We start from the raw sequence: 253,227 nt of genomic DNA, 5'->3' as shown, positions 1-253,227 counted from the left end.
GCGACATCCGCCCAATGCAGCTCCTACCTTGCACGGTGCCACTTTCCTAGATGTTCTGGTCTCCGCGACGGCAACCCCCCGACGGGTTTCATAGCGCCATGTTGGCAGGCCGCAAACCCAAATACACCGGGTACCCCAATGCTTACCCAAGGACGTCCAGTCCCAGGGCCACAACAGCAGTTGCGTCCTAGCCTTTCACAACCCAGGCGTAGTCACCAGTCACTCACTCCCACAGTGACGACGTCTCCCCCTATGCACTTCAGAATTCTGCAGTTAAACTGTAATGGATTAACTGGGAAGATCACGGAGATAGTCGATTTCATGAAGCGGCACAACATCCGCATTGCTGCAATTCAAGAGACTAAACTCACAGCAAGATCTGCTCTGCAGACTTGTTCTGGGTATAATGTCCACAGAAAAGATCACGAGCGCGGAAATGGAGGCGGCCTCGCGTTTATCATACACCACTCTGTGCAATATCATATATTTGATCCCGACATCGGCCGCAGGGACAGTGTCTTAGAACGTCAAGGCTTATCCGTCCTTGATACACAATCCTTGCCGGGTAGGAGTTCGAGGTAAACACACACGTCTGGTCTGCGGGCTGGATGCTTCACTTGCTTCACGTGTTTCCGTACGGTGTCATCTACGTAGGATAGGGTGGCGCCGGTGTCCACTAGTGCGCGCACGCTCATGCCTTCAATGACCACTGGTATGTAGAATCGGCCATCTACTTGTGTTTTTGCGGTTGTTTTGCCGGCGGGTGGTTCCCTCGGCTTCTCTGGTCGGACGTACGGTGCTTGGCGGCTTCCTTTAATATCTTTGGGCGGCGTCCGGGATGCGTTCTCGGTAATTGGGCTAGTCGGAGGGCATGGGTAGTCCCTGGAGAGGATGTTGTCTTGGCCACACCGGGAGCAGAACTTTCTCCAGGGGCCCTTACATTGGAAGCGGTGGTGTCCGCGTTCCTTGCAGCGCCAACAGCACACCTTGCTGTCGTATTCCATGGGTAGGTGGTATAGGCTGTGGACCACCATTTTTCCCTGTTTTGCTTCCTCGCCTCTTAACAGCTCATACTCTTCTGTTAGCTCCAGGAGCTCCTCGATCGTCCTGAACTCGCTGCGCTTGACGAAAAGGCGGTATTCCACGCGTAGACCATCGTAGATCCGTTCGAGGTGATTCTCTTCGCACATCGTCGGGTGTTGCGAGGATGTAGTCCTTGGCCTTCTCACGGCCTTGCTGTTTGCGTTGTCGGATGGCCTCTTCCAAATGTCGTATGTGTCGCTTAGGTGAAAAAAAATGTTGCACCTCCCTCCGCAGATCGCTCCAGCGGTGTATGTGTTGCTTACGGACGCAGTACCATTGCAGTGCTTTCCCGCGTAGAAGCTCCGGCAGCGTTGGGAGGAGCCGGTCGACGGGGATGTGGTAGCATTCGGCGAGCTCCTCTATCCTCTCAAGAAATTCGTGCAGTGACTCCTCTCACGAAAAGTGCAAATCCCAGCGGCGAACGGTATTCATAATTTCACCGTCGCTCATTTCGTCTCGTTTCGGTGATGCGTTCCCTCTCTTTCCTCCGTGCTCCGGACTGTGGATCTGGATTGAAGGGATCGGCTTTGTTGTTGGCTGAGATAGCATAGCGGACTTCCCCTCTTACTCGTTCCAGCTCTTGCAGCAGGTCTTCCCTGGATTTTCTGGCGCATTTCGCTCGCACGTAAGTACTCAGTGCGCGACGCAGCTCGGCTACGGTTTGGCCTTCCACGTCGATTCGGTGTTCCTTACACTCCTCGATCAGCCTCTCCCTCCTCAGTAGGTAGATCCAATTGAGCGAGTCGGTGTTCAGCAGCGTGCCTTCCGGAACCGGTGTGTGTGTTGTTTCTAGCAGTGTGTTCGTTGAACCCGCCCCGGCAGTGTTGGTGGTGGTTGTAGTTGTTTTTCCACGGTCATCTGCGGAGGAGGGTCCCTGCTCGGGCGCCATTTATTAGGTGGGTTTTTTCTAAGACCCCAGCCCGCTCAGTCAATCCAGAGTCGAGTAAAGGTCCCACAAACCCCTACTGAATAAGTACACAATATGTATGTCTTACGAACACACGCACACACAGCTGGAGGTATTAGGCGGGCAGCAGCTTCCCGTCGCAAGATGGCGAAGGGGCGGAGCGGCGGCTAACGGTCGTTGGAGTAGGGGAGGTTCGGTAGGGCGGTCGAACGGTCGGGTAACGGGCGAACTCGTACGGCGGTACGGAAGCAGCGGCTTAACGGCGGTAGGATGGCAAGCGGCCAGTGGCTAGCGTAGCAGCGGCCAGACGGATGCCTCGGCTTAACGGCGGTATGATGGCAGACGGCCAACGGTCGTCGTAGAAGCGGCGTGACGGATGCAGGGGCTTAACGGCGGTAGGAGGGCGAACGGCCAACGGTCGTCGGAGCAGCGGCGTGACGGATGCAGCGGCTTAACGGCGGTAGGATGGCGAACGGCCAACAGTCGTCGTAGCAGCGGCGTGACGGATGCAGCGGCTTAACGGCGGTAGGGTGGCAGACGGTCGTCGTAGCAGCGGCGTGACGGATGCAGTGGCTTAACGGCGGTAGGATGGCGAACGGCCAATGGTTAGTGTGGCAGCGGCGGCACCAGCAAGGCGGGATGGGCACGGCGGTAGTATGGCGGACGGCCAAAGGTCGGCGTAGCACCGGCGGGATGGAAGCAGGGGCGGCACCAGAGGGGCGACGATGCGACGGCAGCGGCGGTGGGCTACGGAGCGCGTACCAGGGCCGGGTGAGAGGGCAAATAGGCTGGCGACGGAGTTTAGCTGGGCAGCGGCTGCGTGTTCCGGGCGGGGTAGGATGGGCGTACCAACGGGCTGGTATTGGTCGGTCGGATTCAACAGGATCGGGCTAATCGCTCTTCTTCGGCAGCCTTGGTAGTCGGCGTGGTCAGTCACCTGCGGGAGAAACTGCGAGGACTGGTTAGTGCTGGTTTCACCGCTGGACACCCCCGCCTCCCTAGTTGCAAGCTAATAGAAGGTGCGTAAGAGGGGCGGGGCTGTACCAGCCGATACACCGTGGGTCGATCCGTGCGCGGAGGGGAATTGCACCCTAACGGCACAGCGGTAGCCCCTTATGCGCACGCATCGACTCACGGCCGAAACCAGAGTTGAGGGGGAGGTGGGTATAGTCATTAACGCGTCGGGCCGCTCAACACCCAGGGGGGCGACGGGTGGCAATAGCACAAGGCATCCGCCCCGCCCGTCCTTACCTGGGTGAAGGGTGAACCGTGCCATGACGGCGCCCCTTCCACTCAACTAGCCGAGGCCAGAGCTGAGGGGAGGGGGTTATATAGTCATTAAGGTGTCGGGCCGCTCAACACCCAGGGGGGCGACGGGTGGCAAGAGCACAAAGGCATCCGGCCCGCTCGTCCTTACCTGGGTGAAGGGTGACCCGCGCCATGACAGCGCCCCTTCCACTCAGCTGGCCGAAGCCGGAGCTGAGGGGGAGAGGCGACAGAGTCATCAAGGCGTCGGGCCGCTCAACCCCCAGGGGGCGACGGGTGGCAATAGCAAAAAGGCATCCGCCCCGCTCATCATTACCTGGGTGAAGGGTGACCCGCGCCATGACAGCGCCCCTCCACTCAGCTGGCTAGCCGGAGTGTCAATTTTGTCTTTAAAAAGACAACCACTCCCGCTAGCTCACCTGCGAGGACTGAATTGCAAAAATGCAAATTCGCTGTTTATATGGGTGGTGCCGCAAACTGGTTGAGAAATCAACACACCATTATTGTGATTTTCACTGGTTTGCTATCGGTGGTTGTTGAGTATGCTATAGAAGAATAAGTACAAGTGGTTGTTGACTATGCTATAAGTACAGGGAGGTTCAGGTGGCTATGCTATAGAAAAATAAGTACAGGGAGGTTCAGGTTTAAGTGAATAAGGAAATACAGGGGGGGGGGGGTTGCATTATTGTAAGGCTACGTTACAAATCAAAACCCCTACCATTGAACAGTACTCGTTGCGCTAGACCTATCAAAAGCTTTTGATACGGTCAACCATGGCACGTTACTGCAAGACCTGGAAGGGTCTACCCTTCCCCCATGTCTTAAAAGGTGGACCGCTAATTATCTGGGTGGTCGGCAGGCATCGGTGCAATTTAGAAATAAAATATCAAAACCAAGAAGAATTAAACAAGGGGTGCCACAGGGCGGTGTCCTATCCCCACTTTTGTTTAATTTCTACATATCTAAGCTACCTTCGCCACCAGAAGGAGTTACTATCGTTTCCTACGCCGATGACTGCACAATAATGGCCACAGGCCCAGGCCCACAGATCGATGAGCTTTGCAACAGAATAAAGGGCTACCTCCCTGATCTCTCCAGTTTTTTCGTCTCGCCAAACCCGGCATTATCACCAACTAAATCCTCCGCGACCTTATTTACGACATGCACGTCCCAAATGTCGACCATTTTGAACATCCACGTCGATGGCACTACGCTACCGACTGTCCTACACCCCAAAATCTTGGGTGTGACATTTGATCAGGATCTACATTTTGGTGAGCATGCAGCCGCAATTGTACCGAAAATCCAGAGCCATAATAAAATCCTCAAATCCCTTGCTGGCAGTACTTGGGGAAAAGACAAAGAAACGCTCATTACCACATACAAAGCAATTGGCCAGCCGATTGCATGCTACGCTTCCCCTATATGGTCGCCAAGCCTAAAAACTACCCACTGGAAGAAGCTACAGGCCTGCCAAAACACTACTCTCAGAACCGCCACGGGCTGTCTTCTTATGTCCCCAGAACACCATCTACATAATGAGGCGAGAATACTCCCCATCAGGGAGAGAAATGAGATGCTAACCAAACAGTTCCTGTTGAATACCCAGAAACCTGGGCATCCCAACAGACATCTGATTGATGAGCCAACACCGCCTAGGGGCTTAAGGAGTCATCTACGTAAGAATTTTGAGGAAATACGGCACCTGAGAACTCAGCCGTATGAAGAAAAAAAACACAAGCAGACCCTTGGTGAACTCCACAAACAGGCGTCGGACCTTTATGCCGGGAATTTCCCGGTGAATTCAGTACTCAAAGAATAGTACCCAAAACTTGCGGAAGAGGAACGCATACTCCCCAGGGAAACGCGAGTCACTCTAGTTCAACTTCGTTCTGGATACTGTAACAGGTTAAACTCTTACCTATCCAGAATCAACCCCGACATACAAAATGTATGCCCCGGTTGCAATGTGTCCCCACATGACACCAACCATCTCTTTAATTGTAATGTGGAACCAACGCCTCTAACACCCCTTTCATTATGGTCCACCCCTGTTGAAACAGCAAGTTTCCTTGGACTCCCGTTAGAGGATATTGATGACAATTTGTGATCGGTCGCAGCTATTAGGTGGGGCGAAGCACTGCTACAACAACAACAACAACAACAACTACAACATCAGGACCTACATTTTAGTCAGCATGCAACCGCAACTGTATCCAGAGCCATTATAAAATCCTCAAATCTCTTACCGGCAGCCATGGCGGACCTATACAAGGTGGCATCACGATGAGAGCTGATTTGTACTTTTTTAATATGATTTTTTTAACATCCGGCTTAGTGCGATTTTGACATTACTGCATAATATAAAAGATATATAAATATACAACTCAAAAGATAAAATTTAAGATATATCGAGCTTTCAACAATGTTATATTACAAACAAAGAAATATTAATGAACATTACTATTTAATTTCAGAATATAATAATAATAAGAAATATGAGCAGAAATAAGATCTTATGCCGAAATCTTATACTGGCGGAATGCATCAGATTCAGCATGATTTCGGAATGCAGCGGATTCCAATCTCCCTGTTGGAATGCAACAAGATTCCAATCAGCATGTTATGGGAATCCGGCAGTGCTAAGAGTAGTGTAATGAGGATACGCCATCACAAGGCATAAGAAAGTAACATGACCTGTGTTGTTGGAATGCACCGGATTCCAATCAGCTCGATGCCTGACCCATAAGATTATACTGCCGGAATGCATACGATTCCGGTCAGTGACTCATGAAAAAGCATGTTTTTTACGTTGTTGGAATGCACCAGATTCCAATCAACACAGTACTGTCTTGTTCCTTCTTAATGATACATGTTGATAAATGTTCCTCCATCCTTAAGCGAGATAGTTCCTGTTTTTTATCGAAGGAATAAAATGCCGGCAAATTAAATTAGCTTGTATCTCTTAAATTAGATAGGCAAGTATTGCATTACGTATAGTGGCAAAAGTACATTCAAGACTGATGCAGCTATACAAGTCATTGTAGTGCGCGCACCAGATAAGAAGAGGATTATTTTTAACAAAGTTTCGTCGACAAAGGGGTAAATAGAAAGGAACGTAGTGTCTGGATACTCTAGGGGGAACCGCAAAAAACAAGCGGCTGAGGAGGTCCGCGGAATCAATTTCTCCAATAATGAGCTTATGGATGAACAATACCCCCAGTAATATTCTCCGATTTTCCAGAGTGGGTAAGTTAATAAGAAGAAGTCTACTTCTGTATGGAGGAAGGTGGAGACTTGAGTCCCAATTAAGGCCGCGCAATGCAAATATATATTTATAGGCCCATTGCGAAACCACACGAATTTGTTCCTTCTCTCCTAATCAAACCACTTCGTTGAGCTTGTGAAGCTAACTAAGCGTCGTGTATTGACCTCAGCTATATCAGTCAGATGTACAAGAAACATCTTGCCCATGAAACGTTGCCTTTTTCTACCGAGCGCTGGACATTCGCAAAGTAGATACCTAACAGGCTCTCAGGCTCTTCTTCGTTGCCGCAGCTTCTACAATAATCATTAAATGGAGCGCCAATCCTTCCCGCATGCGATCCAATACAGACGTGACCAGTGAGAAAACCCACAACTAAGACAAAAACCTCTCTTACAGAGAGTGAGAAGCTCACGCGATCTCTTCTCATTCCATTCCGACCATGTGAGTTTTGCCGTGTGGCATCCATCATGATGCTTCCACCTAGCTCCCGCTTCCATCAGTAGAGCCTCCTTTATCTTAAGCTTGCAGATGGAGAGCGGCATGCACGACCTCTTCCAGGATGGCGAAAGTGGAAGGAAGGTACCCTTTCTTGCAAGCTCATCCGCCATCTCATTACCTGGTACGCTGTTAGTAAATAATCACAACGCAAAAACATTCATCATTTACACACATGCATGGAAGGTGACGAGAAGTGCATGCACAAACATAGTACGCATATAACTAAACTACCAAGCAGGAGATACAACAATATGAGGTATAATTGTGAAGTATAATAGACCATTTTGCAATACAGAATATTGGTGTTATTTATTCGACAGTTCAGCGATTGGAACGGTAGCAGAAGGTTTCAAATAAGCGGAATTTCCCAAAATTCGTTACAATATCTAAACAATAATTATAATAAGTTTTAAAATTTTCACGGGTGGGACAAAATATTATAAAAACTTTGCTAATATATGGAAGTAGCTTGTTTTGTTTCAGTGAACATTTGGGAAATCAAATACCGTATAAATAATTAATTTTTCTTAAATGATTATGTTGCTTTAAACTAAAATATGAGTGTAACGGGTGGGACATCTTCGAATTAAAAGCATGTAATGAACTTGTTCATGGTAAATAAAGTATTTCAACTGATCAAAATATGGTTCACATGATAGAATTTGAGTAACGGAGTATTTAAGAATTTTCATTCTCTAAGGCGTTGACTCAGATTCAAGGGCCAGGAAAAAACCTATTTCATAGATGTCGTATTTTGAATACAATTTCTACTGGACCTAGTTGGTTGATACCTCTATGAGGACAATATGACGTTATTAGAGCTGGATTTCGATTCGATTCTTAATCGATTTAGTCGATCTTTTTATAAGAAATGTAGAATCGATTTTTATTAAAAAATCATTCGATTCTTTAGGCATCGAAGTTTTCATCACTATCTACTTTACGGATGTTTAAGGAAATACATATTCTGTAATTTTTTTTTTTATAAATTTATCTTTATTGTGTTGGTGGCTTCGAGAGAAAGAAGAAAGATGAAGAAGTTTCTTCGCACTTCTGGTAGGCAATATATTGAACATGTGTTTATCTATTTTGTGGCATGATACGAAATTAGTACCATAGTTTTAGATTCTAGTAAGCCAATTGGAAGTGACTGAAGGGGAGTTCAATTTTATAAGCAATCCAAATATTCGCAGATCTGTTGTATGGAAGTATTTTAGTCAAGTGCAGGGCGATTCTGCGAAATACAAATCGTACGGAAAAAAATGCAAAGCAGGTGGAAATACAACCAATTTGTTGAATCACTTGAAGCGGTCACATCCAACGTTGATGGAAATGTCTTCATCAACAGCTCTTATATAATCCTTTTTTGAACCTAATAACAACAACTAAGGAAGTCGCAGTCTGTAGATGAGCGAAAAAAAGAACTGGATTGTACTTTGATTAGAATGATTGCCACAGATATGCAACCCTTTAGGATTGTCGAAGATAACAGACTCAGATCTTTTACACAATGCTTGGATCCTCGGTACGTTTTGCCTTAACGAGTATCATAAGAAACACACTTTTAACACATATATAAAATCAATACTTTTTATGACATAGACAGCAAACGCGAAAACAGAAGTGGCAATTTTTATGAAATTTCGTCAATTAAATTCCTTATTCCTTTTTATTTTCAATAAGGTAAGAAAATACTTCCATAAAGTTTTTAACTGAAACTACGCAAACCATGACATAAATTGCCGTATGTTGTCAATTAAAAGTTCCGTATACCTCATTGATTAAAAAGCTGCAAACGATACTGAGAACATGTTACCTTACGTATGTAATAAATCCTTCCTTTTTATATGACGCTGAACATAGATCTATTCTAATGCCGTAAACGAAGCGAGACTATTATAAATATTGTAATGATAAGTATTAAAGAAGAAAGTGTATTGGTTAATGTTCCCAAGGTTGGTTTCCCCACATTTGGAAATAAAAGATTCAAAGAAGACCAAAAAGTATGACATTTCGGTAAAGACTATACTAATTATCTAACTCCGATGAAAGGATCAAGTGAAGACCCATGTGGCATTCCTTGACGCTTCCAATTTTGTCGGCAGGCAACGAAACGAGAGAGAAACTGTTCAGCTTTGTTTGTCTAGAAAAATCGTGTAAATAGTTAAGTACGTAAGCAAGTGCACTGTTACAAAGAATAAGCAAAATTTAAATAATCTTTGTTTGGTTCGATTTAATCGATTTAAAATAAAAAAATGTAAGGTGCGATAACCTCCGAAGAGATCTAAGGCCGAGCTTCTCTTCCAATTTGCGTTGTGCTCCTCTTGATTTTCCCCACTAATTGGCCGGACGGGACCTACATGTTTTATGCCGACTCCGAGCGGCATCTGCAAGGTAGATAAGTTTTCACTGAGAGCTTTTCATGGCAGAAATACACCCGGAGCGCTTGCCAAAAACTGCCGAGGGGCGAATTAATCGATTTTTTTCTAGAATCGAATCGAAAAAATCGAATCGAATCCAGCTCTAGACGTTATAACAATGCCTACTTATTCCCAACAACTGTTTCAGCGTACTTGTTACGAGTGGGACATATTTCTTTGTTGAATAATTCCTCAACAACTTCAAAGAAGTCAAAGTTGAAGTAGATTATAACATTGTATAACAAACATGAAATAAAACAACGATTGTAAAATTTAGAATAACAACTTTCGACTTTTTTGTCACGGGTGGGACAAAGCTAATACTGCTCGATACATAAGCATAAAAGGCTTATATAAATTGATATTTTAATCAGCTTCATTAAATAAAGATGAGTTAAGGTGGGTTTTTTTCTTTTTGATCACTCGAGTGGTAAATCACAAATTGTTTGACAGCTTTTTCAAAACAATTGAAATTATTATATCATCACTTTACTATAAGAGAAAAAACGTATTGAAAATTTTTTTATATATTGAATTTAACATTTTTAGGATGAGTTAAGGTTTTTACAATATTTGTATCCACAATGTCTCCAGTTTTATGAGAAAAATTATTTCCACACTAAGGTTCACTTTCTCATGGAGGTTCTATATAATAACCCATAAAGTCGCTAAATATCATTGTTCGCCCAAGACTTCACATAGAATGCTCCGATTTTTAAACGGTTTTTTGCATTTTAAAGCTTAGCTACGTGAGATGAACATTTTGAAGGTTTATGTTACAGGGGCATGGCAAATTGCTAAGATGTAATAAAAAATCATAAAATATTTTTCCGTGGAGGGGGCCAGTAGTACTACATCCTCCAAATTAATAAGGAATCGGAGCATCTGTTGCACTGACAGCTTGGGAAAATGTCCTGGGGCGCAGGTAGTACATTTATGCGCCTTAAAAAGAGGAGTCCTCAGGACAATAACCCCAATACGCTAAAAGCAGAGGAGGTGGAAAAGAACCTCGAGAACCTGACAGTAGTGGCAAATGACGGGGGCAAAGGCGCAGTGGAAGAGTTGCACGAGCAAATCAATGGTGCTGCGAACCTTAAGAAAAACCAAAACATGCTAAAAGCAGGAGAGGTGGAAAGGATCACGAGGGCAAAAACGCTTCGAACAGGGGAGGGAGAAACGGACCGCCAGAATCGGAAAACAGCGGAAAAAATCTATTGTGTGATTGCAGTGGTGGATAATTTGGAGGGAGATAAACAGCTCAATGGCGCAGCGAGTCTTACAGATAAACTTCCAACACAGTAAAGTGGCATCGAGCGAGCTCCTCCTGACTCTTGAGGAGCGTTCGTTTGATGTGGCGCTGATACAGGAGTCTTGGCTCTCCAATGGAGGAAAGGATTCTGGACTCAGCGCTCGGTGATTCAGCATTTATTACGCAAAGACGGAGAGCAGAGTTAGAGCTGCAGTCATGGTAAGGAAGCACTATACTCGTTCATGCTATCTTACTTCAGCACCGAAACCTAGCGGCGGTCGCAATAGAGGGGTAGTAGGAACCGTCCTTATCCACACCAGAGGAGTTCAAAAGGGTGGTGGATCAAGAAGCGTGTAGAGGACGGCTTGTCATAGGCGCGGATGCGAATGCGCATCAAAATTGAGTCCCTTTTTGTGCTATATACTACAGAGTAGTCTACAGGTGGCCAACAGGGGTAGCGTGCCTGTATCATGAGTTCCATCAGCTCCAGAATCCCCTTAAAGAGGACAGAGAAGGGGAAACCCTAGGGCAACGAACTGGTACAAATTTCAGAAATGTGTATCAGGAAGTCTGGGGAAGCCTAAATGAACGAGGAATTATTCTATTCAGCACGAGGAATTATTCTTACACCAAAAGCAAGTCAGTCGATACTGCATTTCATGGGTAGTTATGAATGTAGATAAGACCCTGGAACGCCAGGAATATGCCCTAAGTGTTTTTCTGGACATTGCCGGAGCTTTCAACAATGTCTCGAAAAGAGCAATCATGGACAGTCTCAATTCGATTGAAGTTCATCCAGCTTTAGCAAATTTGATCGGCTCCATGTTAAGCTGCAGAATGATCACATCGCAATGGGGTCTGTGCGAGGCAACGAAAGCTGTAAACAGAGGAACGCCGCAGGGTGGGGTTTTATCACCAATACTGTGGACGCTGGTTAAAAACCAATTGCTTAGGCGGTTCGGCGGAAGATGTACATGCCTGGGCATCTTTAGTCGGGTTAACCACCAACGTGATAAAACCCGATCTGGTATTATTTACTAGGAAGTATAAGATCCGTAATTGGACTAAGCCTAAGCTTGGAGTGGTAACCCTTCAAGAAAAATATAGCACAAAGTATCTAGGAGTTATACCAGATAGTAAGTGGTCGCGGAAACTCAATGTGGAGAGAGAGCGAAGAAAGCCTCTGCGGCACTCTATACATGCAAGAGGATGCTAGGATGCACGTGGGGCCTATCACCAAAACTCTCTCATTAGGTATTTACGGCAATTGTCAAACCCATACCTCACGATGGGGTTCTTGTTTGTTGGACGGCCTCACATAAAAGTACGTATACCAAAAAACTTGAGAGGGTATGCAGAGTATAAATGATTAGCTTATCGGGATGGGGTTCTTGTTTGGTGGACGGCCTCACATAAAAGTACGTATACCAAAAAACTTGAGAAGGTATGCAGAGTATCAATGATTAGCTTATCGCGAGCCTTAAAAATTACCATGACAGCAGCATTGCATGCCATTCTAGACATCCCGCCTGCAGACCTAACGGCCGAAAACATCGTGTTAGCAACTGCAACAAGGCTTAAGGCTTCGGGGCAGCTTGAGTGCAGGCCTTATGTCCACAGCAGTATAGTGCCATCTAATATCGGGCAAACGGAATATATGGTCCCGTGTCTGAGCTTCGTAAGAGATATTGGGTTCACAATTAAGCCGGAGGGTTGGCGCCGGGGTGCAGAAATGGCAGAACATACTATAGACGGTTCCAAATTAATGGAAGGGGTTGGGTCTGCTGTTTACTGTGTCGACCGAGAAATAAGCAGATCCTACAGGCTGCCAGATTACTGCAGAGTTTTTCAGGTGGAAGTTATAGCAGTGAAGAAAGCAGCAGAAATTCTGGAGGAAACGCGCTTAAGCTGCAGTCGCGTCAATATATATGTTGATATATTGATCACACAGTACTTCATTAAGAAGTGTTCTGGAATGCAAAGAAGCATAGGCCGGAGCATACATCCTTACTGGGTTCCCGGTCATAAAGGGATAGAAGGTAACGAAAAGGCCGATGAGTTGGCAAAGAACGGTGCTGAATCGACGATAGACGTCCCAATCCGTTTGGGAGAAATCGAAAGGAGACAGGAGTTGCATATGATCTATCAAGCAGAAAAGGTGTGGACAAAAGTGCGGGGCTGCAAAATTTCTAAAATCATGTGCAAAGCCTACGATATTAGACTCACAAAGTGGCACATATCTCTGAAGAGAGAAGGCATACTGACTGGACACTGCCTTCTGGCCTCACATGCTTATAAGTTAGGCCTCGTCAGTAACGGCAAGTGTAGGAAGGGAGTTGCAGGAAGAAACGGTTGAGAACGTTCTGTCTTCATGTCCTGCGCTCCCCAGGTCAAGGCTCCAGCTATTAGGGGCGGCAGAGTTGCCACATCTCGTGGCTGGGCCCAAAAAACTGCTACACCTTTTGCAGTTTAAGCTCAGAAAATTACAATTCAAGTTCAGAATTTCCAATTTAAATTCAGAAATGTACAATTCAAGTTCAGAAATTTACAATTCAAGTTCAGAGTTTCCAATTCAAGTTCAGAAATTTATTCAGAAATTTAAATTCAGAAATTTATAATTCAAATTCAGAAAATTACAGTTCAAGTTCAGAAAGTTTGTCAGGAATTTTTTCTTTCATGCAGTGGAAACAAAAGTATATAAGATGGCAAATGTGAAGGTCTACATTGTAGGATCGGCATTGAGTATGACAGTAGTGATCACGAAATCAACGGAGCGTCCACAATCCCGCAAGTAACGTATAAGTACTGTGTGCACAGATCAAGTTTTCCTCCACCTGCCTCTCGCAACTCTGTGGAGGTCTTCCCCTTCCACTGCTTCCAAAACTGCGGTGTCGACTGAAGTACTTTTATGGCAGAGCGTCCGTATGCAGTTGTTGCAAAGAGTTATTCTCCGCTTGATTTCTTAGCTCGGGTTGTACACGCTTTGGAGAAAACTTGGGGTACAGTATATCCAAGCCACCATTGTCAACGAAGCATCAAAACTTCCGCAAATAACATATAAGTATTACATTACGTTGTATGAATTGGAATAACTTTTGGAAAACAACCCTACAACCCTGCTTATAATTTTCTGAACCTGAATTGTAATTTTCTGAACTTGAGTTGTAAATTTCTGAACTTAAACTGCAAAAGGTGTGGTAATTCTATAACATATGTCCTGGGACCTGATTGGGGTTGTTGTTGTTTTATTAACGATAAAAACGGGGAGCAAAGGCTTTTATCGATGTTGATGGTCCTTTGCCGGATATAGATCCGGTACGTTCAGGTAAAAAAGCACTATTAAGGGACTAGCCCGACCATCTCGGGAACGATTTATATGGCCACATTAAACATTCAAGGCCATCACTCCCTCTCCACCCCTAGTTCCATGAGGAACTTGGGCTCGCCAGAGCCTCGTCTGTTAATGAAACAGGATTCGCCGCGGGTAGGTGAGGTTGACAATTGGGTTGGAGAAGCTATATATTGCGCTGGCAACCCCTTGAGAGGGTTGCGCTACACCACGCTTTGAATCCCCCTGATTGGGGTTCTTCCGCTTGATCGTCAAACAAAATCCGCTTGATCGTCCATAGTGTTACCAGAATTCGCTTGATCGTCATAGAAATTCTGGTAACACTATGGACACATTCAGTCTATGTGAGGTCTTTATTGGCCAGCCAGTTCAACCTAACCCAAATGCCCGGGACTTGAACCCAGGACCTTCGGTGTGGTAGGTGGAACACGCTTCCACCAAATCACGGCGTCAAGATTTATGCCAACAATTTTATGTTGAAGATCGCTTAATTTTTTTTTTTGCCTTATGCCAATTTCACACAGAGGCTTAATGAAATAATTACTCAAGTTTTCTACATTAAAGCCTTAGTCGAACTCAATCTTCCATATAAAACAGAGCCGGCCACACAAATACTAAAACAATTGCATAAGTGTGTGTAAAAACTGAGTGACAACTCCCCACAGTGTGCTAAAAGAAAATGTGGACTGTGAAGTTTGAAATTAAAAAGGACTTTGGTTATTTGATTTCAAGCTAATCCTTACTATATTTACTTATATTCGTATAACTAAGAACGCGGAGGTCGAGCTAGTCAGATAAAACTTTTTTTAAAAGAAGGTATGGTGTTTATTCAATGCAAAATTTACTTTAAAAAATTCACTTTTTCATTAAGAAAAAACTATAAAAGAAAGTAAATGTAAAGATAGAAATATATATTTTCAAAACATAAAGTTATTCAATAAAAAGAAATTTATGAAAATTAATAAAACTAAGTAGAACGTATAAAAATATATTTATATTAAATTGTCAATATTTATTAATAATTAATTATTTATTTTTATTATTAATAAATAATATTTAAATTGTCAATATTAATATGTATGTTCAAGAGAACTTAATAATACTAACTAAAACGTATTAAAAGTCACTTTAACATTGCAGCATATTGTTTTTATTATGTGTCGAAAAAGTAGCATGGACTTTTCCTCTTGCATTCACTGTTGATTTTAGTGAGTGACAAGCGAAAGCAAACGATCGTGATCACACATCGTTAGTGTCGCTGTGAAAATACGAACTCAAATTTCACAATGTGCAACTTTTGGCCGGCTTTGTTCTAGACATCAAATTTCTATTGAAGTCATACATACATATGACAATAATGCCAGCGTTAAAACGTAGCTCCGATCAAGGTAGAAGTGACAACTGAAATATTTTTTATTTTTGTAGTTCTTACTTAAAAAAAAAAAATTGTAAACAAGTGCATTAACCCTTTGTGAACTAAGCATATTTTTGGGATATTTTTGGGTACTATACATATATATAATTCAAAAGCGAGATTACGTATGCTAAATCCTCCAAAAGGGATTGAAATAGATTATTTTGACTACAGCAGTTTCTGAACCTGGCCCTCGGCTAACAATTTCCCCACCGATGTCCTCCAAGAGTTCGCGTCTACTAGCTGCGTGTAAAGATATGCAAGTCTCGTTTCCGTGATTTTAATCTCTCCGAAAGGAATTATATTTCAACAAAATCTTTTGAACTTAAATGTTTTTCGCATTTATGCGATGAGTTGCTTAACGTCCCCACAGCTCTTTTTCTACCGGCGTGCCTTAAAGCACCGAATGACTCTCCAAGCAACACAACACGTCAATGTTAATGACTTTTTTAACGAATACGTTTTTTTTAACACAAGTACTAATTGTATGCACAAAGGACCGTTACACCCGAATATATACATATGTACATATATAGAGCAAGAGCCCGTGACTGACAGACCTGTCATTTTTAAAAGCTGAAATTTCGTCAGCACATACTTCTAACTGAAGTAGGAAATTTGTTTCAGCCATAGTGGATTTAGCAGATATCGTGCAAAAAATGTGCGAAAAAATAGACCTCACTTTCGTCTTTTTATAAAGGCTGATTTTCATATATTGTCTTTGTAACTTATTCGAAGCCACTAGTCTCATTGCCAGACACTTTCCATTCTAAACGTGAAAAAAACATTGAAGCAATTTTATTAAGAAATTGGAATACAAAATCTTCAAAAAAACAATTCGAAATTTTGTTTGCCGTAAAAATGTTAGGTTTTATATTATGAAGAAGTACAGTTTTGCGTTTTCAAAGGCGTCTGGCTGGCAAAGCCACTATGGAAAGTGTCCGGCAATGAAGCTAGTGGCTTCTAATAACGTTAAGGAGACAATATATGAAAATCAGCCCTTATAAAATTACGAAAGTAAGGTCTATTTTATGCACGATATCTGCTAATAATACACCAAGTAAAGTTTGATAACTTCTGCATAGACCAAAGGGGATAAATATAATAAAAGATGTTAGTCTACTACTCGTGGCCATTTGCTCGATGTTTTCTATGAGTTAGTGGCTGTTTTTTTGGACGAGATGTGCATAAAATGTCTTCTAGACGTCATATTTCTATTGATAGTCATAAGTAAGACCATCTGAACCTTAACCAGGTAAAGCTACGCCTCACATGTTTAGAAATTTCACGCGCCCAACGCCTTTATTCAATTGTCTGATCAACGCCCTAGATTGATGAGGAGTGTGAGGACTAGTACCTAGGACCAGGACCTAATTATTTTCTAGCTTTTAGTATTCTTATTATTTAATGTAAGTATTGTTTTCAATAAAACAGCTTAACTTAAAATTTTTGTTTAATTATTATTTTTTTTTCAAGTTTTTAGTCTTTATTTAATTGCCTATTATTTCTCATTCTAGTTAGTTCATTTAGTGACTCATTATTACAAGGACTCTTTCCTGACAATTTGTTACAATCTAAGTCCTCAACACATAATCCTTCCAAAATCTTTACTCGACTCGGCGCCACGTATGCTTGTCCCTCCTCGAACTCCAAAGTATTTTGATGTCACTTCTACCGGAATGTATGTAATATTTGTTCCAAATATGAGCCAAATCGGACCACAAATACGATTTTTTTTTTAATATCTCGGTCCTTGCCGCACATAGCGGAATTTTTTTATAGGTCGCTTTTTATTCATGTATGTATTATGTGTTCCAAATATGAGCCAAATCGGAGCACAAAAACGATTTTTGAAATATGTCGATCCATGCGCCACCTATTGGAGTTTTTTTCTTATTATTGCATTATCAACGGGTTTTGAACTATATTCCAAGTTTAAAGGTGGTAGCTTATCGGAAAGTTACTTAAATTTTAATTACAAAATGCGTTCACAACGGCCGGGCGGCCTGTCAAGTCAAACGAAATAAAACCGTTTAAAAAGGGGCCAGCGGATCAAATGACAGCCCTGGTCGTCGCTGAACAAGCAGAGTAGCAACATCGGATGAGGCTATTGTTTATTTGCGCATTTCCGAAAAGATATTTTGCAAACAAACGCTCATGCGCAGAATGTTTTCATGGTTTAATGTTAACAATTTACTTTATTTAAATTTTTCGTAAGACTCAAGCAATAAAGTAGTATTTGTATGGCATATTTAAGAACTTTTTTTTTTTTTGTGTATTAACAGAGGTGCGAACATTCTTCCTACCTCATTGCTTTTTTATCAACACCCAAACCACTACAACTACGATGATTTCAGTCTTACTAACACAGCTATAGTTTCTGTTTTGGATTAAAACAAATTGTGGCGAATATTGGCATTTCGTTATTTCACTATGCTGCCAGTAAATAACCCTACGAAAAATCATGCGAAATCCTAAAGAGAGTGATCTGCGACTGATCTCTTTTGTCTTTATTGTGGTAAATTGATTCCCTCTAGTCCCTTTTGGGCATAGTCGGGATAAGTCAGTTTGAAACTTATGTATCAAATTTTAAGAAACAATAAAAAAAACGAAACGAAATGAGCAAAATAAAAAAAATTAAATGGATATGAAACGAATTATTTCATAAATATCCGGAGCAACATACCGAGCCTAATATATCAGTATCCTAGGTTTCATTAACGCAGGATTTGTTTTTGTTATATGTTTCTACAATACTAATACGAAAAAGAATATAAAACAAATAATGTATTATAGTTAAAAAAGATAGTTTGTTAATGGATATGAAACGAATTATTTCATAAATATCCGGAGCAACATACCGAGCCTAATATATCAGTATCCCAGGTTTCATTAACGCAGGATTTGTTTTTGTTATATGTTTCTACAATACTAATACGAAAAAGAATATAAAACAAATAATGTATTATAGTTAAAAAAGATAGTTTGTTTAATGGTGTGTTCAATTTATACTTATTATTAAAGAATTCATGAGCTTAACACCGGCTTATAATAATTGGATATTCAATTATTATGCTTTTCTAAGAGAAACTGAAAAAAAAGAAAGAAACATTTACTGGCATATTGCGATGGTACCATTTCGAAAACCGTCACGTAATTATCATCAGGCAATTTCGTAATGTTATCAAAGGTTTCACCGAGATTCGAACCGCGAATCACACGGTGAAACTGCAGTTGCCTTGACCACTAGGCTATCCTGCTTGTATTTGTTTCCTTGCTTAATTCAGTTTATATCATTTCTACATTCTGTCTCTATATTAATTTGTGTTATGTAGATTTGTTTTTGTAAGAAGTTTTTTTTTTCGTTGCGAATGAGAAGCTTTGTAAACTCGGGCTCAGTTTTACATATTTATGTTTGTTTGCTTAATTGTGTGTTCATTGGTGTTCCTGTGTGGTTAGAAAGAGGACTTATCCGACAGAGCTCGTAGGCAAAGAAAGAGTATCTGTCCGATAGCACCCGTAGAGGTACGAAGAGGATCTGCCCGACAGTGATGAAACAGGTACAGAGAGGACCTGTCCGACATCACCCGTTCTTCGGACCTTCGAACAGTACCCCTTAAGGGTATAAATCAGAGTAGAAAAAGGATCTGTCCCGCCAGTAACCGTAGGTGAACAAAGAGGCCCTGACCGACGCTACTCATAGGGTTACAGAGGCCCTGTTAGACAGTGCGCGCAAAAAGAAATCCTCATTATCAACTTTTATAGTTTTACTAGCAGACCAGGCAGACGTTGTTCTGCCCTAAATTTGGTCTATCTGCATACATCTTAATAAGCTCTTTCCGTCTAACTCTGCCTCCCCCCTCTTATATTTTTCTTAATCTTTTATTCACTCCTCCCTCCGTCTTTTTCGATTCATCTATCTCTATTTCTTCTCACTCTCCTTCTCCTACCCTCTTTTCTCTTCTCTCAAGTTCTTCTCATTCTACTTCATCTCTTATTGCCAGTCCCAGAGGGTGGTTCTAATCCCAGTCCCAGTCCGTCTCTGGTCTAGTTCCCGGAAAAAAGGATCGTAAATACTAATACAGGCAAATTAATACACCAAATTTCAGGCAAATCGAATAGGACGTACATAGGTACATATATAGGTATGTGGGTATTATTAATTCGTGTCTTTATTTCGGCTTCGCATGCTTATTTATCAGTTTTGCCAGGTTGATGCTACTAAATCGAATATTACAATGGAAATTGCTTTAAAGCTCTCAGCAATAGCTTTCATTTGATATCCATAATACACACACATTGTACAGGTATCCGGGTCGACGTTTTGGCCTATATATCAAGACCCTTGTCACTCAGCGATATAAAAATTACTCTGTACTAAAGCACACATCAACAGCTTTCATTTGCTATACATATTACACACACCTTGTAGGGGTATCCGGGTCCAGGCCTATATCTCGAGACTCTAGTCACACAGCGATATAAAAATTACTCTGCATTAAAGCACACATCAACAGCTTCAATTTGATACCCATAATGTAAAAACACATCCTAGTATTACCCTGATCCACATTTTGGCCTTTATCTCGAGACCCTAGTCACCAATAGGTATGAAAACTATTTTGGCAGCAATATCTGCTCAAACATCGACAGTGTCATCTCAACTGGCAGAACAGAAGACATATATGGCATCTCAAATGGAATCACAAGAAACGCGTATTTCAGAAATGTCGTCGCAAATGTCATCTCAACTGGAAGAACAGAAGACATATATGGCATCGCAACTGGAAGAACAGAAGACATATATGATATCTCAGTTGGCTCAGCAGTTGAAAGCGCAAGAGGATCGCATATCATCGCAGTTGGAGGGTTTTAGTGAACGACAAGATAAAATGGAGGCTGAGATAGATGCTTTGAAAGATCGGATTCAGGAGTTACAATTGAACCGTCCAATCACTTCAGCGTCTACTCTGAAGGTAAAATCACCAACGTTTGATGGTTCTGTTACTTTCCAGGTATTTAAGCTTCAATTTGAGAAGACGTCAGCAGCGAACAACTGGAATGCCGAAGATAAAGTTGCAGCATTGTTCGTGGCTTTAAAAGGACCAGCTGCTGAGATCCTACAGACCATCCCAGAGTGCGAACGTAACAGTTACGAAGCATTGATGGCTGCTGTAGAACGAAGATACGGAAGCGAACACAGGAAACAGATCTACCAAATAGAATTGCAAAACCGCTACCAAAAAGCTAACGAGACTTTGCAGGAGTTTGCTTCGGACATTGAAAGGTTGGCTCATCTTGCAAATGCGGATGCACCTGTGGAATACACGGAAAGAGTGAAGATTCAGAGCTTTATAAATGGCATACGGGACGTCGAAACGAATCGAGCCACATACGCGAACCCAAAGCAAACATTTTCTGAAACGGTATCCCATGCATTGACTCAGGAAACGGCGTTACTATTGAGTAAACCAGCATACAAAGCTCATCGTGTGGAAGTAGAAAGGCCAGAGTGGGTAGACGCAATATTGGAGGCGCTGAAAGGATCGCAAAAGCGGAGTGAAAAAGTTATCAAATGCTTCAAATACGGGAAGTCCGGGCACATTGCACGTCATTGCGATCTTGGTCCTAATAGTTCCAACAATGTGGGTGGCCGTAAACGCAAAGCTGGAGGAGATGAGCAAGAGCGAGTAAGAGGTAGAGATCGAGAGCTAGATCCAGCTATTGAATGCCCTGTGATACCTGTGTTGCAAATTGGTAGAAAATCGAGCAGTCTTACCGTCAGAGGGAATGTGGATGGTAAAGAACGTGTACTGACTGTAGATACGGGCGCATCTCATTCCTTGATCCGATCTGACTTGGTCAACAGGAGAATAAAACCGTTACCTGGAGCAAAGTTGCGTACGGTCACTGGCGAGTATAACCAAGTTCAGGGAGAAGTGATATGTGAAGTTTTGATTGGAAAGGTCACGGTTCTACACAAATTCGTTGTGGCGAAGATCGTTGAAGAAGTCATATTGGGAGTTGACTTCTTGGTTGACCATGACATCAAGATCGATATGCAGAGAACGGTGATGCGTTATGAGAACCAGGATATACCACTTAACTTCAAGTTGGAGAAAGGGTTCAGTAGTAATCGAGTACTGGTGGAGAAGACTCGATAAAGGCCACGAAAGTCAAAAGAAAAGGTTGATGGATGGATGGGCCAAATAAAGCGAAATTAAAAGTACCTGCGAGAAGAAGACCGGTATCGACAAACCCTAGTGGACGCACTAAAATGACTGAGAGAATTTTTCAGAAAGAATGCAAGGATGGTTTCAAGCCAGCGCGCACTACTTTTGTGAAACGTCCAGACGATAATGATGATGCAAAGTCCGTCAAGTGCAAGCTCTGCGAAAAAGTCATTGGCCAAACAACAGAGTGCGAGGGAACGATCAAGAATAATGAGTAGTAAGATGAAACGCAGGTACAATGAGAACAAAAATTCGGAAGGTTTCTTGGAGAGAGATTTGGTACTGTTACACAACCCTCACCGGTGGAAAGGTGTTTCAGCCAAATTTCGGTGCAGTTGGGAAGGCCCGTACAAGGTTGTGAAGAATATCAGTGATACCATCTACCGCATACAAAGCATTGAGAAACCACGGAGTAGAAGAGTGGTACATTTGGCGATGCTAGCAGCGTTTAGATCGAGAGATTTGTCTGATCGGGACGATCAGACTTAGGTGGAGGGCAGTGTTACGAATATTTGCAAAACTAAGGGGTGCTGCTATCTCTAAGCCGATGCTAAGCAGTGACGCGAATTCAATCAATAATTCAATCATTATGTATCTACATAAACGAACAATAATTGCGTCTACACATATGTACCATGTACATACACGCAGCGGGGAAATACACATAAACACATTAGTCGTCGTTTACCCACATGCATACAAGGCAGCGAAGAGATAACTGACACACAGATGTACATAGTTAGTCAAAAGTCAAAGTATTACTCACATATATACACGCATATGCCTATTTGTGAGTCTATAAACTACAAACAGGTATACATATCAATTACTAGGGTAAACAAGTAGAACATTCTACAAGGAGAAACATCTGGAATATCCCAACGATACAGAAAAGAGTATAAAAGCGGAGTAGTCTGACTTGAGTTTGATTTAAACACGATAACAGTTGTGAAGTATAAGTGTTATTCAAAGTAGTCTAATAAAGACCGTTTTGCATTATTGAATATTTGATTTATTTATTCGACAATTTAGCGATACGAACGTAAGAAGCAAGTTGAAAATAAGCGGAGTTACAGTAAATTCGTTACAATATAAACACATTCTAGGGGTGCCCGGGTCCACGTTTTGGCCTTATATCTCGATACCTTAGTCACCAATAGGTATGAAAACTACCCTGTACTAAAGCACTCAGCAACAGCTTTCATTTGATATCCATATTGTATGAACACATTCTAGGGTGCCCGGGTCCACGTTTTGGCCTATATCTCGAGACCCGAGTCACCCAGGGGTACGAAAAATACTCAGCATCAAAGTACTCATAAACAGATTCCATTTGATACCCATATTGTACAAACACATCCCAGGATTACCTAGGTCCACGTTTTGATCTCAAGACCTTAGCCAGAACGGGATAAAAAGTATCGTATGTCCGTTCCCTGGTTATAAGCTACCTCTCCACCAATTTTCAGCCAAATTGGTTCATCCGTTCTTGAGTTATGCGTAGTATAACTAACACTACTTTCTTTTATATAGTATTTTTCTAAAAAAAAATCATAACTCAAGAATGGCTAAACCGATTTGGGATTTCAAAATCAACTAACCATCATCTCTCCTTCCTGTATCTTTCCTAAAAATTTCATTGCAATCTTTCTATCCGTTCTCGAGTTATGGAGCAAAAATAAAAAAAGTACACTTCTTTTTATATATATAGATAATGTTCTTTCACTATCTCTGCTGCATTAACATTTCTTATTTAATTAAAAATTCTTAATTTGGAGATGTTATCATTTTAAAATTAACATAACCATTAGTGATACATTCACTCATCTTCTGATTGGATCGGGCAAAATATTATATCACTGTACCAGGTAAAATTTTTATTTTCTGTCTTCGGATTATTGTTGTCGAGGTCAATACGCGTCTTTTGACACAAGAAAGCGTCCACTATCATTAGAGTGTCATTCTACTACCATTGGGGTTAAAAATGCGACTGGTCCCTTTTTAAGTCCTTATTGATACGAAAAGGGAATAGTCTTCATAAGTTCCCATATGGGTACAAGGGGAACTGGTCCTATCGATCCATTTTGGGTATAAATGGGTACAATTAAGTCTCTTCATAGGACATACTCAAACAAAAGTTCCGAAATGATGTATCGGATTAATGAAATATGTGAACTAGGGACAGCGCGTACTCACTAGATCCATAAAATATTATTATTTTTTTAAATAGTTGGATAGGCTAATTTTTATCGCTTGAGTGAATATAGCTTTCGATCCGTGATCGTATGTTACGATTCCATAGCAGACGTCAGCGAATTGAAAATGCAGCTGTGTTAGTGCGATAGTAATGGTCGCGCAAATCCATTAATGCATCGTTTTGTGTTGTTCGCTCGCTTATTAGCAAACAACAATCGAAGATCGTTTGTGATCAATGGTCTGCATTCGTCAACATTGCGAGCGACGCACACAATTCATGCTGCTGCGCCAAATGTTCCGAGAGAATAAAATGCGACTAATGCCAGTTTTGATCTCATTGTATGCGTTGAACTGTTCCCTTTTGTTTGAGCATGTCCCATAAAGAGACATGTGTATCCATTTACATATACCCGAACAGGGACGATAGGGCCAATACCCTTTGTACCCATATGGGAACGAATCTGTTTTTTCATCAAAAAGTGTTTTCGTATGGTACGCGGGGTTGTACGTTTTAAACGCAATATTAAAACTTGTAAAAAATTGTTAGATACATCTATGTAAAAAAATTATTAAGTCGCCAACTCATTCCAAGAGATACTGGTCGACGATAATGGAACATATGGTCCAAGTCATTTAGGTTCGGTATAGGGCTCCGCATTTTTCTTAAATAATTCGAACCAAACACCTATAATCATTTTTGTTTAACTCACTTCGTTGCCGTTTTTTTATGTTTCTTAAAATGGGCTACATAGATGACTAATCCCCACTGTACCAAAAGATACTAGAGGGGATCAATTATGCCCCAATGTAGACAAAAGAAATCAATCGGTGACCGCTAGAGATGGATTCGACTCGATTTTTTTAAGAATCGATTTTTTCGATTCGATACTAGAAACAAATCGATTTAATCGATTAAATCGAAACAAACAAAGTTTATTTAAATTTTGCTTATTCTTTGTAACAATGTACTTACTTACGTACTTAACCATTTATTCGATTTTTCCCGACAAATAAAGCAGGCAGGGCTGTACCGAGACTGGTGCAAGTGGTGCGGTGCACCAGGGCACCCAATCCCAAGAGTCGCAAAAGTTTTACCGAAAAATGTATACACTAAATTATGGGAAAATTTTTATTTTTTATTTATTTTATTATTATTAAACGTCGATTTAGACCATCCACTAAAAATTCTCGGCTTTGCCTTGGATTTTGAACTGTGGATGAGCGAAAATCGATGTTTCGAATGAGCCGATTGAGCTACTATTAGTGTCTGAAAATTACCTAATTATGGAAAGATTTTAAGCGATTTGATATATAGTCGTGTAAATGGACACAATGAAATTCCACTTATATACGAACAACTCGAGACTCGAGAACCGTGCGCGCAGATTAAATTAAAACCTAGTAGGAAGAAGAGGGACCCACAACTCGTAGCACGCGTTGAAGTTATAATGTTTCTGAGATTTTACATTGAGTATTAGTCATTAATTTACTAGTCAAATGTAGTGATATAAGAATATTTATTTTTTGTAACGCTGATCACTTGTGATTAGCGACGCAAGTAGTACGACAATTTGGCTGTAAAAAGGTATGTAAAGAAACTATTGTGACGAATATTAGTAACACTAAGTGATACTCACATCTCTAAGCCGATACTAAGCAGTGACTTGTATGCACATCAACAAATCAATCATTATGTCTACCCATATGTCCATACAAGCAGCTGAGAGCAACGCACAAACACATGCATATATCTGAGATACTCCCAAAAGTAGGCAATAATTTGTATAAGTATCACTCACATATACACGCGCATATGAGAGGCTATAGGCGTGCATCTGTAGTTATAGCTGATAAGTTTATAGCTGATAAATAAGTAGTAGATTCTAGAAATAGAAACGCCTAGAAGTATGCAAGCGACACAGCACAGAGTATAAGAGCGCCAGCTGAGCAACCAGTAATGAGTTTGATTTAAGCACGCTATCTGTCGAGAAGTAGTAGTGTTATTGTGAAGACTTGTATAAAGGCCATTTTGCATTATTGAATAGTGGAGTTATTTATTGAACAGTTTAGTGATACGAACGTTAGTAGAAGGTTGCAAATAAGAGGAATTGCAGTAAATTCGTTACAATTGGTGTCAGAAGAGGAATTGTTGAATAAATTCCAGAGGACAACAAGGACATGGCAAAGTTAAGTGAATTGAAGTTCCAGCAACTGACGAAGGAGTTGGAGAGCCGTGGATTGAATAAAACCGGCATTAAACTCGAACTTCAGGCACGACTACGAGAGGCAATGGAAGCAGAAGGAATTAACGTGGAAGAGTATGTATTTCATCTTGATGTCGACGAGACAAAAACAAAAATTGAAGAGAAAAATTAAACATCGCAGACAGTTACGAGCACATACTTGAACACGATTTTGGCTGCAATATCTGCACAAACATCGACAGTAACATCTAAGATGGAAGTACAGGGGCCCTATTCAGTAACTGTGAGTTTTAAAATGTACACTTTTTCTTCATATAATTTGTATGAAAGAAAAATGTACATTTCAAAACTCATAGTTACTGAATAGGGCCACAGGAGGCACGCATTTCAGAAATGTTGTCACAAATGGCAAGAGGCACGCATAACATTACAACTCGAAGCACAGGAAGAGCGTATCTCAACGAAGCTGGAGGCACAGGAAACAAAAGTCTCATCGCAGCTGAACGACAAGATAAAATAGAGGCCGAGATGGATGCTTTGAAACATCGTATACAGGAGTTGCAACTAAATCGCCCAGCAGTTTCAGCGAGCAATTCGAAGGTAAAAACTCCATCTTTTCACGGCTCTGTTCCTTTCTAGGTGTTTAAGATTCAGTTTGAGAAGACCGCAGCAGTGAACAACTGGAGTACTGAAGATAAAGTTGCTGCACTGTTCATGGCATTGAAAGGGCCTGCAGCTGAGATTTTACAAACCATTCCAGAGGGCGAACGGAACTGTTATGAAGCATTGATGGGCGCTCTAGAGACGATACGGAAATGAGCATAGGAGACAGATATACCAAATGGAGTTACTGAACCGCTTCCAGAGGCCTGGTGAAACATTGCAAGAGTTTGCGTCGGATGTTGAAAGGCTGGCACATTTAGCAAATGCGGACGCACCCGTGGAATACACCGAAAGGGTAAAAATCCAGAGCTTTATAAATGGCATACGGGACGTAGAAACAAAGCGAGCGACATACGCAAACCCAAAACCTACATTCACAGAAACGGTATCACATGCGCTGATTCAGGAAACAGCTTCGCTTCTGAGTAAGCCAGTTTTCAAAGCACGCCGTTTGGAAGTAGACAGGCCAGAGTGGGTAGACGCAATATTGGAGGCGCTGAAAGGATCGCAAAAGCGGAGTGAAAGAGTTATCAAATGCGGGAAGCCCAGTCACATTACACGTCATTGCGATCTCGGTCCTGGTAGTTCTAACTTGGCGGGTCGTAAACGTAAAGCTGGAGGAGATAAGCAAGAGCGCGTCAGATGTAAAGAACGAAAACTTGCTATTGAATGTCCTGTGATATCTATCTCGCAAATTGGAAGAAACTCGAGCAGTCCTACAGTCAAAAGAAATGTGGATGGCAAGGAGCGTGTACTGACTGTAGATAGGGGCGCATCTCATTCCTTAATCCGATCTGATTTGGCCAACAGGAGAGTAAATCCACTACCTGGAACAAGGTTGCGTACGGTTACTGGCGAGTATAACCAAGTCCAGGGAGAAGTGGTATGTGAAGTCTTAATTGGGGAGGTCATGGTTCTACACAAATTCGTTGTGGCAGAGATCGTTGATGAAGTCATATTGGGAGTGGACTTCTTAGTTGACCATGACATCAGGATCGATATGCGGAGAAAGATTATTCGCTATAAGAACAAGGATGTGCCACTTAACTTTAGTTTGGAGAAAGGGTTCAGCAGTAAGCGAGTGCTGGTGGAGGCGATTGGACAAAGACCACGAAAGTTAAAAGTAAAGGTTGATGGAACGAATGGGCCAAACAAAGCAAAATCAAAGATACCTGCGAGAGAAACACTGTCATTGACAACCCCAAACGGACGCACTAAAACGATGGAAAGAATTTCGCAGAAAGAATGCAATGGTGGGTTCAAGCCAGGGCACACTACTGTTGTGAAGCGTTGGAACGATACTGATTATGCAAAGCCAATCCGTTAAGCGCAAGCTCTACGAAGTAGTTCATTGGCCAAACAACAGAGTAAGAGGGAACGAACCTAAGTAATGAGTAGTACGATGAAACACAGGTACGACGAGAACAAAAATTCGGAAGGTTCCTTGGAGCGAGATTTGGTACTGTTATACAACCCTCACCGGCGGAAAGGTGTTCTATCCAAATTTCGGTGCAGTTGGGAAGGCCCGTACAAAGTTGTGAAGAAGATCAGTGATACCATCTGCCGTATACAAACCATTGGGAAACCACGAAATAGAAGGGTGGTTCATTTGGAGATGCTGGCAGCGGTTAGATCGAGAGATTTGTCTGATCGGGGCGATCAGACTTTGGTGGAGGGCAGTGTGACGAATATTAGTAACACTAAGTGATACTCACATCTCTAAGCCGATACTAAGCAGTAACTTGTATGCACATCAACAAATCAATCATTATGTCTACCCATATGTCCATACAAGCAGCTGAGAGCAACGCACCAACACATGCATATATCTGAGATACTCCCAAAAGTAGGCAATAATTTGTGCAAGTATCACTCACATATACACGCGCATATGAGAGGCTATAGGCGTGCATCTGTAGTTATAGCTGATAAGTTTATAGTTGATAAATAATTAGTAGATTCTAAGAAACACCTGGAAGTATGCGAGCGACACAGCACAGAGTATAAAAGAGCGCCAGCTGAGCAACCAGTAATGAGTTTGATTTAAGAACGCTATCTGTCGAGAAGTAGTAGTGTTATTGTGAAGACTTGAATAAAGGCCATTTTGCATTATTGAATAGTGGAGTTATTTATTCAACAGTTTAGTGATTCGAACGTTAGTAGAAGCAAAACCTTTTGTGTCGTATAACCTTTTTTTTAGAAAAAGGGCCTCCTGTGAATTTTGCACAAGGGCCCTCAAAATTAGAATTTTGCACAACGGCCCTCACGACCTCCGGTACGGCGCTTCCCAAGGCAGTCGGTTCTATGTACCGGAGCGACTCGGGATTTTTCCCGACCAAGGACTGTCATTTCAGTGTAACCCCATTTAATTTGTTGCGTCCCTCCCACAAATTTTCATCCTCCCAGCAGCTCCTTTCAGCGGGATTGCTCCATATTCTCTTGCTACGAGAAGGTATCGAATCCAATCCGCGTCCGTCTCCTAACCCCGGTCCTGAGAAATGGTTTTGCTGCATCTGCCGGAAAAGAATCTTGTTAGGACAGTCATACTCTGTTCAGTGTGTCTCGTGTAAGGGATGGTTGCATCGGACAGGTTGTTCTGGGCTTGACCCAAAACCCAACGTCCACGTAACTTTTATAAATCTTTTGTGGCTCCTCGCTGTTCACGCCCAAGGGCGTCCCGTAGTCTACGTCTAAGCGCCTATCGCGCCATGTTGCCAGGTCGCAAACCCAAATCATCCGGCTACCCCAATGCTTGCCCAAGGACGTCCAGTCCCAGGGCCACAACAGCAGTTGCGTCCTAGCCTTTCACAACCCAGGCGTAGTCACCAGTCACTCACTCCCACAGTGACGACGTCTCCCCCTATGCACTTCAGAATTCTGCAGTTAAACTGTAATGGATTAACTGGGAAGATCACGGAGATAGTCGATTTCATGAAGCGGCACAACATCCGCATTGCTGCGATTCAAGAGACTAAACTCACAGCAAGATCTGCATTGCAGACCTGCTCTGGGTATAATGTCCATAGAAAAGATCGCGAGAGCGGAAATGGAGGCGGCCTCGCGTTTATCATACACCACTCTGTGCAATATTATATATTTGATCCTGGCATAGACCGCAGGGACAATATCTTAGAACGTCAAGGCCTATCTGTCCGGTCAGGCGATGCAAACCTAGAAATCATCAACATCTACATCCCTCCTGCCACCTGTTGCCCCAGTGGATACGACCCAAATATCAGCGCCTTACTCACTGGCAACAATCGCATTATCTTAGGCAATTTCAATGCCCATCGCGATCTATGGCATTCAAATTTGCGGGCGGACAGTAGGGGTGAGATGTTGGCGGATCAAATAGAAGAAACGACGTTCAGCACAATAAACGGAGACGCCCCCACACGTATGGTAGGAAGCTGTCACAGTTCGCCAGATATCTCAATCGTGAGCGCAGAACTCGTAAACTGCGTCAACTGCCAGCCGATGGTAACATTGGCATCCGAACACCTGCCTATACTTATTTCGCTCGAGCGTACCACCGACTTCATCGTCACAGAAAAACGCATTTTCATAAACTTCAAGAAAGGAAAGTGGGACGAATATAAATCTTTTACAGACAACCTCTTTGCTGCCCTCCCTATCCCGACTGATGCCCGCCAAGGGGAGCGTGCCTTCCGCAAGGTCATTGAATCCGCCTCGGCACGTTTCATTCCCGCCGGGAGAATTCCCGAAATTCGGCCCCACTTCCCGGCGGAGGCCGCAAACTTAGCGAGAGAACGTGACCTTATAAGACAGCTTGATCCAGGCGATCCCCAAATAAGGGATATAAACCAACGCATCAGATTGCTTGTGGATGAACACAAGCGGACGAAGTGGGAGGAGCACCTAAGAGGTTGTAACTTCTCTACCGGTGTAGGTAAACTTTAGTCCACCGTAAAGTCCCTATCGAATCCGTCTAAGCACAAAGACAAAGTTTCCATCGCCTTAGCCGATAAAGTGCTGTCGGATTCGAAAAGATGCGCGAGCGCTTTCTGCCGACAAAATATAATGCATTCTACGGTCGACAAAGATAGACGGAGGGCCAACAGACACGCACATAAACACAAATTCAGCGCCACCACCATCACCGATAAGAGGTTGAGGACGCCATTGGTCACGCTAAACCATCCAAAGCAGTGGGCCCAGACGGCATAGCCATGCCGATGCTTAAAAGCCTAGGGAAAGAGGGTTTCAAATATTTAGCGCATGTCTTCAACCTGTGTCTTTCCACCTTTGTCATACCCGAAAAATGGAAAATGGCTAAGGTGGTCCCGCTACTAAAGCTTGGGAAACCAGCTAACATAGGAGAGTCGTATCGTCCGATATCTCTCCTATCGCCAGTAGCAAAGACGCTTGAAGCCATTTTGCTCCCCTATTTCCAAGCAAATTTGCAGCTAGCCTGTCATCAGCATGGCTTCATAAAACTCTATAGCACTACCACCGCGCTAAATGCCATTAGCACCCAGATAAATTGCGGTTTAAATCAAAACCGCCACCATAAAACAGTACTCGTAGCGCTAGACCTATCAAAAGCTTTTGATACGGTCAACCATGGCTCGTAACTGCAAGACCTGGAAGGGTCTACCCTTCCCCCATGTCTTAAAAGGTGGACCGCAAATTATCTGGGTGGTCGGCAGACATCGGTGCAATTTAGAAACGAAACATCAAAACCAAGAATAATTAAACAAGGGGTGCCACAGGGTGGTGTCCTGTCCCCACTTTTGTTTAATTTCTACATATCTAGGCTACCTTCACCACCGGAAGGAGTCACAATCGTTTCCTACGCCGATGACTGCACAATAATGGCCACAGGCCCAGGCCTACAGATCGATGAGCTATGTAATGGAATAAACGGCTACCTCCCTGATCTCTCCAGTTTTTTCGCCTCGCGAAACCTGGCATTATCACCGACTAAATCTTCCGCGACCTTATTTACAACACGGACGTCCCAAGTGTCGACCATCTTGAACATTCACGTCGATGGCACTACGCTACCGACTGTCCTACACCCCAAAATCTTGGGTGTGACGTTTGATCAGGATCTAAATTTTGGTGAGCACGCAGCCGCAATTGTTCCGAGAATTCAGAGCAGTAACAAACTCCTCAAATCCCTCGCTGGCAGTACTTGGGGAAAAGATGAAGAAACACTCATGACTACATACAAAGCAATTAGCCAGCCGATTACGTGCTACGCGTCACCCATATGGTCGCCAAGCCTAAAAATTACCCACTGGAAGAAGCTACAGGCCTGCCAAAATACTGCTCTCAGAATCGCCACGGGCTGCCTTCTTATTTCCCCAGAACACCATCTGCATAATGAGGCGAGAATACTCCCCATCTGGGAAAGAAATGAGATGCTGACCAAACAGTTCCTGTTGAATACCCAGAAACCTGAGCATCCCAACAGACATCTGATTGAGTCATCTCCGTAAGCGTTTTGAGGAAATACGGCACCTGACAACCCAGCCGTATGAAGCGAAAAAACACAAGCAGGTCCTTGGTGAACTCCACAAACAGGCGTCGGACCTTTATGCCGGGAATTGCCCGGTGAATCCAGTAATCAAAGAAAAGTATCCAAAACTCGCGGAAGAGGAACGCATACTCCCCAGGGAAACGCGTGCCACTCTTGCTCAACTTCGTTCGGGATACTGTAACAGGTTAAACTCTTACCTATCCAGAATCATCCCCGACATACAAAATGTATGCCCCGCTTGCAATGTGTCCCCACATGACACCAACCATCTCTTTAATTGTAATGTGGAACCAACGCCTCTAACACCCCTTTCCTGATGGTCCACCCCTGTTGAAACGGCAAGTTTCCTTGGACTCCCGTTAGAGGATATTGATGACAATTTGTGATCGGTCGCGGCTGTTAGGTGGGGCGAAGCACTGCTACAACAACAACAACCTCCGGTACGACCCTGAAAGCAGGACAGTTTCTCTCTCGTTTCGTTGACTGCCGACAAAATTGGAAGCATCAAGGAATACCACATGGGTCTTCACTTGATCCTTTCATGGCAGTGAGATAATTAGTATAGTATATATATAGTATATATATAGTATATACCGAAATGCACTGTATTTTGTATTGACTGTAATGAAATGTATAATACTAATCTACATAGTAGTTTCTTATCACAAAACGGATTTTTACTAATTTTTAATTTTACTATTTATTTGTCAAACTATTTCTAACGGTTCTGATATGGACTCTTTTGCCGAATGTTGCGCAGACAATAATTTATTTTAAATTCAAACAAATGCTGTGTTGTGTCTTGTTCCATAAAGCAACTGCCACATACTTTATCTACAAACTAAATGCTAAATCTATTAATCGTTGTCAAAAGAGTAAATACTTGGGTGTAATTTTTGACTCCAAACTCTCTTTTTCTAGTCACATTGACTTCATTGTTTCAAAATTTGTTGCAATGGTTGGGTTTAATAGACGTAACACCAGTGACTTTAAGGACCCTATGACGTTGAAGGCACTTTATATATCCTTGGCCAGAAGTGTACTTGAATATTGCTCAATAATATTGAATCCTTTCTATGAATCTAACTCCTACAAAATTGAGAAAGTTCAAAATTTTTTTTACAAAAATTGCTTTACGTATGCTCACTGGCAAGACGGCCTCCCATCATATACCGCAGGCACAAATTGCTTGGTCTTCAGGCTTTGCATAACAGAAGAGCTTTTATCTCACTCATGCTTGCCCATAATGTAATAACTTTAGCACGAATTGCTCTGATTTATCCAATTTGTTCATTCCATATATTCCACTGCATGATCTTCGGCATAATAGATTATTTATCGAAGTAACTCATAAAACGAATTATGATATGAATGAACCTATATAACTAGGACTATACATCTACAAATCGATCCAGTAGTGTTATTAATTTTAATAACAGCTTATATCAGTTTAAGCTTGAATTGTTTTCTATTTTTAACTAGTCTGTAAGAAAGCATGTAGTTATCGAGATGTAAGAATTGAAGTAGATTATGGTCAGCGCAAAGCATTTATGAAACACCAAAGGCATATCTCAATTGGGTGAATCCAATTTCAAGGGATTGTGTTCGCAACCCTCTGAAGGGGTTGCCAGCGCAATATATAGCTTCTCCAACCCCACCTAAATGTGGCGAATCCTGTTTCATTGACAGCCAAGGCTCTGAGCCAGTTAAGCAGACATTTAAAAATAAGTTAAGAATGCAATGTACCACTCGTCAACAAAAATTTTTGAAAAACAGTATTGAGCAAATGATTTAAGTGATCGAACAGCGATTTAACAAGTGATCCAGGCCGTTTACTATTGTGAGCTTTTTCTTCAAACATTCGCCACTTGTATGAATTCACAACGGCACTGAGCAAGCAATTTTAGATGCACTGTATTATGACGGCCAAAACACCAAAACGCAAACAAATGAATATGAAAAACAAAAAATTTAAAAAATAAATATTGAAAAACGTTTTTAAAAAAATCATTTTGCATTTTTGTCGCTTTTTAATTTACCACGTCGCCCTTTTCGTTCTGACAGAAATTTCACCGGGGCTCGAAACCTTCCGTCTTTCGCCGAATTTTTGGTAACATTTTACATTTTTCCTATACTCTGGCCGTATTTTTCGATCCAGTGGCAGCCATGTGGTTTTATGGATCTTTTAATGTTTAACTTTGAGCTGGATATGAAAACATGTCGGGAAACAGCGAAGTCGATCGTGCTGACTCCATTAATTAATATCTGAAATTGTTGTGTAATGTATTTTTATGAACAATATATGTATGTATGTATGTAAATTTTTTCATCGCCAAATACATGAGAAAAAGCGGTAGATGCTGCATCTTTATAAATGATATTTTCATGTATGCATAAGTACGATCAACTGAACCTTAATTAGGTTATGCTACGCCTCACGTTTTCAGAAATTTCACGCGCCTAACGCTTTTATTTATTTTTCTGATCAACGCCCTAGATTGATGAGGAGTGTGATGACTAGTACCTAGGACCTTCCTAATTATTTTCTAGCTTTTAGTATATTACTATTCATGTATGTATTATGTGTTTCAAATATGACCCAAATCGGACCACAAATACGATTTTATATATACACTACCTATACCCGGTGTACGTTGTAACGCCCGATATCGAATGAATGTTGCGTTATTTTTTCTGTTTTGTTTGTTGATAATCTAGTTTATTGTTCTGTCAATTGAATTGAATTTTGTAGGCATATTTGGTGAAATTTTCGTTTAAAATATTTTATTATTGTATCCTATTGTAATGCATGTGGGTACACGATATTTTTGGTTTTTTCGTTCGCTGCAAAGATAAACAAATTTTTTGGCGTTCCAACTCTAGAGCAAGCAACATATAGCTGGCCATGGGAAAAGCACGGACTCTATAAACTGTAGGAATCATTGGGATCAGTGGAATGAGCACATCTTCACCTTCGCTTTTACCGGCATTAATTTCTTAACGCAAAGTCTGGTTCCAATGCACAATTTTGGTAGGTTTAAATTCCGAAGAAGCATGACTGGTGAGCCAATTTTCAAAGTTAATATATGCGCAGGCATTCCAGGTGGTTCTAAAGAGTTTAGAAATTCAATTGGATAATTCACAATTTGATCTTCATCTGTAACTGTGTCGATCGATTTATATTTCGCCACTTCACCAAGAATTCGGTTTTGAATGCGATCATTGAGGTGTTAGGACTTAACGTCATATAGCTCCTTACCAATTTTCATTATCCTACCATTACTACATCCAGAGATATGCAGTATGATATATTCTATTTGTTTGGCGGTGCCACGCCCCCTTTTTCCCAATTCCACATTTTCTTGGTGGTGTTACGGATTGACCTCATATAACTCCTTACTGAATTTCATTGTTATGGCATGTATACCCTCAGAGTTAGGCAGTACCAAAGATTCCATTTGTATGGGTGGTGCCACGCCCCTTTTATATATCAAAATTATTTTTAGCCTAAAACCTTCGTATTGATCGAAGGAACCTATAGCCACAATTTGGTGATGATTGAAGTGTGGGAAATACGTTTCCATAGGTAACACACAGACACAGAATTTGATTTATATACATACTAGAAGACCCGCCAGACGTTGTCCTGCCCTAAATTTGGCCTATCTGCATACATTTTAATAAGCTTTTTCCGTCTGACTCTGCCCTCTCCCCCTCTTCACTTTTTCCTAATCCTTTTATTCACTCCTCCCGCCGTCTTTTTCGCTTCATCTATCTCCATCTTTGTCTCATTATATCTCTTTCTCAATCTCCTTCTCTTTCTCAATCTCCTTTTCCTTCTCTCTTTTCTCTTCTCTCAATTCCTTCTCATTCTTCTGCATCCCTTATTGCCTGTCCCAGAGGGTGGTATGTATTTTATTCCAGTCCCAGTCCCACTCCGAGTCTCAGTCCCAGTCCTAGTCCTAATCCCAGTCCCAGTCCGTCTCTGGATAATATATTACTTTGTACTAAAGCACTCATCAACAGCTTTCATTTGATATCTATATTGTATAAACACTGTCTAGGCATGCACTGGCCCACGTTTTGGCCTATCTCTCGAGACCCTAGTCACCCAGGTGTATGAAAATTACCCTCTACTAAAGCACTCATCAACCGCTTTCATTTGTTATCCATATTCTATAAACACATTCTAGGGGTACTCGGGTCCACGCTTCGGCCTATATCTCGATACGCTGTACGTCGATCGCAACCAAACCTATGAAGTAACCACCGCGTGAGGTTTACGCAACTTGTGTGAAAGTTTGAACAAAATCGACGAACGCATCTCTTCAAACACCGGCGACCAACTAACACACATTTTAGACTTTCTTTTATATATATGTATAGATTTTTATTTTTCACACCACTATAATATTAAAATGAAATGCAGATTTTCGTTGCTTTTGAAATTCGGCTTAAAAATAGCACATGGAACAACTAAAGACTCTCCTGAATTAAAAAAAATGTCATAGTACCTCTAAATCGCCGGCACCCTCAGAACCCCCCACCCTCTCGGCGGGCCTGGTGATGTGCTATACTTGATATCATTCGCTATAATATTTTTTATTGATAAGCGCGTTGTTTAATTAAACACCAACCAATTACACGGAAGTATATCCGCACCACCTGAAAATATGAGTGCCGCTGCGTATACGTAACATTTTATTATTATATTATTACATATAAACATTTAAAAAAAATTGCAATTAAATAATATTGCGACTATAAACTGAGATATAACCTATCCTATATTTAAAGTTAGATCAAACTACTCACGGGGTGCAAAACAAATTCAAAATCGGTTCAGTAGTTTAGGAGTCCACTGCGGCCAAAGATTGTGATACGTGATTTTTATATATTAAGATAGAAGATAGATATACATATGTAGGGTTAAATACCCTACTACATGGTTTGGGCGTTTCGTATGGCAACGCTGCGCAAGAAGTTTCTAGAAACATAAAATACAACTCTGTTGAGTACTCGCTTGAAATCAGAACGCATTATTATTTTTATTCATTTAATGTACAAACATTGGCATTGTAAATTTAGTTATATTTTAATAAACTTTTGAGGAATCAATAAAGATTCCTAAAGTGGTGACCCCGCCGATTAACATGCCAAACGAAACGGAAGAAAGATTTGTTGATGCGGAGAGTATGCTTCATTTGGGGCGGCTCGCAGTGAAGCCACCACCATTTTGGAAGCCCGATCCGAGGTTTTGGTTCGCCCAAGTGGAAGCGCAATTCGTGCGCGCGAGTATCACGACCGATGACACTAAATATTATACCATCGTGGCTGAAATTGATTCAGCAATATTAATGCATGCCAGCGACATTATTACATCGCCTCCTGCCACCGGCAAGTATGAAGCGTTAAAGAATAGGTTGTTAGCGGAGTTTGGGGAGTCAGCGGAAAAAAAATTAAAACGTCTTTTTGATTCGTGCGAGCTGAACGACAAGAAACCATCAACGTTGTTGCGAGAGATGAAGGATTTAGCACACAATCGGTTAGACAACGATATTTTAAAAACAATTTGGTCGCGACGCTTGCCGAGGCAGGTCCAGCAAATTTTAACGACATTAGATGAGGACGTCGAAGAATTGGCTAAAAAAGCTGACAAAATTTTGGAAGTAACGACGGGGGGTGAAGTCAACGCTATGGGAACGACTACTAACGACACAGAGACGGCAATTGCCGAACTTGTATGTCGTATGGACAAATTCGAACAAGAAAATCGTAATAAATTCCAGCGCACGGAGCAAGCAGAGCGAACTAGGGTTCCAAAGGCAACAGCAACTACGGTACCGCGAAACGGCGCTGTACGAGTACCAAATAGCGACATTTGTTGGTATCATCGCACCTTTGGGAACCAGGCCACAAAATGTCGACCACCTTGCAGTTATACGTCAGCACGCACGGAAAACTAGTCAGTCCTCCGTTCAAAGCGGCTACCACGGAGGCTAGCCAACACACGAGCCGTCTCCATATACTGGACAAAATTTCATCTTTAAAATTTTTAATCGATACTGGGGCCGAAATTTCAGTGGTACCCAGATGTAATAACGACCCGGCGCTACTTTCTCCGATGAAGTTAGTGGCCGCGAACAACACCCAGATCAACACGTATGGTAGGAAGAAGTTGACACTCGATCTGGGATTCAAGCGAACCTTTACTTGGCTATTCATCATAGCTGACGTATCCTACCCGATAATAGGCGCGGATTTTTTACAAAAGTTCGAGATCTTAGTAGACATGAAGAACAAAAGGATTATCGACCAGAGGACTAAAACTCAGATTGGATGTCTCGTAGTAAACCCTCCTCAAGGTATTATCACGCTCAGATGCTCGAACATATTTCATGAAGTATTAACGCGGTATGTGGATCTCACAGAGGATAAGACATCAAATGTAAAGGGTAATGTCTATCATTTCATCGAGACGAGAGGAGCGCCGACAGTGCAGAAGGTACGGCGACTATCACCGGAAACGTTAAGCTTCGCAAAGCAGGAGTTTCAGTACCTATTAGATAAAGGTATTTGCCAACGCTCGAAAAGTCAGTGGGCCAGCCCGTTGCACATGGTACAGAAGGCCAAAGGATCGTGGCGCCCATGTGGAGATTATCGGAAACTGAATGCGAAAACTGTTCCAGATAAGTACCCTATACGTCACATACATGATTTTTTGGGGATTTACACGGTAAAACAAATTTTTCAGTAATCGACTGTAAGAAAGCGTATCATCAAATCCCGGTGCACCCGGCAGACATACCGAAGACGGCAATTCTAACACCTTTTGGACTTTTCGAATTCAAGTACATGACATTTGGACTTAGAAATGCGGCCCAGACCTTTCAAAGGATCATGGATGACACAGTGGCTGGCTTAGAGTTTGCTTTTCCATATCTCAATGACGTGCTAGTAGCCTCGAGTTCGGCTGCAGAACACGTCAAACATTTGCAACAGTTGTTCGACCGCTATCGCGATAGAGGTCTGGTCGTAAATATGGAGAAATGTCAGGTGGGTTTGCCGGAGGTAGAGTTCCTTGGCCACTTGGTTTCGAAAATGGGCATTTCCCCCTTACCTCGTAAAGTGCAGGGAATCCTGGAGTTAAAAAAACCAACGGAGGTTCATGAATTGAGGAGGTTTCTGGGCGCGGTAAATTTTTACCGTCGATTCCTTCCGCACGCAGCAGCCACAGAAACACCACTGCAGGAGATGATGGGTCCGTGTAAAAAACATGATAGGACCAAGTTAAAATGGATGGCGACTTCCGAGAGGGCGTTTAAAGAACTCAAGGCACAGCTGGCGAAAGAGGCACTAATCGTATTCCCAGAGAGGGGAGCTACCATAGCACTAACAACGGATGCGTCTGACACCGCAATGGGAGCGGCATTACAACAGTTAACATTGGGCAAGTGGCGACCGCTAGGATTTTTCTCACAGAAGTTCACTAAGACAGAGGCAAGGTACAGTACGTATGACCGGGAGCTGCTGGCTATACACAGAGCAATTCGACACTTCAGATATTTTTTGGAGGGAATGCAATTTATTATTTTTACAGATCACAAACCTTTGGTCCAAGCATTCGAGCAAAGTTGGGAAAAGTTATCTCCACGACAGACACGACAATTAAATTTCATTAGTCAGTTTTCTACTGATATACGTAACATTAGCGGAGCTCAAAATATCGTAGCCGACATGCTGTCGAGGATTGCGACATTCACGGCTCCTTCGCCATTAGATACGAAGCTGCTACACGACGAACAGCAAGGGTGCGAGGAGTTAAAAGAGTTACTAGATGATGGTAACACGGCGTTACACTTAATAAAATATAAACATTCGACTGGGAGGATAAGGCCATACGTTCCAAAGTCCCTGCGGCAAGTGGTTTTCGATGCCACTCACGGCCTCGAACACCCGGGAGCGAGAGCAACGGTCAAATTGATAGCGAATAGTTTCGTATGGAAAGGAATGAGCAAGGATATAAGAGCACGGGTCCGGTGTTGTTCCGCTTGCCAAAGATGCAAGGTCGCGCGGCATACTAAGAGTGCATTGGAGAATTTTGCCGTTCCCAGTAAACGCTTCGAACATCTTAATGTGGACATCGTCGGGCCGTTTCCCATGTCACGCGGTTACACTTATTGCCTAACATGCGTCGACAGATTTTCGAGGTAATTTGGCGCGATAAGGGTAAGGCCGAACTTTGTGTCCAACTTGTGGTGTGCTACTTTTTCAACCAACCGCTTTTATGCATCTTCCAAGGCAGATAAACATTTTTTCCTTAGAAGTGAGTCGGGGATCCTCGGTTATTAGGGCCAAAACACACTCTACACTATCGCAGCCGTCATTTATATCGTCAAAAAATCAAATTTAACCAAAAAATAAAAGTGTCTTATATTCATTGTAATTAAATTAAAAAAAAAAAAATCATCTTTAAAAATCAGTTTTTAGTTTTAAATGCATATAAACACGCCTGTTGTCGCTTATTATATACTTGAAATAAATGTGAAAATCCGTAACATTTTTCATTGTTTCTTAGATGCTTCGGCAGCAAGTATAAAATGTCCTCGACTTTGACATTGCTTTATGACAAACTCGTAATTTCGATTCTCACAGAGCTTCTTATCATTTCCAACGAGTATGAGCAATGCTTTAGCACGCGAAAGTACCACATTTAAACGCTGTGAAGAAAAATAAAATACTGAGAAGTTAGCTATGTATATAAACAGTGGTTATCATTTTATGCACCTCACCTTAACGTTACTTAGGAAACCCAAACCTTTAGATTTGGATCGCACAAACGATGCGATTATTATTGCTTTCTCTTTGCCTCTATACGTTTCTACAGAACCCGCTTCGATTTGAAATAATCTTGCTGCATTTAATTCTTCCTGAATAGCCATATATTGACTACGATATGGTGTAATTATACCAATATCAGTTTCCTCCAACTTGCGTCCATCTCCTAAGCCTTTTTCCAATAAATTGTTCACATAGTCAAACACCACTTTAATTTCGGGCCAATTAGAAATGCTTGAAAATGGGAAATATTTATATACAATAGCTCAAAAAAGTATTTTGCATGATATCATGTGTGGACGAATTTCGAATATCTAACGAACTATGTAGACATATCTCATTATTATACATATATATATATAATTACACATTTACTAAACAGTCTGTGCCAATGTTATTCTGTTATGTTACAACAACAAAAAAAGAAAAAAAAACAGGGGATAAGATTCCTTTCTCATAAAAGTATTTTGCCTATTGCTTTGAAAATCGGTCGATGCTGCAATTTTTTTGTTTTTCTGTTTTTTTATACTACAAACCAAGCGGATATTTTTCAGTTGCTAAAACGGATTAAAGTAAATAATCACCCTTATCGCGAAGTTCACGCGGAAGTGTTCGCCTTCACTTCTTTTGTTCGGGTGAACTTTTTCCGCCTATCGGCGAACAAAAGTTCACTTCGAAACAGCTGATGCTCTATTGTGAATTGGCAGTGAACAAATAATTTACTTACAATTGTGTAAATTTTGTTAACAAGCATATATTTCCTTAAAATACAACAAAAATAGAAATAAAAAATTTATAAAATAATGTTTAGTTTTGAAATTAGGTTGGTATTGATTGAGCGCGGGGAGAATATAAATGTGAAAGCGATTCGGAGGCAATTAAGGGACAGTTCTAACCCTTTGGAGCTGAATGATTCACTGTAAGCTAAGAATTACTATTGTCAGCACTTTTGAATAACAAGTTATTTTTTTTTCAATTAGCTTTCGCCAATATTACAGGCTAAACAAGCCGGCATTCTAATATTTGCTAGATATTCTTACCAACTCCTTGCCACCATTGAAGAAAAAATTTGGAGTTCCACCAATTGTAAAGTTGAGTACATGTCGCCGTTTTTTCGCATAGGGAAAAGGCGTTGGAAAGGACCATGAAGTGGGTCTTAGCCAATCTTGTTTCAGTGAGGTGCTCAACATTTTGGAACGTTGCTTTGTCTACTATGGATAACTTGGCCGACTAATACGTTGTCATAAAAAATAGAATTTACATACTTAGCAATACAGGAATTTCACTTTTTTCCACTCAGCTTCCGATTGTGCATTAGTTATTGATTTATTTCTAATAATAAAAGTACATATAATTATAAGAGTATCAAATTTCAAACCAAAAAATTATTTACATTATGTTTACCTCTCGTTCGCCTGTAAAATATAAGTGAACAAATTTGGGTTTCCCCGCTGTTCATTTCGCCCGAACAAAGAGTTGCCGATAAGGTGAAATCTTTTTCGAACAAGAAAAATTGTTTCGCCACCCTCTGCGATAGGGTGAACGAAAACTGTGAATATTTTCGGGTGAAAATAAAACTCGCGATAAGGGTGAATATTTTCATCCTGCAGACGGCAGTAATGCGTATTTTTGCTAAGAAAACTTTTTTTTTTTTTTAATTTTTAATATCATTACGAAGTTAGTATTCGAACCCGGAAGCACATTTTCAGCTTTCTTTAGTGCTTAGTAGCTCAATGTGCACTTTACCTTCATATAATTTATATGAAAGGGGGAAAAACCTTTGTTTTGTTTGATCAGCCTTTAAAGAATACAAAAAAAAAAAAAAAAAGAAAAGTGTTTTAAGAAACACACGTACTGAATCAAGCCTTAATTTGTTTCGATAAGAACATAGCCTTGATAAATTAAATCATTATCTGAATCAAGCCTTAGTTTGTTCCGATAAAGAACATAGCCTTGATAAATTAATTCATTATATGAATCAAGCCTTAAGTTGTTTCGATAAGAACATAGCCTTGATAAATTAATTCATTATCTGAATCAAGCCTTAATTTGTTTCAATAAAGAACATAGCCTTGATAAATTAATTCATTATCTTTAAACCAAATTTTTGCTTTTTGTATAGAAGCTTGAAAGTCGCTTCGTGTGTAGATCTTGATGCATAGACGACATATATTGTGCGCGTCTATGACGCTATGCATTTTATTTCACCTACAAAGCTTTTTCAAGAATAAAATAATTATTTCCATATATTAATAATATTATAAAAATATATAATATTATATATTTCAAATTTTATTTTTAAATATTCAAAAAGCTCAAAAGTTTTAATATATCGATTCCTCAAAACATTTCGTAAATCGCTATATCACCACGATACTTAAGACCAATTAAACTTACATCATTTATCAAAGTCGAACACAACAACTTCGCTCAGCACCATGAATTATTACCGGAGTTTCAGCCTTTTTTGATTACTTTTGATTTACACACTTGTGCCAGCGCTTCTTCCAATCCTCGAAACACTTCTCAAACGGGATTCGCCGCTCGAAGGTGAGGTCGACAATTGGGTTGGAGAAGCTATCTATTGCGCTACACAGCCCCTTGAACCCTGCGCTACACAACCCCTTGCTGTTAAACGATATATAAGCGTTTTCAATATTAAATATATTTTAATGTTTTTCAGAAAACATTTTGTAAGCGTTGAGGGTAAATGTTTATAAATATTTTAACTGTGAAAGTGTATTGTAAATGTTTACAAAAAAACACGAAACATTTATTTGTCAACTTTTTTCAACTTGGAAATTTTTAAATGATTTTCATAAACGTTTGTATACGAAAGAGAATGGCTGGATTTAAGCCGCTTCTTGAATTCTCCAAGAATTCGCAGCTAGACTTGATTTAATGAATGTATGAAATTATATATGCGTGCACATGTATTATACGTATAAATTATTGAAATAAAAACTATCTTTACAAAAAAGCATTAGAAAAATATTTATAAAAAGCTTTATTTTAGCAATTTTTTATATGTTTACATTTATAAGCTTAAAAGCAAGGAGCCGTTTCGATTACTTGACGCTTATTTCTAAAAGATTTATAAACAAAAAATCAACGTTTTGTAAGTCACGGTGGGTTTTAAAAAAATTTAATTTTTCTGCCGACCACCCGGGAAATTTTTCTGTGGGTTTATTCTAGGAGGTGCCTAGTGTCAAAAAAAGCCATCCGCGAAATCGCATATTCGGCGCTTTTTTAGAGTCATTTGAACTTTTTAATTTTTGCAATTAAAGCTTTCATACGCGTTAATGATAGGGAAATATATTTAACGCAATAATAATCATATTTCTTTGCAAAAAATAATGTAATCTATTTTACGTTACGTACAATGCAAACAGTTACTTTAAACAAAATTTACAAAATAATGCATATTTTTGTTTGAAACCACAAAAGTTCGTTAATCAGTTTCTCCAATTTATTTGAATTACAAATGGCAACTATTGTATTTGCAAACTGCTCTCAATAAACGACTAGAGTATTCTGGATGAGATATTTTAACACTGTACTTAACCCACGTCTTTTTAAAATCTGCATGCACAGATTCAAAAGCTTGCTCGCTCCAAAAAGCGAGTCCTTTTCCATGTTTTGAACAAAAGTAAGGCTCGTGTTCAATTACAGCATGAACTTTAGGTGTAATACTAGTTTCCAAGTCCTCACAACTTGTTTTAAATTTATTAATATGCACTTCGAATTGCGGGTCTAGATTATGCGAAAAGCAAGAGTTAACTACTAGACCAAAATCTTGAAAACACTGAACATATTTTATACATTTACAGCCATGTTTTTCTGAAATTCTTCTCAAAATATCTAAATTTTTAAGCAATTTTTTGCAGGAATTGCCGTTAAATGAAGACTGTCCGAAGTAAACTTCACGATCTACATGGCATTCTTTAACCCATTCATTGCTTTCTATTTCAAATTCTTTCAACATGGTTTCATAAAGTTTATTTATAACGCCAAGTAAGAGATGAAGTTCCGGAGGTGGAATCAACTCTATTATTTCAATGTGTCTTCATCAAAATCAAAGATTGGTTTGTTTACACAATTTTTAAAAAACTGAGCGTGTTCTCTTTTACCTCCGTTTTCTTCCCAAGCTCTAACATTTTTTAAGCAATCGCCAAGTGTTCTAAGCGTACCGCACGTATTTAAATCGTCACTAGATACTGTACACCAAGTGCAAGGATATTTACTGGCATGACTCATAATGCCTATTAAAATATTCGCTAATTTCAAGTCTGTTGCGATTTTACACTTAAATTTATGAAGCTTTAATACCGTCCATAATAGTGAAACATTTTCATAATTTTCTTGAGTTGATTCAACTATTCCAATGATAAATAGTTTTTTGACACTAGAACTTAAAAAATGCACATCTACGCCATTTCGATAAGACTGTCGGGATCTTTTTTTTCACTTGCCTCGTCGAACTCCTTATCGTCGATCAAAGAAATGCGTATTTTTAAAAAATTTCCACCACCGTCAATGCCTACTTTGTTATACGTATTAGCAACATATCTCTTTTTTCTACAAATTGGCATAATTAATTAATTGGGTTAAGTACATTAAAATATCTCATCCAGAATACTCAAGCCATTTATTGAGAGCAGTTTGCGAATACAATAGTTGCCATCGACTAATAACATTGTCTGAAAATTGTTTACGTCGTTTATTTGGTGATTTTTGTTTTCTATATTTTCCGTTTTATTATACATTGTTCATTATTGTTGAATGCGTTGTTGATTTGTTGGTTGTTTTTTCCACTGAGGTTTTACCGTTAGGAATATTGCATTGTTGGAGTGGTTCTGTATATTGTTGTGAAATGTTAAGAGAGGTATTCGAGATAGTTTCAATGTTAGACGATTGTGAAGCTGGGTTGAAGTTGTTGTTAAGCTGTTGAATGTTAGAGATATTTCTAGTTATATCAGAAAGAGAAAGATTAGGAGTGGTAAGGGGAGCGGGAGTTTGCATTTTGTATGTTTTTATTGCTTCTCGCATGGAGCATAGTTTGTCGGTTTATATCTTGATAATTTCTTTCATTTGGGAGAACTTAGGGCATGATTTATCAGAAGCGGAGTGGGGACCGGTGCAGTTAATGGGTGTGTTATGGATGAGGTGGAAGGGTGCATATATCACATGAAGGCAGCTTTGAACAACGCTTAGCTGTATGACCAAGGTCTTGGCAATACTTACATCTCATCGGGTTTGGGTAGTATGACCAAAGATGATAAATTTAATAATGCCACCAGTCTGCTACGAGTGGCGAGAAACTAGCTGGAAATTAAAAAAATTGATGCCTAATGTTTTCTAAGAGGGACATTTTTAATTGTCTCGCATTTATCCATGCCGTGTAGGCACCTTGCGCAACTGTGATTTTTGGAAAGAGAATGAATGAAATAATTAAATACAGTGAAAAAATAAACACAAATACCCCACGAAAATGTATAGAACATGGACATTTTATGTACATCTCGCCCAAAAAAAAAAACCAGCGACTACCTCGAAGAAAACATTAAGCAAACGGCTACAAGTAACGAGTGACGTCTCTTATTATATTTATCCTCTTTGGTATGGCCTAACTTTAGTAGTATACCACGAGATATCAATTTTTCAGGTAGCTGATACATGTCAAAGGTCAGCAACACAACTCCGCTAGGGACCGGTTTACCATCAATATTTTTTTTTTTTTAATTTATATAGCACAACAACACCTTGGTCTTTAGGTTTTCAATTATTTCCTCATCTGGAATGTCGTTTAGGCACGGGGCATAAATTGTACATTTTGTACAATTAAGATTTGTGTGAGCTCTATTTTAACATTGCACACTCCGATGAGGTTTGTTGTAGATATAAACTTCTTTGCTATTTCGTTGTTTTTCACAAACAATAACAAATTGCCGTATATGAGCTCCGACATGCTAATAATTTCATTACTAATGTTTTTTAATGCTTTGTCCACTGCAAAGCATGAATATTTGTTAAGCGGTTTATTAGAATTAATAGCACTTGCGACAAGATATTTAGGGTTATCTTTTTTTATGGGTTTAAGAGGTGGGAATGTGGAGGCACGGTCCACTAGTTTAGAGTCTTTTTCCGCTTATTTTTTGGGCTTGAGGATAACAGTGAAAACCTGATATCCCCAAGAGGGGGACCTCAATGGGGTCATGTTATTCACACACTTAGTTTTATCAGCAGGGAGAACTGGATTTCCGAAGAGATAAAGAAAAGTATTTATGCGCCAAATAGGAGAATAAAGAAAGAAGAATATTACTAAAAATCACTCACTGTACGCACAACCTTACGCGACGAATATCAGTCGATGACTGAAGTAATCATTAAAAATTGAAGATAATGGCAAGTAATCAGTAAATGGGTTTTAAAGAGAATAATCAATTAAACGGGTAATCATTACCATTAATAATCATTATTTAACAGGTCTGATTGAAAGGGAGATTTGTCTGCATTTTTAAGTAATTTTTTAATTTGTAAAATTAGAGGTAACGCACAAAATAGTAAATTCTTTCTTTTACAAAAAAAACTTGTTTGTACAAATTTGAATGCATTCATATTCTACCACAATACTCTTTATTTTAAGTCGAAGAGTATATAACTAAGCCACGGAAGAGCTCTTTGTAAATTTGATGCAGCTATCCAGTCGAAGAGTATATAACTAAGCCACGGAAGAGCTCTTAGTAAATTTGATGCAGCTATCCAGAAATTGCGCAAGGTTTTTAAATGGGTTTAAAGAGATTTGGCGTATCACGAAAGAGCAGTTGAACTCAGAAAATGTGGGACCAATTCATTACTCATTTCGTCCAACACCATATGAAATGCAATACTGTGCATTGTTTTCATTTTATTCTCAATTTTAAACAAATTCGCAACACTAATGAAACTTTTTGGTTTCTTAAACCAAAATAAAAATGCACAACAAAATGCCATTTGGCAAAACAGATGGCTTCGAAAATTCGAGATTCCTTTTTCCGCGGGATAAAACAATCCGCAAGAGCAAAATTCCGAGGGAATTAGAATTGGGCTAAATAATTCCTTATGTAAGTTTAAGATCTAAAACGTATAAACGTAAATAAAGTATTTAAAAACATTTTAAATTTACCGCGGAGGACATCAAGTGAGCTGTTATATTGTAATAGGCTAGATTATCGCAAATATTGCATCTCTCAGACGCTAATAGCGTTCTACAAAATAAAAAATAATTTATATCAAACCACGTCTTTTTCGAACAGAAAGATGTGCAAAATCAATAAAACACTATGATGTAAAATTATTTAACTTTCAGATGAAGTTAAAAATGCAAGAAATCTGCAAAGCTTTAAAACTGAAGTCAAATGCCTACTTCTTGCAAAATATAATTTTAATATTCAGCTGTAAGATGTAATTGTTACTTTTTCTTTTACTTTTACTGATATAGGGAAATGGGACTCAAAACATGCATTACTTATAATACGTTATTTCACAGCTAAATAATTTCTTTTCTTTTTAATTTATTTTTCTTACTAAATAAATAAATTATGTATCCTCATAAATATTGATGGCAAATAGTTTTACATAAGAGATAAGCTATCTTCTCGCGCAAAAACATTGTTTATTTATTATTTTTTTTTTTGAGAAAATTGTTGTAAATCAAATAAAATTTTATTGTCAATAAAGAAAAAAAAACTATACCTATAATGCTAACAAAATATGGTTTGAGTTACCTGCCGCTTTCAGGATCAACTTCTTCTTTTCCATGAACTGCATGAAATATAATGGGAAATTTGGGATCCTGCAAAAATTGCCACTTAGCTGCCCAGTTCGTCTCTTCTGAAAATTTATTAAATAATTCATTATCAAGGATCAATTTACGATAAAAGTACGTATAACTTTACCGGCGTCTGCCATCGGCTGCAGTTTATTTTCGTAGTACAAACTACTGAACAGATTAACAATCGCTGGATGCGATCGAAAATTACGGCATAAGCGTATTTGTATGCGTTGATCATAACTGCCATTTACCTCTGCTATGTTGTAACATTTGCGATCCAAAAGCCTTTGCATTAACGAAGTACCCAAACCTAATTCTTCGGCACGTTTTGAGTTCAATATCGCACCCAACTGCATATGATCGCCAGCTATAACTAGTTTTGATTTTTCATTTAACACGCCCATCAAACCAACTAGAGCTTCAGACATTGAACAGGCCGCTGCTTCATCGAGAAAAACATGAGAAAACTGTTGAAGACTTCCGGTAGTTAGCTTGCCGACAGCACCTAATGTACAAACCACCACACGATATTTTTTCAATAATTCAACATCCGGAAAGAAATGCCAATCATACATATTCGAATATTCAAGTAACAGTTTGTTAATATTTTCGCGTCGTCGTTCTTGTGACCAACAATATACACGGGCCAATATTTCTTTGCGTGGTTGTTTGCCCAATGCGAGTGTAGTACAAATACGGAGAGCAATTTCGTCGCAAGCACAATTCGGACCAGCAGTAACAAGCACTTTGGCATCAGGTATTTGCAATAGTACTTGCAGTATGGATTCCACAATTATTGAAGTTTTGCCTGTACCAGGTGGGCCGAATATAATGAAAGGCGCTGGTATATGACCGACCTTGCTGCTTGATACGATGTTTTGGACAGCTTGCTTTTGTTCTGGATTGGCAGCTATTTGCTTATTGTAGAATGCCAACCTCAGGTGAGAACATCGTAAAATTACAAATAAATATTCAAAAACAAAAATCACCGTATGAAACCCTTCACTTACCTAACATCGGGAGTCGCTGGTGTGTTCATTGGATCAGGAAATAGAAAACGTTTCATCATTGGCATATTATTTTGAAGCATTTCAAGAGCGTTATATTGGTAGCGTAAAGTGAGACGTGCTGGGTAAAATATGATGAGGTAGGGTGTATTTGCAACTTGTGGCAACTCGGCTTCAGTAACAAAGGTCACAGTGCCATTATAAATGTTTTCAATGCGTCCAGAAAATGTTGGCCCATGTGTTTTACCTGGAACTTTTAGCTCCCTATTACCACTAATTAAAAATTCCAGAAGGAATGATTTACTTAGTGATTTTATCACTGGACATTCGGCTACAATTAAAACCACATTGTATGGACTGAGTAATGCTTCGTTCGAGCAACCGATTTTGCGTGACTTTCGTGTGACCTGCGAGAGGAAAAGATAAAATATAAATATACCACCTAACAGAGTTGTTAAGGAATGCAGTCCAGAGACATCCACAAAAAGGCGTCGGACTATGCCAGGCATCGCCTGGAGAACCCCACTCTTGAAGCCAATTACCCAGAATCGAGGAAAGCAACCTCCCCAAGGAGACGCGCGTCACTCTAGCTGAACTTCGATCTAGATAGTGTAATAGGTTAAACTCCTACTTATCCAGAAGCAACCCCGACACATGACGCCAACTATCTTTTCAATTGCGATGAAGAACCAACGCCTCTAACATCAACTCTGTCGAAACAGCAAGTTTCCTCAGACTCTCGTTAGATAATATTGATGACAATTTGTGTCCGGTCGCACCTATTGGATGGGACGAAGCACTGCTACAACAACAGCAACAACAATGCACCCCACTTGGAATAATTATTCCTTTAATTGCAGCCCCACCGGAGCATATTACTTTTTCGATATTCCGGATTACTCGAAATTCCACATACTCGAAATGGATTTTCTATAACTCAGATGCTGCTTTGTGTAGAAAAATATTTATCCTGAATATGTGTTATTCTATGAATGGGAAAGCATGGACCGTATTCCAAGTTGATTGAATTCCTTACAATCTCTGCCACCTAGTAATACTAAACTTTATTTTGAGTTTTTCAACTCCCATGGCTGCATATGAGGAAAAAGATGCCAGTTATCATGCCGAATGGAATAAGTAAGTACATAAAGTTAACATAGAGGCAGCGTTCCTATAGAAATGTGTACAAGCAATACTTGAATAACTCAAAGAGGTTACGACCGTAGAGGAGCTGGAGAAATCCTATAAACTTTTATCAAATGCGATGGGAGCTGCATATAAAAAAGCTTAACCTCTAAAAATATTCAAGGGAAAAGCTAAAACACCATGGTGGATCTGGGATTTCTCAGAGGGCAGGTAAGGATAATCTTTAGCTGGTAAAAGTTGCGACAAGCGACGCATGTTAGAATTCAAGGGGTTGTTAAGCGCAATATAAAGCTTTATTGCTTCACAGGTTGCCCAACCCAATACACGAGGTGGATGCTATTACAAATATGAATGTTTCATAAACATATTGTCACGGATATTAGCATCACTAAGCTATACCATCACTAAGGCGATGCTAAGGCAGTATTTACGTCAATAATCAAATCATGTATACACATATATAAGGCAGCCGAAAGAGATGTCACACACAGATGCATTTACTTATACGCCTATGTGTGTGCGAGAGACTGTAAACTACAAACTCACATACATCTGAGAGACGCTGGAAAGTAGAAAATTGTAAACAAGTAGAAACTATATGAGAACTATAAACACTCGAAATAGTTGGTAAATTCTGGAAATAGAAGAGCCTAGATGTATGCAGCGTAAACTATAAAAGCGGCACAAGCAAGTAAAAAGTAATTCAGTTTGAGTTGAGCTATCAATCAGTTTGCTTAAGCACGCGATCTGGCGGCCAATAGTAGAGTTTCATTTGAGTTATTAATCAGTTTGGTTATTAAGCCAGCGAGTAGCAAAGTATAAGTGTTATTGTGAAGTACTTTAATAAAAGCCATTTTTCCATCATTCAATATTGGAGTTATTTAATCAACAGTTTAGTGATTCGAACTTAGCAGAGGATTGCAAATAAGAGGATTTGCATGTGAATTCGTTACAATTGGTGTCAGAAGAGGAATTGTTGAATAAATTCCAGAGGACAACAAGGACATGGCAAAGTTAAGTGAATTGAAGATCCCGCAACTGAAGAAGGAGTTGGAGAGCCGTGGATTGAATACAAGCGGCGTTAAACTCGAACTTCAGGCACGGCTACGAGAGGCAATGGAAGCCGAAGGAATTGATGTGGAAGAGTATGTCTTTCATCTTGATGGCGAGGAGACAACAAAAATTGAAGAGAAAAACGAAACATCGCAGACGGTTACCAGTACAGACTTGAACATGATTTTAGCTGCAATATCTGCTCAAACATCGACAGTGTCATCTCAGCTGGCAGAGCAGAAGACATATATGGCATCACAACTAGAATCGCAGGAGAACCGTATAACAGCGAAGATTGAATCACAGGAGACACGTATTTCGGAAATGTCAGCACAAATTTCAGCACAGATATCATCTTAGATCTCCACACAACTAGAAGAGCAGGAAGCCCGTATATCATCTAAACTGGAAGCGCATATGGAAGAAAAACTAACCCAGTTTCATGAAGGCTTCAGTGGTCGACAGGATAAAATCGAGGCCGAGGTGGATGCTTTGAGAGGACGTATCGAGCAGTTACAACTAAATCGTCCAGCAGTTTCAGCGAGTAATCCAAAGGTAAAAACACCATCCTTTGACGGTTCTGTTCCTTTCCAGGTCTTTAAGCTACAGTTTGAGAAGACCGCAGCAGTGAACAACTGGAATGTGGAAGATAAAGTTGCCGCATTATTCATGGCGTTGAAAGGGCCTGCAGCTGAGATTTTACAAACCATTCCAGAGGGCGAACGGAACTGTTATGAAGCATTGATGGGCGCTCTATAGAGACGATACGGAACTGAGCATAGGAGACAGATATACCAAATGGAGTTGCTGAACCGCTTCCAGAGGCCTGGTGAAACATTGCAAGAGTTTGCGTCGGATATTGAAAGGCTAGCACATTTAGCGAATGCGGACGCACCCGTGGAATACACTGAAAGGGTAAAAATTCAGAGCTTTATAAATGGCATACGGGACGCTGAAACAAAGCAATCTACATACGCAAACCCAAAGCCAACATTCGCAGAAACGGTGTCACAAGCTCTGATTCAGGAAACAGCGTCGCTTCTGTGTAAGCCAGTTTTCAAAGCACGCCGTGTGGAAGTAGAAAGGCCAGAGTGGGTAGACACAATTTTGGAAGCACTGAAGGGATCTCAACAGAAGAATGCCGGAGTTATTATATGTTTCAAGTGCGGCAACCCAGGTCACATTGCACGTCATTGCGATCTTGGTGCTAATAGTTCCAACAATGTGGGTGGCCGTAAACGCAAAGCTGGCGGAAATGAGCAAGAGTGTGTCGAATGTAAAGAACGAAAACTTGCCCCGGCTATTGAATGTCCTGTGATATCTGTGTCGCAAATTGGAAGGAAATCAAGCAGTCTTACCGTCAGAGGGAATGTGGATGGTAAAGAGCGTGTACTGACTGTAGATACGGGGGCATCTCATTCCTTGATTCGATCTGATTTGGTCTACAGGAGAGTAAAGTCATTACCTGGAGGAAGGTTGCATACGGTCACAGGCGAATATAATCTAGTCCAAGGCGAAGTGGTATGTGAGGTATTAATTGGGAAAGTCATGGTTCTACACAAATTCGTTGTGGCGGAGTTCGTTGATGAAGTAATATTGGGAGTGGAGGTTGACCATGACGTCAGGATCGATATGCGGAGAAAAATTATGCGCTATAAGAACCAGGACATACCACTTAACTTTAGTTTGGAAAAAGGGTTCAGCAGTAATCGGGTACTGGTGGAAAAGACTCGACAAAGACCACGAAAGTCAAAGGCAAAAGTTGATAGATCGAATGGGCCAAATAAATCAAAATCAAAAGTACCTGTGAGAGAAACACTGGCATTGACAAAACCTAAAAGACGCAGGAAAACGAAGCAACGAATTTCCGAGAAAGAATGCGAGGGTAGTTTCAAGCCGGAGCGCACTACTGTTGTAAAATGTGGGAACGATACCGATTATGCAAAGAAAATTCGTCCAGCGCAAGCTCTACGAAGTGGTTCATTGACCAAAAAACAGAGTGTGAAGGAACGGCCCAGGGTAATGAGTAGTAAGATGAAACACTGGCATGACAAGAACTTTAATTCGGAAGGTTTCTTGGCGGGAGATTTGGTACTGTTAAACAACCCTCACCGGCGGAAAGGTGTTCCAGCTAAATTTCTGTGCAGTTGGGAAGGCCCGTACAAAGTTGTGAAGATCAGTGATACCATCTACCGCATACAAACCACTGGGAAACCACGGGTTAGAAGAGTGGTACATTTGGAGATGCTAGCGGCAGTTAGATCGGGAGATTTGTCTGATCGGGACGATCAGACTTAGGTGGAGGGCAGTGCCACGGATATTAGCATCACTAAGATATACCATCACTAAGGCGATGCTAAGGCCATGCCAACCAGTATTTACGTCAATAATCAAATCATATATACACATATATAAGGCAGCCGAAAGAGATGTCACACACAGATTCATTTACTTATACGCCTATGTGTGTGCGAGAGACTGTAAACTACAAACTCACATACATCTGAGAGACGCTGGAAAGTAGAAAATTGTAAACAAGTAGAAACTATATGAGAACTATAAACACTCGAAATAGTTGGTAAGTTCTGGAAATAGAAGAGCCTAGATGTATGCAGCGTAAACTATAAAAGCGGCACAAGCAAGTAAAAAGTAATTCAGTTTGAGTTGAGCTATCAATCAGTTTGCTTATGCACGCGATCTGGCGGCCAATAGCAGAGTTTCATTTGAGTTATTAATCAGTTTGGTTATTAAGCCAGCGAGTAGCAAAGTATAAGTGTTATTGTGAAGTACTTTAATAAAAGCCATTTTTCCATCATTCAATATTGGAATTATTTATTCAACAGTTTAGTGATTCGAACTTAGCAGAGGATTGCAAATAAGAGGATTTGCAAGTGAATTCGTTACAATTGGTGTCAGAAGAGGAATTGTTGAATAAATTCCAGAGGACAACAAGGACATGGCAAAGTTAAGTGAATTGAAGATCCCGCAACTGAAGAAGGAGTTGGAGAGCCGTGGATTGAATACAAGCGGCGTTAAACTCGAACTTCAGGCACGGCTACGAGAGGCAATGAAAGCAGAAGGAATTGATGTGGAAGAGTATGTCTTTCATCTTGATGGCGAGGAGACAACAAAAATTGAAGAGAAAAACGAAACATCGCAGACGGTTACCAGTACAGACTTGAACATGATTTTAGCTGCAATATCTGCTCAAACATCGACAGTGTCATCTCAACTGGCAGAGCAGAAGACATATATGGCATCACAACTAGAATCGCAGGAGAACCGTATAACAGCGAAGATTGAATCACAGGAGACACGTATTTCGGAAACGTCAGCACAGATATCATCTCAGATCTCCACACAACTAGAAGAGGAGGAAGCCCGTATATCATCTAAACTGGAAGGCATATGGAAGAAAAACTAACCCAGTTTCATGAAGGCTTCAGTGGTCGACAGGATAAAATCGAGGCCGAGGTGGATGCTTTGAGAGGACGTATCGAGCAGTTACAACTAAATCGTCCAGCAGTTTCAGCGAGTAATCCAAAGGTAAAAACACCGTCCTTTGACTGTTCTGTTCCTTTCCAGGTCTTTAAGCTACAGTTTGAGAAGACCGCAGCAGTGAACAACTGGAATGTGGAAGATAAAGTTGCCGCATTATTCATGGCGTTGACAGGGCCTGCATCTGAGATTTTACAAACCATTCCAGAGGGCGAACGGAACTGTTATGAAGCATTGATGGGCGCTCTATAGACGATACGGAACTGAGCATAGGAGACAGATATACCAAATGGAGTTGCTGAACCGCTTCCAGAGGCCTGGTGAAACATTGCAAGAGTTTGCGTCGGATATTGAAAGGCTAGCACATTTAGCGAATGCGGACGCACCCGTGGAATACACTGAAAGGGTAAAAATTCAGAGCTTTATAAATGGCATACGGGACGCCGAAACAAAGCGATCTACATACGCAAACCCAAAGCCAACATTCGCAGAAACGGTGTCACAAGCTCTGATTCAGGAAACAGCGTCGCTTCTGTGTAAGCCAGTTTTCAAAGCACGCCGTGTGGAAGTAGAAAGGCCAGAGTGGGTAGACACAATTTTGGAAGCACTGAAGGGATCTCAACAGAAGAATGCCGGAGTTATTATATGTTTCAAGTGCGGCAACCCAGGTCACATTGCACGTCATTGCGATCTTGGTGCTAATAGTTCCAACAATGTGGGTGGCCGTAAACGCAAAGCTGGCGGAAATGAGCAAGAGCGTGTCGAATGTAAAGAACGAAAACTTGCCCCGGCTATTGAATGTCCTGTGATATCTGTGTCGCAAATTGGAAGGAAATCAAGCAGTCTTACCGTCAGAGGGAATGTGGATGGTAAAGAGCGTGTACTGACTGTAGATACGGGGGTATCTCATTCCTCGATTCGATCTGATTTGGTCTACAGGAGAGTAAAGTCATTACCTGGAGGAAGGTTGCGTACGGTCACAGGCGAATATAATCTAGTCCAAGGCGAAGTGGTATGTGAGGTATTAATTGGGAAAGTCATGGTTCTACACAAATTCGTTGTGGCGGAGTTCGTTGATGAAGTAATATTGGGAGTGGAGGTTGACCATGACGTCAGGATCGATATGCGGAGAAAAATTATGCGCTATAAGAACCAGGACATACCACTTAACTTTAGTTTGGAAAAAGGGTTCAGCAGTAATCGGGTACTGGTGGAAAAGACTCGACAAAGACCACGAAAGTCAAAGGCAAAAGTTGATAGATCGAATGGGCCAAATAAATCAAAATCAAAAGTACCTGCGAGAGAAACACTGGCATTGACAAAACCTAAAAGACGCAGGAAAACGAAGCAACGAATTTCCGAGAAAGAATGCGAGGGTAGTTTCAAGCCGGAGCGCACTACTGTTGTAAAATGTGGGAACGATACCGATTATGCAAAGAAAATTCGTCCAGCGCAAGCTCTACGAAGTGGTTCATTGACCAAACAACAGAGTGTGAAGGAACGGCCCAGGGTAATGAGTAGTAAGATGAAACACTGGCATGACAAGAACTTTAATTGGGAAGGTTTCTTGGCGGGAGATTTGGTACTGTTAAACAACCCTCACCGGCGGAAAGGTGTTACAGCTAAATTTCTGTGCAGTTGGGAAGGCCCGTACAAAGTTGTGAAGAAGATCAGTGATACCATCTACCGCATACAAACCACTGGGAAACCACGGGTTAGAAGAGTGGTATATTTGGAGATGCTAGCGGCAGTTAGATTAGGAGATTTGTCTGATCGGGACGATCAGACTTAGGTGGAGGGCAGTGTCACGGATATTAGCATCACTAAGCTATACCATCACTAAGGCGATGCTAAGGCCATGCCAAGCAGTATTTACGTCAATAATCAAATCATGTATACACATATATAAGGCAGCCGAAAGAGATGTCACACACAGATGCATTTACTTATACGCCTATGTGTGTGTGCGAGAGACTGTAAACTACAAACTCACATACATCTGAGAGACGCTGGAAAGTAGAAAATTGTAAACAAGTAGAAACTATATGAGAACTATAAACACTCGAAATAGTTGGTAAGTTCTGGAAATAGAAGAGCCTAGATGTATGCAGCGTAAACTATAAAAGCGGCACAAGCAAGTAAAAAGTAATTCAGTTTGAGTTGAGCTATCAATCAGTTTGCTTAAGCACGCGATCTGGCGGCCAATAGTAGAGTTTCATTTGAGTTATTAATCAGTTTGGTTATTAAGCCAGCGAGTAGCAAAGTATAAGTGTTATTGTGAAGTACTTTAATAAAAGCCATTTTTCCATCATTCAATATTGGAGTTATTTGTTCAACAGTTTAGTGATTCGAACTTAGCAGAGGATTGCAAATAAGAGGATTTGCAAGTGAATTCGTTACAATATTTAGTAGGGGAGGCGAAACAAAAACAAACACTCCGAGTGCGTTTTTGCCATAAATACTGCTCAGTGAAAATACATCTGCCTTGCAGGCGCCGCACAGTGTATTATTTTCATGTTCTAGAAAATATTAATTAAAAAAAGTATATTATTGAATTTCAAAAATTATTTTGAAATTCTATTTAGAAATGCATAATTAAGCGAAAAAATAGGCAATTTTAACTAAGTTGAATCGACTAACGGAGCTTTATTTGGAAGCATATCAATTGAGAAAAAGTTTTAACTCGAATTTTTGCCATTGAATGTGAAAGTTTAAATTGCTGGCCTGCTGTGAGTTATACTTCAATAGCTAAAATATTATATTGTTTTTATTTTTTGAGGTATGTTAATTTTCGTAAATATACATTTTTGTGATTTTAATTGAACCGGAATTAGTTTTTCATGTTATAGTGGGATAATGTTAAATTAAATAAAAAATTTTAAATGTTTTGAATTCATAAGACCAGCAATCTTGTTATCCGCGTTTATACGCTTCAATCTAAACTTGTTTCCTACTATTCGTATAAAAATGCAGACGCAACTAAAGTATAACACGCCCTTACTCGTCCAGCCTCAGTGATAGTTAAATATACTCCAGAAGAGGCAGTAGCTCTACACATAAATCGAAAGTTTACAGTCAAAACGTATGTATTTAAAAATACGATCTGGGGCTAAATAAAGTTATACTGATATTTACCCAGCATATGAATTCCTTAGAAAAGAAAAAATTGCATGATATCCTCCAAAAGAATCAATTCTTATTACTGATGTGTCGGCAGAAGTCCACCTGCAAGTGAACAAAACTCTTGAAGGAACCGAAAAAAAGATTGTTGAAGAGAGAAAAAAAGATTTAAAAAAGACATGGGGTTATTAGTAAATCTTCCAAAACAAGGCTTAGGGACGACCAACGATGGCAACACAGCCAGTCGTTTTTCCAATGCCCTTCAAATGCTGCGGAAATAACGGGAGTTGACGAAAATCTAATTTTAAGCGTGTAGGTTTCGTATTATTTTTATTTAACTTTGTATTTAAGTTACTTTGAACTTTGTAATTTTAAAAATGCTTTATCAGTATTTTAATTTTCAATATTGATTTTTCAATTTTCAAAAATTTTCATGATGGTGAAAAATTTAGAAAGAATCTGACGCATACATTTAGGCGTATTCTTTATTGAATAAAGGTTTCTTTATATATAAAACTAAAAAGTGGTTTCAATCTCCACATTGGCGATCTCTGCCTATTTTAAAAAATTGTGTGGTGTGCATTTTTTTTTTTTAACAACGTGAAAGGCGAAAGAAAAAGCAAGCCAGCTAACTTTGGAGAAAGGAGCAGAGCAGCGTGGACATAAAAAGAAATAGTATTGAAAAAGAATTTTCTAACACATACCGACACAACGGCAATAATCAAATAAAATCAGCGGAAACGCTCTCGTGAGTTGAATTACTGAAGACAAAACGGCATTCACATTTGATCGTAACTGCTCGCCGAACAAAATATATTAAAAAAAAAAGTTAAAAAAACTAACGGGAGAGCAACTTGTTTTTGTATTATTGCAAATTCTCTTCGCCAGAAGTGAAAGAAAAATACCAAAAATATAAACTTTAAAAACATCAACAACAGTTCGATCAGCGATCCAATCATTAACATATACCTACATACATAGAACGCGTATTTAATTGAATTCGGAGCAGTGGCAACAACAACTAAAACTAGAAAATACCAATAACAGTGACAACTGAGTGTAGTTTTGTATGAATTTAATGGAGTACCAATGACCAAACAATGTATAATGAAAATTGGAAAATTTCAATAAAGGGAGAAATACTACTGCACAACTAAACTTTTTGAAAGCAGCGGAGTGCATTTTCAAAAACTACTATCATACTTGAAATCCTTTGCCATTGCACAATATATTTTCATCAATCAATTTTAAAGCCATTGCACAATACATTGTCCAATTTCGTCAATCAATTTTAAAGCCATTGCACAATATTAAAACCATCGTCAAATTTCATCAATCAATTTTAAAGCAATTACACAATTTAAAAGGGAACAAAATTTGGAACAAAAAAATAACAAAAATTTTGGAAGAATAATTTTGAGATTGGTTTGTTCTAAGTTAAATATATATATATATATATATTGTTTATTTAAACAGTTTATATAAAATATAAATATTTTTAATATTGATATTTAATATTTCACTAAATTTGTAAACTCCTTCTTCAATTTAGTTAAAATGTTTCATTCTCCACGACACAATACACACACTTCTAAACAAAATTTAAGTGATTCGCTTATTGATTTACAGAATAATTCTTCTCAAGAAGAATTAATAAATCCATATGCAAATCAAAATAATTCTGAAATTTGTGCTATATCAGTCAAACTTCCACAATTTTGGACTAATTGTCCGTAAGCATGGTTTATTCATGCCGAAACACAATTCAGTACTAAAAACATTACACAAGAAAACACTAAATATGAACACATCATTACAGCACTTCCGCAGGAAGTTATAATAACTATTTTAGATTTTATCCAAAATCCCCCCCTTAATAACAAATTTACTGAACTTAAAAAAGTGTTGATAGAAAGACACTCACTTAGCGAAAATTCGAAACTTGATAAAATTTTAAACGATTCTGAGATGGGTGATCGAAAGCCCTCTGAGTTTTATCGGTCATTAATTTTATTAGCCGGTTCGAATTTTAGTGAAAATATTTTAAAGAGAATTTGGTTGAGAAAACTTCCCAAAAATTTAAATGCCATTTTGACTAGCTCAAGTTGTGACAATATTAATGAGTTAACAAAATTAGCAGATAACATTTTTGAAGTAAACACAAATTCAGATACAAAAGTTCAAAATTTGGTTGTTGAACAATTTAGTTAAAACCACTTCTTTAATGTGTGAAAGTTTTCAGAAACTTTCTTTGGAGTTAGCAGAAATTAAAACAGAAGTGTATCGGAATAAATCTAGGGCGCGTTCTAATTCTAGGAATAATTTTAGAAATTCTTTTAGGCATCGTTCTAACTCGCGTAATAATCCAAATTGGTTGTGTAGATTTCACTACAAATTTGGAAATAATGCTAGAAGTTGTGAACAACCTTGTTCTTATAACAAAAACAAAGATTCAACAAACTAAATTCTTCCGTTGTTGCAGCGACGAACAACGGAAATTTAGAATTTTCGACGCGTCGCTTATTTATTTTTGATAGAGAAAACAGACAAATTTTTTTAATTGATAGTGGAGGAGAAATTTCGGTATTAACCGCGTCGCTTATTTATTTTTGATAGACAAAACATACGAAATTTTTTAATTGATAGTGGAGGAGAAATTTCGGTATTACCCGCGTCTAAATTTCCTCAAAACCTTCAGACATAATTCTCACTGCACTAATGGCTCAACAATTGCCACTTACGGAAAAAGGCTTTTAAATGTAAATGTAGGTTTAAGACGTAAATTTCCTTTTACATCTTTGATTGTGGATATAGTCAAGCCAATAATTGGCGCGGATTTTCTTTGTAAATATGGTCTTCTTATTGACATTAAACATAAACGTTTAGTAGATCCATTAACCAATCTCTCAGTTAATACAGTATCCTACTTTTGTGATATTCCATTACCTAAATTATTTGTGGTTGACAATAAATTTACAAAATTGATAAAAGAGTTTCCGTCACTTATTTCAGAACCAGATTATACTAAACCTGTTAAACATACAACAGTACATCGACTTGTAACAGAAGGTAGTCTTCCATTTTCTAAGCCCAGGCGCTTAGATCCGGTAAAATACAAAAACGGAGTTTGATTTCTTAGTTAAAACAGGCCTTTGCGGCCTTCAAATTCTAGCAACACCACTTCACCTTGTACCTAAAAAAGAGTTGAATGATTGGCGTCCATGTGGTGATTTTAGAAGATTGAATATTGTAGCTGTTCCCGATCGTTATCCCTTACCTCACATTCAAGATTTTAATATGAACCTTCGTAATAAAAATATATTTTCAAAATTAGATTTAGTTAGGGCATATCACCAAATTCCTATGGCTGAAGAAGATATTTATAAAACTGCTATTAAAACTCCTTTCGGTATGTTTGAATTCATGAGAATGCCTTTCGGACTTAGAAATTCTGCACAAACCTTTCAAAGATTCATAAATGAGGTAGTAGGTGACTTAGATTTTGTATATGCTTACATCGACGACTTACTTATTGCAAGTAAAGACGAAGAACAACATTTAAAAGATTTACGTATCCTTTTTCAACGCCTTACAGAGTACGGTTTAAACATTAAACCAATTAAATGTACTTTTGGTGTAACAAATATAGATTTTTTAGGACATAACATTTCTGGAACAGGTATTCCACCTTCCGATGAAAAGGTATCAGCTACTCGCAATTTGGAACGTCCAAAATCAGTTAAGCAGGCACAGAAATTTATTGGTATGGTAACTTATTATCATAGATACATTCCAAAACTAGCAGAATTTACAAACAAAATTTATGATCTAATTAACAAAGTAAATAGAAACGTGACAAAACTTTGGTATGGGACGAGAATTCGAATGAAGCTTTTGAATGCATTAAAGATAAATTTGCATCTACGATATTCTTAAATCATTTTAACAAAATGCTAAATTATCTTTAACAGTAGATGCATCTAACACAGCGATTGGGGGCGTTATACAACAAAATTACAATAATAAAATTGAGCCCATTGTATTCTTTTCTAAAAAACTTTCTCCAACTGAAATTAAGTATAGTGCTTTTGATAGGGAATTATTGGCGATTTATTTAAATATAAAACATTTTAGATATCTTTTAGAAGGACGAAAATTTACAGTTTATAACCATAAACCTTTGACTACTGCTCTAAATTCAAAAACACAACGAAGTCCTAGACAAACGGACACTTGGAATTTATAGCACAATTTACTGATGACATACAATACATTAAAGGCGAATCCAATGTTATAGCAGATACGCTATCTAGCCCTTTTGAGGTTAATGCAATATGTAATACAGAACTGAATTTTAAAATTTTACAAACTGAACAACAAAAAGATGATGACTCAAATCAACTTGTATCTGATTCTCAGTATCTAAATTTAAAGTTAATTAATATTCCCATTTTAAATTTTAATATTTGGTGTGAAATTTCAGGAGAAACTCCTAGGCCATTTGTACCGAGTAATTTGCGAAAGACAGTATTTGATATTTTACATGGAATAGCACATCCGGGTACAAGAGCTACACGACGGCTCATAGTTAAAAAATATTATTGGCCTAATATGAATAAGGATATTAATGTTTGCTCAAAAGAGTGTCTTAATTGTCAGAAGTCTAAAATTTATCGTCATACAAAATCCCCTGTTGTCAAAATTCAAATCCCCAAAAATAGATTTGAGCACATCCATTTAGATATAGTTGGACCATTACCTATTTCGAAAGGACATCGCTATATTTTACCGATTATTGAAAGATTTACCCGTTGGCCTGAGGCATATGCATTAAAAGATATTTCAGCATCTACAACTGCAAATAAGTTTTTTATAGAATATAGTTCTCGGGTTGGAGTTGCGTTAAAGATAACAACTGATCAAGGTAGCCAATTTACATCGAAATTGTTTTCAGAGTTAACTAAATTACTTGGTAGTCACCAAATTACAACATCCGCATATCACCCTCAATGAAATGGTATGGTTGAAAGGTTTCATAGACAATTAAAGACTACTATAATAGCTAGAGAGGACACAAAGGTTGAATATTGTAGCTGTTCCTCATCGTTATCCCTTACCTCACATTCAAGATTTTAATATCAACCTTCGTAATAAAAATATATTTTCAAAATTAGATTGATTTAGTTAGGGCATATCACCAAATTCCTATGGCTGAAGAAGATATTGTTACGAATATTAGCAAAACTAAGGGGTGCTGCTATCTCTAAGCCGATGCTAAGCAGTGACGTGAATTCACATCAATAATTCAATCATTATGTATCTACATAAACGAAACAATAATTGCGTCTACACATATGCACCATGTACGTATACGAGCAGTGGAGAGTCAATGCACAAAGACATGCATATATCTAAGATACTCCTGAAAGTATGCAATGAGAGAAGCTATAAATCTTGCAATTGTAGTTACAGCTGAGAAGTTTGAGAGCTGATGGCAACTAGTAGATTCTGGAAGCGCCTAGAAGATGCGAACGTTGAAATCAAAGAGTATAAAAGGCAGCAAATGTAGAGGCGCTGGAATTCAGTTTGATTTGAGCTATCAAGCAGTTTCGATTAAGACGCTATCTAGCGAGCAAGAGCAGTATTATTTTGAAAGTCAGTTTCATTTAAGATCTCAGTTTGGTTATTAAGCCAGCTAGTTGCAAAGTATAAGTGTTATTGTGAAGCACTTTAATAAATGCAATTTTTCCATTATTCAATATTGGAGTTATTTATTAAACAGTTTAGTGATACGAACTTAGCAAAAGGGCAAATAAGAGGATTTGCAGCAAATTCGTTACAATATTTATAAAACTGCTATTACAACTCCTTTCGGTATGTTTGAATTCATGAGAATGCCTTTCGGACTTAGAAATTCTGCACAAACCTTTCAAAGATTCATAAATGAGGTAGTAGGTGACTAAGATTTTGTATATGCTTACATCGACGACTTACTTATTGCAAGTAAACATTTAAAAGATTTACATATCATTTTTCAACGCCTTACAGAGTACGGTTTAAGCATTAAACCAAGTAAATGTACTTTTGGTGTAACAAATATAGGTTTTTTAGGACATAACATTTCTGGAACAGTCATTCGACCTTCTGATGAAAAGGTATCAGCTATTCGCAATTTCGAACGTCCAAAATCAGTTAAGCAGGCACAGAAATTTATTGGTATGGTAAATTATTATCATAGATACATTCCAAAACAAGCAGAATTTACAAACAAAATTTATGATCTAATTAACAAAGTAAATAAGAAACGTGACAAAACTTTGGTATGGGACGAGAATTCGAATGAAGCTTTTGAATGCATTAAGGATAAATTTGCATCTACGATATTCTTAAATCATTTTAACAAAGATGCTAAATTATCTTAAACAGTAGATGCATCTAACACAGCGATTGGGGGCGTTATACAACAAAATTACAATAATAAAATTGAGCCCATTGCATTCTTTTCTAAAAAACTTTCTCCAACTGAAACTAAGTATAGTGCTTTTGATAGGGAATTATTGGCGATTTATTTAAATATAAAACATTTTAGATATCTTTTAGAAGGACGACAATTTACAGTTTATACGGACCATAAACCTTTGACTACTGCTTTAAATTCAAAAACAGAACGAAGTCCTAGACAAACGAGACATTTGGAATTTATAGCACAATTTATTGATGACATACAATACATTAAAGGAGAATCCAATGTTATAGCAGATACGCTATCTAGAGCTTTTGATGTTAATACAATATGTAATACAGAACTAAATTTTAAAATTTTACAAACTGAACAACAAAAATATGATGACTTAAATCAACTTGTATCTGATTCTCAGTATCTAAATTTAAAGTTAATTAATATTCCCATTTTAAATTTTAATATTTGGTGTGAAATTTCAGGAGAAACTCCTAGACCATTTGTACCGAGTAATTTGCGAAAGCCAATATTGGATATTTTACATGGAAAGCACATCCGGGTACAAGAGCTACACGACGGCTCATAGTTAAAAAATATTATTGGCCTAATATGAATAAGGATATTAATGTTTGGTCAAAAGAGTGTCTTAATTGTCAGAAGTCTAAAATTTATCGTCATACAAAATCCCCTGTTGTGAAAATTCAAATTCCCAAAAATAGATTTGAGCACATCCGTTCAGATATAGTTGGACCATTACCTATTTCGAATGGGCATCGCTATATTTTAACGATTATTGAAAGATTTACCCGTTGGCCTGAGGCATATGCATTAAAAGATATTTCAGCATCTACAACTGCAAATAAGTTTTTTATAGAATATAGTTCTCGGGTTGGAGTTGCGTTAAAGATAACAACTGATCAAGGTAGCCAATTTACATAGAAATTGTTTTCAGAGTTAACTAAATTACTTGGTAGTCACCAAATTACAACATCCGCATATCACCCTCAAGGAAATGGTATGGTTGAAAGGTTTCATAGACAATTAAAGACTACTATAATAGCTAGAGAGGACACAAATAATTGTTATGACGAGTTACCTGTCATATTACTTGGTTTGCGATCTATTTACAAAGAAGATATTTCGGCTACACCAGCGGAAATGGTTTTCGGTCAGAATTTACGTTTGCCAGGGGAAGTTGTTGTGCCATCAGCTAAAAATTTCTCATCAACTGAAATTTTAAGTAATTTACGTGAACATTTTCGAAATGTTAGATCAAATTTAAGTCATCATAAAGATTCTGATACTGGAATTTACGTTCCAAAAGATCTTCAAAATTGTAAATTTGCATTTGTTAGAGTCATTAATAAACATTCATTACAACAACCATATGAAGGACCTTACAAAATTGTGGAAAAAGACCAAAAATGTTTTAAACTTGAAATTGTGACGGACTTATTTCTGCTGAGGTATGCCCAGTCCGTCCAGGGTTCCTATGTTTGGTGGGAGAACCTATTCCGCTTGAAATAAATAAGCAAAGGAGTTTCGAAACGTTATAAGATTTATTCAAAAAAATCGATGTCCTCAATGGCTACTCCTACTCTCTGTCCCTGTCTAGATAAGAGTAGCTGAGGTAGAACCCCTCTGCTAAGCTCTCCGTCAGTTGGAGTAGAAACCTCCTACTGAATATAAAATTAATCACGAAATGAAGTAGAGACCTTCAGGTCGTGCTGATCAGTGGTAAAAGCCCACTGACTCGTATGCCTATCGCCTAGCTTCTGATCTTACAAGCTAATTTGCCGCTCTTATATACGATTTCGTACGCCGGTGGACGGTTATTTCCTAAAAACAATTCATCTGCAATAATTCCTCCTTTATAAAATTATGTAGGACTGCGCGCAGGCAGTCAGTAATTTTACAATAACAATTATAAAATGTAGAAATTCAAAACCGAATACTAGTCTAACGCTACTTTCGCTGGATTCTATTAGTTTAAACATACGCTTATACGCCGACATACGCTTTCCCTTCTTCCATTATCATGCATATGACTTGTACATCTGTATATATATATATATATATATATATATATATGCATACTTTCGATCATGTATGATAATCCGCTATCCCGGCATTTCGTATCCCAATTTTCGGGAGCCCTAATATACATAGCGAACAATGTACCTAATCTCGTACATACATTTGTTGTATGCCTGTCGTGTTTTCCAATCTTCGCTTTACCTATTGAATTCAATCATTTGTGTTTATGCGTATGTTCGCTGTCACTTGGTTTTGATGGTGCGTTGGCCTCGTTTGATGCTTTCGGCTTCTGCTTATGGCGTGCGTTGGTGTGTCGTATACTTGTACGTAAGTATGTAAAGAAAAGTTCCAATTAGTAGCGGCGCTTAGTTTGGCGACTTTTGCTGCTGATCTTCGTTTATCCAATCTATTATGTATGTTGTATTTGTAGCTAAGTGAATTGGATGCGCAGAGGGTTGGTTGACCGGCGCAATTTTATGTTTTGTGCGTTTCCATTTTCCTTCCAAATGTTTTAGTGTATGTTAGGGTGACCTATATTTGAAACTTATGTGGGCGAAAAATGTAAATATTGTGCTTGCGTGCAAAAGTGCGCAAGTCTGGTTTGTCCTTCAATTTAGTAAATGATAATTCAATATGCGACCGCATGTATTTGTTTTGACGTGTAATTCATAAAGGTATAATTCATGTCATAAAAATGTATAAATGTTAAATTCAGAGTTAAATTCAATTCTTGTATGACATGTATGTAAGAAAATGGAAAAAATAGGTATATGTTGTGAGGGTACAAAACCCTCGGTTTTGGGGTCCTCACACTCCCCCCTCACCTACCGCAGCGAAGCTTACGGTCACCATGCCGGTGCGTGTGATCCGTACTCGGAAGTAGTGTTCGCCCACACTGCCTTCGTCGTCGCTGTCGTCATGGTTGTCGTTGCTGCTGTTGCCGCTACCACTGGCCTCGCTGGCCATCAGGCTCAATATGTCGCTGTTGTTGTCGCTGACCTCACTGAACATACGGTTTACTATTTCACTGTCGTCGTTGTGTTCGTTACTGGCATTTCGCTGCCCTTCCCGTCGGTGGTGTGTGCGATGCCAGTCTATACTGTAAATGAAAAACTGGTGGATTTTCCTTAGGGTGCTCTCACCGTACGTGGTGGATTTAAAAAAATGTGGTATATCATGAGCCTAGTTACAGAGTATATTTATGTGATTATGTAATTGTGATTAGAGTTTACCGGGCTTCAGGGGTTGATCCGAAGTTCGGATACTTCTTAAAATGAAATTTCTTCGTGTATGATTTGATACTGTTGCGGTTGGGCGTGTACGTTACTACCGATTTGATTCGAGTTGCAGCAGAATCTCACGTAATAGTACGTTATTCCGGAGTTGTCTCGGGGTGTGTGTTCGTTTAGGGCTGACATAGCAAACTGCCTTCCTAGGTGTAATCTTGTTCCAATTATCGGTTCTCTGGCGCTCTGTACCTGGGTTCCTCGAGCGACCCGTACCTGATTCTCTGGGAATGTTCGTACCTGATTCTCCGTATTGTTTTGCACTTGAGCGTCTCTGTATGCTATCAGTTGTTGGTTTGTACTTTGGTTCTCTCCTTGTTGTCTCTCGGTCTCTTCGCTGACTCGTGTGAGCGTACCACAGATGGCTACCTCGCTATTTTCTCTCTGTTGTTGTACCTCGGAAATATTGTTTGCTGTTCGATTGGACGATGTTGACGGGATTTGATCTTCACTGTCGTTCTTTTTTCTGCTCTGTTCGTGCCTTTGCTTCCTGTATTCGTTGTTGTCGGCGGCGTCGGTTGCGTGGTATGCTTTCAGCTCTCTTAAGTGGGCTGTATTCCTCCTTCCTCTGAAAACTTTGTCTAGCTCTACGATCACTGGTGATACAAAGTTCGTTACCCGGTGAGGTCCACTGTACCTGGGCGCTAGTTTGGCTGCAAAGTTATCCACCGCCTTTGACAGCTGATGCCCCTTTACCAGCACTAGGTCACCTATAGCCGGTCGCCATTGCCTTCTTCTTAAATTATAATGCTTAGCTTGCTCTGCTGATGCTCGCTCTTGCTTCCGTCGTACCATCTCGAATATCTCCTTCATCTTCATCGATTTCTCCGCTGTATTAGCTACTCTCTCACCTGAACCGAATGTATGCTCGTCGTAAAGGCTATTGGGAATCCTTGGTTCTCTGCTTTGTACTACATATGCTGGACTGTACCCGGTCGAATCACATACGCTTGTGTTTAATGCGAGTGTTATCTCTGGTATCAGCTCGTCCCATGTTCTCTGCTCATTCCCTGAAAACTGTGCTATCATCCTCTTGATATTGCGGTTCGCTCTTTCTGTGGGGTTCTCCTGCGGTGTGTATGGTGCTGTCAGCTGGTGTTTTACGCCAAGCTCCTCCAAATACTTCTTAAAACGTTTGCTCACGAACTGAGCTCCGTTGTCCGTGATTAATACCTTTGGAATGCCAAATCGTGCCAAAATTCTCTCTCTAAATCCTCGTATTACGCTCTCTGTTGTTGCCTTTCTAATTGCCATTATCTCCACCCATTTTGAAAATCTGTCAACGAAAACTAATGCCATTGTATTACCATGTTTTGAGCGTGGCATTGGACCAACAAAGTCTGCTCACACTATTGCCCACGGTTCTTCTGGAATTTTAGTTAACATCTTACCCGCGGCCTGTTGTTGACTAGGTTTGTATACCTGACATCCATGACATTGCTGTACGTACTTCCTTACGTCTCTGAACATTCCGGGCCAGTAATATCGCGTCGTCGCTCGTGCAATCGATTTCCGAACGCCCATGTGTCCTGCGCTTGGTGTGTCAGGAATTTCCGCCAGCACTCTGCGTCTCTGTGGTGTCGGTACACATAGCTTCCACGGTACTGCGTCTTCACCATCAACTTGACCCTCTATTCTCCTGTATAGCTTTCCGTCCTCGATCACATAGCCTGGGAATTTCTCCGGAGCCTTTCTCACCTCTGCCATCTTCGCTTTCAGCCACTTGCACTCGTCTTTGCCTTGCTCTACCGTCAACGTGCTTAGTTGCTCGTCCATCGGCTGTCTCGAAAGTGCATCTGTCACCACGTTTAACTTTCTCTTTGGATTCTTCGGGTAATACCTTTGTTTTACGGGGCGGTCGTCTCTCATCACTATCTTGTGCGTGGCCACGTTGGATAGCCCTGTTATATTCTCGAACATCTGTAATTCTTCGTGACTACTTTCGACCATTGTTATACATGTATCCGCTTTCTCATCCTGATCGTCTGTTCTCAATGTTAGTGTTTGTTCTCCGCATCTCATCTCCATGTTCACCTTCGCCAGGTAATCCGTTCCAAGCACCACTTCGTCGACTAGTCCGGGTAGGATTAGCATTTCATTTCGCAGCACTTGGTTAGCCATTCTAACTTCTACGTCTACCCTTTCTATGATCGTTTTAGGTTTGCTATCTCCCAGTATCACTCGCGTTTTTATCGTCTTGAATATACCTGTCTTCAGCCTTCTTGCCATTGTTCCACTCACAAAGCTACGCGTCGCCCCTGTATCGATTGCGGCTACCACCTCTTCGCCATTTACTGTGATGCTTGCCAAGATCCGGCCCTTTGTCTGTCGTAATGTGTTTAGTTTTCTCCGTGGTTGCATATGGGGGGTCTCTGGACGTTTCCCTGTTTGTCTACAACAGTTTCGTGTGAGTGTGTCTACCTTTCCGCATGTCCAGCAGAATTCGATGCGAGCGCTACGGCAACCGTATGCGACATGGCCGCCTCCTCCGCATCGTCTGCACGCCGTGCTCGTATCGATGTATCTTGGTGCCGGGTCTGACTTCTGGGGTGGTTGTTCCTCTGTCTGCTGTTCTCGCTCCTATGCCTGTATATATTGGTAACGTTCTTCTGGGCGCCTTGGTACAAATGGTCTTGCCGTTGGTCGCATCGGATCTCTGTCAGGGGTAATATTTTCATAATCTTCTACCAAACTTACTAACTCTTCCAGGCTGCTGATCTCGCCTCTTTTAACATACAGTTGGATTTCTCTGCGGGAGTTCCAACTGTTCAAAATATCTGGAGCTGAGGAAAAATTTTAGGAAATCCTTCTTGAATGAGTCCCACTCTTTCCAGCTCCGGTTGTTATTTCGGTACCAAACCAGCGCTTTGTCCTTGAGTAAATGCTCTTGGTATAGAGTTGACGTTTATTTCGTATCCTTCTGCTAGTTCTTCAACGCGTTCTATGAACCCTAGAGGGTCCTTGTCCCCGTCGTATTTCAAACCCCATTTTCTTACCCGGTCAATAGTGGTTGCGTATGTGCCTGGTTATTGCATCGCATATAGTGGTGGTTGTGGGACCTCGTGTTGGATGGGTGCGCCGGTTGTATTCTCGTCATCCGTTCTCGTAGCGCTTGGAGATGTCGACCGACTACTTGCCTGTGGTTTGTTTAGAATAGATGTCGTCCTTGCATGTTGTAGAGCTAGGTCTGTAAGCCGATCCCGCCATTTTTCGTTGTCCTTTTCTGCCTGTACGAACGCCGCCAGTCGCTTCCTTAGTTCGTCTACCGTTCCTGTGTCATCCAGCTCGAACTCCGAGTGGTAACTTACCAGCTCCTCTCGGGACAGATAATATACCCATGATACCTTTGCCATTTTCTTATTTGTGTATCCTTTCCTTGTTAGTTTCTGTGCTTAGCCTTCGTTATTTTGCTTTCCGTATATCCTTGTTACCTTCCTTTGAATATCCTTTATGTAAAGCCTTGACGATTTCCTTGATTTTATTTAAGCCTGCTCGGGCGCCATATGTGACGGACTTATTTCTGCTGAGGTATGCCCAGTCCGTCCAGGGTTCCTATGTTTGGTGGGAGAACCTATTCCGCTTGAAATAAATAAGCAAAGCAGTTTCGAAAACGTTATAAGATTTATTCAAAAAAATCGATGTCCTCAATGGCTACTCCTACTCTCAGTCCCTGTCTAGATAAGAGTAGCTGAGGTAGAACCCCTCTGCTAAGCTCTCCGTCAGTTGGAGTAGAAACCTCCTACTGAATATAAAATTAATCACGAAATGAAGTAGAAACCTTCAGGTCGTGCTGATCAGTGGTAGAAGCCCACTGACTCGTATGCCTATCTCCTAGCTTCTGATCTTACAAGCTAATTTTCCGCCCTTATATACGATTTTGTACGTCGGCGAACGGTTATTTACTAAAACCAATTCATCTATATGAACTATAGTTCATTTATATGATCTATAAACACTCGAAATAGTTGGTAAGTTCTGGAAATAGAAGAGCCTAGATGTATGCAGCGTAAACTATAAAAGCGGCACAAGCAAGTAAAAAGTAATTCAGTTTGAGTTGAGCTATCAATCAGTTTGCTTAAGCACGCGATCTGGCGGCCAATAGTAGAGTTTCATTTGAGTTATTAATCAGTTTGGTTATTAAGCCAGCGAGTAGCAAAGTATAAGTGTTATTGTGAAGTACTTTAATAAAAGCCATTTTTCCATCATTCAATATTGGAGTTATTTGTTCAACAGTTTAGTGATTCGAACTTAGCAGAGGATTGCAAATAAGAGGATTTGCAAGTGAATTCGTTACAATATTTAGTAGGGGAGGCGAAACAAAAACAAACACTCCGAGTGCGTTTTTGCCATAAATACTGCTCAGTGAAAATACATCTGCCTTGCAGGCGCCGCACAGTGTATTATTTTCATGTTCTAGAAAATATTAATTAAAAAAAGTATATTATTGAATTTCAAAAATTATTTTGAAATTCTATTTAGAAATGCATAATTAAGCGAAAAAATAGGCAATTTTAACTAAGTTGAATCGACTAACGGAGCTTTATTTGGAAGCATATCAATTGAGAAAAAGTTTTAACTCGAATTTTTGCCATTGAATGTGAAAGTTTAAATTGCTGGCCTGCTGTGAGTTATACTTCAATAGCTAAAATATTATATTGTTTTTATTTTTTGAGGTATGTTAATTTTCGTAAATATACATTTTTGTGATTTTAATTGAACCGGAATTAGTTTTTCATGTTATAGTGGGATAATGTTAAATTAAATAAAAAATTTTAAATGTTTTGAATTCATAAGACCAGCAATCTTGTTATCCGCGTTTATACGCTTCAATCTAAACTTGTTTCCTACTATTCGTATAAAAATGCAGACGCAACTAAAGTATAACACGCCCTTACTCGTCCAGCCTCAGTGATAGTTAAATATACTCCAGAAGAGGCAGTAGCTCTACACATAAATCGAAAGTTTACAGTCAAAACGTATGTATTTAAAAATACGATCTGGGGCTAAATAAAGTTATGCTGATATTTACCCAGCATATGAATTCCTTAGAAAAGAAAAAATTGCATGATATCCTCCAAAAGAATCAATTCTTATTACTGATGTGTCGGCAGAAGTCCACCTGCAAGTGAACAAAACTCTTGAAGGAACCGAAAAAAAGATTGTTGAAGAGAGAAAAAAAGATTTAAAAAAGACATGGGGTTATTAGTAAATCTTCCAAAACAAGGCTTAGGGACGACCAACGATGGCAACACAGCCAGTCGTTTTTCCAATGCCCTTCAAATGCTGCGGAAATAACGGGAGTTGACGAAAATCTAATTATTAAGCGTGTAGGTTTCGTATTATTTTTATTTAACTTTGTATTTAAGTTACTTTGAACTTTGTAATTTTAAAAATGCTTTATCAGTATTTTAATTTTCAATATTGATTTTTCAATTTTCAAAAATTTTCATGATGGTGAAAAATTTAGAAAGAATCTGACGCATACATTTAGGCGTATTCTTTATTGAATAAAGGTTTCTTTATATATAAAACTAAAAAGTGGTTTCAATCTCCACATTGGCGATCTCTGCCTATTTTAAAAAATTGTGTGGTGTGCATTTTTTTTTTTAACAACGTGAAAGGCGAAAGAAAAAGCAAGCCAGCTAACTTTGGAGAAAGGAGCAGAGCAGCGTGGACATAAAAAGAAATAGTATTGAAAAAGAATTTTCTAACACATACCGACACAACGGCAATAATCAAATAAAATCAGCGGAAACGCTCTCGTGAGTTGAATTACTGAAGACAAAACGGCATTCACATTTGATCGTAACTGCTCGCCGAACAAAATATATTAAAAAAAAAAAGTTAAAAAAACTAACGGGAGAGCAACTTGTTTTTGTATTATTGCAAATTCTCTTCGCCAGAAGTGAAAGAAAAATACCAAAAATATAAACTTTAAAAACATCAACAACAGTTCGATCAGCGATCCAATCATTAACATATACCTACATACATAGAACGCGTATTTAATTGAATTCGGAGCAGTGGCAACAACAACTAAAACTAGAAAATACCAATAACAGTGACAACTGAGTGTAGTTTTGTATGAATTTAATGGAGTACCAATGACCAAACAATGTATAATGAAAATGGAAAATTTCAATAAAGGGAGAAATACTACTGCACAACTAAACTTTTTGAAAGCAGCGGAGTGCATTTTCAAAAACTACTATCATACTTGAAATCCTTTGCCATTGCACAATATATTTTCATCAATCAATTTTAAAGCCATTGCACAATACATTGTCCAATTTCGTCAATCAATTTTAAAGCCATTGCACAATATTAAAACCATCGTCAAATTTCATCAATCAATTTTAAAGCAATTACACAATTTAAAAGGGAACAAAATTTGGAACAAAAAAATAACAAAAATTTTGGAAGAATAATTTTGAGATTGGTTTGTTCTAAGTTAAATATATATATATATATTGTTTATTTAAACAGTTTATATAAAATATAAATATTTTTAATATTGATATTTAATATTTCACTAAATTTGTAAACTCCTTCTTCAATTTAGTTAAAATGTTTCATTCTCCACGACACAATACACACACTTCTAAACAAAATTTAAGTGATTCGCTTATTGATTTACAGAATAATTCTTCTCAAGAAGAATTAATAAATCCATATGCAAATCAAAATAATTCTGAAATTTGTGCTATATCAGTCAAACTTCCACAATTTTGGACTAATTGTCCGTAAGCATGGTTTATTCATGCCGAAACACAATTCAGTACTAAAAACATTACACAAGAAAACACTAAATATGAACACATCATTACAGCACTTCCGCAGGAAGTTATAATAACTATTTTAGATTTTATCCAAAATCCCCCCCTTAATAACAAATTTACTGAACTTAAAAAAGTGTTGATAGAAAGACACTCACTTAGCGAAAATTCGAAACTTGATAAAATTTTAAACGATTCTGAGATGGGTGATCGAAAGCCCTCTGAGTTTTATCGGTCATTAATTTTATTAGCCGGTTCGAATTTTAGTGAAAATATTTTAAAGAGAATTTGGTTGAGAAAACTTCCCAAAAATTTAAATGCCATTTTGACTAGCTCAAGTTGTGACAATATTAATGAGTTAACAAAATTAGCAGATAACATTTTTGAAGTAAACACAAATTCAGATACAAAAGTTCAAAATTTGGTTGTTGAACAATTTAGTTAAAACCACTTCTTTAATGTGTGAAAGTTTTCAGAAACTTTCTTTGGAGTTAGCAGAAATTAAAACAGAAGTGTATCGGAATAAATCTAGGGCGCGTTCTAATTCTAGGAATAATTTTAGAAATTCTTTTAGGCATCGTTCTAACTCGCGTAATAATCCAAATTGGTTGTGTAGATTTCACTACAAATTTGGAAATAATGCTAGAAGTTATGAACAACCTTGTTCTTATAACAAAAACAAAGATTCAACAAACTAAATTCTTCCGTTGTTGCAGCGACGAACAACGGAAATTTAGAATTTTCGACGCGTCGCTTATTTATTTTTGATAGAGAAAACAGACAAATTTTTTTAATTGATAGTGGAGGAGAAATTTCGGTATTAACCGCGTCGCTTATTTATTTTTGATAGACAAAACATACGAAATTTTTTAATTGATAGTGGAGGAGAAATTTCGGTATTACCCGCGTCTAAATTTCCTCAAAACCTTCAGACATAATTCTCACTGCACTAATGGCTCAACAATTGCCACTTACGGAAAAAGGCTTTTAAATGTAAATGTAGGTTTAAGACGTAAATTTCCTTTTACATCTTTGATTGTGGATATAGTCAAGCCAATAATTGGCGCGGATTTTCTTTGTAAATATGGTCTTCTTATTGACATTAAACATAAACGTTTAGTAGATCCATTAACCAATCTCTCAGTTAATACAGTATCCTACTTTTGTGATATTCCATTACCTAAATTATTTGTGGTTGACAATAAATTTACAAAATTGATAAAAGAGTTTCCGTCACTTATTTCAGAACCAGATTATACTAAACCTGTTAAACATACAACAGTACATCGACTTGTAACAGAAGGTAGTCTTCCATTTTCTAAGCCCAGGCGCTTAGATCCGGTAAAATACAAAAACGGAGTTTGATTTCTTAGTTAAAACAGGCCTTTGCGGCCTTCAAATTCTAGCATCACCACTTCACCTTGTACCTAAAAAAGAGTTGAATGATTGGCGTCCATGTGGTGATTTTAGAAGATTGAATATTGTAGCTGTTCCCGATCGTTATCCCTTACCTCACATTCAAGATTTTAATATGAACCTTCGTAATAAAAATATATTTTCAAAATTAGATTTAGTTAGGGCATATCACCAAATTCCTATGGCTGAAGAAGATATTTATAAAACTGCTATTAAAACTCCTTTCGGTATGTTTGAATTCATGAGAATGCCTTTCGGACTTAGAAATTCTGCACAAACCTTTCAAAGATTCATAAATGAGGTAGTAGGTGACTTAGATTTTGTATATGCTTACATCGACGACTTACTTATTGCAAGTAAAGACGAAGAACAACATTTAAAAGATTTACGTATCCTTTTTCAACGCCTTACAGAGTACGGTTTAAACATTAAACCAATTAAATGTACTTTTGGTGTAACAAATATAGATTTTTTAGGACATAACATTTCTGGAACAGGTATTCCACCTTCCGATGAAAAGGTATCAGCTACTCGCAATTTGGAACGTCCAAAATCAGTTAAGCAGGCACAGAAATTTATTGGTATGGTAACTTATTATCATAGATACATTCCAAAACTAGCAGAATTTACAAACAAAATTTATGATCTAATTAACAAAGTAAATAGAAACGTGCAAAACTTTGGTATGGGACGAGAATTCGAATGAAGCTTTTGAATGCATTAAAGATAAATTTGCATCTACGATATTCTTAAATCATTTTAACAAAGATGCTAAATTATCTTTAACAGTAGATGCATCTAACACAGCGATTGGGGGCGTTATACAACAAAATTACAATAATAAAATTGAGCCCATTGTATTCTTTTCTAAAAAACTTTCTCCAACTGAAATTAAGTATAGTGCTTTTGATAGGGAATTATTGGCGATTTATTTAAATATAAAACATTTTAGATATCTTTTAGAAGGACGAAAATTTACAGTTTATAACCATAAACCTTTGACTACTGCTCTAAATTCAAAAACACAACGAAGTCCTAGACAAACGGACACTTGGAATTTATAGCACAATTTACTGATGACATACAATACATTAAAGGCGAATCCAATGTTATAGCAGATACGCTATCTAGCCCTTTTGAGGTTAATGCAATATGTAATACAGAACTGAATTTTAAAATTTTACAAACTGAACAACAAAAAGATGATGACTCAAATCAACTTGTATCTGATTCTCAGTATCTAAATTTAAAGTTAATTAATATTCCCATTTTAAATTTTAATATTTGGTGTGAAATTTCAGGAGAAACTCCTAGGCCATTTGTACCGAGTAATTTGCGAAAGACAGTATTTGATATTTTACATGGAATAGCACATCCGGGTACAAGAGCTACACGACGGCTCATAGTTAAAAAATATTATTGGCCTAATATGAATAAGGATATTAATGTTTGCTCAAAAGAGTGTCTTAATTGTCAGAAGTCTAAAATTTATCGTCATACAAAATCCCCTGTTGTCAAAATTCAAATTCCCAAAAATAGATTTGAGCACATCCATTTAGATATAGTTGGACCATTACCTATTTCGAAAGGACATCGCTATATTTTACCGATTATTGAAAGATTTACCCGTTGGCCTGAGGCATATGCATTAAAAGATATTTCAGCATCTACAACTGCAAATAAGTTTTTTATAGAATATAGTTCTCGGGTTGGAGTTGCGTTAAAGATAACAACTGATCAAGGTAGCCAATTTACATCGAAATTGTTTTCAGAGTTAACTAAATTACTTGGTAGTCACCAAATTACAACATCCGCATATCACCCTCAATGAAATGGTATGGTTGAAAGGTTTCATAGACAATTAAAGACTACTATAATAGCTAGAGAGGACACAAAGGTTGAATATTGTAGCTGTTCCTCATCGTTATCCCTTACCTCACATTCAAGATTTTAATATCAACCTTCGTAATAAAAATATATTTTCAAAATTAGATTTAGTTAGGGCATATCACCAAATTCCTATGGCTGAAGAAGATATTGTTACGAATATTAGCAAAACTAAGGGGTGCTGCTATCTCTAAGCCGATGCTAAGCAGTGACGTGAATTCACATCAATAATTCAATCATTATGTATCTACATAAACGAAACAATAATTGCGTCTACACATATGCACCATGTACGTATACGAGCAGTGGAGAGTCAATGCACAAAGACATGCATATATCTAAGATACTCCTGAAAGTATGCAATGAGAGAAGCTATAAATCTTGCAATTGTAGTTACAGCTGAGAAGTTTGAGAGCTGATGGCAACTAGTAGATTCTGGAAGCGCCTAGAAGATGCGAACGTTGAAATCAAAGAGTATAAAAGGCAGCAAATGTAGAGGCGCTGGAATTCAGTTTGATTTGAGCTATCAAGCAGTTTCGATTAAGACGCTATCTAGCGAGCAAGAGCAGTATTATTTTGAAAGTCAGTTTCATTTAAGATCTCAGTTTGGTTATTAAGCCAGCTAGTTGCAAAGTATAAGTGTTATTGTGAAGCACTTTAATAAATGCAATTTTTCCATTATTCAATATTGGAGTTATTTATTAAACAGTTTAGTGATACGAACTTAGCAAAAGGGCAAATAAGAGGATTTGCAGCAAATTCGTTACAATATTTATAAAACTGCTATTACAACTCCTTTCGGTATGTTTGAATTCATGAGAATGCCTTTCGGACTTAGAAATTCTGCACAAACCTTTCAAAGATTCATAAATGAGGTAGTAGGTGACTAAGATTTTGTATATGCTTACATCGACGACTTACTTATTGCAAGTAAACATTTAAAAGATTTACATATCATTTTTCAACGCCTTACAGAGTACGGTTTAAGCATTAAACCAAGTAAATGTACTTTTGGTGTAACAAATATAGGTTTTTTAGGACATAACATTTCTGGAACAGTCATTCGACCTTCTGATGAAAAGGTATCAGCTATTCGCAATTTCGAACGTCCAAAATCAGTTAAGCAGGCACAGAAATTTATTGGTATGGTAAATTATTATCATAGATACATTCCAAAACAAGCAGAATTTACAAACAAAATTTATGATCTAATTAACAAAGTAAATAAGAAACGTGACAAAACTTTGGTATGGGACGAGAATTCGAATGAAGCTTTTGAATGCATTAAGGATAAATTTGCATCTACGATATTCTTAAATCATTTTAACAAAGATGCTAAATTATCTTAAACAGTAGATGCATCTAACACAGCGATTGGGGGCGTTATACAACAAAATTACAATAATAAAATTGAGCCCATTGCATTCTTTTCTAAAAAACTTTCTCCAACTGAAACTAAGTATAGTGCTTTTGATAGGGAATTATTGGCGATTTATTTAAATATAAAACATTTTAGATATCTTTTAGAAGGACGACAATTTACAGTTTATACGCACCATAAACCTTTGACTACTGCTTTAAATTCAAAAACAGAACGAAGTCCTAGACAAACGAGACATTTGGAATTTATAGCACAATTTATTGATGACATACAATACATTAAAGGAGAATCCAATGTTATAGCAGATACGCTATCTAGAGCTTTTGATGTTAATACAATATGTAATACAGAACTAAATTTTAAAATTTTACAAACTGAACAACAAAAATATGATGACTTAAATCAACTTGTATCTGATTCTCAGTATCTAAATTTAAAGTTAATTAATATTCCCATTTTAAATTTTAATATTTGGTGTGAAATTTCAGGAGAAACTCCTAGACCATTTGTACCGAGTAATTTGCGAAAGCCAATATTTGATATTTTACATGGAAAGCACATCCGGGTACAAGAGCTACACGACGGCTCATAGTTAAAAAATATTATTGGCCTAATATGAATAAGGATATTAATGTTTGGTCAAAAGAGTGTCTTAATTGTCAGAAGTCTAAAATTTATCGTCATACAAAATCCCCTGTTGTGAAAATTCAAATTCCCAAAAATAGATTTGAGCACATCCATTCAGATATAGTTGGACCATTACCTATTTCGAATGGGCATCGCTATATTTTAACGATTATTAAAAGATTTACCCGTGGGCCTGAGGTATATGCATTAAAAGATATTTCAGCATCTACAATTGCAAATAAGTTTTTTAGAGAATATATTTCTCGGTTTGGAGTTCCGTTAAAGATAACAACTGATCAAGGTAGCCAATTTACATAGAAATTGTTTTCAGAGTTAACTAAATTACTTGGTAGTCACCAAATTACAACATCCGCATATCACCCTCAAGGAAATGGTATGGTTGAAAGGTTTCATAGACAATTAAAGACTACTATAATAGCTAGAGAGGACACAAATAATTGTTATGACGAGTTACCTGTCATATTACTTGGTTTGCGATCTATTTACAAAGAAGATATTTCGGCTACACCAGCGGAAATGGTTTTCGGTCAGAATTTACGTTTGCCAGGGGAAGTTGTTGTGCCATCAGCTAAAAATTTCTCATCAACTGAAATTTTAAGTAATTTACGTGAACATTTTCGAAATGTTAGATCAAATTTAAGTCATCATAAAGATTCTGATACTGGAATTTACGTTCCAAAAGATCTTCAAAATTGTAAATTTGCATTTGTTAGTCATTAATAAACATTCATTACAACAACCATATGAAGGACCTTACAAAATTGTGGAAAAAGACCAAAAATGTTTTAAACTTGAAATTGTGACGGACTTATTTCTGCTGAGGTATGCCCAGTCCGTCCAGGGTTCCTATGTTTGGTGGGAGAACCTATTCCGCTTGAAATAAATAAGCAAAGGAGTTTCGAAAACGTTATAAGATTTATTCAAAAAAATCGATGTCCTCAATGGCTACTCCTACTCTCTGTCCCTGTCTAGATAAGAGTAGCTGAGGTAGAACCCCTCTGCTAAGCTCTCCGTCAGTTGGAGTAGAAACCTCCTACTGAATATAAAATTAATCACGAAATGAAGTAGACCTTCAGGTCGTGCTGATCAGTGGTAAAAGCCCACTGACTCGTATACCTATCGCCTAGCTTCTGATCTTACAAGCTAATTTGCCGCTCTTATATACGATTTCGTACGCCGGTGGACGGTTATTTCCTAAAAACAATTCATCTGCAATAATTCCTCCTTTATAAAATTATGTAGGACTGCGCGCAGGCAGTCAGTAATTTTACAATAACAATTATAAAATGTAGAAATTCAAAACCGAATACTAGTCTAACGCTACTTTCGCTGGATTCTATTAGTTTAAACATAGGCTTATACGCCGACATACGCTTTCCCTTCTTCCATTATCATGCATATGACTTGTACATCTGTATATATATATATATATATATATATATATATATATATATATATATATATATATATATATATATATATATATATATGCATACTTTCGATCATGTATGATAATCCGCTATCCCGGCATTTCGTATCCCAATTTTCGGGAGCCCTAATATACATAGCGAACAATGTACCTAATCTCGTACATACATTTGTTGTATGCCTGTCGTGTTTTCCAATCTTCGCTTTACCTATTGAATTCAATCATTTGTGTTTATGCGTATGTTCGCTGTCACTTGGTTTTGATGGTGCGTTGGCCTCGTTTGATGCTTTCGGCTTCTGCTTATGGCGTGCGTTGGTGTGTCGTATACTTGTACGTAAGTATGTAAAGAAAAGTTCCAATTAGTAGCGGCGCTTAGTTTGGCGACTTTTGCTGCTGATCTTCGTTTATCCAAACTATTATGTATGTTGTATTTGTAGCTAAGTGAATTGGATGCGCAGAGGGTTGGTTGACCGGCGCAATTTTATGTTTTGTGCGTTTCCATTTTCCTTCCAAATGTTTTAGTGTATGTTAGGGTGACCTATATTTGAAACTTATGTGGGCGAAAAATGTAAATATTGTGCTTGCGTGCAAAAGTGCGCAAGTCTGGTTTGTCCTTCAATTTAGTAAATGATAATTCAATATGCGACCGCATGTATTTGTTTTGACGTGTAATTCATAAAGGTATAATTCATGTCATAAAAATGTATAAATGTTAAATTCAGAGTTAAATTCAATTCTTGTATGACATGTATGTAAGAAAATGGAAAAAATAGGTATATGTTGTGAGGGTACAAAACCCTCGGTTTTGGGGTCCTCACACTCCCCCCTCACCTACCGCAGCGAAGCTTACGGTCACCATGCCGGTGCGTGTGATCCGTACTCGGAAGTAGTGTTCGCCCACACTGCCTTCGTCGTCGCTGTCGTCATGGTTGTCGTTGCTGCTGTTGCCGCTACCACTGGCCTCGCTGGCCATCAGGCTCAATATGTCGCTGTTGTTGTCGCTGACCTCACTGAACATACGGTTTACTATTTCACTGTCGTCGTTGTGTTCGTTACTGGCATTTCGCTGCCCTTCCCGTCGGTGGTGTGTGCGATGCCAGTCTATACTGTAAATGAAAAACTGGTGGATTTTCCTTAGGGTGCTCTCACCGTACGTGGTGGATTTAAAAAAATGTGGTATATCATGAGCCTAGTTACAGAGTATATTTATGTGATTATGTAATTGTGATTAGAGTTTACCGGGCTTCAGGGGTTGATCCGAAGTTCGGATACTTCTTAAAATGAAATTTCTTCGTGTATGATTTGATACTGTTGCGGTTGGGCGTGTACGTTACTACCGATTTGATTCGAGTTGCAGCAGAATCTCACGTAATAGTACGTTATTCCGGAGTTGTCTCGGGGTGTGTGTTCGTTTAGGGCTGACATAGCAAACTGCCTTCCTAGGTGTAATCTTGTTCCATGTATCGGTTCTCTGGCGCTCTGTACCTGGGTTCCTCGAGCGACCCGTACCTGATTCTCTGGGAATGTTCGTACCTGATTCTCCGTATTGTTTTGCACTTGAGCGTCTCTGTATGCTATCAGTTGTTGGTTTGTACTTTGGTTCTCTCCTTGTTGTCTCTCGGTCTCTTCGCTGACTCGTGTGAGCGTACCACAGATGGCTACCTCGCTATTTTCTCTCTGTTGTTGTACCTCGGAAATATTGTTTGCTGTTCGATTGGACGATGTTGACGGGATTTGATCTTCACTGTCGTTCTTTTATCTGCTCTGTTCGTGCCTTTGCTTCCTGTATTCGTTGTTGTCGGCGGCGTCGGTTGCGTGGTATGCTTTCAGCTCTCTTAAGTGGGCTGTCCTCCTCCTTCCTCTGAAAACTTTGTCTAGCTCTACGATCACTGGTGATACAAAGTTCGTTACCCGGTGAGGTCCACTGTACCTGGGCGCTAGTTTGGCTGCAAAGTTATCCACCGCCTTTGACAACTGATGCCCCTTTACCAGCACTAGGTCACCTATAGCCGGTCGCCATTGCCTTCTTCTTAAATTATAATGCTTAGCTTGCTCTGCTGATGCTCGCTCTTGCTTCCGTCGTACCATCTCGAATATCTCCTTCATCTTCATCGATTTCTCCGCTGTATTAGCTACTCTCTCACCTGAACCGAATGTATGCTCGTCGTAAAGGCTATTGGGAATCCTTGGTTCTCTGCTTTGTACTACATATGCTGGACTGTACCCGGTCGAATCACATACGCTTGTGTTTAATGCGAGTGTTATCTCTGGTATCAGCTCGTCCCATGTTCTCTGCTCATTCCCTGAAAACTGTGCTATCATCCTCTTGATATTGCGGTTCGCTCTTTCTGTGGGGTTCTCCTGCGTTGTGTATGGTGCTGTCAGCTGGTGTTTTACGCCAAGCTCCTCCAAATACTTCTTAAAACGTTTGCTCACGAACTGAGCTCCGTTGTCCGTGATTAATACCTTTGGAATGCCAAATCGTGCCAAAATTCTCTCTCTAAATCCTCGTATTACGCTCTCTGTTGTTGCCTTTCTAATTGCCATTATCTCCACCCATTTTGAAAATCTGTCAACGAAAACTAATGCCATTGTATTACCATGTTTTGAGCGTGGCATTGGACCAACAAAGTCTGCTCACACTATTGCCCACGGTTCTTCTGGAATTTTAGTTAACATCTTACCCGCGGCCTGTTGTTGACTAGGTTTGTATACCTGACACCCATGACATTGCTGTACGTACTTCCTTACGTCTCTGAACATTCCGGGCCAGTAATATCGCGTCGTCGCTCGTGCAATCGATTTCCGAACGCCCATGTGTCCTGCGCTTGGTGTGTCAGGAATTTCCGCCAGCACTCTGCGTCTCTGTGGTGTCGGTACACATAGCTTCCACGGTACTGCGTCTTCACCATCAACTTGACCCTCTATTCTCCTGTATAGCTTTCCGTCCTCGATCACATAGCCTGGGAATTTCTCCGGAGCCTTTCTCACCTCTGCCATCTTCGCTTTCAGCCACTTGCACTCGTCTTTGCCTTGCTCTACCGTCAACGTGCTTAGTTGCTCGTCCATCGGCTGTCTCGAAAGTGCATCTGTCACCACGTTTAACTTTCTCTTTGGATTCTTCGGGTAATACCTTTGTTTTACGGGGCGGTCGTCTCTCATCACTATCTTGTGCGTGGCCACGTTGGATAGCCCTGTTATATTCTCGAACATCTGTAATTCTTCGTGACTACTTTCGACCATTGTTATACATGTATCCGCTTTCCATCCTGATCGTCTGTTCTCAATGTTAGTGTTTGTTCTCCGCATCTCATCTCCATGTTCACCTTCGCCAGGTAATCCGTTCCAAGCACCACTTCGTCGACTAGTCCGGGTAGGATTAGCATTTCATTTCGCAGCACTTGGTTAGCCATTCTAACTTCTACGTCTACCCTTTCTATGATCGTTTTAGGTTTGCTATCTCCCAGTATCACTCGCGTTTTTATCGTCTTGAATATACCTGTCTTCAGCCTTCTTGCCATTGTTCCACTCACAAAGCTACGCGTCGCCCCTGTATCGATTGCGGCTACCACCTCTTCGCCATTTACTGTGATGCTTGCCAAGATCCGGCCCTTTGTCTGTCGTAATGTGTTTAGTTTTCTCCGTGGTTGCATATGGGGGGTCTCTGGACGTTTCCCTGTTTGTCTACAACAGTTTCGTGTGAGTGTGTCTACCTTTCCGCATGTCCAGCAGAATTCGATGCGAGCGCTACGGCAACCGTATGCGACATGGCCGCCTCCTCCGCATCGTCTGCACGCCGTGCTCGTATCGATGTATCTTGATGCCGGGTCTGACTTCTGGGGTGGTTGTTCCTCTGTCTGCTGTTCTCGCTCCTATGCCTGTATATATTGGTAACGTTCTTCTGGGCGCCTTGGTACAAATGGTCTTGCCGTTGGTCGCATCGGATCTCTGTCAGGGGTAATATTTTCATAATCTTCTACCAAACTTACTAACTCTTCCAGGCTGCTGATCTCGCCTCTTTTAACATACAGTTGGATTTCTCTGCGGGAGTTCCAACTGTTCAAAATATCTGGAGCTGAGGAAAAATTTTAGGAAATCCTTCTTGAATGAGTCCCACTCTTTCCAGCTCCGGTTGTTATTTCGGTACCAAACCAGCGCTTTGTCCTTGAGTAAATGCTCTTAGTATAGAGTTGACGTTTATTTCGTATCCTTCTGCTAGTTCTTCAACGCGTTCTATGAACCCTAGAGGGTCCTTGTCCCCGTCGTATTTCAAACCCCATTTTCTTACCCGGTCAATAGTGGTTGCGTATGTGCCTGGTTATTGCATCGCATATAGTGGTGGTTGTGGGACCTCGTGTTGGATGGGTGCGCCGGTTGTATTCTCGTCATCCGTTCTCGTAGCGCTTGGAGATGTCGACCGACTACTTGCCTGTGGTTTGTTTAGAATAGATGTCGTCCTTGCATGTTGTAGAGCTAGGTCTGTAAGCCGATCCCGCCATTTTTCGTTGTCCTTTTCTGCCTGTACGAACGCCGCCAGTCGCTTCCTTAGTTCGTCTACCGTTCCTGTGTCATCCAGCTCGAACTTCGAGTGGTAACTTACCAGCTCCTCTCGGGACAGATAATATACCCATGATACCTTTGCCATTTTCTTATTTGTGTATCCTTTCCTTGTTAGTTTCTGTGCTTAGCCTTCGTTATTTTGCTTTCCGTATATCCTTGTTACCTTCCTTTGAATATCCTTTATGTAAAGCCTTGACGATTTCCTTGATTTTATTTAAGCCTGCTCGGGCGCCATATGTGACGGACTTATTTCTGCTGAGGTATGCCCAGTCCGCCCAGGGTTCCTATGTTTGGTGGGAGAACCTATTCCGCTTGAAATAAATAAGCAAAGCAGTTTCGAAAACGTTATAAGATTTATTCAAAAAATCGATGTCCTCAATGGCTACTCCTACTCTCAGTCCCTGTCTAGATAAGAGTAGCTGAGGTAGAACCCCTCTGCTAAGCTCTCCGTCAGTTGGAGTAGAAACCTCCTACTGAATATAAAATTAATCACGAAATGAAGTAGAAACCTTCAGGTCGTGCTGATCAGTGGTAGAAGCCCACTGACTCGTATGCCTATCTCCTAGCTTCTGATCTTACAAGCTAATTTTCCGCCCTTATATACGATTTTGTACGTCGGCGAACGGTTATTTACTAAAACCAATTCATCTGCAATAATTCCTCCGTTATAAAATTATGTAGGACTGCGCGCAGGCAGTCAGTAATTTTACAATAACAAATATAACAATTATAAAATGTAGAAATTCAAAACCGAATACTAGTCTAACGCTACTTTCGCTGGATTCTATTAGTATATACATACGCTTATACGCCGACATACGCTTTCCCTTCTTCCATTGTCATGCATATGACTTGTACATCTGTATATATATATATATATGCATACTTTCGATCATGTATGATAATCCGCTATCCCGGCATTTTGTATCCCAATTTTAGGGAGCCCTTACATACATAGCGAACAATGTACCTAATCTCGTACATACATTTGTTGTATGCCTGTCGTGTTTTCCAAGCTTCGCTTTACCTATTGAATTCAATCATTTGTGTTTATGCGTATGTTCGCTGTCACTTGGTTTTGATGGTGCGTTGTCCTCATTTGATGCTTTCGGCTTCTGCTTATGGCGTGGGTTGGTGTGTCGTATGCTTGTACGTAAGTATGTAAAGAAAAGTTCCAATTAGTAGCGGCGCTTAGTTTGGCGACTTTTGCTGCTGATCTTCGTTTATCCAAATTATTATGTATGTTCTATTTGTAGCTAAGTGCATTGGATGCGCAAAGGGTTGGTTGACCGGCACAATTTTATGTTTTGTGCGTTTCCATTTTCGTTCCAAATGTTTTAGTGTATGTTAGGGTGACCTATATTTGAAACTTATGTGGGCGAAAAATGTAAATATTGTGCTTGCGTGCAAAAGTGCGCAAGTCTGGTTTGTCCTTCAATTTAGTAAATAATAATTCAATATGCGACCGCATGTATTTGTTTTGACGTGTAATTCATAAAGGTATAATTCATGTCATAAAATGTATAAATGTTAAATTCAGAGTTAAATTCAATTCTTATATGACATGTATGTAAGACTCCTCACAAAATAAATAATAATATTAAAACTATTCCTATTGATAGATTAAAACCTGTAATAATTGACACAAACAACGCCAAGAATTTACATAAAAAGAGAGTTACGTCTAATTTTTTTAATGATACATTTTCTTGAAGGGGGAGTAATGTAGGGTTCTTATTATTTTTATTTAACTTTGTATTTAAGTTACTTTGAACTTTGTAATTTTAAAAATGCTTTATCAATATTTTAATTTTCAATATTGATTTTTCAATTTTCAAAAACTTTCATGATGGTGAAAAATTTAGAAAGAATTTGACGCATACATTTAGGCATTTTAAAAATATACATAATTTAAAGTTTTGTTATAAAATAAAAACGTGGTTTCAATTACTACAAAGTGAAATGCTTTCATACTTCAAACAATGTCATGTGGATTCGCCGTTGAGTCCGAAGCATTTCGAAAGTATGCCATTTTGACCACAAATATGTTCGTAGATTTGTACCCATGTACATGCCATTGAGCCTTTACAAAATTTTGATTCATGGGGCAGATATTATTAACAAGGCATTACTTCCAACAGGAAAGCTCTCAGAGGAAGCACTGGAGAATAGAAATAAAGATTTTAAGAGCTACAGGCAAAACATTATAACAAAGATGTCTCGTAAATATACAATGGAAGATTTATTCAATATTTTTTTTTTGTCGTCGATCCCCTAATATACTCTATTTAGAAAAGAACTCGAATGAATTTAAGGCAAATGAGGCATTCGACAAAGAAGTACTTAAGCTATTGTCAAACCCAGAAAAAAAATTTTGAACAAAGCTCCGGGCTCCGACATCTCAGACCTAGCATTCACAAAATTTTGATTCATGGGGCAGATATTATTAATAAAGCATTACTTCCAACAGGAAAGCTCTCAGAGGAAGCACTGGAGAATAAAAATAAAGATTTTAAGAGCTACAGGCAAAACATTATAACAAAGATGTCTCGTAAATATACAATGGAAGATTTATTCAATATTTGTTTTTTGTCGTCGATCCCCTAATATACTCTATTTAGAAAAGAACTCGAATGAATTTAAGGCAAATGAGGCATTCGACAAAGAAGTACTTAAGCTATTGTCAAACCCAGAAACAAATTTTGAACAAGGCTCCGACATCTCAGACCTAGATGAAGAGTTCGACTGAAGTTTCAGCGATTACCTTAACGTTATCGACTTAGATTTTTTTGATTTTGATTACATTTATTTAAGTTTATTGCAATTACTTATTACTACATCCAAAAATATGATTTTCTTCACGATAAGAGGAAGCACTGGAGAATAGAAATAAAGATTTTAAGAGCTACAGGCAAAACATTATAACAAAGATGTCTCGTAAATATACAATGGAAGATTTATTCAATATTTTTTTTTTGTCGTCGATCCCCTAATATACTCTATTTAGAAAAGAACTCGAATGAATTTAAGGCAAATGAGGCATTCGACAAAGAAGTACTTAAGCTATTGTCAAACCCAGAAAAAAAATTTTGAACAAAGCTCCGGGCTCCGACATCTCAGACCTAGCATTCACAAAATTTTGATTCATGGGGCAGATATTATTAATAAAGCATTACTTCCAACAGGAAAGCTCTCAGAGGAAGCACTGGAGAATAAAAATAAAGATTTTAAGAGCTACAGGCAAAACATTATAACAAAGATGTCTCGTAAATATACAATGGAAGATTTATTCAATATTTGTTTTTTGTCGTCGATCCCCTAATATACTCTATTTAGAAAAGAACTCGAATGAATTTAAGGCAAATGAGGCATTCGACAAAGAAGTACTTAAGCTATTGTCAAACCCAGAAACAAATTTTGAACAAGGCTCCGACATCTCAGACCTAGATGAAGAGTTCGACTGAAGTTTCAGCGATTACCTTAACGTTATCGACTTAGATTTTTTTGATTTTGATTACATTTATTTAAGTTTATTGCAATTACTTATTACTACATACAAAAATATGATTTTCTTCACGATAAGAGGAAGCACTGGAGAATAGAAATAAAGATTTTAAGAGCTACAGGCAAAACATTATAACAAAGATGTCTCGTAAATATACAATGGAAGATTTATTCAATATTTTTTTTTTGTCGTCGATCCCCTAATATACTCTATTTAGAAAAGAACTCGAATGAATTTAAGGCAAATGAGGCATTCGACAAAGAAGTACTTAAGCTATTGTCAAACCCAGAAAAAAAATTTTGAACAAAGCTCCGGGCTCCGACATCTCAGACCTAGCATTCACAAAATTTTGATTCATGGGGCAGATATTATTAATAAAGCATTACTTCCAACAGGAAAGCTCTCAGAGGAAGCACTGGAGAATAAAAATAAAGATTTTAAGAGCTACAGGCAAAACATTATAACAAAGATGTCTCGTAAATATACAATGGAAGATTTATTCAATATTTGTTTTTTGTCGTCGATCCCCTAATATACTCTATTTAGAAAAGAACTCGAATGAATTTAAGGCAAATGAGGCATTCGACAAAGAAGTACTTAAGCTATTGTCAAACCCAGAAACAAATTTTGAACAAGGCTCCGACATCTCAGACCTAGATGAAGAGTTCGACTGAAGTTTCAGCGATTACCTTAACGTTATCGACTTAGATTTTTTTGATTTTGATTACATTTATTTAAGTTTATTGCAATTACTTATTACTACATACAAAAATATGATTTTCTTCACGATAAGAGGAAGCACTGGAGAATAGAAATAAAGATTTTAAGAGCTACAGGCAAAACATTATAACAAAGATGTCTCGTAAATATACAATGGAAGATTTATTCAATATTTTTTTTTGTCGTCGATCCCCTAATATACTCTATTTAGAAAAGAACTCGAATGAATTTAAGGCAAATGAGGCATTCGACAAAGAAGTACTTAAGCTATTGTCAAACCCAGAAAAAAAATTTTGAACAAAGCTCCGGGCTCCGACATCTCAGACCTAGCATTCACAAAATTTTGATTCATGGGGCAGATATTATTAATAAAGCATTACTTCCAACAGGAAAGCTCTCAGAGGAAGCACTGGAGAATAAAAATAAAGATTTTAAGAGCTACAGGCAAAACATTATAACAAAGATGTCTCGTAAATATACAATGGAAGATTTATTCAATATTTGTTTTTTGTCGTCGATCCCCTAATATACTCTATTTAGAAAAGAACTCGAATGAATTTAAGGCAAATGAGGCATTCGACAAAGAAGTACTTAAGCTATTGTCAAACCCAGAAACAAATTTTGAACAAGGCTCCGACATCTCAGACCTAGATGAAGAGTTCGACTGAAGTTTCAGCGATTACCTTAACGTTATCGACTTAGATTTTTTTGATTTTGATTACATTTATTTAAGTTTATTGCAATTACTTATTACTACATACAAAAATATGATTTTCTTCACGATAATACCTTTTCTCTACTGAATTTTTTTAACTTCGATATAACCTTTCTTAATTTAAGTTTATTTAGCTCCATAAAAACTTAAAAAGTGGTGAAATAATAATAAATGTTTACAAACAATATATTTATTTTTATGTAAAAGCGATAGCTGGTGAGTAGAACTAGACAAATTAATTATTTATTCCAATCGTAACTTTATATCAGCTAGGTTGATGATATATCACACTGTGCTCCGTTCGGAGTTTGCGTAAAGTATGTATGGGGCCCATCCCGCACATTTGTAGGGAAAATTAAAAAGGAGCATGACGTAAATTGAAAGAGAACCTCGGCCTAAACCTCATATTTAAATTTTTTTTTATTTAAGATGGTCGGCTGGTACCTTAACGGTGCTTGTTACCGGAACGTATCGGGTTTATATCTGACAAGGGGCCATCAACATCGATAGTACTCCCCAAGACCAAAAAGCTTTAAACATGCGTTGCCAAAGGTACACCAACGACAAATCGACGCAAAAGTCTACCTAAATGGCCTTTGCGTTCTATATAATATACATATTTATATAAACTTTGGATAAAATGACTGATTCGTAAGCACCTCACATAAACTTAATGTGCCAATGGAGTTAAAAAATACCTAACAAATTTCTCCATAAAAACCGCTTGGTCGATTTTAGACCCATACTGTTAAAAGTGGTCTGTAGAGCATATGAAACTATTTGCGAAAAAATTTACTCGCCTAATGTAGGCATTCAACAAACCTTCAAAGAATATTTTTTTGCTCTCGCTTGAGTCAATTTCACATCACGCTGTATGAGGCGGCGATATTTGTCCAACATATCAACATCTTCGATTTGTAGTAATAAACGCATGGCTCCTATTATGTTTTCAGTTGTGAAAATATGACCACCATTTGCATAATCAGCAAATTGTGGCGAGCTTGTACAAAGTGCTTCATCTTCAAACTTTTTCTTCTTTAGTTCCAAAAATGATATTGGCGGCAAGAAGTGTGGTAAAGACTGAGTTCTTTGGAAACACCTAAATAGATAAGTAGAAAAAGTAAGAAGGCAATGGGTGTTATTTGTGTTTTTCATATCAGTGACTGGGTGAAACATCACCCAATCTCGGCGGCGGGGTCTTTTCAGACACACTGCTTCTCCCTAGCCGACGAAATATAAGTATGTAGGTTCAAAGTTACTCACGCTTTGTCCGATAAACGATGTAGCTTTTTAGCTGTCTTGTCGTACGGTATTAGCTTTTGTTCGAAATTCAGACGCAACTCTTCGATTTCTTTATATTCTTTAAGTCTTTGAAAATTAATGCAAAAGAGATCACTACCGACGGGTGTATCGATCAAATAATCGGTACGATTAAGCAAAGCACCAACCTGTAATAGAGAGAATTTTTCGTTCTATGTATTATTTCACATAATTCAGTTTGTGTTCATTTGAAATAAGTGTCCGTCAATTAATTGTTGATTCAATAGATATACATAATTGGTAAGTATTTTATTTCCATATAGTTAGCTTAATGTGAAAATGTGCTAAGTCAACTTTTACGAATTTTACAGAAGACAAAAAAATGAATAATTTTTGAAATAACCTTATTTTCAAAACTGTGAATGAGGATACCTTAGTTGCAATACTTTTGAGTGTAGATGCTTTGAAAAAGATAAATAAAACAAGTAAAGGTGTCTAAGTTCGGGTGTAACCGAACATTATATACTCAGCGTGAGCTTCAATTATACATTTCATTTCAGATAAATTACTTTTCTATATAACACGTAGCACCGCCCGTTTAAAAAAAAATGTCTGCCCATTTCCTCTTACAGTATAACTCGATAAGTGAAATATCATTGATTCAAAACTATTTTTTGCTAAGTTATAGCTTATTATTCTAGACTACGACCCTTTTAAACTTGTTTTGTATCTAAGTTGCCGTGGTCTTTAACAGATCCCGTCCATTTTTACTAGAAATATTTTCTGCTATAAGGCAAATATGTGTACACAAGTTCATAAAAAAAAAATATATATATGTAAGGCGCGATAACCTCCGAAGAGATCTAAGGCCGAGCTTCTCTTCCAATTTGCGTCGTGCTCCTCTTTATTTTCCCTACAAATTGGCCGGACGGGACCTACATGTTTTATGCCGACTCCGAACGGCATCTGCAAGACAGATGAGTTTTCACTGAGATCTTTTTATGGCAGAAATACACCCGGAGCGCTTGCCAAACACTGCCGAGGGGCGACCCCGCTTAGAAAAATTATCCTCTAATTGAAAAGCCTTATTTCTAAAAGTTTGATGTTGCTTTGCCCGGGGTGTGAACCCAGGTCATACGGTGTGGTAGGTGGAGCACGCTACCATCACACCACGGTGGCCGCCACACAATTTCATTACGATATGTTAATTTTTCTTCGAGTTATGGCTCCCGAAACATAGAAAATTGCTTAGTCATAAAAAAGGGGCGGTACCACACCCATTTTCATAAATTTTTAGTGTTTTGCTATTTAATGTTATAATTCAATTTAAAAAGTAAAATTCTAAATATAGCTTATTATTTTCGTCTACGACCCTTTTTATATAAATATGGGCGTGAACTTTAACCGATCTCGTCCATTTTTTCTAGAAATATTTCCTGCTATAGGGAAAATCTCCGTACCCAATTTTATTACGATCCGTTAATTTTTCTTCGAGTTATGGCTCCCGAAACAGAAAACTGCTTAGTCATAAAAGGGGAGGTGCCACGCACGTTTTTTTTAATTTGAAGTTTTCCTATTTACTGTTATAAATCCACTTGGGAAATGAAATACCATTAACATAAAGCTCTTTTTGCAAACATATAGCTTATTTTATTCGTCCACGACCCTTTTAAAAATCTTTTATATAAAAGTGGGCGTGGTCCTTAACCAATTTCTTAAATTTTTCTTCAAAGCATTCCTTATAGTAAAGGCAACCTCTCTGCCGAATTTTGTTACGATAGGTTTAACGATTTTTGATTTATGATTAATAATATTTGTAAAATCAATTTTATCACAAGTGGGCGGTGCCACGCCCATTTTAAATGTTTTTTATCAAGAGTCTCAATATCAGTCCACACGTCAAATTTCAACATTCTAGGTGCATTAGTTACTAAATAATCAGGTTTTTTGTGTTTTCCAAAATGTTATATATATAAAAAGTGGGCATGGTTATCATCCGATTTCGCTCATTTTCAATACCAATCTATTCTGCGTCTAGATAAGCTCCTGTATCAAATTTGGTGAAGATATCTCAATATTTACTCAAGTTATCGTGTTAACGGATAGACGGCCGGATGGACGGATGGACGGACATGGCTCAATCAAATTTTTTTTCGATACTGATGATTCTGATATATGGAAGACTATATTTATCTCGATTCCTTTATACCTGTACAACCAACCGTTATCCAATCAAAGTCAATATACTCTACGTGCAAAGTGCGCTGAGTATAAAAATGTAAGGAAGGCTAAGTTCGGGTGTAACCGAACATTACATACTCAGCTGAGAGCTTTGGAGACAAAATAAGGGAAAATCACCATGTAGGAAAATGAACCTAGGGTAACCCTGGAATGTGTTTTTATGACATGGGTATCAAATGGAAGGTATTAAAGAGCATTTTAAAAGGGAGTGGGCAATAGTTCTATAGGTGGACGCCATTTCGGGATATCGCCATAAAGGTGAACCAGGGTTGACTCTAGAATGTGTTTGTACGATATGGAAATCAAATGAAAGGTGCTAATGATTATTTTAAAAGGGAGTGGGCGTTAGTTCTATAAGTGGACGCTTTTTCGATATAACGCCATAAAGGTAGACCAGGGGTGACTCTAGAATGTGTTTGTACGGTATGGCCTTAGTAATATAGGTGGACGCCTTTTCCAGATATCGCCATTGTAATAAAAGAAACGTGTTTCGGTAATGTGAAGTGTTAAAACGTTATAGTCTTTATTTTAGAAATGTCTTTCCTTTTATACAAAATTATCTATTTTACACATACGTAATTACAATAACACTAATACACTACATTCTTAACATTTACATACTGAGTCAGCATATTAGTTCGACCTAATTTTAGAAATTGTAACTATAGAAATATTTTGGCAGGCGCATTGACAAATCGTCATTGACACTCGGTCACGCTATTAAAGAATTTATCAATCCGCCAGTAGAAATGTAACCGGATACGGGTCTTGCTGTCGGCATTAGTATGTGATATTGAACTCCCGCTGCGTTGAGGTAAACGTAATGTATTTAGGTCGATATTGTAATGTGAATGGAATATGTGTGGTCTGCATAGAAAGTGCATTGGCGCAGTAGAGCATGCTGCATAATACTACAAACGTATTGACATAAGGAGGCACCATGCATAATGCTACACCATAAAGGTGGACCAGGGGTGACTCTATAATGTGTTTGTATGATATGGGTATCAAATTAAAGATATTAATGAAGATTTTAAAAGGGAGTGGCCCTTAGTTGTATATGTGAAGGCGTTTTCGAGATATTGACCAAAATGTGGACCAGGGTGACCCAGAACATCATCTGTCGGGTACCGCTAATTTATTTATATATGTAATACCACGAACAGTATTCCTGCCAAGATTCCAAAGGCTATTAATTTCGCCCTGCAGAACTTTTTCATTTTCTTCTACTTTATATGGCATGTGTCACACCCATTTTACAAATTTTTTTCTAAAGTTATATTTTGCGCAACAAACCAATCCAATTACCATTTTTCATCCCTTTTTTCGTATTTGGTATAGAATTATGGCATTTTTTTCATTTTTCGTAATTTTCGATATCGAAAAAGTGGGCGTGGTCATAGTCGGATTTCGGCCATTTTTTATAACAAGATAATGTGAGTTCAGATAAGAACGTGAACTAAGTTTAGTAAAGATATATCGATTTTTGCTCAAGTTATCGTGTTAACGGCCGAGCGGAAGGATAGGCGGTCGACTGTGCATAAAAACTGGGCGTGGCTTCAACCGATTTCGCCCATTTTCACGGAAAACAGTTATCGTCATAGAATCTATGCCCATACCAAATTCCACAAGGATTGGCAAATTTTTGTTCGAATTATGGCATTAAAAGTATTCTAGACAAATTAATTGAAAAAGGGCGGAGCCAAGCCAATTTTGAAATTTTCTTTTATTTTTGTATTTTGTTGCACCATATCATTGGTGGAGTTGAATGTTGACATAATTTACTTATATTAAATTTTTTGTTAAAATTTGACTTAAAAACTTTTTTTAAAAGTGGGCGTGTTCTTCATCCGATTTTACTAATTTTTATTTAGCACATATATAGTAATAGTAGTAACGTTTCTGCCAAATGTCATCATGATATCTTCAACGACTGCCAAATTACAGCTTGCAAAACTTTTAAATTACCTTCTTTTAAAAGTGGGCGGTGCCACGCCCGTTGTCCAAAAGTTTACCAATTTTATATTCTGCTTCATAAGGTCAACCCGCCTACCAAGTTTCATCGCTTTATCCGTCTTTGGTGCTAACCCAGCAGCTATTTTATGACTTAGCACAATTTCCGCACTCAAAACAAATTTTTTCTCCTGACTTTTTACTCAATATGTTTCCCTATCTCTCCTCACCTTTAATGATTGAAATATAATACTAAAACTATATATTTCACAAAAAATAATATTTATTTGTCAAACTATTTCTAGCGTTTCTGATCTGGACTCTTCTGCCGGATGGTGCGCAGACAATAATTTATTTTTAAATTCAAACAAATGCTGTGTTGTGTCTTATTCCAAAAAGACAACTGCCACATACTTTATCTACAAACTAAATGGTAAATCTCTTAATCGTTTTCAAGAGAGTAAAGAATTGGGTGTAATTTTTGACGCCAAACTCTCTTTTTCTAGTCACATTGACTTCGTTGTTTCAAATTTTTTTGCAATGGTTGGGTTCAGTAGACGTAACACCAGTGACTTTAAGCTGGAGACATTGGTGCTTTATCGGTAACCGTATCGGTAACCTTATAACAGCTGATTCGACCAATCTTATGAGAATCAATGCAATCGATTATTGGTGCCGCTAAGGTCGTAACCGTATCGTAGCCAACCAATTAGGTTTTGGTTTACCGTCGTAACGATAAACAGCTGATTACGTTAGGGATACGGATACAGCGATACGACATACAGCACCAATGACTCCGGCTTTAAGGATCCTACGACGTTGAAGGCACTTTATATATCCTTGGTCAGAAGTGGTGTTGAATATTGCTCAATAATATGGAATCCTTTCTATGAATCTAACTCCTATAAAATTGAGAAAGTTCAAAAATTGTTTACAAAAATTGCTTTACGTATGCTTCACTGGCCAGACCGCCTCCCATCATATACCAGCAGGCACAAATTGCTTGGCCTTAAGCTTTGCATGACAGAAGAACTTTTATCTCACTCATGCTTGCCTATGATGTAATAAACTTTAGCACGAATTGCTCTGATTTATCCAATTTGTTCATTCCATATATTCCACTGCGTGATCTTCGGCATAATAGTTTATTTATCGAAATAACTCATAAAACGAATTATGCTATGAATGAACCTATAACTAGGACTATACATCTAGAAAATCGGTTCAGTAGTGCTATTAATTTTAATAACAGCTTATATAAGTTTAAGCTTGAATTGTTTTCTATTTTTAACTTGTCTGTACGAAAGCATGTAGTTATCGACATGTAAGAATTGAAGTAGATTATGGTCAGCGCAAAGCATTTATCAAACACCAAAGGCATGTCTCAATTGGATGAATCCAATGTCAAGGGGTTGTGTTGCGCAACCCTCTCAAGGGGTTGCCAGAGCAATATATCTTATCCAACCCAATTGTCAACTTCACCTACCCGTCGCGAATCCTGTTTCATTGACAGCCGAGGCTCTGGCGACCCCAAGTTTCTCATGGATCTAGGGGGTGGGCGGTTTGGCCTAGAAGGTTTAATGTGGTCATATAAATCGTTCCCGAGATGGTCGGGCTAGTACCTTAATAGTGCTTTGTTACCGGAACGTACCGGATCTATATCCGGCAAGGCCATCAACATCGGTAGCACTTCCCCAAAGCCTACGGGGAGTGTCTTCATCGTTAAAACAACAACAACAACAAAGCAAGTACTTTTAGACTGAAAGAATTAAATAAATAAAAATGTGCGCACAAAGAAATGACTAGTAATTCATATTGATATTATTGACAGGTTGACTTAGCACATTCTTTTTAACAGCTTTTTAACAGACTTAGCACATTTACACATCAGTGCCCACAGCACGTAAAAATGAAAAATAAAAATATTTTTTTTTTGTAATCGATGTATTTTGAATTCAGTTTTAAAACTACATTAAAATACAATTTTTCAAAAAAAGTGACTTGACACATTTTCACATTAAGCTAACGATATATTTCATTTTAGAAGAATTTTACTTTCCAGAAAGTTTTGTCAAGTCAAAAAAATATCGGAAATGTATTATTCATGATGTAATAATAAAGGTGATATCAACAACATAACCTCACTTTTACGGCAGCTCTAAATGCCAGTATTTACGTGTATTTCAAAAGTAATAAATTTGGATTGCTTAATTTTTCGTACAAATTCTTCAAATAAATTAGTTTTCTGCAAAATTTTGTCTATATTCTGTTAGGGAATACAAAGTTACGTTAATCTTTTTGGCTAAACAATTATACTAACGGCTTATATAGTTATATAAACGTATAGTAAAATCTACTATGATCGTAGTAAAACTCAAAGACAATTCTGTATGATAGACAACCCTCTAAATTATGCATGCCGAACTTGTCAGAATAAGGGAAAACGTCAACGGGATGAGAACACCTGAATATTCATTTCATCATGGGGGCCGGCATTATGGAATCACCAGGTGAAGTAAATAAACAAACACAGAAGATGTACGCTATCTGAAACGGTAGGGATGTATTTTCAACGGTGGAAGAGGGTAAAATTTTTACCCGCTTTGAAAAAATAGGAGCAGAGAATTAATACCTTGCTACGAAGAAACTGTTTTTTTTTCAGCATATCAGTGTCACCTAACGCCAGTACAAAAGGGGATATAGAGGACCAGTGCGAGTGTGGCATCGAATAAAATGAAAGTAAAATTCAATAATGCGTCTAAAGCAAACTTACCTCAACTTCAACTGAAGAGGTGTCATCCATTATTTAATTGAACTATAGTAACTTTGCGCACTTAAATGTGTTTCGGGTTCGGTGAAAAGTTTTACAGTCCAACTTGGAAGTGACCATAATACTTCTAAATGTGTTTCTATCCCTAAACATGCATTGATATTGCCATCTACTCTGTTGATTTGTCATTGAGAGTCGGAGCTTAAACATATGCCCTTCTAATATATTATACAAACTTCATCAGAAGATCCCCCAAAAACTCCTGACAGTTGAATTCATGATGTATTACTAATGTTACCAAGTTATTAATTAATAGGCAGTCAGCCTAGGACCAGAAGATGCTGATCCGATCGAGCCGGATATATATATTCTAATTACAATCCATAACGGTAACATTCCTCTTATCTTTGTGGTCTAACTTTTAGGGCAAAAAAACAACAGTGAGTTACAATTTGTATTTTTTGTAACTATATTTAAAAATCCATTGTTTTAGCGAAGTTTTTACATATATAAGGTGTAATACGACAGTTTTGGTGTTCCTGATGCAGGAATGACAAAAACATTTCTCGAAAGTCTTCAGTAGCGCTGCACAGGCCAAAATCCTTGTTCGATATGACGTGAATACAAATAGTTTGTTTTAACAAAGACCTGTTTCAATTTATATATAATGGAAACATCAACAATATGAACGTAATAGTTGGGAACGGCCTTACTTATGAAAGCCAACACGGAAGATACTCAAATGATGAATATCTGTAATTAAATCCAGTAAAGGTCCATCGTTATTCACCTACTAGTTTATGTGAAAAAAGTACTAAAAGTACCATCTTTTACTCCTGAAAAATGCAAAAAAACAACACTTTTCGTGGACAACATTGGTGAAAAATTCTCAGATAGCCGAATGACAGAACAAAGAAGAATTTAGAGCGAGACAATTGACGGCTAGCTTCACCTGGTTATTCCACCATGGAGTATACGTTTTTTTTGTCATTTATGTTCATACCCGCTGTTTACAATGAGCGGATGTCGTTGTGTTTTATGCACAAAAACTTGACCAACAAATCAATAAAACGAGGTCGTCTTGAATCGAAACATTGTGCTTTTATAAATGAAGAGAGAATGGGGATTCCTTTTAACAGCATTTGCAAGCGCTGCGGCGAGGAGAGCAGCAAAGAAACAGTCACGGATGTCCAGATCTTTGTCACACGCCAGGTTTCTAACTATGGTCAGTTATATACTGCCGGAACTTAACGAAGTAGCTAAATGCTCTGTAAAAGACATCAGCAGGTTTATCGTCCGCTCCAAATGGGCTCAGATCTTTGGTATCCGGGCAGGACAGCAACCAACCAACCAACGCCCGAAGATATATATAATAAGTTAAAAAACTACTAAGATGTCTATGATATACAAATGAAAAATATAACACCTTGTGTTGCATATGGCGCCCCTAGAAAAAAGGGCTGCTTAAAATTGATGAAAGATGTGAATTTAGATGTGATTGTCGTACATTTTATTATATATGTATGTACTAGAAGACCCGGCAGACGTTATCCTGCCCTAAATTTGGGCAATCTGCATACATTTTAGTAAGCTTTTTCCGTCTGACTCTGCCCTCCCACATCTTCCATATTGTATTAACACTGTCTAGGTATTCACTGCCCCACGTTTTGGCCTATATCTCGAGACCCTAGTCACCCAGGGGTATGCAAATTACCCTCTGCTAAAGCGCTCATCCACAGCTTTCATTTGATATTCATATTCTATAAGCACATTCTAGGGGTACCCGGGTCCACGTTTTGGCCTATATCTCGAGACCCTAGTCACCCAGGGGTATGAAAATTACCCTCTAATAAAGCACTCATCAACAGCTTTCATTTGATATCCACATTCTAGGGGTACCCGGGTCCACGTTTTGGCCTATATTTCGAGACCCTAGTCACCCAGGGGTATGGAAATTACCCTCTACTAAAGCACTCATCAACAGCTTTCATTTGATATCCATATTCTATAAACACACTCTAGGGGTACCCGGGTCCACGTTTTGGCCTATATATCGAGACCCTAGTCACCCAGTCACCTATCCTATATTTCAAGTTAGATCAAACTGCACACGGGGTGCAAAACAAATTCAAAATCGGTTCAGTAGTTTAGGAGTCCATTGGCCTCAATTGTGTAACATGTGTTTTTTATATATTAAGATAAGGAAATCTTGATAGCTAAAAATATTTCGCTTGATCTAAATGAAGCCCTACATACAGTAATCAAGGTGTGCTATACCATAACGCCCTAGCCATAACCATACCATATCCAACCAATTGGTTTTTGGATTTTCCTCATATTCATTATTATAATAATAATAATAAACCCAACGGATAAAACCCTCCACAGCCCGCCCAACCGACACCAAGGGCGCATCCGCATGACGCACGGATTTTGTTTTTGCCGAGTTGTTGGTAGGCGGAGGTATGTTAAGCGTTGAGATCTAAAACTGCTCAGCGACAGAATAAAAATCATCAGCTGAGTATTATACATAACAGTTGGAAATAATACATATACTACTACATTGTTAAATAAGTGAACATTTTATATAAAAAATTTTTTTTACGAGTTGAGATAGGATAGGACAGTTTTCTTTATAGTAAAAAGTGAATCTGTTATATGAAATGAGTTCGAATGAGAGTTCAAATCATGACACAAACACCGAAAAGGTTCATTTAATTCGAAATTAGTTCTGCACTGCCTCAAAAGAAGAGGTTAGTAATGTCTTGACGCTCGTGGTGGGACATTGAAGTTTACTTCGTTCAAAAGAAAGGGGCTAGAAATCAGTCCATTCAGTAGTTTAGCCATGAATAATACGCCTAGCATTTCTCTACGACTTGCGAGAGTTTGAAGATTGATAAGCTTTAACCGACTAGTATAAGGTGGATGATTATACCCAGAATCCCAATGAAAATTCCTTAAAGAAAAAAGTAAAAATTGCTTCTGTATCGACTCTAGTCTATCTGCATGAACTTGATATCGCGAATTCCAGACTATTGATCCGTATTCTGGTATCGGTAATGTGGTAAAAAGGGCTTTAGTTACATAAGAGTCACTAAATTATTTAGACCATCGTTTCACAAATGATAGAACACCTCTAGCCTTATTGACAGTAGCCATAATATGAAGGTTGAAACTAGGTTTAGCATCCATCGTAACTCTCAAGTCAACAAAATAATTAACTGATGCAAGACAAAAATTATTAATTACGTAAGAGGCTGCTGGCAAAGATCTCTGAGAGAGGCACAAGAATTTACATTTGTTGAGGTTCGCCGGCATTGAGTTTGCGGTGCACCAAGCAACTAACCAGTTTAAATCCGCTTGAAGCAAGGAACGTGCTTCAATAGACGCATAGGACCTAAAAAGTTTTACATCATCAGCATACATTAAAATTTTAGAATATTTTATTGTGGTGCAGATATCATTAATAAATAGCAAGAACAGAATTGGACAGACATGATGCCCTGTGGGACGCCAGAGGGAACATTAATAACTTTTGAAAGAGTATTTTTAAAAATTACTTTTTGCGTTCTACCGCAGAGATACGAAGAGATCCACTGGGTGACACCAGGTTGGAAGCGAAGTCGATCAAGCATGTGGAGAAGCAAGGAGTGCGAAACTTTATCAAATGCTTTACAGAAATCAGTGTATATAACATCGGTGTGGAGATTTTCTCTAAATCCATTAGAAACATGAGTTGTGAATTCAAATAGGTTGGTAATGGTAGATTTGCCTTTACAGAACCCATTGCTGTAAATCTGTAATCAACGCAGAAATGGAAAATGTTACCTGATTAGTAACAATGGCTTCAAATACATTTGGGATGGCAGAGAATTTTGCAATTCCTCGATAATTTTCTACACATGTCCTACTGCCGTTTTTATGAAGGGGTATAAGAAAAGATTTCTTCCAAGCAGCAGGAAAAACTCCATGTTTTGGGAACATATTGAATAAGTCAGTTAGGGGCTAATAAATATGTTCAGCGCATTTTTTAAGAAAACATGTGGGAATAAGGTCAAGACCGTATTTGTAAGATCCCTTCAAAGACGTGTAATGTGAAAAGATCTCCTCAGGAGATATTGCTGCTTGCAAAGAAATTAATTCAGCGGAATAGTTGGAGTTGAAAAATTGTGCAAAGAAGTTGGCAATATCTTCATCGCCGCTAGAGAAATCATCACGGTATTTCATACCAGAAGGAACCCCTTTAACCCTACGTTTAGAGTTTACGAAATCATAGAAAGCTTTCGGGTTGCAAGTTATTTTCTTTTTCATCGTACAGAGATAGGTATTGTAAAACTTTTTGTTTGTGTTGCTCTGTGATTTTGCTAAAATTTAGTGGTAAATGCAAAGATATATCTCATAAATTGCTGTTTAACATAAACTAAAATGTCAATTATTGAAATTGGATATTTAAACATATAAATTATTGAGACAGTGACTCTTAAAATAAAAAAAATAAAAATAAATAAAATTTTAATGATGCCTCAGCTAGAGTTTAAAGATTGCACAGCAAAAATACTGCAAGTGGAAGATATGCTAACATGCAGTGGGGGCTGTGATAATGTTTTTTGTGTGAAGTGTAGCAATTTAAAAAGAGCAGAATTAAAATTTCTAAATGAAAATTTAAATATTAAATGGTATTGTAACAAGTGTAGCTTATCAAACATAAATACAAAATTTATTGAAATAAAACATTCTATTTAAAAAAGTGAATCAAAAAACTTAAAAAGATCAGATGTTAAAGAAATAGTGGAGGATGCAATAACGAATAAAATGCAAAAAATTAAAAATGACTTTACAGTTGAAATAAATGCAGTAATAGAACAAATATTTAGTGAAAGATGCAAAATATTGAAACAGGAGCTCATAACTGGGATACAAAGAGTCTGAACAGCAGCTGCGATAAATTAAGTGAAATGCGTGCTGAAAAGAAACAAATAAATGCAAAATCATCATATGCAGAAATGGCAAAAAGAAACGCAAACAAAATAGTTATTAAACCTATAAACAACAAAAATACAAAAGAAACTAAGAAAGCACTAAAAAAAGTATCACGACTGTTACTAACATAAATAAAGGTGCGATAATAGTTGAGTGCAAAAACAGTGAAGCAGTAGAAGAAGTACAAAAGAAAGTAAACAAAGAAATAGGTCAAGAATATGATACGGAAAAATTGAGAGAAACAAAAAAGCGGAGAGCGTTAAAAATAGTGGGGCTCTCAACAAAATTAAATGATGAGAGAATTATTGAGTGTGTAAAAAAACAGAACGATATTGAAGATAATAAAGAGTTAAAAATTATTAAGGTTTATGAAGATCGCAATAAAAGAGAAGAAAGCTATAATATTATTATAGAAACAGATTGTGAAACGTATGAGCATCTAATTGAGAAGAAGAGAATAAAAGTTGAGTGGGACAGTTGTAGAGTTTTTGAACATATAAATGTACCTAGATGTTTTAAATGTCTAGGTTTCCAACATAAAGCTAGTGATTGTGCATTTAAACAAGCATGTAGCAAATGTGGTGAACAGCATGATGTTAAAGAGTGTAACTCAAACATCATAAGATGTGTTAACTGCTTTGACTTGGTGAGAAGAAAAGTTATAGATGTTGAAGTGTATCACTATGCCTATAGTACTAAGTGCCCTGCATATATACGCTATCTGCAGAGCAAAAAAGCGAAGAAATAGCAACCAAATAAAAACTTTGAATTTAAATGTATATATTTAAATATATGTAGTATTATTTCTAACAAAAATGAACTAGAAAATCTTATTGTGGAGCAGAAACCTGCGTTACTTTTGTGCTCGGAAACATGTGCCACGGGTGATATTAGAGAAGCAGAGTTACATATTAATGCCTATACGGTAATTAGATGTGACTCACATAGCAGACACACAGGAGGTGTCTTAATATATGCTCATAACTCTGTGAAATACAACGTTATATATAACAGCATTGATAATAACATTTGGTGCATCGTAATAAAACTAAAAGAGTGCGATAAAAAATGGCAAATAGGGGTTCTATATCACTCACCTAATACGAGTGATTCTGACTTCTTAAATTATCTAAATGAAATATTGTTGGAAAAAGTTGAGTTAAGTGTGAATTGCTTCGTGGTTGGAGACTACAACATTAACGTTAATAATGCCAACAACACCTATAGCAAGAAATTAACAGATATGTTTAATTATTTGGCAATGAGCCAAAAAATACTCTTCAACACACGTATCACAGATACAACTGAAACAAAAATCGACCTTCTATACTCAAATTCGAATGATGTTATTTGTCAAAACATGGACAAGTATAAAATATCAGATCATGAAACGATAGAAATAAAAATTAATACATCAGCACCATATAAAATGAGAACAACAAAAACAATTACCTCATGGGAGCTTTATAATAAAGAAAATCTACTTAACTTGTTGCGCGCATGCAGTTTTGTGATAAATGATTCAACCAGTATAGAAGCCCAATTAGACATAGTAAACAATGCAATTCTACAATGTATAACAGGGTTAACATTTGAAAAAGTAGTGAAAGTAAGACTTATGAATAAGTGGTATGATCATGAACTTACACAATTAAATAAACTTAAATATAATCTTTTAAATGAGTCTAGGAAAACCGGAAATTGGGACAATTATAAAGAGATAAACAAAAGATACAAAAAACTTATCAAAAAGAAAAAGGCGAAATATATGGAAAACAAAATCTTAATTAGTAAAAATAATAGCAAAGAAATGTGGAAAAATCTAAAGCAAACCATAAACCTGAAAAAAGATCATCAAGAAATAAACAAAATTCAAATATTAGATAAGCAAATCGAAGAAAAGATCGAAATTGCGAATGAGCTCAATAACTTTTTCGTAAACAGTGTTTTAGAAATAAACCAAAGTATCGAACATTTTGATTTAAATTTAACCGTATCTGATAGCAGTTCGACATTCAAATTTAATAAAGTTGTAGCAGATGACATTGTCAAAATAGTTCGGCTATTCAAGAACAAAATTGGTGGCAAAAATCTTTTATCAGGAGTTTTAAAAGATTCAATAGAGTATACAGCTTATTTTTATGCAAAAATTATAAATGAAAGCATGGAAACGGGCATTGTACCACAAAGATGGAAAACGTCGACCATTATACCAGTAAAAAAAATAAAAAATACGTAAAAACCTGAGGAAATGTGACCTATAAATACACTACCATGTGATGAAAAAATTATGGAAACAGTTATAAAAAATAAGTTAGAAAATTACTTGGAAGACAATAAATTAATAATAAGTGAACAATCGGGATTTAGAAGAAAACACTCAAGTGAAACGGCACTGAATATAGTGATCTCTAACTGGAAGGAAGATCTAAATAACAAAAAAGACACTGTTTGCGTTTTCCTGGATCTGAAAAGGGCATTCGAAACAGTGGACCGAGACATTTTGCTCCAGAAAATGAAAGTCATGGGAATTCAGGGTATAGAATTAAAGTGGTTCCAAAATTACTTGACTGGCAGAAAACAAAAAGCCATAATCGGTGATGAAGTATCGAACGAAATTTCGGTCCCATTAGGGTTACCGCAAGGTTCTGTATTGGCTCCTTTATTATTTTTGATTTATATTGATGATATTGTTAAAGCTGTAAAGTACTGTAACATAAAACTGTTTGCGGATGATGCTCTGCTTAGAATAAGTGAAAGTAGTTTAACAACTGCATTGACAAAAATGCAGTGTACCTTAGATAGTTTATATAAATGGCTATGTGGTAACAGACTTAAACTTAACGTGAGTAAAACAAAATATATGGTTATTAGCCGAAAAATCGAAAGCGAAGTTGCGAGTATTCAGCTCAGGGTGAAAGATGAAATGTTAGAGCAAATAAAATCAATAAAATATCTTGGGATTGTAATTGACAACAAACTCAAATTTGATGAACATATTCGATACACTGTAGGAAAGATAGCTAAACAAGTCGGTTTTATGCAAAGAACCTGTAAATTTATAAATAGAGAGTTTAAGGGTATTGTATACAAAACATTGATTGAATCTAATTTTAAATATTGCCCATCAGTCTTATTCATTACACCAGATACAAAAATAGATAGACTTCAGATATTGCAAAATAGGTGTATGAGATTTGTGTTACGGGAAAAGTCAGATGCGTCGATAAGCGACATGCTAATAAAACTAAAATGGCTAAGTGTCAAACAAATTATTTTTTATTATACTATGAAAATGATCTTCAATATACGAAAGGGAAATGTACCTGAATACTTAGCAAATAATGTTGTATATATAAACGAAACCCATAATTTTAATACCCGTAGAAAAAATGATTTTAAACTGCCACTCTATAGAACTGACGTGGACAAACAAAACCTTTTCCATAAAGGATTTAAAAACTTTAATGAATTGCCTAATGAAATAAAAAATTGTGAAGAAATTTAAGTATTTAAAAGCAGGCTATATGAACATTGTAAAACCTTACCTATAAGATAAGTTCTACAATGTGATTTAATAAATATTGTTCAAACTAGGCTTACGCTGTAATAAATAAATAAATAAATTCAAAATATTTATGACGCAATAAAGAGTACTTAAGGTAGTCCGAGTGTGAACCCGTCTTCTTGTACAGCTTGAAGGAATGCGATTTTTTCTTTTTTAAAGATTTCAGCTCTTTGGTGAACAATATTTGGGCTAGTTCAGTGGAAACATGTCTACGCTTAGGTACTTGTCTTTCCAGGATAGCGTGAATGATGGTATTGATGTCAGAAACGTTTTTGTCAATATCTGCACCGTATTTGGGCCAAACTACTGAAACCGGCGCACTTCATATGGGCAAGCCCATCGCAAAGCCAGCATGCCACGAAGGGATGCGATTCACTTTTTACTAAACAGTTTGGATATAGACAAGACATTTTTATAATAAACTTTAAGAGGGTGATGAAAAAATATAAAAGCTACCTAAAACCGAGAATTAAAATAGGAAAAGTATGGTTATTAATGTAAAGATAACACAACGGGTTATACAGAAAAAATAAAACAGTTTGAAAGTAGCTGTAAAAAGGGTTGTATGAGCAGTCTGAGATTCACTGTAATAACACTGAACAAAACGCGCAAACAGCTGTGACACTGAAGGAAGAATGTGCACGCAAAAATTAAAAATAAACAAGTAAGGAAGGCTAAGTTCGGGCGTAACCGAACATTACATACTCAGCTGAGAGCTTTGGAGATAAAATAAGGGAAAATCACCATTTAGGAAAATGAACCTAGAATAACCCTGGAATGTGTTTGTATGACATGGGTATCAAATGGAAGGTATTAAAGAGTATTTTAAAAGGGAGTGGGCCATAGTTCTATAGGTGGACGCCTTTTCGAGATATCGCCATAAAGGTGGATCGGGGGTGACTCTAAAATGTGTTTGTACGATATGGGTATCAAATGAAAGGTGGTAATTAATGAGTATTTTAAAAGGTAGTGGGCCTTAGCTCTGTAGGTGGACGCCTTTTCGAGATATCGCCTTAAAGATGGACCAGGGGTGACTCTAGAATGTGTTTGTACGATATGGGTATCAAATGAAAGGTGTTAATGAGTATTCTAAAAGGGAGTGGGCCTTAGCTCTGTAGGTGGACTCCTTTTAGAGATATCGCCATAAAGGTGGACCAGGGGTGACTCTACAATGTGTTTGTACGATATGGGTATCAAATTAAAGGTATTAATGAGGGTTTTAAAAGGGAGTGGCCCTCAGTTGTATATGTGAGGACGTTTTCGAGATATCGACCAAAATGTGCAGCAGGGTGACCCAGAACATCATCTGTCGGGTATCACTAATTTATTTATATATGTATGTAATACCACGAATACTTAATATGGTAGGTGTCACACCCATTTTACAAAGTTTTTTCTAAAGTTATATTTTGCGTCAAAAAAACCAATCCAATTACCATGTTTCATCCCTTTTTTCGTATTTGGTATAGAATTATGGCATTTTTTCCATTTTTCGAAATTTTCGATATCGAAAAAGTGGGCGTGGTATTTGTATTTGTATTTTTGTATTTTATTAAATTTTTCCTAACACAACAATTTGACAAAATTATTTTATAGTGCTAGTCAGAACAATGGCGAAAATTCAAAAAATGTTTCAATAGCTTAGATAAACAATAGATAATTTGTAAAATAAGACTTAATGGTTACAATAAATTTTAAAGAGCTTAGCCTAGGGACACAGAACAGAAATAAGAATAGAGGGGACATTGGAAGGGTAGGTAGTACAGTAATAATATTAGGTTCTATCCTTTGAGGAAATAGGAGGTGGCAAGAAAAACGGATAGAAGATCAGTAAAGAGAGTCAGTTGAAGAAGGAGAGGTGAGTCAATTAAAGAACAAGATTAATTCTTTTTTGAAATGCAGTGCATTACTTATTTGTCTTATTCTGGCTGGAAGGGAGTTCCAAAGACGGATCGAAGTAACGAAGAATTGGCGTTCAGAAATTAGCATACGGTGCTTAACATGTGCAAGAACCATTGTCCTCGTAGAATGAAGAAATTGAAGCCTTCGATATAGGTAATAAGGCTCCTTCGTGTAGATTATCTTATGCAAGGTAATAAGTGTTCTAAACTTTAAAAGATTGTCAAAAGAAATGTCTAGCAACTTTGCAGAATAACAGGAAACGTGATCAAGTCTATTCAGCCCGTAAACGTATCTAGCAATGTTATTGTAGGCAACATTAAGCTTCTTTTTACTCACAGCGTCACAGTTAGAAAAAATCTCACAGCCGTAGAGGAGCGTAGGTATTAAGTACGCTTTGGATAAAAGTAGTCGAATATGTAGCGGAGTGAAATACTGTGTCAACCACAGTGTACGGAGCATACCGTACACTTTTCCTACGGTTCTAAAGATATGGTCTCTCCAGGACAATGTTTTGTTAAAAACTATGCCAAGATTTCTTGCCGTGTCAACATATTCTATAACAGAATTTTCAAACATAATATTGTTTAAGCCATTTGTAGCTAGCGGCTTTCTACGGATAACAATGCACTTCGACTTTCTAGGATTTAGACATAAACCATTCATGGAAGCCCATACACCTATTTGACTAAGGTCTTGATTCAAGTTACTTATACATAAACTCATACAATCGACAGGACAGCACGTATACAATTGAACATCGTCAGTATAGATGTGGACGTCACAATACTTAAGAACACGAGGCAGGTCATTAATGTACAATACAAACAACAAAGGACCAAGGATTGACCCTTGGGGTACACCACGCGAAACGTCTAACAAGTTTGACTTTCTATTATCTACACATACTGCCTGCGTTCTGCCGTCTAGATAAGATCTGATTAGGTTTGTTGCATGACTGGAAAAATTAAACATGTTTTCCAGCTTTTTACATAGTAGGGTATGGTCAACAGAGTCAAAGGCTTTAGAGTGGTCAAGAAGGGTTAGGAAAGCCGTAAAGTTATCATCTATGCGCTCCCGTATATCTTCTACCACAGAAATAAGTGCCGTAGTACAGCTCCTTTTTGGTCTGAAACCGGACTGATGATCCGTTAAAAGTTTATTTGCATGAACATATGTGGCGATCTGCCCATGTAGGATGCGCTCAACGACCTTCGAAAGAAAAGGCAGTATGGCTATCGGCCTGTACCCTTTGTTTTGTTTGGGAATGGGGATAACTTCAACAGCTTTCCAACATTTTGGAAAGACAGAGGTGGTTAGGATAGAGGTGGTTAGGATAGAGTTTATTAAATAGGTTATATGGGGCAGGATTACGGGTAGAATAATTTTCACAAATTTGGCACATATTCCGTCTAAGCCTATAGCGGTGGACTTCACAGAAAGTATGGCTTTCACAACATCACAGTCATCGACAAGAACAAACCCGAGAGGACTAGCATCAACATTTACACGATCACCGTAGTTGTCAATACATACATTAGCAGCCGAGGGAGGTAACTTTAAAAAACTATCATTGATATCGTTAACATCTACATCAGGGGGGACAGAGAGAAATGTACTTTAGCCGATCTTATGGCTTTATTGGCAGTGACTCGTGCAGCTTTGAAGCGCATGTGCATTTCCACAGTTCTGTATCTTTTCCACCGGGAATAAGCTAGATTACGCAAGTGAATTAAATGCATAATACTGGCGTCAAACCATGGATTGCTATTGTGTTTCGTCACCTTAAGTATCGTAGGAACGTGGTCGTCGAAGAGCTCATTTATACTGTCTTGAAGGAATTTAGCTTGCCCATCCACCGATGCCATCGTTCGAATCAATCTCCAGTTGACAGACTCCACTGCTTCAGCAAGTGCACTATAATTTATACTTTTAAAGTCACGATATGTAAACGAGCTCGGTGTAAACAACGTTTGAAAGTTGTAAGTAATGAATAGGAGGTCGTATTTAGAAAAATTGGGAGCAGACAGCTGATCGTAAAGAAGTACTTTCTCTGAGTCGTTTACAAAGAAGAGGTCTAGCAGCGAGGAACTAGTGTTGGTAAAATGCGTTGGTATGGTAATGTTAGCCGAGAAGAGTCCCAGAGATTCCTTACTTAGCTTAAGACTTGAATCTGTGAGCAGGTTGCTATTGAAGTCACCAGCTAGGACTATATTTTCGTAACTTAAGAGTAGAGGTTGCAGAAAATCAGTAAAGTCAGCAAAATTTACTTGGCGATTAGGTCTATATGCACAGCCGACAAGGAGCCTATCAGCCTTTGATGAAAAAACATCAACGAATACAAATTCTACAGAATCACCGGTACAAGAACTACAACGTAATTTACAGGACAAACTACTTTTAACATATATAGCGACACCACCGCCGTGACCACTTCTGTCAGCTCTGAAAAGTCGATAGCCATTTAGTTTCACCATCTCATCGTTATGGCGTGAAGAAAACCAGGTCTCGGAGATGCAGATAATATCTATATCGGAGGCCTCGCAGAGATATCTTAACTCATCAAGTTTTCTATAGAGGCTTTGCGCGTTGATGTGTATGATATTTATACCTTTCGCACGCCTGCTAAGTATGCGCAGCAACGTTCGAGAGCAGTCTTTGAAACTTGGGGACTTATAATAATTTAGCACCAGAGATATAAAAAGGTTTGGCAAAAAGCCTTGCACTGCTTTTGGTTAAATGCAATTTGCTATGGCATATGAAGGTGAAAGAGGAAAAGAGACAGAAAGGATAGTCGGATTTCGCCCATTTTTAATACCGAGATAAAGTGAGTTCAGATAAGTATGTGAACTAAGTTTAGTAAAAATATATCGTGTTTTGCTCCAGTTATCGTGTTAGCGGCCGAGCGGAAGGACAGACGGTCGAGTGTGTATAAGAACTGAGCGTGGCTTCAACCGATTTCGACCATTTTCACAGAAAACAGTTATCGTCATAGAAGGTATGCCCTTACGAAATTTCGCAAGAATTGGTAAATTTTTGTTCGACTTATGGCATTAAAAGTATTCTAGACAAATTAAATGAAAAAGGGCGGAGCCACGCCCATTTTGAAATTTTCTTTTATTTTTGTATTTTGTTGCACCATATCATTACTGCCGTTGAATGTTGACATAATTTACTTATATACTGTAAAGGTATTCAATTTTTGTTAAAATTTGACTTAAAAAATTTTTTTTAAAGAGTGGGCGTGTTCGTCATCCGATTTTGCTAATTCTTATTTAGAACACATATAGTAATAGGAGTAACGTTCCTGCCAAATTTCATCATGATATCTTCAACGACTGCCAAATTACAGCTTGCAAAACTTTTAAATTACCTTCTTTTAAAAGTGGTACCGTTATGCGAACAAAATTAATATTGTGACGAATATTAGCATCACTAATTGATACATCCCTAAGGTTATTAAATAAAGGCACAACAAGATTAAAGCAAGCTACATAAACACATTAATCATCATTTACACATGTACATACAAGGCAGCAGAGAGATACTCACCATCAGCCGAAGTAGTACTCACATATACACATGCATATGGCTATGCGAGACTATAAACTACAAATATACATGTACATATATGACGTTCCCAGGCATGACGTTCGCGAAGTTACTATACCTTAGGAGGAGAAATGGGTGAAAGACAACAGAGAGTATAAAAGCAGCGAAAGCTGAGTAGTCAGTAATCAGTTTGATTTAAGCACGCTATTGGTTGTGAAGTTAAGAGTACTTTCAAAGTAGTCTAATAAAGACCATTTTTGCATTATTGATTATTGGAGTTATTTATTCAACAGTTAGCGATTCGAACGTTAGCAGAAGATTTGGACTAAGCGGAATTTCCCGAAATTCGTTACAATTGGTGTCAGAAGCGGTATTGTTGACTAAATTCCGAAGATTTCGAATACAACTTGGACATGGCAAAGTTAAGTGAATTAAGGATCCAGCAACTGAAAAAGGAGTTAGAGGACCGTGGATTGAATACAACCGGCAATAAGATCGAACTTCAAGCACGGCTACGGGAGTCGGAAGGAATTAATGTGGACGATGATGTCTTTCATCCTGATGGGGACGAGACAACAACAAAAATTTAAGAGAAAAACGAAACACCGCAGACATGAACATGATTTTGGCTGCTTTATCTGCACAAACATCGACAATGGCATCTCAACTGGAATCCCAGGAGAACCGTATAACAACAAAGATGGAAACTCAACTGGAAGAAAGAAGACATATATGGTATCCCAACTGGAATCGCAAGAGACACGTTTAACATCCAAGATAAAATCACAGGAGACACGTATATCTGAAATGTCGTCACAAATAACATCCAGGATTGGAACACAAGAGGCACGTATATCCGAAATGGATTGAAGCACAGGAGGCACGTATATCCGAAATGTCTGGACAAATTTCAGCACAGGTATCATCGCAGATCTCTGCACAACTGGAAGCCCGTATGGAAGAAAAAAATGCAGTTTGAGAACAAAATCGAGGCTGAGGTAAATGTTTTAAAAGGTCGTATACAGGAGCTGCAACTAAATCGCCCAGTTGTTTCAGCAGGCAATACGAAGGTAAAAACTCTCTCTTTTGACGGCTCTGTTCCTTTCCAGGTATTTAAGCTGCAATTCGAAAAGAAGATAGCGGGGAACAACTGGAATGCGGAAGATAAAGTTGCTGCACTGTTCGTGGCATTGAAATGGCCTGCAGCGGAAATCTTACAGACTAATCCAGAGTACGAACGGAACAGTTATGAAGCATTGATGGCCGCTGTCGAGAGACGTTACGGAAGTGAGCATAGGAAACAGATATACCAAATTGAGTTGCAAAACCGTTACCAAAAGGCGAATGAGGCTTTGCAGGAATTTGCGTCGGATGTTGAAAGACTGGCCCATCTCGTGAGAGGGTAAAAATCCAGAGCTTTATTAATAGAATACGGGACGTTGAAACGAAGCGAGCGACATACGCAAATCCAAAGCCAACATTTGCTGAAACAGTATCCCATGCGCTGACTCAGGAAACAGCATCGCTCCTGTGTAAGCCAGTTTTCAAAGCACGCCGCGTGGAAGTAGAAAGGCCAGACTGGGTGAACACAATATTGGAGGCGCTGAAAGGATCGCAAAAACGGAGTAATGGAGTAATCAAATGTTTCAAGTGCGGTAACCCAGGTCACATTGCACGTCATTGCAGCACCGGTCCTTGTAGTTCCAACTTGGCTGGTCGTAAACGCAAAGCTGGAGGAGATAAGCAAGAGCGAGTCAGATGTAGAGATCGAGAGATTGTCCCAGCTATTGAATGTCCTGTGATATCTATCTCGCAAATTGGAAGAAAATCGAGCAGTCTTACCGTCAAGGGAAATGTGGATGGCAAAGAACGTGTACTGACTGTAGATACGGGCGTATCTCATTCCTTAATCCGATCTGATTTGGTCAACAGGAGAGTAAAGCCATTACCTGGAGCAAGGTTTCGTACGGTCACTGGCGAGTATAACCAAGTCCAAGGAGAAGTGGAATGTGAGGTCTTAATTGGAAAGGTCATGATTCTACACAAATTCGTTGTGGCGGAGATCGCTGATGAAGTCATATTGGGAGTGGACTTCTTAGTTGACCATGACATCAGGATCGATATGCAAATAAGGAATATGCGCTATAAAAACCAGAATGTACCACTCAACTTCGGTTTGGACAAAGGGTTCAGCAGTAAGCGAGTGCAGATGCAGGAAACTCGACAAAGACCACGTAAGTCAAAGCTAGAAGGCCGGCAAAAATTAGTGGAACGAATGGAACACGCAAATCAATACCGAAGGTACCTGCGGGAAGAACACTTGCATAAACAAACCGAAATAGACGAACTAAAATGAAGGAAAGCATTTCGCAGAAAGAATGCAAGGATGGTTTCAAGCTAGGACGCACTACTGTTGTGAGCCGTCAAGACGATACTGATGATGCAAAGTCAATCCGTCAAGATCAAGCTCTGCGAAGTAGTTCATTGGCCAAACAACAGAGTGTGAGGGAACGGTTCAGGATGATGAGTAGTAGGATGAAACACGGGTACGACAAGAACAATAATTCGGAAGGTTTTCTGGAGGGAGATTTGGTACTGCTATACAACCCTCACCGGCGGAAATGTGTTCCATCCAAATTTTGGTGCAGTTGGGAAGGCCCGTACAGAGTTGTGAAGAGGATCAGTGATGTCATCTACCGCATACAAACAATTAGGAAACCACGAAATAGACGGGTGGTTCATTTGGAGAGGCTAGCAGCGGTTAGATCGAGAGACTTAGGTGGAGGGCAGTGTGACGAATATTAGCATCACTAATTGACACATCCCTAAGGTTATTAAATAAAGGCACAACAACATTAAAGCAAGCTACATAAACACATTAGTCATCATTTACACACGTACATACAAGGCACAGAGAGATACTCACCATCAGCCGAAGTAGTACTCACATATACACACACGGCTATGCGAGAGTATAACCTACAAATATACATGTACATATATGACGTAACCAGGCATGACGTTCGCGAAGTTACTAGACCTTAGGAGGAGAAATTGGTGAACGAGGCAACAGACTATAAAAGCAGCGAAAGCTGAGTAGTCAGTAATCAGTTTGATTTAAGCACGCTATTGGTTGTGAAGTTAAGTGTTATTGTGAAGTACTTTCAAAGTAGTCTAATAAAGACCATTTTTGCATTATTGAATATTGAGTTATTTATTCAACAGTTTAGCGATTCTAACGTTAGCAGATTTGGAATAAGCGGAATTAGTTATGGTTTATTAATTTTTTCTTCCATCGTAACATAGTAACTTAAATTAACATCATTTAGATTGAAATATAAGAAAAAAGGTAAAGCATTCTGTAAAATATGATATAATAGTGTTGAATGCTATAACTACATAAATTATTAATTTCACTAAATTCGTTACAATATACTCTGTAAGCTCTGCTCAGCTGAGTATAAAAACAAAGACACTATTAAAAACTGAAGCCTATCAACAGCAACAACACAATGCAGAAACACTCGGCAATTCAACTGCAAGTAAAAATGTATGTACGTGTATATGCAAATTAATGAACGTTTAATTTTTGATATCAAAAATTTAAGCAAAAACAACTGAAATTTAATTCAATTTCTTAATTCAGCGAACACAATGATTGCACTAAACAAGCACACATACAAGTGAAGCTAATATAAGCGTGGTAAAAACTAATACTATCAACACTATCTTTGTGAAAAAAATTAAAAGGAACGATGAGGTTAGTTTATTTATTTGATGAAGTCGGAGGATACACTGCGACTTCTGCAGAATCAGAATCCGAACATACTTACTGTATCTCGGCCTACCGAGGATGGTCAGTTCTACATCTTCCAAATAAACAAGCAGGCGGAGGATATTTTGTACACACAGCTTGGTAAAATGTCCTTTGGCACTGGCAAAAATACATGCGACTCAGGTAAAGAAGTCCCGAGGATAAAACCCTTAAAACGCTAGAGGTGGGCGAAGTCGAAAAGGACCTCAAAAGCCTAAGGGAAAAAAGACAGGTGGAGGTCCCCGACGTCACCACGAACGTGCTAGAAGGGGACCAGCCGCTAAATAGTGCTGTGACTCGCACAGAGGAACACCCTGCACAACAGTCACGAGAGGCTGAAGGGGACCTCGAATACTCTAAACCAAAAGGGCAAGGGAAGGACGACGACGTCAAGACGAAGGTGCTGGAGGGGGACAAACAGCCCAATGGTGCTGCGAGTCCTACAGATAAAGCTCCAACACAGTAAAGTGGCATCGAGCGAACTCCTCCTAACCCTTGAGGAGGGTTCGTTTGACATGGCGCTGATCCAGGAGCCGTGGCTCTCATCGGGAGGAAAGGTTTCTGGACTTAGCGCGCGCGGGTTTGGCGTTTACTACGCGCAAACGGAAGGACGGGTGCGAGCTGTAGTAATGGTAAGGAAACAGCTGCATTCATATATGCTGCCTAATTACACCACTGAGGATCTCGTAGCGATGGCCGTTGAGCAAAAGAATAAGCAGGCATTTATCCTGGCGTCCTGCTACATGGCCCATGCTGCGGAGGTCCCACCGATGGAGTGCAAAAGGCTAGTACAGGAGGAAGGGCGCAAAGGCCGGTTGGTCATAGGCGCAGATGCAAATGCGCACCACAATGCGTGGGGAAGAGCAGATACGAACGAGAGAGGCGAATCTCTGTTTTGTTACATCCTGCAAACCAATTTGCAGATAGCCAACAGGGGAAATGTCCCTACATACATTGGTCCAACATCCAGCAATGTTCTGGATATTACATTGAGCTCCGAGCGTGATATATCTAGGTATGATTGGAGGGTTCTTGATAGACCATCCTTCTCCGACCATGCGTATATCAGCTTCAACATCCCCCTAAAGAGGGTAGAGAAGGGAGGAACCTTTAGAAAACCTAGGTCAACGAACTGAAATAAATTCCAGGAACATGTAGAAACAAAACTGGGACAACCCAAAGAGGTTGCTAATGTAGAGGAACTGGAGGAGTCGAATGAATTCCTAACAAGGACGCTTATGACTGCGTATAACAAAGCTTGCCCTCTAAGAAGATTCAGAGAAAAAGCAAAGCCGCCATGGTGGATCAATGAGCTGAGTCTTCTAAGAAGACAGGTAAAAGAAATGTTTAAGCTCGCAAAGACCGCGGAAAGCGAAGCGTGTCGGGACGAGTACAGGGATCTACTGAGGATCTACAAGCGTGAAATTACCAGGGCGAAGAGAAACTCATGGAAAAGTTTCTGTACGGACATAGAGTGCTCCAGCGAAACAGCACGGTTGAAAAAAGTCCTAGCAAAGGGAAACATAGTCCAGGGACTAATAAAGAAAGAGAACGGGGAATGGTCACGTTATAGTGAGGAATCCCTTGAGGTGCTTCTCGATACACATTTCCCATCGGGAGACGGTTTAGAAGAACCAGCAGACATCACTCACACTTCGATCACGGAGCTAGTAGTGCCGGGCTTGGTGACCGATACCAAGATCGAGTGGGCAGTGAAGACGTTTTATAAGTTTAAATCGCCGGGCCCAGATGGTATATTCCCGGCCATGCTACAAGTCTCAAGTAGGGCGGTCGTGGAATGGCTTAAAATAATATTCGATGGGTGCATACGACTGAATCATGTACCGCACTCTTGGAGAACTGCTCGTGTAGCTTTTCTACCAAAGGCGGGGAAGATCGGTCACGTGTATCCCAAAGACTATAGACCCATTAGCTTAACATCATTTCTGCTCAAAACCTTTGAGAGGCTGATCGATGTGTACATAAAGTCCAACGTGGATGAAAAGCTGCTCTCCACAACACAGCATGCGTACACCAAAGGCAAGTCGGTAGACACCGCATTGCATAGGGTGGTAATAAGCATAGAGAAATCCCTGGAATATAAGGAGTATGCTCTAGGAGTCTTCTTGGACATTGCCGGGGCTTTCAATAATGTTGCAAAATGGGCGATTATGGATGGTCTTAATTACATTAAAGTACATCCTGCCTTAATCAGATGGATCGGCTGCATGTTAAATTGCAGAAAGATTACATCACAATGGGGATTGTACGAGGCCACGAAATCAGTGGACAGGGGCACGCCGCAGGGAGGGGTGCTATCACCTCTGCTGTGGACGCTGGTCATCAACCAACTGCTCAGGCATTCGATGAGGGACCCGTAAAACTTACGGCTTACGCAGATGACGTTGCAATTGTCATAAGTGGAAAGTGCCTTCCAACGATTAGTTCTTTGATGCATCGGGCGCTTCGCGATATTCATACTTGGGCATTTAATGTCGGGTTGAAAGTCAATGCGGAGAAGACGGATATGGTCTTGTTTACAAAGAGGTACAAGGTCCCAAATTGGACCAGGCCTAAGTTAGGAGAGGTGACCTTACAGGAGAAATCTTGCACAAAATATTTAGGAATCATCCGAGACAGTAAGCTGTCGTGGAAGCTCAACGTGGAGGAGAGGGTCAAGAAGGCCTCAACGGCACTCTATGCATGTAAAAGAATGCTGGGGTGTACGTGGGGCCTATCGCCCTCTCTTTCTCATTGGGTTTTTACAGCGATTGTAAGCCCTATTCTATAATATGGAGTCCTTGTTTGGTGGAAAGCCACACAAAAAACAACATACCTCAAAAAATTAGAGGGGGTATGCAGACTATCGATGCTTAGCATTACGGGAGCCCTGAAAACAACCCCGACGGCTGCACTGTATGCCATTTTGCACATCCCACCTGTAGACCTGGTAGCAAAGAACAAAGCGTTAACGACCGCAACCAGGCTCGGTGCTTCGGGGCAGCTTGAGCGCCGACCACATGGCCATAGTAGTATAGCGTCATCAATCACAAGACGAACAGACTACATGACTATCTGCGCTTCGAGGGAGATCTTAAGGCCACAATAGAGGTGGACGGTTGGCGCAAGGGTGCGCAAATGGCGGACGAGGCGATACATGTGTACACTGATGGTTCCAAAGTAGTGGAAGGAGTAGGGTCTGCGGTATACTGCGCTGATCCGGAAATAAGCAGATCCTACAGGCTGCCGGATTACTGTAGCGTTTTCCAAGCGAAAATATTAGCCGTAACCAAAGCAGTAGAAACCCTGGAAGAGAATAGCTTAAGCTGCAACCGTGTTAACTTTTATATTGACAGTCAAGCAGCAATAATCTCGCATAGCACAGCATCTAAATGCGTGTTAAGAGTGTAAGCAGTCTCTGGAGAGAATCGGGACAGGGAGAAGCATACATCTATATTGGGTCCCAGGGCATATGGGAATAGATGGGAATGAAAAAGCGGACGAACTAGCTAAAAAAGGGCGCATCACTTGAAGCTTGCTCCGTAGATGTCCCAATTAGATTGGGCGAGATTAAGCGAAGTCGAGAGGTGCACATGATCGACCAAGGGGGAAAGGCGTGGGTTCAAGCGCGGGGCTGTAAAGTGTCGAAGATTATGTGTAGGTCTTACAACCTTAGACTAACACAGTTGCTCCTATCATTAAAAAGAGAGGACTCCAGACTCACGACGGGTATTCTGACTGGACACTGCCTTCTGGCGTCACATGCCTTTAAACTAGGCTTGGTCAGTGATAGCAGATGTAGGAAGTGCGGGTTGGAGGAGGAAACGATCGAGCACGTTCTGTGCTCTTGCCCTGCACTTGCCAGGCTAAGACTCCAGCTATTAGGAGTGATACAGCTGTCAGATCTAGAAGCAGCAAGTGGCTTAAGTCCTACGAAGCTTCTAGTATTTGCCAAGAGGACGGAGTTATTTTATAACATAGGTCCTGGTTTTTGAAAGGGTTTTTCAATTGGTCGTTAAAACAAACTTCTGGTAACACTACGGACTCAATCAGTCTATTTGAGGTCCTCATGGACCGGCCAGTTCAACCTACCTACCTATAACCAATGGCCAAAATACTGCTTATTCAGTAATGTCGAGAAAGATGAATTGTACGCTTGAGTAGCGCGCCCTCATAAAAAAATTGATTGCTAAACCATGCACCAAAATTTTTTAAGTTTAATTGACGTTGCAGAAATTGCATTTGTTCTTATCTTTTAATAGAAATAAATATAAAGAATTGGTCTCACCAATATGCAGACTTTATATAATTGTCACAATCTTTGTATTTGTTGTCGCGTTTAATATACTTGTCGCTGATATTGTCACAATTGTTGTATTTGGTTTTGCTTTTTTACTAATTTTTTGCTGACTGTTAAGCAGGCATGCTTAACCAACGAACCTATATCATTTCGTTGGTTAAGCATGCCTGCTGTTAAGCTGCTGGTTTTTGTCATTACATTGTTTCACAAGTTATTGTAGTTTTAATTGCAGTTCTTTTCGTTGATGCTGAAGTAGTTATAATTTCAGTTCTTTTTGTTTAAAGTTTTCGTTATACAAATTCGGGACAAAGTCGCACCTGGTAAATATATGTACATACATATGTGCCTACTTATTCACATTTGTAATAGGAGCCGGCCATATTAAAACTTGGTTGATAGGGTATAACCAATGTGATTCACTCCAAGGAACTAGTTGGGGATCGGACCGCCAACTTTAAGAAATGTCAAACCGGGACTTGGGTGTTGAATAATGAAGTTTGAATATCAAAATTAACATTCCACACGCTATTTAATAGTTTCGTAAAAAAAAAAAACAACAGAGGTTTGAATATAAGACGAATGGATTTTTCAGACTCTTCTCATGCGTACATATAACTATATATCTTCAACTTAAGTATGAAGTGAGAATCATTTCAAAGGAGTATTTAAATCCCTGGAACCTACTAAAGGTTTTGCAGCACCGATTTCGCTAATTCTTTTAGCCAATCGGCATATAGAAATTTTGAATATTTTGAAAAAATCTGCACCTTTTTTCTTTGTTATCCAATAACTCGCTTTTTTAATAACTTGAGGACCATTTGAAAACATGCTCGACTTCCTTACTTCCTTACTTAATTGGCGCTTAACAGTTTAAACGGTTATGGCCGTCCAACAAGGCGCGCAAGTCGCTCCTTCTCTCTGCCAACAGGCGCTAATTGGTCACACCAAGGGAGTTTAAATCGTTTTCCACCTGGTCCTTCCAGCGGAGTTGGGGCCGCCCTCTACCTCTGCTTCCATAGGCGGGTTCCGATAGAAACACATTCTTGGCCGGAGTGTCATCTTTCATTCGCATAACATGACCTAGCCAGCGCAGCCGCTGCGTTTTAATTCACTGGACTATGCTGATGTCTGCGTAGAGCTCGTAAAGCTCATCGTTAAATCTTCTACGGTACTAGCCATCGCCAACGCGTAGAGGTCCATAAATCTTTCGAAGAACTTTTCTCTCGAACACTCCCAGAGCCGCTCCATCTGATGTTTTCATGGTCCATGCTTCTGCGCCATGTAGCAGGACGGGTACGATAAGTGACTTGTAGAGTATGATTTTCGTTTACCGAGAGAGGTCTTTACTTTTCAATTGCCTACCAAAGTAGCATTTATGCGTAATTGTTCGACTTGGGTCATTTTATTTGAATTCATTGTTCTTTATTAATTTTTAAAAAAAGTTATGCAAAGTGCGAATATAAATTTATTATATAACTTTTCTTTGTGTTTTGTTCTAATAACTTGGTGAATTCGGTGATGCAAAATCCGTATTAAGCTGGCATTGAAAGCGGCCGTTTCTTTGAAATAAATTTTGAACGGTTAGAAAGAGTTAAATTTCGCAAATAGGTTCTTATAACTGGCAGTGATACGCATCCGCTGATACCCCTTTGGACCATATCGGGCAATTTCGTCATGAACAATAAACGGCCTAAACAGTCGTAAATGAGTAGAAAATATAGTAACGCGCCGTACGCCGCCGCCGCCGCGCCGATATTTTTGACATTCGGCGGCGGCGGTGGCGTTTATCGGCGGCGTAGTGTACAGGTGGCCAACAGGGGTAGCGTGCCTACATATGTTGGGCCAACGTCAAGCAAAGTGCTGGATATCACATTGTGTTCTGAGCAGGATATATCGGGCTACGAATGGAAGGTCCTTGACAGGCCATTCTTCTCAGACCGTGCATATATCAGGTTCAGAATCGCCCTAAAGAGGGTAGAGAAGGGTCAGCCTTTAGAAACCCTAGGGAAACGAACTGGTACAAATTTTTGAGATGTGTATCAGGAAGACTGGGACAGCTAAAGAAGTTGCCACCACAGGCTTCGTGGAAGAAATTCTGTGCCGACATAGAATGTTCCACCAAAACGGCGATAACGAGGAAAGTCCTATCTAAGGGAGACGCAGTCCAGGGACTGATAAAAAGGACAAGGAGAAATGGTCACACAGTAGTGAAGAGTCCGTTGAGGAAATACTTAACACACACCTCCCATCAGGAGATGATGCGGAACAGTTCTGTAACCACGTCTAAATTCCTAGAACGCACCGAGGGGTACCAGGATTGGTGACAAATACCAAAGTTGAATGGACAATAAAAACTTTTGCCAACTTAAAATCGCCGGGTTCGAATGGGATATTCCCTGCTAATCTGCAAATGATCGGTGTAACGATTATAGAATGGCTAAGAGTATTCTTGGAGAACGGCTCGAGTAGTTTTCATAGTTTGACATCTTTTCTGCTTAAAACTCTGGAGAGATTAATAGATGTGTATATAAAATCCAAAATGAACAAGGAATTATTCGCGTCAGCACATAGGGTGGTCATCAATATAGGTATATGGCCTAGGTTTCTGGATATAGACGGAGTTTTCAATAATGTCTTCAAAATAGCAATCATGGACAGCTTTAACAAACTGGATCGGCTTCATGTTAAGCTGCAGAATGATCACATCGCAATGGGCGAGGCAACAAAATCTGTAAAGAGAGGAACGCAGCAGGGTGGGGATGTATATGCCTGGGCATAGTTAATTGAACTAAGCCTAAGCCTAGTTGAAATTACCCCTAAGGAGGGGTTACCCTAAAATATAGCACAAAGTATCTAGAAGTTATACTAGATAGGAAGTTGTAGTGGAAACTCCATGTGGAAGAGAGAGTGAACAAAGCCTCTGCGGCACTGTATGTATGGAAGATGATGCTAGGAGGCATTCCCCCAAACTTCTCATTTACGGCAATTGTGAAACCAATACTTTACTATGGACTTCTTGTTTGGTGGGCAGCCACAAAGAAGTACGTATGCTAAAAAACTTGACGGGGTATGCAGATTATCAATGATTAGCGTAACGGGAGCACTAAAAACTACCCCGACAGCAACATTGCACGCCATTCTACACATCCCGGCTGTAGACCTAATGGCCAAAAACAGCGTATTAGCAACTGCAACAAGGCTTAAGACCATATGGCCATAGCAGTATAGCGCCATCTCATATCGGGCCAACGGAATATATGGTACCGTGCCTGAGCTTCTATAGATATCTTGGGACCTCAATTGAGCCGGAGGGTTGGCGCCAGGGTGCAGAAATTGCAGAAAATACTATACATTTGTATACGGATGGTTCCAAATTAATGGAAGGGGTGGGGTCTGCTGTTTACTGCGTAGATCCTAGATGCTGTCAGATTACTGCAACGTCTTTCAAGCAGAAATTATAGCCGTGAAGAAAGCAGCAGTAATTCTGGAGGAAGAGTGTTTAAGCTGCAGTCGCGTCAATATATATATTGATAGTCAGGCGGCGATTAAGGCAATAATTTCACACAGTACTTCATCAATGCAAAGCATTGGAAAAACTTCGCTAAGGCCAGACCATACATCTGTACTGGAAATAGGGGACATTTCCCCCCCAAAAGGTCCAGAAATCCTATTTTTTAAAATACTTTACAGAACAAAAATGAAATATTCAAATGTTCACTACTTAAAATATTTGAAAAATAAAATTTTGTATGGAAAATATTCAAGTCGCAAGTTGTGGAAATGAAAATATCTAGCATCAATACTGCGTGCCAACGGAATATCATAGAGAGTAAAATTTTGCGTATGTGGTTTTCCTTGCGTGCAAAACTGTGCTCCAGAACAATTTTTTTTGCACGGTTTTTGCAACAATTTTAAAAAAAGCAAATTGGTGTTTGAATTGTCGGTAAAAGTCTAGTTGAGGGACGACTGCTAATACGCTACCAAAAATATCGAGAGAGGTGTCAAAAGACACGTATTGACCTCGACAACAATAATCCGACGGAAAAGAAAAATGTTTTCTCTGCCGGGAGATATTTGCAGTTGAAGTTGGCTATTTTCATGTGGTTGTTGTAATGTTGTTGTACCCACAAAAAAATTGTAAACATAAGTGTTTTGCGCGGATATAGTTTTGGTCTCCAAACCGGTGTTGGACCCACCCAGGATAATTTTTTTTAAGCGCGGCCGAAGGCCGCCAATGCAGAAAGGTGTTCTGCGCAAAAATACTATGGATACCACCCCACGGTTTCGGAGGGACCCGCGGGTCGTTTTTCGGTTTTTGTTTAATATCTTTTGAACGAGTTAAAATTCTTCTTTTCCGCCTTCGGATTATTAATACTGATAATACGCGTCGTTTGACACCTCTCTCGATATTTTTGGTAGCGTATTAGCAATGGACCCCTCAACTAGACTTTTACCGAATTGTCAAAATCGGTGGAGCCTATCGGCTGCTATTCAACTTTAAAAGAAAAAGGACAAATAAAATTCAAATGGCGATAATTAAGGATACAGTATTTTTTGGAAAAATCGAAGACGAGCATTTGTTTGTATAATCGATAGCTAGGTTAGGTGGTAGCTGCCCTGATAAGGATAGCTCACTTGGACAACACGAAGGTCCGTTGTGATACCACATACACCAAAAATAACGGTGACTTAGATCTAGCTACTTAGAGAATCGTTGGGTAGCAACGATAAAGCTCCGAATGATACCGATCTCAACTTTGGATAAATCCTCGCGAGATCCAAGTGAGTCGCCTAGTTCTGGCAAAAGCTGGGCAATCAAGCATAAAGTGATTTGGTGATTCCACCTCATCATCCTCCATACAGCTGCAGCAGGATGGAGTTTCCAGTATATTGAGACGTACCGCATGGATACCCATGGGACAGTGCCCTGTTAAAACCCCAATGACCATTGATAGGTGAGCTTTAGATAGCTATCGCTAGCTATCAAATATCTTTGTTGCTCAAAAATAAATTATAACGTTTTTCGGTGATCACTTTCACAAATTTTCACTCTGTGTCTTTAAACATACCATTTATTTACATTGTTATTATTACATTGTTTTATTAAAATTATATAAGTATGAAATGTACACACTAGGCCGGGTCGATTTGTGGGGAGGCAAAAAAATCGCCCATTGCTCTGTGAAAATCATATTCTAGGGATCAAAATAAGAAACTTTGCCGAAGGAACCATACCTCTAAAACGAATTCTGATGTCCGCCCCTTTGGGTCGTAGGGGCAAATTTTGAAAAATCCCACTTTGAAATGCCTATGTTTTTTCTTTTTGGAGTTTATTTTTCTCTTTAGAAATTTATTTAGTCAGAACATATGTAAATGAAAAAATTAATTTAACTTAGTAATAGAAAAGAAATTAAAAAAATTATTAGAAATTAGCGTTTTTACAACCCCCTTTTAAAACCAAGGCACCACTGTGATGCATTTGCATGTCGTAAACATAGTTGTGTGGGCTTTTTATTCAACCGTTTTAAAAAATGAAGGTATCACTTTGACACAATTGCAGATCGTAAAATTGCCTGTGTTGTTTTTTTTAAGCCACCACAAGACACAGCAGGTAGAATTGAAATTGCCCCTACCCATCAGAATTCGTTTTAGAGATATGGTTCCTTCGGCAAAGTTTCTTATTTTGATCCCTAGAATACGATTTTCGCAGAACAATGAGCGATTCTTAAATCGACCCGCCCTAGTACACACCCAGTGATGATAAAAGTACCAAATAAAAAATACAAAGAGTATTTAAAAACAGAATACATACATTCTTTCGAAAATACTTTGAAATCGAAAACTTACATTTTGGTATTATTAAGCGCTGTACGCATATTAAAAGCAAACATCCAAGAAAAATTTTGCATTTTGTATTTTTCATTTTTCTTGAGCATGAAAATAGCAGTAGGCACAAAATTTTGGCATTTCACTATGCATGGCAATTTATACATGAATACCGCTTTTATAAAAATAAAACAAAATCTATGAAACTTTTTGCAGTAATCTTTGTATCAAAATTATAAAATATTGAGCGCTTCCAATTTCCACGCAGCGACCGCAACATAGCTACCAAAGCCTTTCGCGAAGGAGGCAAAATTGCGTCATATTTGCGACCAAATGCCCATTCTTCTCGGACTTTCATCTCCTCTTCTCTAACCTCTGGTATTTATTTAATGTAAAATCCATCAAAATTAGAACAAATCGTAGCATTCTTCAGTATGGTAGCGACAGTTTTAAGAAATTGTCATTCTCCCCGCAAAAGTCAAGTGGCAAACGTCACATTAAGGGGAACTATCTCCATTTTTTGTATCATGGTATAATTGAATATTTTTGGTGTACCATGCATCAATCACCAACCCTTCAAATGTAGAACTTCTTGGCTACTTCTAATTCCATGAATAAGATATAATTTAAAATATTTCTTTGGCGTTTACTTTTGTCTGCATACAAAGCTTTACAAAAAATTTACTGATTTCTTAAATAAAACAAAATTATAAACAATAACAAGCGCTGAGTTGCTTTTTATAAGCGTATCCAGTTTATACACAAACTCTATGTATGTAAGTGAATACGAGTAAAAATTATTACATACATACTAGATATGCGCAAATTAGCGAGAAAATCGCATGAAACTCAGCATCCTGCCCTCAAATCACGTTTTACGAAGAGTGATCGAAATTCATTTTTCTAATCACAATAGTTCTGAAATGATGCATCGAATTAATGATATACATATGTGAACTGGAGACAAATATCGCTTGTTAGGTCCATAAATTATTATAATTTTTAAAAATAGTTGCAGTCACTGATCGTAAGACGTAATACGGGCCCTGATCACAAGAAAACGATCAAGGTTTTATTTTGTTAATTTTCTCGTTGTAAGAAAAACTAGAAGCGTTTTTGTGTTATGATAGGCTTTTCTTGACCATAATGTTGCTTTTAGAGCAAGTAAAACTCCACTATTGCGTCCCAACGTTTCGCTAAGCACCTTAGCTTCCTCAGGGGCGAAACTGCATTTATTTAAATATTTTTTCAATTTACCAACGTAATTTGACATGAAATTATAAAAATGGTTGTTTAAAATTTCAACAATGTCTAAACATTAAAACCAATCAAAAAAATAAGCGAAAATGGACTTACATACATATACATATGTATATGTTAAATTTTCTGTTACAAAAACATATCGCCAATACCATCTATATGTGGTACAATTGTCAAACTAAACAACAGAATTTAAAGGCATAACAAATAAGCCGCGGAAATGCAATCCGTGTCTTCTTTTATGTTTACTGTTTTGTTCCTTTTCTCCATTATTCGTAAGCTCTCTATAGTGTATCTGATTTTTGTTCGTTTCTCTTTGTCTAATATTTTGACATTTTTCATATCAGCTGAGTGACTGCTTAATGTGGTGTGTTGCGATAGCGCTGTGTTGATTTTCTTTTTCCTTATGTCTGCTTCATGCTCATTTAGGCGGACTCCTAGACTTCGCTTAGTCGTGCGTTTTTATCTGGAAATTTGTATTTTCCTTTTTTATTATTCATTTTCTTTATAACATTTCTTCCCGGATCTATGATGCAACCATAAGTTTAAGATTGTAAGGATTTTTTGGCCTTTGAAGAAACGCTCAAGAAATTCCTAATGAATCATTGCAGGCTTCAATTGACGCACGTAGAATGCATTTCGAAAGAAGTTTTATAAAGAAAATGAAAAATTGCGGGTTTGAATCGATCTCAAGGCCTAACAATAATTTCTTATCATTATTATTGTTATTATCAATTCTTTTGAAAAAGTTTTTAAATTAGAATAGAAGAAAGAAAAAATATATAATAATGATAAATAAGTAAGGACGGGAGTGTCTTCGGCTGTGCCGAAGACTTCATACCTTTCATGAATGGGGCTGAAAAATAATCTTATCCCATTCGTAGTATCCAAATAATCGGCTATAGTAAGTTTTGCAGAACTTCGAAACGTAGAAAACATCGATTTTTACACTTTTTGAAGCGATACCCTTGATTTTTTTGTTTTTTTTTTTTAATTTTTTCGATAAAATGTTGAGGCATTGCTGAAATGCTATGGAATTTAAACTGAATGTTGTTTTTGAGACGGAGATTCTAAAGTATGAGCAAAATTAATGTGCTCCTCCAATACTCAAAACTAAAGTAGCGATACTTTTTTTTTGTAATTTTCAATATTGACAGTTTTTTGCTTATAGCTTTTTGAGGCAACTGAGTATTGAAATTTGGATTATGCACGATAATAGCCTATCAGGGACTAAAAATACCTGGGGCTTCAAATTCAGTTTTGAAGGTGGAGACAGAAAAGTGAAAGCACTTGGTTGCTTAAATTTTTTTCAGGAGCATGTTTTTTGTGGGCACAGCTACAATTTTACTTTTATCACTTCATACCCGTTTGTTAATTTTTTCCCTACACCACATTGGTATACCATCAATTGCCTCATCTTGGAATATTCACACAAGGAAAGTTATTGATGTTTGTACATGCGGCAAATATACGAAATTTCCGACAAAAATTGGCAATCCTCAAAAAGTGTAGAAAAAAAAAATTTTTTAAACCAGGTTTTATTTAAAATTAAATGTAAAGAAGCAAAAATTTGGTACAAAAATTAAAAAAAAAAACAGGCTTTATTTAAAAGTAAATGAAAAACAAACACAAATTTGGTACAAAAATTAAAAAAAAAAAATGTCTACACTTTTTGACGATTGCCAATTTTTGGCGAAAATTTCGTATATTTGCCCCATGTACAAACATCAATAACTTTCCTTGCGTGAATATTCCAAGATGAGGCAATTGATGGTATACTCATGATTCAACTATATGGTTGGCTCATCTGTAAAGCACCAAATTATGTCAGTTAAAATTGTCAAAATCTGTGTTGGTATTAGGCGAATGGAATAAAATGAAAACATAAAACATAGCAGTTTTTGTGTGTGGTAAGAAAATGTTGTCAATATGTTGGTTTCATTTTGAGTTCGCCATCTCCTTTTGACAATCCCATCGACCATGCAATGATAAAAATAAAATCAGCTGATGAGATAAGCCAACCATATAATTGAGCCATGGGTATACTACTGTGGTGTAGAGAAAAAAATTAACAAACGGGCATGAAATATTTGACGGTTACCCGGTTTCGTATTTTTGCCGATATCTCTAAAACCGGGTTTCGGGTATCAACAAAATTGTACCTAAATATATCCCACATAGATATGTACATCGTAGGTAGGTTGAACTGGCCGGTCCATGAGGACCTCACATAGACTGATTGAGTCCGTAGTGTTACCAGAAGTTTGTTTTAACGACCAAACTGAAAAACCCTATCAAAAACCAGGACCTATGTTATAAAATAACTCCGTCCTCTTGGCAAATACTTGCTGCTTCTAGATCTGACAGCTGTATCACTCCTAATAGCTGGAGTCTTAGCCTGGCAAGTGCAGGGCACGAGCACAGAACATGCTCGATCGTTTCCTCCTCCAACCCGCACTTCCTACACCTGCTATCACTGACCAAGCCTAATTTAAAGGCATGTGACGCCAGAAGGCAGTGTCCAGTCAGAATACCCGTCATGAGTCTACAGTCCTCTCTTTTTAATGATAGAAGCAACTGTGTTAGTCTAAGGTTGTAAGACCTACACATAATCTTCGACAATTTACAGCCCCGCGCTTGAACCCACGCCTTTTCTGCTTGGTCGATCATGTGCACCACTCGCCTTCGCTTACTCTCGCCCAATCTAATTGGGACGTCTACGGAGCAAGCTTCAAGGGATGCGCCCTTTTTAGCTAATTCGTCCGCTTTTTCATTCCCATCTATTCCCATATGCCCTGGGACCCAATATAGATGTATGCTTCTCCCTGTCCCGATTCTCTCCAGAGACTGCTTACACTCTAACACGCATTTAGATGCTGTGCTATGCGAGATTATTGCCTTAATTGCTGCTTGACTGTCAATATAAAAATTAACACGGTTGCAGCTTAAGCTATTCTCTTCCAGGGTTTCTACTGCTTTGGTTACGGCTAATATTTCCGCTTGGAAAACGCTACAGTAATCCGGCAGCCTGTAGGATCTGCTTAATTCCGGATCAGCGCAGTATACCGCAGACCCTACTCCTTCCACTATTTTGGAACCATCGGTGTACACATGTATCGCCTCGTCCGCCATTTGCGCACCCTTGCGCCAACCGTCCACCTCTATTGTGGCCTTAAGATCTCCCTCAAAGTGCAGGTAGGGAATCATGTAGTCTGTTCGTCTTGTGACTGAGGACGCTATACTACTATGGCCATATGGTCGGCGCTCAAGCTGCCCCGAAGCATCGAGACTGGTTGCGGTCGTTAACGCTTTGTTCTTTGCTACCAGGTCTACAGGTGGAATGTGCAGAATCGCATACAGTGCAGCCGTCGGGGTTGTTTTCAGGGCTCCCGTAATGCAAAGCATCGATAGTCTGCATACCCCCTCTAATTTTTAGAGGTATGTTGTTTTTTGTGTGGCTTTCCACCAAACAAGAACTCCATAGTATAGAATAGGGCTTACAATCGCTGTAAAAACCCAATGAGAAAGAGAGGGCGATAGGCCCCACGTACACCCCAGCATTCTTTTACATGCATAGAGTGCCGTTGAGGCCTTCTTGACCCTCTCCTCCACGTTGAGCTTCCTTGACAGCTTACTGTCTAGGATGATTCCTAGATATTTTGTGCAAGGTTTCTCATGTAAGGTCACCGCTCCTAACTTAGGCCTGGTCCAATTTGGGACCTTGTACCTCTTTGTAAACAAGACCATATCCGTCTTCTCCGCATTGACTTTCAGCCCGACATTAGATGCCCAGGTATGAATATCCCGAAGGGCCCGATCCATCAAAGAACTAATCGTTGGAAGGCATTTTCCACTTATGACAATTGCAACGTCATCTGCGTAAGCCGTAAGTTTTACGGGTCCCTCATCGAATTGCCTGAGCAGTTGGTTGATGACCAGTGTCCACAGCAGAGGTGATAGCACCCCTCCCTGCGGCGTGCCCCTGTCCACTGATTTCGTGGCCTCGTACAATCCCCATTGTGATGTAATCTTTCTGCAATTTAACATGCAGCCGATCCATCTGATTAAGGCAGGATGTACTTTAATGTAATTAAGACCATCCATAATCGCCCATTTTGCAACATTATTGAAAGCCCCGGCAATGTCCAAGAAGACTCCTAGAGCATACTCCTTATATTCCAGGGATTTCTCTATGCTTATTACCACCCTATGCAATGCGGTGTCTACCGACTTGCCTTTGGTGTACGCATGCTGTGTTGTGGAGAGCAGCTTTTCATCCACGTTGGACTTTATGTACACATCTATCAGCCTCTCAAAGGTTTCTTGGGTCTATAGTCTTTGGGATACACGTGACCGATCTTCCCCGCCTTTGGTAGAAAAGCTACACGAGCAGTTCTCCAAGAGTGCGGTACATGATTCAGTCTTATGCACCCATCGAATATTATTTTAAGCCATTCCACGACCGCCCTACTTGAGACTTGTAGCATGGCCGGGAATATACCATCTGGGCCCGGCGATTTAAACTTAGAAAACGTCTTCACTGCCCACTCGATCTTGGTATCGGTCACCAAGCCCGGCACCACTAGCTCCGTGATCGAAGTGTGAGTGATGTCTGCTGGTTCTTCTAAACCGTCTCCCGATGGGAAATGTGTATCGAGAAGCACCTCAAGGGATTCCTCACTATCACGTGACCATTCCCCGTTCTCTTTCTTTATTAGTCCCTGGACTATGTTTCCCTTTGCTAGGACTTTTTTCAACCGTGCTGTTTCACTGGAGCACTCTATGTCCGTACAGAAACTTTTCCATGAGTTTCTCTTCGCCCTGGTAATTTCACGCTTGTAGATCCTCAGTAGATCCCTGTACTCGTCCCGACACGCTTCGCTTTCCGCGGTCTTTGCGAGTTTAAACATTTCTTTTACCTGTCTTCTTAGAAGACTCAGCTCATTGCTCCACCATGGCGGCTTTGCTTTTCCTCTGAATCTTCTTAGAGGGCAAGCTTTGTTATACGCAGTCATAAGCGTCCTTGTTAGGGATTCATTCGACTCCTCCAGTTCCTCTACATTAGCAACCTCTTTGGGTTGTCCCAGTTTCGTTTCTACATGTTTCTGGAATTTAGTCCAATTCGTTGCCCTAGGGTTTCTAAAGGTTCCTCCCTTCTCTACCCTCTTTAGTGGGATGCTGAAGCTTATATACGCATGGTCGGAGAAGGATGGTCTATCGAGAACCATCCAATCATACCTTGATATATCACGCTCGGAGCTCAATGTAATATCCAGAACATTGCTGGATGTTGGACCAATGTATGTAGGAACATTTCCCCTTTTGGCTATCTGCAAATTGGTTTGCAGGATGTAGCAAAATAGAGATTCGCCTCTCTCGTTCGTATCTGCTCCTCCCCACGCATTGTGGTGCGCATTTGCATCTGCGCCTATGACCAACCGCCCTTTGCGCCCTTCCTCCTGTACTAGCCTTTTGCACTCCATCGGTGGAACCTCCGCAGCATGGGCCATGTAGCAGGACGCCAGGATAAATGCCTGCTTATTCTTTTGCTAGATATGTACATCGTGATAAAATTTCAACACAATCGGTTAAGAAGTGTATGTATAAGTGTTTAAATAAGTAAAAAAAAATTAAGGTTTTCCGGGTTTATATTTTTATCAATATCTCCAAACCCGGATCTCTGGTATTAAAAGTTTTTTACCTAAACATACTTCGTTCACATATCTATATGTTTTTAATGTTTCAAAAGAATCGGTAGAAAGGTGCCAAAATAAATGTGTTGCAAACTTTGCAGTAAAAAATATTTGGCGGTTAGTCGGTTTTATATTTTTACCGATATCTACAAAACCGGGTCTCGTGTATCAAAACAATTTTACATAGCTAACAGCTGCATATATCTCCGTATTTTGTTAAAATTTCGATATAATCGGTACAGAAGTGTTGAAATAAATGTATATTTAAGATTGCGACCTCAATTTATATATATTTTGCTCGATCTTTTGACTATACCTTTTTGAGGCATTATGTAAGACGAGTAACGGCGATGCACTATAGCTCCAATTTGCCCCTGAATGTTCCTAACAAAAATATATTTGCGTGATACCATCTTTGAAAAAAAAAAATTTTTCTCCAAAAAACCAAAGTTTGGCGGATTTCCCCATATGCTATAGTGGTCCGATCCGGCCGGTTCCGATAAATGTCTAATCGGACACCTAAATACACCCGCTCACCAAATTCTATCAAGATATCTCAAAAATTAAGGACTAGTTTGCATACAAACAGACAGACGAACATGGCTAAATCAACTCTGCTCTTCATCCTGATTATTTCGGTATACTTATTGGTGGGTTAATATGCCATTTCATTTTCATGAAAGTTATAAAAATTATTGTTAGGCCTTGAGCTCAATTCGAACCCGCGATCTTTCAAATCAATAGGTCGATGAAACAACGAAAATGTAAAATGAATAAAAAAGGAAAATAGATATTTTCAAATAAGAAAGCTTCAAGGTTGGCTTACAAGAGAAACCAAATTTATAGAGCGTTTTTTATAATTGGATATCGCGGTAAAACATGAATTTCTTATAACCGATCGATACTTTATATCGACTGCAGAGTGAAATATCTCAAAATATTTTTCAAAAACGCACTATATTCGGATTTGTTTAAAAAACGCGTTATTTTAGAATACGGTTGAAGAATGTTCTTTTCCAAAAGGTTTTTCATAAGTCGTCGTTTACACACAAAAGTTTTGTTGCTGATTATCGGCAACTTCTCTTTTTGAGTTGCATATCATATTTACACACGGCGGCTCTTTCTAAGCCATGATTCAATAACAAGAGATTTGCTCGGCCGACAAAATTTTCGACAATTGCAGCCATCTTGCTCCCAAGTCGAATTGACATCCATTAAATGTGTTGTTTCTTTGCAAACTTATGAAATATGTTAGTTGTAGAAAAAGGAGGCAAACAATTTACAATTGCCAAATAAGATCTGAAGTGCATAATCCTTAGAATTATTTTTCTAATTCTAAAATTTTAAATCCTTCATGACTCCCAGGTCAACAAAATAATTTATTGATACAAGACAAAAATTATTAATTACGTAAGAGGCTGCTGGCAAAGATCTCCGAGAGAGGCGCACGAATTTACATTTACTGAGGTTCAGCGGCATTGAATTTACATTGCACCAAGCAACTAAGGAGTTTAAATTCGCTTGAAGCAAGGAACGTTCCACATTAGACGCATAATACCGTTTTCACACAGGACCTTAATATCGAATCACAATTTTATTTAACCCTCATTTGTACTGATGGGTCCAGCCAGACCTTTTTGAACTTTAATTCACTATTTCTACGCCAGGAGATGAGTTTATGTTTTAACGCTTCTTGATATCCTTCGTCATGTATTTTAGCATAATTTTTTTATGCATACATTTATAAACATTTGTAAATAGTTATTAAATTGAATTTTTCAGTGTCAAAGTCATATTTAGTACTGGTGGGTCCGGCCAGACCCTTAAGTAAATAGCGTAGTGACTAAATTCGTTCGTATGCATCGGCCTACTTTATTTTCGAATTGTGCATGGCTTTCTTTGCTGTTTTGTGTTTGAAGTCCCGTTTTCCAAAATATTTTTGTTTTCTCACTTTGCACGTGGCATTAGAATGCGGCGTTATCCGTGAAAACGTGTATTTATTTATAAAAAATAAGTAAAATATATTTTATTTATGATAATGTGCCACGTAGGGATCCCGAATTTTATGAGTTGGTTGCAAATGCTTTGGCCGAGGAAGTTGAAAACGATAATGACAATAACCAGAATGTTTGTGCCTCAGAAGTAGAAAACGAGTCGGGATTTGAGGCTTCAGAAATTGAAGCTGAACATGAAAGTGAAGTCGCAGCAGTTATACACATATATAACAGTTCAGATAGCGACGATGATTTGAATACTGATGCAAGTAACGACTTTTTGGTAAGGATGGGACCGTTTTGGGTAAGACAGTGCCACAATGTGGTCGTATTCACTACCATAATCTACTACGTGTTCCCGGTGGATCGACTAGCAAATCGAGTTCTCCTGTTGAGGTTTTTGATGAGTTTTTACACCAAACATATCATACATTATAATAAGTGAAACAAACAAATACGGTATGGAAAACACAAATGAATGGAACTTGAAAAATCCTACCAATTTAAAAGAATGGCAAAATCTTATAAAAGCAGAGCTGAGGAGTTTTCTTGGTATTCTATTGCAGCAGGAGTCAGCAATATCAATAACCAAGCGGCGTCGGCTTTATGGAAAACGATTCAAATGCCGATTTTCAGAGCAAAAATGTCTTACCATAGTTTTTTGAATATATCCGGTTATATGCGCTTCGATGACGGGCGTACTAGATCCTTTCGCTCAGAAAATGCACCTATACGAGATATTTGGAACTTTTTAAATGGAAGCTTTCAAAGGAATTTTCGTCCATATAGTGAAATAACAGTAGTTGCCGATAACTTCTTTTCTAGTTTTAATTTATGTAAGCGTCTAATGAGCTTGGGGCTGTCCTACGTTGGAAATCTTCGAAGCAATAAAGCATGCATCCACCAGAAATTAAAAAACACTAGAATAGGGCAGTTATTTCCTCTGAGTAGAAAAATAAGATTCTTTTGCCAGGAGTGTGAAGAAGCTCTTTGCCAGCAACACTCAAAATGCTATTACATACATATGTTTTAAGTGCACAAAAATAAATTTATTTTAATTTAAACATTTTATTTTATTAATATTAATATAAATATTTAAGTTTTCAAAATGGTATTAAAAAAAAAGTGCAGTTTCGATAAATTTATGTTAAATTTTCTTTGGGGTCTAACCAGAACCATGGGTACTCAATATGACAATACAGGTATCCGTCAAAATGAGGGTTAATGCAATAATTAAGTTTGAAACATGAAAGCAGGACCTTTTGCTTCATTAATCGAACATCTGTCAGCAGCCCCAAAAAAATATTTCGTTTGTACAAAAAAAAATTTAAATGGAAAGCACCCGTTTCTTCTTAACTATAAATACAATTAAAATAAAATGCATGCGCAACTACCAACTACCCATAGATGTTGCACCTAACCAAATATGTATGTGCCTATCTTTGAAAAAGCCATATTATCTTTTGCAGCAAATGCAGCGAAAATTAAATTTTGAATTTTTTCGTGTTTTTCTATTTTTTGTAAATTATTGAAAATAATTTATTTTTGATTGTCATTTGTTACATTGACAATAAAATTCGAAGCACCAAGCAAAACCGACTGGATTTTTCACTCGATTAGGCATTCAATAAAGCAATAATGGGATAATTAAGAATTTGTAGTTTATATACATGTGACCCGGCCTATGAAAAGGTGGCTTATGACTTAAAAAAGAAACAGCTGTTAAAGATAAACAATGCATTTCTTCAGTTTCTTAGTAGTTTTTCTTTTGCATTATTTTTTTTGAGTCATAAGCCATATATTATTATATATATATATTTATTTATGGAAGATTAGAGTTCGATTAGGGCTTTAATGTAGAAAACTTGGCTAATTATTTCATTAACCTCTGTGTGAAATTGGCATAAGACGTAAAAAGTATTACATCATCAGCATACATTAAGTGTTTGGAGTAACTATTTTATTTTGGTGCAAACATCATTAATAAATAGCAAGAACATAATTGGACCAAGATGACTGCCCTGTGGGACGCCAGAGGGCAATAGTATTTTTATACCTTTCATGAAAATGAAATGGTATATTAACTTCACCACGAATCTCAAAATTTTAAGTCCTTAAAGGAAATAGACAGACCCATCAATAAGTATACTGAAATGATCAGGATGAAGAGGTGAGTTGATTTAGCCATGCCCGTCTATCCGTCTGTCTGTTTGTATGCAAACTATTCCCTCAATTTTTGAGATATCTTGATAAAATTGGTGAGGTGTCCGATTAGACATTTGTCGGAACCGGCCGGATCGGATCACTAAAGCATATATCCCCATACAAACGATTTTTCAGAAAAGAGAATTTTTGTTATATCTTCCTCAATTTATCAGATTGAAGCTTCAAACTTTACCATATGCTTTCCTATATTGCACATATTATTGTCTGAAAAAATGGATGAGATCGGTCGTATATATAGCATATATCCCCCACAATTGATTGTTCAGATAAGAAACTTTTCGTAATTTCCCCATTTTAACAGCTAGCACCTTCATATTTTGCTCATAGAGATCGGTGGTATATATATTATATACCCCATATAAACTGTCATTTTTGCCCCTTTTTACGGCTATAAGCTTCCAATTTCATCAAATACTTACGCTTACGTCATATATTGTTCAAGTAAGTGATTCGTGGTCATAGTTTTTACATGCAGACCACAAAAAACGCGAAACCTTGCATCCTCACACAATGTACCTACCTATTTTTTATTTTATATTTATCTTAAAAATCGCTTAGGTATGTACATCTGTTCACTATATATTTCATATCTTATACAGCCGATTATTTGGATATTACGGTTGGAAGCAATTCGATCCAGCTTGTAGATAAGCAAGTGGTGGGAGACTGTCAAATGCTTTACTGAAATCAGTATAAAAAACATTGGTGTGAAGATTTTCCATTAGAAACACGAGTTGTGAATTTAGTGTCCCCACATCACACGAACCATCTTTTCAATAATAATGTGGAACTACGCCTCTAACACCAATCTCCCAATGGTGCGCCCCTGCTGAAATTGCCAGTTTCCTTGGACTCCCGTTAGAGGACTTTGATGACAATTTGTGAGTGGTCGTGCCCATTGAATGGGGCGAAGCACTGTTAACACAACAACAACAGTAGTGAATTGAAGTAGATTTGCCTTTACAAAATCCGTGTTGGGAGTCCGCTTTCAAAGAAGTGAAAAATGTTAGCTGATTGGTAACGATAGCTTCAAATGATTTGGGATAGCCGACAACTTTGCAATTCCTCGAAAGTTTTCTACACACGACCTACTACCGCACTTGAGAAGGGATATGAGGAAATATTCCTTCCCAGCAGTAGGAAAAAATCCATGTTTTGAGGACAAATGGAATAAATTAGTTAGAGGCTGATAAATGTGTTCAGCGCAGGACTGTATTTATAAGATTCCTTCAGAGATGTTTAATATGAGAAAACTTCATCTGGCGATATAGCTAGAATGTTAATTGCGTTAATAGAGTTAAGTTGAAACGGGCAAAGAATTGAAATCAGCGGAGTAGTAAGATTGGAAAAATTGTTACCAATGTTATGACCGTCGCTGGAGAAATCATCCTGGTATTTTAAAGCAGAAGGAAATCCTATAACCCTATGTTTAGAGTTCACGAAATCATAGAAAGCTTTCGGATTGCAAGTTATTTTCCATCTCAACTTACAGACGTACACTTTTTGTTTAATTCAAAATATTTATGACGCAAAATAGAGTGCTGTAATACTACAAGTAATCAGAGTGAGAACCCTTACTTTTGTACAACTTGAAGAAGTGCGATTTTTTATTTTTTAATGATTTCAGTTCTTTAGTGACCCATTTTTAATTAGTTCGGTAGATACACGCTTTCGCTCAGGTACGCGTCTGTGCAAAATATCATAAATGGTGGTATAAAATGGAAATACGTTTAATCGGTGAAACAACCCCCTTGGTTGCACAATGATATTAAATAATTTGCAAAAATGTAAATGCTTATGGCGGATGAATGACGGATTGTCATTGAACTTACATTGTTAATTGTTGTAGTTTTATTGTAGGATAATTGCCATGGTATAAAAAAGAAGATAGTTCCACTTAAAACTTTTTGAAGTATTTGGAGATTTTTGAAGCTTCACAAAGTTTGTTCATTTGCTAGCAGCGTTGCCGTACCATTACTCTTTAAAGCAAAGTCGGTTGGTGTTTCGGGATGGGACCTTCTTTCAGGATGAAAACACAACGGTTATCTCAGACAATAACTGCTTTAGCACGATTTATGTGTACACACATCTGTTGAGAATAAGGTAAAACATGTAATTTTACTTTGAAAAAAAAAATTTATAAAATAATGGCACCTCCATCCATATAAGTCATACCATTTCTGCCGTTTACGTTTCGTTTATGCCGTAACGACGTACGAAAATAAAATTAATATACCCGAACCCCCTTAAAACAAATTTAGAAACGAACCTTTTGCAACTTTTTTACCCAGTTTAATGTATGTATACATATGTATATCCATTCAATTCAATTAAATTTTTAACAATAATCGTTTTATAGAATTTTACATTATTGTTGCAAAAAATTTGTATTGTAGGGGGGGTTTTACGTCCAAAATATTTTATTTTTAATAATCAAGTCGAATTTGCACAATGTTATTATGTTTTTAAACAAAGTTTCATCAATAAAGTGATTCCGAAATAACTTAATGAGGTGTGGGATATCAGGAAACACAAAAACTTATTTTGAACTGTCAGAAGGATGTTTGAAATAAAAAGAAAATAAGAATTTTTTAAGAATTTCCTTTATATAAATGAACAAAATCGGCGAAAAATGTATCCTTATATAAAGACGTATTCTTGCTGAACTTTGGTTTTAAAATTTTGACATTGAAATTTTAAAAATATTTATGAGAAATAAAATTAAAAAAATGTAGCGCACATTACTTGGATTGGAAATTTGACAGAAAAGGAGTCAACTTATCAATACATAGTCAATTAATTGCGCTCCACCTTTATATTGTTATTTCTCATAAATATTTTTACAATTTCTATGTCAAAATTTTACGATACATTTTTCGCTTACGTCAAGCTACATTAGTTTTTAAGCTACTTGAAAATTGTTCACATATGCCAAGCTCGAATTGCTACAAGTGAGTATGGGGATGAAGTTCCCAAATTGTAGCTCAATGGGAAGTCTCTTGAAAATTGATCGCAAGATTCCCCCCGTTCCGTACGATTTCTTAATATCCCAATTTATGCGCCCCCTATCCGCACTTTTTGTATTATGTTTTATGGTGTCATCGGCCTCTGAATTAAGTTTGCAAATTCAAATCTCTGGCTCATCGGGAAGATACTTAAAAGCCGGTTTCAAATTTCCAAATTCTCATCTAATTTTTTCGATACGTGCGCCACCTACCGGAATTTTTTCCCGTTTGTTCCTTTGTCACGGTGTCTTAACCTACATATATGTGAAGTTTCACGTTTGTAGCTCAATGAGAAGTTATTTAAAAGTCAATCTCAAATTTCCCAATTTGCAAACGCTTATCCAATTTTTTCGATCCGTGCGGCACCTAAAGGATTTTTCCCCTTTTTTTTGCATTGTCTCGGTGTCTTAACCTATATGTGAAGTTTCACGTTTGTAGCTCAATGAGCCGTTCCGTACGATTTGTCTTAATATCCCAATTCGTGCACCCCTATCGAAACTTTTTGTATTATGTTTTATGCTGTCATCGCCCTCTGAATTAAGTTTGAAATTTCAAGTCTCTAGCTCATAGGAGGGTGGAGCCGTGTGTAGAAGTCCATCCCTAAATTTTGGTTCAATGTCAATTTCATCTGAAGATATCTTCAGTGGCATCTCGAAACTGAGCAACTCTACTAAAGCTGACATTGATGGTCTCTCGGCTGCCTTGCTAAAAGGATGCACTTCCCTAGTTGTCCCGTTAGAGATCATGTTCAATTTATCACTTAGCTTTGGTGAGTTTATTGATGCTTGGAAATTCGCCTCGATAACTCCTATTTATAAATCTGGCAGTAAGACTGATGTCTGCAATTACAGGCCAATTTCAAAGCTTTCAACGGTTTTTAGGCTATTTGAGTGCGTTGTCAAGGAAAAGATTTATTTTTCAGTGAAGCACTTGATCTGTCCGAGACAGCATGGGTTTGTTTCTGGTCGCTCTTCAGGTCGACTGTATTTATACCGACTTTTCCAAAGCTTTTGATAAGGTATCGCATGATGTTCTAATTCACAAACTGTACTGCCTTGGCTTTCATTCAACCTTTTTGCAGTGGCTAAAATCATATCTAAGTAATAGATGGTGTGCCGTCTCTATTGATGGGGTATCATCAGATCCCTTTTTGGCGACATCGGGCGTCCCGCAGGGTAGTATTTTAAGACCATTGCTTTTTATCTTATTCATCAATGACATTAGCTCATGCTTCTCTTACGCTAGATTTCTGTTGTACGCCGATGATCTCAAAGTTTACTCTGTTGTAAATTCCGCAAACGATATGATTAATCTTCAAGCTGATATTGATAAACTTTACTCATGGTGCATTAGATCTCATCTTTCATTAAATATAAATAAATGCTTCCACGTAACCTACTCAAAATCTCGTTCAAATCTCAACAGTACGTTTAGTATCGCTAACAGTACGTTGCAGACTGTTGAAAAAATCAAAGATCTTGGGGTTGTATTTGATACAAAATTTATGTTCGTGAACCATATTGATTGCATCGTTGCCAAGGCCTATGCTATGCTAGGCTTCATTCGGCGTAATAGTTCGGAGTTTTCTGACCCGTATACTTTAAAAGTACTCTACTCCTCATTCGTACGTTCTCATCTTGAGTATGCTACCATCATTTGGAGACCTTTCCAACAATTCTCAATCAACAGGCTTGAGCGAGTTCAAAAAGTTTTTCTTAAGTATGCTTTACGGTCATTAAGGTTTACATACCCTCTTCCTCCATATACTGCTCGTTTACTTCTTTTGAATCTTAAATCCCTGGAAGCCAGGAGATCTATTCTCTCCTTGACTTTCTTGTTTGGCATTATCCACGGAGATGTAGACTGCGCTGACCTTCTTGTGGAAATTAATTTTAATGTTCCAAGGATGGATCTTCGTAATGTTTGCCCGTTTTATGGTATCAATATTAGAACCAATTATGGAAGGAATGCGCCAATTGCACGTGTCCTGAACGAATTCAATAAGATTTCATCTTCTATTGAGCTTGATTTTTCTATGTGTAGGGACGCTTTTATAAATATTTTAAAGTCAGCTATTTAATTGTTTTTAAATTGTTTGTTATAAGAACTTATTATTTATTGTAAACTATATATTTACATGTATATTTTGTTATCTTTGTGTTAATATTTTTTGTATCTACCATTATTGGCAGTCTGTAGTCCTGTATCTTCATAGACTGAATAAATAAATAAATCTAATATTATAAATGGGAAAGTGGGGAAAGCTTCTGACCGCCATTCACCTGGGAATGGCCAGAGCGATTCTTTTGCATGCGGTTCAAGCAGCTCACTACTGCCGGTCGCTTGCGGCCAAGTATCCTCTGCGTAGCCGCGAAACATCCGTTTAGCGGTGAGCTAATGTGAGAAGGCGACAACCTGGCTAGGCCACTCAAACATAATAGGTTTAAGGGCTATCCGGGGGAGATCTCATCGGCAGCGTCTGTACACCTCTAGGTGCGGCTGCAAGCGGGCGTCTGTCCCCCGCTGAGCGGGTTGTGCGCTGGGCTTGGGACCCGCCCAATGAAATATAACAACAAGCCTCGGATAAATACACTCTCTATTGATGACGACCATGGCAAACGTTTGAAGGACAATGATTTGAGGGCATACACCTGGAACGTCCGTTCCTTGAATGGGATTGGTGCAGATGCCCGGCTGGTTGATGTCCTCGTCAAAGCAAAATCTGACATCACCGCCATCCAAGAAATGCGTTGGACGAAGCAAGGAAGAAAGAAGATCAAAAATTGTGACATCTATTGGAGTGGCCATACGAATAAGCGCAGTTTCGGCGTTGGATTCGTGGTGGGAGAGAGACTTTGTCGCCAAGTGCTGGCATTCACGCCTGTGGACGAGCGTCTCGCCGCTATCCGAATAAAAGCAAAATTTTTTAATATATCATTTATCTGCGCCCATGCGCCGACAGAGGAGAAAGACGATGAGGTGAAAGACACTTTTTATGAACAATTAGAACGCACATAAGAGCGCTGCCCCCGTCATGATATAAAAGTCGTGCTTGGCGACTTTAACGCCAGGGTGGGCAAAGAAGGTGTTTTTGGCCCTACAGTCGGAAAGTTCAGCCTACACAATGAAACTTCTCCTAACGGACTGAGGCTGATTGACTTTGTCGGGGCTCGAAACATGGTCATATCCAGCACGAGGTTCATGCATAAAAAGATACATCAAGCTACATGGCTGTCTCCTGATCGAAATACTCGCAATCAGATCGATCACGTTGTGATAGACGGACGGCATGCCTCCAGTGTTTTAGATGTGCGCACGATCCGAGGACCTAACATCGACTCGGACCATTATCTCGTTGCAGCCAAAATACGCACCCGCCTCAACGCGGCTAAAACCAAGGAACAAAAAACACAAGGAAAGTTAGACGTCGAAAAGCTTCAATCACAACAGACTGCCAATGATTTCGCAACTCGACTCTCACACCTGCTCTGTGAGAGCACAAATCATCCTGAAGGAATACAGGAGCAGTGGGAGCATATCTCCAAAGCACTTCGTACTGCCGCCGAGGAACAAATTGGTTACCGGCGGCCACGAAAAAACAACTGGTACGATGAAGAAGACGCTGTCTACAGGGCCACGTTAAAAGCGAGCGCGACAAGAGGAGTATGTGAACGCTATCGTGAGTTGAAAAGGGAAGCGAGACGCCTTTTCAGGAAGAAAAAAGCAGAAGCAGAAAGGCGTGAGTGCGAGGAGCTTGAGCTGCTAGCCACCAGGAATAACGCCCGAAAATTCTACCAAAAAATACGGCGACAGACGGAAGGTTTTAAGACCGGGGCAAACTCCTGTAGGAATAAAAACGGCGACCTTGTAACTGATGTCCAGAGAGTGCTTAGATTATGGAGGGAATACTTCTCTGCTCTCCTAAATGGAGGCAGCAATTCACCGCGCAGAGATGAAGAACCCGATCCCGCAATCGATGATGATGGAATATATGTCGCCCCGCCCGATTATGACGAAGTTAGAATAGCAATAACCAGATTGAAAAAAACACAAGGCCGTGGGCGCTGATGGATTGCCCGCGGAGCTATTCAAGTACGGCGGCGAGGAGTTGGTAAGGCGCATGCAGCAGCTTCTTAGCAAAATATGGGCGGACGAGTGCATGCCCGACGGTTGGAATCTAAGTGTTCTTTGCCCAGTCCACAAGAAGGGGGATACTGCAAAATGCGCCAACTATCGTGGAATCAGCCTTCTCAGTATCGCATATAAGGTCCTTTCAAGTGCATATTGCGAAAGATTGAAGCCCACCGTGAACCGGCTGATTGGACCTTATCAGTGCGGCTTCAGACCTGGTAAATGTACCATCGACCAGATTTTCACAATACGTCAAATCTTGGAAAAAACCCGTGAAAAGAGAATCGATACACATCTCCTCTTCGTCGACTTTAAAGCCGCCTTCGACAGCACGAAAAGGAGCTGCCTATATGCCGCTATGTCTGAATTTGGTTTCCCCGCAAAACTTATACGGCTGTGCAAAATGACGTTGAGCAACACCATCAGCTTAGTCAGAATTAGGAAGGACCTCTCCGAGCCGTTCGAAACTAAACGAGGTTTCAGACAGGGTGACCACCTATCGTGCGATTTCTTTAATTTGATGCTGGAGAAAATTATACTAGCTGCAGAACTTAACCGCACTGGAACAATATACTATAAAAGCGTGCAATTACTGGCATATGCTGATGACATTGATATCATCGGCCTAAACACCCGCGCTGTTAGTTCTGCTTACTCCAAACTGGAAAAAGAAGCGGTAAAGATGGGTTTGATGGTGAATGAGGACAAAACGAAGTACCTGCTGTCATCCAGCAAAGAGTCAGCGCATACGCGCCTTGGCAACCACGCTACTGTTGGCAGCCATAATTTCGAAATAGTAAAAGACTTCGTTTATTTGGGAACCACCATCAACACTAGCAACAACATCAGCACTGAAATCCAGCGAAGAATCAATCTTGCCAATAAATGCTACTTTGGACTAGGTAGGCTATTGAAAAGTAAAGTCCTCTCTCGGCGAACGAAAATCATACTCTACAAGTCACTTATCGTACCCGTCCTGCTATATGGGGCAGAAGCATGGACCATGACAACAGCAGATGAAGCGGCTTTGGGAGTGTTCGAGAGAAAAGTTCTTCGAAAGATTTATGGACCTCTACGCGTTGGCGATGGCGAGTACCGAAGATGATTTAATGATGAGCTGTACGAGCTATACGCAAACATCAACATAGTCCAGCGAATTAAAACGCAGCGGCTGCGCTGGCTAGGCCATGTTATGCGAATGAAAGATGATGCCTACAAAGCAATTGGCCGACCGATTGCATCCAACGCGTCCCCGATATGGTCGCCAATCCTAAAGGTTACTCACTGGAAGAAAATACACGCCTTCCAAAATACTGCCCTCAGAACCGTTACAAAATGAGGCCAGAGTAATCCCCATTATTGAGAAAAATGAAATGCTGAACAAACAGTTAATATTGAATACCCACAAACCTGGGAATCCCGATTGATGAGGCCACACCCCCAAGGGGCTTAAGGGATCATCTCCGTAAGCATTATGAGGAAATACGGCACCTGATAACACAGCCGTATGAAGCAAAAAGCACAAGCAGGTCCTCAGTGATATCCACAAAGAGGCATCTGACCTCTATGCCAGGAATTGCCCGGCGAATCCAGTTCTTAAAGAAAAATACCCAGAACTCGCAGAAGATGAACGCATTCTCCCTAGGGAAACAAGCGCGTCACTCTAGCTCAAGTTCAAGTCAGGCTAAACTCTTTTACTTGTCCAGAATCAACCCCGACATACAAAATGTATGTCCTGGCTTTCAATGTACCCCCACATGACACCAACCATCTCTTTAATTGCAATGTGGAACCAACGCCTCTAACACCCCTCCACTATGGTTCATCCCTGTTGAAACTGCAAGTTTCTTTAGACCCCCGTTAGAGGATATTGATGACAATTTGTGATCGGTCGCGCCTATTGGATGGGGCGAAGCACTGCTACAACATCAGAAAAAATCGTAGCATTTTTCAGTCTGGTAGCGAGTTTTATGAAATTGTCATTGTCCCCGCAAAAGTCAAGTGGCTAACGTCACATTAAGTGGAACTACCTCCATTTTTTGTATCATGGTATAATTGAATATTTTTCGTGTATCAATCACCAACCATATTCAAATTTCAAAAATAATTGGCTACTTTTCATTCCATGAATAGGATATAATTCAAAATATTTCTTTGGCGTTTACTTTTGTCTGCATACAAAGCTTTACAAAAAATTTACTGACTTCGTAAATAAAACAAAATTATAAACAATAACAAGCTCTGAGTTGTTTTTTATAAGCGTATCCAGTTTATACACAAATTCTATGTATGTAAGTGAATATGAGTAAAAATTATTACATAAATACTAGATATACGCAAATTAGTGAGAAAATTGCATGAAACTCGGTATCCTGCCCTCTAAACCCGTTTTACGAAGCGTGAGCGAAATTCATTTTTCTAATCACAATAGCTCTGAAATTATGCATCGAATTAATGACATATGTATGTGAACTGGAGACAAATGGTATTTGTTAAGTCACAAATTATTATAATTAATAGTTGGACCGTTGCATAAATATGGTTTAGAGTGAAAGTGATTTTCAGTCACTGATCGTAAGACGTAATAAGGGCCCTGGCCACAAGAAAACGATCAAGGTTTTATTTTGTAAATTTCCTCGTTGTAAGAAAAACTAGAAGCGTTTTTATCTGGAAGTTTGTTTTTTCCTTTTTTATTATTCATTTTCTTTATAACATTTCTTCCCGGAACTATGATTAAACCATAAGTTTAAGATTGCAACCATTTCTTGGGCTTTTGAATAAACGCCCAAGAAATTCCTAATAAATCATTGTAGGTTTTCAATTGATGCACGCAGAACGTATTTCGAAAGCAGTTTTATAAAGAATATGAGTAATCGCTGGTTCGAATCGAAGGTTTTAAATTAAATTAGAACAATTTACAATTGCCAAATAAATGCATAATTCCTTAGAATTATTTTTCTAATTCTATGGTAAATTTGGTTAAAGTCTAGAACAACGGTCGACTGCTAATACGCGCCCAAAAATATAGGGAGAGGTGTCAAACGACGCGTAGCAATAGTCCGAAGGCGGAAAATATTTGTAGTTGAAGTTGACAATTTCATGTGGTTGTTGGAATTTTGTTACACACAGGATTATTGATACTGCGATCAAAACGCATCTTTTGGCACCTTTCCCGATATTTTTGAAGAAGTATAAGCAGTCGAGCGGTCCGAACGGCATCTGCAAGGCAGATGAGTTTTCACTGAGAGCTTTTCATGGCAGAAATACACCCGGAGCGCTTGCCAAACACTGCCGAGGGGCGACCCCGCTTAGAAAAATTTTCTTCTAATTGAAAAACCTTATTTCTAAAATTTTGATGTTGCTTTGCCCGGGGTGCGAACGCAGGGCATACGGTGTGATAGGCGGAGCACGCTACCATCACACCACGGTGGCCGCCACGACAAAAAAAGATGTTTTTATTATAAATATGTTTGTTACAAATTTACAGGATACCCCTGACTTTTATTTTTTAGTCAGATAATGTCAGTTAAAACACTACAAATATTTTAAACCTCTATAAACAAAATTTTTATCATCGTTATTTCGAGCCCTTCCCGCAATTTAAGTGTAACTAAGAAAAAGTAAATTTTACAGTAGGTTTTTTGTAGTTATCTTCTGACAAAAAATAGCTACTATCATGAAATTTGGTATGTGTATAAAATATTTTTTTTTTTTTTATTTATCAAATATTTCTTGAGCCTACAAGTAAGACTTTGGTTTTTGACCACACTGTACCGAAAGTCCTGTTATCTGTACTTACGTTTTTTTTGCTGCCATGTTGGCACACTTTCCAAACACTATTTTGTTGGTTACCTTAAATTTTAAGTTATTCAATTATATTTTTCAAATTACATAGGGGCACATTAAAGGCGTATTTATTGTAATTTTTTGGTACATACATACATTTGAAATTAAAGGAAACTTATACAATTCCAAATTTGAACACAATATATTAAACAGTATTGTTGTAAACAAAATAATTCAGTCATCTTCGTCTGTCTCAGGCAATGTATCTATTATCTTTCCAGTATGGGATAAGCTTTTTTGTGTGCTTTACTTTTGTCTGCATATAAAGCTTTACAAAAAATTTACCGACTTCGTAAATAAAACAAAATTATAAACAATAACAAGCGCTGCGTTGTTTTTTATAAGCGTATCCAGTTTATACACAAATTCTATGTATGTAAGTGAATACGAGTAAAAATTATTACATAAATACTAGATATGCGCAAATTAGCGAGAAAATCGCATGAAACTCGGTATCCTGCCCTCTAAACACGTTTTACGAAGCGTGATCGAAATTCATTTCAATAGCTCTGAAATTATGCATCGAATTAATGACATATGTATATGAACTGGAGACAAATGGTACTTGTTAAGTCACAAATTATTATAATTAATAGTTGGACCGTTGCATAAATATGGTTTAGAGTGAAAGTGATTTTCAGTCACTGATCGTAAGACGTAATAAGGGCCCTGGACAAGAAAACGATCAAGGTTTTATTTTGTTAATTTCCTCGTTGTAAGAAAAACTAGAAGCGTTTTTATCTGGAAGTTTGTTTTTTCCTTTTTTATTATTCATTTTCTTTATGACATTTCTTCCCGGATCTATGATTAAACCATAAGTTTAAGATTGTAACCATTTCTTGGGCCTTTGAATAAACGCCCAAGAAATTCCTAATAAATCATTGTAGGTTTTCACGCAGAACGCATTTCGAAAGCAGTTTTATAAAGAAAATGAGTAATCTCTGGTTCGAATCGAAGTTTTTAAATTAAATTAGAACAATTTACAATTGCCAAATAAATGCATAATTCCTTAGAATTATTTTTCTAATTCTATGCCAAATTTGGTTAAAGTCTAGAACAACGGTCGACTGCTAATACGGGCTCAAAAATATAGGGAGAGGTGTCAAACGACGCGTATTAACCTCGACAGCAATAGTCCGAAGGCGGAAAATATTTGTAGTTGAAGTTGACAATTTTCATGTGGTTGTTGGAATTTTGTTACACACAGGATTATTGATACTGAGATCAAAACGCATCTTTTGGCACCTTTCCCGATATTTTTGAAGAAGTATAAGCAGTCGAGCGGTGTTCTAAACTTTTACCGTAAATTTATTATACCAGGATTTACTTGTGTGCCTGAATAAAGGAAATTTTATGAAAACTTCCTTAGCATTTTTCTGATTTTGTGGAAGTAATAAAAATGATGTTAGTAAATACTAGAATTGCCACAACGAAATGTTGTACTCGTTGATCGTATTAACTTATTCATTCCGTATGTTCGGAACATTCGCCTTTAAGTATTAATGTAACAATATTTATAATTTGAATATTATTTATATATTTGGAATATTCTAACCGCATGAGGTAGTATCAAAGGAATATGTTCAAAATATTCCAAATTAACGGTTAATCCCGAACGATTTCTTGAATAAGAGAAAAGAGCTTTCGGAAGTTCTGTCAAAGCCATTGTGAATTCATACAAGTGAATAATTTCCGATTCGCAGAGAGAAGAAGCGACTGGTGCGCTTTGTTGGAAGGCCATAACCGTTTAAAAGGTTAACTTTCTATTCCTCCATTGCCATACCTACCTGTCAAATAATAGCTGACAGAATGTCCGTCGCGAATGGCCAGAGAATGGAAGAAAGGTTTTTTTGCTCGCGGTTATTAAATTGAAGTGCCATGAATTGCCCATTTGTGTTTCAAATCAGCTTTTCTTTTAAATTTGTATACAGAAAGACAGACCACATACTCATATTCATTTCTAAAATCTAGTTACTAGTAATGAGAAACCAGTTAAGTAAACATTTTAAAATATGTAAATAATTCAATATACCAGTCGTCTACAAAAATGGTTGAAAAACACTATTGAGCAAATGATTTAAGTAATCGAACAGCGATTGGGCAGGTTATCAGAGGCTGTTTACTATTGTGAACGTTTTTTTTTAACATTCGGCACAATGGTCAAAGCCAAAGCCTAAGTTTAAAGTTCTAAGAAAGTATGCCATTTTTATATATTTTTATTCGTGAGATCCTGTCGACTGCTGAGTGGAGTATCACGCTATATCGGCTGTCAGTTCCAACTCGCCTTATCTCAAAATATTTTCCAAAAACTCCCTATCTCAGGATTTTTTTCTCAGAATTAAGTTGAAGGACGTTTTATCTCAGATTTTTTTCATAAACCTCTTATCTCATGTCAAAATGTATTGAATTTATGCTCAGACAGGGCGGACTTGAAGCAAATTCTGAGATAGTGTGTTTTTGAATAAAATCTTCAAGTACGGCGTTCTTCAACAAAATAGAAAATATTCCACGTTTCTTAGACCACATATACAACACTCAGAGAGCACATCACTAACACAAGAAATACCTTTTCGATTTGATCCAAGACTTAGCGTTGTAGGTTAAATGAAAAATGAATATTTAATGCATTAAAAATATTTACAAAACTGCTGCGTACAGAAATTTTTTTCACATTTTTAGTGTGTGAAATCATGCATTCAGTACCAATCATTTGCTACAAAAATGCTCAAATACTCCCTAAAATAGTACGAAAAAATTTAAGTTCCTTTTTATGAAAGTTGAAATTTAAAAATTTATTAAAAAAATGTTTATGACATTCTTCAATTTGATTATCTGACTTTTACATCATTCGAGAAAAAACTTGTTCAGAAAGTTAACTCGAACATTAATTTGCAGCTTGTTTTTTCTTTAAGAAACATTAGAGACGGGCATTTCGGAAAATATTTGAACTTTGGCCGATCTATTGTAGATCACTTTGCATACACATGTATATACAATCCTATCGTCAGCTGCAATAGCAGAATACGAGAAAATCACATTGGCGGTCGAATGCTAAAATACCCCCAAGAATGTTGGGAGAGGTGTCAAAATTCTAAATCGAAATTTCCTTGAAGGAGATACTTATTTGCAAAAAACAAACTTTCTTGCATTTTTTAAGATTTTTTTGTACACGCCAGGGACCCAACCAGTTATGAATTTTATAATAAAATACTAAAAAAAAGTTTTTATTATAAATATGTTTGTTACAAATTTACAGGATACCCCTGACTTTTATTTTTTAGTCAGATAATGTCAGTTAAAACACTACAAATATTTTAAACCTCTATAAACCAAATGTTTATCATCATTATTTCGAGCCCTTCCCGCAATTTAAGTGTAACCAACAAAAAGTAAATTTTACAGTAGAAGGTTTTTTGTAATTATCTTCTGACAAAAAATAGCTACTATCATGAAATTTGGTATGTGTATAAAATAACTCTTGAGCCTACAATTAAGACTTTGGCTTTTGACCACACTGTACCGAAAGTCCTGTTATCTGTACTTACGTTTTTTTTGCTGTCATGTTGGCTCACTTTCCAAACCCTATTTTGTTGGTTACCTTAAAATTTAAGTTATTCAATTATATTTTTCAGATTACATAGGGGCACATTAAAGACGTATTTATTGTAATTTTTTTGGTACATATATACATTTGAAATTAAAGGAAACTTATACAATTCCAAATTTGAACACAATATATTAAAAAGTATTGCTGTAAACAAAATAATTCAGTCATCTTCGTCTATCTCAGGCAATATATCTATTATCTTTACAGTATGGGATAAGCTAATATATTCATAGTGAAATTGTTTTGGTATGATATTCTTTTCGCAAAGAGCTTTTAGGTTGTTATATTTTGAAGATGAAATGTGTAAGAAGTGATCATACAAGGTAACAGGACCCTTACTAAGTATGAGAGAATTTCGTCTTGACCGCACAATTGTACTGAGACCGTATACCTTTTTTCGCTATCGTCGCAATAACCATAGTGTAGTTTAACCAATGGAGAATTTTTTTCGAAGATAGCGCAACGCAAAGACGTAAATGATATTTTAACTGAAGCTGGAAGCAAAGCTTGAGAAAATATTTTCCAATCTTTAAAATCCGAATTATGAATTGAAATGCATGTATAATTTTCTGGTATAGTTCTTGCTTTCGAAATAATTGTATACCATTCACTTGGAGCCCAAACATTTCTATCGCGAATAAAAGACTCAATAGTGCTATGTATGGAGTCCACGGGCATCATGGTATGCCCAGGCAACAGGTAAGTTATTTTAATGTGTTTTATGTTAGCAGCCTTCTCTAAGAAATATATTATCATTGGTTTCATAGCTCTGTTCCTATTCTGCCCAACACAACTATCATAATATAAACTTATATCAGAATGAGTCCCCTTTTCATCCACGATATTTAAGTATTGGAAAATTGCACTGGAAATTTCGTTACATCCACGTTTTCCATCCGATTCACCCCATAAAAAGCAATAACCGTTTCTTGTACCGTTTTCGTAAACGCTTTCATTATAAAAGGCATATTTTCTTGAATAGAAAAGGTTTACGCTTTTTCCGTGTGGTGTATTCAATACTTTCTGAAGGTCGAAGCTGGCGCAGATATACGTCCCATTCTCTTTGTTTTTTCTTTGGTCCTCTAAGAAAATTTCTTTTGATTTATCTCTGTCCCGTATATGCATTTTATGTTCCTCAGTTTGTTGTAAAAGGTTTTGTGCTTCTCTGTCCGAATTCTTATACTTTTCACAAATAATGCATTTGTCCTTTTTTGGCAAATGGAAGCCTATATGGTATTCATTTTTGAAAATGGTATGAAAAACCCTTAGGGATAACTTAGCTTGCTCCTGATTTGTATTTATCAAGTGCTGCGTGTAACACCTATGCAAAGTTGGCACGTTTCGAAAGTACCGTCGAAGATATAACTTAGTACTTTTGTTCCTACAATAGTGGGAAGGAACTGCTGGTAGGTGTTCAATGAATGATTTCAAAAGAGCCACATTTATTTCGTCGGACTTATTATGGGGAGGAGGTCTTTTTTTGGTCAGGTAAGAGGTATTTGAAGACTTATGTTTTTTTCTAACGCATATTAACGTATTTTGGGAAAACTACTGTTTTCAGTAAAAACTGCTGACGCTTTTCGTTATAGTTAATGAAATATGCATAGCTCCACTGTTTTTTAAGGCTATCTGATATTCTCCTTTGAACGCATTTCTGGGTCATGCACGATAGAAGCCATCTCTTTGTCGTATCTTGTTGCCTAAGCCCCAAAAGTGTTCATTTAGCACCAACCAATCTTGCTCACTAAGCTTTTCACAACACTTGTTTCCACACTTTTTACCTACGCAGGGATTTGGTTTAACTTCATACAGCTTTTGTTTTTTACCTCGAAGTCTTCTAGGAAGTTTTCGCTTCGTCTTGTACCCTCTTGTTCCAACCCATATCTCGTTTTCTAATTCCCCAGAATATGTCTTTTCAGACTCAGTATCGCTATATGGCACCAGTGAGTTATTGTTGTTGTTGTTGTTGTAGCGATTAGGTTACTCCCCGAAGGCTTTGGGGAGTGTTATCGATGTGATGGTCCTTTGTCGGATACAGATCCGATACGCTCCGGTAACACAACACCATTAAGGTGCTGGCCCGACCATCTCGGGAACGATTTATATGGCCACATTGAACCTTCAGGCCATCCCGCCCTCCCCACCCCCAAGTTCCATGAGGAGCTTGGGGTCGCCAGAGCCTCGTCTGTTAGTGAAACGGGATTCGCCGCTCGAAGGTGAGGTTGACAATTGGTTTGGAGAAGCTATATATTGCGCTACACAACCCCTTGAATCCCCCAGTGAGTTATTCTTGATCGTTCATTGGTATAAAAACACAGTTTTCTTATTTTATTTTAAAGATAATATAAAATAATTAATCACCTTATTATGTAAAAGCTCCATATTAAAAAAATAAAACAATTTTATTGGATTTCACGAACTTAAGCAGAAATTATTTGTATCAAACTAAAATATATATTGTAACGAATTTACTGCAAATCCTCTTATTTGCAACCTTCTGCTAAGTTCGAATCACTAAACTGTTGAATAAATAACTCCACTATTCAATAATGCAAAATGGCCTTTATTAAAGCTCTTTACAATAACACTACAACTGATTTTCAAAATAATACTGCTATTGCTCGCTAGATAGCGTCTTAAATCCAACTGATTCTCGCGCCTCTACTATTGCTGCCTTTTATAGTGATTGGTTTCCTCGTTGACATTTCTAGGTGGTTCTGTTCTAGAATCTACTAGTTAGTTATCTGCTATAATTATAACTACAGATGTACGTCTATAGCTCTCATATGCGCGTGTATTTGTGAGCGACACTTCCACAATTTTAGCGTGAATAGAGCCTTGATGAAACTCCGGAATTTGAAAAATAAATGTTTCCGTAAATTTAAAAGAACTCAAAATCTAACGTTTTCGACATGTATAAAGAGTATGAAACGAAATTCGCGTGTCTGGATAAATTCTTACACAGAAATTATATTTTAAATTTTGAAGAAAACCCTAAATCTAACCCAAAATCATATTGGAACTTTGTCAACTCGAAGAAATTAGTTTCGAATATTCCGTCCTCTCTTTTTCTTGCTGAAAAAGCTGTCGATACTCCAGAGGACGCTGCAAATCTTTTTGCTGAATACTTTATGAACAATTTCAGTTCTGATTCTGTCAATCATGATAATATTACTTTTAATATTCAGGTTTCTATTGACTTCGGTAATGTAGTTCTGTCTAAGGAAGATGTTCTTAATGGGCTTATTCGGCTTAAGACGTCGACGAGTACCGATATCGATGGGTTGTCTGCAAGTTTGTTTAAACAATGTGATTCCCTAGTCTCTCCATTGTTGTTAATTTTTAATAATTCGTTATCTACAGGTACTTTTATTGATGCGTGGAAATTAGGGTTCATTACACCTATTTTCAAGAGCGGCAATAAAAATGAGATTACTAATTATAGGCCTATTTCAAAACTTTCCACCATTGCGAAGCTCTTTGAATGTATCATCCAAGATAAATTACGTTTCTGTGTTAAGAATTTTGTGTGTCCAGAGCAGCATGGTTTTTTTCCAGGACGTTCAACTGTGTCTAATTTGACTATTTCCTCGGATAACTGCCTCGCAGCTTTTCAGGCAGGATATCAGGTTGACGCTGTGTATACTGACTTTTCCAAGGCATTCGATCGGGTCTCCCACGTTATTTTGATAAAAAATTTAGCCTGTTTGGGCTTTCACTCCGTATTTTTAAGTTGGATTGAATCCTATTTATTTAATCGTCGTTGCATGGTTGTAGTTGATGGTGTTCGGTCTCATCCATTCGTTGCTTCCTCCGGTGTTCCACAAGGTAGTATCCTGGGTCCACTGTTTTTTGTCATGTTTATTAATGATATTCGCTCTTGCTTCTCTAAAGTAAGACTCTTGCGGTATGCAGATGACCTTAAGATGTACTTGCCTATTCATAGCCTTCATGATGCGGTATTGTTGCAAGAAGCTTTGGATAAACTTAGTAACTGTTGTAATTATAATCGGTTATCACTTAACCTAAAAAGTGCTTTCAAATAACTTTTTCGAAGCGTGTCAACTTGATTGATACCGTGTATCAAATATCAAACTCGCCCCTGTTGCGGGTTAATGAAATTAAGGACTTGGGAGTAATATTTGACTCGAAGTTTTCGTTTTCAAGTCATATTAATGTGTGCGTTGCTAAGTCGTATGCCATGCTAGCTTTTGTTAGGCGTCATAGCTTGGATTTCAGTGACCCGTATACGCTAAAGCTTTTATATTCCGCGTTTGTGCGATCCAAACTTGAGTACGCTTGTTTCATCTGGTCTCCGTATTATTCCTGTCATGTTGCAAGAATTGAACGAATCCAAAAAGTGTTCGTACACTTTGCATTACGCAGTCTGCGCTTCTCGGATCCTATCCCGACTTATAAAGCTCGTTGCTTATTGATAACTTAAAATCATTGCAGGACAGGAGGACAATTTTATCGCTGTCGTTCGTTTTCGATTTGTTACGTGGGGTTGTTGATTGCCCTGTGCTCCTGGAGAGGATTTTCATTAATATACCGGCTAGAGCTCTTCGTGCTTCTGAGTTTTTTCATATTGGTGTTCTTATGGCTCTTTATTCGCGGAATGCTCCAATTACTAGAGCCTTAATTGAGTTCAATAGAATTTCTAAATTTTGTGAGATAGATTTTACTTGTTCGAAAGATGGCTTTCTGAGTATTTTAAATACCTTTTATAAGTAAGGTAATTTATATTAACATTGTTAACTACTTTACACTTTTATAATTAGCCTATAAGATTCTTTTTTAATTGGCTTAAATAAATAAATAAATAAATTATAACTGCATATCCCAGATAAGATATCTGCATGTGTTTGTGCGTTAATTCTCCGCTGCGTGTACGAACATATGTGTAGACATAATGATTGAATTTTTGATGTGGATTCAGTCACTGCCTAGCATCGGATTAGAGATGCAGTACCCCTTAGTGTTGCTAATATTCGTAACACTGCCCTCCACCTAAGTCTGATAGTCCCGATCAGACAAATCTCTCGATCTATACGCCGCTAGCATCTCCAAATGTACCACTCTTCTACTTCGTGGTTTCCCAATGGTTTGTATGCGGTAGATGGTGTCACTGATCTTCTTCACAACTTTGTACGGGCCTTCCCAACTGCACCGAAATTTGGATGGAACACCTTTCCGCCGGTGAGGGTTGTATAACAGTACCAAATCTCCCTGCATGAAACCTTCCGAATTATTGTTCTCATCGTACCTGCGTTTCATCTTACTACTCATTACCCTTGATCGTTCCCTCGCACTCTGTTGTTTGGCCAATGAACTACTTTGTAGAGCTTGCTCTTGACGGATTGGCTTCACATACTCAGTATCGTTCCGACGTTTCCCAACAGAAGTGCGCGCTGGCTTGAAACCATCCTTACATTCTTTCTGGAAAATTCTTTCAGTCGTTTTAGTGCGTCCATTAGGTTTTGTCAATGCCAGTGTTTCTCCCGCAGGTACTTTTGATTTCGCTTTATTTGGCCCATTCGATAAATCAACCTTTGCTCGATCTACTTTCCTTGACTTTCGTGGTCTCTGTCGAATCTCCTCCACCAGCACTCGCTTACTGCTGAACCCTTTTTCCAAACTGAAGTTAAGTGGCACATCCTGGATCTCATAACGCATCACCCTTCTCTGCATATCGATCTTGATGTCATGTTCAACCAAGAAGTCCACTTCCAATATGACTTCATCAACAATCTCCGCCATAACGAATTTGTGTAGAAACATGACCTTTCCAATTAATACCTCACATACCACTTCTCCTTGGACTTGGTTACACTCGCCAGTAATCGTACTCAATCTTGCTCCAGGTAATGGCTTTACTCTCCTGTTGACCAAATCAGATCGGATCAAGGAATGAGATGCGCCCGTATCGACAGTCAGTACACGTTCTTTGCCATCCACATTTCCTCTGACGTTAAGACTACTCGATTTTCTTCCAATTTGCGAGACAGATATCACAGCACATTCAACAGCTGGAGCTAGCTCTCGATTTTTACATCTGGCACGCTGTTGCTCATCTCCTCCCGCTTTGCGTTTACGGCCTCCCAAGTTGGAACTACCAGGACCGGTGCTACAATGACGTGCAATGTGACTTGGGTTACCGCACTTGAAACACTTCATAACTCCGGCATTTTTCTGTTGTAACCTCTCCAGTGCTTCCAAAATTGTGTCTACCCAGTCTGGCCTTTCCACTTCCACGCGATGAGCTTTGTACGCTGGCTGGTCTCTGTCGAATCTCCTCCACCAGCACTCGCTTACTGCTGAACCCTTTTTCCAAACTGAAGTTAAGTGGCACATCCTGGTTCTCATAACGCATCACCCTTCTCTGCATATCGATCTTGATGTCATGTTCAACCAAGAAGTCCACTCCCAATATGACTTCATCAACAATCTCCGCCATAACGAATTTGTGTAGAACCATGGCATTTCCAATTAATACCTCACATACCACTTCTCCTTGGACTTGGTTACACTCGCCAGTAATCGTACTCAATCTTGCTCCAGGTAATGGCTTTACTCTCCTGTTGACCAAATCAGATCGGATCAAGGAATGAGATGCGCCCGTATCGACAGTCAGTACACGTTCTTTGCCATCCACATTTCCTCTGACGTTAAGACTACTCGATTTTCTTCCAATTTGCGAGACAGATATCACAGGACATTCAACAGCTGGAGCTAGCTCTCGATTTTTACATCTGGCACGCTGATTTTCTTCCAATTTGCGAGACAGATATCACAGGACATTCAACAGCTGGAGCTAGCTCTCGATTTTTACATCTGGCACGCTGTTGCTCATCTCCTCCCGCTTTGCGTTTACGGCCACCCAAGTTGGAACTACCAGGACCGGTGCTACAATGACGTGCAATGTGACTTGGGTTACCGCACTTGAAACACTTCATAACTCCGGCATTTTTCTGTTGTAACCCCTCCAGTGCTTCCAAAATTGTGTCTACCCAGTCTGGCCTTCCCACTTCCACGCGATGAGCTTTGTACGCTGGCTTACTCAAAAGTGAGGCTGTTTCTTGAGTCAGTGCATGCGATACCGTTTCAGCAAATGTTAGCTTTGTATTCGCATATGTAGCTCGTTTCGTTTCCACATTTCGTATGCTATTTATGAAGCTCTGGATTTTTACCCTCTCGGTGTATTCCACGGGTGCGTCCGCATTTGCTAGATGGGCCGGTCTTTCGACATCCGACGCAAACTCCTGCAAAGTCTCATTCACTTTTTGGTAGCGATTTTGTAACTCAATTTGATATATCTGTTTCCTATGCTCGCTTCCGTAACGTCTCTCGACAGCGGCCATCAATGCTTCATAACTGTTCCGCTCGTACTCTGGAATAGTCTGTAAGATTTCGGCAGCTGGTCCTTTCAACGCTACGAAGAGTGCAGCAACTTTATCTTCAGCATTCCAATTGTTCACTGTTGCGGTCTTCTCAAATTGTAGCTTAAAGACCTGGAAAGGAACAGAACCGTCAAAGGATGGTGTTTTTACCTTTGGATTGCTCGCTGGAACAGCTGGGCGATTTAGTTGTAACTGTTGCATAAGACCTTTCAACGCTTCTATCTCGGCATCAATTTTGTCCTCGAGTTGCAAAATTTTTGCATCCTGCTCTTCCAGTTTCGCAAAGAGCTGCGATGATACCTGTTCCGGATCTTTTCCAACATTCCAGATATACGTGCCTCTTGCGCTTCCAGTTGAGATAACATATATGTCTTCTGTTCTTCCAATTGAGATGACATTTGCGACGCCATTTCTGAAATGAGTGCCTCCTGTGACTCCAGCTGAGATGCCATTGTCGATGTTTGTGCAGATATTGTGCTCGTCACTGCCTGCGGTGTTTCGTAGACATACTCCTCAGCATTGATTCCTTCAAATACCATAGCTACACTTAGTCGTCTTTGCAGCTGGGATTTATCGCCAAAAGTAGCCAATCCACGGACTTCCAACTCCTCCTTCACTTGCTGGATCGTCAATTCACTCAACTTTGCCATGTCCAAGTTGTATTCGAAGTCTTCGGAATTTATTCAACAATTCCTCTTCTGACACCAATTGTAACGAATTTACTGCAAATCCTCTTATTTGCAACCTTCTGCTAAGTTCGAATCACTAAACTGTTGAATAAATAACTCTACTATTCAATAATGCAAAATGGCCTTTATTTAAGTACTTTACAATAACACTACAACTGATTTTCAAAATAATACTGCTATTGCTCACTAGATAGCGTCTTAAATCCAACTGATTCTTGCGCCTCTACTATTGCTGCCTTTTATAGTGATTGGTTTCCTCGTTGACATTTCCAGGTGGTTCTGTTCTAGAATCTACTAGTTGGTTATCTGCTATAATTATAACTACAGATGTACGTGTATAGCTCTCATATACACGGCAAAAGTGAAAATAAACATTACTCGTAAGATACCACAGAGAAGCACTTTTCAGGTAAGTAGCAATTTGCGGTCACAAAAAAAGTAAACAAACCTCAAAATTCACTTACATTAAAATTTCTTTTTGATTTAGCTTGATAACGGTACTATTCTCTATTATAAAAATTTGTGAGATGATTCAAATCATGCAAAACTATCGGTTTTCAGCAAAAAACTAATATCTGTATTTTTGTTAAAAAAAAAAAAAAAAATTGCGGGAAGGGCTCGATTTATTATATTTCCCAAGATATCCAGAATAGAAATACATATATAGTTTGTATAAAGTAAAAACTTACCCAATCTAATAGCACTTAAATTTTTAATGAATAGAACCCCACAAGCAAATTTTACACCACTGTTTTTGGGCGCACCGTTCAAAAAATATCTCTGAAGGCAATGATGCGAGGGTAATAATACCTGGCAGCTATATGAAAAACATCACTACTATAACATTTTAGAAAAACAGGCGGGATTGGGAAAGGGGATGTGGCACTTCCCCTAAAGAATGTATTTCCATATCGCTTAACTCCTCGACCGCTAAATCCACATTACTGAAACTTCGAAAAGCTGCTAATCTTGTTATTGCTGAAGTGTTAACTAAATCCAACTGAATTTTTTACATCCTTAACCAGTGAAGCGATATCACTGGAATTTAATGCAGTTGCTTTTGTTGCTAATATTTCGCTTTTAGGAAAAGTGGGAAACCTTGCAAATGGAAGTGTGTAGACCCAGAACTCTATCATAGTGTCTTGAATGTATATATAAATACGCGCACTGTTGTGCGAACACTTTCGAGAGAAAATACAGTTTGTGAAAAAATCCATCTAAAAGGACTTACTCAACCAATAGAGAATTTGAAAAAGATTGCTTCAATAAAATTAATTGATCGAAATGAAGTTTAAAGGTACTTTCTGTTTGGAACAAAGCTTCAATACAACATCAAAATTATTATTTCATTATTGCTTTATTGGAAGGCTTTTAGATACAAAAATAATAGTCAGTTTTCTTGGAGTTTCAGATATCATAGTTAAGGTTACAACATTTTCATTAAAATATTCATTATATAATTAATGAAATTCATAAAAGCACCAAGAAAATGCATTACTTCTGCAAAGTTTGCGGCACAAGATAATATGGCTTTTTAAAAAATTTAAACATATCTGGTTGGGTGAAATATTTTTGAAAATTTGAGTATGCATTTTATTTTGATTATATTCGAAGTGCTTTCTCTTTTAACTATTTTTTGTTAAAAACGTTATATTTAAAAAGTTAAATTTTGGTTCCATTAAACTTCTGTGTAAAATTGGTGTTACTGTGATTTTAGCTGTACTTGAAAACTAAATAACGTAGGAGATTTAAGAATAAGGTTAGCTCTCAAATGAATTCTAAATTAACATTGATAAAAATGCTTATTGGGTTGTCAAATAATTAAAATTTTTATATTTAATTTTTTGTTTTGTTTTTGGCAGTAAAAAACATGACCGTTCTCCTGCTATCACAGTGTAGCAAATTCGACAAATATGAAAAATAAAAAACAGCTTGTAGTAGATCAAAATGGTGGAAGGTGGAACTTTGTAACTTGTAACAATCGTTGTTTTGAAACTATCGAAGAACATAGATTAATCAAAACTCTCAAAAAGTTTCCCTTCCTCCAAGTTTCAAAAGGTGCACCGCAAATTATCTGGTAGGTAAGCATCGGTGCAATTCAGGAACGCAACATCTAAACCAAGAATAATTAAACAAAAAACTTCAACATATAGAAGCTCCTTTCGCCACCAGAAGGAGTTAACATTGTATCATCCGCCGCCGAATTCACGATAATGGCTACAGATCCCGGCCCAACCATAGATGAACTATGTAATAAAATAAACAACTACCTCCCTGATCTCTCGTTTTTTCGCCTCGCGAAACCTGACATTGTCACAGACCAAATCATCGGTGACCTTATATACAACATGGACACGGCAAATGTCGACCGTATTGGACATCCACGCAGATGGCGTCACGCTACCGACAGTCTTACACCCGAAAATACTGAGTGTGACGTTTGATCAGGATCGCGAAAATGCATCCGCAATTGTACCTTAATTCAGAGCCGCAATAAAGTCCTCAAATCTCTTGCCGGCAGCACTTGGGATAGGGATAAAGAGACGCTCATTACCACTTACAAAGCAGTTGACCGACCGCTTGCATGCTACGCCTCCCCGATACGGTCGCCAAGCGTAAAGGATACTCCGTGGAAGAATCTACAGGCCTGTCAAAACACTGTTTTCAGAATCGTTGGGAGAGAAACGAAATGCTGAATAAACAGTATCTGCTGAATACCAGAAACCTGGGAAACCCAACAGACAACGGATTAAAGGGGCCCCGCCTTGCAGGTGTTTAAGAAATCATCTCCGCAAATATTATGAGAAAATACGGCACCTGAGAACTCAAACGTATGTAGAAGAAAAACATAAACAAGTCCTCAGAGATATCCACAAAAAGTTGTCGGAATGCCAGAAATTTCCCGGCGAATCCCTTTCTTAAAGATAAATATACTGAAGTCGCAGAAGAGGAAAACAATCTCGCTAGGGAGACGCGCGTCACTCTAGCTCAACTTCGATCTGGATACTGTAACAGTAAACTCTTACCGATTCAGAATCAACCGCGACATACAAAATGTATGTCCTGCCTGCAACCTGTCCCCACATGGCGCCAACCACCTCTTTAATAGCAATGTGGAACCAACGCCTCTAACACCCCTTTCACTATATCCATCCCTGTTGAAACTGCAGGTTTCCTAGGACTCCCGTTAAAGGACGAAAATAGGCGAATTTCGCCTGACGCTGTTAATCGGTCACTCCAATCAACATTTTTGTAAGTCATAAATTAAACTAAATTTTTCGCTTTCCCTTCGATTCATAAAATTAAACACATGTGTAATTCCCGGTATTAAAAATTTAATTATATTGACATAAACATATATATAGTGGGTTCTCAGAGTTATTCCACATCCAATGTAGCACACTCCAAAACTTTCATTTTATGTATCCTATCACCCCGAATTTGTTTAGACTTTGCTCTATAATGAAACACTGTGCATTGCTTCTTGACGTCTACCGCTTCGAATTTTTAAATTCTTTTTTCTACACTTTCACTGCAAGAACACCAATGAAATGCACTTTATAAAATACACATTTTATGTGGCAATTGATTTCCATTAACCTCCTTAAAAAATAATGTTTAATTTAGTAGAAATCAGTAAAGAACTTTATTAAAATACAAAATGTCAAAACATTGAGTCAGAGTCACCGTAGTTATTGAATGCGGAAGCCAATTTTAGACCTTATGACCAAATATTATTTTGTTGTGGGTAATATTATATTCCAATTTAGTTTTTTGAATTTTTTGACTATGGAATTCGTATTTCTGATTTCTTCCAATCGGAATTAAGGCACATTTTATTGGGTTTAATTCATTTGAAGCAAAATCCAGCGAATAAAACTTTTTAGAATCAAACATAATGTTTTAAATGAAATATGGCAGTCCGGTTATTTATAACTAGTTTGACAACTTCAAACCAATCACAGATATGTTAACCATCAAAAGTACGAAAGTATCAACCCTGAAAACGAAATTTTCAATGGAACTGAATGAGAAGGTGATTGCAGTCAACAAATTTTGCGATCAGTGTTGCCAGGTTAGCCTTTTCGAGGCTAGATTTAGCCTTTTTTTTTTTGCCTCTAGCCTCGAAATTTTGTGTTTAGCTTCGTGACTTTTTTCTAGCCTTTTTTACTCCGAATCTACTTTTAAAAATTTCTAAAATAAAATAATTTCAATAGTTCCTGTGAACACCTAATAATATGAGTTCTCTACAAAAGATTAATTCTTTTTCTGCTGAAAATTCGTTGAAAATTTCAAAGCCAGATGTATTTTCTTACTTTGAAAAAGAGAAGTATAGTTATTCTAAAAGTCAAATAGCATTAATAGAGCTGCAGTGGCGAAATGTACACTCCACCATGGAATTTTGGTCGGAAGTCCGAGAACATAAAAATGCATTAAACGAACCTCCTTTTTTAGAACTTGTCGAATTCATATTTAGTTTTTTAGTATTACCACTCAGTAACGCGGAGGTTGAAAGAGTTTTTAGTGGCATGAAAATTCTGAAAACTAAATTAAGGAACAAACTAAAAATTAAAATGCTTAATGCGCTGCTTAATATTAGATGCTCGTTAAAACGCTTATCTAAATGTTGTAATGACTTTGAAATTACCTATGATCTCATATCTATGGTAAATAGCCAAACTTTATACCCAGACATAAGCTCTTCTGATTCTTCAGACGGGGAATATTTTATATAAATAACTAGCAGACCCGGCAGACGTTGTTCTTCCCTAAATTTAGCTTATCTGCATATATTTTAATAAGCTTTTTCCGTCTAACTCTGCCCTACCCCTCTACACTTTTTCCTAATCTTTTTATTCACTCCTCCCTCCGTCTTTTTCGCTTCATCTCCATCTTCGTCTCATTCTATCTCTTTCTCAGTCTCCTTCTCTCTTTTCTCTTCTCTCCAGTTTTCCTGCTTCTTCTTCATCTCTTATTGCCAGTCCCAGAGGGTGGTATGTATTTTGTTCCAGTCCCATTCCGAGTCTCAGTCCCAGTCCCACTCCGAGTCTCAGTCTCAGTCCCAGTCCTAGTCCTAATTCCAGTCCCAGTTCGTCTCTGGTATACTTCACGGAAAAAAGGATCCTAAATACTAATATAGACAAATTTATATACGAAATTTCAGGCAAATCGAATAGGACGTATGTAAATAGGTATGTGGGTATTATTAATTCTTGTCTTTATTTCGGCTTCGCATGCATATTTATCAGTTTTGCCAGGTTGATGCGACTAAATCGAATATCACAATGTACTTTAGAGCTCTCAGCAACAGTTTTTATTTGATATCCATAATACACACACATTCTAGGGGTATCCGGGTTCATGTTTTGGCCTATATCTCGAGACCCTAGCCTCCCAGTTGTATGAAAATTATCCTATACTATAGCACTCATCAACAGCTTTCATTTGACATCCATATTATATAAACACATTCTAGGGGTATCCGTGCCCACGTTTTGGCCTATATCTCGAGATCCTAGTCACCCCGGGGTATGAAAATTATCCTGTACTATAGCACTCATCAACAGCTTTCATTTGATATCCATATTGTATAAACATATTCTAGGGGTACCCGGGTCCACGTTTTGATCTCAAGACCCTAGACACGTAGCGAAAAAAAAGGTAGACGTTGGCCGATTCTCAGACCTATACAATATGCTCACAAAATTTCATGAGAATCGGTTCAGCCGTTTCGGAGGAGTTCAGCCTCTGACAGAAGAATTTTATATATTAGATTAGTTTGTAATATTTTTTTTATGTATATACACATATGCAATCATTTAAAGTAATTCCATGTGCTAGTCAAAGAAAATTTGCCTGATATGTTTTGAAACAGGAAGTTATGCTTAAGTTATGTTTATAACTTTTTTTATAAAAAAAATTTAATGAATTAACCAAAAAATTTCTGGCCTTTTTTTAGCTTTTTTTTCTAAATTTAGCCTTTTCTAACCTTTTTTTTTGCCAATCTAGCTTCTTTTTTTTGCATCACCTGGCAACACTGTTTGCGATCTCTCGTGAGTGGGAGTGCTCTCGATGCTTTCACAATCAAGCTGAATGCTTTTTTTACAGTCATGCAATCACTAACGGAATTTTTGAATGGAAAACATGAAATCGCATTCAAACTTGGCTTATATATTTGAAATCAACCAATCATATTTGTAAAATGAATCAGTCTTCATTTATAACTGTATTGATTGAATCATTTTACAGCTCTGAAATATACATATGTAGGCTTGGGTCATGAATCAATCACAGGAGGTTTGCTCGGCTGACATATTTTTTGACAATTGCAGCAATTTTTCTCCCAAATCAAATTGACATCCGTTAACTGTGCTGTTTGTTTGCGATTTCTTGAAAAATATTAGTAAAAAAAATAGGAAGCAATCAGTTTACAAATACCCGATAAGTACTGAACTGCATAATTCCTTAGAACAATTTTTTTAATTTTATGATGAATTTATTAACTATGCCCTGATCTATTAGTTTGGCTAACATAGGTAATTTTATGAAAAGTACGGACACCAAAGAATCGTGCACTTTCGTAAGCCCATGATACAAAAAATGGAGGTAGTTCCATTTAGTGTGACGTTAGCCACTTGACTTTTGCGGGGACTATGACAATTTCACCAAAAACAAGCTACCAGATTGAAAAATGTTACGAACTTTTCTAATTTTGATGGATTTCGTATTAACAAATACGACTAAATTACTTTCATAGTTATTTTAAATAAAAAAGAAAAAAAAATGAGGACCATGCCTTGGAAATATTTTAATACGAAATATCAGCATAGAAAAGAAGGTTTTTAATAAGTTTTTCGAGCTCCAGATAATGGTTTTGGTGAAAGAAACATGGATCGAAGTATGCAATGCAAGGGAATATAGCCCGTTTAAGTGTTCGTACGTTTGCTCAGAACATTTTGACAAAACATACACGTTATCAAAGGAGGTCCTTACAAACCGACACCGCAATTTCTTGATAAATTGGTTACAAGTCCACATTTTTTATTTTTTTATTTATTGTATAATTCAAGCGTTGCGCTTTAGAAGGGAATTGTTAAACCATTTTTTAGGGGCCACTAGTTATTGCCCGTTGTACCATGGGTCACCTTGGGGCAGCCCCGCCTACACACATTCTGTGCCCTTTTGGCATTGACATAGATGTGCAGACTTTGGAGGTACACTTTTTCTGAACATGCCTTGAGAAATAGGGGCATGATAATAAAGCCATGCTAGAACAACAGGATTTTTCGTGTATTTTTTTCGATAATTCTTTACTTTAGCTCACAACTGCTAAAACTCGTCCAAAAATATAGGAAGAGGTGTCAAAAGACGTGTTTTGATCCCAGGACCACGAATCCGAAAGCGGATTGGTGGCCTTCGGCCGCGCTTATAAAAAATTACCCTGGGTGGGTCCAACACCGGCTTGGAGACCAAAACTATATCCGCGCAAAACACTTTTACCCACAGTTTTTCATGTGGGTACCACAAAATCATCAAAATTACAACAACCACATGAAAATTTTCAAGTTTGTGATCCTGGGTCCAAAGCGCGTCTTTTGACACCTCTCCCGATATTTTTGGACGAGTTTTAACAGTTGTGAGCTAAAGTAAAGCATTACATTTTTTTCTGTCTAGGGTTCAAGCTGCTATAAACATATGAGTCATTAACCAATGTATGAGTCATTATCCACTATTTTTCAATGAAATTACATGTTTTTCTGTATTCTCAATCGATATGTATGCACATAAATCGTGCTTAAGCATATATTTATAGTCTCAGATGACCATTGCGTTTTCATCTCGAAAAACCACAATTTCGCCTTAAACAGTAACGGTATGGCAACGCTTCTGGCAAAACAACAAACATTATGAAACTTCAGAAATCCCCAAAAACGTCAAAAAATTTTGAGTGAAGCTACCTTCTTTTTTGCATCATGTCGTAAACCTATGAACACATGAATCCTTAATCAATTTAAAATTAAACGTCAAAACCTCGACTAGTAAATCGATTCACGTAAAAATGTCATTAGTAAATAATGGTGATGCCAAAACGAAACGTACTAATTGTGTATGTTAAAGTATTCATTCCGTATGTTCGAAACATTCATCTCCATTTAAGAATTTGTGGAAACGTTTTATATTTGGAATATTATGTATATACTTATTTGGAATATGCGGACCTCGTGAGGTAGTATAAACGAACGTGTTCCGAATATTCTTAATTAACGGTTTATCCGAAGCCCTTCCAGGAATACTTAAACGGAAGAGAGCTTTCCGAAATTTCTGAATAAAAATCCTAATAAACGTAGCAGGCCCCCACAAAAGCTGAAGAGCCAAGTCAAGGCCGGAATATAAATTTCAAAGACAATAAGCCATTATCTTTTATTATACTCAGCTGAGCAGAGCTCACAGAGTATATTAATTTTGTTCGCATAACGGTACCCCGTAACAGCATAAACTAATCGAGATAGATATAGACTTCTATATATCAAAATGATCTGGGCGAAAAAAGAAATGCATGTAGCCATGTCCGTCCGTCAGTCCGTCTGTCCGTTAACACGATAACTTGAGTAAATTTTGAGGTATCTTAATGAAAGTTGGTATGTAAGTTCCTGTGCACTCATCTCAGATCGCTATTAAAAATGAACGAAATCGGACTATAACCACGCGAAAATTTCGAAAAACCGAAAAAGTGCGATAATTCATTACCAAAGATCGATAAAGCGATGAAACTTGGTAGGTGGGTTGACCTTATGAAAGCAGAATAGAAAATTAGTAAGATATTGGACAATGGGCGTGGCACCGCCCACTTTTTAAAGAAGGTAATTTAAAAGTTTTGCAAGCTGTAATTTGGCAGTAGTTGAAGATATCATGATGAAATTTGGCAGGAACATTACTGCTATTACTATATGTGTTCTTAATAAAAATTCGCAAAATCGGATGACGAACACGGCCACTAAAAAATTGTAAGTCATATTTTATCAAAAAATTTAATATCTTTACAGTATATAAGTAAATTATGTCAAACATTCAACTCCAGTAATGATATGGTGCAACAAAATACAAAAATAAAAGAAAATTTCAAAATGGGCGTGGCTTCGCCCTTTTTCATTTAATTTTCTTTGAACCGTACAGGACGAAGGGCACAAAGGGCGGTTGGTCATAGGCGCGGATGCAAATGCGCACCACAATGCGTGGGGAGGAGCAGATACGAACGAGAGAGGCGAATCTCTATTTTGTTACATCCTGCAAACCAATTTGCAGATATCCAAAAGGGGAAATGTTCCTACATACATTGGGTCCAACACCCAGCAATGATTTGGATATTACACTGAGCTCCGAACGTGATATATCCCCACAATGCGTGAGGAGGAGCATATACGAACGAGAGAGGCGAATCTCTATTTTGTTACATCCTGCAAACCAATTTGCAGATAGCCAACAGGGGAAATGTCCCTACATACATTGGTCGAACATCCAGCAATGATTTGGATATTACACTGAGCTCCGAACGTGATTTATCAAGGTATGATTGGATGGTTCTTGATAGACCATCCTTTCGAAAAACCGAAAAAGTGCGATAATTCATTACCAAAGATCGATAAAGCGATGAAACTTGGTAGGTGGGTTGACCTTATGAAAGCAGAATAGAAAATTAGTAAGATATTGGACAATGGGCGTGGCACCGCCCACTTTTTAAAGAAGGTAATTTAAAAGTTTTGCAAGCTGTAATTTGGCAGTAGTTGAAGATATCATGATGAAATTTGGCAGGAACATTACTGCTATTACTATATGTGTTCTTAATAAAAATTCGCAAAATCGGATGACGAACACGGCCACTAAAAAATTGTAAGTCATATTTTATCAAAAAATTTAATATCTTTACAGTATATAAGTAAATTATGTCAAACATTCAACTCCAGTAATGATATGGTGCAACAAAATACAAAAATAAAAGAAAATTTCAAAATGGGCGTGGCTTCGCCCTTTTTCATTTAATTTTCTTTGAACCGTACAGGACGAAGGGCACAAAGGGCGGTTGGTCATAGGCGCGGATGCAAATGCGCACCACAATGCGTGGGGAGGAGCAGATACGAACGAGAGAGGCGAATCTCTATTTTGTTACATCCTGCAAACCAATTTGCAGATAGCCAAAAGGGGGAAATGTTCCTACATACATTGGGTCCAACACCCAGCAATGATTTGGATATTACACTGAGCTCCGAACGTGATATATCCCCACAATGCGTGAGGAGGAGCATATACGAACGAGAGAGGCGAATCTCTATTTTGTTACATCCTGCAAACCAATTTGCAGATAGCCAACAGGGGAAATGTCCCTACATACATTGGTCGAACATCCAGCAATGATTTGGATATTACACTGAGCTCCGAACGTGATTTATCAAGGTATGATTGGATGGTTCTTGATAGACCATCCTTTTCCGACCATGCGTATATCAGCTTCTGCATCCCCCTAAAGAGGGTAGAGATGGGAGGAAGCTTTAGAAACCCTAGGTCAACAAACTGGACTAAATTCCAGAAACAGGTAGAAACGAAACTGGGACAACCCAAAGAGGTTGCCAATGTGGAAGAACTGGAGGAGTGTAATGAATTCCTAACAACAACAACAACAACAACACTGCTATGTGTGCAATAAATATTTACAACACGATCGTTAAACCACATTTTGAATATTGTTTCACTATCCTTATCTTAAGCACAATGTCAAGTATAGATAGAATGCAAAAACTCCAAAATAAAGCTATGAGATCTATTCTTAAATTTAGTGTAATGACATCGACTTCAACGCTTCTTGAAACGTTGAAATGGATATTTGTAAATCAGCGTCTTATGTTTAACGCGTTATGCTTTATGTTTAAAATTAAATATAATATTTTGCCACGATATTTAACGTCTGAGATATGCTATGTAGCTGATATACAACCATATCCCCTTAGGAACAATATTGATTTTAGAAGACCACCGCTAATGCGAAGTGCGGCACAAAATAGTTTTTTTATAAAGGAGCTAGCTTATTTAATTCATTGCCGATGGAAATAAAGTCTGAATCTAATATCTATATATTTAAGAGAAAAGTGATTGAATTTGTTAAAGTTAATTATGATTAAGATTTGAAATGTAATTATGAATTACTACATTTAATTTATTTTTTTTTAAAAGTTGCTAAATTGCTAAATTAATAAACTCTACTACTACTACTACATAACAAAGCTTGCCCTCTAAGAAGATTCAGAGGAAAAGCAAAGCCGTCATGGTGGAGCAATGAACTGAGTCTTCTCAGAAGACAGGTAAAAGAAATGTGTCAAGCTAGCAAAGACCGCGAAAAGCGAAGCGTGTCGGGACGAGTACATGGATCTACTGAGGATCTACAAGCGTGAAATTTCCAAGGCAAAGAGAATATCATGGAAAAGTTTCTGTACGGACGAAACAGCACGGTTGAGAAAAGTCCTAGCAAGGGGAAATATAATCCAGGGACTAATAAAGAAAGAGAACGGGGAATGGTCACGTAATACTGAGGAATCCCTTGACGTGCTTCTCGATACACATTTCCCATCGGGAGATGGTTTAGAAGAGCCAGCAGACAGCACTCACACTTCGATCACGGAGCGGGTAGTGCCGGGCTTGGTGACCGATACCAAGATCGAATGAGCAGTGAAGACGTTTTCTAAGTTTAAATTAGAGATATACGCCGCCGCCGATAAACGCCGCCGCCGATTTTCGTCCTTTTTTGCACGCCGCCGCCGTATGTCAAAAATATCGGCGCAGCGGCGTCCGGCGCGGTACTATATTTTCTACTCATTTAAGCCTGTCTAGGCCATTTATTGTTCATGTCGAAAATTGGACGGATATGGTCGAAAGGGGTATCAACGGATGCGCATCACTGCCAGTTATAAGAATCCAATTGCGTAGTGTAACTCTTTCTACCACTTGGCCTTATATTCAAACATCTGTTTTTAATTTGCGAAACTTTAAAATAGCATCCGATGTGTTAATTTTGATTTTCACACTTAATCATTCAACACCCCAGTCTCCCGTTTTGATATTTCCTAAAGTTGGCGGCCCTATCCCAACTAGTCCTTTGGAGTGAATCACATTGAATATAGGCTGTCAACCAAGTTTAAATATCACCTACACGTTTCGGTTCCTGTTACATATGGGAATACGTAGGCACATATATTTACAAGGTAAGGCTTTGTCCTTCGCAAAAACACTCAAAGTGGTGAAGCAAAAGTTTTGACCCATACAGTCGAACAAATGACCGGGTGTGATACTACTCTAACATAGTGGACAGTCGAACTAGTTTGAAAACTGAAGCTACACGGTTATTCATAATGAATTTTTGTATCACAAGTCCGGAAAACAACAGTTCGAACTGAGAGTATAACCTTAACATCTTTCAACTTAAAATCGGTCGACTTTCATTCTAAAATATCGTTTTGGTTTAGCGAAGACTATTGAAATCAATGTTTCGAACACATCTGCAAATTTTGGTCTACATTTAAAAAAAAGGTATCCAGGGTCCTTGTAAAATATACATAAATTATGTAGGATTATACTATTTTCACCCATGAGTTATGCAATAATATCCACCTGGACTGCTATGATTTCGAGGGCGGCATCCTTGGCCGAATAGTCATTCCCCAACGTTTCAAGGTGTTTCTCTGTTGTTGTTGTTGTAGCAGTGCTTCGCCCCACCTAATAGACGCGACCGATCACAAACTGTCATCAATATCCTCTAACGGGAGTCCAAGGAAACTTGCTGTTTCAACAGGGGTGGACCATAGGGAAAGGGGTGTTAGAGGCGTTGGTTCCACATTACAATTATAGAGATGGTTGGTGTCATGTGGGGACACATTGCAAGCGGGGCATACATTTTGTATGTCGGGGTCGATTCTGGATAGGTAAGAGTGTAACCTGTTACAGTATCCAGAACGAAGTTGAGCCAGAGTGACACGCGTTTCCCTGGGGAGTATGCGTTCCTCTTCCGCAAGTTTTGGATACTTTACTTTGAGTACTGGGTTCACCGGGCAATTCCCGGCATAAAGGTCCGACGCCTGTTTGTGGAGTTCACCAAGGACCTGCTTGTGTTTTTTCGCTTCATACGGCTGTGTTCTCAGATGCCGTATTTCCTCAAAATGCTTACGGAGATGACTCCTTAAGCCCCTAGGCGGTGCTGGCTCGTCATTCAGATGTCTGTTGGGATGCCCAGGTTTCTGGGTATTCAACAGGAACTGTTTGGTCAGCATCTCGTTTCTTTCCCTGATAGGGAGTATTCTCGCATTATGTAGATGGTGTTCTGGGGACATAAGAAGACAGCCCGTGGCAATTCTGAGAGCAGTATTTTGGCAGGCCTGTAGCTTCTTCCGGTGGGTAATTTTTAGGCTTGGCGACCATATGGGTAACGCGTAGCACGTAATCGGCTGGCTAATTGCTTTGTATGCGTTTCTTTATCTTTTCCCCAGGTACTGCCAGCAAGGGATTTGAGGATTTTGTTACGGCTCTGAATTCTCGGAACAATTGCGGCTGCGTGCTCACCAAAATGTAGATCCTGATCAAACGTCACACCCAAGATTTTGGGGTGTAGGACAGTAGGTAGCGTAGAGCCATCGACGTGGATGTTCAAAATGGTCGACATTTGGGACGACCATGTTGTAAATAAGGTCGCGGAAGATTTAGTCGGTGATAATGCCAGGTTTCGCGAGGCGAAAAAACTGGAGAGATCAGGGAGGTAGCCGTTTATTTTATTGCATAGCTCATCGATCTGTGGGCCTGGGCCTGTGGCCATTACTGTGCAGTCATCGGCGTAGGAAACGATTGTGACTCCTTCCGGTGGTGAAGGTAGCTTAGATATGTAGAAATTAAACAGAAGTGGGGATAGGACACCACCCTGTGGCACCCCTTGTTTAATTCGCCTTGGCTGTGATGTTTCGTTTCTAAATAGCACCGATGCCTGCCGACCACCCAGATAATTTGCGGTCCACCTTTTAAGACATGGGGGAAGGGTAGACCCTTCCAGGTCTTGCAGTAACGAGCCATGGTTGACCGTATCAAAAGCTTTTGATAGGTCTAGCGCTACGAGTACTGTTCTATGGTGGGGGTTTTGATTTAAACCGCAATTTATCTGGGTGCTAATGGCATTTAGCGCGGAGGTAGTGCTATGGAGTTTTCTGAAGCCATGCTGATGGGAGGCTAGTTGCAAATTTGCTTGGAAATAAGGGAGCAAAATGGCTTCGAGCGTCTTTGCTACTGGCGATAGGAGAGATATCGGACGATACGACTCTCCTATGTTAGCTGGTTTACCAGGCTTTAGTAGCGGGACCACCTTGGCCATTCTCCATTTCTCGGGTATGACAAAGGTGGAAAGAGACAGGTTGAAGACCTGCGCTAAATATTTGAAACCCTCTTTCCCTAGGCTTTTAAGCATCGGCATGGCTATGCCGTCTGGGCCCACTGCTTTGGATGGTTTAGCGCGACCAATGGCATCCTCTACCTCTTTAGCGGTGATGGTGATTGGTGACGCGCTGAATTTGTGTTTATGTGCGTGTCTGTTGGCCCTCCGTCTAACTTTGTCGACCGTAGAATGCATTATATATTGTCGGCAGAAAGCGCTCGCACATTTTTTCGCATCCGACAGCACTTTGTCGCCAAAGGCGATGGAAACTTGGTCTTTGTGCTTAGTCGGATTCGATAGGGACTTTACGGTGGAGCAAAGTTTACCCACACCGGTAGAGAGGTTACAACCTCTTAGGTGCTCCTCCCATTTCGCCCGCTTGTGTTCATCCACAAGCAATCTGATGCGTTGGTTTATATCCCTTATTTTGGGGGTCGCCTGGATCAAGCTGCCTTATAAGGTCACATTCTCTCGCTAAGTTTGCGGCCTCCGCCGGGAAGTGGGGTGTTTCTCTCGTAGTGCTCGGCAGTATAGCGCGACAAAAAAAAACATCCGTTAGAAAGTCTTCGGAGTGCCGTTCACGAAGGTATGAGTTCGAAGTCACAGTTCTATAGCTTCTGTACTGGCATGTTGTATGAGGGCCAAGATGCGTGGTAGCGACTGGTGGTGGACAGGATTGCTACTGTTCGAGAATTATAGCTCTTAAAAGAGCCGAAAAAACTAGATGCCCCCCTTGGCGCGATTAACAATAGGCCAGCGTTGGTGTTCATCGTTAAAACTATGCCATGAGTATTAAAAGACCATTAATAGCAACCGTAAGACGCCTTTGTGCGTGACCAGCAAGGGGTCTCAAATAATTTAAAGAAATCGTGTCGATAACGAGTATTAGAAATTAGACCAGAACATCTCCTTCGGTGAAACTACGCTTTGTACGAGATATACCGACAAAAGTGTCACCATTTTAAGTACCTCAATTTTTTTCGGCAGACGCAACATTACCAGTCCCTTAGACCGGGGATAGGTTCGAAGCATCCCTGGAGTAAGTGAATGAAGGACAGTCGCTCCGCAAGGAGCTGCTCTTGAAATTCTTTGAACGATCCGCGAGACTTTGAGGCAAAAACCCCGGATCTTTCCGAAATCGCCAATACGCTGATTCCCTTAAATAGTACATACAAACAAAACCTTTCCTAGGAATAGTTTTTTTAAATATAAAAAAGCGTTTTAAAGCAAGAACACCGGCGCGCCGCCTACGCCGCCGCCGCCGCTGATATAGTGATCGGCGTACACCTCTATTTTAAATCGCCGGGCCCAGATGGTATATTCCCGGCCATGCTACAAGTTTCAAGTAGGGCGGTCGTGGAATGGCTTAAAATAATATTCGATGGGTGCATAAGACTGAATCATATACCGCACTCTTAGAGATCTGCTCGTGTAGCTTTCCTACCAAAGGCGGGGAAGATCGGTGACGTGTATCCCAAAGATTATAGACCCATTAGCTTAACATCATTTCTGCTCAAAATCTCTGAGAGGCTGATAGATGTGTACATAAAGTCCAACGTGGATGAAAAGCTGCTGGCCACAATACAACATGCGTACATCAAAGGCAAGTCGGTAGACACCGCATTGCATAGTGTGGTAATAAGCGTAGAGAAAGCCCTGGAATATAAGGAATATGCTCTAGGAGTCTTCTTAGACATTGCCGGGGCTTTCAATAATGTTTCTAAATGGGCGATTAAAGGGATGAAAATTGGTGATTGGATTCGTTTTTTGAACCAAAATACAACTTTAGAAAGAACTGTGTATAATAGGTGTGACATCTACCATATTAAGTAGAAGAAAATGAAAAAGTTCTGCGGTGCGAAATCAAAAGCTCTTGAAATAATGGCAGGAACACTGTTCGTGGTATTACATATATAAATAAATTAGCGGTACCCGACAGATGATATTCTGGGTCACCCTGGTCCAATTTTGGTCAATATCTCGAAAACGCCTTCACATATACAACTACGGGCCACTCTCTTTTAAAACCCTCTTTAATACCTTATACATTATACAGTCACCCCTGGTCCACCTTTATGGCGATATCTCGAAAAGGCGTCCACCTATAGAACTGTAGTGACTACCCAAATCGAACCCTGCCGCAATATGTGGCAACATCATAGAACAGCTGAGTTTTAGCAACTACAGCCAACGTCTAGTAATACTTTGAATTTCAACGCATATATAATTTGGGACTTTCCCTAACCTAACCTAATAAATATAGAATAATAAACATCATATTCTATAAGTGGTAACCCCGACGACAACAACATAGTACAACCAAATATTTAACGGTCGTTGCCGAAAACGATTCAGCTGTACTAGCACATGCCAGCGACATTATTTCCTCGCCACCCATTGCAAACCAAGTGACGATGTAACAGCAGACATGTCAGAGTTGGTGGATAGGCTAGATCATTTAGAGAAGCGGGAGGTAACGTATAAACAGCAACGGATCGGAGCGCCTCAGCAATAAGCACGACCGACCAGCTCACGCAGTGAGGACACGGGATACAAACCGGAATATGCGCTTTCACACCAAAGCTTTCGGAAAACTAGTCAGCCCTCCGTACAAAGCGGCTATGTCGGAGGAGGATATGAACTCCAGCCGCCTTTAAATTTGAGACAAAATGTTTTCAATGAAATTTCTCATCGACACGGGCGCCGAAGTTTCGGTTGTACCCAAACGTCACGGTGAGAGTATGCAAACAAACGCAATGAAACTGGTTGCTGCGAACAATACTACAATTAATACATTCGGCAAACGACAGATAACATTATATCTCGGCCTACGACGGCCATTTACGTGGTGTTTCATAATCGCCGACGTTGCGCATCCTATAATAGGTGCGGATTTCCTAAGACACTACGACGTGTTGGTGGATTTAAAAAACAAAGCAAATTTATACTTTGAAAGCAAAGAATCGATAACGCATACGCAAACGCAATCGCAAACACAAACCAAGGAATTATTTCCAAACAACCAACATAATTTTTTACGAGAACTGCGACGGCATTTCGCGACCGTTCGACCAATACAAACGTCACAGCATGGTAAATGTGCGGTATTTGTTCCCCAAGGATCGGCGCTTTTGCAGCCATGTTTTTCTACGCGACGATACAATTAAAAAGCCGTTGAAAGCACCTTACGACGGGCCATACCTGGTTGTTAACAAATACCCCAAGCCATACACGATAATTATTGAAATGAATGAGCAGCAATAACACAAGCCACAAGTATTGGTACCAGCACATCGGCGGATTTTCTAGAAAGGGGGGTGGTGTAGTGACTACCCAAATCGAACCCTGCCGCAATATGTGGCAACATCAAAGAACAGCTGAGTTTTAGCAACTACAGCCAACGTCTAGTAATACTTTGAATTTCAACGCATATATAATTTGGGACTTTCCCGTTTAAGTTAAGATATTGTTCTTTTAGTTTTAGTTTTGTTTGAGTTAATAAATATAGACTAATAAACATCATTTTATATAGAACTAAGGCCCACTCCCTTTTAAAATACCCACTAATGCCTTTCATTTGATACCCATGCCATACAAACACATTCCACGGTTACCCTAGGTTCATTTTCCTACATGATGATTTTCTCTTATTTCAAGGAATATCGTTCCAAAAAACGTCACCTTTGGTCTACAATTTGGTCAATATTTACCAAACGTATGTGATATGGAATTAAAAACCACTTATAAACCATCTACGAAATCCTACGTAACCAAGCCAGGGCAATTTTTTATAAGCGCGGCCGAAGGCCACTAATACAGTGTTCTGCGCTAAAATACTCAGAATCCCACCACCGGTTTGGGAGGGACCCGCGGGTAATTTTTCCGTTTTTCGTTAATATCTTTTGAACGAGGTAAAATCTCTCGATATTTTTAGTAGCGTATTAGGAGTCGACCCCTCAACTAGACCTTTACCAAAAGCCTTTTTCTTTACCAACTTCGGACTATTGTTGCCGACGTCAAAAGGCGTCAGCAATCGACCTCTTGTCATTGTAAACCTTAGTAAAGAATGCCTCTGTTCTAGACTGTTACCAAACGGGACCCTAAAGTAAAATGAAAATATTTACTTACATCATTGATTTGAGTTCTTGGTATACGTTTACGTAGACTGCCATTTCTGGGCAAATCTATAAATTTACGAAATTCTAGACGCACTTCTTGCTTGTTTATACTCCAATCCGTTGAAGGTTTCTTTTTTTGGCGTTCATACAAAAACATAAGAAATTGTCCAATGACCTCCTTTTCTAAAATACACAACAAAATTAATTATAGATAAAATAAGTGCTTATCAAGATTTTTCATTTCATACCGAATGCCAGAGTAGATGGTTTGCGTGACTTTTTTGGCATTTTTATATTTGCAAACTTTTTTAATACTTTAATTGCACATAAATGAAGCTAGCAATTCGTCCGTCGTTTTCCGCTTGATAAACGCACAAAAAACAAACCGTTATACAGAGACGTAAATTTACACTAAACCATAGTTAGGGATGCCAACGATACATCGATGTTTTTAAAACACCGATAGTATCGGATGAAAATCCGATGTTTAACATCGATGTTTCAAAATTACTCAATATCGAAAAATTGCCGAAACATCGATGTTAACTTTGTCGATGTTTCGAACATCCACATCTGTAAAGTTAAATTTATTGACGCCCATAGTGTACAAGTACAAGTGTGTTGACTTATCTGTCAAGCATTCTGACAGGCACTCGCTGGATTCGGAATGACAGCGAATTCAAAATGGATACCATTACCGAATGCTCCGAATGATTGAAAAATTGAAAAAGTCGAGACGATTGGTAGACAAAAATGTTGTCGTTGAGACCAAAAATGCGACTCTAGACCTGAGATTTCCATCAGGTGAGCGAGGCTGTTTGTAGTTTTGACGTTTATCGCTTAGTGAACACACTTGGTATAGGTACACTATGTTGACGCCATTCTTTAGGGCATTACTGATCATTGTTTACTATATAGTTTGGCAACTTAAACAGAGGTTATGTTGCGAATAGAGTGGAAGGCAGTGGACTAGGCAGTCGAATGTCATAAAATGAAGGAATGGTGTTCGGAGTTTTTTCAAAATTAAAAAAAAAAATTGATAAAAGCTTTAATAAAAATAAAACTACTGTTTTAATAACAACAAAAACGCCTTATATATTCTATGTACATAAACTCGTAAAGATTATCTCACTTTAAAATTTGAGTTAAATAATCTAAAGTTTTGTTTTGAAACTGAGTCGAGAACTGTTCGTGTGAATGTGCGAATTTTCACCGATCAGCTGTTAGTTGCGCTACTTGGTAAAATTTACAATGTTACTGATACTTAGCATAGACTTGACTTGACTTGGCGTAAACTTGGCAACATAGCCACGATTATACTCCACTTAGCGCATACAATCTGGCCTCATAATCAATAAATGTCAATTTGTATGACAAAATGTCAAAATGAAATGGAAAGAAACAAATGGAATCTCAAAATGTAAACGTCACTTAGAACTTACATAGAAAATCAAAATTCAACAGACTTCTAAGTCAAGTGTTGCTAAGTTTTGAGTAATCACCCTTCAAAAAACGTGATTACTCCATAAATAATGTAAGGAAGTACTTTCCAAAGTACTTGCACTGTTGTACTCCATGGAGCACCCACAGAGGATCATATGTCAAAGTACTAAAGAGGAATTGTGTCGGAAAGAATTATCGGAGTGAATTTAATTTAAAATGAAAGTAAATGAAGAGGGGCAATACAACTTTTATATTTTTTACTACGAATATTCTTATGTTATTTAGCATTTGCGTGAATAAAGAAACTAATATTTCTCTATACTATAGTATGTATACATAAAACCAGTGCTCATTTTATCAGAGTTGCCATAGTAAAATTTTATTATCAGTTATTTGTATGCAATATTTTACTTTTGGTAACTCTGTTCGATCGACATCGTGTCGTGATCATGGTCGTTAAAAACGAGCAATGATCGGCTGATGGTGGTCCGCAAACGCATTGCAAAGGAATATTGTTAGAGTGCTCCAACATGAAGAAAATGGAACACGTAATCCAACAGTTTTTGCAGGGCAGTAACATGTAATATTCATTTAACAGAACTGTAAGTGACAGTTTTCAAGTCAAGCAAGTCTATGCTAAGTATCAGTAATGGAGCCTTAAGTATCATTAATGGGCCCTTTTTTCTTTGTTAAGTTGCTGCAAACTGATGTAAAAAGGATAGGTTATTAATAATAACTGTTTTAAATTATGTTGTGACTTCTAATGAATATTTTATACTAATTCATATATGTAATACTCCTATATTGCTACAAAAGTCTAGGTACATTTCCAAACATCAGAGTGCCGATATATTGCTGTATAAACGTTTTTGTTTTTGTATTCAATCATCGAATGTACTTAAATTTAATTTTTTTCTTGTCACACTTATGCTGCTACAATCACAAAAATTTTATAGGCTGTCTTGTTTTGATTTCGAATTCAAAACACATTGCGAGCATTTTCTATTAGCAATATAGGAGTTTTACATATATGTACTAAAAAAATAGGTGAACATCTTAATCGAAAGTGCAGTATGGCCAGTGCAAAGGCGTGAGGTAAATATGTAGATCGTGAAGTAGTATCCCGGGATTTATGGAATAATGTTATTATGTGGATAATACTTAATTTTTACACCGTCTTTGATTACCTTTGATAACAGCGTAATAGTTTTTAATTTCAGCTACTTTGACCAACATTGCTTTTATTTAATAAAGGGCTGCTTTTTGATTATTTTTAAAAGGAAGTTGCTTGCACATTTTTTATAACTTCTATTTTCCACAAACTTCTTGCCGAAATCAATATGCCGAACAAAAATAAGGTGTGGCGCTATTTAAAAAAATTAAGTGTCAACTCCGCAAAGTATCTATTGTGCAGCAAAACTCTAAGGCAATACAACAAATATATATTGTATTTATGTAGGATGAGTACAAGTATGAAACATGTTAAATGAATTTTTGGCCTTTTGCCTGATCTCAGTTTTTTCTGTTTTCTTATTATAATTTATGTTATACATGTATATATATTGACATGTTGTCTTATTTGAATAAATTGCTTAGCAAACCTCTTATATGTATGTATATAACTAAATGTTTGGTCTAAAACGGAATAAAACAATAAATAAAAATATATTACTTATCAGTATTTTGGTACATCGCTCCTAGGGGTAGAGCCACAATTTTTGGTTTTGGCCGGTAACTGCATACATATATAATAAAACCTCTGCAGTCGATGTTGCTCCTCAAAATTTCATCCCTAACCATAGTACAGGTCGTACAGGTCCATAGTAAATCTCATTGTTTACTATATAGTTTGGCAGCTTAAATAGAGCTTATGTTGAGAATAGAGTGGAAGGCAGTGGACTAGGCAGTCGAATGTCATATAATGAAGGAATTGATGTTCAGAGTTTTTTCAAAATTTTCCCGAAATCCTGAATCACAAAAGGGAGTGTAGTTAAGTACGAAAATGAAAAAATGTAGTTAGGTTTTGGTCCTTATTTAGCAGGAGATTTTCATTTTAAAAACGTAATGTACAAACCAATGTTCAATCTATTACTTTTTTAGCAGATTTTCATTTTAAAAATGTAATATGTAAACAAATGTTCCTTCTATTACTCATTTTATTTATGGAGCTTCACATGTACTTTATAAAAACGTGCTTTTTATTTTTACGAACTTATTCCTCAATGAAAATAAATGAAACACGTATTAATGTAAGCATTAATCATGTTTCTTACTTCTTAAATGTTCTTCTTAAATATTATAAATGTGTTAAAAGTAGCAGGACTAAAATAACATTGACAAATCTGATATGTCAAACTAATTTTTTATATTAAAAATGATTTCATAAATTGCATGCATTTTATACATATGCATTATATTTTAAATTTTCTCTAACTATTCGTTTTGTGCTGACTAAATTTTGCTTATGTATAACTTTCTTTGGCTATATAAGATAACAATTCCAGGGGCCGTTTTCACCATCTTCGGTGTTAGCGTTCACACTTTATTTGAAAGAAATCGTTCAGTGATTCGTCAAATAAGGGTTACTTTAAAATAACGGACGTTAAAAGTTCCCCTGTCACATGAGGAAAAATTAAATACAACTATTTTTATAACATGAAGATAGATAGAAAATTTATTGGGGATTGCACTGCGACCGTTGATATATTGTGCCCTCATCAGATTGCGTCTCGTTCCAGGAGTATATGTTCCACCGTCTCTCCTGATCGATCACGAAATCGACATGAATACAATATTATGTTTTTTATTTAGTTGAACGGCGATAGAAAATCGGTTTTTTTTGTTCTAAAATGCAAGAGACTTCAAGAAGAACGTAAGTTTTTAATTATTTGTGTGTTGCTTTAACGTTGGCGTTGCGTTGCTTATGGATTGAAGCAATTAAAGCACGTGTGTTCGAAGTCAGATGTAGACGCAACACAAGTGCCAAAACGACGCAAAAGCCACCATAAGCGTATTTGCTTTAGGTGTTATTTATCAATATTAATTAAAAATCTTAGATCTCCTAAAAAGTTGAACTTAGGCAAGATACACAAGAGGCATAGCTTCGTAGACGCCTGCAAAATATGGCATGCAGCTAAGATCTCTCTACACCTCAATATTGCTTATGCTGTGCCTAATACGCGTCTATGAAGCTACGCCTGGTGTCCATCTTCTCTTAGATTATATTTCAAAGACATTTTGTTTAGCTTTAAACTTTGTTCATAATATTCATGTACATGTCTACTACTATGGCAGTCGCTTGCATACTACTATTTCATTATTTAAAAAAAAATTAAGTTCGGAAAATTGCAACCTTATCACGTGCATTCTCAAACACGGTTGCCACACCATGTTGTTATTTGGGACCAAAATTTATCGAAAAAGGACCAGACCTCAAGAAAAAAGGACCAAATTTTAGTTTTATTTTATTGGTATACAAACAATTCGGCAAGTTACTAGAGTATCGTATTTGTTGTAAAAAGCGAAAATTGTAGGATGTTTCAGGGGTGTCCTATATAAAATTTTAAAGGGGATACTTGGCTTTAGTTCAAACTGCACAAACAAAAATAAAGTGTACCTTAGGGAACACATTTTAAAATTTTTAGGATAAGACTGTCTTTCACCAATCTAACGTTGTGAACCTAGTTTTGCTTGATTGCAATGAAATAAAATGTATAGCGCAGTTAGGTTTTAGTAAGGAACGGTTAAAAAATTTGCGTTGTGGCAAACTCAATAAATCGTAAATGAAACTAAGCAATTGTGTTAATGCTATTTTTTATAGATGCTTTCATTTTCACTCACAGCTTAAACTTTATACCAGAGCCTAGATTCAGTAAGTGTGCGTTTTGAACTCAGACTAAAAATGAAGCGTCTTAAAAGTTTCAACTGTATAATAATTGAATACCGATCGAAATAGCTAAACACTAAAACAAGTCTTTTTCTGATAAGTGCGTTGTTTCATCAAAAATTAATGACAATGTGTTTGTCCGAACATTCAACACTTCATTTTTAATGCCTCGCCTAAATTATCTCCCAAATGAAATGTCATTGTTCTGCTACATTTTATTGATAGAGCAATTTTCGTGGTGAGAATTCCATTGGAGTAAATTGAAAATTATATGTGCGTAATAGATTTGCGGCAATTTTTTTAGCAGTGTTTTGAAATTTTGTTTCAGTGAAAAAGAAATAAAAGTACCAAAACCGTGCCGAAAAAGAACCAAAATTGACAAAAAGGGACCAGCGGACCATATAGGGGTGGAAGGACCTTTTTTGGTCCAAATGGACCGAAGTGGTAACCGTGTTCCCAAATGCAAACTTCCACATCAAATACATATCCATATAAGTACTCGACACCATTGTTTACTATATAGTCTGGCAGCTTAAGTAGACGTTATGTTGCGAATAGAGTGGAAGGCAGTGGACTAGGCAGTCGAATGTCATATAATGAAGGAATGGTGGTCGGAGTTTTTTCAAAGCTAAAGAAAAAAATGATAAAAGCTTTAATATAAATAAAACTATTGTTTTAATAACAACAAAAACGCAATATATATTCTGTATACATACATTTTTAAGGATTATCTCACTTTTAAATTTGAATTAAATAATCTAAATTTTTTTTTGAAACTGAGTCGAGAACTGTGCGTGTGAATGTGCGAATTTTCACCGATCAGCTGTTAGTTGCGCTACTTGGTAAAATTTACAATGCTCGACACATTCCGAAGGCGCAATTGAATGAGAATAGACGTGCAATATTTGGTTGTGTGAACTTTAACTGTGCAAATTTAATTAAAGTTGTAGTGTTGTTGAAAGGTATAATTCTGGTTAAAAGTGACTTTTATTGTCAATAAATTTGATTAAAGGAGAGTCCAGTGCTAGTGTTTCTAAATTGCGACTTTTCCAAGATATTTCTTACAAAACGGTAAGTGCTTGGCATTCTTAAAACAGCGTTTTTCTGCATTTTATAAATGGCTGACGCTTCGGCGTCGGTCATGGTGGATAGTATGGATGATTCGGATGATCATGTATCTAAACCAAATGGTACATCGCAGAAAAACTCTATACGTTCCAAAATGAAAAGAAGAAAACAAAGTGAAAGGAAGAAAGATGAAGTTTCTCAGCCTTACAAGATGCCCCCATTACAAGGGATGCTTATAAACAGAAAAGACATTAAAACTAATACAAAATTGACGAATATAGGGACTGATGGTTGTATGCCTAAAGTAAACGCCATTTTGGAGAGCGAAAAAGACAAAATGGTAGGCTTACAAAAACATGATGCGACGATTTGTGACAAAGATTCGTCTCGTAAAAATAATGAGGCATTGGATTGCGAAAAAAATGTGAAAATGACGAAATCATTGGAAGTAGAAAATATGGATATAAACGAAACTCCTCAAAATCAGAAGGAACAAGCAAAGTTAGGTAGTGTTAACAATGATACTCCAAAAACTCAAAATAGCTATACCTACTCTACAAACTACAGTGGGGTGTGCTCAGTTTTGGTAGATACATCTAACTCGGATTTGACAAACAATAAAATGCCAAGAAATGGCCTATATTTGTGGAACAAAATTATGACCTTTGGACTTGAAGGTATAAATGACGTAAAGGTTATTGGCAGGACATTGTACAAGATAACGTTTGATTCAGCACAGCTGGCAAATGACTGTTTAAAAAATGTAAAGATGCAGGCAGCGAAAATGAGACCTTTTATTCCTAGGTCCTTTATAGAAACATTTGGAGTAGTAAGATATGTGCCAGAAGATTTCTCCGATGAAGAAATCTTCCAGAATGTGAGATCGGATGTGAAATTAATGTCGGTGCAGAGGATAATGAGACGTGATAGGGATGACAAAACTAAACTTATACCTACACAAACAGTCAAGTTGGGTTTTGCGGGGTGTGAGCTACCAGAATCAGTAACCATTTTCTTCACAAATTGTAAAGTGTATCATTTCTTTCCACAGGCTAAGCAGTGTTATAACTGTGGTAGGCTGGGACATACGAGGCTGGGATGCCGTTCGAAAAATAGGTGTATTTTGTGTGGCACAGAGGGGGGGTGCAACGAAGTTTGCACAAACAAGAAATGCATTCTTTGCGGCGATAAAAATCATGTATCGTTAAACAGAAACATGTGCCCGGTATGGGAAAAAGAAAAGAAGGTTTTAGAAATCATGACACTGAAAAAAATTACTAGAAAAGAAGCACATGACAATTATGTGCAGCTCCACTCTGCGAACAGGTTCAGTGTATTAGAAAATTATGAGGCAGATTTTCCGCCATTAAATAGCAGGGCCCCAAAAACAATAGATGTGAATAGGGAAGTCAATAAAAGATTAGTGACAAAGAAGTACAACGTTGTTGCACAAAACCATGTGCGTTCCTCAAATTCTGTTTCTCCCTCGAGGAGTAAGATTCAAACAGAAAACAATGTACCATGCTTTAATAAAGAAGGATGGACAGTAGTGTCACAATTAGAAAAAATAATTAAACAACTATGCATTAGGTTCAACCTAAACAGTGATGACCCTATTATATCGGTACTTTCATCGCTGAACAGTGAACACGGTGAGTCTCTTGATGAGAGACTAGAAAGATGTCGTACTTTTAATGGTCAGGGTTCTACAATATAACTGTCAAAGTTTGAAATCCAATAAATTGCATATTGATGCATTCAATATGCAAAACGAAATAGATATAGTTTGTCTACAAGAAATTTTCTTTCATGATGAGAGAAAAGAAGAACATAAATTATTAAATTTTAAATTAATTAAAAAAACAAGGCCTGATGGTTATGGTGGCGTAGCTATTGGGTTCAAAAACAACATTAAATTTAAGAGGGTTAAGTACCACTCAAACATGGATATTTTAATTGCTAAAACAACAAATTTAGACAATAATTTAACGATATGCTCCTTATACATGCAACCTAGTGTGGATTCAATCACGTTTGAAAATGAAATATCACGGCTTGTAACTTTTTTAAACCCGCAGACGAATGTGCTGATCCTTGGCGATTTAAATGCTAGGTGTAGTGTCTGGGGTGACTCCTTTGACTCCACGAAAGGGAAGAAACTCCTCGAAATAACTACAAATGCTTCACTGAGGTGTCTTAATGATGGCTCAAAGACCTTTTTTTAGAAAGTCAAACTTGCTTGATATTGGGGCATGCAGTGTCCTAGATTTGAACTTTACTAGTCTTAGTTCCAACATAACATGGTGTTGTGAGAAAACGTTTGTAGGGGGGAGTCATCATCGTACGGTGACTATCAAAATCAACAGTATTTCTAGACTACCTGTGATGTTTATAGCCAAAAATGTTCTCTACAAAAAACTTAGTATTATACGAAATATTGAAGGTATCGATGAACTAATGGGAGCCATAAAGAAAGCAAGGATTGAATCGGCATACGACTTAAACAATGCTAAATATGTGCCCAAAGCATGGTGGAGTGAGACGCTTGCTAGAAGCTATCGAGTCTTAAACGCGACACGAAGAAAGGCGAGGCTAACAGGGAGAAGGGAGGATCTAGAGCAAGCTAGTATCCTGCTGGAGAACTGGAGGAAATCGGTGAAGGAAGCTAAGAAGCAATTGATATGGTAAATCAGGAGCCCACTGCAAAAAAATCATGGTCATTTATAAACAATGTGAAAAATATAAATAAAAACACAATATCAGAATGGGCGTCGGAAAACAACCAGGAATATTTGGAGTTTTTGAAAAATCAAATTGTTTTTCCTAGCTCCCCAACGCTGGCGGAAATGTTAGGACAGTTAGAGGAACAGAACTCAGACAGAATTCAAGTGGTAAGTAATAAGTTAGCAAGTTTGATTTCGAAGAAAAGAGCTACGGCTTGGGGAGAAGACAAAATAACATATAAGATGCTTATGGCCCTTCCGAGGGATACTTGGGATAAATTAACAGAGTTGCTAGAGAAGCATCTAAATGAGAACAACTTCTATGAGGGATGGAGGAGAATAAAAATTGTTCCGATCCCGAAGTCTAGCCACAATCGTGATGATATAGAAAATTTCAGGCCGATATCCCTTATTTCAGTGGTAGCAAAGACTCTCAATTTGTATGTTAAAGATATGTTGAATAGTTACATCGAGGAAAATCTTATAATCCCTCCGAGAAGTTTTGCGTATAGGAAGCTTAGGTCAGCACCTGTGTGTATAAATGAATGTATCCACACTGTTGAAGTGGCGAAGCAAAATAGATACAAGGTTTTTATATGTACTATAGATCTTTCGAACGCGTACAACTGTGTAAACATTGTTGCGTTAACAAAATTATTACATGAATATGTAGTCCATCCGATTATATATGGATGGGTATATAATTTTCTGCATAGAAGAACCTTATTGTTAGGGAAAAGCAAAATAGAGTTGGAAAATGGACTACCGCAAGGTAGTTGCCTTTCACCTGTGTTGTTCAATGTGTATACAGCTAAACTACACAAGTTAGAGGACAACAGGACTCACTTGTTTCAATTCGCGGATGATTTTATGATTATTTCGTATGACACATTAGCCTCCAAAGCTTTAAACAATTTACAAGAAAAAATTTTAGTTTTTCAGGATGCATGCCGAGATTTAAGTCTGGCGGTCAATATCGTAAAGACACAGTTCATGTATATGACGAGATCAAATAAGGATAATTTTTCGCTGAGAATAGGTGTAGAAGTCCTGGAACGGAAAAGGAGTTTGAAATTTTTGGGTAGGATTATAAACTGTGGTGGAACCCTTCAGGATCAGGTTTCCAGGATTAAGAAGAAAGTAACGCCAGCTATAAATATGGTAAAAAGGCTTACTACGGTTAAATCGGGTTTGGCACCTAAAGTAGGTGTGAATGTGTATCGATCATTTGTACGTTCCAAAATGGACTATGGTTGTACAACCTGGTCACATGCTCCAAGGGGTTACAATAAAAAACTGCAGACGATAATAAATGATACCCTGAGACGTTGCATTGGGGTGCCCCCAAGCACGCCAATTCACACCAGGTATGCACTTGCAGGAGAACTTCCACCGCTAGTCAGGGCGGAATGGCTGACTGGTAAGGAATTGATGAAACAGTGGTTCATTAATCCTGGACTCAGGTCAGCTCTACGTACAAATCCAACGTTAAACAGCAGCTATAGTTTTATCCACAATAAATACAATTACATTTTTGATAGAATAAACACAAATTGTAAATTTCAAAAGTACCCAAATTTGAGTGTCAACAAATCGTGCCTTGCCAGATCTAAAATACAATTATTCAAAAGAACAGCTAGTTGCCATCTTCAATGAAAAAAAGTCTGCCTTGGAGGCAAGGCAAGTAATGATTTTTGCCACGGATGCGTCCTGCACTGGTGATAGTGTAGGATGTGCGATATATAATGTGCAGAGTAAAACGTCTTTGCTTTACAAGCTGAACGAAAAGGTAGTGTCGATGACTGGTGAGCTGCTTGCAATCAAGCAAGCAGTTCTAAAAATAGCTAGAAGCAAAATACCAATGGCGGCAATTTTTACAGACAGTCTGTCACCTCTAGAGGTAATGGACTGTGATAAGACGGACAACTATATTGTAGCGGAAATCCATAATTTACTTTTTTCCTTAAGGGGGGTGCTGCAGTCTATACAGTTGTTTTGGGTGCCTAGTCACATAGGCATTGGATTCAATGAAGAAGCGGACATAGCTGCGAAAACAGCGTATTCATTTGGACAGTACTTGGAAATCGAACTAACTCTAGGTGAAGCTAGAGTCAGATTTCAAAACGCCATATGGAATAATGGGAATATTGAGTATAAAGCAAGAAATGAATCCAAGAGGAACAAATTTGCTGAAATTATGCCTGACATTAATAAGGAGTCATGGTATAAAGATAAAAAATGTGTTTTCAGCCCATACGAGATTAAACTTATAAACAGACTAATGACAGGACACACATATTGTAAGGACTATCTGAGCGTTTTTCTTCCTAGAGTGTCGGGTAACTGTAGTTTCTGTAATATGTTGGAAACTGCGGAACACCTTGTTTTTGAATGCCGAGCACTACATACAAATAGAGGAAATCTAACAATTTTTACTAAATATAATAATTTAACTGAATTACTAAAAAGTCGTAAGCTATCTGATTATGAGGAACTCATAAGTTTTTTAAAAAATGCAAATTTAATTGATAGAATATAGAAACTTTTGAAACAAGTCTAGCGGCGGATTCAGTTGGGGCCCTTGGTGAGTGGTGGTGGGTTGTTTCCAGACATCTCCTCGCTGGGGGTTCCTGTGGGATAGTTGGTGGACTTGTGAATAGAAAAAAAAAAAAAAAAAGACTTAGTAGAACATACTTCTTTATCAGCACTACAATTTAAATTTTGATACATTGATGCACTTAATGGAAAAAATTTTATTTTTAATCCCTGGTTTGAGGGGTGGTTTGGATTCCAAATTGACTCACTGAAACCTCAAACTCGCGTAACGCGTCATTAAATCGGAGATACAAAACATAAACTAAGAATTTATACAAAGCAAGAACAAAATTGCGAGTTACGATCAGGCAGCTCCATGCTCACAAAAGATGAGGAGATCAGGCAGCTCTATGCTCACAAAAATTGAGGAATAAGAATCAATGACAACCTGGCATTTTAAGGGCTCTCATAAGTACCTTGCCATATGATGCTTGCGAATGCAGCGTCAATTAGATCACAAAAAAAAAATAAGTACTCGACATTACGAAATACATTGTCGCGTTGTGAGGCTAAGTATTTTTGCATAAAAGCTTTTTGACCACCACAATACCACAGATTAAGTATAAAATTTCACAAAAATAATACATTTTTTCGAAAAATCACACAAAATACCCGCAGTCATTGTTTACGAATTTAGAAACAATGAGAATGGCAAATACGAACGTGTATGAAATGTAATGTCAAAACGTATATGCACATGGTTGTATTTATATGCACGAAAATGCTTTAAAAACTCATTAAATTGTTAAAATAAAGTTCAAAAATAAATGATAAAAACTTTAATATAAGTAAAAAATTCCTTTAATAACAACAAAAACGCCTTATATATTCTATATCTGTGGTCATTTGAAAGAACAACCCAAGTCGAGGTAAGTAAATTTACCAGTTTTTTAATAATAAAGAAACTTTTTTGGGCCGGTCATTTCTGTCTAATCACCATAATAATATCATGGCTACTTACGGAGATTTGAACTCTGTAAGAGCATCTTAACTCAATATTTGTCACTAATGCATTTGCTAAAACAACTTAAGTCACATAAGATAGAAAAGGTAAAAAATATTCGAAATAGGTTTCTAACTACCGCTGGGTAAAGCAACTTAAGTAAACTCAGGTTGCTCCCTTTTTTGTTTAATTCACTTTTGGAAAAGCAACCTAATCCCGTGTAAGTGCTTTTCCGCGTGCAGAATATGAAATAATACAAACATAAAAGGAGTTCGATTCATTTTACAATTAGTAATAAATCAACTTTCGTCGTGTCAACACAACTTACGTCTTGCTAAGAGCATTCTCTGAACATTTTTGGAGTAAAAACGCTTAAAGTGTTGATATTTTAATTACACTTAGGAGCTTCTATTAAATTCAAATATCAGTAAAAAATTTCAGATAAGATATTTTGCAATGAAAAGAGGACAAATTCTTGCGAATATGGCAAGAAAATTGCCAAAAATAGACACAAGCATTTTATCACCTAATTCGATAGAAACAACAACTAAAAGTAGTTTGTTGAAAGATCAGCAAATTCAAGGTATGGTCTCGGATTTAGCACCCCTTTGTATAGAAGCTAGCGCGTCATGTGTTGTTGCAGTAGGAACATCTTCACTGTCTCCATCTGAAGCTATACAGACTAAGGTTTCTGATGGATTTATAAGTGAAACCGAGTCTGAAGAGGACGCCTTTCATGAAACTGATTTTCTTGATTCAGATTTTATCCCTTCAAGTGAAGTTTCGGGGCTAAACTCCACCACTGAAAGCATACAGATTATGGGAAAAGCATTAGAGTCAAACATTAACAATTTCGACTCACCCGGTTTGAATGAGGCCGACATTTTTTCTACTCCAACTGAATTGATAAAACGAAGTAAAACACCAGGTAGAAATATTAACAAGGAGTACAAAAAATCTATAAGTAACTGCATGACTGACATAAATGTATGCGTACTGGGGGAATGTAGAATGAAATGAAAAACAAAAATTAGCGTCGAACAACAAACCAGCCTTTCAAGAAGTTATTATAGTACAGGCGACTATAGTTCACGTCGGCAAATATTGTCAAACTTAATTGAAGTTCAACATAAAAAAACGTCAACCCTTGCAAATCCTAATAAACGGGAGTACGTCTATATTTATCATTTTGAAACTAACGGCGAAAAAACAAAAGTTTGCAAAAAATGCTTTCTTCAATTGTATGGTGAAACTGAACAGAGAATCAAAACTGTTTGTAAATACAAAATACAACAGGAATACGGTGGAGTTATTCCCGATGACTGCCGGGGACAGCGTGTCCCAATCAACAAACTAACAATTGAAAAGCATAATGAAATTTTGAACTTCAAAACAGTATTCCAAAATATGAAAGTCATTACAGCCGACGTCATTCTACCAAGCTCTATTTCCAACGAGGCCTTAATCTGGCATCGCTTTATAGATTATATAAAGAAAATATTTCTAATCCGGTATCAGAAACTAAATTTCAGGAGATATTTAAAACTCTAGATATTAAATTTAAAATGCCCCAGCTTGACTTATGCACTCAATGCGAGATATTAAAGAAAAAATTAAAAACACAGAGAATATAAAGAAAAATCTGAGATTAAATTACAATTACAAAAGCACCACGATGCTGCTGAGTTTGCCTACGCTTGTAAGAAAAGGGACAAAGAACTTTCTCTTCAAGATAAGTCTTTGAAAATGTTTTCTTTTGACCTTCAGCAGTGTCTGCCAACGCCTTATTTGAAAGCTTCTATATTTTTTTTATAAACGTCTTTTGTGGACTTTCAATTTAACTATTCATGATGGTGCAACCAATAAAGCTAACTGCTATATTTGGCACGAAACTATTGCGAAGCGTGGAGCCAATGATATCGGCTCTTGCATTTATAAATGTCTTCTAGGCTTACCCAATAATACAGCGATTCCCGCACTGGTCAGAACCGTAACTCATTTATTTGTGCTATGTTCGTAAAAGTATTGGAAGATCATCCTACAATTGAAATAATTGATCACAAATTTCTTGTTGTTGGTCATACTCATCTAGAATTTAATACAGTTCACGCACAAATAGAAAAGAAGAAAAGAAACTCTTCTGTTTCTATTCAGCATCCCCATGACTGGTCTAATTTAATTGCCGCTACAAACAAAAAGTATATTACTCAGGACATGAAACAGGAGGATTTCTACAATTTTCATGCATTGATGAAAGACAAATATACCTGGAGAAGCAATAACACCAATGGTTTGTATTTTATACTTACTTATATTTATTTAATCATTATTCGTATTTTTAGGTGAACAGTTTGAGTGGAAGCGGTATGAAAAAAAGGAACCTGGACTGATACGGTACAAATAATCTCTTGACATGGACGATTCATTCAAGGAGTTGAACATAAGTGCACGACGCAAAAGAAATCAAAACATCGAGCTCTCAAAATGTTATACAGGTCCTCTTCCGATTTCTGTAAACAAACAGCGCGATTTACTTGATATGTTGCCATTGATTAAACCAGAGCTGCATAATTTTTACCAAAATATTAAAGTGGAAGAACAACATGAAGTTGAAATAGATTCAGATTTGGATGAAATTGAAGAAAATAACTTATAGTTGAATCAATGGAAATTAAAACAATTGTCAATGTATTATTATATGCATGTACATTTCAAGATTATTAGATTAAATCATTTTATTTTCTTTCCTATTATACGTTATATATGTGTTTTCTTTTGACTTTTTTTGGTTTATTTTGCCTATTACTATTAAAAATGAATTTTAGACTCTTCACTTAAGTCGATTTTCTTCCAATATTCTGTTTGCAAAAGTAACCTAAGTCATCTTACGTAACCAAATTATTTAAAAATTGTATAAGAAGTAATTTTTGTAAAACTTCTTATGTGACTTAAGTTGATGAATGAATTTTAGACTCTTCACTTAAGTCGATTTTCTTCCAATATTCTGTTTGCAAAAGTAACCTAAGTCATCTTACGTAACCAAATTATTTAAAAATTGTATAAGAAGTAATTTTTGTAAAACTTCTTATGTGACTTAAGTTGATATTTTTTTCTAAAACCAGTTTTGCAAAAGAACTAAATTTTTTTGAAATTTATTTAAAAAGAAACCGTTACATATAGAGAAGAAATTTTACTAAAAGAGGTACGGCAGATAATGGTTTCATTATATAATGGCTTTATTTCTATTTAATAACTACCAACAAAGATTTTGTACGCAGTTAAAGGTATTTTTTCGCTATCCTGTAAAATTTAATTTTTAGACTTAAGTTGTTCTTTCAAATGTCCACAGATATATATATCAATTGGTAAGTATTATCTCACTTTAAAATTTAAGCTAAATAATCTAAAGTTTTTTTTTTGAAACTGTGTCGAGAACTGTGCGTGTGAATGAGCGAATTTCACCGATCAGCTGTTAGTTGCGCTACTTGGTAAAATTTACTATGGTAAATCTTAAGCTGCCGGGCAACGCACAAATGCGTATCGGGCGATGTCGTGTTCAAACTTATTTGTTGTCGGCTTCGCGTTGATGAAAATCAAAATTTTTAGATTTTTTCGCTTGAGAGCTGGTCTATTTGATCGTGGCCGACGTGGTTGGCAAGCATTAATGTGTTACAGCTCCGACACATAAGTTTTTCATATAGATGGTTTTAACACAAGCTTATGCATTACGAGTAGATTGCATGTATTTTTATGGAGAACGGTAGAATGAGCGAAACTGGCGCCATCTGATATTGAAAAGTAGCCATCTCACCAATTTTGTTGCAAGCAAATCATAAGAAGAAGAATTTGACATTTGCTTTTGCTAAGGGTGTTGGCACACTTTGCAAGTGATATTATTTTTCCCACTGGTTGGTAAATTTTCTAACATTTTTCGCAATTAAAAACTGCAATATAGCAATCGATTACGACACAAAATATGTTAGCAAGTATTTTTGTGGTATAGGGAGAATGTTTACAACAGTGCTTCGCGAAATTTTGTATGTGAGTGGGCAAGGCGTAATAACCTTCAATTGCTAAGTCTGAAGTTCCTTCATATTTACAAACGCAACATCTTGGTTGATTGTGGCGATGTTATTGGAGTGCATAAGCTTGTGTTATACTGTTTTCACACAGAAACTTAATGATCTCAATTCACCTGCTAATGAAATCGTAAATTTTTTGCTTTCACACAGAAGTAACTGCTCGATTAGTATGAACGATGAGACAGACAATCATGGCGGAACGATACAAGGTGGGAGCATGGTGACATACCTACAAACAAAAAGAATCGTAGTTGATGTCTCAAATCAAATAAAAAAGGTTATAATCAGCTGTTCGATGCGGCCACCTTGTATCGTTCCGCCATGCAGACAATGACATTTACTTTGACAAATGACATTTTTAAGCACTGAACACACCAAAAACTAAGAAGCGGACGCGGCCAAGAGAGTTGCATTGTGCTTTTGACTTCATTAAGCATTCGATTAGCTACTAATGAAATAATTATAGATTCGAATTTTGTAGGGAAGATTGAGCTCAATAAGCGTCTTAATGTAGAAAACTGCCTTTATTATTCAATAAGCCGTCTGTGTGAAATTAGTATGAAACGCTTCTATATGAAAAATGTCATTGTGTCACGGCCTTTAGAGTATATGACACTACTTTATTTTTGCTTGGATTCCAAGCTCAAAAAATTGACGAAACTTTATCGGAAAGTCAAATTACAAGAACAATTTCCAACAAGAGGAACAGAGACGAATATTGTCCACAAAATAGAATAATTTGACATGTTATTGTTTAAGCTGGAGACATTGGTGCTTTATCGGTAACCGTATCGGTAACCTTATAACAGCTGATTCGACAAATCTTATGAGAATCAATGCAATCGATTATTGGTGCTGCTAAAGTCGTAACCGTATCGTAGCCAACCAATTGGGTTTTGGTTTACCGTCGTAACGATAAACAGCTGATAACGTTAGGGATACGGATACAGCGATACGACATACGGTGCCAATGACTCCAGCTTTATGTTTTCATTTTTCATTAACATTTTTCACAACAAAAACATTGCACATAACACGGAAAATTTGTTTCGCGCTCTGGTCGTCCACTTCTTTCATAAGAAAGTTCATTATAGTTCCGTATTAGTGCACAAAATTTTCAAACTAAAAGTAAAATTTTCATTTGTCAGAAAAAATAAAGAAACGACGGCCGAATGTCAAAAAAACCTATCGAAATACACACTGGCTCGTTTGTTTTTAATGAACTAGGTTGTTTTTTTCTTGTATTTCGTTAGTTTTTTGAAATATAGTTTACACACTTACCACAGTACTGAAACCGTATTTAGAGGAAGGGCGACAAAAATATAAGAGGAAATACAGGAAAAAAACAGACAAAATAAAGTAGTGTCCTATAGGTATTTAGTTTTGTCAGAACGTGCAATGAACAAGATCGCGGAAGAAAAAGATTTTACGTTGCGGTTTATTGAAACCTACGAATGTTTACCAGCATTTTGGAATATAAAATGTGACGCATATTCCAACCGTGATGTAAAAATAAGCAATATGATATTTTTTCATCCATATTTTTTATTTTTTTTATTTTCTTTCTTTTTTCCGCCAAAACAACTGCAGTTACAAGCAATAAAAAATCGTCATCCGATTACATGTTTACGTCCGCATGCCATTGTGAATTATAACTAAGTGTGATATCTTCTGCATAGACGTCAAAATTCCAAAGTGATTGGATCACCTGATTTGTATTTGACTATCGCTGTCTCATTCTGTATCTCTTTCTATCACCCGATGAAAATAGGCGCCGCCATATTGAACATCCTGTCAAAACGCTAAAAAATTGCCATATTGAACATCCTGTCAGGCATTTGGCAGATAAGATATCACACTTAGTTATCATTCACAATTCCGCATGCTAGTGGTGGCCGGGCAAGCGACAATCACCCGAAACGCACACAACTAGACGTTGCTATGGTAACCATCAACCAAATTTTGTGCGTTGCCCGGCAGCTTTAAGCTGGAGACATTGGTGCTTTATCGGTAACCGTATCGGTAACCTTATAACAGCTGATTCGACCAACCTTATGAGAATCAATGCAATCGATTATTGGTGCCGCTAAAGTCGTAACAGTATCGTAGCCAACCAATTGGGTTTTGGTTTACTGTCGTAACGATAAACAGCTGATTACGTTAGGGATACGGATTCAGCGATACGACATACGGCACCAATGACTCCGGATTTAGCAAGTAGGCAAGGCGAATCCATACCAGGTGGTGGCAAAGCGAATTCAACCGATTCGCCGTGCAGAAGAATGTCAAGTCAAAAGAAAATTTTCATACATTTCGATTAACTGACATTTTGTTGTACAAGGCTTTGTATGGAAAATTATCAAGAAAAAGCAATCAGCTGATGGGATAACATCACCTGTAATGAATTCGCCTTGATAGTTTGGGAGCTTAAATAGAATTGTGAATGATAACTAAGTGTGATATCTTCTGCATAGACGTCAAAATTCCAAAGTGATTGGATCACCTGATTTGTATTTGACTATCGCTGTCTCATTCTGTATCTCTTTCTATCACCCGCTGAAGATAGGCGCCGCCATATTGAACAGGTATTTGACAGATAAGATATCACACTTAGTTATCATTCACAATGTTAAATAGTGGTCATTGTGAATACATACAAGTGAAGAATCTTTCTATTCCTCCATTGCCATATCTGTACTATGACTATGGGTATGGCAATGGAGGAATAGAAAGATTTTTCACTTGTATGAATTCACAATGCATTCGCCATTTGTATGAATTCACAATGGCGCCAACGATAGGTTGCCAGCTGTAATATAATTCGCTTTCCACAGCATTGTGAATGGTAACTGTGATATCTTAACTGTCAACTGCCTGACAGGATCTTCAATATGGCTAATTTTTAGCGTTTTGACAGGTTGTTCAATATTGCGGCGCCTATATTCAGCGGTTGATAGAAAGAGATACAGAATGAGACAGCGAAATCAGGTGATCCAATCACTTTGGAATTTTGACGTCTATGCAGAAGATATCACACTTTGTTATCATTCACAATGTGTTCCACAGTTGTTGCCATTGTGAATGATGACAATGGTTGTTGCTTTTGATCACAATGGTTGTTGCTTTTGATGTAGAGGCTATTTTTCGGTTTTCGGTAGTGATGGACGATATGGCTATTTTGATCTATCAGTGAAAATAGATATGGCTATTTTTGAATCACGGCTATTTTTTATAGCTATAGCGATCGCTTTATTTTAACAAGCTCTACAGAAGATATGATGGGCGATACATCGATTTTGAGCTATCAGTGAATATAGATATGGCTATTTTTTACAGCTATGGCGATCGCTTTCATTTATCTTTGAAGAGCGAATCTGCAATTATTTGTATACTTGGATATAAAAATTGAATGTTTAGGTTTGTTTACCAGAGTAGATTGAATGTTATACATTAATTTAATTTAGTATACAGAATATATGAACCAAATTGGAATAAAAAGACGAAAATATGCACCTTTTATAGTAAACTGATGTAATGTGAAATTCTAATATGTTCAGTCTCGTATTACACTCAATGAGATGAAACTAGCTGAAATAGATGTCTATGCATCTTTGTTTTATAAGTTTTGCTAATTGAAAATGCTTTGATTTTTAAATGTAAGATGGATCAACCCGAAATAAATCTGTATATGTAACACCATAAAAACATGATTTATTTACTATATTATACTACACCGACGTATTCAGAAATACTCCGTATGAATTTATTCTGAAAGTTGTATTTGGCTGCATAATATTTGTATAGTAAAGTTAATCAATTTTTAATGAAAAATATAGAGGAAAAATATAGCAAATTCTTCAAACTATTATAAAAATATTCTTTAGCAGAAAATTAGCCACCCACTTCAGTGCCCTAGAAATTAGCCGGAGAATTCAACCATATGACAAAGCTTGAATTGCATTCTCCCAAAAAAACTAAAATTTTTAGTTAATCTGTTTACAATAAGACGAGTGATATATGTTTCTATAATTCTTTTATTTTTCCATCAAAAACACAGATTTTATAAAACTGTTAACGGCTACAGCCTAGAAGTATTAACTTATTAATAACACATGCATTAGTTTCATGTCCGAATCAGTTTTAGCAAGCGTAAAAATGCTATTGTTTCTTTGTTTAGGCCAACGTCCCATCTTATTTCTATACCCTCCTGTGTTTGCGATCCTTTTAAATTTTTATCGTATTCCGTTTCTAGGCGCACAAGTGGACCAAAAACTATCTCGTATTGATAACCATCTTCATAACGCAATAGCACTTGTGATGGTTCAGTGTCTATACCTGGCTTCTCTAAATTTGAAATGTTGCATCGATATTTTCCTTCCATAATTCCTCTAATTTGTTTATTTGTGCTGCTGATATTTGTTGTGCACGCCACTGCTCTTGCTCGGTAGGCACCTTAACCAACCACGGCAAAAACGAACGATCAGTTATAAGTGGCTTCCATTGTTCTTGATCCCAATTCATATACATTACGTACGCCACACGAGTAAAATTTTAGTACCGTTTCTCGAAGTGGACCTTCAGAATGTAGGGTGACTTCCCTATGTTTAGCCCTCACCGAAAGTTTAACAATTTGGGATCCAGATGTGCTTCCACGCCCATTGCAAAACCATTTTTTGCAATTATTGCACATCACTTCGTCGTCGAAATTCTTGTTGCACAAGTTTGCTTTGTTCCGTTCGCCGTTTCCACAATTTCTCTGGACAAAAAACATACTTTTTTCGCCCTTATTTACCAATATCTTTTGACGAGAAATTTTTTTCGTTGTGCAGTTCTTAAGACAACTAACCCCATTTTTCGATAATAGCTGGCAAACTTTTTTAAAGGTATATTTTTTCTAATTTTCGAGAAAATTATTCCTTTTTGTCGCCAATAAACTTTTTTACTCATTCGGAAAGCAAAGCACACAGATGGGTAGTGATGAACGATATTTCACTATCGATGATTGCATCCCCGCTATCAATATTAGTATTAGAATTTCATGCTAAAGGAAAATCGCCAATCGCTATAATCGCTATTGGCGATATTCTGCCAGAGGTGATTGCCATTCAAAAGAATCGAATGAAGGAAAATCGCCAATCACTGATATATTTGGATTGCAATAGCTATAGCTATTAGCGATTTGTCAATATCGGCGATGCCATTGTACAGGTCTACAAGTAGGATATGTAGCAGCACGCACATACACAGCCACGCTCACCTGATAAAATGCTTGTTCTTGTTCGTTTTTTTTGTGGATGCTATTTGGCACTGTTGTACTTCTTAGAACCAAAAAAAGTTTAGTAGCTGCTATCGAAAACTGTTTAAAATTATTTTTTCTTATATTAGAAAGAAATATACTTATTTACTTTCAAACGAGCACTTAATTACATCTCTCTTTAATAACCATATATTTTGGACAATTTTAATTAACAAATTGTGATACTTTATTACCGGGGACGTTGCTAAAACACGACCAAAACCGTCGGGCGAGGTATTAATAGACGCGTTTTTGCCTCGCTTCCAATAATTCGAATACTTTTTCTCTTCGGGCTATTGACAACAGGACAAAACGCGTCTATTCATTTTTCTTTCCGCTTTTTTGGACGGGTTATTGCAGTCGACCTCGGTTTCAAACTGTTTTTCGCGGAGAACTTTTGAACGGGTAGAAAAACTTAACTCTCGTGTTTGTATTCTTAATACTGAAATAACTACGCGTCCTCAGATACCCCAATTGAAGACTTTTTTATAATTTTCTGAAGGACCCATATGGGTGCACTTAAAATTTCCTACTAAATTCGTTCAAAAAAATTTACCATCACAGCAACCCATATCTGATATTCCGATCCCTTTTTTGCTTCCCTGTGTCGCTTTCGACGAAGCAACCCCGGTAATTTTGACACTTCGTTCAGTGTCAAAACTCATGTTCCACGCAGGTTCCACTGGGTTCCACGCTAGTTTGACACTGACCGAAGTGTCAAACTGCCGTGTGTTAGAAAGGGAAGGAAATTGTTTCCCTCTCATACATATCATACTTGTAAACCTGTACCATAGTGTACCTATACCAAGTGTGTTCACTAAGCGATAAACGTCAAAAATACAAACAGCCTCGCTCACCTGATGGAAATCTCAGGTCTAGAGTCGCATTTTTGGTCTCAACGACAACATTTTTGACTACCAATCGTATCGACTTTTTCAATTTTTCAATCATTCGGCGCACTCGGTAATGGTATCCATTTTGAATTCGCTGTCATTCCGAATCCAGCGAGTGCCTGTCAGAATGCTTGACAGATAAGTCAACACACTTGTACTTGTACACTATGACCTGTACCATGGGCGATGCAATCACCAATAGCGAAATATCGTTCCATCACTAGTTTTCGGGAGTATCTTTTGATGTTGATGTCTCCGCTCACATATTTGGAAGTGCACTAGCTGTCGACCTCTGTCCTAGAGTATAACCCATTTAATGCGTAGTGGCATCTTATAAGCTACATATTTCTCAACATACAGAAGTTGATTATAGATGCAGGAATTTTGTGGTAGAATCATTTCAACTTTATTCCAACTACAATAAGATTATTAAGCCTACGTTTGACAGAAAGCCATGAAGAATAAACGCCGTAAACTACCTTCATACGCTGGTACCGCCTCCGAGCCAGTTACATACAGGGAAACGCAGTTGTCATGGTTTACGGATCGTGAGCTCACACAAAACATACAACATCATATCTGGGATCGTGAGTCGGGTCTAAATCGCTATAACAGACGCGGTTGCATACCTTTACAAGCTGTTAATAATGAATTTTACAAATCTGTAACCCCCAGATTAACAATATTGGGCGTAGCAAATAATTTAGCTTCCGTGCGTAGATTTACACCTGATGGAAAACATTTGCTGAGCTTCATCCCAGGTGGTATACGTGTATGTGAATATTCCAACGTTGCATCTGTGCAGGAGTTGCTAAATCATGTCGAAGATGAATGCGTAAGAGCTCCGGGTGAAAGTGGTTTAGCGATTACATATAATTTATTTCCCCGTTATTGGGACTTGCAAATTATACCGGAAAATTCACAAAGCTTAGCATTAAATAGAGATTTTAGTATGTTTATAGGCAATCGTTATGTGGTACTATGTGCCAAAGGTAAAATGTTAAACGGCAGCTTTGATCGCGATACCTATATGTTCTTTCCCGATGTACATGATAATCGAGATATGTTCGAATTTGTATTTTATTTGATCGATTTGGAAAATCGTTGTCTGACTGACGAATATGAAGTAAACGATTCGGCTAATTTATCAAGTAATTATGGTATGTCTGTATATGGTAATATGCTTGCACTATTATCACTAAGCCGTCAAGTTATACAAATATTTGATATTGTGGATGGAAAACTGAACTGTCTGCATGAAATTAATATTGAGGAAGAGACGGTAAGAAGATTTCTGCTTACGGATCCTTTACATACAAATGGTGTTGCGGAGCCACCTATTCGGGGAGTGCTATCCCCAATAAAGCAACAAGTGTTCGCATATTTGTATAGAGAAGCGATTGCATCTCATGTACGTTCAAGGCGAAAACGTGTACTGGATTTCTATAAAACTGTACCAAAGGTAAGTAAAACTCGCAAAAGCAATGTTGGAGTGTTGCCAAAATTTAATATCCTTCAGGAATTGTCAGCCCAATGCTAAATACCTTTTTCCATACGAGTTCTTCCCCATCTCCGCACATTTTTAAATGAGTATGAGGAAAATCTCTAAAAATAATTAAAATTTGGTTGGTGTATGTAATAATTAATTAATTTATTTATTAGAGTTTAAATAAAAAAACTTACAATTTACAATAAAAGTTTTTACAATTAACAATTTTATTTCATTAACCAACAAATGTATTTTGGAAGTCAGTGATTGGGGTTGCAGACTGGAAACACGATTTTTCCCACATAAATTTTAAATTTGTACTTTCGTTTTAGAATCAGGGCAATGAATCTATGCTTGGTTCTAAAACAAAAGTACAGACTAAAAAAAAAAGAATTTATTTATTATGCATTAATTGGATAGATATAATTTTTGATCGACAACCCCGACCACTGATTTCTTATCATATCTATAGGGCTTCCTATTTCCTCATTGAAGAGTTCTAGTCTCTAATCTACACTTCTGATCACCGGTTTATATTTCTGGCTAGATGTCTCACTATTTTTGTAGATGGAGAGAAACAGTTTCCTAACTACAATGCTATTCATAAAGTTATTGTTCATGGCTAGATACCCCGTTATTTGTGCAGTTTGAGAGATCTAGTCAAGGAAATTGTCCCAGGAAATTGGTTGTTTACACACTAATTTAGGTTTGGGATATTTAATAAGAAAAATTAATACATCATTATTCTGTAGTACTTTGAACTTAGAGGCCGACATTAAATCGGTAATTGTTGTGTCTGTGAGCTGTTCATGTTCCATCAATGCATTACCTTCACGGTTATCAAGCAAAAGAGGATTTTATCTAATATCTAATCTAATATCTAATATATATTATAAATGGGAAAGTTTGGATGTTAAGATGTTTGGATGTTTAGATGTTTGGATGTTTGGATGTTTGTCTAGACGTTTGTCTTTGTGACTCAATAACGCAAGAACGGCTGGACCGATTTGGATGAAATTTTGCACACATATAGCCAATAGTCTAGAAGGATCTACTAGCTATATATTTTTCAAAAGGGGCGTGGTCCCCGCCCCCTAGGAACAGTTATAATTTAATTATTATATTTTTTCGTCTTTGCGACTGAATCACGCCAGAATGGCTACACGGATTTTGATGAAATTTGGGACACAGACAGTAGTCTACTAGCGAAATTTTTTTCGAACATGGAAAGAGGGGTGGGGGTCCCACGACCCTTCGAGAAATTATTTTTCATAATTTTTACACATTATAACTTTACGTATACTGGCCTTCACCAATATCACAGACTCAAGGGGTCAAATAAGTCGAGGGCTTACAAAGTAAGCAGTGACACCCTCCGCCCGCCCCCCCCCCCCCCCCCTTTATCACCCCCTCTGGTGTAAAATCCATAAATTGTTATAACTCAATCTAAATTTTCTCCTAAATCAATAGTTTTTGGTATCTGGTACATACAGAACGAGATCTAGACAATTTTGGAGGAACGATCAGTGGTCCTCTCCTCTACTCCCGCCATCCGCCCTCCATCAATTGTTTTTATTAGCACGCTTTTATTAGCTTTACCTGTATGTTTCTATCTAACTTTTTATTCGCTCCAATGCGCCTGCTGCCTTATTAACATGGTTTTATAATTAGCTTCACCTTATTTGTAATCCCGTAAGGGTCATATCGAGACCCTTCCGGGATCATTTCTGGATGGTTTTCGGGATCGGTCCGGGATTACGCCGGGGTAATTTCGGGACTTTTTCGGGACTATTTCGGGATCATTTTGGGACCCTTCCGGGATCATTTCTGTATAGTTTACGGGATCCGTCCGGGATCCCGTCGGGGTTATTTTGGAACATTTTCGGGACTATTCCGGAATCATTTCGGGACTATTTCGCGATCATTTGGGACCCTTCCGGCATCATTTCTGGATGGTTTTCGGGATCCGTGCGGGATCTCGTCGGGGTCATATGGGGACTTTTTCGGGATCATTTGAGGGCTCTTCCGGCATCATTTCTGGATGGTTTTCGGGATCCGTCCGGGATATCGTCGGGGTCATTTGGGGACTTTTTCGGGATCATTTGGGGGCTCTTCCGGCATCATTTCTGGATGGTTTTCGGGATCCGTCCGGGATCTCGTCGGGGTCATTTGGGGACTTTTTCGGGATCATTTTGGGGCTCATCCGGCATCATTTCTGGATGGTTTTCGGGATCCGTCCGGGATCCCGTCGGGGTCATTTCGGGACTTTTTCGCGACTAATACGGGATCATTTGGGAACCCTTTCGGCATCATTTCTGGATGGTTTTCGGGATCCGTCCGGGATCCCGTCGGGGTCATTTCGGGACTTTTTCGCGACTAATACGGGATCATTTGGGAACCCTTTCGGCATTATTTCTGGATGGTTTTCGGGATCCGTCCGGGATCCCATTAGGGTAATTTCGGGACTATTAGGGGATCATTTGGGAACCTTTCCGGCATCATTTCTGGATAATTTTCGGGATCCGTCCGGGATGCCGACGAGGTAATTTCGGGACTATTTCGGGATCATTTGGGATACCTACCGGCATCATTTCTGGATGGTTTTTGGGATTCGTCCGGGATCCCGTCGTGGTCCTTTCGGGACTTTTTTCGACTAATACGGGATCATTTGCGGACCATTTCGGTTGGTTTTCGGGATCCGTCCGGGATCTCGTCGGGGTCATTTGGGGACTTTTTCGGGATCATTTTGGGGCTCATCCGGCATCATTTCTGGATGGCTTTCGGGATCCGTCCGGGATCCCGTCGGGGTCATTTCGGGACTTTTTCGCGACTAATACGGGATCATTTGGGAATCCTTTCGGCATCATTTCTGGATGGTTTTCGGGATCCGTCCGGTATCCCGTCGGGGTCATTTCGGGAATTTTTCGCGACTAATACGGGATCATTTGGGAACCCTTTCGGCATCATTTCTGGATGGTTTTCGGGATCCGTCCGGGATCCCATTAGGGTAATTTCGGGACTATTAGGGGATCATTTGGGAACCTTTCCGGCATCATTTCTGGATAATTTTCGGGATCCGTCCGGGATGCCGACGAGGTCATTTCGGAACTATTTCGGGATCATTTGGGATACCTACCGGCATTATTTCTGGATGGTTTTTGGGATTCGTCCGGGATCCCGTCGTGGTCCTTTCGGGACTTTTTTCGACTAATACGGGATCATTTGCGGACCCTTTCGGCATCATTTCTGGATAGTTGTCGGGATCCCGTCACGGTCATTTCGGGACTATTAGGGGATCATTTGAGGACCTTTCCGGCATCATTTCTGTATTGTTTTCGGAATCCTTTCGGGATCCCGTCAGGGTCATTTTGGGACTTTTTTGGGGCTAATATGGGATCATTTCGGGATCCTCTAGGGGTCGTTTCGTGACTTTTTCTGTTTTATTTCGGGATCATTTGGGGACCCTTCCGGCATAATTTCTTGATGGTTTGCCGGATCCATCAGGGTCATTTCGGGACCATTTTGGGATCATTTGGGGACCCTTCCGAGATCATTTCTGGATCCGTCCGGGATGCCGTAGGAGCCATTTCGGGATTTTTTGTTACTTTTCCGGGATAGCTTTTGGACCCTTCCGGGATCATTTCTGGATCTGTGCGGGATCCCATCTGGGTCATTTCCGGACTATTTCGGGATCATTTTGGGATCCTTCCGGAATCATTTCTGTATGGTTTTCGCGATCCGTCGTTGATTCCCTCGGAGCCATTTCGGAATCTTTTCTGGAGTATGTCGGTGTCATTTGGGGACTTTTTCGGGATCATTTGGGGCTCTTCCGGCATCATTTCTGGATGGTTTTCGGGATCCGTGCGGGATCTCGTCGGGGTCATTTGGGGACTTTTTCGGGATCATTTGGGGGCTCTTCCGGCATCATTTCTGGATGGTTTTCGGGATCCGTCCGGGATATCGTCGGGGTCATTTGGGTACTTTTTCGGGATCATTTGGGGGCTCTTCCGGCATCATTTCTGGATGGTTTTCGGGATCCGTCCGGGATCCCATCAGGGTAATTTCGGGACTATTGGGGATCATTTGTGGACCTTTCCGGCATCATTTCTGGATAATTTTCGGTATCCGTCCGGGATGTCGACGAGGTCATTTCGGGATTATTTCGGGATCATTTGGGATACCTACCGGCATCATTTCTGGATGGTTTTTGGGATTCGTCCGGGATCCCGTCGGGGTCATTTCGGGACTTTTTCTCGACTAATACGGGATCATTTGCGGACCCTTTCGGCATAATTTCTGGATAGTTGTCGGGATCCGTTCGGGATCCCGTCACGGTCATTTCGGAACTATTAGGGGATCATTTGAGGACCTTTCCGGCATCATTTCTGGATAGTTTTTGGAATCCTTTCGGGATCCCGTCAGGGTAATTTCGGGGCTTTTTCGGGATCATTTAAGGATGGCTTTCAGGATGCGTCCGGGAACCCGTCAGGGTAATTTCTGGACTTTTCCGAGACTATTTCGGGATCATTTTGGGACCTTCCCAAGATCATTTCTGGATGGATTTCGGGATTTGTCCGGGATGCCCTCAGGGTCATTTTGGGACTATTAGGTGAGCATTTGAGGACCGTTCCGGCATCACTTCTGGATGGTTTTCGGTATCCGTTCAGATTCCCGTCGGAATAATTGCGGGACTTTTTCGGGATCATTGGGGTCCCTTCCAAAATCATTTCTGGATGGTTTTTGGGATTCGTCCGGCATCCCGTCCGGGTCATTTCGGGACTTTTTCTCGACTAATACGGGATCATTTGCGGGCCCTTTCGGTATCATTTCTGGATAGTTGTCGGGATCCGTTCGGGATCCCGTCAGGGTCTTTTCGGAACTATTGGGAGATCATTTGAGGACCTTTCTGGCATTATTTCTGGTTAGTTTTCGGGATCCTTTCCGGGTCCCTTCAGGGTCATTTCGGGACTTTTTCGGCATCATTTAAGATTGTTTTTCAGGATTCGTCCGGTATCCGTCAGGGTAATTTCTGGACTTTTCCCAGACTATTTCGGGATAATTTTGGGACCCTCCCAAGATCATTTCTGGATGGATTTCGGGATCTGTCCGGGATGCCGTCAGGATCATTTTGGGACTATTAGGTGATCATTTGAGGACCTTTTCGGCATCACTTCTGGATGGTTTTCGGTATCCGCTCAGGATCCCGTCGGAATTATTGCGGGACTTTTTCGGGATCATTTGGTGTCCCTTCCGGCATCATTTCTGGCTGGTTTTTGGGATTCGTCCGGCATCCCGTCGGGTTCATTTCGGGACTTTTTCTCGACTAATACGGGATCATTTGCGGGCCCTTTCGGCATCATTTCTAGATAGTTGTCGGGATCCGTTCGGGATCCCGTCAGGGTCTTTTCGGAACTATTAGGTGATCATTTGAGGACATTTCCGGCATCATTTCTGGATAGTTTTCGGGATTCTTTCGGGGTCCAGTCAGGGTCATTTCGGGACTTTTTCGGGATCATTTAGAGATGGCTTTCAGGATTCGTCCGGGAACCCGTCAGGGTAATTTCTGAACTTTTCCGAGACTATTTCGGGATAATTTTGGGACCTTCCCAAGATCATTTCTGGATGGATTTCGGGATCTGTCCGGGATCCCGTCAGGGTCATTTAGGGGTGCGTTCGAGATCCCGTCAGGGTCATTTCGGGACTTCTTCGGGAATATATCGGGATCATTTCTGGATGGTTTATGGGATCCGTCCATGACCCCTTAAGGGTCATTTCGGGACTATTAGGTGATCATTTGAGGACCTTTCCGGCGTCACTTCTGGATGATTTTCGGTATCCGTTCGGGATCCCGTCGGAATCAATGCGGGACTTTTACGGAATCATTTGGGATTCCTTCCGGCATCATTTCTGGATGGTTTTCGGGATTTTTCCGGGATCCCGTCGGGGTTATTTCGGAACCTTTTCGGGCCTAATACGGGATCATTTGGGGATCCTCTAGGGGTCGTTTCGTGACTTTTTCTGTATTATTTCGGGATCATTTTGGGACCCTTTCGGCATAATTTCTTGATGGTTTGCCGGATCCATCAGGGTCATTTCGGGACCATTTTGGGATCATTTCTGGATCCGTCCGGGATGCCGTAGGAGCCATTTCGGGATTTTTTGTTACTTTTCCGGGATAGTTTTTGCACCCTTCCGGGATCATTTCTGGATCTGTGCGGGATCCCATCTGGGTCAATTCCGGACTATTTCGGGATCATTTTGGAATCCTTCCGGAATCATTTCTGTATGGTTTTCGCGATCCATCGTGGATCCCCTCGGAGCCATTTCGGAACTTTTTCTGGAGTTAGTCGGGATAATTTAGGGACCCTTCCTGGATATTTTCTGGATGGTTTCTGAGATCCGTCCGGGAGCCCGTCAGGGTAATTTCGGAACTTTTTCGGGACTATTTCGGGATCAATTTGGTACCCTTCAGGCATCATTTCTGTGTGGTTATCTGGATAAGTCTAGAATCGTGTCGTTGTCATTTCGGGTTTTTTTGGGACTACTTCGGGAACTTTTGGAAACACTTCCGGGGCTTTTCTGGATGGTTTTCGGGATCCGTCCGCGATAGCGTCGGGGTCATTTCGTGGCTTTTTCTGGATAATTTCGTTATCATTTTGGGATCCTATCAGGTTATCAGCTCATAAAGTTCTTTTTTTTACTCAATTACAAAAATAAAATGCATTAGACAGAAAAAAAATTTTAAACAGATAACTTTATAAGCAGGCTAACGTGAATAGCCCACATATTTCATTTTCTCCTTGCGGACGGGGCCGCGGGTAAAGGCTAGTATATATTATAAATGGCAAAGTTTGGATGTGAAGATGTTTGGATGTTTGTCCAGACGTTTGTCTTTGTGACTCAATAACGCAAGAACGGCTGGACCGATTTGGATGAAATTTTGCACACATATAGCCAATATTCTAGAAGGATCTACTAGCTATATATTTTTCAAAAAGGGCGTGGTCCCCGCCCCTTAGGAACAGTTATAATTTAATTATTATATTTTTTCGTCTTTGCGACTGAATCACGCCAGAACGGCTACACGGATTTCGATGAAATGTGGGACACAGACAGTAGTCTACTAGCGAAATTTTTTTGGAACATGGAAAGAGGGGTGGGGGTCCCACGACCCCTTCGAGCAATTACTTTTTAATAATTTTTACACATTATAACTTTACGTATACTGGCCTTCACCAATATCACAGACTCAAGGGGTCAAATAAGTCGGGGGCTTACAAAGTAAGCAGTGACACCCTCCGCCCTCCCCCCTTTATCACCCCTCTGGTGTAAAATCTATAAATTGTTATAACTCAATATAAATTTTCTCCTAAATCAGTTTTTGGTATCTGGCACATACAGTTCATATTTACCTTCACCTTATTTGTAATCCCGTAAGGGTCATATCGAGACCCTTCCGGGATCATTTCTGGATGGTTTTCGGGATCGGTCCGGGATCCTGCCGGAGTAATTTCGGGACTTTTACGGGACTATTTCGGGATCATTTTGGGACCCATCCGGGATCATTTCTGTATAGTTTTCGGGATCCGTCAGGGATCCCGTCGGGGTTATTTTGGGACATTTTCGGGACTATTCCGGAATCATTTCGGGACTATTTCGCGATCATTTGGGGACCCTTCCGGCATCATTTCTGGATGGTTTTGGGGATCCGTCCGGGATCCCGTCGGGGTACTTTCGGGATCATTTGCGTACCTTCGAGAGATAAATTCTTGATGGTTTCCGCGATCATTATGGGACTTTTTCGGGGTTATTTTGGGATCCTCTAGGCATCATTTCTGGATGGTCTTCGGGATTCGTTCGGCACCCCGTCGGGGTCATTTCGGGACTTTTACGCGACTAATACGGGATCATTTGGGGACCCTTTCGGCATCATTTCTGGATGGTTTTCGGGATCCGTCTCGGATCCCGTCGGGGTCATTTGGAGACTTTTTCGGTATCATTTGGGGGCTCTTCCGGCATCATTTCTGGATGGTTTTCGGGATCCGTCCGGGATCTCGTCGGGGTCATTTGGGGACTTTTTCGGGATCATTTGGTGGCTCTTCCGGCATCATTTCTGGATGGTTTCGGGATACGTCCGGGATCCCGTCGGGGTCATTTCGGGACTTTTTCGCGACTAATACGGGATCATTTGGGAACCCTTTCGGCATCTTTTCTAGATGGTTTTCGGGATCCGTCCGGGATCCCGTCGGGGTCATTTCGGGAATTTTTCGCGGCTAATACGGGATCATTTGGGAACCATTTCGGCATCATTTCTGGATGGTTTTCGGGATCCGTCCGGGGTCCCATCAGGGTAATTTCGTCTTCGGGATTCGTTCGGCACCCCGTCGGGGTCATTTCGGGACTTTTACGCGACTAATACGGGATCATTTGGGGACCCTTTCGGCATCATTTCTGGATGGTTTTCGGGATCCGTCTCGGATCCCGTCGGGGTCATTTGGGGACTTTTTCGGTATCATTTGGGGGCTCTTCCGGCATCATTTCTGGATGGTTTTCGGGATCCGTCCGGGGTCCCGCCGGGGTCATTTCGGGAATTTTTCGCGGCTAATACGGGATCATTTGGGGACCTTTCCGGCATCATTTCTGGATAATTTTGGGAATCCGTCCGGGATGCCGACGAGGTCATTTCGGGACTATTTCGGGATTATTTGGGATACCTACCGGCATCATTTCTGGATGGTTTTTGGGATTCGTCCGGGATCCCGTCGGGGTCATTTCGGGACTTTTTCTCGACTAATACGGGATCATTTGCGGACCCTTTCGGCATCATTTCTGGATAGTTGTCGGGATCCGTTCGGGATCTCGTCACGGTCATTTCGGCAATATTAGGGGATCATTTGAGGACCTTTCCGGCATCATTTCTGGATAGTTTTCGGAATCCTTTCGGGATCCCGTCAGGGTCATTTCGGGACTTTTTTCGGGATCATTTAAGGATGGCTTTCAGGATTCGTCCGGAAACCCCTCAGGGTAATTTCTGGACTTTTCCGAGACTATTTCGGGATCATTTTGGGACCCTCCCAAGATCATTTCTGGATGGATTTCGGGATCTGTCCGGGATGCCGTCAGGGTCATTTTGGGACTATTAGGTGATCATTTGAGAACCTTTCCGGAATCACTTCTGCATGGTTTTCGGTATCCGTTCAGGATCCCGTCGGGACTTTTTCTCGACTAATAAGGGATCATTTGCGGGCCCTTTCGGCATCATTTCTAGATAGTTGTCGGGATCCGTTCGGGATCCCGTTAGGGTCTTTCGGGACTACTAGGTGATCATTTGAGGACCTTTCCGGCATAACTTCTGGATAGTTTTCGGGATCCTTTCGGGGTCCCATCAGGGTAATTTCTGGACTTTTCCGAGACTATATCGGGATCATTTTGGGACCTTCCTAAGATCATTTCTGGATGGATTTCGGGATCAGTCCGGGATGCCGTCAGGGTCATTTTGGGACTATTAGGTGATCATTTGAGGACCTTTCCGGCATCACTTCTGGATGATTTTCGGTATCCGTTCGGGATCCCGTCGAATCCTTGCGGGACTTTTTCGGAATCATTTGGGATCCCTTCCGGCATCACTTCTGGATGGTTTTCGGGATTTGTCCTGGATCCCGTCGGGGTTATTTCGGGACCTTTTCGGGGCTAATACGGGATCATTTGGGGATCCTCTAGGGGTCGTTTCGTGACTTCTTCTGTTTTATTTCGAGATCATTTGGGGACCCTTCCGGCATAATTTCTTGATGGTTTGCCGGATCCATCGGGACCATTTTGGGATCATTTGGGGACCCTTCCGAGATCATTTCTGGATCCGTCCGGGATGCCGTAGGAGCAATTTCGGGATTTTTTGTTACTTTTCCGGGATAGTTTTTGGACCCTTCCGGGATCATTTCTGGATCTGTGCGGGATCCCATCTGGGTCATTTCAGGACTATTTTGGGATCATTTTGGGATCCTTCCGGAATCATTTCTGTATGGTTTTCGCTATCTGTCGTGGATCCCCTAGGAGCCATTTCGGAACTTTTTCTGGAGTATGTCGGGGTCATTTCGGGACTTTTTCTCGACTAATACGGGACCATTTGGGGACCCTTTCGACTACATTTCTGGATAGTTTACGGGATCCGTCCTGGATCCGGACGGGGTAATTTCGGGACTATTTCGGGATCATTTGGGGTACTTACCGGCATCATTTCTGGATGGTTTTCGGAATCCGTCCGGGACCTCGTCGGGGTCATTTGGGGACCTTTTCGGGATCATTTGAGGGCTCTACCGGCATCATTTCTGGATGGTTTTCGGTATCCGTCCGGGATCCCGTCGGGGTCATTTGGGGACTTTTTCTCGACTAACACGGGATCATTTGCAGACCCTTTCCGCATCATTTCTGGATAGTTGTCGGGATCCGTTCGGGATCCCGTCACGGTCATTTCGGGACTATTGGGGGATCATTTGAGGACCTTTTCGGCATCATTTCTGGATAGTCTTCGGAATCCTTTCGGGATCCCGTCAGGGTAATTTCGGGACTTTTCGGGATCATTTAAGGATGGCTTTCAGGATTCGTCCGGGAAACTGTCAGGGTAATTTCTGGACTTTTCCGAGACTATTTCGGGATCATTTTGGGACCTTCCCAAGATCATTTCTGGATGGATTTCGGGATATGTCCGGGATACCGTCAGGGTCATTTTGGGACTATTAGGTGATCATTTGAGGACCTTGCCGGCATCACTTCTGGATGGTTTTCGGTATCCGTTCAGGATCCCGTCGGAATAATTGCGGGACTTTTTCGGGATCATTTCTGGATGAGTTTCGGGATCTGTCCGGGATCCCGTCAGGGTCATTTCGGGACTTCTTCGGGACTATATCGGGATCATTTCTGGGTGGTTTACGATCATTTCTGGATCTGTGGGGGATCCCATCTGGGTCATTTCCGGACTATTTCGGGATCATTTTGGGATCCTTCCGGAATCATTTCTGGATGGTTTTTGGGATTCGTCCGGCATACCGTCGGGGTCATTTCGGGACCTTTTCTCGACTAATACGGGATCATTTGCGGGCCCTTTCGGCATCATTTCTAGATAGTTGTCGGGATCGGTTCGGCATCCCGTCAGGGTCTTTTCGGAACTATTACGAGATCGCTTGAGGACCTTTCCGGCATAATTTCTGGATAGTTTTCGGGATCCTTTCGGCGTCCCGTCAGGGCCATTTCGGGACTTTTTCGGGATCATTTAAGCATGGCTTTCAGGATTCGTCCGGGAACCCGTCAGGGTAATTTCTTGACTTTTCTGAGACTATTTCGGGATCATTTTGGGACCTTCCCAAGATCATTTATGGATGGATTTCGGGATCAGTCCGGGATGCCGTCAGGGTCATTTTGGTATTAGGTGATCATTTGAGGACCTTTCCGGCATCACTTAATGGTTTTCGGTATCCGTTCAGGATCTCGTCGGAATCATTGCGGGACTTTTTCGGGATCATTTCTGGATGAGTTTCGGGATCTGTCCGGGATCCCGTCAGGGTCATTTCGGGACTTCTTCGGGACTATATCGGGATCATTTCTGGGTGGTTTACGATCATTTCTGGATCTGTGGGGGATCCCATCTGGGTCATTTCCGGACTATTTCGGGATCATTTTGGGATCCTTCCGGAATCATTTCTGTATGGTTTTCGCGATCCGTCGTGGATTCCCTCGGAGCCATTTCGGAACTTTTTCTGGAGTATGTCGGGATAATTTAGTGACCCTTCCTGGATATTTTCTGGATGGTTTTTGAGATCCACCCGGGAGCCCGTCAGGGTCATTTCGGAACCTTTTCGGGATCATTTTGGAACACCTTCAGGGATCATTTCTGTGTGGGTCTCTGGATACGTCTAGGATCGTGTCGTTGTCATTTCGGGTTTTATGGGACTATTCCGGGAACTTTTGGAGACCCTTTCGGGGCATTTCTGGATGGTTTTCGGGATCCGTCCACGATAGCGTGGGGGTCATTTCGTAGCTTTTTCTGGATAATTTCGGGATCATTTGGGATCCTATCAGGTTATTAGCGCATTTAGTTCTTCTTTTTTACTCAATTACAAAAATAAAATGCATTATACAGAAAACTAAATTTTAAACAGATAACTTGATAAGCAGGCTAACGCGAATAGCCCATATATTTAAATTTCTCCTTGCGGACGGGGCCGCGGGTAAAGGCTAGTATATTATAAATGGCAAAGTTTGAATGTTTGGATGTTTAGATGTTTGGATGTTTGTCCAGACGTTTGTCTTTGTGACTCAATCACGCAAGAACGGCTGGACGGATTTGGATGAAATTTGGCACACATGTAGCCAATAGTCCAGAAGGATCTACTAGCTATATATTTTTCAAAAGGGGGGAGGTCCCCGCCCCACGAACAGTTATAATTTAATTATTATATTTTTTAGTCTTTGCGACTGAATCACGCCAGAACGGCTACACGGATTTTGATGAAATTTGGGACACAGACAGTAGTCTACTAGCGAAATTTTTTTCGAACATGGAAAGAGGGGTGGGGGTCCCACGACCTCTTCAAGCAATTACTTTTTAATAATTTTTACACATAATAACTTTACGTATACTGGCCTTCACCAATATCACAGACTCAATGGGTCAAATAAGTCGAGGGCTTACAAAGTGAGCAGTGACACCCTCCTCTCTCCCCCCTCCCCTTTCTACCCCTATGGTGTGTAATCTATAAATTGTTATAACTCAATATAAATTTTCTCGTAAATCAATAGTTTTTGGTATCTGGCACACACAGATCGAGATCTAAACAATTTTGGAAAAACGAGCAGCGGTACTTCTCCTCCCGCCATCCGCCCTCCATCAACTGTTTTTATTAGCACGCTTTTATTAGCTTTACCTGTATGTTTATTTGTAACTCTTCATTCGCTCCAACGCGCCTGCTGCCTTATTAAAATGGTTCGACAATTAGCTTCGCCTTATTTGTAATCCCTTTGGGGTCATATCGAGACCCTTCCGGGATCATTTTTGGATGGTTTTCGGGATGCGTCCGGGATCCCGCCGGGGTCATTTCGGGACTTTTTCGGTACTATTTCGGGATAATTTTGGGACCTTTCCGGGATAATTTCTGTATAGTTTTCGGGATCCGTCCGGGATCCCGTCGGGTTATTTTGGGATATTTGGGACTATTCCGGGATCATTTCGGGACTTTTTCGCGAACATTTAGGGACCTTTCCGACAACATTTCTGGATGGGTTTCGGGATCCGTTCGTCATCCAGTCGGGGTATTTTCGGGATTATTTGCGTACCTTTGAGAGATAAATTCTTGATGGTTGCCGGGATCATTACGGGACTTTTTCGGGGTCATTTTAGGTCCCTTCCGCCATTATTTCTGGATGGTTTTCGGGATCCGTCCGGGATCCCGTCGGGGTCATCTCGCGACTTTTTCGGGATCATTTGGGGTGCCTTCCGGCATCATTTCTGGATGGATTTCGGTATCCGTCGGGAATCCCGTTTTGGTCATTTCGGGACTTTTTCTCTAATAATACGGGATTATTTGGGGACCCTTTCGGCATCGTTACTGGATGGTTTTCGGGATCCGCGCGGGATCATTTCGGGACTCTTAGGGGATTATTTGAGGACCTCTCCGGCATCATTTCTGAATAGTTTCCTGGATCCGTCGGGGCTCTCGACGGGGTAATTTCGGGACTATTTCCGGATCATTTGGGGTACATACCGGGATCACATCTGGATGGTTTTTGGTATCCGGCCGGGATCCCGTCGCGATCATTTCGGGACTTTTTCGGGATCATTTGGGGTACCTACCGGCATCATTTCTGGATGGTTTTTGGTATCCGTCCGGGATTCCGCCGGGTCATTTCGGGACTTTTTCGGGATCATTTGGGGTACCTACCGGCATCATTTCTGGATGGTTTTCGGTATCCGTCTGGGATCCCTTCGGGGTCATTTCGGAACTTTTTCGGGATTTTTTGGGGTCACTTCCGGCATTATTTCTGTGTGGTTTTCGGGATACCGTCGGGGTAATTTCAGGGCATCATTTCTGGATGGTTTTAGGGATCCGTCCGGGATCCCGACGGAGTTATTTTGGGACTATTTCGGGATCATTTTGGGATACCTACCGGCATCATTCCTAGATGGTTTTTGGTATCCGTCCAGGATCCCGTCGGGGTCATTTCGGGACTTTTTCGGGATTTTTTGGGGTCTCTTCCGGCATCATTTCTGGATGGCTTTCGGGACTCCTCCGGGATCCCGTGGGGGTCATTTCGCGACTTTTTCTCGACTAATACGGGATCATTTAGGGGCCCTTTCGGCATCATTTCTGGATTGTTTTAGGGATTCGTCCTGGATTCCGTCGGGGTCATTTCGGGGCTTTTTCGGGATAATTTGGGGACCCTTTCGGCATCATTTCTGAATGGTTTTCGGGATCCGTCCGGGATTCCGTCAGGGTGATATCGAGACTTTTCTCGACTAATTCGGGATCATTTGGAGACCCTTTCGTCATCATTTCTGGATGGTTTTCGGGATCCGTTCGGGATCCCAGCAGGGTAATTTCGGGACTATTGGGGGATCATTTGGGACCTTTCCGGCATCGTTTCTGGAGAGTTTTCGCGATCCGTTCGGGATCCCGTAGGGGTCATTTCGGGACTATTTCGGGATCATTTTGGGGTACTTTCCGTCATCATCTTCCGGCAGATAGTTTTCTGGATCCCGTCGGGGTCACTTCGGGACCTTTTCTCGACTGATACGGGCTAAAATGGGGACCCTTTCGGCATCATTTCTGGATAGTCTGCGGGATCCGTCCGGGATCCCGTCAGGGTAATTTCGGGACTATTAGGGGATCATTTGAGGACCTTTCCGGCATCATTTCTGGATAGTTTTCGGGATCTCGTCGGGATCATTTCGGGACTTTTTCGGGGCTATTTCGGGATCATTTGGGGTATTTTCCGACATCATTTCAGTATGGTTTTCGGGATCCATCCGGGATCCCGTCGGGGCCATTTCGGGATCGTTTGGTGTCCCTTCCGGCATAATTTCTGGATGGTTTTCGGGATCCGTCAGGAATACCGTCGGGGCCACTCCTGTACTTTTTCGGGACTAATACGGGATGATTTGGCGAGCCTTTCGGTATCATTTCTGGATGGTTTTCGGGATCTTAGTATCATCTTGGGACCCTTCCGGGATCATTTTAGGTCTCTTCGCAACCGGTAGTTCAGCACACATGCCTTTTTAAATTATGAGCTTTTATGGCCGTGGATTTGCTGCTAATTATTCGTAATTAAAATTGGGTATGTTTTATCTTCAATCTAACACAGCTTTTTCGTTCTATAATCGTGTAAGGAACTGTTATAACTATAATTACACTTTTTGTAATATTTTAACCAACTAAATACCCGAAAAAGCAACACTATTTTCATCTAAAAAATTCTCTTTGGTTTTAGCTAATTGTAGTTTCACTCCTTTGTTCTATGAGTAGTAATTCTTTCACCCCTTTCATATCAATTAATTTAATTTAAAAACAAAATGTATTTTTTTAATTCGAAAAAATTGTATTGTACTATTCATGAAAGCGTGCCTTTCAGCTTATCTTCTCATTTAGTTCTTTTTTTCTACTAAATTACAAAAATAAAATACATTAGACAAATATAATTTTTAAACAGATAACTTGATAAGCAGACTAACGTGAATAGCACATATATTTTATTTATATATAATTGAATTATTATTACTCGATTTTGCATACACAAACTTTGTAGTTGGAAATGCCTCTACTTGAATATGGTCAATAATCGGTAGTTCGCAATGAATTGCTTCACCACATCTGCGTTCACCGCATCCCGAAGCAAGTCCAATAGATTATGCCTATCAACAATATTAAAAATATGTCTGGTTTTCTTCCCAAACATAATAAGAATTCGCTTTGAAGGATATTCAGCTTCCTCAATTATAATTTGGTTCCTGTAACAATTCACCGGTTTATCAGTGGTGTCAATTGTGTAGGCCAAGATTCCGCGCTGTGCACGGTTGCACAATCCGAGGCTACGTCTTCCTCCAAAACATTTATTGGTTGTCGCGACAAAGCATCTGCCACATAGTTTTCGTTTGTTGTTGTTGTGTCAGTAGTTTTCCTTTCCTGGTTTATAGTGTAACTTTGCGTTATGTTCGTCGATGAAAGCTTTCCAACGCTTAATCTTTGCGTTTGTGTTTCTGTCCGAAACCGCAAAAGTCAACGGCTGGTGATTAGTAAATATGCTAAGATTTTTCACACCATACAATAATTCCCAAGAGTCCTTAGAGCCCACACAATCGCAGTAATTCCTTCTCGTTAGCAGCAAAATCCAGCTCCCCGTCTTTAAGAGTTCTCGAAATCATCGTTATGGGTTTCCATTCTTGGGAGAGCACTGCTCCCAGCCCATATGCCGATGCATTCGTGGTTAAATCAAACCCCTTTTCAAAACTTGGATATTGCAAAATTACGTCCTCTAATACTAAAATTTCCCTCAACTTGTTGAAGGCATTTATTTGTTTTTCATCAAATTGGATCTGAATTTTTTTGACTAAGATGCTTTAACTTTAGCATTTTCTCCTTTGCACAGCTCTGTTAAGGGTTTAGCAATTGTAGCAAAATCCCTTATAAAACACCTGTAATAGCTGGATAGTCCAAGAAACGATCTAACCTCAAACAGATGGGTTGGTTGTTTGTATCGTTTTTATACTCCTTGTTGAAATCAAAAAGCCTAAAATACTCAACTTCTGATTTGAAAAATTTCGATTTTTCGATCGAAACCCTCATGTTTGCATCACAAATGATGAACGTGCTGCTCTTTCGAGTTTGAAAAAATTATGACGTCGTCCAATTCTATTTTGTTGTTGCAGTTAATTTACTTTCACAATTCAATATCAATGAGCCATGGCGCAACGATACAAGGTGGCAGCATGGAACAGCTGATTATAAACTTTTTTTATTTGAGTTGATACATCACATTCCGGTGCAGTACGATTTTGACATTTGTCCATCGAATTTACAAAAACAAAGTACATGGAATTTTTATTTATGTTTGTGGGTATGTCACCATTCTGCCACCTTGTATCATTCCGCTATGCAATGAGCCAACTTAAAAAAAATTTGACTTAAAAAATTGTTCTTGTAAAAAATTCTATCATCTATCTCAATTCTGTTTTGTTATTGTAATTCATTTAATTTCACAATCTATATATTAATACGCTTACAAAATTTCCATACAAACAATTGACAGGCGGTTTCGCATAGTTAGCATACGTAAAATCATATAAAAGTGATATTAATCGATTCGTATAGATCAGCCGCAGTGCATAGGCCTATTTTTGTTAACAAATATTACTCTATTTGTCTATAATTAATAGACAAAGTTTTTTGTAAATCCAACAATCTCTCCGAATTTGGATATTTACTTTCTTGCACAAAAGCGCGCCATCTTTGGACAAATTATGTAAGTGCTCTAAAACACAAGAAAAAGTTTTTTGTAAATCCAACAATCTCTCCAAATATGGATATTTACTTTCTTGCACAAAAGCGCGCCATCTTTGAACAAATTATGTAAGTGCTCTAAGTCACAAACCTACATAAGCGTGAAAGATTAAAACATGGTTTCCCATTGTTTTAACTTACCTATAATAGCCTCTACCAAAATCCTAAATAATTGTTCCAAAATAATTTGTAGCGTACCAAAAAGTCTTAAATAGAATTAATTTCTGACCTGCCAATTTTTTGTGGCAAATTTCACTTACACGTAAATACATAAGTCTTTATTTAACAGATTCTTTGTTTTTTATTTTAGTTGTTTACCAAAATCCTAAATAATTGTTCCAAAATAATTTGTAGTTTACAAAAAAACATGAAATCGCAAATAATGAGTTAACTTTTGTTGAAAATAACTAATTTATTTATAACAATTAATGGCAAATTTGCCCCAAAATGTTTTTGCATTTGCAGATTTAATCCTCATTTTAGATAAAGTACGTCTTATACTGAACAAAAAAAAAAAAAGTTACAAAAATATAACATTAAATTTTGTATATTGTTTTTTATTCTAATTTCTTTTATTTCTTATTTTATTTTATCATATATTATATATTCATGAAATGGAGTGTTTACAAATTTAATACAAATTAATTACGTACATAGATCTCAATGGGAATCCCAATATTTAATATCCGAACATTAGAATCTTCATATTTCCACAATGATCACATTAAACCCCGGAATAAGTCTAAGTGCACTTATTGCGTTTTTATATGGAACTGTTTATTCACTTCACTTAATTTTTTCGCAATTTAAGTACTTTATTTTTTTCTTTAATTAAACATTTTTTAGTAAACTCTGCTTTCTTTCTCATTACATAATTTTTTTTTGAATTATGACACAATTGAAGTAAATGGGCGATATATGTATATGGGTTATATAGGCCTACTGGGGAACCGAGCTCCCAAAACTAACTTCGGTAGCGCGCCAACGGGGAACTTCCTGGGGTTGGAAAAACCTATTTTTCAATTCAATTTCAAGTAATTTCACCATAATTCTATGTCAATTTTATTTGATTTGACATAATTTTTATATTTTTGTTTAAGGAGATCCATACCAAAACGTTATAATTACACATGAAAAGTTTGTAGAAAATTTAAGAAAATACAATCAAAAAGTACAAGGTCTTAGATCAAATTCAAAATTTTAAAGAAAAAGTTAAGTAAGTTAGACCAGTTTGCTATATTTCCAATACTTGATGCATAGACTGAGTTGAAAAAAATACACGTTGGTCGAATTTCGACCACAGGCGCTACTAGTTCAATATTAATGAGCCAACAAAAAAATGTTTCCCTAAAAAATTCATTCATGTATTCACAATTATAATATGTCCTTTAAACACAAACTTATTTACATGTTTAGTATCCTCAGGGTCCTTTGGTTTGTTTGTTATCCTTCGATTTGTTTGTTATCCTTTGTCAGTTGAACTTGCCCAGACTTGGACGCCAATTTTCTAAATTCATTTATTTACGTTGAGTATCTTACGAAGACTAACTTACTTAAAGCTAACATAACTTAATACTAGCCCTGACTGTTGTTGTTATTGTTGTCGCTGTCGACTGCGCGTGCTTACTTTATCGCTGCCGATAAGGCATTGCGCTCACCAGACGCTAAATCAGCAAAAACGGATTCTCACACAAATCGTGGGAATCTTTACGAATGCTTAGTACTTAGCTTCTGCCGAAAATTCACCAGACGCTATCGTCAGCAAAAACAGATTCCAACACAATGCATGGGTATTACCTGCTTATTGCGTAGCTGACTTAACTTATAGCTTCTCCAAACCCAATTGTCAACCTCACCTAGCCGTGGCCAAGCCTGTTTCATAAACAGCGGAGGCTCTGGCGACCTCGAACTCCTCATTGATCTAGGGGGTGGGAGGGCGGTATGGCCAAGAAGGTCGTATGTGGTCATAACAAATCGTTCCCGAGAAGGTCGGGCTTGGTACCGGATCTGCATCCGGCAAAAAACCATCAACATCGATAACACTCCCCAAGGCCTTCGGGGAGTGTCTTTATCGCTACAACAACAACAACAACCACATGCGACCTTCTTGGTCATAACGCCCTTCCACCCCCTAGAAGAAACTACAGGCCTGCCAAAATACTGCTCTCAGAATCGCCACGGGCTGTCTTCTTATGTCCCCAGAACACCATCTGCATAATGAGGCGAGAATACTCCCCATCAGGGAGAAAAATGAGATGCTGACCAAACAGTTCCTGTTGAATACCCAGAAACCTGGGCATCCCAACAGACATCTGATTGATGAACCAACACCGCCTAGCGGCTTAAGGAGTCATCTCTGTAAGCATTTTGAGGAAATACGGCACCTTAGAACCCAGCCGTATGAAGTGAAAAAACACAAGCAGGTCCTTGGTGAACTCCATAAACAGGCGTCGGACCTTTATGCCGGGAATTGCCCGGTGAATCCAGTAATTAAAGAAAATTATCCAAAACTCGCGGAGGAGGAACGCATACTCCCCAGGGAAACGCGTATCACTCTTGCTCAACTTCGTTCTGGATACTGTAACAGGTTAAACTCTTACCTATCCAGAATCAACCCCGACATACAAAATGTATGCCCCGCTTGCAATGTGTCCCAACATGACACCAACCATCTCTTCAATTGTAATGTGGAACCAACGCCTATAACATCCTTTCCTTATGGTCCACCCCTGTTGAAACGGCAAGTTTCCTTGGACTCCCGTTAGAGGATATTGATGACAATTTGTGATCGGTCGCGGCTATTAGGTGGGGCGAGCATTGCTACAACAACAACAACAACAACCCCCTAGATTCATGAGAAGTTCGGGGTCGCCAGAGCCTCGACTGTTAATGAAACAGGATTCGTCACGGATAAGTGAGGTTGACAATTGGGTTTGGAGAAGCTGTATATTGCGCTGGCAACTTGAAAGGGTTGCGCTACACAACCCCTTGAATCTGGTATTTTAGTCGCCTCTTACGACAGGCAAACTTACCGCGGGTATATTCCCGGTTGTGTGTACCCCCAGCGGATAAGGACGCATGGAATATACCCGCGGCAGCTATGCCTGTTGTAAGAGGTGACTAAAATACCAAAATGATTCGAGGTTTTGTGTAGCGCAACCCTTTCAAGGGTTTGCCAGTGCAATTTATAGCTTCTCCAACCCAATTGTCAACCTTACCTACCCGTGGCGAATCCTGTTTCTTTGGCAGCCGAAGCTCTGGTGACCCCAAGAACTAGGGAAGGAATCGCCTAGAAGGTTCAATGTGGTCACATTAAATCGTTCCCAGTATGGTCGGGCTTGAACCTTAATGGTGCTTGTTACCGGAACGCACCGGATCTATACCCGCCAAAAGACCGTCAACAACGATAACACTTCTCAAAAACCTTCGGGGAGTGTCTCTAACGCTACAACAACAACAACATGTACCGGGGCGACTCGGGTTTTTTTCTGCCGACCAAGGGCTCTCATTTAATTTGGTGTTAAATATATTTTTTTGGTAATTTTATTTTGTCATCGGCATCGGTATCGGCCATCTACCATCTAGTAAAAAAAAATTCTGCAAATTATGCTCATAAAGTGCACAGATACTTTGTGCTTTTGTTTTTATTATTATAACATATATATATATATATATATATATATATATGTATTACATATTATATATGTATTTACATATCAATATGTATTTACATATTAATATCAATGGCTGGTAAAGAAATTTTATCAATTCAATTGTTGCTGTCCGTTGGACCGAACTTTTCTGAATAGACCCGATATCGAGTTATGTACAACGGGTTTGCCCAATTTTAGCGATACTGTTCGCCACTATCTTCTCACTTCTGTGATGGTTTTTGTTGGTTTACCTATTTTCCAATTTTTTTTTTTATCAGAGCTCAATATTGCCCCTTAAGTGGATTCAAGTGTTTGCTAACATAACCAAACCAATTTTGGAAGACACAAGCGTAATGTGGTTCAATTATGACGACTTAGGAATGCCATTAGACGTTTTTGAAGACATTCGTTCAGTATTGATGGTTCCCATCGTAAAGAACGGGATTTACGCCCGCATAAAGATACTTCGCGAAAGTTTTGGTGAGTATTATCGAGGTTGGTGACCCTTCTCCGAAAATACATACATATATCCATCTCGGGAACTATTTAATATAAACACACTGAACCGTATTGAACCAAGGCCAGCCCCCATCCCATGAGGAACTTGGAGCCGCCATAGCCTCGCCATCATCAGGTTGACAATCGGGTTGGAGAAGCTATAAATTGCGCTGGCACCCCCTTGAAAAGAGGGGCGCTACACAACCCCTTGAATCATTTGGGTATTTCAGTCGCCTCTTACGATAGCTATCTATACCTGCCCTAACCCGCTGAGTGCTTCTAAAATACTTTTCGTCGTTCATAATAACATAAAATTTTTGTTTGCCAATTTGATCTCACAGAGCTTACGTTCAGGGGAAATCCTTATTAGGGATAGAACATTCTCCAACTGGGCGTCTGTAGATAGCTTTGAGCGGACACTTCTTGGCTTGTCCTCACAAGCCACCTTTGTTAAAGCGCAGAAGCTTTCTTCGGACAGGGTCATAGGATGATTCTATGACTTTCGCCAACTTTTTGTAACTAACATTGTTATTATCGCAAAGAGGATAAATTATAATAAGAGCCACCAGTTTGCTACGAGTGGCGAGTAACTCGCTGGAAATAAAAAAATATATGCCGAATGTTTTCTATGACGGAGTTTTTTGAATTTTCTCCCATTTATCCGTGTGGTTTAGGTACCTTATGCAACTGTGATTTTTAAAAAGAGAATTAATTAATTAAAAAATACAGTCGGAAAAATAAACACCTATACCCTACGAAAATGTATAGACATTTTATGCACATCTCACCCAAAAAACCAGCAACTACCTCATATAAAACATCGAGCAAATAGCTCGAGTAGAAGACTGACGTTATTATAATTTATCCTCTTTGATCATTGCTCCAAATGTCATTGGTACACTTACATGTTTGCAACTCTCTAGGTTAGGCGCACAAAGGAGAGTTGGAAGACCCATCTAGCGGCAATTATTGAAGACTCGCGGCAGTTGTTAAATACATAACTCGCTACAAAACGAGCTGTGCTTAATAGAGGAGACACGAACCTCTGTTGGCCATAGTGTATAAACTATAGCTGAATGGCCGGCTGTGTTGAATTGTGAAAAAAGCCTGGACGCTTTGTGCCATATTTTTCGTATATCGAGCGCCCGACGCTTTTTTCACAATAAAAGGGTACGCTCACACAGCACCCGATTTTGATTGCCCGATGCCGGTCGTAAAAGCCCCGACACAAGCAGTTTTTCATATACATAGATGAGTTTAACACATGCGTATGCATTATGAGTAGATTGCACGTATTTTTATGGAGAAGGTGCCATCTGATATGGAAAAGTAGCCAACTCTCAAATTTTGTTAAAAGCTAACCATAAGAAGAATTTGACATTTGATTTGGCTAAGGGTGCTGGCACACCTTGCAAGTATAATTATTTTTCCCATTCGTTGGTAAATTTTCTAACATTTTTCACAATTAAAAACTGCAATATAACAAATGAGTACGACACAAAATATGTTAGCAAGTATTTTTGTTATATAGGGAGAATGTTTATACGAGTGCTTCGCGAAATTTTGTATGTGAATGGGCAAGGTGAAATGAACTTCAATTGCCAAGTCTGAATTTCCTTCATATTTAGAAACGCAACATCTTGGTTGATTGTGGCGATGTTATTGGAATGCTTGTGTTAAACGCATCTATATGAAAAATGTCATTGTGCCGCGGCCTTAACGGCAAATTAATAGATATACGGAATTCATTTTTATAGTTAAAGGGCGACTTAATGGTGACCTATAACCATAAAGCCATAACCAGATAAAACCTACCTTATGGTAGGTTCGATCAGCTGTTTTATCTGGTTATGTATTTATGGTTATAAGTCACCATTAATTCGCCCTTAAATCAGAGAATGTGTAACTGAAGATAACCGCCAACAGAACGAATATTGGGAAACAGTAAAGCATCAACTCGCGGGTAGGTAATTCACCATTGGGGAAATGTGGCATGAAATTCGTTCCAACGCTAGAAAAATATTATTTTGACATAATAAACACAATTTAACTATTTTTTAACGTTTTCAATAACTTTTTTTGTGAAATTTCAACGAAAACACCGCGTTTTTTGCTAATCTTCAAGTAGGCAATGTGGTGAATTACCTACCACCAGTTTGACAATTTCTCTTGCTGTCCGTCGTTGGTTATTCTCTATAAATTTATGTCTCTAGTTAAATGCACATATGTATATGTACATTCAAATTCATTCGAGTTTAGTACAATATAACAGTGGTTCCCAAAATGAAAACTGTGGCTGTGTGAGTAAAATTAAAATCATCTTATTGGTAGTGATTTAGTTGTTGATGAAAAATCAATGAGATAAGACGTATGCATGCATGTTTGTTAACACACAAAAAGTAATTCGTAAATATGCCATACAAATACTACTTTATTGCTTGAGTCTAAGGAAAAATTTTAACAAAATAAATTGTTAACATTAAACCATGAAAACATTCTGCGCATGAGCGCTTGTTTGCAAAGTATCTTTTAGCAAATGCGCAAATAAACAATATAGGTCCGACACATAAGCAGTTTTTCATATACAGTCGGGCCTCGATTATCCGTGATCCGTTTAACCGGTAACCCCGATTAACCGTGATGGCCAAAGGTCAGTCTATTGTTTTTTCTTTGCAGTGTTTTCAAATTGTTTTTTTCGATTAACCGTGATTACCTCTATTATCCGTGATGGTAGCGAAAATTGTGTTTGTGTTAATAGCACGTCACTGTAGGTGAATATGTACATATGTATGTATAATAAACATGAAACGGGGAATTCCCTTATTTGACGATGAGCCAGAAGCATTTACAAGTTATTATTATAGTTTAATTTTGAAATTTGAGAAGTGCGGGTGGTTAGATCTAAATATATGTAGTATAGCACCGTTACCAGTGGTAAAAAGAAACAGAAACGTTTTAAATATTGAAGATAAAGTAAAAATAATTAACGAGCATTTGAAAAATAATGTGAGTGTTAAAATGATAGCTCAAAAATACGAAGTTGGGATGCAGACCGTTTATGACATTTTAAAAAGCAAAGACAAGCTTTTAAAGTTTTGTGCAGAGATTGATTCGGTGGTTGGATTTCGTAACCGAAAAACTTCAAAGACAGCTGAAGAACCAAAAGTAGATTTGGCACTTTACGAATGGTTCAGACAAGAGCGTTTTAAAGGCACTCCAATTACAGGACTGATGATAAAATATACCACACAAAACTAAACATTGATTCTGAGTGTGAATACTCCAACGGGTGGTTGCAAAATTTTAAGAATATACATGGAATAAAAAGACTTCATGCTGAAGGAGAACAATTTTCAGCAGACTATGTAAGTGCCACAATGTTTGTAGAACAATTAAATGAATTGATATCAACGGAAAATCTTACCAGTGAGCAAATTTATAATGCGGACGAGACAGGCCTTTTTTGGAAGTGTTTGCCCGAGAGCAGTTTGGTTTGTCATAATGAAAGATTCATAGATGGACATAAGTTGTCAAAAGAAAGACTAACCATTTCAGTTTGCGCTAATGCTGTTGGTACACACAAGTGCAAAGCTTTAGTTATTGGTAAAAGTGCTCGTCCAAGAGCCCTAAAAAATGTATACGACCTTCCCGTAATTTATAAGGCCAATTCAAAAGCATGGGTAACGCAAACAATAGTCGTAGAATGGTTTACCAAAAACTTTGTGCCAGCGGTAAAAGAGCATCTTAAGAAAATCGGTCTTACGGATGATAGCAAAATCCTTCTGTTATTGGACAACTGCCCGGCACATCCAGACGTTCACGATTTTAAGGCTAAAAACGTTATTGTAAACTATTTGCCACCGAATTGTACGTCCTTGATCCAACCGATGGATCAGGGTGTAATATGGAGTTTTTAATGCCATTATCGTAAAACTATAGTGCAAAAACTAGTCTCGTCAAATAATAGAGAATATTTTAAGAAAGAATTTAATATAAAGAAAGCCCTGTGATCCATTGATAATGCTTGGGACGCTGTTACTTCTGAAGTTTTGAAGAACGCTTGGAATAATTTTTTATGCCCAGATAATGAAGGTGCGTAGGCATATTTTTATAATTTTATAAAATATTTTCATGCAGAAATTCATTGATTTTTGTTATAGGTATGGACATATCGAATACGCACGTGAATGTGGCACAAATGATCAATATTACGGATGACTTTACCACAGAGGATATAGAGACGTGGCTGAAATGTGATCAAAATGCCTCCCAATTTGCTGTTTTGTCAGATGAAGGCATTATAAGCATGGCAAACAGTAACTCAGATGAACCTGAGCGAGACAATGGATTAGAAGACACTGATGAAGACGATGTAATTGTTTCAGAAACCACTTTAAAAGAAGCGATAGAGGCATCAAGCACATTGCTGAATTCCCTGGATAGCCCTGGTTGTCCCGAAATTACAGAGCAGGATAAAATTCAAGTTTATCGCATACAAGAAAAACTTATAAAAGAAAATTATAAATTGAAAAATATTAGACAAACAATATTACACGACTTTATTTAAGAAATTGTATCCTTTTGTTGCTTGAAGTCATTGTTTTGCCTCATGTTTTCAGTAGAAAATTTCATGTATACATACATTGTATTTAATATAAAAATGTGCATAATTTTTTTGAATTATTTTTTTTAATGTAAATACATATGTATGTACACCAATGTTCACTTGTTAAATAATAAAAATATTAAAAAAACTATAATCAAAATTGTTATTCCAATAACCGTGAAAATCGATTATCCGTAATGCTTCTGGTCCCGACCATCATGGATAATCGAGGTCCGACTGTAGATGAGTTTAACACATGCTTATGCATTATGAGTAGATTGCACGTATTTTTATGGAGAACGGTAGAATGAGCGACACTGGCGCCATCTGATATTGAAAAGTAACCAACTCCCCAATTTTGTTTCAAGCAAATCACAAGAAGAAGAATTTTTACATTTGCTTTGGCTAATGATGTTGGCACACTCTGCAAGTTAAATTATTTTTCCCACTGGTTGGTAAATTTTCTAACATTTTTCACAATTAAAAACTGCAATATAACAATCGAATACGACACAAAATATGTTAGCAAGTATTTTTGTTGTATAGGAAGAATGTTTACAACAGTGCTTCGCGAAATTTTGTATGTGAATGGGCAAGGCGTAATAAACTTCAATTGCCAAGTCTGAAGTTCCTTTGTATTTACAATCACAACATCTTGGTTGATTGTGGCGAAGTTATTGGAATGAATAAGCTTGTGTTAAACGCATCTATATGAAAAATGTCATTGTACCGCGGCCTATAGCCTCATCCGATGTTGCTACTCTGCTTGTTCAGCGTCAACCAAAGAGGAATAAAGACGAAAGAGAATAATAATACGTGTGAAGTGGCGCCAATAATTATTTCACTAGCTGAAGACCGCTGTTATAGAATATGATGAGTAGGCAATAAAGATAAAGAAGTTTCAAAATGAAATGAAATACAAATGAATATGTGAGGTTAAAACAGACATAATAGTGTAAATGACATATATTTATTTTACGTACAAAGCGGGTTTCATGGAAGAATTGCTGTGCCGCCAAAGAATGCTCCAGCGAAACCGCGATACTGAAGAAAGTGCTATCTAAAGGAGACGCAATCCAGGGACTGATAAAAAAGGACGACGGGGAATGGTCACATAGTAGTGAAGCGTCCCTAGAGCGCTACTTAACATAAACTTCCCATCAGGAGATGATGCGGAAGAGTTATGTAACCACGTCTACAGTCCTAATACGCAGCGAATGGTACCAGGATTGGTGACAAAGACCAAAATTGAATGAGCAATAAGAACGTTTGCTATGTTCATATCGCCGGGCCCAGATGGGATATTTCCTGGTATGCTGCAGATGGCCGGTGGAAGGATTTTAGAATGGCTAAGAATAATCTCAGGGTTGCATAAAACTGAACAACGTCCCGCAATCTTGGAGAACGGCTCGAGTAGAGTTCATACCGAAAGCAGGAGAAGCCAGTCATCTGCACCCGAAAGACTACAGGCCCTAGAGAGATTAATAGATGTATATATAAAATCAAAAATGAATGAGGAATTATTCGCTTCAGCACAACATGCTTACACCAAAAGCAAGTCAGTCGATACTGCATTGCATAGGGTGGTTATGAATATAGAGAAGGCCTTGGCACACCAAGAATATGCCCTATGTGTTTTTATGGACGTTGCCGGTCTCGAAAAAGCAATCATTGACAGTCTCAACTCGATTGAAGTTCATTCAGCTTTAGTAAATTGGATCGGCTCTATGTTAAGCTGCAGAATGATCACATCGCAATGCGGTCTGTACGAGGCAACGAAATCTGTAAACAGAGGAACGCCACAGTGTGGGGTTTTATCACCAATGCTCTGGACGCTGGTTATAAACCACTTGCTTAGGCGGTTCGACGGAGGACCAGTCAAACTTACTGCATATGTAGATGACGTATCTGTCATCACAAGCGGCAGATGCCTAACAACATTCAGGTCTCTGATGGATCAGGCACTTCGGGATATACATGCCTGGGCATCTGGAGTCGGGTTAACCACCAACGCGGCTAAAACCGATCTAGTATTATTTACTAGGAAGTATAAGGCCGCTAATTGGACTAAGCACAAGCTTGGAGGGGTAACCCTGCAAGAAAAATGTAGCACGAAGTATCTAGGAGTTATACTAGATAGTAAGTTGTCGTGGAAACTCCGTGTGAAAGAGAGAGCGAAAAAAGCCTCCGCGGCACTCTATGCATGCAAGAGGATGCTAGGATGCACGTGGGGCCTATCACCCAAACTCTCTCATTGGCAATTGTTAAACCCATACTTTACTATTTTATTTATTTATTTACGGTCTACTATGGGGTTCTTGTTTGGTGTACAGCCACACAAAAAAGTACGTGTACCAAAAAACGTGAGAGGGTATGCAGAGTATCAATGATTAGCATAACGGGAGCCTTAAAAACTACCCCGATATCAGCATTCCATGCCATTCTACACATCCCGCCTGCAGACCTAACGGCCAAAAACATAGCATTAGCAATGTGGCCTTGTGGCCACAGCAGTATAGCGCCATCTAATATCGGGCAAACGGAATATATGGTCCCGTGTCTGAGCTTCGAAAGAGATATTGGGTCCACAATTGAGCCGGAGGGTTGGTGCCGGGGTGCAGAAATGGCAGAACATGCTCTACGCGTGTATACGGATGGTTCCAAATTAATGGAAGGGGTTGGGTCTGCTGTTTACTGTGTTCACCCAGAAATAAGTATATCCTACAGATTACTGCAGTCGCATCAATTTATATATTGATAGACAGGCTGCGATTAAAGCAATAATCTCACACAGTACTTTATCAAGAAGTGTTTTGTAATGCAAAGAAGCATTGGAAAAACTTCGGTGGTCGGCTCATCTCATCAGCTTATTTTATTTTTTTCATTTCACTGGAAACCAACACATTGACAACATTTTCTTACAACACACAAAAACTTCCAAGTTTTATGTTTTCATTCCATTCCATTCCATTCGCCTAACACACAGATTTTGACAATCCACATAAAGTTGAGCCATGCTCTACTGCTATTGTGCATTTATTTAGTAGCATAAGTTGATAGCAATAGCCTCTAGTGCTCTTTTTTGTTAGTCTTAACATTTTTTTTAAGCCTAAATATATACATAATAATAATATTATTTAGTAACAGCATAGTGATGTATCGAAATCTAATATTCGCAACACTATTATTTTTATTTTTAGCTCGAACTCATGAAAATGTATAGGATACAACTTATTAATGAAGACACAATGCTTATACGCTTCCAATGTCCGAATAAGGGTTATAATGGTGCTGATTCATATGAAGATGGCGATGAAATTAGTACTTACAAATTGTTTGTATTTTTTTCATTGTCGGAAAAACAGGTCGTGAAAATCTATCCATATGATTCCGTTGAGTTACTGTACTTGCAACGCAACTTTTACGATTATTTACGACCAGATCGTTCATGGTATTCTGGTATGCCAACATCATCTCCAAGTAATAACCCGTATTTTAGTTTAGTATTTACCAGGTAAAACTTTAGGTTAAGAAAAATTTTATAGGTTAACATAATTAACATGTTTCCCCTTTTCACCCAACTTAGGGCCATTTTAGAGCAACGAAGCAGAGTAAACGCTGCAATGACCCTGAATTCTGCATTACCATTTAATACACAAGGTGTCTCTTGTTCACCTTATTTCAATTATAATCTGTTTGGCTATGACGATCGTTGGATATCTTCATTGCAAGTACCAAAGCTAATTACAGCAAAACCGATTGTCTTTGAAGAACGTCTTACGGGTCTTTATAAATTTCGTATACATGTAGATACATCACGTTATACAGCTAAGGGAGCAAGAAATAAAGAAAAAATCGTTACATTTATAGTTCATCCATATGAACCATTTATTATAAGTGCACAGCATATTGGAAATCGTGTGACACTTAATTATCATTTGTATTGTGAAACCACAGTTGTTAATCGTGGCAGACGACAAAAAAACAATGAAATATGGACAAAAACGTACAAAAATGAAAATACGGAAAGGCTTTAAACTGTTGCAATTTAATAAGTATGTGATAAAATTGGTAGTACAGTTAAATATGATGAAAGGGTATAAAGATAAGGGGATAACTATGAAGCCAAAGAATTGTAAAAATATAGACAAAGAGTTATGTAGTTGGTTGAATAAAACTAAAATAATTTATTCAACACAAAACATATTGTGAAATTCGGTTTGTTGCCCAATCAAAAGTTAAACCAATAAAAAAATCACCGTTGATAATAGTCTGGGGTTTATGTACAGGTTAAGAACTACATGACCTACTACCCAGTCAACATTCGGATTCATATAAGAATCAGAAAATAGTCCTAAGTCGGAGCACATGCGCTCATTTAGGAGTCTGAAAAGAATGTATTTTCCTTCTTGCGATGGTCGTCCGTTAAGAGCATAGTTCCGTACAATATAGGAGTCCGATATGACTCGTAATAGGCTCATAAACACCTCATACTTGATACTGATTCGGCTTTGAAAAGACTATTTTAAGTCGCCTATCAGAGGCATTTTGGATTCTTATTTGCCTCATATTCTTCTAATTTTTGACTGTACCAGGCATTGTGGATAAGTACACAATGGCACCAGGTGTTGTTATCCCAGCAGCTGATTGCTTCTTGTTAACTATTTTCCATGTGACTGAACGTACACGTTACGTACTACTTTTATTCGAACACAAACTGGCGATCGTATACTCACAAATTTCATTGAAAATGTAAGAAAATTGTTAAATTAAATGAACAAAAAATATAATAAATTTCAAACTCTTATTATTAACAAAGGGCGAATTCAAACAAGCTTAATCGAAGCCAAAAAGGAAATATTGACGGAATTCATGGCGAGGCACCGCTTTGGTATCGGCTTGCTTCAAATTTAACTTCTCCAGAATGTCACTAAAAGCTTCTTAAATTAAGAGAAATCTCTTCAAGAAACTACAATGACTGTTTTTTACAAAGAAATAATACATAAATGATATGCTTACGCTTTGTTCGATAAGTCCAAAGGGTTACTACACTCTCTTAACCGCCTTCGGACTATCTTTTCATCGCCTTCGCTATTACTGGAGCTCAAACAAAACAATAAAATTGGGTCCATCGCAATTATTTACTTTTTTTGTATTTGTGGTAACCAATTTGACTGTTCAAAATCTATTGTCATATGAAAATACAATCCAACCTAATGTGGATCGTAAAATTTATTGTGAACTGAAAAGAAATTACGTTCCGTTTGCTATTGTATTGTGACGAATATTAGTGACACTAAGTGATACTCACATCACTAATCTGATACTAACACCCCTATTATGAAGTCATACGATACACGATAAACGCTTGCAATCTGTTCTAAATTCTAGCGTGTGAAACCCGAGCGTTTATCGTTTATCGTGGTATTGCCATACGCTAACTATCGTATAAGCTGTTCAATTTTCTACGCTAGCTATCGTTGATAAATTTTTCCACGATACGTTGGGAACTATTTAAATAAAAGTAAATATAAAATTATTACATAATCCAAAAGAATCCAACTATTGCCTCATTCCCAACACTCTGTTGCAACACCCTGGGAAAGAAACCTTAAAGTGGCACAAACCTTCAAAATATTTGGGATGGGTGACCTATTTTTACGGGCGCGCAAACTGCCTTCTATCTCTGTTAAGACATACTCTGGCATCAATTTTGTTTATTCAACTTTTTCTTTACTTTTAGTATGTCAAGTACTTACAGTGTAGAGTTCATTTCAAGAAGATTGGAAGCATCTCTCAATTTTCTTCTTTTTGTGGCTTCTATGCAAGTTTCGTCAATTTGTTCATTTGAGTTTATATAAAAGGTAACAGAGGTTGCATAAAACATTTTATTATTACAGCTTTTAAAAATGTTTGCCACTTTTACGTACAAGACAAATGAATTGTCAGTATTTATGTTTTATTTTGCTATCTGTTTCGTATAGATTCAGAAAAATGTGTAAACAAAACTCTGCCGTCATTCACAATAGTACATCTATCGGGCGTGTGGAAATCGCAATATGAAAGCTGATTTTTTACGATACGCTAGCAAGCGTTTATCGTCTATCGTATGAAAATTCATAATAGGGGTGTAAGTAAATAAAGTCAACAAAACAATCACCCTTATTGTCTTTGTCGCGTCGACATCGTCGTCGTTTTTCAGTCGACGTCACATCGTATCGACGTCGTCGTCACTTCGACACCAACTCGGTATTGGCTAAGCTTGGTGAGACGACGACAACAATTTATCGATAAAACGAAAGCAAAATATACCATCTCTGCCATTTCTGGATCAGCTGTTCGATTTTTTACTCTTTCTGTATCTTTTTTCGCGATTTGAGATTTGTTAAAATATTTCATTTCAAGATTTTACAAAAATGTGTTATTATGACAGTAATGCGAGCTCTAGTAACAAAAATAATAAAGGGGAGCTTAGACTCAATAGAAAAAAAAATCAGAAATTACTCCGATTTTTTCTAGCTCAGCTACAAGAACCTCGAATTGTTGCGCACTCGTTATCTTCATTTGGAATATATAAAAAACAATGCATATTACATGTTTGTATAATTAATTAAATAAAAGAGAAATATTTTACTTACAAATTTTCCTTCTGTCGTCAGTAAAAACAGCGTCGACAAAAATGGCGTCGTGTGCAAATTTGCTTAGCCAATACCAAACATGTGTCGATAGTCCTCAATAGTTATCGAAAACGACGATGGCAATACGGAATTTAACACGTCGTCGTCGTTCAGTGAGGGTGAATAAAGCAAGCAGTCACTTGTATCTACATAAACGAATCAATCATTATGTCTACACATATGTACGTACACGCAGCGGAGAGAAAACGCACAAACGCATGCATATATCTTATCTGAGATGCTCACAAAAGTTGGCAATAATTTGTGCAAGTATCACTCACATATACACGCGCATATCTGTAGTTATAGCTGGTAATTTTATAGCTGGTAACTAAGTTAAATTATAGAAACGCCTAGATGTATGCGAACGAGGAAATCACAGAGTATAAAAGGAGGTAAAGCTGAGAATCAGTAATCAGTTTGATTTAAGCACGCTATCTGTTGAAAAGTAGAAGCGTTATTGGGAAAGTAGTCTAATAAAGATCATTTTGGATAATTGAATATTGGAGTTATTTATTCAGCAATTTAGCGATACGAACGTTAGTAGAAGGTGTGAAATAAGAGCATTTTCCCAAAATTCGTTATAATTAGTGTCAGAAGAGGAATTGTTGAATAAATTCTGAAGATTTCGAATACAACTTGGACATGGCAAAGTTAAGTGAATTAAGGATCCAGCAACTGAAAAAGGAGTTGGAGAACCGTGGGTTGAATTCAAGCACGGCTACGAGACGCTATGTAGTCCCACTTCAAAGCTAATTTGCAGCTAGCCTGTCATCAGCATGGCTTTAGAAAACTACATAGCACCACCACCGCGCTAAATGCTATTAGCACACAGATAAATTGTGGTTTACATCAGAAGCCCCACCATAGAACAGTACTCGTAGCACTTTTGTTTAATTTTTACATATCAAAACTACCTTCGCCACCAGAAGGAGTTACTATCGTTTCTTACGTCGATGACTGCACAATAATGGCCACAGGCCCGGGCCCAAAGATCGATGAGCTTTGCAACAGAATAAACGGCTACCTCCCTGATCTCTCCAGTTTTTTCGCCTCGCGAAACCTGGCATTATCACCGACTAAATGATCCGCGACCCTATTTACAACTTGGACGTCCCAAATGTCGACCATTTTGAACATCCACGTCGATGGCATTACGCTACCGACTGTCCTACATCCCAAAATCTTGGGTGTGACGTTTGATCAGGATCTACATTTTAGTGAGCACGCAGCCGCAATTGTTTCGAAAATCCAGAGCCGTAATAAAATCCTCAAATTCTTTGCTGGCAGTACTTGGGGAAAAGACAAAGACACGCTCATTACCACATACAAAGCAATTGGCCAGCCGTTTGCGTGCTACGCCAAGCCTAAAAACTACCCACTGGAAGAAGCTACAGGCCTGCCAAAATACTGCGCTCAGAACCGCCACGGGCTGTCTTCTTATGTCCCCAGAACACCATCTACATACATAATGAGGCGAGAATACTCCCCATCAAGGAGAGAAATAAGGTGCTAACCAAACAGTTGCTGTTGATGACCAGAAACCTGGGCATCCCAACAGACATCTGATTGATGAGCCAGCACCACCTAGGGACTTCAGGAGTCATCTCCGTAAGCATTTTGAGGAAATACGGCACCTGAGAACTCAGCCGTATGAAGCAAAAAAACACAAGCAGGTCCTTGGTGAACTCCACAAACAGGACCTTTATGCCGGGAATTGCCCAGTGAATCCAGTACTCCGGGAACAGTACCCAAAACTTGCGGAAGAGGAACGCATACTCCTCAGGGAAACGCGAGTCACTCTGGCCCAACTTCGTTCTGGATACTGTAACAGGTTAAACTCTTACATATCCAGAATCAACCCCGACATACAAAATGTATGCCCCGCTTGCAATGTGTCTCCACATGACACCAACCATCTCTTTAATTGTAATGTGGAACCAACGCCTCTAACACCCCTTTCATTATGGTCCACCCCTGTCGAAACAGCAAGTTTCCTTGGACTCCCGTTAGAGGATATTGATGACAACTTGTGATCGGTAGCAGATATTAGGTGGGGCGAAACATTGCTACAACAACAACAACAACAGACGCTATGGAGTCGGAAGGAATTAATGTGGAAGATGATGTCTTTCATCCTGATGGGGAAGAGGCAACAACAAAAATGGAAGAGAAGAACGGAAGTCCGAGTCCAGTATCAAGCGGCGAGAATAATGCGATATTGGCTTTGTTATCACAGATATCGACAAAAATGGAAACGCAGGAAACACGTATAACAGAACAAATAACATCTCAATTGGAAGAACAAAAGACACGCATTTCAGAAATATCATCTCAAATTTCAACGGATATGTCATCTCAACTAGAAGAACAGAACACGTATATGGCCGAGCAGCTGAAAACACAAGAGGAGCGCTTATCACTGCAGGAAACACAAGAGGAGCGCTTATCACTGCAGGTGGCACAAATGTCTTCGCAGTTAGAATCACAGGAAGCAAGGGTAACATCAAAGCTGGAAGCACAAGATACAAAAATTGTACAGCTCGAGGACAAAATTGATGCCGAGATAGAAGCTTTGAGAGGTCGTATACAGGAGTTGCAAATCAACCGCCCGGCTGCTTCAGCGAGTAATCCAAAGGTAAAGACACCATCCTTTGACGGTTCTGTTCCTTTTCAGGTCTTTAAGCTACAGATTGAGAAGAACGCAGCACTGAACAACTGGAATGCTGAAGATAAAGTTGCAGCTCTGTTCGTGGCATTGAAAGGACTTGCAGCGGAAATCTTACAGATGATTCCATAGTACGAACGGAACAGTTATGAAGCATTGATGGCCGCTGTCGAGAAGCGTTATGGAAGCGAGCATAGAAAACAGATATACCGAATTGAGTTGCAAAACCGTTACCAAAAAGCAAATGAGACTTTGCAGGAGTTTGCTTCAGATATTGAAAGATTGGCTCATCTTTCAAATGCGGACGGGTTCAAAGCCCACTGCAAGTAAGCATTTTTTTAATTTATTACTTTTTTTTATTTTATAAATTATTATTTTAATGGACTGTATTTTATTTTCGTTTAAATCAACGGTTTAGTGCAACAATCGCGAAATGGAAAAAACGTAAGAGTTAAATATTGTTCTTAATTTTTTGTAACAAATATTTTAAAATCATAGTTTTTTCAAAGAAATCAAAAGTGGAACGTGCTACGCATGAGCAATTGGAGCGATATGTCTCATTTTATGCTTCTAACCCCGAAATTGGAATAGGAAAAAATAATGGGTTTTTTGGGGGTCATTTCGGCATGGCTTTGGGACTCCCTCGGGGCATTTGGGGTTTCCTCGGGGTCATTTGGGGATCATTCCGGGATGGGTTTGGGGACTCCCTCGGGGTCATTTGGGGGACATTGCGGGATTGTTTTGGGGTTCCCATCGGGTGCATTTTGGGGTCGTTCCGGGATCTATTTGGGGACTCTCGGTATAATTTGGGTGTCTTCCGGAATTATTTTGGGGACTCCATCGGGGTCATTTAGGGGTCGTTCCGGGATGTTTATGGGGACTCCCTCGGGGTCTTTCCGGGGTGGTTTTGGCGACTCCCTCGGGGTCTTCCCAGGGTGAATTGGGGTCGTGCCGGGATGTTTTTAGGGACTCCCTCGGAGTCATTTGGGAGAATTCTGGGATGGTTTTGGGGACTCCCTCGGGGTCCTCTCGGGGTCATTCCGGGATCCATTTGGGGGCCATTCCGGAATGGTTTTGGGGACTCCATCGGGTCCTCCCGGGGTCATTTAGGGGTCGTTCCGAGATCTTTTTGGAGACTCTCTGGGGGTCATTTGTGGGACATAACCTTCAAATAACCTCGAGGGAGTCCCCAAAACCGTTCCGGAATGACCTCGGGAGAGTCCCCAAAAAGATACCGGAACGACCCCTAAATGACGCCGGGAGGACCAGATGGAGTCCCCAAAACCATCCCGGAATGTCCCCCAAATGCCCCCGAGGGAGTCACAAAACCGTCCCGGAATGATCCCCAAATGACCCCGAGGGACTCCCCAAAACCTCCCCGTAATGATCCCCAAATGACCACGCGGGAGTCCCCAAAGCCATGCCAAAATTACTCCTAAACGACCCCGAGAGAGTCCCCATAAACATCCCGGAACGACCCCCAAATAACCCCGAGGGAGTCCCCAAAACCGTCCCGGAATGATCCCCAAAAGCCATGCCAAAATTACCTCTAAACGACCCCGAGAGAGTCCCCATTAACATCCCGGAACGACCCCCAAATACCCCGAGGAAGTCCCTAAAACTGTACCGTTATGATCCCCAAATGACCCCGAGGGAGTCCCCAAAACGATACAGGAACGACCCCCAAATGACCCCGGGAGCACCCAATGGAAACCCCAAAACCATCCCGGAATGTCCCCAAAATGACCCCGAGGGAGTCGCCAAAACCGTCCTGAAATTACCCCCAAAATCCCCAGAGGATCTTCCCACAATAATAGCAAAAGTAATAAATCTTCTATTTTCTCTCGATCGCACAATAACAGAATTCTAATTTAAGTTTATCCGTATAAATTAAATTATCAAGAGCGTTTGACTTATTGACAATTTGTCAGCGAAAAGGCTTTTTATTTTTTACATAGAATAGCAATTATTTGATAAATTATCAAACTTGACAAATAAGCAAGATGGTGAATTTGTCAAGTGCACAGAATAGGGCTGTAAGTCTATGTCGTATTTGTATTGCTTAAGGCAACCAATTCCTTCAAACAAGTTTTCATCAACAATTAAAGTTTCAATACGCTTCACTAATTTCAATTTCTCACATGTTGACTTACCAAGCACTGCTGGAACCTCCGCTTTGACAACTAAGTATTTTATGGGTACCTCTTGTTTTTTAATAAGCGTGTCTATGACCACTTCACCCAGTACGGGGATTTTATGGTTTGAAAACGATGTTAATTGCTTTGTTGGCGATGGACTGATGTGAACGTCTATTTTCTTTATTATTTCGTAGTTTAAAACGTTGCACTGGCTACCTGTGTCAATCTTAAACTCTACCATTACCTTTTTGACCAGCGTAGCTTTTTCATACCAATCTTGCTTGCTTTCTCGGTCTTGGACCAGTTCGTTGACCGTTTTGCTTTTGCAACATTTGGTAAGGTGGCCTTTTCTTTTGCATTTTTGGCAAACCTTTTTAAAGGCCGGACAGTTACGGTGACCGTGCGTGGTACCACACCTATTGCAGTGAAAGGGTTCATCTTTTTTGTTAGTTTCTTTGATGTCTCTTTTATTTTGCTTTTTGTTCCACGTAACGGCGTCAACTGTGGCCGCTTGCTTCTTTGTTGTTACATGCATCTTAACTTGCTCTGCAGAGTGACATATTGTTATGGATTACGCATTTACAGTGGAAGCAGTAAGGAAGGCGGTCGGCATGATGTGGTGGTGCACAGTGGCTAGTCATTGTCGGCTGGGGCGGGTCCTTGCCAACCTTACTGTTCCTGCGCCATAAACAGAAAAAAAGTTCCTATCATGCCTATCAAAACTGAAAGCTGTCAAAATAAAAACCCTGACAGAAGCGCGGAGACCGACTCAAAACGCTTATCAATACAAAATAAAACAACATCCGGCCGAACCGAATGTCACGGACCGACCGTTAACATTCAAAAATTTAAATTCAAATTCAAAAAAACTGACGCAAAAAAAAACTACCGAACCGGACATGGCCGGTTACTAACGCTGAAAATCAAATTCAAAAAAAAAACTGCTGAAAAATAAAATTGCAAAAAAAAAGCTGAAAATTAAAATGAAAAAGAAATGGGCCGAATATACAGAGGGGCGCCGCGGGTGTTGTTGCGACGCCCGGTGCTTAGCCCACCCTAAAAAACCATGGCCACCGACGCACCTAATTTTCGGTGGCCCCTTACCTGTATGCCCTAAGTGCCTTCTAAACAAATAAGGAAGTCAGCATTCCCATTTTAAATACAATTAATTTATAATTCATGGCAATTACTGCTTATTCCTTATGATTACGATTAAGTTTACATAAGTTTAAAGGTAGGTACGTTAAAAGTGAATGAAATGATGCCGTACAAAAAAAAGAGATTCACCAGGAGTGATTAGTAAAATAAACACATATATTTATATTTCTTTCTGTTGGCGTAAAACTTGTTTTAAATCAAGGTAATATTTACTTGTGTACTAAATTCAAGAATGATTAGACCATCACAACTTAAAGGTATGCATGTATATAAATGGAAGCTTCCTTATACTTGCTCACTTCGTTGTGGGCATATGTAGAATATCATTGTTTTTATTTTTAAATTCCCTCCTTAATAAAATTTCGTAATGGAGGCAGAAAAAAAAATTCATTCGACAACTAAACTAGTAAGGTCATTGTTAACTTTTGTTTCATTTAAGGATATGTGCAAGACTTATTATTAATACAAAATTAGATGTTAAAATTTACAGTGATGCTCACTAAACTAGCACTCTTGTTCTGTACATTCAAATTTATAGTAGTGATCACCGAAGCTACACTTTTTTTTTTTCTTTACAACAGTCAAAACTTTTTATCCAACTGGTATATTACTTTAATATAATAATGCCGAGCTGATAGCCATAGCGGCTAGTGCTCTTTTTGCGTTATTCTTAAAATTTATTTTAGACCTAAATATATAGAGATAATAATCGTAAAATAGCTAATGAAAAGTCCCAAATCTAGTTAACCGTATAAAGCTCGTAAACATACGTTGAAACCCATCTAATTTACGAGATTTCCAAGGTTAATGATTAACTAGCATATATATAATTTCGTTCCATACAACAATGAGAATTTTGCTTTGAAAATGATAAAAATTGCGTATCATTTTTGCTGCAATTTTATTGCTCGCAGGTGTATGTACGACATCCTACATTCTACGAGCCTTTACATATTACAATCTAACCCACGGTTCAAAACAATTTATCTAACCTTTTAACTCGGTAAAATATGTCGAATACAAAATCAAAACATTTACAAGCGAATTATCTAATTGTTGTACATAGTTTTGCTTGCTTTAGCTATATGACCATTTCATATAGGGTGGTGTGTATGCTTTGGTTATTCCTCATCGACCTGGTGCCGGTGGCAAAACTTCTTGGCTTCGTAAAAAAAACTTGTAGAGCTATTCATAAATTCACTCAAACGTAGGCAAAATATAAAGGAACGGACTCACCGCTTTACCCGCTGATATTACTGTCGCAGTTGGCCTGGCCGAAGGCCTAGGTTCGCTGCCCGGTGGTTGTCACGGTAGCCGATATATTGTAGCCCGTATGGTCGTAGCTGATAAAGATTCGGCTATATTGTTGTAGCCGTTACAGTCGTAGCTGATAGGATTGCGCTAGTATTATCATAGCCGATATAGTCGTAGCTGATGAAGGTGCGGCTAGTATTGCTGTCGTTGGTACCGCCTGTTGTAGGTGTTACATTAGTGGCCGCAGGCCTATGCTCGCGGCTCCGCTGTGTGCGTTGCAGCTGGCGGTGGCGGTACGTCTGGTGGTTGAGCGCACGTGGTTGGCGCTAATGGATGGGTTGGGGGAGATACTACTGATGGTGACGCCCGTGATAATAGTAGGCGCCGTTGGTGGTGTCGAACGCTTTTCCGCAGGTGGTAGTGTTCTTAGTAAACGTAGAGGAAGAGGTTTATCTCGCTAAGTATGACTGCGAACGCCGACCTACTTCAACTGGACCTTGTGTCCACACAACATAACCTGTACAGCGTTTATTATCACCCAAAATAGCCGCGTAAAGCGAGATTTATCACGAAGAACTGTTTCGGTGCTTTGCGCTATTGACTCTTTCCTCGTTTTTAGACAGTTCCTTGGGTAAGTGCACAGCCGGCGAGGATGTTTTTCGATTCTTAAAAATTTTACGTACCTCCACACACTTATCTTGCCGGAAACGCAATCCCATCTTTTTCGCTAGTGATGGCCGGTCTGTCTTTTCCTTGGTTTTCGATATTTTTTATCGCAACTTTCGCCACATCGCTAGGTGTGTTCGCGTGAACACGCTCCCAAGTGGATCGTAGCCGTAGACCGTAGCAGCAGACCGTAACAATATATCTATTGCTTTTTCCAGGGTTAATTTGCTTTCCGCTAGTAGTTTTTCTCTTGTTTTGTCATTTGTTATACCCACCACTATTCTGTCGCGAATTAAAGTGTCTTCTAACGTCCCGTAGCCACAATTTTTAATTTTGCTTCTTAGATCTATAACGAATTCATCAAATGTTTGACACTCCTTTTGTACGATGGTGTTGAATACATATCTTTCGTACGTTTCGTTGATTTGGGGTGTAAAATATTCCGTAAATCGCCTTTTGATTGTGCTGACGCTTTTTTTATCACTTTCTGTTAAATTAAAAGTATTGTAAATTACTGCTGCGTCATTTCCTACCGACGACATGAATACTGCGACTTGCACTTCTGGTTTCTTAGTATCCAGTTCTGTCGCGATCGCGTACCACTCGAATTGTTGAAGCCACAATTTCCACTCGTTTGCCACATTTTGGTAATTGTTGATGACAAAACTTTTTGGTGGTCTAATATTGTGGTCCGATTTTACGCTATTTCTTGCTGATTCTGGCATTTTTTTGCTTTAATTCGGGTTTCGGCACCATGTAATGTACCTTAACTTTGGTATAAATTACTTTTGTTAAATAAAATAGAACGATTGAGAAGGCACGTGTTTTATTATAGTTCGTGTCTAGAACAATCTTCAATAATATGTCAAAAATACTGTCATTTGTTATACCCACCACTATTCTGTCGCGAATTAAAGTGTCTTCTAACGTCCCGTAGCCACAATTTTTAATTTTGCTTCTTAGATCTATAACGAATTCATCAAATGTTTGACACTCCTTTTGTACGATGGTGTTGAATACATATCTTTCGTACGTTTCGTTGATTTGGGGTGTAAAATATTCCGTAAATTGCCTTTTGATTGTGCTGACGCTTTTTTTTATCACTTTCTGTTAAATTAAAAGTATTGTAAATTATTGCTGCGTCATTTCCTACCGACGACATGAATACTGCGACTTGCACTTCTGGTTTCTTAGTATCCAGTTCTGTCGCGATCGCGTACCACTCGAATTGTTGAAGCCACAATTTCCACTCGTTTGCCACATTTTGGTAATTGTTGATGACAAAACTTTTTGGTGGTCTAATATTGTGGTCCGATTTTACGCTATTTGTTGCTGATTCTGGCATTTTTTTGCTTTAATTCGGGTTTCGGCACCATGTAATGTACCTTAACTTTGGTACAAATTACTTTTGTTAAATAAAATAGAACGATTGAGAAGGCACGTGTTTTATTATAGTTCGTGTCTAGAACAATCTTCAATAATATGTATATTCAAAGTGTGTACAATAAAAGTGGTTGTGTAGTAATATGTATATATAGGAATGTGTATTGTGAATCGATTGTATGTGTGTTCCTGAACCGATGATAGGTTCGTTCCTGACACTACGGTTCGGGCGAGCGCAGCAAAATTTGTCGAAAAATACAAGTCAGGCATTTCTCAAAGTTTAGAATGCGAAATAATTCACTTGAAATACATTTACGAAGCAAATTTTGATAAAGGTCTGTCACCTTTGGAATTGCTAGATGCCATCTATGTTCAAAATCTGTATACAATTTTCCTCAACATTTGTGTAGCTTTACGTATCTATACCTGTCACTTCAGCGTCCTTTCAAGAATCAAAAACTTTCATAGATCGTGTCATCTAAAGAGCGAGTTTTAGGACTTGTGATGCTTTGTGTTGAATCCGTTTTGGCAAGACAGTTCAATTTTGATATTATTATAAAAAAAATTGCTGCGAAAAAAGCAAGAAAAGCCACTCTTTGATATCCGAACCTTCTATATTTATTTATTTATTTATATAATAGTCTACAAATTGAGCAATTTAAACAGACTAAATAGCAAATAGCAGTACATTTACAAATAGTATGTCTTATACAAAAGGAATGTGCAGTGTAAAACATTAATTAAACGATCTTAAGAGTTATAGTTACATATTTGATATTAAGAGGTGACATGTATAATTATATGCGCGATAATTTAAATAAATAACTTAACTTTACAAAAGGGTATGAGTTTTGTATACGTATGCCCAGTAAGGGGCAGACGAATGTGCTCAGAAGGGAGCTGACGCGAATTGCTCAGAAAGGAGCTGATTGCCCAGTAGAGGGCTAACGAAAGGTGCTCAGAAAGGAGTTGACGCGAGCCGCTCAGAAAGAGCAGCTACATTATATATACATAAAATGGAGTAACAGTAAGTTATAGTTAGTTATTTGAAATATGTATACATATATACTAATTAAACTCAAATAAAATACACCTCTTTATTTTGAAAAGCGAGTCCGACGTATAAAAATTATTATAATGCTTGTTAAAATCCGGGCACAAACAACGAAATTGTTTTTGAACCGATTCAAGCTTGTCACGATAGATTTGATACCGCGGGTTCCAAACGATTGATGCATACTCCAATATAGGTCTCACTAAAGCAGTAAAGAGAGATTTTGTAACGTAGGGGTCATTAAATTCCTTAGACCATCGTTTAACAAAAGCAAGAACTCCTTTCGATCGGGTCACGCAAGTTTCAATATGAAATTTAAAGTCAAGTTTTGGGTACAATGTAAAACCCAGGTCAATAAATCTAGTGACTTGCTCCAGCCGGTAGTCACCAACCGTGTAATTGTGCACTTGAAATGATTTTCTACCAAAACTGATGAATTTACATTTATTTAGGTTGAGGCACATATCACTAATATTGCATCACTTGACTTCTTGAAGGAGCAATATGTCTTCCGGAGTGAGTATAGGTTTAAAAAGCTTTACATCGTCAGCATACATCAAAATCTTGGAATGGGTTAACGCGCTTGGAACATCATTAATAAATATCAAAAATAGCAAAGGACCAAGGTGACTACCTTGCGGTACGCCAGAAGAAACCCCAATGAATTGAGGTTCGCTGTTTTTAAATAACACCTTTTGTTTTCTTCCTTTTAACCCGTCAATTCCCATAGCTATGTTTGCGAAAAATAAAACAATTTATATAACTGAATGAAATAGTTATACATAGTATACCTAAAAAAAAAAACATAAAATTTGTATAGCTAACCACCCCTTTTTTTAAGGGGGAGGTCACCTACAGGTGACACTGGGCATTGTGTAATATATTTGAACATATTTTTCTTTTATATCTATTGAAGGAAAACATTGTTTTTTTTTTTATTAAAATATTTATTTATAAACAAGCAAACAATTGAATGACTTACGGAACTATGCAGTAAATAAAACGCTTCATTGATAATGGAAAATGTACCAACACTGTACGTGCAAACCGATATTACACTTCCGCATTTTCCGTGTACGTTGGTGACAATGTCCGCATCGCAGCTGGGAACAGTAGATTTCTTTGTGTTCTTCGGCTTCACCGGCTGACTTTACGTCACTCGTACTATAGTTTCATCAATAGAAATATGTGATGTACCAGCTTTTTCAAAATTCCTACAGAAATTTCGTTCAATTTTGTGATATACTCGCGAACTTTCGCAAATTTATCGTTGGGCGGTAAAGACGTACCGTCACAAAGATGAAGATATTCCTGAATCTCGAAAAATCTATTTCTCCGTATGCTTGCAGATACCAGCGAATTGTTGGTGTTACTACTCACCTCCCAGAACATTCTCAAATATTTTGGTCGCATCCGGTAAGTAGCAATATTGCAGTGTATACCCTTACGTCTTCGGATTTTACATTGAGAGTGTGATTTCTCTGAAAAGCATACATATTGCTCATATCTGTAACGAGTTTTATGATTTCATCACTATACAGCAATTCGAAACACTCAACAGCAGTCGTGTTTTTCTGGAAGTTTATAAAAAATTCTTCATCACAATCTCCTTTACCGCCCGAAGTAAAAGAAGTGGTGGTCTGCCAGTTTTTTACCGTGATTCCTTTTTTCTTTTTTCGGTGCCGGAACGTCGTTTTCTTCTCCCTCTTCCTCCTGGTAGTTTTTTCCAGACACACGATGTATATTTTATATTTCTTCTTGAGGCCGGAGTATGCGACTAGGAAGATGGAGAATATCAGCATCGTTTTCATCACGGCTGTCTTCGTCTGATAACGCGCCATCATCAGAAGGAAATATAATAATATCACCTGGGTCTTCTTCGGCATTCAACTTTTCGATAATTTCACTCAAGGTTAATCTACGAGACGAAAACAAGTACTAAAATCTCACTTCCACAAGTACAATAAACATATATTGAGCTATGTAATAAACATAGTATGCATTATTTTTATACCGTAATGCATGTATAATATACTTTATTTATTTATTTATCACATGCAATAAGAAAAAAATCAATACTTACGGTCTGGGCATTTTTATATCAATTTATATTGTAACAAATCACAAAAAGCAAGAAAACTCCAAGTTCGCGCGAAACAAGTTAACGGTTTTGACAGATAACGCATAGCTAGTGTTGACATAAATTTTTATTAGAAACTTCAAAGCGCCCTCTACATTTCAATAATATTGGGATCACAAACCGAATTGCCAGCTGGTCGAAAAAAATGTTTAAAAATCTGCCACCTACAAGTGACACTGGGAATTGACGCGTTAAGTAAGAGGAAATCCAACTCAGAAGTTGAGGTGGAAACCCTAAACCATTAAGTTTATAGGTGAGAATAGTGCGGGAAACCTTATCTAAAGCTTTAAGGAAAACCGAGTAAATTACATCGGTATGTAGGTTATTTCTAAAGTTTCTGGAGACATGAGTAGTAAATTCCAACAGGTTCGTCGCAGTTGACCTGCCTTTGCAGAAGCCATGCTAAGCTGGGTTAATGACAGGATAAACTGAATGAGCTAGTTGTTTATTTATAATGGATTCGAAAAAGTTTGGTATTTCGCTAAGTTTTACAATGCCTCTATAGTTTGCAACACATGATTTACTGCCACTTTTTTACAGTGGCATAATAAAAGACTTTCAAGAAACAGGGAAATACACCTTGCTTTAGAGAAGCATTAAAAATATTCGTTAAGGGCCGATACAAATATTCCGCGCAACTTTTTAGAACAACAGAAGGAATGCTGTCGGGACCACTAGCATAAGAAGTTTTTAGGTTTTCTATGTGTAAAAACACGTCGTTACAGGATATCGAAGGAATTCGTACACCGCAAAGCAGTGGCGAGCTAAAAAGAACATTCGGTTGGACGGGCACGCGATTGAATAATTAGAATTTGTAATCATCATTAAATTTATCAGAAATGTATTAAAATGTTACCAAATAACTAGAAAAGATTATTGGAAACAATATGTGGCTGTTAAAAGAGAATTTTATTCCTACGTTACAATAAAATAGTGTAAATAGTAAGTATTCTGTGATAATTTTATTGTCAGCTCTTAGTCTAAAAATCATTTAGTTGATGTGGCAAACATTTTTTTTCATGTAATCCATCAATAATGATTCATGAATGAGACTTCATTAATTCAAATTAATCAAATGTATTAGTGGATTTTTTATAGGGGGCCCGTAAATTGTTTAGTCCCGGACCCGGATTTTCTCTCTACGGCCCTGCCTCACACCCCTTTCATTGTGGTCCACCCCTGTTGTGCAAGCTTCCTTGGACTCCCGTTAGAGGATATTGATGACAATTTGTGATCGGTCGCAGCTGTTAGGTGGGGCTAAGCCCTGCTACAACAAAAACGACATTGAGTTATACGCATCTACATATATGAAAAACTGCTTCTGTTACGGGGCTTTTAAAGCGACACTGGCGCCATCTGACATGAAAAAGTAGCCAAATCGCAACTTTTGTTGCATGCAAAGTATAAGAAGAAGAATTTTACATTTGCTTTAGCTAAGGGTGCTGCCACACTTTGCAAATAAAATTATTTTCACACTCGGTAACTTTTCTAACATTTTCGCAATGAAAAACTTCAATATAACAAATATGACACAAAATATGTTAGCAAGTATTTTTGTTGCATAAAGAGACAATTTATAACAGTGCTTCGCGAAATTTTGTATGTGAATGGGCAATGCGAAATAATTTTCAATTGCCAAGTCTGAAGTTCCTTCATATTTGGAAACGCAACATCTTGGTTGATTGTGGCGATGTTATTGGAATGCATTAGCTTGTGTTAAACGCATTTATACTATAAGAAAAATATTATTCTGCCGCGTCCTTAAAAAGTAGCGCAACAAACAGCTGATCGCTCAAAATTATGCCATATTGCGAAAATCGTTTGAAAAACTCAAGTTAAATATTTAAACAAACAAAAACTTTGCTAATTTTGAGTGTATAGAATTTAAGTCACTTTAATTGCAGTAATTTAGAGAATTTTTTTAATTAGTAATGTTTTAAGTATTATTGTGATTCAAAGGTTGAGGGCATTGTGAATGATAACTAAGTGTGATATCTTCTGCATAGACGTCAAAATTCCAAAAATTGGATCACCTGATTTGTATTTAACTATCGCTGTCTCATTCTGTATCTCTTTCTATCACCCGCTGAAGATAGGCGCCGCCATATTGAACACCCTGTCAAAACGCTAAAAAGTAGCCATATTGAATTCCTGTCAGGCAGTTGACAGATAAGATATCACACTTAGTGATCATTCACAATGGTTGAGGGTATAGTGATGTAATGCGACTCTGTTCATCCTGCTCTTTTTCATTCCACTCCATGAGACTGCCTCTTAATTTGTTACATAACCTCCATTGTAAATCTTACCAAGTGGCGCAACTAAGAGCTGATCGGTGAAAATTCGGACATTCACACGCACAGTCATTGTTTACTATATAGTTTGGCAACTTAAATAGACGTTTTGTTGCGAATAGAGTGGAAGGCAGTGGACTAGGCAGTCGAATGTCATATAATGAAAGAATGGTGTTCGGAGTCTTTTCAAAGTTAAAAAAAAAATCATAAAAGCTTTAATAAAAATAAAACTATTGTTTTAATAACAACAAAAACGCCTTATATTTTCTATATACATAAATTCGTAATGATTGTCTCATTTTAAAATTTGAGTTAAATAATCTAAACTTTGTTTTTGAAACTGAGTCGAGAACTGTGCGTGTGAATGTGCGAATTTTCACCGATCAGCTGTTAGTTGCGCTACTTGGTAAAATTTACAATGCGCACAGTTCTCGACTTAGTTTCAAAAAAACTTTAAATTATTAGCTCAAATTTTAAAGTGAGATAATTCTGACGAATTTATGTATATAGAATATATAAGACGTTTTTGTTGTTATTAAAACAATATTTTTATTTATCTTAAAGCTTTTATAATTTTTTTTTAACTTTGAAGAAGCTCCGAAAACCATTCCTTCATTATATGTCATTCGACTGCCTATTTCACTGCCTTCCACTCTATTCGCAACATAACCTCAATTTAAACTGCCAAACTAATAGAAAACAATGATTACCTCTTTTTAAGCTGACGAACTATATACTAAAAAAATGCCTGGGTTGCAAAATTTCTTGACTAGCATTGTTGTTTGGCAGCTTAATTCGAGGTTATGTTGCGAATAGAGTGGAAGGCACTCGCCGGCCGTGAAAATAGGCACTCGAAAGGAGTGGAATGGAGAACAGTAGGAAGACCAGAGTTGTATTGGATCAATCATTGCATCAATATTAAAGATAATTTAGAAAAAA

General features: G+C 38.7%; 2 protein-coding genes and 1 pseudogene across 2 annotated transcripts; 2 read left to right on the top strand and 1 right to left on the bottom strand.

Moving 5' to 3' along the window:
* Positions 1–40,664: 40,664 nt before the first annotated feature.
* Positions 40,665–180,550, bottom strand: LOC137243047 (putative helicase mov-10-B.1). The gene is made up of 9 exons (XM_067770215.1): positions 180,387–180,550; positions 180,149–180,321; positions 92,815–92,999; positions 92,374–92,650; positions 49,918–50,321; positions 49,032–49,843; positions 48,861–48,966; positions 41,049–41,328; positions 40,665–40,976 (listed from the first exon to the last, which is right to left on the bottom strand). The coding sequence occupies exons 1-9, from the start codon at positions 180,424–180,426 to the stop codon at positions 40,821–40,823; spliced, it is 2,433 nt and encodes an 810-aa protein (XP_067626316.1). The 5' UTR covers positions 180,427–180,550; the 3' UTR covers positions 40,665–40,820.
* Positions 180,551–194,806: 14,256 nt separating this feature from the next.
* LOC137243771 (uncharacterized) lies at positions 194,807–195,536 on the top strand (annotated as a pseudogene).
* A 7,706-nt stretch (positions 195,537–203,242) lies between these two features.
* Positions 203,243–235,124, top strand: abo (de-etiolated protein 1 abo). The gene is made up of 3 exons (XM_067770214.1): positions 203,243–204,529; positions 234,057–234,370; positions 234,443–235,124. The coding sequence occupies exons 1-3, from the start codon at positions 203,522–203,524 to the stop codon at positions 234,891–234,893; spliced, it is 1,773 nt and encodes a 590-aa protein (XP_067626315.1). The 5' UTR covers positions 203,243–203,521; the 3' UTR covers positions 234,894–235,124.
* Positions 235,125–253,227: the final 18,103 nt, after the last annotated feature.

This window comes from Eurosta solidaginis, chromosome 3 (genome assembly GCF_040869045.1).
Source record: "Eurosta solidaginis isolate ZX-2024a chromosome 3, ASM4086904v1, whole genome shotgun sequence".
Classification (NCBI taxonomy): domain Eukaryota; kingdom Metazoa; phylum Arthropoda; class Insecta; order Diptera; family Tephritidae; genus Eurosta; species Eurosta solidaginis.
The sequence above is the reverse complement of the archived record's forward strand: the minus strand, read 5'-3'. Positions and strand labels throughout refer to the sequence as shown.

Excerpts from the sequence above, each read along its gene's own strand:
- LOC137243047 (XM_067770215.1), bottom strand. The coding sequence starts at position 180,426 with ATGCCAAAAAAGTCACGCAAACCATCTACTCTGGCATTCG. Across the intron at positions 93,000-180,148 it reads CAAGAACTCAAATCAATGAT|GTTGGTGCTTTGCTTAATCG; the intron begins GTAAGTAAATAT and ends TCTCTATTACAG. Across the intron at positions 92,651-92,814 it reads CATCGTTTATCGGACAAAGC|GTGTTTCCAAAGAACTCAGT; the intron begins GTGAGTAACTTT and ends TTATCTATTTAG.
- abo (XM_067770214.1), top strand. The coding sequence starts at position 203,522 with ATGAAGAATAAACGCCGTAAACTACCTTCATACGCTGGTACCGCCTCC. Across the intron at positions 204,530-234,056 it reads TCTATAAAACTGTACCAAAG|CTCGAACTCATGAAAATGTA; the intron begins GTAAGTAAAACT and ends TTTTATTTTTAG. Across the intron at positions 234,371-234,442 it reads TTTAGTTTAGTATTTACCAG|GGCCATTTTAGAGCAACGAA; the intron begins GTAAAACTTTAG and ends CACCCAACTTAG.